This window comes from Phocoena phocoena, chromosome 9 (genome assembly GCF_963924675.1).
Source record: "Phocoena phocoena chromosome 9, mPhoPho1.1, whole genome shotgun sequence".
In the NCBI taxonomy this organism is placed as follows: Eukaryota; Metazoa; Chordata; class Mammalia; order Artiodactyla; family Phocoenidae; genus Phocoena; species Phocoena phocoena.
In genome coordinates, this window is record NC_089227.1 from 74,154,313 (window position 1) to 74,442,670 (window position 288,358).

At 39.6% G+C, this 288,358-nt stretch overlaps 1 protein-coding gene and 2 pseudogenes across 1 annotated transcript; 1 reads left to right on the top strand and 2 right to left on the bottom strand.

Moving 5' to 3' along the window:
* Window positions 1-1,833: 1,833 nt before the first annotated feature.
* CTTNBP2 (cortactin binding protein 2) lies at window positions 1,834-162,959 on the bottom strand. The gene is made up of 23 exons (XM_065884453.1): window positions 162,786-162,959; window positions 150,899-151,006; window positions 100,980-101,204; window positions 85,041-86,670; window positions 78,895-79,098; window positions 77,367-77,466; window positions 69,577-69,727; window positions 66,312-66,563; window positions 55,964-56,081; window positions 52,349-52,624; window positions 49,578-49,673; window positions 48,289-48,368; window positions 30,067-30,153; window positions 29,890-29,989; window positions 20,104-20,256; window positions 19,745-19,932; window positions 16,277-16,455; window positions 13,816-14,015; window positions 13,279-13,461; window positions 8,361-8,424; window positions 7,110-7,242; window positions 6,012-6,113; window positions 1,834-2,902 (listed from the first exon to the last, which is right to left on the bottom strand). The coding sequence occupies exons 1-23, from the start codon at window positions 162,864-162,866 to the stop codon at window positions 2,687-2,689; spliced, it is 4,926 nt and encodes a 1,641-aa protein (XP_065740525.1). The 5' UTR covers window positions 162,867-162,959; the 3' UTR covers window positions 1,834-2,686.
* Window positions 17,957-18,057, top strand: LOC136128683 (U6 spliceosomal RNA; annotated as a pseudogene).
* LOC136128492 (hypoxanthine-guanine phosphoribosyltransferase pseudogene) lies at window positions 31,626-33,286 on the bottom strand (annotated as a pseudogene).
* Window positions 162,960-288,358: the final 125,399 nt, after the last annotated feature.

A 288,358-nucleotide genomic window follows, 5' to 3' on the forward strand; every position in this document is an offset into this window, starting at 1 on the left:
TTTATTGCACAGAAAAAAATATTATGGAAATTCAGCCTTGTCTATCAAAATTGGCTTTTTTCATTATCAGATTTTGACACATCTACTAGTTTTTCTTTTACATAGGCAACTGCAAAATGTGTTACCTTGATGATGAGGTTCTCCTAAATAGACTTAACATAAAGGAAAATAAAATTTGCTAATGTTTTATATTAATTTCCAATTAGCTATTTCTATCTGTTAGGTGTTTCATACAACTGTAGTAAAATCTGATGCTCATAATACAGCTGTTAGTAGTTGCTTGTGAATTGATTACAACTTGAAAAGACGTTGGATTGCCACAGAGTTCTGGGACATAATTTATTACTTTTTATGTATGAGGGGAGTAACTAGGAACACTATATTACCTCATTTTAATGCTCATGGATAACTTGTAGGGTTGTCATGTCCCATTTAACTATTGTGAAACCTGGGTCAAACAGATCAGGTAACTTGTCTTAGGTCACACAGCTAGTAAATGTTAGTGCTTAATTCAGTCCCAAGGCTGTTTATCACCAAAGAACTTTTTAACCCCCAAAGCACCCCGACCCTCACCACTAGCTTCCATTATACCGTAGTGACTTTCAAAGACTTTTGGACATGACCCACGGAAAGAGTTATGCTTTACATCACAATCCAGTGCCTACATCCGTGTACCTACATAATAGAAACAAAATCTTCACAAATAGTTCATTTATTGACTGTGATACCATGATGTACTCTGACACTTTCTATTCTATCCTATTTTCAAAAAAATGGTAGTTGTGACCCACTAAATTGATAAAATGACCAATTACTAGGTCTCTATCTGTATTTTGAAAGCTCCTGATCTAAATGCCTTTAGACATCTTCCAGTCTACCATCGAATTATAAAAAGTATATGTGTTGAATTTTACTAATGAATCAAAACTGTATGGATCAGTTACTAGAGGTCATCTTAATAATATATTCCAAATTTTTTCTCTTCTCTGGTCCTTGAATACACTAATGAGATCCTTATCTTCAGAAAAGCTGCTAAGATAAAGCACAGTGCCTTATCACTAAAAAATCAAATACGACACAATCTAAGAAGGTGTATGTAAGCAGGAGGAAACACATTAGAGCCACCTCAATCTATGTATGTTGGTCTATGATATCAAGAGCATTGAGTTTTGTTCCCAAGATTAATGTCTTTTTGTGAAAACACTTGAGAGTATCAAATACCACCAGGGTACCAAGAATTTGAGTCCAGCTCAAAGGCGTTATTGTGTTCAAGCCCATTTCCTCCAGCCTCTCTCTCCTATCTACCCTCTGTCCCTTGCTCTAGTTTCATCTCCCTGTCCGTGAGGTCCATGCTGTACAACCAAGGATTGCAGAGATGAAGGCTGACAGGTACTGGAATTGATCTCTTCCCTGATCCTTCCTCTACTTCACCCCATGTGGCCTAATCTTCACTATACATTTTTAAAAGATACTTGCAAAGTGTAATATAGTTTCAATGCACATGTATATACTTTAATGTAAATAACCATTCTGGCCAAGAAAGGACTTTTAGTACTCTCAGACAAGCAAATGACTCTTGGTATATAATTATACTTTTTTTTTGTATGTATGAAAAAATTTTTTTCAATGAGCACCTAATTCCTAGAGCTCCACTGAAATGTTTGTTTAGTTTAAACCAACTAATACTTTCTAACAAGTGTGAGTCTTTCTCTGAATATCTACTGAAATACCAACATGGAGGACCAGTTTTACAAATGTCCTTAAATTGAACACAAATACCTTTTGCATGGATAAACTACTAAGAGCGATAGAAACTACAGCAAAATTATTTCACTAATTCAATATTTTATTTGGTGTCAAGGCATATTAAATTTTTGAGTTAAGTCATTTCATTAGTGAAACAAACCGTCTAGAAAATATTATCCATTGTGCCACTAGAATTGAAGAGGAGTTAAGTCTCATTTATTGAAGCATTTACTTTTTTATATCCACTTAGGTATAAAACTTTTGTTAAGAAAGATAACACTTTTTATTGCATTATATAATTTCATATTTTACAGGAGTCAATGCAAATTCATAAGCATAAATATACATGATGCAACCATTAAAAGATTTAAAACTGGAAACTAGAATTTTAACAGGCAAAATACTTAAAAATACTTAGTATGGCTTTTAAGAAAAGTAACTGTTGAGAAATGATTTGTTATTGCCCCATTCTAGTCATTTCTCATCAAGTGAACATAAAATTATGATCTCTTTAAAATGGTACCTGTTATCTAAGCCAATGTTGCATACATGTAGTATGCAATGATTCAGGCTTTCTTAAATATACATATGTACATATATATAGATATACAGTACACAGACAGTTGTTTTAATACCCCTGAACATCTTGAGTAAAACTATTATGACTTTTCTATTATAAAACTACTTGAAAAGTGGGTATAACTTCTTGGTATTGCAGTTCAATCCTACAGAACTGAAAAAAAAAAAAACCCTAAATGTTGATTATAAATACACTTTACAAAAAACTGAATAGTGGTCCTGCACTCATACTTTATATTGCAGTGAAAACATTTGATTCATTTAAAGGTATTTACATCTTGTTGTCCTTGGTGTCTGTGTGAAATATACAGAAGAATGAGAATATTGTAGGCAGGCCTATTTGTTAGGTTTTTCTACTTGTTCATTTTTGTGTAAGTTTCAAATCTTCTTTTGAATTGTTTATTTCTATTTGCCTTGTATTACTGCTGCTGCTGCTTCTTTTGGTGTTCTGGGAACACTGGGTGACTTTACTTCTAGGAACAGGAAGAAAAGATTTAACTCTTGAAACACCCAACTCAGTCTTTGATTTACTGTTGCTGCATTCGGTCGCTTGATGGCTGCTGAGAGGACTGACCTCCTGTAAGAAAGGCAAACAAAATAGCTTGTCAATTTGACATTGTTCCCAACTTCTGTGATCAGTCCTAACTTCCTCCTCTCCGTCCCTGAACACGCAGGTAGGAGTTTCTCTCTTAAGTTCTCATGAAAAAATGAACAAAAGACAATGGAGGGGAGAAGCTGAATGCTTAATGTCTTATAGACCCACTGGCTGATTTTCATTAGGTCCTTTGTGGTATCACAAAAGTGCTAGACGCAGGAGTCAGTGAATCGAGTGCCAGAATCTGGGGTCTCCTCACCAGCTGGAGCTGTATGAAGTCCTAGGCCTGAGGAAGTCAAACTGGACTACTCCAACCATCTTTAAGCAGTTCTACAATTCAACTCTTTCACCTTGAGCATGTCACTTAATTTTTCTGCCTTTAGATCTAATTGGACTATTACTCAACACATCTTTTGAATGTTTACAAGACAAACACTGTTCTAGGTGCTCAGCTTGCAGTAGAGAACGTAAAAGAGCACCATCCTTGCTCTGACGGAGCTTCTGCGGTAGCGACTTAAAGTTCCTGCGTAGCAATTCTCTATGACTAAGGAGCTCAAGATCTTCCATTCTTGGAAACTGCATGCTCTTGTTTTCCTAGTGTTTCAGAACTCTTCTGCACCTGGTCTAGGTCTCTCATTTTGCCCCCGAGGAACCAGAGTTGGATAGCGAGGAACCAGAGTTGGATAGGTGAGAGTGATGATGCTGGGATAAGACCTTTTACTCATGCTGTTTTCCCTGATCTTGAGTTCACTTGGATAGGCCTCACTTCATGTTTGCCAGGTGGCAGAACTGAGCTCAAGTGAGTATGGGCTATGACAGGTGAAGAGGAAAGGGTTCCATGGGAAGAAGGAAGGGTGAAGACGGGTATGTTGTTGAAATAGTAAATTACATGTAAAAGTAAGTTATGTGACGTTTAAGGACATATCTGGAAAGAAATGGGGTGGAAAATAAGGAGGATGAGAGATCAGAGGTATGTGTTGGAGAGTGGGTCTAAGCCCTGGCTGCACGTGAGAATCACCAAGGAGCTTTTAAAAACCCCAACGTCCAGGTTGTACCTTGGACCAATTACATCAGAACCTCTAGGGCATGTGGTCCAGGTACCGGGGATTGGAAAAAAAAAAATCCTCAAGTGGATTTCATTATGCCACCAGAATGAGAACTTCTGCTTTAGGGGGTTTAATTTGCATCTTAATGAGAAGAAAACATTTATTAGTATCTACTCTCCTGATGATTGATTTAAATCTGTATCTATGTAAATTGTTTAAGAAGGCTGGCTGACATGCTACCTGATTGATTAATAGGCCCCTCTCTGGCCGCATAGGAGAAAGTGATTTCAACTAACACAGACAGCTCTTACTTCTAAAGGGAATTACTTCCTGATAGAGACTGGGCATCGAACCAAGAAATGCTCGCTGAGTTTATCACAGTAGAAGAGGTATAAGCCTGTGAAGCTCTCAGGAGGCTGGCAAATGCCAAATGAGTATACTTCACCCTCTGCTGGCAGGTTCGGAGAAGAACATCTAGCCACGGGGAACAGTCCTCACGAGGCGTTCAGTGGGCAAAGCAATAGGGGGCAGCTGTCCTCCTAATACCCGCATCAAACCGCACATTTAAACAACTCTATGGTTCTTTCTGAAGAGCCCAGAAAGTATAAAATGATCCATTTTTTAAAAAGGTCCCTTTTAAAACAAAGCTTAGCCTCCCTTCAGTACTATTTTTCTGGACAGTACCTCATTGTAGCAACCCACTATGGTCCTGTGACAGAGAAAAAAAGAGGTACAAAACTGTCTTCATTATCCAACAGCTGCCACTCACTACCAGTCAACCTTTTTATATAGGAAAGTGACTGGGCCCTGCGGACAAAGAGTGGCTCATCGCACCCCTTCCCACTGGCTGCTGCGCAAGGAAGGAATCCTGAAGAGGGGTCCTGGAGGCCCAAGAAAGGTGTTCTGAACCCCAGCTCCTGAACAAATATTTTCCAGCCAGAATTCTCCGCAGGGACCCCAGGTCACCTCCTTACTCATCCTCCCTTACCTGCTCTCCAAACTATGCTTTTGCTGTGCTTCTAAACTGTTCCCAATTGGGGGAAAAAAGCAAATACTATACAGAGTAAGCCAGACAGGTCATGTTCTTCTTCACAGATAATCATGTTATGTATTTTTTATACAAGAACTCAGCCTTGTTAATATTCCCCGCAACACACACAGCTTCCGCGTAACTAATCAGGACTGAAACCTAACGAAGCCGTGAGAGAGCAGGGGCAGGGGAGCCCAGGGCTGTCTGGTGATCAAAGGAGGGTTAATAATGTAACAGTCTCACCACCCTGACTTTATAATTCTGCTTTCTGCACTCCCCCCCCCCCCACCCACAACAGGTTTGTGTCGGCTGCCATGCGAGGGGATGAGAACAGGATGTGAACCACAATCGACATGGCTTGGTGAGCTTACAAAATATGCATCCTCATAAAATCACTACCGGATAAGAAGTAGTTTTATTGTTTCTGTTCACCCAGGAGTACCATGCTGGGCTATCTCAACTCTTGGCATTTATTAACCGATCGTATAAGTTATTTCAAGAGGTTGAGGAACTCTATTGGAATCCTGGCTCTTCTATTTGACATTCTGATTTGTTTTTAAAGGAAAGTCTCTCACTGAAACATGCATGATATGGCAAGTTAAAGTAAACCAGAATGAGATTTTTTTTTGTGTGTAGATCTTTATCATCACTCAGCACTTTGCTAAAATTAACTCTAGTTTTCCAAAATAGTGCTCAAATGAAATTCAATATCCCATTTTAAAATACAGCAATAGAAGACAGAAATCTAGTTTCGGCATAAACAAATGGAAAAGACACCCAAAATTTTGGCATCAAATAGAAGGAAAAAGAATGCTTTTCTATGTGATTCTTTCAAGCTATTATCCAAACAATAATTTTTCTAACCTTGATTACCTTAGAGAACACTTTTGCCTTTATCCTATTTATTTCCCAACTATGGTTTAAAAGTAACTGTGATGCACATTGAAAGATTTGTGAAGTCAAATTCCACAACAGTCCTTCTTTGTCCCATTTTGGAGGGAAAGGGGACACTTACCTTTTGTGACACTGGCATTCTTGGATTATTAACAGTTGCTGAAAATGCAGGGTGGTTTCCTGAACGATCAAACCTCCCTAACTCATCCCCGGAATCAGCAATCTGGAAGATATACAGTTTATCAGGTCACTGTGGAAAACCCACAACAGAAGTGGGATCCTTCTCTTACTGTCAGAAGCTCTACAGAACAGACCTGCAAGTCCCATAATGTTCATATGAAGACCTGAAGTCTTCATGTGAAACGAACGGCAAATGCACGAGACATACCCTTTAAGGAAAAAGTCTTTTAAAGTCAGAAGAAGACAACCAGATGAGCCCTATTAAAAAAAAAAAAAATCACTTGGCACAAAATGAAAGGATATAAAATTTGCAAGATTTTCATTGTTACCTTATTTTTCCAGAGGTTATTTCGACGCATTTGCAGCAACATTAAATAAGCTAGTCAGTTCTACTTTGGCCAGAGATTATGACTGTCTAAATACAATAGGTGAGTCTTTGGGCGGAAGCTGCACAAGTTATAACTACCTCCTTATGGTCCCTTTCAAGTAAAAGGCATTTATCAAGGAAGTCTGGTCAAATTTGCTGCAGATGTCAGGTGCCAAAACAGGTTGAACTTGATGCTGTTAACACTTCGAGATTTTGGGTCACTGATTTCCGTATTCGGATCTCAAATTTCACAGCTTGAAGACTTTGACTAAACAAATTACACAGGCCATTTATTTTTTTTATTTGTAAGGAAAGTTGCCATTCTATCCAGAACACAAGGCTGCTGTAATGCTCTCTTACTGACTGGTGACTTATGGGCCAAAGTTAGGAATACGAAAAGGAAAAGGATGTATTGGTGTAATTTGTGGTAACGCAATTAACACTTCGGGTCTTTCAGAGAACGTGTGCTAAATAGAGCTCCCTTATTGTAGAAGGGGTATTTTGGAAGAAAGGGCTTTTCTAAGCAAGGTAAGGGATGTTCTGATTTAGAGCATTAACATGCTATTTGATAAGGAATTTCTGTCAGGGAGTGAGAGTTATGATGTGGCTCTAAGAAGTCTCTCGAATGCTGGGTGCAACCATTCAATGTCCTCCCCCAAGCGTCCTGCTTACCTTGCTTATATCAGATTCAGATTTGCTGGAGCACATGCTCTGAAGTTCCGTGACAAGGTCCGCTTCATCATCCGAACCCAGAGAGAGTCTTTGATCCAAATTCAACGCCAAAGACAGATCATTCTCTAGAGACCTAAAAAGTTTTTAACATCCTTTAAAGGCATCCATCAATGTCACGCAACAACCCACTCCCGCTGGACTCTGAAAACTCCCACTTAAAATTCTCAATAGGGTAAAATTTTACTACACAAAGAACTCTACTTTCACTTAAAACATTCCAGTCTTACTCTTCCCTCTGTCTCCAAAGATAAAGCTAAGACACTGTGTGCAGGGGGCAGTGTGATAATGGAGTAAATATGAATTTACCACATATTAGCAATATGACCACAGGTCAGGTTTTCTTTTTGTCCTCAACACCTCACTCAGTTCCTGGGTTCCCTTCTCTCTAACAAATTCCTTATACCTACAACACAGAGTTATTACAAATATTATATAGGCTGTTGAGTACAACAGCTCTAACAGTGGACCCGGCAGAAACAGCATGTGATGGAGATTCAATGACCCCCCTCACCCCCTTCTGTAATTCTGTGAACCAGGGCACAGGGCCCTAAATGCTACCTGACAAGTGATGGAGCACACAAATTACTGGGGTACACTGGGGACCTATTTACAAACTACCAAGCATTTTTATTCTATGATAAATAATTCCTTATTTCAGCTTGCTTACAAGTTTGGAGGTATAATCAACAATTCCCTAGGAGCAACATAAGAAAAAAAGTCATGCTAGGTTTCTGTAAATCTATCATTAAAAACAAACAAACACGGGGCTTCCCTGGTGGCACAGTGGTTGACAGTCCGCCTGCCGATGCAGGGGACACGGGTTCGTGCCCCGGTCCAGGAAGATCCCACATGCCGCGGAGCGGCTGGGCCCGTGAGCCATGGCCGCTGAGCCTGAGTGTCCGGAGCCTGTGCTCCGCAACGGGAGAGGCCACAACGGTGAGAGGCCCGCGGACCGCAAAAAAAAAAGTCATCTAAAAGTCTGTTTAAAAGTTCACAAATGCAGGATGTTACCATATCTTTGTCAAATGCTATCAAATTTGGTACAAAATGAAGCCAATGATATTTCTAACCTTTTAACAAACTAAAAGCAAAATAGGCTAAGAAACTTTTTTTTAAAGAAATTCATAGTTGCACAGACTAATCATGAGAATGTGTAGTTTGCTATGAGTTAAATCTACAAGGGAAACTTACTTTTGTTTTGACAGAGAAGCATTCCTGTTACAATTCAGCTGTAATATAGTCTTATTTTTGATACCTGTTTAAAGAAAAAAAATGTAATCACATTTCAACAGAATGTCCCTGTGCCTCTTGAACTCTGTATTTAAAAGAAACAGGCTATGGACTCTGCTGTATTTTCATATTGTTTTTGGATTAAATCCATCTCTTGAAGCCCTGTGGAAGGTCAGGGAATGACCAACAACCTCATGTATTGATATATTTATGACTAAAGACAGTACAACTCACACCACCTGAGGCTCAATTCAGGAACCCTCAACTCTGCTTTCATCAATGGACCCTATTCTAACCAGTCAAGCCCCCACATCCTTAGGCCTTTGTTCTCAAAGTACCTAAAAAGGGGTTAATAGGTGCCTTTTGATGATGGTAATTTCCCTTTCTCTCCCTTTGTTTGCCTTCCAATGTTACTGATGAGTTACTGACTATGTAGATCTGAAGCAGCTTTTGATGTCTGGGCCCTATGATATATTACAGTGTGGGTGGCCTTGGTGCGTAGAAATTTAACTTTTAATTGCTTTGCGTTTTACAGAAAACAAAATAGCAGTATACAAAAAGTCACAGCATTAAAACAAATACTGCATGTCACACCAATTTTCTTCAAACTGCATATTTCAACCCATTTAAAAAAACAAATAGGAAATATCAGATTGCACAGGTTGCAGTAAATATATAAATTTGTATCAGTTAGATACATGCAAATGCACAGGTTTGTGTGTACTGGTCAGGCTTTAAAATATATTTCTCACTATGGGTTATGGTCAAAAAAGTTTGAGAACCCACGCACATATGGACACCTTATCTTTGATAAAGGAGGCAGGAATGTACAGTGGAGAAAGGACAGCCTCTTCAATAAATGGTGCTGGGAAAACTGGACAGGTACATGTAAAAGTATGAGATTAGATCACTCCTTAACACCATACACAAAAATAAGCTCAAAATGGATTAAAGACCTAAATGTAAGGCCAGAAACTATCAAACTCTTAGAGGAAAACATAGGAAGAACACTATGACATAAATCACAGCAAGATCCTTTCTGATCCACCTCCTAGAGTAATGGAAATAAAAACAAAAATAAACAAATGGGACCTAATGAAACTTCAAAGCTTTTGCACAGCAAAGGAAACCATAATCAAGACCAAAAGACAACCCTCAGAATGGGAGAAAACATTTGCAAATGAAGCAACTGACAAAGGATTAATCTCCAAAATTTACAAGCAGCTCATGCAGCTCAATAACAAAAAAACAAACAACCCCATCCAAAAATGGGCAGAAGACCTAAATAGACATTTCTCCAAAGAAGATATACAGAATGCCAACAAACACATGAAAGAATGCTCAACGTCATTAATCATTAGAGAAATGCAAATCAAAACTACAATGAGATATCATCTCACACCAGTCAGAATGGCCATCATCAAAAAATCTGGAAACAATAAATGCTGGAGAGGGTGTGGAGAAAAGGGGACACTCTTGCACTGCTGGTGGGAATGTGAATTGGTTCAGCCACTATGGAGAACAGTATGGAGGTTCCTTAAAAAACTACAAATAGAATTACCATATGACCCAGCTACTACTACTATGATCCCACTACTGGGCATATACCCTGAGAAAACCAAAATTCAAAAAGAGTCATGTACCAAAATGTTCATTGCAGCTCTATTTACAATAGCCCGGAGATGGAAACAACCTAAGCGCCCATCATTGGATGAATGGATAAAGAAGATGTGGCACATATACACGATGGAATATTACTCAGCCTTAAAAAGAAATGAAATTGAGCTATTTGTAATGAGATGGATAGACCTAGAGTCTGTCATACAGAGTGAAGTCAGTCAGAAAGAAAAAGACAAATACCGTATGCTAACACATATATATGGAATTTAAGGGAAAAAAATGTCATGAAGAACCTAGGGGTAAGACAGGAATAAAGACGCAGACCTACTGGAGAACGGACTTGAGGATATGGGGAGGGGGAAGGGTGAGTTTTGACAGGGCGAGAGAGAGTCATGGACATATACACACTAACAAACGTAGTAAGGTAGATAGCTAGGGGGAAGCAGCCGCAAGGCACAGGGATATTAGCTCGGGGCTTTGGGACAGCCTGGAGGGGTGGGATGGGGAGAGTGGGAGGGAGGGAGACACAAGAGGGAAGAGATATGGGAACATATGTATATGTACAGCTGATTCACTTTGTTATAAAGCAGAAACTAACACACCATTGTAAAGCAATTATACCCCAATAAAGATGTTAAAAAAAAAAAAGTTTGAGAAACACTAAAACATTTTAGACTCAAAATGTCTTCCTATAATACACACTGTAATTTTATAAGTTCATTAACACAGTTGCTTCTGAGTTAATTCTAAAATTGTACGAATGGTGCTAGCACAGATTAATCTCTAAAGAATGATTTTGAAAAGTAAGTCGAATTTGATATATCCTGATTAAAAGCAGATCAAAAGCAGATCATCAAAGAATCTCTGTATATTTCCTCATCCATACTTTTGTCATTATTGTCAGAAAGCCATGACTAGTAGGTTTCCCCTAATTACCATGTAAGTGCACACAGCCTTGGGCCCTGCTCTCCAGAAGCCTGTGACCAACCCCTCAGCCTTGGTTTAGGTCAGGAAAGAAAAAGGCTGTGTCTTTATTAAATTTTATGAGTTTCCATAGTGGTCTGCATGGAATGCAAAAGGGTTCTATTTTTGGTTTGTTTTTTTCTTTTTTAAACCAATGATGTCAAAAAATCAAAAATCAACCCAAACGTGGTTGTAATAATTTTTTTTTTTTTTTTTTCCGTACGCGGGCCTCTCACTGTTGTGGCCTCTCCTGTCACGGAGCACAGGCTCCGGACGCACAGGCTCAGCGGCCGTGGTTCACGGGCCTAGCTGCTCTGTGGCATGTGGGGTCTTCCCGGACCGGGGCATGAACCCTTGTCCCCTGCATCAGCAGGCGGACTCTCAACCACGGCGCCACCAGGGAAGCCCTGTTGTAATAATTTTTATATCAAATGTAATTATTAGAAAAAGTTACTGTTATAAAAAAAATTAAAAACTAGAGGCATGTCCACCTTTGGTCCTTAACCAATCAGTGGTTCATGCACCTAAACACTGGCCAATGCGTTTTATAAATCTCTGCGTTGAAGTCAGTGTAAACTATGGTTGCACACAATTTTATTCATCGAAGTTTTCATGTTTCAAAGAATATTTGATATATCCAATAGCTGTACAACTAATAATTATTTTAAAAATATAAATGAATTTAAAATAATTTATAAGTCAGTTTTGCCTGATACAGTCTGCCAAGTTAGACTTATTTCCATAATATTGTTTTCAGTTCATATTCACTTTATGGATTTTGTTTGTCAACTCTAAAGTATTGATCTATATTGGCAATGCTTATTGTTCAGGAAAGCAGCTGGTCCTGAGCCCTAAAGGAATTCTAATGCACTTGGAAATGATACAGTGAAGAGAGCCTGCACGGGTGTCCTTCTTTGAGTGCCATGGATTATTATGAGTGGCACAGACTGAAGAAAACAGCATTGGACTCGCCAGGAAAGAAAACAGGGATTGCAGAACCCCCTGTTTGTAGAAGTGAATTGGAGCAGGTAACCAAGGGTTTCTGAGCCTCAGTTTTGCTCTCTGTAAATGGAGATGATAATCCTCATCGTAGAGCCCTTCTGGATACTCTCAAGGGATCAACAGGTAAAAGGTATAATCCTTGTTACAGAAAGTCATCTGAGGGAGACTCTTGGCTCTACTGGGGGGCTAGAGTCTCATGACTTTATTCCCTGAATCAAACACTCTAACTTTAGGAAGTAAGGGCAAGCCTTTGGGATCAGAATGTATCCCATTATAAATACATAAAACTTATCTTTACAATGAGAGTTTATATTGTTTTTCAGTGACTGTCCATTCAGTCATTTAAAAAAGTGCTCACAATTTATTTTCACATACTTGGGGTAATTACAGAACTCTGGCATGTACTGATACGGTTAAAACCGTATTCAATTTTTATTAAAAATCAATACAAGCTTCAATATAAAAATATAGTAATAAAAGCAACTTTTTCTGCTTTAAGAAAGATTTTAGGCATCGTATTCTTTTATTTAGTCAACCCCATTGCTGTCAACTTGCCATAAAATTACATAAAACAGAAAATTTTGGGGTGCAAGGGGCTCCTGAAGACCTCAATTACATGTAACAGAAATCCACAATGCATATGAGGTTGGAACATCTTTTCAAATATGATTGCCTTTAGGGAGGACATTTAAAATTTGTACAACTGATTATGCTATTATCAGAGCCAAAAGGAAGAGGTCTAATAATTTATTAGAATGTAAACTTTATGAAGGGGGGTATTTTTATCTCCTGTTTTCACTGCTCTATTTCCAGTGCTTAGAATAAAACTTGGTACACAGTACATCCCATGTATGAAATAAATGTGTAAAGCTGACTCACTTGTAAAGACCTTAAACTGGTATCAAATACGTCTATAATACATACTTCTAAAAATTTAAGGTTGGCTCAGGAATGCATGTTGGCATATTTCTTTCCTTTTATGTGTCAATTTGTATTACATAAATATAATTGTGTGCATCCCAGGAAAATCAAATTAATAAAAAGCAGATGACCGTTAACATGGTAAAGATTTAATTTCAGAATTCTAGTATGAAAGATTATTTTTTCAGGTAGGGGGCTCTCAAATATTTTTGGAGTTTAACTACCACGTGTTTTATTCCATGAAAATATGTATCTGAAATACTCAGAATTTTGCTTTGTTGAATGCAGAGTGATAAAAATAAAGCACGTTTGCATTCAGAAACCACCTCATGGATGCCCACATACGTGTGGGTGACATGCCTGCCCCCCTTACCTTCCTCACTCAGGTCCGGCTTGTTCCAGGTCGGTGAAGAGAACCGGCCAGACTTCTTGCGAGGACTGGTGCTCACCTTTCTCCAGGCACCACTCTCTTTCTTCTTGCTGCAACTGTTGTAACTTGAAACTATGGATAAAGGGAAACTTCCTCCTTTGAAATCAGCTGTATGCTGGTCTAGCTCTGAAATAGCATAAACCATGTTTTGTCAAAAGGACAGAAGCAATAATGCAGTTTCAGAGTCAAGTAAAATCCAACATTTCCAATACTTAAAGAAACAGCCTCTTCAAAATCACAGGCTTGTAATACCCAAGCAGGCGTTTTGTCAACCAGCAAACTTTACTTTGAAGTCTGGTATTTAAACATGAGCCAGTAATGAAAAAAGAGAGAGTTCTAAAGCTGTGTTGTGCAACATCCATTACATGGAGATAATTTCTCTCATTACAAAGAGAGAAAATAGAGCGCCCTAAAAACAAATTCAAGCAAGCATTACATAAGAGTGTGAATTTCCTCTCCTCCCAGCATGAACCCACATACCTGCTCTCTGGAGGGGACAGCCATGCAGAACAGCTTTATTAAGCAAGATGCTGAGAGCAGCTCTAACCACAGCCTGCTGTCCCTGGCTAGGGTTTTTAGTCATTTGCCCAAGGCTGGGTTGTCTTTTCACAGAGGCTCTTGACAATATTGCTTCTTGAACTCTGGGTGCAATGACAGCATTCCACAGCTTAGACATCCACCTTCCGAGAGAGGAGTGGGTTTCACAGTTAGGACCAAGCCTCTCAGGAATCACACACAACTCTACAGGGAACAGGTTGGAAGACTGTGAAACAAAACCTAAGTGTTTCTATGGACAGGCTACCTTTCCCAGGTCATTTTGGAATATGTGAAATTATCCAACACCAAAGTAGTTTGAATTTGCCTTAAAAACACAATGTATTTCAGATGAAACTGCTAACATGTCTCTCACCTTTTTCTTTATAAGATCCTGGAGAGCTGGAGTGTTGAGTAAATGAATGCACAAATAAAATCAAATATATGGAAAGGGAAAAAATACATGGAAAACCTTATAGACTAAAAAGTCTGGAAAAAGATTTCCTGAAAGTCTGTGTCTAAATAGCTTAAACTTACTTGCCATTTTCCTTAATAAGATGCATATATTGTATTTTAGTATTTCTGCAATTGGGATACATTTTATGATCCCTGGCAAATTAAATCTGCCTGCCCCAAGGCAGGGGCTCAGCGTCTACACAGTGGTGGGTTAGCCCTGTAGAGAGGGGATGGGATCAACCAGCTATGGCCTCAGGTGGACTCTTTGCATTAATAGCTGTAGCTGCTGCGGGACTTCAGCCCAAATGCTGAGCACTTAGTGCCAATCAAAATTCCTTCAAAAAAGATTACACTTTGTTGCAGCATTAAGAAACAGTTAATACAGTTAAAGGTTGTAGACAAAACTCCATCTCCCAGAATAGGAAAGTTTTCAAAGTTATTAGATACTGACGTAAGCCTTTCAAGACCCTTAAAACTATTTACTCAGTATCAAGCATCTATTGTCAGCTGCTTTGTTAATGTCTAGTGACACACAGTTCAGGAAAAAAAGTACTCCTAAAGGTGTTGAAGGGGTAAAGATGATATAAGCTTTGGCTAAAACAATATATAATTTTTTTAAAAAAGGCAGCTCCTTAATATGGCTGTTGGGAGTGAACTCTCCGTGGCATTTCTGTACCTCTTGTGTCAGCTGTTGCTCTGGATTATCTTTTCAAGGCTGTTTTAGTATCGTAAACCGACTTAGAAAAACAGAGACAGTGTCTCCTTCTGGAGCAGAGGGCAGATTTGTTTCCTGACGATAATGAAAGTTATATTTCCTTCCTGGGCAGATTTGCCAGCATCCCCGTTAGAAAACTGGGTGATTCCCAAGCTCACAGTTCCACAGCTTTGATGCAAAGCCAGCATCCACCTGGGCCACTATGCATCACCCCATAGGGCCTGAGGAGGTGGGGAAACCAATGCAAATACGAAGCCTAGGCTGTGGCTGAGCTCTGAGTGATGCAGTGCTGGGTCAGAAGCCACATCCTGAATGTGGCAGGCTAACCTGTCAGCTTGCAGATAAGGTAACAATCTCAGAGCCTCTAGCTCTTGACAATGACCATGCAGCAGACAGGAAAGGCCAAAACTGGTTCCTAAGAATCCTGAAGCTCTGGATGTTAAAAAAAAAAAAAAAAAAAAAAAAAAAAAGGCTTCAATTTACTCATGATATTGATAAAGAAAGGGGTAATTAAATGAATAAATGTATTTCTGCTTTTTAACAAGAAATTGCTGTGTACTTTTTAATATAGCACTTCTTGTGTTCCCTCAATTAGCTGTTATTAAACTGACAGTTTGTCTTACAATAGAGAAGACATATTATCTGCATACCCCGCTTTCCAAAACAGATTTCTGTCCAGGATGCCAGAAAGTACAGAATCAAATCTAACAGCGAATCACAGAACCCTTACTAAGTAAGCTGGATGGATGGTGACAAATTTTTTCTAATTTTCTGTTTCATTAACCTTACTGTATATATGTCTGTTTTCATAAGCTGTTCTAAAACACAGTAAGTACGTAAGTCTCATTAATAAAAGAGGAAGCTTTTCAATTCATCGACAGAATGTAAGTGGGTTTTTTAGGAGGTGGGGTAGGGGGATGGTTACAGGATACTTGACCTACTGTCTCATGTGGGCCTTCCCCAGGAGACACTGCCCAGCAAGTCGCACATGAGTCTGATGAAAGTTTTGTAAACAGAGGGAAATTGGGATCCATCTAGTCTTAGCAAAATAGTTTCCTTAGGAAGCACCCACCACACTAGTCATGGTCGTCCTCTGACAAGAGCACAGGGCAATGGCTTTCCATGTTCATGACAAGAGGTGGCCCAAGGTGGCCCCTTCAGCTTTCTCACCCCCAAACATTCCCAATCAGCCAGGGCTCTACTTTAAATAGGCAAAGAAGGATCAATGACACTTACTTCACTGTCGCTTGGGCATGCCCGGGGATTACAGGACAAGACAGGAAATACTTTGGCCCAAGAAGTGCTTCCGGTGTGCCCAAGCGGGCCAGGCACGAGTTGAGCTGGCGCCAGACAGCCAGGGCCCAGTCGACCGTCTTGCACACGGGGTCGCAGGGAGAGGGCACCTGACCCCTGAACTAGAGACAGGGAAGGGGGAAGACGGGGGGGGGGGGCTTGGTTTAGAACAGTTTGTTTCGAACACTCCAAAACTAAAAATATAAAAATTCAAACTGTAAAAACTGTAGCCAAATCTGATTTTACCTTCACTTGGGGTGGCTGGAAGAGGGCTAGGTAATAACACTCTATGACGTGTGTTAGCACGAGATACAGATCTGTAGCTTATTACATGCAATGAAAGGATTCAGACATGATAGTGCAGTAAGACACCTTGGATGAGGTGTCTTACTTGGATGAATTCTTAAACATCAATTCAGGAAGAAATCATTTTTCACATGTGTATAGAATTCCTCACAAGGTCTTGCAAATAGCAGGTGTTCAAAAAAGGATTCTGAATAAATGAAATTAAAATTACATTAAATATTTTAATATTTTGGGTAAGTTATAAGATGGCATACCTGGATCTGTGGCATGTTCACCTTGTATTACTTCTAATTTCCCTAGAAGGCTCAGCTAAAATGCTAACTTCATCAAAATGCTCTGACAGCATAAAGAAGTATGTTTTCAAATTTTAAAATGTGCAAATTTTAAGTAATACTGTATAACACACACAGTTGAATGGGAGAATTATATCTTATAGTTGAATAGTTGAATTATATCTTATAAAAGGTCCCTTTTTGGTAGTACAGAGGAGTCACAAAAGGACAAAGATTTATTTACTATGAGGAGGAATCTCTCAAATATTTAGAAGTCAGATACAGCAATTGACTCTGTATTTTATAAGAAAGCAGATTCACATAAATCTCTACTTTACCAAGGAATTATGATATTAAGACTGAGGATAATACATGAATGTTTTTATGTCCTACATGAAGGGATAGAATTTGGCCTAGAAAAAAATGAAAGAGTGGTTCAGTGATTCTAGCAGCTCCGTTAAAGTAACAGCACTGTGTTACATGAGGCTTTGGGATGTGTTATCGTAGTTTCCCTTTTCTTCAAAAGAGGAACAATCATATTTCTCCCACTTTCTCTGATCCTCTTCCAGCGAGAATGAGATCATGTGCTACAATTAACAGCTGAATATTAACTTCCTACTAAAGAAAGTATAACTATTTTTTATTAAATACTAGAAGCCTGGTATTGTCCAAAAAAGGTCTGCTTACTTATATCCCTGTAAGGAGCTGGAAAAAGAAATTTTGATCACGTGCCAGTGTGCTTCTAAGTGCCCCCAAATATTTGGTTCCATCCTGCAGTTACAAGATTTCTGGCGTTTTGCAGGAGTCATTCATTCCCATTGTACTCCTACTCTGGAATCCGTTTTATTAACCTACTTGAAGTGACTCCTGATAAATGAAAGGCATTACACCTCCCCTCCCCTTTCTATTCTTCACAGCACACCCCACTGGCCCATTCGCAAACAAAATGGAGGAAAGTGTAGAGCCTGAAGCTTGGAACTTTCCTTTCCAAATAAGTAAAATCAATCCTTTTCAAACTATGTTTACCAGAGAGCCAGAGGAGGGAAAAGAGGTATGCTTTACCAGGTAAGATGTACGTTTCAAGGAAAATTAGCATGGCCCCTGCACAAGAAAGACACGCAAATCCGTGAAGCGTTCCATGTTTTTCTCTTGGATAAACCAGGGATTTTGATGTGTCAGTGTAGGTTCCTCCTTGATAAGAAAAGGCACCGTTCTGGTGATAATGGAGGAGGCTATGAATGTGTGGGGAGCAAGAGGTAGATGGGAAATCTCTGTACGCTCTTTTCAATTTTATTGTAAACCTAACACTGCTCTAAAAATAATAAAGTCTTTAAGGAAAAAAACTGGTATCTTTTGCAATTATTTACGTGACTTTTTTGGCAATAAGATTTAAATATTAATAGTGATGAAGTTAATGGAAGTATCAATAATCTGAAAAGCTGTATACCTATGACTGTCTTTGCCTCCCCTTTCTTCCTACTGGTTGAGGTCATATAATAGATGTGCTTTGGTCAAAAGAATATATTTACGACCAGGCAACTGACTTTAGCAGAGCTTGGGACAGAGGACTTCTGATTCAATTAGGAATTTCAGATATTAACACAAATCACCACTAGCAGGCACTGTTCACTGAATTACCAAAGGCATTCCCATCCCACACTTCTCCCTCCACCCGCCTCCCATGGCCCCAACTCCACAAACGCATGTACGTTCACACACTCTAACATAACGGAGACTGAATTTTGTTCAGGAACTTGGTGGAGAGCTTTGGCCTTGGGAAGGTAGTTCTAGCCAAGGTCTCTGGTGGAGAGGTGTGCATGAAACCAGTCTGGTGAATGAAACCATTCAGGGGAAATCTTCTTTCTGGGAGTTTCAGAAAAAGATTCTTTCCCCCTGATAAGGAGGAGACAAAGGAAGCCGAAGTTCCCTCTCTGCACAGAATCCTGCTTCCTGCCTGTGAACAAGCTCGTGTGAGGGCGTGATGCCCAAAGTCCTGCAATCCTGAAGGGAGGTCAACAGACTCACCCAGACCTGGGACCTGACATCACAGAGGTGTGAATGGACATCATCAACACCTACTGCAAGGCATCTGGTTATGTAAGGGAAAAAAGCCTTCTGTGTGTGTGAAGCAGCTAGCAGTGGGGTGTTGTGTTACCTACAGCTTAAAATCCTGTGCTGATACAATGAAGATCCTGTCCTCCAAGTGTGGCCCAACTGTGCAGGATTAAATGATAAAATCTTGCTAAATCGAGCTCTTTTATTTCAAGTCCACCCAGACACTCAGCTACTGGCCCAATTTATGAATATTAATTAAATAGTGATATACTCGAGTTGGTCAGCACTGAATTAATTTTGTTATCTTGATAGAATACAGAATATTTTATTATTCTGAAAAATCACTAAAAGTGATTATTATTCTTGAAAATGTGTCAACAGATAGAGATTTCTAATTTTTTTCATGTGACGTTTTCATAGCGCACTGTAACAAATATTAAAACTAGCTTGAGTGATGGATAATGAAGGCTCCAAGGAAGCAGGAGCTTTTCCTTAAGAAGAGTGATTAATTTTCTCATCTTGTTTCCCACAGCGTTTAGAACTTGGAGAGACGCCTCGAGAATAGTTAATAAAAAAAATAAAACCTGTTTGCTTTTTAAAATACTTAATATAGTCCAGAAACTGCTATGGGTTTTACATGCATTATCCTATTTTAACCCTTGCATATCCCCAAATTTTACTTGCTGGAAGCCACACAGTAAGTGGTACAGCTCAAGCCTGGGTCACCTGACACTAAAGGCCCCTCTCCCAGCAATAGGCTGTGCCTGTGGTTTGTTACCTTATTCACGACTTTCCTCCTTAGGAACCTCTGCAGCAGCCCCTGCATGGGCTCGCCATCCCACCGCAGCTGTACCCAGCGGAAATGCTGCTGCACCAGCAAGTCGGAGCCCTGGAGACAGGCCTTGGCAATGGTTCCCAACAAAAAGCAGTTCTCATGAAAGTAATAACATTCGGACGTTCTGTTTCCTGAAACAAACCAAAAGCAACAGTCCAACCTCAGCAAGCCACAGTAGGGGACAAGTTCAAATACATGCAAGAAAGACGACCATGAAGCATAACATGTGCTCTGGGAAACAGAAAGATTAGAAGGATCTCAAAGCAGCCTGCTTCTCAGCATGGTCTCTCTACCATCTTTACCTTTTTGGAAAGTACAGGGGCTTTCAGTGCTGCGATTTTCCAGAGGTCCCAAAAAGTCCCCCAGTAACTCAGACAATGAAGATTTTTCCAAATTCTCTAAGATGATGATGATTTTCTTGTTAGCAGGAGATTGTTTCACTGGGATCAGACATGCTGTGGTCAAAAAGGAAATTCAGTGATTAAAGATTTTACAAAAACCTATAAAAACTGGCAAAGATTTAAGTGTTAGCAAAGACGTGACACAATGGGAATGCTCTGACATTGCTGGGAGAGTACAGGATTCTGGAAAACAGTTTGGCATTACTGAATACGGTTGAAGATACACAGACACAACGATCCAACATTAGTTCCACACCAGATTCCAAATGGAATCAACTCGAATCTCTACCAACAATAGACTAGATAGGAGTATATTCATACAACGGATATGAAAGTGAACAAATTACAGATACAGGCAACCGCATGAAGACCTGTCACAAACGATATATTAAGAAACAAATCACAAAAGGCTACACACAATATGATGCTATCATTTGAAGTTCAAACAGGGGCAACACTAACCTTATAATTTAGGGATTCATAGATAGTAAAACTATTTTGAAAAAGCAAAGAAATGATTACCACAGAAGACAGACTAGTGGTTACCTCCATGTGCCCCACCCCTTGTGAACAGGGGTGGGGCACATGGGCCCATTCTGGAAGCTGGGAATGTTCTATTTTGTGACCTGGTCAGTGGTTAAATGACAATTTTATTTTAAATTATTCATTGATCTGTAAAAATAGGCAGTATGTATTTTATAGATGGGTATTTCAGAATACAAAATGTTAAAATCCTTAAATGATCTTTAAATTACACATATGTAAAATATTCATAAAATTATGGAGACAGGACCTCAGAGACCAGCAGGTTCCTCCTTTCATTTTACAGATCTCAGAGAGGTTAAAGAGATTTGACTCAGGTTTCAGAAACAGTGGTAAGGAAGGACCGCGATCTTGGACTTGTGAGTCTTATTTTAGGGGTCCTCACACTAAAGACGGGGGGGCTGAACTGCATGTCAACCGAAAGTAAAAGACGGAAAGTAAATGGAAGATTGCTACTATATGTAGGAGACAAGTCAGTGGATAAAATGTAACTGAAACAGTGCCCTGGCAACTGGAAACAGTCCAATGTTGTTAATATTGTAGTTGAAATATATATATATACACATATGTATGTATTTATAAATAATACTTCCTATACACCAATGAGTAAAAAAATCACTTTTTAACATTTTAGAAGATTCTAAGATGCCCTAGTCTTAGGTAAGTTAACCTTGCAAAAAAGATTAAAATGCTTGAGAGTGATTTTGTCAAGTATTCCACTTTTCACAAACACTTATGAGAGTACATTATACTCCATTCCACCTCCTAGTTACTATAGACACAAATACATTTTCACTTTCAAAAGAAGTCCCTGTAAATGAATCTTCTGAAATTGAAATAGCTCTTCTGGATGCTATAAAGCTTTAAAAACTAGAAGACAGGAAACAGAGCCAGCCACCTCTCAACTGAGTTGTATTTGTTGGGGCTATTACACTAGTGTCTGGCGTGTGCTGCATCCCCTTCCACAGAGCTTTTTAGTAAAGAGTGCTACAGTTCTATGCTTCTCAGGTTCAAGTGTTATTTCAAAAATATGTTTTTTATGAAACATGATAAACCTATAGTTTTTTAAAACAACGATAAACTAACAAATCTTTTATACCCAGTGATTTAAAAAAACAAAACCAAGCCCAGCAACAACAAAACCAGACCAGGATGAATGGTCCATGTATCTGCTTTTCTGTAACTAACGACTGAAGGTCTCCAGTTTTGCCTTGATTTGTGTTAAGTGTATGGCTAGTTCTAGCTAGAATGTGTCTGCAGGAACATGTAATTGCATCTCAACAAATGTTTTCCAGTGCCCCACTATGGCATGCTGGAGGTGACTGATTCTAACTGGGGGGATGTGGCATTTTAAACTGGACCCGTTATGAGGAATGGCATCTTGACAGATCAGAAGAAGGCTTTCTAGGTTTAAGAAATGGCATAGGCAGAAGAATGGAGGCCAGGCAGAGCTCAGTCCTAGAAGGGACGAGGGCTTCAAACCAAGGTCAGAATAGTTGCAAGAGTAGCATGACAGACAGCTCAAAGCTGATACATGTGTCTAGTCAGGACAGGCTGGGAGCTTGGGTACAGAGTCACATCAGTGGAATGGAAGCCAGGAGCCCCATCTGTCGGCAGTAGGGCAGCAGGCTGTGTCCTCACTCTGGGCTACACATTACAGTCACCAGGGATCCAGCCCCAGAGGTTGTGATGTAGTTGGTCAGTGCTGGGCCTGGGGCATTGGCATTTTATGTGCGGTCAGGGTAATACTTGCTGATATGAAGTCTCAGAACCCAGCCACAAGTGAAAAGTGGAAGGCCCAGGATGTCATGTCAGAAGGGAGTAACTACCAGCTCTGGGGATCAGTGGAAGTCTTTAAAGAGGGGATAAACAGGATTTGACTCCTGCTTTGAGATCTCACTCTGGTGTGAAGAATTGATAGGAGAGCAAAGAAACAAGAAAACACATCTACAGGCTCTTACTGCTGAGGTGAGGACAAGAGGTAACAGGAGCCTCATCCAGGGCCAAGGCACAGAACAAAAGGATAGTCTGAGGTGGAGTGAGCAAAGCTCAGTGGTTGATGTCTTGAGAGAGGGGCAGAGAGGGAATAGCAGAGACAACTCAGAAGTTCCCACTGGAGAAGAGGCCATGCAGTGAATGGAGACAGAGAGCACATGAGCAGGAAAACACTTGAGGCAGGGGAGGTGGTGATGGGTTATGTTTCAGGCCTGAGTGATGAGTGAGGCATCGCTGTTGAGATGTCCAGCAGGGGCTGGGACAAAAGGATGGAGGCAGCAAGGGAGGATTCAGGCTGGAAATAAACGAGTTTATAGGATTGCAGGAGGTCTCTTGGAAAGACACAAACTCATTCTCCTGAGTCCACAAGCAAGGACTGTATTGTCAGTGACTTAATTAACCCCACATTTAATGCACAGCTTGTGCCCTAGACAAAAAGGGTGTGGGGTGCTGTTCATAACAGTTGGGTTGGGTTTCCACCTCATCTTTGTTCATCTTGGTCTCCTCTGAGGTACCAATCAAGGGTCAAACAGACTGGGTTTTTTGGTGAAAAGCTTTGTCTTCAACACTGCTGGCCTCATATGTTCAATTTTTTCAGTAACATCTGCTTCTCCATCGGACCACTTAAGTTCAACAACCTAAAGCAAGTTGGTCCAAATGTAAATTTCATTTTAGTTGTAAAATAGCATGTCTAGTTCAAGTTATTTAACATGGTTTCAATTCCAAAATATTAACCAACCATAGAAACAGAAACTCATTACACCTTTGGGTTTGAAGGATTATTCAGCCTCTGATCAGGGTTCATGGAGACATAAGATGGCCACTCACCCCATGTTATAGCCAGAGATTCCTTTCGGCCTATTGTTGGAAAGTCAGCCATTTGGATTCCCTTTGCCCCGTGCTAATTCAAAGCCCTATTTCTGAAACTAATCTACCCTTTTTTTCCCCTGCTTCCAACTTTATAGGTATGTCAGCTCTGCCCCTCTCCAGAGGTCAGTAATCTTAATCAGACACTCACTTGGCTAGTCTCAGGGCTACAGTCCAGTTTTTCATACCCTTGTATTATAAGTTCTGGATAGCTAGTTCTAGAGCAAGACTCATTGGCTTAAAAATAATTAACCTATCACATTTATAGTTAAATCCAAACTCCTTTATATCTAAGGTGACCCCAAGTCCATAATCTCCTCTTTGGAGATGGAAGCAGCCCATCTTTTACACTGTCCACTTAAAACAAGGCTTTGCAGGGATGATGCTCTGAGTCCAGATGAGAAGCAAGGGACGGACCTCCAAAGAGCCTCCGGTAACGCAGGGTCCAAGGAAGAAACTCATTTATGTAGACTTCAATTACATATTATTACAGTAATTCTATCTTTATTACTTCTGAAGTAGAAAGTTCTCTCAGGAATCCTAAGTATTATTTTAAAATACCAATCTAGTGTTTAATTTTTTTTTTTTTTTTTACTACCACTGTCACATGTAATTTTAAAATGTATCTGTCTTGCTAACCTAACTCAATACCTTATACTGAGGAGAAATAAGACCCAATTCGAATACACGTTCAGACCCTCCTTACCAAATAATGGAGCCATGTGATGTGATGGTCTCTCACAAAAGTCAATATGAGAAGGAAGATGTTATTTTTAAATAAACACAAAACACCCACTGCTTGCATAAGTGCTACACCATTATTTTTGAACTGATCTTCTGTTCTACATTCTTTTCTTCACTGGCACCATTTTAGTCTCCATATAAGTTTTAGATTCTTAAAGCTAATTATTTAAAAACAAATCTGCTACTCTTCCTTCTTGTATTTTTTCACTCATACATGTCTTTTATTCATTCTCTGTGTCTCTTTTCACTGGCTTTCTTCTACAGAGTCGTAGAGAGGAACATATAAGGTAATGTATGTGCTATGCCCATTGGAAGATGAAAGTTCAACGTTCTATCCTCTAGCTGAATGTAAGTAGTTTAAACTTTTTTTTTTTTAAGAAAATAAAGTTAGAAACCAGGAATAAGTTTAGAACACCTTATGAATCAGTATATTCCTCACTTGGTAGTCATATGATTTGATCAGTTTACTTTCTTCGTAAAAAAAAAAAAAAACGCAAGACAGTAGCTGATACATAATTTCTGTCCTCTAATTATTCTAAAAGCTTAAGTGGAACAGCCTAGAAGCTCCTTTTCTCTGATCCAGATCTCAGCCTTCTCTACATTCTGTCCTTTTCCATCACCCTTTGACCAAAGAAAATTCCCTGCTAGGGGCTTTCTGCACTACAAAAGAAGTGACACCACACCACCGGTCCTTCCCTCTGGCTCACTTGTGATTCCCTGGCACTGCTCAGAAGCTTCTGATGTCCCCATCTACTCAAAGTGTACGTTCTCCGTTCTCCATGATCTCTTCATTGGCCACCAGTCAGCAGCAGTGGGGCCTACTGCTATGAAAATGATGGTGACAGTGGATGGAGTTTTAGAAGATGAGGATGGACAGCAGCAAGGGGAAGATCCAAAGCCAGACGGTAATGCTCTTGACATAACATTCAGAGACCTTCAGCGTTTATTCTGGAGCCACTGGAGTATAACAGGAGGAAATTGTCATGAGCAGTTTTTTATTCTAGGGTGAGCCCTCTGGAAACCTGCAGAGGGCTTGTGGAAGGAGCGAAAGCAGAGGAAATAAGAAGCGTTAGTGATGAGGCCTCCATAGGCCCTTGAGCAAGAAATGATAGGTGGTAGGGGGACTAGAGAGCAGAGGGTGGAGATGAGATATAGGAAGCAGATTCAAAAGAACTCAGGACTGACCAGACGTGGGGAATAAGTCAAATGAGGGATCTATGATAAGCTCCACTTGCTAACTTGGATAACTGCACTCAAGACCTCAGCAGGTGAATCTTGTGTTTATACCTTACTTTTGTTATTAAAAAAAAAGAAAGAGGGATTTCATACATATAAATTACTAAGCCCAATACAGAATAAAAATCCTTTAATATTTCCTACATAAGAGAGTAGAGTGGAGATTTTTTGGCCTCAGTCTGTCATTTGAAAACTTCCTTTTTTCAAATCCAATTCACTCTATTTTTATGCCCTATCATCAACTACTGTCTCAACAACTACACTCTCTAATCTTACTTCTTTCTACCTCCACTGTTAGCAAGTTCTTCCACTTGCTGACAACTAAATATGATTAACATTCCCTTTTTCTTTATGCATGCTACTTCTTGTATCAGGTTCATGCACTCATTCAACAAGTAATTACTGGCCATCAGTGTACGAGGTGGAATGGAAGAATAAGCTACATTACTAGCCTTCAAGGAGCTCATAACGTGTGTGGACCAACACAAAAGCCCAAATAATACCCTCAGTGCCTTGAACTATAGTTAGGTGGGGCACAGAGGTAAACAAAGCCTACTGCAGTTCATCAGAGGTAGGTGGCATACCTGGAGGGCTCAGACAAGCCTTCACTTGGGGGTGTGCTCAGAGTATTTAAACAGGGGCTTCCATGTCTATTTTAACCAGGCCTGTACCACACAGTACTTTACATAGTACCTGCCATGCAGTAGTTATGGGTGTGTGTGTGGGGGGGGGCAGTTTGTATGCTTATTCTAGATGAAAGCTGCAGCATAAACAAAGACATGGACAGTGGGAAAGCAAAGGACATGTGAGGAAGAAATACTGTATTCTGCTGGAGCTTAGATACCTATTTTTAAAAAGGGTCAGATATTCCAAAGAAGATATACAAATGACCAATAGGTACAGGAAAACAGGTTCAACGTCACTAACGATCAGGGAAATGTAAATCAAAACCACAATGAAATATCACTTCATAACTGTTAGAATGGCTATCATCAATAAGAGTTAACAAACGTTAGTGGGGATGCGTAGAAAAGGGAACCCTTTCACATTGTTGGTGGGAATATAAATTGGTGCAGCCACTACGAAAAACAGTACGGAGGCGCCTCAAAAAAACAAAAAATAGAACTACCATATGATCCAGCAATCCCACTTCTGGGTATATATCTCAAGCAAATGAAATCAGGATCTTGAAGAGATTATCCACACACCTGTGTTCACTGCAACATAATTCACAAGAGCAAAATATGGAAACAATCTATCCATCAAGAGATGAATGGATAAAGAAAATGTAGCATACATATACAATGTAATGTCATTCAGCCATGAGAAAAAAGGAAATCCTGCCACTTGCAACAACATGGATGGACCTTGAGGGCATTATGTTAAGTGAGATAAGTCAGACAGAGAAGGACAAATACTGCATGATATCACTTGTACGTAGAATCTAAAAAGGCCAAACTGATGAAACAAGAGTAGAATGGTGGTTGTCAGGGGCTGGAGGGTGAGGGAAATGAGATGTCAGTCACAGGGTACAAACTTTCAGCTGTAAGTCGAATAAGTTTCAGGGGTTAATACTGTATCTGTTGTATACTTGAAAGTTGCTAAGAGTAAATATTAAATGTTCTCACTGTAAGAAAGGAATGGTAATTATGTGACGTGATGAAGATGTTAGCTAATGCTACAGTGGTAACCATTTTGCAATATAGAAGTGTATCAAATCAACGAACTGGGGCTTCCCTGGTGGTGCAGTGGTTGAGAGTCCGCCTGCCGATGCAGGGGACACGGGTTCGTGCCCCGGTCCAGGAAGATCCCACATACCGCGGAGCGGCCGGGCCCGTGAGCCATGGCCACTAAGCCTGCATGTCTGGAGCCTGTGCTCCGCAACGGGAGAGGCCACAACAGTGAGAGACCCGTGTACCACAAAAAAAAAAAAAAAAAAAAAAACCAACGAATTGTATACCTTGAACTTACTCTATGTTGTATCTCAATTATATCTCAAAAAATTAAATTAAAAAGGGTCCGATAAGCAAATTAAGTGGATCAGTGTCCTAGAATGGAAGACCCTGAATGGGACTGACGTAGTTCAGTGGGTGACTGGGGCATGTGGGAGTCAAGAATCACAGAGTGCTTTTAATCAGGTGTCTGGTGGTCCGTGAAGGTTGTTCAGGGAGCACAAGAGGTAGACGGAGCAGCCACTTACAGGAAAGTAGACAAAATATAGTAAAAGGAGGCATAAAGGCACACTGAGATCCATCTGGAAGGACATGACCATGGACTGGCTGTAGGACAGGAGTGAGGCGTCCATGACTCAGAGGACCTGGGGGTTCTAGATGGTCCTAACACGGCTTAAAAATTAAGACAGTTGAAAACATTGAAAGAAAAACCTCCCAAATTTTCACTTAAAAACCAGGATGTCCGGCTTCTTCCAAGTCACAAGACCTCACGTCACTGAGTCTACACTCAGCTGCTCGCAGCTGGGAGCTGCTGCCCTCGTGGCGATGGAGACAGGCTTCCCCTCCCCTCCAGCCCCAACCAGCCTGCTTCACCCCTTAACGTGGCTTTTTGGCACCTGTGGGCATTTAGGTTTTCGATTCTGCCAGGGGGACCTGAGTTCCAACTGTGGGGTGCCAAGAGACTCACCAAACTGAGAAATTAGGAAGAAGAGTTCTTTCTAAGAAGATGCTCCCCAAGGATTTAGAAATGCTGAGTTGGTCACCTTCGCATCCTTCTTGACCTAATTCACTGCTCTCATTTTTCTTTTTCTAGCTCTCTAAGTTTAGAGCAGCATTCAGTCTAATTGCTATCTACTCTGATAGGGTGAGAGCACAATATTTTAACTTCTTACTCTGAAATGAAGCAAGACTGAATGCTGAAAACCATAGGGGGCTTTTGTTATAAAACTAAGGGGAGAAAAAAAAATTTTCGCAGGTGAGTTTTTGAGGAGCAGCGGTGGGCGGTGATTCGGGTCCGGCTGAGAAGCCGGAATGCCTAGTTTGAGTCCTACTGTGCTGCGTCCTCACTGCAGGATCCACTGCGTCCTCACTGCAGCGTACTTAACCTCTTGTCTCAAGTGTTTATAAATCAGGGTGTTTACAGAGTCAAAGCTTAATAAACATTAGCTATTGTTAGTATCATCATCAGAGAAAACAGCTTTTCTCTGTAGCTTACTCTCACTAGTTTCTGGCCAAAGACTGGCCTGAGTACTAGAGCAACATTCAGATTCTGGTGGGATTTTCTTGTCCCCAAAATGCGCTTCTAGGCTTGTGGATTCCTCAGTTCCCCTCTAAACCTGCCTCTTAATTTTATTTCTTGACTTAGGAACTCCTGGTAATTTCCTTCTTCCTCAACCTGGTCACCAGCTGTCCCAGCCACAAGGTATCTCCCTTGATCACAGCTCCAAAGATAAGAATCACCACTCTCCCTAAAAAAGAGACCTGAATTCACATTTCAACTCACCCTTCACCCAGCTCACAGCTCCCTCCTTCACCCGCTCCCCAGGGTCCCTGTGGTTTTGAGCCTCTGGAGACCAGAGGTTGGTCCATTTCAGTTTTACTTCACTAGTCATGCTATATACTATGCAGAGTTACACTAACTCCACCTGTGCTGAAGCTTGGGGTGTTATGCTCTGGAGCCTAAGATAGAAAATTTTTGAAAACTTTTATTAATAAACATGTTTAATCATGGTTCTGCCACTATGTAGTTGTGGTAAGTTACTGAAACTCTCTATGCCTGTTTTCCTCACCTTTGAAATGGAGATAATACCAACTTGCATAGGGCTGTTGTGGAGATTAAATGAGTTAATTAACGCATGTCATGTGTTTAGCGAAGTGCCAGCAAATGGCATACTAAGAATGACGTGGAGAAAGAAGTGCACCCCAGGTGCAGCAATAAGGGTGCTTTCGTTGTAGAGAATTTATGAATAATAATAATATTTATTAAAAACCTATCTCCTTATTATCTCCTGCACTAATAACACAATGCTTAGTTCTGCTAAGGTGGACTTGCTCCCACCACCACCTCCCTTGGTATCCCCTAGTGCCAGTTATGTAGTATGCTCCCAACAGATAATTTATAAACAAAAGAAGAAAAATATAGGATGTGCAATAGATGCAATGGTATGTACATGAAAATAATTTTTTGCAAGTGCTCACCTGGGTTCCCAGTTTTCATCCCGCAGCTGCTCCATAATTGAAAAGTCAACTTAAATTGATCCCCAAGCAACAACATTTATTTCCGTATAACGGCTTATTTGAAGGGCATGCCTTTCGGTTATCACAATTCAGTTTGCTGAGATGGTCTTACCGCTACTGATGAACAGATCTACTAGCTGGTCCTTGGAGAAACCAGTATCCACTTCAGCTCTCACTATTTCACAGGGGAATCCTGCAGCCATTTGCCTGTGCTGTGATAAGAGAGTGATTAGTTCTATACGCTTTTGTGTTTTCAAAGAAAAGAAGAGGGTATGTGAGTGATCCATACCTTCATGCAGAGTGCAAGCTGATGGGCTATGTAGTCTTGCAAGCTTCCTTCTGGGCCGTGGAAAATGACATTATGATATTGCTCGACCTATGACCAAAACAAGAAGAAACCTTAGGTAAAAATGCTATGAAGAGAGAAAAGTGGTACACAAGTGTAGAATTTCCTTTCTGATTGTCACCAGCCTTTCAAAAGATTAAAAATATTATTTTAGGGCTTCCCTGGTGGCACAGTGGTTCAGAGTCTGCCTGCCAATGCAGGGCACATGGGTTCGTGCCCTGGTCCGGGAAGATCCCACATGCCGCGGAGCGGCTGGGCCCGTGAGCCATGGCTGCGGAGCCTGCGCGTCCGGAGCCTGTGCTCCACAACGGGAGAGGCCACAACAGTGAGAGGCCCGCGTACCGGGAAAAAAAAAAAAAAAATTATTTTAGGGGTTAGCTTCATTCATTGGGCATGTGAAGTCTTTCATTTTAATGTGAAACACTGATAAACATATTGTTTATATAGTATTTTACATTTTATATAGTACTTACATATTTATAGCAAGAGATGGCATTTTATTAAAGAGCATACTTCTTCTTCCTCCATTTTCTACACTGAGGTTCAGTATATTAGCTGGGAACACAATTCCTAGCATGTTTTTGTCCCTTGCAGATGTTCCATAATTTTTTTCTTTATTATCCCTTACAGATGCTCTTTAGTTTGAATTTTCCCAATGCATATTTTACTTTTCAGAGGTTAAAATAGCAATGAATGTTTTTCAGGAAATTTTGGAAAATACAAAGAAAAATAAAGAAGCAGAATAGAAATCACTGAAGCAACCACTGTAAATATTTTTATGTTTCCTTCCAGCTTTTTTCTCTGCATAGTTGATGCGCGTGTATTTGGTTTTTTTCTTTTTTTCTTTTAAAGAGACAACCTTTATTTTAAGGATTTTTACACTGAAGACTTCAAAAAGTGGCAGGTTTTTAGAACTTATTGACCTGTATTTAAAAGGAACTGTTGACAAAGATTCGCCAGAAATAACCTGAATAAGCGGGAAAATACAGTTAATACTACTGAAACCTACTAAAATAACTCCAGGACATATGGTTTATCCGACATAACAATACCTCTAAATGCTGTCACTGTTATGAAACTGACTGCTTCTTTTCTAAACACACAGTGGTATAATTAACAATATTCAATCACTTCTGTTCTTTCCTGAATATATAAAAATTAAAATAGCAATTAAAAAACTAATACATTCTTCTCTTTCAATGTTTCTTACAGATACAATTTCAATATTGTCATTCAATAGTGGTGTGGTTTAAGAGACTTTTCATTCACAAGTCAAACAACAATCCACCCAAAGGGAACTGATAGTCTATAGGCTCATAGTGCAAATAAAGAGTTCGGGAACGCAGCAACTGACCTTTCTAAAATACAAAACGGATGAAATTCTTAGAAGACACATGTCACAAGCTCTACTAAGCAGCTGGCCACAGAACTAGAACATCTGATAATTTTCCTGGTGATTCACTGGGACTCCAGATGTTTCCAAACTCAATTGAACTCTCATCTTAGGCTTGGTATTTTCCTTTTCCAGTTTCACTAATCACACAAACACGATTCAAATCCTTGAAGTAGTCATTATAGTCAAGGGCATATCCTACAACAAACCTGTCTGGAATTTCAAATCCAACAAAGTCTGGTCTACATGCAGCACTCTGAGGGGTCCTTTTAACAGGCAAGCTTGCAACCTTGAGCATCTGTGGATTATGCTGCTTGACCAAGGAAAGCAAGGTTTGCACTGTTCTGCCAGCGTCAATTATATCTTCAACAATCAAGACATTCTTTCCAGTTAAAGTTGAGAGATCATCTCCACCAATTACTTTTATGTCACCTGTTGACTGGTCATTACAGTAGCTCTTCAGTCTACTAAAATCTACAGTCATAGGTATAGATCTGTCACTATTTCTCTTCAGTGCTTTGATGTAATCCAGCAGGTCAGCAAAGAATTTGTAGCCCCCCTTGAGCACACAGAGGGCCACGATGTGATGGCCTCCCATCTCCTTCATCACATCTCGAGCCAGCCGTTCGGTCCTGTCCATAATTAGTCCATGAAGAATAAACACCTTTTCCAAATCCTCAGCAGAAACGATTAGGTATACAATATACATCTAGGTCATAACCTGGCTCATCATCATTAACTATGACGCTGGGGCTGCGGGAGCCAGCTGGTGCGCGGGCTGAGGGCAGTATGGGGAGAAGCCAGAGGGCCGAGCAGAAGGCGGGGCCGCGCAGGAAAGCAGAGTGCTCCGCCCGAGCGCTCTTCACCGCCGCCGCCGCCACCGCTCAAAGCGCAGGCGCCTGTATTTGGTTTTTAAGAAGGATACAGTGGTGTAATCTTCTTACAGCTATTGTATATCAGAGGATATCTTTGTGTTGACTTTTTGCATAAAAGACATCTTCGTGAGCATTCAATTCTGGAATTAACTATGTGATCCCATTCTTCAAAGCACTGAATTCCAGAAATCTAGGTAGAGAATGACTGATACTTTTACTTTGTAAAAATGAAAATCTCTTGCCTGGAAGCCTATAGGGTCTAAAAAAAATCTTTATCCTCATGTATAAGGATATCTCGCCTAAGAACATGTGAAGATGTAGTGGGTGCTGGGACAGAAAGCCATGACCTTTTATGTATGTCAAGGGCCGTGACGTTTGGAGTAAAATGTGGAGAAGAGGTCAGCCTCCCACATCCATGATCCCAGGGCTGAGTTCCCACTCCCAGCCCACGTGCTGGGGAGAAGCTTTCTTCTTGGAAAGGTCTTGCAGAAAAGCACCTGTGTAGGTGTAGCACCTACCTAACCAGTATGGTTGACGAAGCTCATATATGAGGATTGAGCCACCCATACTTAGAGAAGTGTTAGACACAACAGGGTCTGTTCTCTCTTTATAATTTGTAGTAGGACAATGTAAGAACATGTGTATCTTTGTGCTATTGTTGCTCTGCTGTGCTCTGATGAGTCTGTCCCTTTTACATAACAGGCGAAGGGCACATCCTTGAGGATAGCCAGAGTAGACTTCTACGAAGACAGTGACTATGCCCCTGGATCCTTACAGGAAAAGGCAGATTCTGAGATATGAAAGGAAGGCTTGAGGGAAAGCCTTGGAAGGAAGAGGGAACTCCTTCCTTACCTGGGGACTTTAAGACCTGAGCTTTGTCGTCCCAGGAGACCATGACATAAACTTAGAGGAACTCCTAGAAAGTGGAAGAAAACTAGTCTTGACCACTGGGTGTCTGAAAATGAGCTAAGGAGAGAAGTGATTCTTAAAGGGGTCCCTTGATGTTGCACTTGGGACTGGGTTTTAGGCTCTGAAAGACAATTTATCTGGTGGCCACCACTGATTTTCTCTGAGTTTAAATATTACTCCACCATTGCTAAGCCTTCCATAAAAAAGGGAAGAGCTGGATTCACACTGTGGGTAGGGCACCAACACGGAGAGTCGTGGCTGGAAGACACAGGACAGTGGCTGTAGCTGCCTGAGGAACATCAGGATCCTAAAGCCACAGGATGAACTCAGCAGTGGCTGGCCTGGGCTGTTTTCCGTGGTACTGAGAATCTGTGAGCCAAGCAACGGTAGAGATGCCGGCCAGGACCAAGACTGGGACAGGGCCTCTTAAAGAGACATGGGAGAGACAGTAACCTAAAAAGTTCAGTTGAGGTTCTGCTTCTTAGACAGTGAGGCCATAGAGCCATAAGACTTCAGGGGTAAGTTATTATTAAAGAAGAATTGTTAAAGAATAATATGTTCTCATTTGTACCTATGTGATGGGGAAGCTTGGGGATACACAGATTATACTTTTCATTAAAAAATGTTGCCCAGGGCTTCCCTGGTGGCGCAGTGGTTGAGAGTCTGCCTGCCGATGCAGGGGACACGGGTTCGTGCCCCGGTCCCGGAAAATCCCACATGCCGCGGAGCAGCTGGGCCCGTGCGCCATGGCCGCTGGGCCTGCGCGTCCGGAGCCTGTGCTCCGCAACGGGAGAGGCCACAACAGTGAGAGGCCTGCGTACCGCAAAAAAAAAAAAAAAAAAAAAAAAAAAAAGTTGCCCAGATTTATATAGTTACGGCCTCTTTCTCCCAATTTTAAATGCAATATGGTAAATCCTTTTGATATGCACAAACTTTTTTGGCTTGGGAAATTTTTCTTCCATTATGTTTTTGTTAATTTCTCCTCTTCTAGTTCTAATTCTAAGGAACACCTACAAGGCTTAAGTTCCCTTGCTGTTCTCTGTAAAGACACCTGTCCCCTTCTCTCTTCATTTCTCTCTCTCTGTCCTTCTCTTCTGCCTTCTGGGAGTGAACTCCTCACGTTAGTCTTTCATAGCCCTGAATGGAACATTCATTTACCATCTCACTTTTGCTCTCTGTGATCTCAAGGGCAATTTTAATGATGCCATTGCATTTTTAGTTGTTCTTATAGTTCCTTGCTTCATCCGTCTCCTTTCCAACTTTCTTCCTTTTAATCTTAGCCTGCACTCTATCATGGCTTTCTTGCCCTGCTTTCATAGTCTAACCCCTTGCATTCTCTAGAGAATGGACATAATTTTCCAAACTCCTCTGTTCTTTATTTTTAAGCTGTGTTCTTCTGAGTTTTCAGAAGGATAACTCTGTTCTCTTCTGCAGTATTCTTCCGTAGGTATAATGTTAACTTGCCATTGGTATTCATATACTGTGAAACCACAGGAAGAATTCTTCAGTGAAGCAGGATGTGTGGACCATCACTGATTTTACTCGCTGTCCACTGATTTTCCAGCTGAACTCCTGCCTTAGGTCACTGGACAAATGGCGGGCTGGTGTCTATAATTTCTAGTTAAACTCCAGCATCCAGCACTGGCTGCAGTGGACTGAACTTCTGCTGTCCACCTTGGCGGACAAATGCATGAGATGAACTGCAGTACAGGAAGCAGGATGCTCTTGTACCCGTCCCACCGAGAGTGCTGATATAATATACTTCCTGGATGCAGCAGTGTCTCACCAAAACCCGCCGACTTCCTGCTCAGGGATTTCTCGGATCCAAACTCTGAATGGCTGTGGAAGGACCTGTGCTGACAGGGGGTGGAGGATAATATCATGGTGTAGCAAAAAGCAGAGGCAGTAAAGGAAACATGCCCAATTTTCTAACTGCTGTAAATCTTGCTTTTTTGAATCATTAGTAAGATGGTAAGAGAAAGATAAAAGTGGTTTCCTAATAAATCTCAGGTAGGTCTCAAATAAAGTAAACCCAACACTCTCTTGCCCCTAAAGTTAGTGAAAACTTTTTCTAGATTCTTGACAAAGGAAGACCTCAGTTCTATTTTTCTCTGTTATTGTGAAGTTTTATCACTTTTAAAAAGTACTTTAGTGGGAAATTGTGTGTTAGGTACTTGCCAGGTGCAATTTTAAACCAGAAATCTTGAGCTCTCCAAATTAATCCCAAACTGCCATGACTTATAGTGTAGAAATTCTCTCACAAGGAATGGATTGTTTCACACCAGTGGAACAGGATACAGCTTTTCAAGATTTACTGAATATTCTAGCCCTGAGATTTTCAACTAGCACTGCTATTTAATCCTGTCTCACTTTTGAAAACACGAGTGTTCTTTATAGCCATCGTGTCAAATGCCTACATTTTCTTAAGATTGATTTTGAAATCATATAAACAGCAAGAGACCCAACTTCACAGATAAGCTGTCTTCAATTCCAACACCTCATTTTTCCTCAGATTGTTGGTTCTCAGGTACAGGAAACATTCCATTTAAAATTTCATTGAAAGGCCATCACTAGCAATAAGCATTTCTGTTCACACACTCTATTATCCTTTCTGGAATAAGGTAAAATATAAATAAATGAATTCAGTACGTAAATCAAGGTAAAAGACCTCCCGATCATTCAGACATTCTAATGCATGCATCCTATTAGTGGGTTTCTCCTCATTTCAGGCATTATCAATTTTTTGTTAATGGTATTTTGTTCTGCCTAATCAAATGATACAGTTGTGTTGGTTACCATTTAAGATCTGAACAAAAAATTAATTATGGAAGCCTCTTGCTCTACTGAGACGGGTGCAAACATGCAAAGCTATGCCAAGAAAACATATTTATCTGTTCTAGTGCTACCATATTTCTCCAAATAGCAAAATCTGAGGTATAATAAATACACATGCTCCATGCTTCCAGCAGAGGGCTCTAAAAATGGACAAGGTAGGTAGGTAGGTAGGTATTATAGATGGACAGACAGGAAGGCAGACAGATTTTTGGGGGGGAGGAGGAGGTAAATATTTGAATTCTGTTGAAAGGAGATCTATTTTTTTGAAAAACAAATTCAACTTCTAAAATGTGAATTGTAGTCACCAGAATTATCTTCTAAGTGCATGCTTACAGTGTGACATTTCTGCTCATTAAGAAACAGACACTGGGCTTTTTGATCGCAGTTGGTACCAATCCCTTTTATTCTTGTGTCTTCACAGCCTATTCAGGAAGCTCTTATCACATGTCAATTAGTGCTTTGTGAGGCAAATGACTTCTGGATTAAATGGAAACAATGACCTCCACAAAATCCCATCCATCCCTTTATTTTTTTCCCTCCACAGTGTTTTTCTGCAGAATGGAGTTTACCAGAGGAGCTATAGTCTCCACTAGGGTCAATGTAGCACCTGCAATGTGTTTTCAGACTTGTGGCATTATTTTAAAGCAATAAACTTCAACTTTCGTTTGGAGCGTCACTTGTCAGAGTCTGAGGAAGAGCTTCTACTACTCTGAGACGGTTTTAGGCCAAGTTGTGTTGAGATGCTGAACTTAAAAAAGAATGAAAAATAAAAGGTCATTACCAAGCTAATAAAATTGGAATGGTTATAAAATAAAAGGACATGCTTTATAGCTAAGATGTTCATTCCAACCTCTTCCGGAACTTAATTTTTAAAGAACTGATTTATATATGACTTTAGAGCCACATACAATACAGTTACTGTCAACTTATTCATGTAAAATCCCTCCAAACAATATTGGCACATCCAGCATCAGGGATACACAAAACCAGTCTTTCATGTTAGGGGTTTTAAGCATTTGCTGAGGTCCCTCTTTATAGAATAGGTGTAAGAGAATAATGGAATTCAAGAGAAATTATACTTCACACACAGAGGGACACCCATACTATATGCTTTTAAAAATTAGCTTAGTGAAACCATAAAAGCCAAGATCAGGGCTTCCCTGGTGGCGCAGTGGTTGGGAGTCCGCCTGCAGATGTATGGGACACGGGTTTGTGCCCCATTCCGGGAAGATCCCACATGCCGCAGAGCGGCTGGGCCCATGAGCCATGGCAACTGAGCCTGCGCATCCAGAACCTATGCTCCGCAACGGGAGAGGCCACAACAGTGAGAGGCCTGTGTACCGCAAAAAAAAAAAAAAAAAATAAAGCCAAGATCAGACTTGGTTACTAACTTCAAATAAAGATAGGCCCTCACTTATTAACACAGAAGTAGTAACTTGGGTGTCATAACTATTTAAAAAGTAAAACTAAAAGATATAATTCTTGGATATAATTTCCCCCTGGTCACCTCACCTCTGGCACTCATGAACTCTTGCTGCTCCAGACCTCCTCTGGGCTGACACTTGCCCTACTGGCCAGAATCTTCTTGCACTGTAGCCAGGGAAGCCAAGGATCCACTGGTGTTGGAATCACCTCTTCCTCATACCAGGGAACTGGCATCATTCTTCCACTACGACCTTACCCAGCATTGCCCCTCCATACTCTGAATAAGCTCAGGCTAAACTTGGTCATCTGCTAAAGGGGTTGATGAGCTTTTGTGGGCCGTCTTAGATATGTAACCATCATTTACAACATTACTTCTATGGGAACATAGCAAACTTATTTTGGGAATGTATGAAGACTAAGTAGAATCTCCTAGTGATAATTCTTGATAATGAGCATGGCACATACTTGAGTGGATAGCCAATTTAATTCTCAAGAATTGTGTCCATGGGGATTCTGTGCTGTACATTTAAAATTAGGGCTTGGGTTTCCCTGGTGGCGCAGTGGTTGAGAGCCAGCCTACCAATGCAGGGGACACGGGTTTGTGGTCCAGTCCTGGAAGATCCCACATGCCGTGAGTGGCTAGGCCCGTGAGCCATGGCCGCTAAGCCTGTGCGTTCGGAGCCTGTGCTCTGCAACGGGAGAGGCCACAACAGTGAGAGGCCCGCATACCACAAAAAAAAAAAAAAAAAAAAAATAGGGCTCAAGGGACCTTCCAGATGAAAGAGGAGTAAGATATGGAGATCACCTTCCTCCCCACAAATACATCAGAAATACATCTACACATAGAACAACTCCTACAGAACACCTACTGAATGCTGGCAGAAGACCTCAGACTTCCCAAAAGGCAAGAAACTGCCCACGTACCTGGCCATGTGGCTGACAGGGTCTTGGTGATCCAGATGGGTGTCAGGCCTGAGCCTCAGAGTTGGGAAAGCCAAGTTCAGGACATTGGTCAACCAGAGACCTCCCAGATACATGTAATATCAAACGGTGAAAGCTCTCCCAGAGATCTCCATCAAAACGCTAGGACCCAGCTCCACTGAACGACCAGCAACCTACAGTGCTGGACACCCTACGCCAAACAACTAGCAAGACAAGAACACAACCCCACACATTAGCAGAGAGGCTGCCTAAAAACATAATAAGGTCACAGACACCCCAAAACACACCACCAGACGCAGTTCTGCCCACCAGAAAGACAAGATCCAGCCTCATTCATCAGAACACAGGCACCAGTCCCCTCCACCAGGAAGCCTACACAACCCACTGAACCAACCTTAGCCACTGGGGGCAGACACCAAAAACAATGGGAACTACGAAGCTGCAGCCTGTGAAAAGGTGCCCCAAACACAGTAAGATAAGCAAAATCAGAAGACACAGAAATATGCAGCAGATGAAGGAGCAAGATAAAAACCCACCAGACCAAACAAATGAAGAGGAAATAGGCATTCTACCTGAAAAAGAATTCAGAGTAATGATAGTAAAGATGATAAAATAATCTTGGATATAGAATGCAGAAAATACAAGAAACATTTAACAAGGACCTAGAAGAACTAAAGAGCAAACAAACAATGATGAACAACACAATAAATGAAACTAAAAATTCTCTAGAAGAATTCAATAGCAGAATAACTGAGGAAGAAGAAAGGATAAGTGACCTGGAAGATAAAATAGTGGAAATAACTACTGCAGAGCAGAATAAAGAAAAAAGGAAAAGAATTGAGGACAGTCTCAGAGACCACTGGGACATTAAATGCACCAACATTCGAATTATAGAGGTCCCAGAAGAAGAAGAGAAAAAGAAAGGGACTGAGAAAATATTTGAAGAGATTATAGTTGAAAACTTCCCTAATATGGGAAAGGAAAGAGTCAATCAAGTCCAGGAAGCACAGAGAGTGACATACAGGATAAATCCAAGGAGAAATACACCAACACACATGTTAATCAAACTATCAAAAATTAAATACAAAGAAAAACTATTAAAAGCAGCAAGGGAGGGCTTCCCTGGTGGCGCAGTGGTTGAGAGTCCGCCTGCCGATGCAGGGGACACGGGTTCATGCCCCGGTCCGGGAAGATCCCACATGCCGCGGAGCGGCTGGGCCCGTGAGCCATGGCCACTGAGCCTGCGTGTCTGGAGTCTGTGCTCCACAATGGGAGATGCCACAACAGTGAGAGGCCCACGTACCGCTAAAAAAAAAGCAGCAAGGGAAAAGCAACAAATAACATACAAGGGAATCCCCATAAGCTTAACAGCAGATCTCTGCAAGCCACAAGGAAGGGGCAGGAAAGATTTAAAGTGATGAAAGGGAAAAACCTACAACCAAGATTACTCTACCCAGCAAGGATCTCATTCAGATTCGATGGAGAAATTAAAACTTTTAAAGACATCAAAAGCTAAGAGAATTCAGCACCACCAAACCAGCTTTACTACAAATGCTAAAGGAACTTCTTTAGGTGGGAAACACAAGAGAAGGAAAAGACCTACAGTAACAAACCCAAAACAATTTAAAAAATGGTAATAGGAACATATATATCGATCATTACATTAAATGTAAATGGATTAAATGCTCCAACCAAAAGACATACACTGGTTGAATGGATACAAAAACAAGACCTGTATATATGCTGTCTACAAGAGACCCACTTCAGACCTAGGGACACATACAGACTGAAAGTGAGGGGATAGAAAAAGATATTCCAGCAAATGGAAATCAGAAGAAACCTAGAGAAGCAATTCTCACATCAGACAAAATAGACTTTAACACAAAGACTATTACAAGAGACAAAGAAGGATACTACATAATGATCAAGGGATCAAACCAAGGAGAATATATAATATTGTAAATATTTACACACCCAACATAGGAGCACCTCAGTACATACAGCAAATGCTGACAGCCATAAAAGGGAGAAGTCGACAGTAACACAGTCATAGTAGGGCACTTTAACACCCCACTTTCACCAATGGACAGATCATCCAAGATGAAAATAAATAAGGAAACACAAGCTTTAAATGATACATTAAACAAGACGGATTTAATTGATATTTATAGGACATTCCATCCAAAAACAACAAAATACACTTTCCTCTCAAGTGCTCATGGAACACTGTCCAGGACAGATCATACCTTGGGTCACAAATAAAACCTCAGTAAATTCAAGAAACTGAAATGGTATCAAGTATCTTTTCTGACCACAACACTATGAGACTAGATATTAATTACAGGAAAAAATCTGTATTTTTTTACAGATTTGTTTGTTTACAAATACAAACACATGGAGACTAAACAATACACTACTGAATAACCAAGAGATCACTGAAGAAATCAGAGGAAATCAAAAAATACCTAGACACAACTGACAATGAAAACACGACGACCCAAAACCTACTGGATGAAGCAAAAGCAGTTCTAGGAGGGAAGTTTATAGCAATACAATCCTACCTTAAGAAACAAGAAACACCTCAAATAAACAATCTAAACTTACACCTAAAGCAATTAGAGAAAGAAGAACAAAAACACCCCAAAGTTAGCAGAAGGAAGGAAATCACCAAGATCAGATCAGAAATAAATGAAAAAGAAATGAAGGAAATGATAACACAGATCAATAAAACTAAAAGCAGGTTCTTTGAGAAGATAAACAACATTGATAAACCACTAGCCAGACTCATCAAGAAATAAATGCAGAAGACTCAAATCAACAGAATTAGAAATGAAAAAGGAGAAGTAACAACTGATACTGCAGAAATACAAAGAATCATGAGGGATTACTACAAGCAACTATATGCCAATAAAATGGACAACCTGGAAGAAATGGACAAATTCTTAGAAAAGCACAACCTCCTGAGACTGAACCAGGAAGAATGAGAAAACATGAAGAGACCAATCACAAGCACTGAAATTGAAACTGTGATAAAAAATCTTCCAACAAACAGAAGCCCAGGACCAGATGGCTTCACGGGCGAATTCTATCAAACATTTAGAGAAGAGCTAACACCTATCCTTCTCAAACTTGTCCAAAATACAGCAAAGGGAGGAATACTCCCAAACTCATTCTATGAGGCCATAATAATCCTGATACCAAAACCAGACAAAGATGCCACACAAAAAAGAAAACTACAGGCCAATATCACTAAAGGACACAGATGCAAAAATCCTCAACACAATACTAGCAAACAGAATCCAACATCACACCAAAGGATCATACACCATGATCAAGTGGGGTTTATCCCAGAGATGCAAGGATTCTCAATATATGCATATCAAACAATGTGATACACCATATTAACAAATTGAAGCAGAAAAATCATATGATCATCTCAATAGATGCAGAGAAAGCTTTTGACATAATTCAACACCCATTTATGATAAAAACCCTCCAGAAAGTAGGCACAGAGGGAACTTACCTCAACAAATAAAGGCCATATATGACAAACCCACAGCCAACATTGTTCTCAATGCTGAAAAACTGAAACCATTTCCTCTAAGATCAGGAAAAGGACGAGGCTGTCCACTCTCACCACTATTATTCAACATAGTTTTGGAAGTTTTAGCCACAGCAATCAGAGAAGAAAAAGAAATAACAGGAATCCAAATTGCAAAAGAAGACGTAAAACTGTCACTGTTTGCAGATGACATGACACTATATATAGAGAATCCTAAAGATGCCACCAGAAAACTACTAGAGCTAATCAATGAATTTGGTAAAATTGCAGGATACAAAATTAATGCACAGAAATCTCTTGCATTCCTACGCACTAGTGATGAAAAATCTGAAAGAGAAATTAAGAGAACACTCCCATTTACCACTGCAACAAAAAGAATAAAGTACCTAGGAATAAACCTACCTAGGGAGACAAAAGACCTGTATGCAGAAAACTATAGGACACTGATGAAAGAAATTAAAGATGATACAAAGAGATAGAGAGATATGGCATGTTCTTGGAATGGAAGAATCAACATTGTGAAACTGACTATACTACCCAAAGCAATCCACAGATTCAATGCAATCCCTATCAAACTACCAATGGCATTTTTCACAGAACTAGAACAAAAAATTTCACAATTTGTATGGAAACATAAAAGACCCCGAATTGCTAAAGCAACCTTGAGAAAGAAAAACGGAGCTGGAGGAATCAGGCTCCCAGACTTCAGACTATACTACAAAGCTACAGTAATCAAGACACTATGGTACTGGCACAAAAACAGAAACATAGATCAATGGAATAGAAGAGAAAGCCCAGAGGTCAACCCATGCACATATGGTCACCTTATCTTTGCTAAAGGCGGCAAGAATATACCATGGAGAACAACAGGCTTTTCAATAAGTGGTGCTGGGAAAACTGGACATCTACAAGTAAAAGAATGAAATTAGAACACTCCCTAACACCACACACAAAAATAAACTCAAAATGGAATAAAAACCTAAATGTAAGGCCAGAGACTATAAATCTCTTAGAGGAAAACATAGGCAGAACACTCTATGACATAAATCACAGGAAGATCCTTTTTGACCCACCTCCTAGAGAACTGGAAATAAAAACAAGAACAAACAAATGGGACCTAATGAAACTTAAAAGCTTTTGCACAGCAAAGAAAAACATAAACAAGACGAAAAGACAGCCCTCAGACTGGGAGAAAATATTTGCAAATGAAGCAACTGACAAAGGATTAATCTCCAAAAGTTACAAGCAGCTCATGCAGCTCAATATCAAAAAAGCAAACAACCCAATCCAAAAATGGGCAGAAGACCTAAACAGACATTTCTCCAAAGAAGATATACAGATTGTCAACAAACACATGAAACAATGTTCAACATCACTAATCATCAGCGAAATGCAAATCAAAGCTACAATGAGGTATCACCTCACACCAGTCAGAATGGCCATCATCACAAAATGTACAAACAATAAATGCTGGAGAGGGTGTGGAGAAAAAGGAACCCTCTTGCACTGTTGGTAGGAATGTGAATTGATATAGCCACTATGGAGAATAGCACGGAGGTTCCTTAAAAAATTAAAAATAGAACTACCACATGATCCAGCAATCCCACTACTGGGCATATACCCTGAGAAAACCATAATTCAAAAAGAGTCATGTACCACAATTTTCACTGCAGCTCTATTTACAATAGCCAGGACATGGAAGCAACCTAAATGTCCACTGAGATATGAAAAGATAAAGATGTGGCACATATATACAACGGAATATTACTCAGCCATAAAAAGAAACGAAATTGCATTATTTATAGTGAGATGGATGGACCTAGAGTCTGTCATACAGAATGAAGTAAAGCAGAAATTAACACACCATTGTAAAGCAATTATACTCCAACTAAGATGTTAAAAAAAAAAAACGAGGCTTCCCTGGTGGCGCAGTGGTTGGGAGTCCGCCTGCCGATGCGGGGGACGCAGGTTCTTGCCCTGGTCCGGGGGGATCTGGGCCTGCGCGTCAGGAGCCTGTGCTCCGCGGCTGTATGGGGGCGGGCCATGGTGGTGGGAGGCCCGCATACCGCAAAAAAAAAAAAAACGAAATGGAGTTATTTGTAGTGAGGTAGATGGACCTAGAGACTGTCATACAGAATGAAGTAAATCAGAAAGAGAAAAACAAATGCGATATGCTAACACATAGATATGGAATCTAAAAAAAAGAAAGAAAGAAATTGTTTCTGAAGAACTTAGGGGCAGGACAGGAATAAAGACACAGACATAAGAGTGGACTTGAGGACACGGGGAAGGGGAAGGGTTAGCTGGGACGAAGTGAGAGAGTGGCATGGACATATATACTCTACCAAATGTAAAAATAGATAGCTAGTGGGAAGCAGCCACATAGCACAGGGAGATGAGCTCGGTGCTCTGTGACAACCTAATGGGTGCGATAGGGAGGGTGAGAGGAAGATGCAAGAGGGACGAGATATGGGGATATATGTATAGCTGATTCAGTTTGTTATAATAAAGCAGAAAGTAACACACCATTGTAAAGCAAATATATTCCAATAAAGATGTAAAAAAAAAAAGAATAAAAAAAAATAGAGCTCAGATCAGGGTTATCTCATGTATTTTTCTAAATATAATAATTATTCACATTCATTGAATTATTAAATTACAGGGTTATTAATAAGCTAATAAAAGTTGCAAACTGGCTAAGAGAAAAGTTTGAGTTAATAAAAAGTTCAACTATTATAATGTTATTAGTGATTCAAACTCAATTAAGTTAAATGTCTCCTATTATCTCAAGGATGGAGACTTAAAATTCACTTGTATTATGTAATTATTCAATGAAAGTATTTAAAATTAACATCATTTAAACAAGACCAAAAAGCCTGATTTAAAGGTTTCACTGCGTTTGGTTTCTTGCATAAGGGCTTTAATACATGCATTTTGTTTAGCACATTTACACACCTAGTAAAAACTGCTTACTACAACTATGCCTTAACCAACAGGTTAATAACTAGCATAAACTCTGATAACACGCATGAGAACAGAAGACAGCCTAGGTTCAATTCCTTAGACTTTACTACTTTCTTGCTGAGGGCAAATTACTTTGAGTCTTGGTTTATTCACCTGTAAAATGGGAGTAACTGGTATAAGTAGCTACCTCATAGCATGTTTAAATGAGACAATCTATAAACTTAGAAGAGAGCTTGGCATATACAGGCATATCTCAGAGACACTGCAGGTCTGGTTCCAGACCACTGCAATAGAGTGAGTATCGCTATAAAGTGAGTCACATGACTATTCTGGTTTCCAGTGCATTTAAAGGTTATGTTTATGTTTATACTATACTGTAGTCTATTAAGTGTGCTATAGCATTGTTTAAAAAACAATGTACATACCTTAATTAAAAAATAGTTTATTGCTAAAAAATGCTAACCATCATCTGAGCCTTCAGTGAGTGGTAGTAGTAACATCAATGGTCACTGACCACAGATCGATGACAACAAATATAATAATAATGAAAACGTTTGAAATATTGGGAGAATTACCAAAATATGACACAGAGACACGAAGTGAGCAAATGCTGGTGGAAAAAATGGCACCAACAGATTTGCTCTACACAGAATTGCCAACAAACTTTCAATTTGTTAAAAAAATAAAAATGCAGTGCGTATGAAGTGTGATAAAGTGAGGTATGCCTGCAATAAATACTCAATAAAAGTCAGGTATTACTAGGTTTGCATATCTATCATACAGATTTTCAACAATTCAAAGACACATCAGTAGGACTATAGTTACTCTGGCACCGGGTGGATATGTCACTCTAGCTCAAGTCCTACCCAGTGGCTTCCTATCATAACTGGAATAAAATTCAAAGTTCCCACCTTGGTCCTGCATGATCTGGCTTCTGGTCACCTCTCAGACCTCATTGCCAGTCTAGACACTTTTGTACCAGCTGTTCCCTCTGCTTCAAACACCCTCCCCAAGGCTACAACCTTCACTTCATCTAGCTTTCTGTTTACGTATCATTATAGGAAGGTTTTTCCTAACAACTCCATTCAAAAGCTTTCTGCCATCCCTTCCATTAGCTCTTTACCTCCTTATCTGCTTTATTTCTCTTTATGCTTATAATTAGTACTGGGTATCACATTACAGATGTATTTATTCATTTGTTTTTTATCTGTCTCCCCCCACTAGAACGTAAGCTCCATGAGGTCAGGGAATGCATCTTATACATAGCTATATCCTCTAAGTTTCTAAAACACTGCTTGCATTTAGGAGGCTCTCCACAAACAGGTGTCAAACAACTGAATTAAATAACTAAACTGAATACAAAAATGTATCTCACGTGGTTGATCTCCATAAGGGGTTTATAATCTTGTATGGAAGAAGAAACAGTCACAAGGATTCTGTGTTATTATTGCCTGAATCACTTTAAAGTGATTGCTGATGAGTGACAAATTTTCATTATCTGCATCCAAGGGTTAATTGTTGGATTTAAAAAAGCCCTTTGTGTATGCTCATTAAATTGACAATAGAACTCACAGCTGAGTTAATTTAGCCTCTGGTTTGCTGGTCATCTGGAGCTAAACTGTTTTCTGCCTTACGAGGCACACACACACAAATGTACTTGGAAGGTGCCGTATATAGCGTGACTAGCAGACATTTCATTTGACAGACCTACTCAGTCAAGGCTAAGGTGCAGTTGTAATCAGCTGCATCACCTTTCTAGTCATTTTATCGTCTAGACAGGTAAGTGAAAAGCCCTGATTCCACCAGCTGATTCTACTGAAAGCCTAGGCTCACATTCCTGAAAACCAGTTGGTCACACAACTTCAACCTTCACTGAAGCAAAGGAATAAGACAGCTTCCTTCCCATTTCTATGTAACACTCAGGCTTACTGTGTTGCTTCAAGAAGAAGGAAGCAAATTGCAAAAGCAAAAGAAAGAGTGAATGTATCAGATTTAGAAGACACCATCTTTCCTAAACTGCAAAGCCTCTGAATGTTTACATGCTACTGTGGCTGCTTTTACAAAGGTCAGTCCCAATGGTGAGCCGCCTCCCGAGATGAACCGAATAATTTTGAAAACTTCTTTATATCAGGAACAAAGACATCAATTCACAGTTAATAGAAACAACGTTTGTAAAAGGTCAAACCCATTCATTTTTAAAAAAGCTTTCCAAATTAAGACAAAATGATTGTTTACTTAATGTTTTATACCTTCAATATTAGTTTTAGATGTGTCTCACACACAGAGACACACGTGTGTGTCAGGGACTTGCACAATCCTGGCTTTATCTCTCACTGGCTCTGTGGCCTTGAGCACGTTATCTTACCTCTCTGCTTCAAGTTCCTCGTCTATAAAATGGATGGTGTTTTCCACCTCACATTGCCTGCCATGTAATAAGTACTGGACAAATGCAAAGCATTGAATTTATCCATTTTGTATCTAGAATTTACTACTCTCTCCTGATAATCATATTCTCCTCCTTCCTTTTAATAACAGAACTACGTCTTTTAGCTTGGTGCATGGCGGCCCAGCAAGACCACACTCCCACTAGGCGTGGACAAGTGTCTAAATTCTGGTCAATGGGATGTGGGCAGTAAAGGTGTGTATGACTCCTCTGAAAGGAAGGAACTTGCCCTCCTGGCTCTCCTCCCTCAGGCTGGAACCTGAGAGCAGGAGTGGCGACTGTCTGACCAAAACCACACACATGACGCCCAGGGGTAGCAGCCCTGGAGAGGGAAGGTGCTAAGACCCGCAGGGCTCACCCTGAGCCTTCCTCCTCCCTGGGTCCTTCATCTGCTGGGACTTGCTGTGTTTGAGAAAAATAAACTTCTATACTGTTTATGCTATAATTGTTTCTGCTGAAGTGGCCAAATTAATACACTAATTAATGCTAGCATATTTACTCAATTTTAAATTATAAAAGTTCACAGCCAGGCATCTTGAAATCTATAGTCATTCTCTTCCATACTGATGATCAATTACTTGATGTCAAGTCCTTGTTAGGGGAAGACATCCTCCTTCTGCCCAAATTAAAACACTTGGCAGGTCACAGGTACTGTCTGGGTCCTGGCAACGGACACCTGGATGACTGTGACAGAAATCGAGAAGGAAGGTACCAGCAATTGTCCAGGGAGGGGGCTGTTCAGGAAAGTCATGAGGTCAGAGCACAGAGTGCGTGTCAGGGCTGGCAGTGTAAGACCCTACTTGGCAGGTCCACCTACCAGCCTGAGGTAGTTCTGTAGCATCTGCAGAGGGATCATAGAGGCATAGGTCACGCTACTGAGGCAGCCTTCCTGCGGCCCTGTGAGAAAGAAGCAAATGGAAGGAAAAATGGGCTCTTCTTGTGAACTGTATAAATGATCAAAACATAAAAGAGCCTATCATAAAAGATACAACATGTTTATTGACTTATGTAGGCAGAGCTGACATTTAGCCAAGAGGCACCAGTGTGCCTTTACCATCGTGAAAATACTGTAACACTTTGTATTGACTGACAGCCCCTGCCGCTGGCCTCCCAAGAGCTCCCCAGCTGCCCCTACCTTCCCCCGGGAACCCACCCATCTCCTGTCAATCACTACCAGGGCATTCAGATCCAGGCTCCAAAACTATAGCTTGTATTTGCTCTGATTGCTGGATTCAATATTTTACTGTTTATAAGCAAATGTCATCAGAGATAATCCCAATCCTCAGAAAGTTCTAGCCTTGCCAGCACTAATGTATGGGTGCATTCCCAAACTCTGTCCCCTGCCCCCGACCCCCTTCCGTGTTCAGCCACTCTCTCAATATGGTGTTTCAGCCTGAAGGAATTTTGTGGAATGGTCTCACACTTGTTTTAAACTTAAGTATCATTCAAGCAATAAAATAGAATTTTATTAGTTCAAACTGAATTTTGAAAAGCTCCATTCCCAAGTCTGGGAAATGCATGATGAAATCAGTAGCCTTTTAGAGTTAAGGGCTGAGAAATTGAGAATTTCTATACTATGTACTAGCTTTATGTACTCAGACGAGAAAATCAATCTCTCTGAGCCTCAATTTCCTTGTACATAAAATGAGGATAAACATAAATACGGACCTTAATTGGGCTGTTGTAAGGATTACATGAATTTATACTTGTATTGTGTTGTAAACAACAGAGCCTAGCACAGAGTAGATGCTCACTGAAATTAGCCTGTACCCTAATAATCACATGGATTTGACAGCAATAAAAGACACTGCTCTTAACATGGTATCTGTCACTCTCTTATAAGCACATCAGTTTGTTCCTAAAGAGAAATACAATCAGAATCTCAGCAATCAATGATCAGGACAGGCGTTACCACAGGTATCAGAAACATGGCTTTTGATTTTCCTCTTCTTAAACATTTCAAAAAACATCTAATTAATTAGTAGTGGGAGTCACACATGTGTGGCCTGAGGACACAGGACAAAACCATGCAGATTCAGAGCCTGTGCTGTGAAACACTCACGATGCAAAGTCTCCCAACATCACCTCAGTCTGGAATATCCTTACCTGACAAAAGCGCAGTGACCTGCTCTGCTTTATTCGTTCTCAGAAAGTCCCACGGGGACTGGGTGAAGCTCTGACCTGCTGACCACGGCACATTTCCTAGTGCAAAAAAGATAAAATGAAATATCAAGAGAAGCTTAAAAGTAATTCTTCTTATAAGAGTCAATGAACGATGTCCTGTGTGAGACCCCAAAGGACTCCAGAGCTTAGACTGTCAGAGACACAGACAGACTATGGAAAGGGTCACACAAAGGGTTAACTCCCTCATATAATTTTTGTGGATGGTCAAGAGGAGGCCTTCAAGCTACAGCCTTCTCCAAAGCTGTTCTTACAAGGGGTTGAAAGAAACCTGGTGAAAATACAACCAAACATGTCCAGGGTGGAGTTTTCAAGGACAAAGCAGATCATAACCTTTCATGGTTCTTCCAGTGCCTGTTTCACAAAGCCCGAGCACTTTGGATGAGATAACAGGTCCTTTATGATCTGGTCCTTGCCCCACTTTCCAACAAATTTTTGGATTCTAGTGAAAACAGTTAACATCAGGGGCTCAGAATAAAGCAAACCTTTTCACAGTCTGGGCCCCCTGCTCACTCTTGCTCAGAAAAGGGTCCCAGTTCGTAAGTGTCCACTCTGGGGAGGCATTAGTCCTCAGTACTTGTTTCCATCTCTTCCTTCCACAGATCAATTCTCAAATACCTCTTCTCAGCATACCTCCAACACACGTGCATACCCTACCTGTAACTCACTGCTTCTCTGTTGCCCTTGGTCCCTTTAATCCAGTTGAGGTTATCAATAAAGTTACTTATATACATACATAATAACAGTGGTGTGCAGGCATGCCTCCTTTTATTGTGCTTTGCTTTACTGCCCACTGCAGAGCTTGTGTTATTTACAAACTAAAAGCTCTTGACCCTGCATGGAACAAGTCTATCAGCGCCATTTTTCCAACAGCATTTTCTCACTTTGTGCCTGTGTAACATTTTTGGTAATTCTCACAATATTTCAAACGTTTTCGTTATTATTATATTTGTTATGGTGATCTGTGATCAGTGATCTCTGATGTTACTATTGCAAAAAGATTATGACTTGCCGAAGGTTCAGATGATAGTCAGCATTTTTTAGCAAAAAAAGTTTTTAAATTCAGGTATGTACATAGTTTTTTAGACAATGCTATTTTACACTTAATAGACTGCAATACATTATAAATAACGTTTATATGCACTGAGAAACCAATACATGTGACTCGCTTCACTGGGGTATTGTTTATTGCGGTGGTCTGGAACTGAACCCACAATATCCCTGAGGTATGCCTGTAACTACCAGTTATCAAGTGGCCACAGCCAGGTACTAAACGAAAGCCTTTACCCACAAAACTCAATGATTTTTAGATCTGAAATGCTTCTTGGGTGCCCCGCACCTCTGGGACAAGAATGAACACCAGAACGGTCAGGCCTTAGCACCCACTGCTCACAGAAGTACCTGGATCTGATGCTGGTGAATACCCATTTGCCTTCCCCAGTTTCCAGATCAGCTGGATGAGGGCTGAGGGTGGAGGGCCATTTCGTTCAAAACATAGCCGTGAGGACTTCGTTTATTTGACCCCTGGGCAAAACCACACCTTAAATAATACTGCATTTTCTGGGCAAATGTGTTCCTGAGAATCATTTATGACTTATTTTTTTAATGCACTTCTAAATTAATTATATAATAAAGATTTATTATAATCTTTATTAGATTATAATAAAATATAATCTAATAATTCTTCTGTAATAATTATTTTATGATTATAACAATGATCCATAAAACTAAGTTGTGAATAATTTGCTTTAAAAGCTATTGGTAATATATGTTTCGAAAGTGATTTAGCATATATGTGTGAACAAAATAAAATACTTTCTAATATAATACGCTGATACATTAATCGCACGGTGAAAATTGCCCTTCCCTCAACCTTGACTATTCTTTTGCAACCTGGTGCTATTGAAAATACACAGGCTTTCCTATCAGACAGGCTGGAATCTGAGTCCTGACTGTGTGACCTCAGGCAAGTTAACTTGTAACCAGTTATCTGTAAGTGAGCCTGCTCTAAGGACTCACTAAGGTCTGTATATAAATAAAGCTCCCAGCACAGTCCTGCCATCACAGGAGGTTCCCCATAGATGTCAGTTCTCTTAGTTCGACAGGAAAGAAACTAACCAGGGACAACTAACATTTACAGTACACTTACTATGTTTACCAGAAAGCAAATCTTATCTTTTGAAGTTCTTTGGAGTCCTATCAAACAGAAATGACCAGGTATCACCCTGACTCATCCCAAGCGGGAGCCCTGACTATCTTCATTAAAGTGCTTCTTCTAACTCTAGACTTTATTAGGACTCCCGTCCAAAGGTACGGTGTTCATACACTACTGCATCTCTGGCACAGCCCGAGTACAAACTTGGAGCTGTGTTCAGAGCTTGCGTATTAGCAAGCAGCTGCAATGTGGTTAGTTTCTTGCCTTTATCTAAATAGCAAGTGCAATCACAAAGCCTCATCAAGGGCTTTCATGTTCTTTACTCTCTGGATATTATTTGAGGCATAAAAGCATTTTTATACCAACAGGCAACATTATGTAATGGTTGCATTATGAATACTCAAGTTTTTCAGCGCCAGCAGCTGCCACAAGTGAGCTTTGAATGTATTTCATCAGTGAGCTGCGTTATCAGGTTAGGGAGCCCGTGAATGTAAATAAACCCAGAAATTTAACTTTCCCTTCATTGCTGGACTGCTGATACCTAACGTGATGGATCGCACGCTGCTTGCACCGAGGCCAATGCTAGAGTCAGTGGTGCTATTAAACGTCACGTCTTCCAGACTCCACCATCCATCAGAAGAGATTGCTTGGAAATGATTTGTCAGAGCTTGACTCACTGCTTTTGAAAAATCATCCCATGATGTCTGTTTGCGAATATTTAAAGCACATATTGTGTTTTCACATTCAAAACCGTCGGCACCGTAGTTGCCTGGTTGAATCTCACCCACTGAAATCCTTAAGGGTATTTTAAGAGCATCTGTTGGAAGAATGAAAGAATTAGGGGGAAAAAATCCTGACAGGATAAAAACCAGCAAAAATCTTACATGAAACAAACAGATATAAACATTTTAAAAACAAAGCAAAGGGCAGCTATCCTTTTTTAAATATCATCAATTGAATATTCGTCTACTGGAGTAAATTTTGGTCTCCCAATCTCTTCACAGTTTCTTTGGAACCATGTTGCTTGAACTGTTTATCTTTCCTTGTCTCTTTGGCCAGTTCTACTTCCTTGATTCTTTCCCTTCAGCAAGGTTCTCAAATTCTTTCAAAAAGCATCTGAGAAAACAAGAGCCCTCTCTTGACCTCTCTGTATCACCTTTTCTCCTCACTTTCATTGATAACATCATGAAGAAGGCAGGTTACAGCTGCGTAGGTCAGTGTGCTTAGGACAGTGGTTTCAGACTCATACAGACCTCGGGCTGGGCCTCAGGGTCAGCTTTCTACTTAGCCATGTGTACTTGGTAAATGGCCTTGATCTCTCTATGCCCCAATTTCTTCCATAAAATGGAAGGAACGTACAATTGAGATGCTATGAAGAATAAATGAACTCATGTTTGGAAGGGATTTAACATACTATTTGTTTAACACATTATCTGTTAACACACTATCTCACAAGAACGAGTAAGTACTTGATAACTGGTGAACAGTGCAGTAGAAGCTTTTAAAATGATCCTTCCAATCTCTCTGTGACACCAGCGGACTGGGGCCCCCTCCCAGGTGGATAGCTCCCCATGTACTTGTTTTCATGAACTGAATTATATGCTTACCAAGAACCACTTGTGTTTAATCCCAAATCTTCTATGTCTGTTGAACTCATTACTATAATTAGTAAATTAAATATTCCAGATACTGATGAAATGAGTTACTATTCCTATGAAAATGAGAACACTTTTGAGACTGAACAGGAGTTGCTATAAACAAGTTTTTAGTGAGATATGGATGAGACAACTACATAAAATTAGAAAAAATTTAATTATCTCTAGACAGATACTGCCTTTAGTTTGCTTCATAAATATGTTTACGTCCTCAAACAACAGAAACCACAGACAAAGCATTAAAGATGTGGTTTGTTCAAATAAAAATATGTGGCACTTCAATCAGCAGAACCATATCAATATAAAGAGCTTCACCTAAAAGCTGATGAAAGAACTACTTGGTGTGTTTTAAATTAAAATGAAATGTTTAAAAATATTTTTATGATCCTCTTCTTGAACTGACTTTTTTCCATTAACTGACCACCTACTAGATTTTATTTTTGGTCTTCATGTTACTTAGCAGCTTGTGACACAGCTAATCTCTCTGCTCTCTGATACACTCCTCCTGGATTTCCTCACACCTCATTGGTCACCCTCTAATGTTGTTCCTTTGCTGGTCCCTCCCCTTCTTCTAGATTTCTTAATGAGAGTCTTGCAAGGCTTGTTTCTCTTAGTTTTTCTATCTGTGTTCACTGCCTTCGAGACCTCATACAGTCCCATGACTTTAAGTACCACCTCTAGACTGCTGACTCTCAGATTTATAAATCCAGCTCATACTCACTCCAGAATTCTTGCTGACTTGACATCTCCTACATAGACGCCCTAACAGGCATCTCAAATTCATAACTCAGAACATAACTCCTAATCTTCGTTAGCAAAATCTGCTTCACCCACAGCCTTCCCCTAGACAGCTGATGGCAATGCCATCCTGCCAGTTGTTCAGACTGAAAACCTTGCAATTATCCATGAATCCCCTCTCTCGTACCTCACACCCAACCCATCAGAAAGTTCTGTTGGCTCATCTTTGGCTGTATCCGGAACCGAAACGTCCTCATTTACTACAATCCTGAACGGAGCTGTCATTACTGGCTCTCACCTGGAACACTACATTAATGGCCTAACATTAGGCCTGTGACTTCCTAGTTGTTTTTTTTTTTTGACAAAGCAGCCAGAGATACCATTAAAACGTACACCGTTCTTAATTAGGAACATTGCCAGGGTTGGCCTTTTACAATTAGTATGAGATCTCTTTGATTTTATCTTTTAATAGTTATTTAAAAAAACGTTTTATTGGCGTATAGTTGACTTACAATGTTGTGTTATTTAGAAGCTCACTTATGTTTACTAAGTTGATAAAAGCAAAATTTTAAATGAGATAGCTAAAATAAATAAAAGAAAATGATAGCTAACAAATGTCTTTTTTTTTTAAACAGGGTAGGGATACTTACAATGTTCCTGAATTTAAAAATGACAAAAATTCTTAAAAAAAAAAAATGTACACCAGGTCCCATCGCTCGTAAGCTCAAACACTGAAATGGTTACCTTAAGTCCCAACAATGGCCTACAAATTCCAGTTAGATCAGGCTCAATCCCCATCCCCTCCTGCAACTTCTCTGACCTGTTTTCCTACTTTTCTCCCCTCACTCGTGATAACAGTCACTCTGCCCTGCTTGCGGTTCCTCACACACAACAGATATGCTCCTACCTGTTAGGGCCTCCGCCCGCTTGATGCTCTGCCTGGAAAGTTCTTACCTGAGAGATCTACAGAGCTGCCCCTTCCTCGCCTCCAAGTGTTTGCTCAGATGTCTTATCAGTGAGGCTACCCTGTCTATCGTTTTAAAAACTGAAACCCACCCTCTCACTCCCCATCCCTCTTAGTCTTTTCCATAGCACGTATTACCATCTCACATACCATACGATGAATTACTGCTTATGTTTATTGTTCACTTTCTGACTCAATGTTAGAATGTAAGCTCAAATCCAACTACTGATACAGCTGGCTGCCTGATATAAGAGGTCACAATATTTCATCTGATCTAGCACTCCATATTCATAAACCCACAAGTGAACTTTTCATAAATGTTCAGAAGTATATACTCTTAAAGATAGAAGGGACCCAAAAGATCATCAATTATCTTCCTAGACAGGTAGGCAACCAGACATTGAGAGATAACTGACCTGCCTGCCTACATTCATATGATCAGCTAATATAGCACACTAGACGGCCATGATTTCTCATAGCTTCCTAGTCTCATGCCTAGAAAGACAATCTAAGTCAGAAGAAAAGAGCAATAATTATTTAAAAGCTGTCCAACGTCAGTCAAATACAAGGAAGACCTAGCATTATTTCAATAACAACTAATTCTGTAAAAAGCCATTCTATGTGGAAAAATATAATTACCTCATTTATAACCAATTAAGTGTTTTTGTAGCAGCTAGGGTTCAAAGAAGGTTAAGAAGAGAGTGAGAAAACTGTAGTTGCATTACTCTCTTTCCCACAGTCCCAGAGGCCCCAGCAGTGTGGATGCAGGATGAGCAATGCAGCTGCAAAGGGCACTCACTCAGATTCTCCAGCAGGTGCTTGCAGTCATCAGTGGCGACATCGTGTGCAGTCCGATTACACTTATCTCTTTTTTCTGGCTCCAGCCCTCCATGCCTACACAAGACTTGTAGGCAGTTCTGTAAAGACACGAACTCCATTACCTCACGTCCAAGTGAATAAACTCAAGCGAAAACTCCAAGGGAAAATTCAGTTGCCTGTAGCAAGCGTATCAGGAATTCTCAGCCAGAAAGCTTCTTTCTTTCCCAGCAACCCAAATACACAGATTAATCTAAACACTGTCTCCAAATGAAAAGCAAACAGTGCTTCATTTACATGTGATTCACAGGATCAAAACACTGCTCCACAGAACAGCCTCTTAGGTTTCAAGAGAAAAAAAAATTAGCTTACTAATCACTCAGTTTGCAGAGTGAAATTAAGGAGAAAAGACTTCAGCAGACAGTATCCTTTTACTGTAATTTGGAAATATAAAGCAAAAAGACTTCTGCTACAACCAGATGCACCTTGCTATCTTCTAGATCAGGCACTGCTTTCCTGGTCATGCAAGTGCTGGGCTCCAACTGTAACAAGTCTGTCCCAGAGTCCTTGTAAGCACATATATATTTGAGATCTTACACTGTCTTACTTTATTTATTTGAGAAATAGCTGTGAACACCACGTTGACTGAAGTCTTAGAAAAACATTCTCAATAGATATTGAAGTTAGGTGCCCTCTCTTTTTTAGTTTTTTCTTGTGTTGCTCCAGGAAATCTCCATTTAAAAAATATCACTAACCTACGAACTGAAAGGTCGTAGTTTTCCAAAAATTTTCAATTCAAAGTGGTAGACAATTTATATGCAAACATTTTCAAATAAGGAACTGCATGGCAGGATATTACATCAGGATATTTATCAAGGAACTCTGCTATTTCAGCTTCTACCACTTCATGATTTGTCTGTTGATTTCCCACCACAGTAAGCACAAAACTGAATAAACCAGAAACCATGAAAAGGAACTAACAACCAAAACAAGCACTGTCCTTCTCTTCGCTCCCCTACACACACACACACACACACACACACACACACACACACACACACACACACACACAGGCTCTGGACTGACTTCCACTTCTGACAACACAGTAAACTATGCAGTCTGAACAGCTTTCTCTAATTGTGCTGTAAAACTTTTTTTGTTTTGTAAAACATATGTCTTTCTTACTGACATATAATATCCATATAGAAAAGTACACAAGTAAGTGTGCAGCCTGAAGAATTATCACAAAGTGAACATACTTGTGTAAGGAGCACTCTGGAAGCCTCCTTAATGTTCCATTTCAATCACTAGCCCCTCCCCTTCTCCCCCCAAAGGTAGCTACTACTATGATTTCTAAGATCACAGATTGGCTTAGCCTATTTATGAATTTTATATAAATGGAACCATATTACAGATACACTTTTATATTTGGCTTCTTCTCATTCAACATAATGTCTGTAAAATTCATCCATGTGTTAGGAACAGTTATAATTCAATTCATTCTTTTTAAAAATTACTGGGTGGTATTCTATCATATGGATATACCACAATTTACTCATCTATTTTCTTGTTGGTGGACATTTGGGTTCTACTATAGACATTCTGGTACGTGTCCTTTGGCGGACACATGTACATATTTCTGTTGGGTAAATGTACAAACTTGGTCTTCTGGGTCATGGGGTATGCACATGTTCTGTATAAGTATAGACTGCAAAGAGCTTTCAAAAGTGGCTATACCAATTTCTGCTCCCACCAGGAGTATACTTGAGTTCCAGTTGCTTCATATTGGCCTCAAAATATATTTTAAATCATGAGTTCACAAGGAAATACAGGAAATCCCTAAGGGTCAGAAAGAAAAACAAAGAGTAAGCTGAGACCACCAGTTAAGTGAAATTTGAACAGGAAGCCAGTGCTGGTTTGAGGACAAAGCCAATATAGGGAATCTTTTTGGATGCTGGGGGGATGGGAAACTAGGCCTTCGTACCTGCACAATGGAGCCGCCGAGCCAGAGGACCTTTGAATCAAGAAAATCTGTCTTCTGCAAAGGGACTGACTTGGGCGTTGGTTTCTCACTGCTCAAGAAGGAGGGATCTTCTCTAACAATTGTAATCAAAGTCTAGCTTTCATTGGTCTGGGGTTCAGGTTTAAAATAATCACTAAGCCAAGAAATGAACTGAAAACTAAGTCAAATACATACATTTTTTGTCCAATTGTTATTACTAATTTGTACAAAATCAATAAATGTTTAAAATATTTAATAAAATTAACTCTAATGAAAGATTTAAGTAGAATGCAATCTGAGCGTTAAACTTTATGAATTCCCAGATGATAAGAGATAAAAATAATACATTTATTACACAAGTTAGTACTTGCAGCAAAAGCAGGTAAGAGCCAAAACAGACCGGGGGGTGGGGGAGGTCTAATAAGCCTGCCAATATAAATGGTTTTATCTACGAATTTCGGTAAATCATTTAACCTTTTCCTGCTCAGTTTCCATATCTGTGTCTCAAATATGTGTATTTCATAGGGCTGTTACATGACTTAAATGAAAAGATGGGTAAAAAGCTTTTTGGCACGTAAATTCTTGGCACGTAAGAATTCTTGGCACGTAAAACGTTCTCAATATTTATTAGCTGCTATTTTTGTTATAATCAACATAATCATCACCAGTTAGAACACAGCCCAAATATTCAGGTAAGTGGTGAGGAATTACAGCACATCAGCAAACGTCATAATTCTAGGTGATGGTACTTCAAATTACAAACAGAAATGATAAAAGATGCAACCAAAATCTGCAAGATTCTTTTAAGTCTGACCTATAAAGTGGGTTGTGTATAATTTTTATTACACTCAGGTAGGTCAGTAGGCAATAACATAAGCAGTAGCTTTCTCTATAAGGAAGCAAGAAATGTTGGAAAGATAGCAGGATAACGCGTATCCAAACAGGGTCACAGCTGTGAGTTCCACAGCACTATGCTGGGCTCCGTGGGGAACACAAAGAAGATGAAAACTTTACCCAACTGACACTGAACAGCAGCAGCTACAGGAACGACTGGAGCACATACTAAGCTCCAGGCACCGTTCCAACACAGCACAAGTATTTAGTGCTCACACATCCTCACAACTTTATGAAAGAGATACTAAGCACCTCTGTGCCAGGCGCTGTGTTAGAGCCCAGGGTTGTGACGACGAAGATGGGTAACAGTTTCTGCTTCTCCGGCAGAGACGCAAAGTATAGTCAAGAGCCACGGGGAAAATGTGCCCAGAAGAGGGGGCTATTGAAGTGAGGAGAAAGTTTTACTAAGGGGAAGAGGAGGAGGTGGGAAAGGCAGAGAAAAGAATCTAAGCTCTCTCCTTGAAGGTGGGCTTCGAGTGAAGAGAACACTTGCTGTGATGCTAGTTGCTTCTTCTGGAACTGGATTCTCAGGGGACCTAAACTGGGCAGGCTGTTCCAAGTGATGCAGAGCAAGAGGTCTAGATGAATGAGTCTAAATCAAAGTGCTGTTAACTATGATACAGATACATGTGCTAGAGCAGAGACTTTATTTTTTAATTTATTATTATTTTTGGTCACGCCGCACAGCTGAGGGATCTAAGTTCCCCGACCGGGGATCGAACCCGGGCCCTCAGCAGTGAAAGCGTGGAGCCCTAACCACTGGACCACCAGGGAATTCCCTAGAGCAGAGACTTCAGAAAGCGGTGGCTTAGGCTTCAACTTCTGCTTCCACTCACATCCCAATCACCAGAACTTAGGTAGGTGTCCATGGTCACCTGCTACGGAGGCTGGAGAATGTAGTCTTTATTTTGGGTGGTCAAGAGCCCAGCTGAACTCTGAGAGGTCCGTTATTGTAGAAGAGGGTAGAAAAGATGTTGAGGGACAATGAGCCACCTCTGCCAGGGGCCTTTAAGAGCTGAGAAGCAAGGTACCAGTGCCAGGGAGAATAAGCTGAAACCCCAAGTCCAAGGAGCTAGAGATAAGATCCTAGTCAGGACAGGGAGCTGAGGGTCTGACACTGGGCAAAGGAAGTGGGAGGGAAAGCAGTCTGCAAATGCACAGGTAGGGTCTGGCACACGTGCTGGGAACAACTTGGGGTGTGGGTGTGCTCACTGTTTTGCAGGGCAGGGGAGATGGAGGCTATCACAATGGGAAATAACAGTATGAGGAAGCAGGCGGACTTAGGGGTGAGATGAAGACAGCTAGCGTCAGCCGTGAAGGGCTGAGTGCTAGGGAGCCTGAATGTCTTTCTGGAGGCATGAGGATATGTTCGGGTAGGAAATGCCATGATCAGCTCAGTTCTGAAAACCAACTGGTACAATTGGAAGACATACAGAAAGGAGACCAGTTAAGACAGAACTCTCATAAAATAGCCCATTCACTCACTGATTCAACAAACATTTAGTACTTGTGGGCCAGAGACTGCTGAGCACAACATATACAACGATGAAAAGTGATTTTTTGGAGGAGATGGAAAGGGAGGGAGGCATACAAATAATCACAGTAAAGAACAAGCTCCCTAAGTGAAGCGTGAAGAGGTGCTCTGGGGACCAATGAACTCCTGGAAGCCAAGACTTAAGCTGAGATGTTTTCCAGGCAGGGAGGGATCAGGACAGAAGAGGCCATTTGAGGTAATGAGAAGAGCAGATGCAAAGGCAGGGAGAGAAGAGACAGCATGTCTACACAACAGCCAGCAGTGCAGGGTCAGAGCAGAGAGTGCATGAGGAAAGGAGACAAGTGTGCTTGCGGAGAGAGGCTGAGGCCAGATCTGGACGGGACTTGTCTGTCATGTAAAGATCTGGCACTTATCCTTGAAGCGACTGAAAGGTCACTTATCCTTGTAAAGACGAAAGGTAAATTACATGACCAACTTCCTGTTAGGAAGGCCCCTCTCAAGACACTGTAAAGGAGCTGGAGAGACTGGAGATGAAGAGATCACACCAGGGCCTACACAAGTCCAGACAGCCCATGATGAGGGCTCCCCAAGGGACATTTAAAAAAATAGCCTTCCCTTTGTTTACATGTTCATTTATAAGGGAATAAAATCTAGAGTTTTATCAATCATTTTAACTCATTATCTTAGAAAGATGGAGCAATAAACACAAATGTCAGGGGATGTTAGTGGATTGAGAGGAGGAACAAGAGATGCAGCCTAAACACGGGAGCCCAGGCATGCATCCTCATGGAGCTGTTTGGTGGAAGTAAACATGAATATGGTCATCAATAGGGTTACCATATAATTGGCTAAACTGGGACACTTTTAAGAGTAAAAAGGGGCACTGTTAATGGTTACATTGGGATGATGGGCATAAACAAGGACTGTACTGGGCCAACTGGGTTATCAAGGAGATGCCCTGTAAAACCGTGGGCGTCCTGGATAAGACCTTCCTGAATGGACTCAGGACATGGTTAGGTGGGCTAGAGAGAAGATTTTGGAATCTCTATAGATTATATTCTGGAGACCAAAAAGATCATTCAAGGGGGAAAGTAGAGAGCGAAAGGAGGAAAAGGGTCAAAACCAGACCCATGAAAGGTGTTAGTGGAAAACACCAGAAAGTGTATGTCTTGGGTGATGGGTGGAGCAAAACTCTGGTTGGCCAAGTTTATGTGAGAATCCTTTAGGATTCTGTGAGTCATTGCTGTTCAAATTAAGCAAGGATGCAATACTCTGCACTGAACACTCTGGAATGAGAGTTTTAAAAAATAGCCTTCCCTTTATCTACACACAGTCTGACCTTTTCGAAAATAATTTTATAAAAATTAAGGGGAAAAAATTATCATGCAGAATCAAAAGCACAGATTTCTATTTATCATCTAGTCCCAAAGACTTGGTCCAACATCACAGGTTATCCTGTCTTTGTCTTCTCCTAGCCAGGTACCCAACTCTGTGACAAGGAAGACATTTAGGGACTCCTATCATTTTTTTTCTCTTTGCAGCCATGACCTAGGGAGAGGAAATCTAAATCCTGGGGCTCCATGTGGGTCTCTGTGCTTAAGACACATACCACATTCAGACTTTCCAGTCAGGTGGATGCTGGAGGATGGGAGGGAATGCCTGACACTCGCCTGGCTAAGAGGTAAAAATGCATCCATCAGTCCACAGTTCCTACACACTGTGAGGATGGCGTAAAGATGGCAACAAGAAGGCTACTGCCTGACCAGAGGACTGTGGGACTGCCTAGAGATGACCTCTAGGATGGAGGAAATAAATGTCTGGAAGACAGGTAAAAAGCCAGGTGTGAGATCTGGGTTTGGGAAGAGTTACTGTAGAAGCCACAGTTAAAGTTGAAAGACTGGATAAACTCTTAAAAATAGGACTAGGCAGGGGCTTCCCTGGTGGCGCAGTGGTTGAGAGTCCGCCTGCCGATGCAGGGGACACGGGTTCGTGCCCCGGTCCGGGAGGATCCCACATGCCGCAGAGCGGCTGGGCCCGTGAGCCATGGCCGCTGAGCCTGCGCGTCCGGAGCCTGTGTTCTGCAACGGGAGAGGCCACAACAGTGAGAGGCCCGCGTACCACAAAAAAAAAAAAAAAAAAAAATAGGACTAGGCAGCTAGGAAGGAGCATGGGAGTTGCTGAGGGTTAAAAAACGAAAGAGAAAAACCAGAAAAACAAAGAGAAAGCCTGGTCATCAAATTCAGAAGGGAAGTGAGGAAGAAGCAGTGTTCTAGAAGCTGAGGAGGAGTCTGCATTAGAGTCAACATGTTAAACAACCCAGAAAGGCTGAGTAAGAGCATGAGTGACAGGAAGCCACTGGCTTGGGCAATACGTAAGCTAGAATTATCATCTACTCAAAACACATAATCCGCCAAATAAAGAATCTGTTTGAACGAGAGCTTCAACAACTAGCTGCTCAAATCCAGACACTCTCCCTAATCTATTTCTGCAGCAGGAACTTGACATGTCAGAGTTCTCATGACAGAACACAGAGTTTCACTAAGAAACTCTTCTATCCACTCACCGTAAGTGATGAAAACAAGTTTATCCTCAGTGATGAGTTCAACTTCGGAGCAGTCACAGACCAGCTTTAGAGAGAGCTACTCTTGTTACCAAACACTAAATGGTGATTTGCATAAATTGCTTAAACATTGGGAAAAAGACCAAGAACTAAGTGGAAAAAGGACTGATTTGGGAATCTGGTCTCCTATGAATTGACCTTGGGGAATCAGTTACACTATTTCCCAAAACTTAATTTTTTCATCTGCAAGGCAAGGCAGCTGGACTAGATGAGCTATGTGTCTTCAAGCTCTGAAATCCCACTTCGTTTTACATTGAAAAACACATGGAAACTGAAGTCATCTTCTTGGATAATAACGGCACTACTACCTTATGCGGATTGGACACATATATGCTATTGCAAAGAGAAAAAAAACATACACCTTTTAAGCTCTGCTTGTGGTCAGTGTAGAATCTCTTCACCCACACAATGATTAACTCAGAACTGTCATTTATTTTTTCAGAAAACTGGTCTTAGCAACTTAGTTGTGAATGGATTACCTCTATGGAGTCAGCCAGGATATAAACACTGTATTAGGCAAAGGATGAAAAATATTTTCCAATACCCATGACTGACTAGGAAGGCAGGCCGCACAAGTAATGAAACCAGGCATTCTGGGCTTCATTTCCAACTTCTATCTATTAATCCCTCCAGGGTTTAAATATCCTAACCATAAAATGAAGAGGTTAGCCTAGAAGATGATATATCTACTCCAGGGCAAAAAAAAAAAAATTTATTATTTTAATTTATTATTTTTCTTTGCAGTGTGTGGATGTTGTCAGTCACGTTCACTTTCTAAAATCTCTCTCTTCTTGTTCAAAATTTATCTTAAGCTTCTTAACATAAGAAGAGAATACAGAGAGAGTCATATTACATGTGAGAAAGAAATCCTATTTCCCTTTACTCAATGATGACAGAGCATCCACGCTGCCAGGGGCCTGGGAAGCCATGAAGACGCCATCCTCGGCTATAAAAACACCAGGACTTATGAGGAGTTCATAATGAAGGAGTTGAGTGGCAACACAAGCCCCCCACCCTGCAGGGTAACTCACCCTGGAGAGTGGGCTCCTCTCTCTGCCTAGCATCAGAGGGTCAGTGGCTGAACATTCTAGATCAGTGATGCTCAGGTATTGTTTTTTGTTTTGCCTTTTTTTTTCTTGCCTTCAGGTTGAGTGCGTGAACAACCTACCGCTGTCAGTAACCTCTTGCATTATCCTCAGATTTTCTTGAAGGGGGAAGTCAGTTGAGAACTACCCCTTCCATGTACCTTTCCTCCATCAAATGAGATTCACTGTCTTAGATTAACTATGCATTTTCAAATTTAAGCTTTCATATTTTCCATCTTTGTCTTCCAAGCACTTTTATGTCAAATGTCATTGCCTTCCATTCAAACCAATATATATATATATCAAGTTCACAGAATTTCTGTAGGTATTTTCTTTTAAGGATAAAATAGGAGTAAACTACTACTAGCAAGCAATACCTCCACGTTGAACTGAATCATGCCTTTTTCTCACTAAAAAAAAAACCCCGAAGTCCAAAATGAACAGCTTCTGCTCTAGATCATAACAACAGGAAGTTACCCAACCAAGAGCTCCAAATGCACATTTCTAGCTATTTCCAGATATCTCCATCTGGTTGAACATATCCCAGAATTAAATTCAGCATGCTTAAATCCACATTCTATCTTCTTTTTTTTTTTTTTTTTTTTAATTTTATTTATTTATTTATTTTTGGCTGTGTTGGGTCTTCGTTTCTGTGCGTGGGCTTTCTCTAGTTGCAGCGAGCGGGGGCCACTCTTCATCGCAGTGCGCGGACCTCTCACTGTCGCGGCCTCTCTTGTTGTGGAGCACAAGCTCCGGACACGCAGGCTCAGTAGTTGTGGCTCACGGGGCTAGTTGCTCCGCGGCATGTGGGATCTTCCCAGACCAGGGCTCGAACTCATGTCCCCCGCATTGGCAGGCAGATTCTCAACCACTGTGCCACCAGGGAAGCCCCACGTTCTATCTTGATCACAATGACGCCTCTTCTTTTCTCTTTCTGAGAATGGCACTATGATCCTTCTATTTAGCTCACTCATTGCCTGTATCTAATCTGTCTTCAATTCTTGGACATTTGTACTCTGTGATCTTAGTATTTCTACCACCCCCATCATCTTTCACCTAGTCTCTCCCCTGCCACCAATGTTTTCATAATCCCCAGTCTTCTAAATGTTATTGCTAAGTCAATCAATCTAAACTACAGAGCTGATTCTTTTGCTCCTTTGTACAAAACCTTTCAATGGTTTTACTCTGACTAGTAAATATAGCTCAGACTTCTTAATACATCACTGAAGGCCGGTGCCATACTGTGAAACTTCTCACTACTCTTCATTAGCTCAGTTGGAGCTGTTACCCACCTCCCTACTTCTGGTCTGTTCCTACTGCTCCCTCCATCTGAACTATTCTCCAGTGATGGGTGACAAATTTAACCCACACTGCAAGGCCAAAATCGTTTCCATCTCCTCCAGAATGAGCCGTTCCTGAGCCTAATATTCCACAACTCTGCTCTCTGAAATACGTGCACTCTCTCTTCCAAAAAGTAAAAATTTACATTTTTGTACTGTTCCAACCACGTGTCTATTACCCTTGTTTTAAATTTTTTGAACTTCTCTTATCCTACACTTGTCTTGTATCTTGCACCCTTGCCACTGAACTAGGAGTTAACTAATCGCATAAATGATTCCTGCAAATGTTGGCTTACACAATGCCTTGCACTCAGGAGCTTCCTGATAGATTTCCATTGTTAAAGCAATATTATTGCTCAAGTGATTTACATAGAAAAAGAAGCATGAATGGATGGCTTACTATTTCATGTTATTTCCTTAATAATCAGAACCTTTCTCTCTTCTAAGTGATGAGTGAAATCTAGAATGCCCTCTTATGTATCATAAGACAGCACAGGTAGGGCTAGTGAGGGAGTTCAGAGTACAGGACATGTGTACTTGAATCCTGGCCCTCCCTCTAACTCATGGCATGGTCTTGGTACGGAATCAAACAACCCTGTGGACTCTATCAATAGCCAACTTTTCCTCTAATTTGACATGAGACAAAATGTCTGGAATTACTCCCACATTTGTTAACAAACTCCAAACTGATTTTTGTGATTAAATCACATATACACTTGGCCGTAAATATCTGCTGGACAAAAAAATGTTGGTTTGTACTGGAAGCGGATCATCTCCTGCAATGGTACTGCTCAGTCCCCAATTATTCAGGTGAAACATACTCAGTCAATAGCAGACAACTTCGCCACTCATCAAATTACAACTGTGTAACGAGGCCAGCTGCTACCAGACACACCTTAAAACCTTTTGAAGCAGCAATATGGGCAGCAGTCCAGCCTTTGCTGTTGGCGTGGTTGATGAGGTCTGCAGGAACAACAGGCTTGGATGTGCCCTCACGACTCTCTTCTCCTCCGTCCAAGTCAAAGACGCCCGACTCGGGCTCCTCGTGCAACGAGTTTCCACGAGCTGGGGCCCTATGGTACATGAGAAGCTTGAGGCTGTCCACATTACCAGTGTCCACAGCTGCATGAACTGGTGTCCAGCCATCCTGAAAATAAAACGACCGGGGGAAAGGGTTGATTACAACATCAATGTTGAGAACTGTGTTATTTAAAGTTCACCTCTACATGTTCTTGGCCATGGACCACTGAGCTGGGAAAATCAGGCTTCCGATCCTGAATATCATAGATGAGCTAAGTTCTCAGACCATTGTCAATTAGCGTATTTTCCATTGCTATGACTCGTGTTTGCTATTTGGTAAGAATTTCCTCTTAACAGTTGACCATTTGGAGTGAACACGTACTGCTCAAGATGGTAACTAAGCATTATATATGGTAAAACAGAACCTCAATTTAATATTATGAGAGAGAATGAACTTTAGCATAAAGATTTTTTTAAATTTATATGCAAATATAAAGTTACCACTACTGTACTAAATGAATGCTGTTATAAGCCAGTTTTACTTACAGGGAAGAGTCCTAATTCTAGTTATCTTAAAATTTTATGCCACTGATTTCAGAAGGAAAGATTCTAGATAACAGGGAGAAGGCAGACATAAAGGAAAAACAAAGTCAAGTAACTTCATGAGATACCTATCAGCCTCTATGGAGCTCTCTGTGACTGCAGCTGGATATTGATAAATGCAAGCTTAGAAAATGCTCCAACTAAAACGCTTGGGCCCATTCTCTAGAACATATTATACTTTGAAGCCTCAACCGTCCACTTCGCTGGTTGCTAGAGCAGACTCACAACTCTTTCCTAGCACAGTGGTTCTCCAAGTGTGGTCCCCTGACCAGCAGCATAAGCACCACCTGTGAACTTGTTAGAAATGTAAATTGGTGAGCCTCATCCCAGACCTACTGAATCAGAAACCTCAAGGCTTGGGCCCCGCTATCCGTTTTAACAGCCCCCTGGGCAACTCTGCCGCACTGAAGTTTGACAAACACTATTCTAGGGGAAATCCTGATCCCCTCTGTAGTCTCTCATTTTTATATAAAGATAGGTCTGCCTTCTACTCAGGTATCCACCTTCATTAGATTTTTAAGACTTTCATAAAAGAACTGAGAATTATTTCGGTGATACGTATTTTGGCTTCATTTTATTTTCCCTTTGGCCTATTTTTTTCATTTGGTATTTCATACTGCTACACTAAATATTTTTTCAGTGAGTTACAGTACACTTTAAAAAAACTAACGGGGTAGAAGACAGGGAGAAGAACAAACAATAAATGGTAACCATCTACATTTAGACTGAGTCATCTGATCATTTGCTAAAGCTCTCAGTGAACGATGTGGCTTTTTCTCTGGTTCTGTACTTCGTATCAAGGGAATCGACTTGGCTAACAGCAGACCATGGCTGGGCAGTAGCTGGAATACCATAGAGTCCTCTGGTATACCCCAGGCAGATAAAGTGTTTCATGGCTTGTTCTTTGTTGGGCTGTAGATACCTTTACATGGGTATCAGCCTTAATTAGGCAACAGGGTGTAAGTGCTCCTGACCTTCCTTAATTTATATTACAAAGGCCATGCAGTTACTTCTGAAAAACTTAAAATCTTTCATTCTCCTTTGATTTCTTATTAAAAGTCAGGAGAAATAATTATTCCCTTAAGATCCTTTATCAATTATGCTATTTATCTTTGTACTTTGGAGCCTCTGTACTTCTAACAATTTCATTCAGCTTATCAACAACTAGCTTGAGAGCATGGATTTCTGTGTTCTCTAACTTATAGGATGTGACTTTTTATGTTGAACTACTTATTTTTCATTCAGATAATGATGTAAAATTCATTCCTTTTTCATATGTAAGGCAGAATTTTATAATGAATGTGTAATACCACAGATTTCTTAAATAAAATATATAAAAACACGAATCTGGACTATTTTCTCAGATTTTCAAAAAATAAATAGAAAGGAAATTAAAGAAAAAAAGCCCTTGCAATAGGACTCAATGGAAAATGTCTATACCCTGCTTATATCTCTGGTTATACCATTAATTGTTTGTTTTTTTCTGAGAAATTAAGAAAATCCAAAATCTAAGAGTGACCTTAAAGTAGGTAATGCACCTTTTTATCCTAGAAAATTTTAAGGGTGTTTCCTTTGAAATGGATGCACAATATAGTCAATTCTCTATTAACAGAAGAGATCCAAGGTTCAGATAACCTTTGGAGATTAAGATGTCTACACTTGTCTTTCATCAGGAATATCCTGGAGGGTGGTGATTATTACGCTTTTCACATTCTGGGAAGCTGCAAAAAAAAAAAAAAAAATTCCTGATCCTAGTGAAGAGTGGGCTCCGTTAAACCCACCAGTCCTTAGATGGGCCCCCACTGGAGAAATGCATGCCAGTGTACGAAGGCTGATTTCTTGGTCCTTAAATCTATCATGATAGTTGATGAAGACCAGTTTAGGAAGCTGAATTGATAAGTTTGTTTCAAATGCATTTCTGTGTGGCGGAGCCAGAAGTATTATCCAAGGACTCTTCTGTGGATCAGACTCCAAATTTCTTCAGTTTCTAAGTCCCTGACTTCACCTGTGCGCCCTGTACAGGAGGTACCATAACTGTGTGGGATGGAGTCAACAGCTACCTCAGCCTGTTAGGCTTCATAGTGGGTTTCCACACACAGTGCTTCAAGTTCTGACTCAAATCAGACAATGACCTTGAACTCTGTGAGGTGTTGCATAATCTTAGCAACAATAAACGTCAGTCCTGGGAAGAACAGTGAGCACAAATAACCTTCCTCTTAAGTACTGGCAATGGGCACTGTCTTGCCACAAACTCCCTCCTGTTTACACATACTACAAATGAGCACTACTGTGGATACTGACGACGACCTCGATGACAGGTGACCTTTGTCCATTGCTTACAATTCCCAGGCACTACACCAACTACCTTTAAAAAGAAAGGCTAATGAACAAGCTTCTAATAATCAGATGCTCAAACAAGACAATGTCCTCACCCAATATCCTCAAAGCAAAACAAAACAAAGCAACTGTATTTTGAGCTGTAGAGTTTGGAGACATATTGTAAATTATAGGACAAAACCCAACATACAGGTACTCACTCTGGTTTTTACGCTTCGGTCAGTTCCAGCTTCCAACAAGAGTTTAATACATTCTTTATTTCCATTTTTACAGGCCAGGTATAGAGGTGTCTGTCCTCCATCAGCAGCATGATTAATATTAGCATCATATGCAATTAATAATTCTACACACCTAAATGCAAGATTATGATTAATTATATACAAACTGGGTTTGATTTCTGAAGTACCACCTGACCAAGATATTAAATAGAGAAAATAATGCTAGAGCAATTCTGCATCTTTATTTACATGAATTATTAAACATATATATGTATCAACTATTCCTGGTCTTATTACACAGATACTGTTTTTAACAAGCCTAGAAGATGTATTTTAACTACTCCCATGAATATTTAAAATAGCAGCTTTGATCAAGTGTGAATACGTGGTTTATGACAGTTCTCTGCAACCAAACTGTAAAAGTAGTCCTTGGAAAATGTTTAACCGTGCTTGACATATATATTATTTGTGGTTCAAAATAGTTTGAACCTTGAAAAAAGTCAGGCTGCTGAGTCATTCTGAGATTTCCACTTGAGAAAATAATTAAAAATAGCACAGACAGCAGGGCACCATTTGCCTCCACTATAAAAGGCAGTACGGAGACAGAAAAGGGCCATCTTGGGGAGAAAAGACAGCAGAGGCTGTCCTGTCTCCTGAAGTGGGGCTAGTTTATGAGGAAAAAGACACAGCTAAGCAGAAACACATTGCCCTGAGAATCAAGAAGGAAAGCAATGAGGTAAATTCAAGACTTCACGGCACTTAGGAACTAACTTCAGTTTGCAAAATTAGATGAGAATAAACTTAAAGAAGAGTGATAAATCATCAAATTAAGAAGGAACTCACATCTTTGTTTCTTTGCTCAGATGCATGTTTTTTTCTTGGCTTCCCATGGCAACATTTGGTTTGTTTATGCATATTTTTTTTTGTTTATGCATATTTTTAAAGTAAGTTACACACTAATGTGTATCTAATATACATTTAAATTAATAAAGTCCCTGCATTTCACCAGGGTTCTCCTTTTTTGCAAAACCATCCATGCCTCTGTTCCCATGACTGTTATACTATCCAAGCAAGTGGCCCTACAGATTGCCTGCTGGCAGTAAAGGTAAAAGTGTAGCCCAGAAGAAGAATCTCTCTTGGAGGACTTAGGATACATGCAAAAAGTAGCAGCAAAATCAGTAGCTCTGATCCTCAACAATAAAATGAGGGTGATGAGACAAGTTAGACACACAGAAAAAAAAAAAATAGTGTACTTTATGGATGCATTTTGAATTTTTAAAAATTTACCTTTAGGACTAGTAACATTAGTGTAAAATGCAAAACCCGTACTTCAAGAATTCTGAGATTTGTTAAAGGAAACATTTCTATTGGGATGGTAAAATAAAAAAGTTGAACACAGCTTTCATTCTCCAGAGCCTGCCATTTCATCACAGGCAAATAAAGCAATTTAGCTATATTCTATTTTATTATTAAAATATTACTTGATTTTAGAAAGTTATATCTATAGTCAACTGACTTATTAAGCTACTGAAGAAATCACTGCTAAACTTACGTATATTTTACTTGATAGGCTCTTTTTGGTTTTGTGCTGTAATTTCTTTCAGTATGTAAGCTCTGCTTCAATTTTTTTTTAATGATAAAACAAAGTGAATAATTGGGATTTAATACTGAATAAACTGCCAGTAGGAAGCTATAAGACTATTACAATTAATATAATTCTATGTTTTACGTTTAATGCCATCGCACATAAAAAAGGTTTTTAGGTTGCGGTGGTGGAAAACAGTGAACAGCAAAGTGTTTAACAATCCGTTATATAACCACATACACAGTCGGCTGACCTTATCTGCAGGTTTCACATCTGCGGATTCAACCAACCCCAGATGGAAAATACTTAGAAAAAATCCTAGGAAGTTCCAAACAGCAAAACTTGAATTTACCACATGCTCACAGCTATTTACATAGCATTTACATTGTATTACGTATTATAAGTAACCTAAAGATGGTTTAAAGTATACGGGAGGACATGCGTGGGTTATATGCAAATACGGCACCATTTTATATAACGGACTTAGAGCATGCTCGATTTTGGTATCTGTAGGAGGTCCTGGAACCAATCCCCCATAGACAGGAGGGATGACTTTATGTTGATATGCTAAAAATAATCTTCTTCGGAAGCAAGTTCATTCACATGAGGTTTGGAAACAGGATATTCCTCTTCTTCATTTCCCTCATATACAAACATCTATTATTAAGAAAAGCAAATTTAGGAAACTTTCACAAGCCTCATCCACCAGAGGGCAGAGAGCAGAAGCAAGAAGAACTACATTCCTGCAGCCTGTGGAACAAAAACCACATTCACAGAAAGATAGACAAAATGAAAAGGCAGAGGGCTACGTACCAGATGAAGGAACAAGATAAAACACCAGAAAAACAACTAAATGAAGTGGAGATAGGCAACCATCCAGAAAAAGAATTCAGAATAATGATAGCAAAAATGATCTAGTACCTCGGGAAAAGAATAGAGGCAAAATCGAGAAGATGCAAGAAATGCTTAAAAAAGACCTAGAAGAATTAAAGAACAAACTAACAGAGATGAACGATACAATAACTGAAATGAAAACTACACTAGAAGGAATCAATAGTGGAATAACTTAGGCAGAAGAATGGATAAGTGACCTGGAAGACAGAATGGTGAAATTCACTGCTACGGAACAGAATAAAGAAAAAAGAATGAAAAGAAATGAAGACAGCCTAAGAGACCTCTGGGATAACATTAAACACACCAACATTTGCATTATAGGGGTCACAGAAGGAGAAGAGAGAGAGAAAGGACCAGAGAAAATATTTGACGAGGCTATAGTTGAAGACTTCCCTAACATGGGAAAGGAAATAGCCACCCAAGTCCAGAAAGCACAGAGTCCCAGGCAGGACAAACCCAAGGAGAAACACGCCAAGACACATAGTAATAAAATTAACAAAAATTAAAGACAAAGAAAAATTATTAAAAGCAACAAGGGAAAAAAGACAAATAACATACAAGGGAACTCCCACAAGGTTAACAGCTGATTTCTCAGCAGAAACTCTACAAGCCAGAAGGGAGTGGCATGATATATTTAAACTGATAAAAGGGAAGAAACTACAACCAAGATTACTCTACCTGGCAAGGATCTCATTCAGATTCAATGGAGAAATCAAAAGCTTTACAGGCAAGCAAAAGCTAAGAGAATTCAGCACCACCAACCAGCTCTACAACAAATGCTAAAGGAACTTCTCTAAGTGGGAAACACAAGAGAAGAAGAGGACCTACAAAAACAAACCCAGAACAATTAAAAAAATGGTCACAGGAACATACATATCGATAATTACCTGAAACATGAATGGATTAAATGCTCCAACCAAAAGACACAGGCTTGCTGAATGGATACAAAAACAAGACCCATATATATGCTGTCTACAAGAGATCCACTTCAGACCTAGGGACAGATACAGACTGAAAGTGAGGGGATGGAAAAAGATATTCCAGGCAAATGGAAATCAAAAGAAAGCTGGAGTAGCTATACTCATATCAAATAAAATAGACTATAAAATAAAGAATGTTACAAGAGACAAGGAAGGATACTACCTAATGATCAAGGGATCAATCCAAGAAGAAAATATAACAATTATAAATATATATGCACCCAACATAGCAGCACCTCAATACATAAGGCAACTGCTAAAAGCTATAAAAGAGGAAATCAACAGTAACACAATAATAGTGGGGGACTTTAACACCTCACTTACACCAATGGACAGATCATCCAAAATGAAAATAAATGAGGAAACAGAAGCTTTAAATGACACAATAGACCACATAGATTTAATTGATATTTATAGGACATTCCATCCAAAAACAGCAGATTACACTTTCTTCTTCAAGTGCGCACGGAACATTCTCCAGGATAGATCACATCCTAGGTCACAAAGCAAGCCTCAGTAAATTTAAGAACATTGAAATCATATCAAGCATCTTTTCTTACCACAACGCTATGAGATTAGAAATTAATTACAGGGAAAAAAACGTAAAAAACACAAACACATGGAGGCTAGCTACTAAATAAAAAAGAGATCACTGAAGAAATCAAAGAGGAAATCAGAAAATACCTAGAGACAAATGACAATGAAAACACGACGATTGAAAAACCCATGGATGCAGCAAAAGCAGTTCTAAGAGGGAAGTTTATAGCTATACAAGCCTACCTCAAGAAACAAGAAAAATCTCAAATAAACAATCTAACCTTACACCTGAAGGAACTAGAGAAAGAAGAACAAACAAAACCCACAGTTAGCAGAGGGAAAGAAATCATAAAGATCAGAGCAGAAATAAATGAAATAGAAACAAAGAAAACAATAGCAAAGATCAATAAAACTAAAAGCTGGTTCTTTGAGAAGATAAACAAAATTGATAAACCATTAGTCAGACTCATCAAGAAAAAGAGGAAGAGGACTCAAATCAATAAAATCAGAAATGAAAATGGAGAAGTTACAACAGACACTGCAGAAATATAAAGCATCCTAAGGGACTACTACAGGCAACTGTATGCCAATAAAATGGACAACCTGGAAAAATGGACAAATTCTTCGAAAGGTATAACCTTCCAAGACTGAACCAGGAAGAAATAGAAAATATGAACAGACAAATCACAATAATGAAATTGAAACTGTGATTAAAAATCTTCCAACAAACAAAAGTCCAGGACAAGATGGCTTCACAGGTGAATTCTATCAAACATTTAGAGAAGAGCTAACACCCATCCTTCTCAAACTCTTCCAAAAAATTGCAGAGGAAGGAACACTCCCAAACTCATTCTATGAGGCCACCATCACCCTGATACCAAAACCAGACAAAGATACTACAAAAAAAGAAAATTACAGACCAATATCACCGATGAATATAGATGCAAGAATCCTCAACAAAATACTAGAAAACAGAATCCAACAACACATTAATAGGATCACACACCATGATCAAGTGGGATTTATCCCAGGGATGCAAGGATTCTTCAATATATGCAAATCAAAGTGATACACCATATTAACAAACTGAAGAACAAAAATCACATGATCATCTCAATAGATGCAGAAAAAGCTTCTGACAAAATTCAACACCCATTTATGATAAAAACTCTCCAGAGGGGCTTCCCTGGTGGCGCAGTGGTTGGGGGTCTGCCTGCCAACACAGGGGACACAGGTTCGTGCCCTGGTCCACATGCCATGGAGTGGCTGGGCCCGTGAGCCGTGGATACTGAGCCTGCACGTCCGGGGCCTGTGCTCTGCAAGGGGAGAGCCCACAACAGTGAGAGGCCTGCATACTGCAAAAAAAAAAAAAAAAAAAACTCTCCAGAAAGTGGGCATAGAGGGAACCTACCTCAAGGTTCCAACCAGGTTGATTCTTTATAGGAACCAACATATAAAGGCCATATATGACAAACCCACAGCAAACATCATTCTCAATGGTGAAAAACTGAAACCATTTCCTCTAAGATCAGGAACAAGACAAGGCTGTCCACTCTCACTACCATTATTCAACATAGTTTTGGAAGTCCTAGTCACGGCAATCAGAGAAGAAAAGGAAATAAAAGGAATACAAATTGGAAAAGAAGAAGTAAAACTGTCACTGTTTGCAGATGACATGATACTATACATAGAGAATCCTAAAAATGCCACCAGAAAACTACTAGAGCTAATTAATGAATTTGGTAAAGTTGCAGGATACAAAATTAATGCACAGAAATCTCTTGCATTCGTATACACTAATGATGAAAAATCTGAAAGAGAAATTAAGGAAACACTCCCATTTACCACTGCAACAGAAAGAAAAAAATACCTAGGAATAAACCTACCTTGGGAGACAAAAGATCTGTATGCAGAAAATTATAAGACACTGATGAAACAAATTAAAGATGATACCAACAGATGGAGAGATATACCATGATCTTGGATTGAAAGAATCAATATTGTGAAAATGACTATACCACCCAAAGTAATCTACACATTCAATGCAATCCCTATCAAATTTCAATGGCATTTTTTACAGCACTAGAACAAATAATCTTAAAATCTGTATGGAGACACAAAAGACCCCGAATAGCCAAAGCAGTCTTGAGGGAAAAAAACAGAGTTAGAGGAATCAGACTCCCTGACTTCAGACTATACTACAAAGCTACAGTAATCAAGACAATATGGTACTGGCACAAAAACAGAAACACAGATCAATGGAACAAGACAGAAAGCCCAGAGATATACCCACACACCTATGGTCAACTAATCTATGACAAAGGAGGCCAAGACATACAATGGAGAAAAGACAGTCTCTTCAATAAGTGGTGCTGGGAAAACTGGATAGCTACATGTAAAAGAATGAAATTAGAACACTCCCTAACTCCATACACAAAAATAAACTCAAAATGGACTAGAGACCTAATTGTAAGATCGGACACTATAAAACTCTTAGAGGAAAACATAGGAAGAACACTCTTTGACATAAATCACAGCAAGGTCTTTTTTGATCCACCTCCTAGAGTAATGGAAATAAAAACAAAAATAAACAAATAGGACCTAATGAAACTTCAAAGCTTTTGCACAGCAAAGGAAACCATAAACAAGACAAAAAGACAACCCTCAGAATGGGAGAAAATAGTTGCAAACGAATCAACGGAGAAAGGATTAATCTCCAAAATATATAAACAGCTCATGCGGCTCAATATTAAAGAAAGAAACAACCCAATCCAAAAATGGGCAGAAGACGTAGATAGACATTTCTCCAAAGAAGACATACAGATGGTCAAGAAGCATATGGTAAGCTGCTCAACATCACTAATTATTAGAGAAATGCAAATCAAAATGACAATGAGGTATCACCTCACACCAGGTTAGAATGGGCATCATCATCTACAAAAAACAAATGCTGGAGAGGGAGTGGAGAAAACGGAACCCTCTTGCACTGTTGGTGGGAATGTAAATTGATATAGCCACTATGGAGAACAGTATGGAGGTTCTTTAAAAAACTAAAAATAGAATTACCATATGATTCAGCAATCCCACTACTGGGCATATACCCAGAGAAAACCATAATTCAAAAAGACACATGCACCCCAATGTTCATTGCAGCACTATTTACAATAACCAGGTCATGGAAGCAACCTAAATGCCCATCAACAGACAAATGGATAAAGAAGATGTGGTACATATCTACAATGGAATATTACTCAGCCATAAAAAGGAACAAAATTGAGTCATTTGTTGAGATGTGGATGCATCTAGAGACTGTCATACAGAGTGAAGTAATTCAGAAAGAGGAAAACAAATATCGTATATTAACGCAGGTATGTGGAACCTAGAAAAATGGTACAGATGAGCCGGATTGCAGGGCAGAAGTTGAGACACAGATGCAGAGAACAAACGTATGGACACCAAGTAAGGAAAGCAGTGGGGGGATGGGGGTGGCGGTGGGATGAATTAGGAGATTTGGATTGACATGTATACACTGATGTGTATAAAATTGATAACTAATAAGAACCTGCTGTATAAAAAACAAACAACAACAAAAAAAAAGAAGAGCAAATTTAGGATCCTACTTTGCATTTAAATTCTCAAATATGTTTAGTTGAATTTATTTGCCAATGGATCTTAAGCACTAGTTTACACATTCAGCCAGAACTAAAATATGTGTGCAAATTATAAAGAGGCTCTTTTCATAGGAAAAAAAAAAAAGAATTAAGAGCATCACTTACTTGAAATGTCCCTGAGCAGCTGCAGCACACAAGGGTGTGAAGCCATTTTTATCAGCAGCATTGACTTGGGCTTCTGCATTCAGCAGCAATCTCACACAGTCTATGGATTTTAATAGAAAGCCATTTTAATTCCCCACTTAGAGTCATGATGAACCAAATTCTGTACGAGCTGTAGACAAACACTAACCCCAAGGGACCTCTCTCATGCACAGCTCATCTGACAATTTTTTTCAGGGCCGCTGTGAGACTCCATAGACTATTATAAAGGAAAAGCGGCCCCTTTCCCCCAGGATTGTAATACCCCAGAGTCACCACCTAAGACATGATTTCTTTCTCTTTTTTTTGGCGGGACGGGGGGAGAGGAGCTGCTGATGAGTGAAAGGACTGTCATATGTCAGAAAATGTTTTATCAGATTTTCCCATAAGTCAATTCCCAAAAATAATATTACTGGATGGAGTACAAAATCCATTCACCAAATTGATATACCATTCTTTGTATTTAAATAGTTAAATTCTTACTTTATGATGTTTAATTTAATCTTTAAAATGCTTTCATGTTGTGGTCATCTTATACTTAACTCCCTGAATGAAGATCAAGGAGAACCCACACAAAGTCATCAGACTCAGGCAAAAATAGCACCTAGACCTCACATTCCACATGTTATTAACTAGACTGAATTTCTTTAGAGAAAATTCCCACAGTACTTTTGAAGAAGTACTCCAAAATACTTTTAAAAGCTATCATCTCGTAGTTCACTAGAATCTTGCATGTAGTCCACTCGAACAGAGAGAAGCTCTGAAAACTTCCAAGGAAGCCACATTATGTGAATTATCCAAGGATCACATGGCTTACATATGCAATGCTATTTGACTTTTTGCTTGCCATCGAATCATCTCTTTATCTGCACTACTGTATGTTTTAGTATATTTGACTCTAAGATTTGCTTTTCAAGGAACAAGATTAATTTCCCGACTTCATCGATATGTCGTTTGTAATTGTACAACCTCTCCGTTCTCTTAAAAAAATCCAAATAACTATGAATTGTTCCAACTACAGAACAATTTCAGACCCATGACCTTTCCTAACTACTCAAACTTTCCCTCACTGCAGCATGTGCTAAAGCCCTAAGGCTTTGCTTTCACAGACACCAGCTATTTCTAACAGACAAATTAGAGCTATTTTGTCCTGGCCAAAGTGATAACATATGGGGGGGCTTTATTTGAAAATGTGCTTTACAGTTACTAGACCCCAAATTTCTACAAACTGAATACATTTCATTGTGCGTAAAACAGAGATAACTTTCTGCTATCTGCAGTAAAAGTTTAGATTGTTACGGAACTGTCCAATTTGGATTTTTAAAATGCTTATAAAATCTTTAAATCATGTAAAAAAGTTATTTATTCTACCTGAAAGAGAAAATTTGAAACCTAAATTCACCTTTTGCTCATAACAGTGGTTACAGGTGCTTTTGATTCTGCATCCTTTTGCAAGAGGGTGATACAGTGAGGTAAGATGGCACCATCTTACCTGTATGTCCATTCTTAGCAGCAGAATACAAGGCAGAATGGCCATCTTCACAGGAGTAATTTATGTCCAGTCCTTCTTCATTAAGCAGCATTGATAATAAAGTGACATTTCCCTGGGCAGCAGCTTGCTGAAGAAGGGTGGGCCTGCCAGCCAGGGGGGCAGGACCACCACTCATTAGCAAAGGGGTTAGGGAGGGTGACCAGCCTGTGGGTTAAAGTGACCCTAGTTAGAGAGTAGGAGCAAGGTCAAGAGACAGATATTACCCACTCCTTTCTGAATTACACACACACACAGACACATGAACATGTACCCCTAGAGGATTACGTGGTTTCTAACATTATCAATCTGTTAATATTTACTTTAGCATAAATCTGCACTGTTATTTCAATCTTATATCTACTGCTAGTTAAATTAACATACATGGTGACAAATTACTTTTAGTCGTCAGTCTTGCACAGATAAGTGTTAAAGGGGTGATTGGTTTTAGGAAACTAAGAAAGCTGTCTCGATTTGAAAGTTCAAACTCCTCCTCAGGGTTTCAAAACAATTTGAATTTTAAAATTATGTACAGATTTCCTCAATTTTGGGTATCAACTGATAGATATCTTTAGGTATAAGATAGAGATAATTCTAAAAAATAGAAATTTTCCTTTTTCTACAATGTTTCCAAGGTACTTAATATAAATTTTACATAAACCACTGAGATGGACCAAATACTCTCAAGGAATCTATTTACATTCCTTGAATTCCCTTATTTGGGAAGAAAAATAATGGGCAGCCAACTTCTATTCAGTGTCAAGAGCTAATAGAAGCACAACATATATAGACTATACCAGAACAAATATTCAATACACAATTTTGAAGACTATGTCACCTGACCACCTTCACATTTTGTACCAAAAACTTTTCATCAGCCAACAAAACAGAACACTCTACCATATAGTTTTAACAAAAGTCGTTAAGAGTTATCATAGAGATTTCTCATCAGTATTTAGCAGCTTTAGAAGAGAATCTGTTAAGTGTGTGAAGTCGGTTGCATATAGCATGGAAAATTTTCTGAATTCTTCCTTGATCAAAAGGCTGTAAAAACAGTAAAGTAAAAATGTTTATTTAACATGATATATAGGTACTTAGTGTATTTTAGGCTTACATACAATTAACTTTCAAAATAAGTCATTTTTATTTCTTCCTTATGGAGCCCCAAAAACCTGAAAGTTGGTGTGTATATGGGGCATACGTGCACATATTCACTCCTGGGGTACGCTTTCTACCTCTGTCTGGTAACATTCTCTGTAGTAAGATACAACAGTGGAGCTTTCATATTCCCTGCACCTTGGTAACAGGATAATATTCTAAGTACATGGGTGTTATATTAATATGTAATAAACTCATAACTGAATCTTGAATTATTGGCCTTAAATTATTTCACTAAGTATTAAAAAAAGTACATATCAAAGTATTTCTCAGTACTTTAAAGATTCTTTGGGGAAAAAAAACAAAGCAGTTTCTACAAATGAAACTGCTTATTAAAAACTGGATATTATATCTTCAGAATCAATTATTTGGGTCTCTGAGTAATTCATTGCTTTTACCCTATTAGACTGCAATAACATAAAATTCATTGCTCACAAAATTAAATATTTATCTAAACTTTACAATATTTTCCCATTGATATTCATTAGCTCTTCTTACAAAAGTAAGATTTTTTACTTCATACTTACAAGAAGGCTCCTCTCTGATAACATTTTACCTTTTGTATTTTTTTAAAAACAAACAAAAAAACAAGCCCACAAAAATTAAATCAGTACTTATTAGAAATAAACAGAGAAATTATAAACACCAAGGTATGAAACCTTGACTGCAAAGCAAACACAAAAGCAATTCAAACACATTGGCACTGTGGTCCTCTGTGGAATAGGAGGGACTGTGGCTCATGCTCAGTCAGTCTATCTGTCTCTCTCCCTTTCCTCCCTCCCGACCTTGACCCCAGTCCCCTTTCTGTCTCTCCCTCTGTCTGTCTCTCTCAATCCCTCTACCTCACCCCAGGGGTCTCAGTTCTCGACACCCTTTTAAGAATATCAACTGGTATATATTAAATGGTTTCCTATTCTTTTGGGTTTTGTTTTTTCTTTTTTTAATACAATTCTAGACTTTGGGGGACAATTAAAATACAAATATATTTTAACATTTTTAATGGAAATATTCCATTATGGAGATAATTTCCTGGGAAACTCCATTTCTAATGTTAAGCTATCTTAAGACAAAATATTTTACTCAAAAATTTTCTCAATCTCTAGACCACTCAAGAGTCTTACAGTTCTGTTATACAAAACTCCAGAAGAATATATATCAATTTTATTTTCTTATTTTAAATACACTTAATAATCTTTTAAAAGTGAAAAATGCTTTATAAATACCAAGTATTCTTAAAGTTTAACTACATTTTTTTAAATCTCCACTATCACTTCAATTTTCTCCAGCACAGGCAAGCTTAAGTTATTATAATAAATCCTGCTATAAAGATGGGAAAAATAAAACTTCACCATGAGACTTTACTGTTCATTTGAAATTCCGGACAATGATAAAAGTGATAATATTTAGTTGACTGGTTAAGTAATGATAGAACAGACCTGCAGTCATACAGCTACTTTAATGATGTTAGAAAAAGGTCATTCAGCTTTGCAGTATCATGTGCAAACATTAGTAAAAGTGAGCATCTGGCAGAACGTGCAGTGATGAAGGGAACAGACAGAACATGCAATGGCAGAGGAGTGAAGAACAGCTTCTGGCATCAGCTTCAGAGTGTGGAGAAGGTTAATCTCATTCATAGCTCAGATCAATCTCGTTTTCTGACTTAGCCATTAAGCCAATTAAACATGGAGGATAATTTTTTAAATATATGTTTACCTAAGGAAAAAAATCTGAACCAAATTAAATAAAATGTATCAAATAATAATTTTTTTAAAAAAACAGAAACAACACTTGCAAGGGTATGGAAACTCAGTTGCCTGGGGTGATTTCTGGTTTAGGCTTCTGTTCACCTAACAATTAAAATGTGTTCATTTGACAAGGTCAGCAGCAGCAAGAAATTCTAATTTGTTTATAATTTTAAAGGTTATTTTAAAATTTAACATTTGGCTATAAAACTGCTAATCGAGTTAGAGTAATTTACAACACAATTCATTAAAGTGGTATCTTTCGTCATTGCAATTCTCCTCAGTGCTTTCATATAACCATAATTGTTTATCATACATATAAGCTGACACAGAAACAGATTTTTAGAGTTTGAAAGATCATAGGATCTAGATTTCCAAAGAGGGAGAGGTAGTGAGATGCTATTTGAAAAATTCAACAGGCAATTTTAATACATCTTTTTGGTTTGGAACTATTACTACTTTTTTGGTTCAGTGCTTTCATTTTTAGATGGAAAAACTAATAGCTCGGAGAGAATTTGCTCTTTAGGGTAATACATAGCAAGGAGCAGAAATGGACTAACGTTGTATTTTTATACTCAGTCCAGTGCTTTTTTCATCACCGACATTGGAAAACACATCAACCAGGTATTTGATAGACATGCTCTGTCCCCATGTCCTGCTCTTACCAATCACAATGACATTAGTGGCTATTTACAAGATGCATACCCTTCACTGAGCCTATGCTTTGGCGAGGCACATGCTGATCCAGGCACAGGTAGGTTAGGAAGGAGGATGGGGGGCGCTTCCTAGTTGCAGTGGGCACAGCAGCAAAAACAGGGGCATCTAAATGGAAAACAGGTGAAATCCTATATCTCATTTGGAAAGTTTAGGTTGACCTACATCCACGGTTGAGTTATACACCCCAACTATGTAACTGCAATAACATTTCTATCCCCCAATAGAATGGATGTTCAGTAAATTCTTGCTGATGACTAACAACTTCCACTGCCTCCATTTTCTCCTAATAGACTATATCTTATAATCAAACAACAAAAAAGCTTGTTACCGCACCAAATGCAATCCTGCAGTTCTAAGAATATTTTGGCCAAACTGCAAAATCAGAGAACAGAAAATGAGGAACCAGTTTCACGGATCTTCAGTGACTGTTATTTCTTTGGTTCCACTATTTATCCTCTTTTGTTCTCTAGACACAAGCAAAGGTGTTTCTTCAGAGGAGCTATGGTTCCTTTATCCAAAATCCCATTGTATCCTAGGCAGGGCATTTTAGTGAATAAATAATGGACTAGGAATTCTCTGACTTTAAAGGTTAACTTAAAATCCTGCTGTCAAAAGTTCTTCAGTCACGGATCCTGATTGTAAAGGTTTTCCATGGGAAACAAAGGGCATTTGGAGCTGAACTCTGGAACACAGTAATGACCAAGGCAACTACTGGCAAATCACTGGGGTATAAAGCAAAGATGGCTTTGTATTTTTTAAAAAACTGGCAAAATTCATATATCCCAGGAAGTGTTTTCTGTTTTATAGTCTATGCATTTATGTCAACAGCACTGCCATGTCCCCAAACATTTTTGGAACTTGTGTTTTGCAACTACCTTAAGTCCTTACAGCACATTCTCTGATGCTCCTGAATGGTAGCAAAAATTCCTCCTTTGAGGGTGGATTTAACTTGTGGGAAACAGCTAACATCATTTTAGGCCATTAGAAAGGCCATCCAGCTCAGTAATACCATTTTAGATTAAAAAAATATATGGAATGCTCAATGCCTGGAAAGACATCCCAAAGCAATACCAGAGTCAATTCTAAAGCAAATTTTCAAAATGCTTTAAGCAACAGTAAATTGAAGCAGTAATAGCACCTCTTTTTGTTCATCACTCATGCTGCTCTAAGCTCAATACCATGCTCTTTGTACGTTATGATATTAAATCCTCCTAACAGCCACCCTCCCCAATATGAGCAGCATAAGCTCCATGTTAAGGATGAGAAAAGTTGCTCAGTTCAAGAAAAATCCCCCAAAACATACAGTTGTAAATGGCAGAGCCTAGATTCCAAGGCAGATCTGACTGACATCAAAGTCCATGCTGTTTCCAATTCCCAATTTCGCCCCTTAAAATATGAATCTAGCCTCTCAAAGAGCTTGATTTCAAGGAGACAGCTTATAATTGGATAAATAAGTCCCGTTATAATGCTCTCATTACCTGATATTTAGCAAGTACAGTACTACCTGTTTTTCTTATTCCCATGCTTCTCCCTAAATTTTAAATATAACACAGCTCAGATCTTCCTTTAATTCTTAAAGTTCTCTCTCATTAGAACCAACAGTCTCTACTAACCACTAAGATCCTGGGGTAGAAGAGACCCTGCAAAGTTTCAACAGAACTATGACACCGTAACATTATTTTAGAGCCACATTTACTCAGTGAAAGATGAACGCCAATAAAAAGCAATGCTTCCTCTAGCACTATATAACGAAAGGGAAAAATCCAGTTCTTTATCGATTCTTTGTTCAAGAGTCCCAGATTCGGTGACTTCATAAACCACATCTGCAATGGAAACCTTCTCTAATATAGCCCACATGCTATGTTATCCATCTGTGCTCAAGTGTTAGGAGATGACAGCTCTAAATAACTTCTGAAATAAACTAAACTTAGAACAGAGATTTACAAATATACACACTATTTTTGAGGTTAAAAAAAATAAACACCAAACTGATATTAAAAACTTAGGATATACCAATTACAGAACACCTCTAATCAATTTGATAATCCAAGGTTGACTGTAGTGTCAATAACTACTTGAAAGCATTCTTTCAAATGTCATCTCAGAAGGGACAGAACTGACTGTCTGGCGATGGCTCACTAATACAGAAGTCTTCTGAGACAGATATTTAATAAGAAGGACAAGCCCTTCCTCCCATGGAAATGCTTCAGTCTCTCTAAATTAATGGTCTCCATGTGCTCCAAAACCACTACTTTCAGGTTATTTTTAAAAGAAGACAACACTTAGCATAACAAAACCACAATTCATTTAGCAAGATGAATCACCATACCCCGGAGCCTTTAAAGAAAAACACAAAAAAAGAGAGGAAAGAAATAGGAAAAAAAAAAAGTATCAAATTAAAAAAAACGTTTCAAGGCAATGTGAAGGAAACAAAGGCAAGTGAGAGGACAGGCCACATTCTTAAAGAAGGGTATAACATTCCAATCCCTTTACCTGATGCTGTTACCAGGAGGCTGTCTGAGGCACCTGCTCTACAGGATGAGGCACTAACAGGGTTTATGGAAGAGCGAAAGGCAATGGTGGTGGGAATGACAAGGGAACTTTCTGAACATGCAGGTTGGTTCAGTCCAGGGGTTTCAGCAGGCCAGGCACCCACCTGAGACGTGGCCAGGGCTGAAACGGCACAGCCTGCAGGTGCCACAGTTAAATCTATGGATGGTTTTGGTGGCAGCTGAGGGGAGGAAGACTTAAGGAGATTCTCCTCACTTATTACCCTGTTCCCTTGTGGCAAACTGGAAGGAGGCGAAGCCACAGTTTTGTTATCAACTTTGGCCCCTGCACTGGAGGCCCTGCCGCTATCCATGACAACCTTGAGCTGCGGGTGCGGTGGAGAAGGAGTGTGGGAGAGCCCTGGCTTTTTGGGAGGGATGGGAGGAGGGTTTCCTCTGTCAACTCGTGCGGCACCGGGAGTCTTTAAACTGGTCCGACCGACCGGGGGGTAGGTGCCAACGTCCCCCGTGGGGGGCACTCCAGGTCTCGGGGGCGCTCCCGCTGGAGGGCTCGTAAATCTTGACAGTGCTTGGGTCACAGTACTCCGAGCTAGCTGTTTGGCCACTAGGTTGTCACGACTTGTAGGAGATACATCTCTGGATGGAGGACTTTGGGTGGTGTTCCCGTTTTGGTCTGGGTCATTAGCATTGCCCTGAAATCGAAACCGAGCCGCTTGGATTCGCGGGTTCAGGCCTGGATGCAGAGGCGCGTTGGCACACGGTGAATGTAAACTGTGCGGAGGTGGGGCGGGCATGTGCCCTGCGGCTGGGGCGGCGGTGCTGGGAAGCGGGGATGTGCTACTGGTTAAATCTGGTGTTGAGCCGCTGCTCGGTCCATTTTCCTCAATTCTGTTTGCGTTTGGAGGTGGGACAGTGGGCAGAGAGGAACCAGTCAAGTCACCGTGGGAAGCCTGCCTGTCGATACCTGGCCTGACCAAGTCGGCACTGGCACACGCATTCCCCTTCGCACTGGAGGAAACTAGGGGGCTCCCCATGGCAGGCTTTACAGGCACCGTCAAAGGTGACTTCTTCACGGGGTCAGTGCTCTCTATCACTAAGTCTGTCTGGCATGCAACAGATCTTGTCATCAGTCCCTCTGTTCCCACAGATATAGAGACCAAACGTCTATCTTTTGTCTTCCGGGGGAGAGAGAGGCTGGGTTTGCTGTCGTTTCCCCTTTTCAGTTGCTCGATCATCTTCTTCATCTTGTCTATCTCCTCTTTGAGGTCAGTGGTGTGTGCTTCTTCTCGGTGCAGCTTGGCACGAAGCTGTTCCCGCTCTGTGTCAAACTCTGAGAGCTGTTTTTCCATCTGAGCTTCCATTTCTGTGCTTCTTCGTTTCTCAGCGGCGAGTTCCTCTTCTAACGCACTCGTCTTTTTCTTCTCCTCTTCCAGTTTGGCCATCACCTCTTCTAGCTTCTGGGCCTCCTCTAGGACTTTGCCTGAGAGCTGCTTGCACTCCTTGACCAGCATCAGGACCACGTGCTTGTTCTTGCCTCGCTCCTCCTCCAGGCGGGTGGCCAGCTTCTTGTGCTCTTGCTCAAGGGCTTGGAGCTGAAGCTTTTCCATCTCCAGCTGAAAGAAATGCACAGGACAGCCCTGATTAATAGGCAGAGGATTCTTTCAGCCAAAGAAGTGGAGAGATTTTTATTAATTTTGTAACAATTACATGGTTTGGGTTAAAGTGCCACATTTCTGAAATGTGTTGTGAGATGACAGATAATATTTTAGAGACTCATTAAAATAAGAAACTAGATGTAAACGGTTTTACAAAAAAACATCTAAATTACAGCAATAGAAAAAAAAATTTAATGTATTAAAGTTAACTGTAGAAAAGGAGAATAGTTACCTGATGCTTCAAAATCACAACACAGAGTTTAGCAAGGTCTGCTTTGTAAAAACAGAACTCTGTTAGGGAACTGATTTTTTTTTTTTAAGGTTTAATGCCTTAAAATTACTCATCTTTGAGGCACTGTTTAATAAAAAGTGCTGAAAACAGAGGACTTCAGTTAATTTCTAAACTCCTATACTTGCTAATCATATTACTTAGTTTTTTGTAAACTTCTTTGAGCTTATGATGGGTTGCTGTAAAAGTCATGTAAAATCATATATGAAAGTTCTTTGAACTAATATATACGAAATATCTTATTAGAAATACAATCAGTATCAGTGAACCCCAAGTCTGACCTCATCTCCTTCAATCCCACTTTGCCCACTTGGCTCCCATGACACTGGTCTCCCCGGTGTTTCTTGAACACCATCCTGCCTCAGCGCCTCTAATCCTGCTGCTCTCTCTGCCGAGAAATTCCACCACCACCCATCACAGAGGGCGCCTGCACTGAGGAGTCTGTGCACTGCACAAGGGTGACCGGCTGCAGGGGTGAGAGGGACCGAAATCCAGCTCTGCCTTCTCACCACGCGTCTGCCCAGGCCTGGGGTTGTATCTGTCTGGAAAGAAGGGTGCGTTTTCCTTTAGGAAAAAGGCTCTGTCTGCTCACTGAGCCACAGGTCCCTAGGATTTAGACTTTCCAAAGCAACATTTCCTTAACTGATCAACATAGAGGAGAAGCTTTTAAAAACTTTTAAACCTCCAGGTGGGGCTTTCTAATATACACAAAAACACCCAACGGCACAAAAGCCTGGCTCTTTTTCTTCCTTCAGGACTCTGCTCAACTGTCACCTTCACAGCGAGGCTGCCCTCACCATCCTGTGGAAGCCAACAGTCTTTCCCACCCTTGTACTTATCACTCTTTGGTTAGCACCTGCCTACCTCGACTACAACAGGACTCCACCAGGGCAGGGACTGTGTCTTCTTTGCTGCTGTGTCCCCAAGACCTAGAACAGTCTCTGGCACACAGTGGTGCTTAATAAACTACTGATTGAACGAATGAAATCAACACAGTTCACAAAGACATCAAACTTCCAAAGGCTGATGGACTTTTTGGATACGAAGGCCTTACAGATGCACTATTCTAACATGTTCGCCCAGGTTTCCCACTTCTCTCCAGGAAACATCTGCCATGAGGTGCCTGTGAGGGATACATCCCAAGCTGGGCTGTAGTCGTCAGGCCGGTCCACACGCCTTACCTTCTCAACTAGAGAAACTTTCCCTTAGTGGTCCATAAAGGGCCTTACAGTTTAAGGTTAAAGTAGATCTACCTGATGAAAGACATGGAAAGGACTCCCGTAACCCCCAGATGTTAAACACAAATATACTCTCAAGAGAGACAAGGATTATTCAAGCCAGTTCCAAGTCATCAGTGACAGAGGAAGGAAACGCTCGCATGTGATCTATCAGTTGAGAACGTGCTCCTGTTCCTCACCATGAAATTCTTGACCCCATTCCCCTCAGTCATGCACGAGACCAAAAGCAGAGAACGGCTCACTGCCCAACCAGCAGTCAGAGGTATTACTCATTTACTTGGGGATTCTTCCTGCTTTGAAGAAGTCGCCGAATAGCAATGCAATGGGTCCTATAAAGAGGTGATCAGGAATACAGATAATTCCCCAAGAATAATTAGAGACAACTATCCATACACATACACTCTACTCTACTATATGAAATTTGGGGGTGACTTCATAAGTAGATTACGTAAGATTTGGGAGACAATAGTGCTGTCCTATACTAGATGTATATGTATATTTTATTCATCTGGGTGTCTCACAGAAAATTGGACTTACTAATAGCTAAAGCACTTTTAACTCTTCTAAATGCATCAAGCAATAGGTTACTATGGAAGGCATACAGAAAATTAGAGCTATAAAGAAAATATTAAATATGCTTTGTATTACCCCCTCCCCTTCCAAATTCTTAGAGCAATGTAGGAAAAAGCACATATCAGGTCAATTTTCAGCTTATTTTTAAAATATGATTTTCCTAATTTATCTCTGAAGGTGGAAAAAAAGTTTTCTTGTAGAATTTAAGGGCTACCTGCACTTTCTGAAACAACTAACTAGAGGCCAAGTTGGTGATTTCCCTGATGTCATCCAGTTATTCCATGTCAGGATCCCAGCACTTATTCAGGTCTCCAACTGTCTCAAGTTTTTCCCACCACATCACACACGCTGCCCATAGAATTTCTATACTATGGGTCACCACACTTTATTTTTATTTTATTTTTTGCAGTACATGGCCCTCTCACTGTTGGGGCCTCTCCTGTTGCGGAGCACAGGCTCCGGACACGCAGGCTCAGCGGCCATGGCTCACGGGCCCAGCCGCTCTGTGGCATGTGGGATCTTCCCGGACCGGGGCACGAACCCGCGTCCCCTGCATCGGCAGGCGTCCTCTCAACCACTGCGCCACCAGGGAAGCCCCACACTTTACTTTTGAAATAACTTTCATCTTACATTTTAGAATCAAATTAAAGACTTCCAACAGGAGATCAACTCAACTAATCTCAGATATTTATACAGAAGACTATACTCCTATAAAAGCACCCATAATTCTTCTGCATCTTTGTCCTTCCATCATTCATGCCTTATAGATCTGGTCTCGGAGGAACATGAGTCTTTTTAATCTCACTACAGATAGCAAAGCACAGAGGAAACCACATAACCATGCACCTACAACACATGGTTCCAAACTCAATTGAGCTCTGAGCCCCAACCATCAATCACTGTACCTAACTCTGTTTAGCCTCCTCTACCATTTACTACGTCAGGGAATATTTAAACCTCTGCTACTCTCCCCAATACTTCACCCAATGACAACTCAAGAGACTCTCAGTCTACCTTAATAGACTCTTTTATCAAGAAAATTCAGACTAACTCACTCCCTCTACATCCTGTCTCGTCCCTTAAGCTTTTTTATAGCCACTCCAATCCATATGTCCTTCCCTTCACTCTAAGGGAGAGAGGTTTCCATCTGCTGAAGGTCAGACTTTCTTCAACAATTAACTTCATTACTCCCTGTCACCTCTGACTTGCTCCATCAGTGATCACACTGCTCTTTATAAATATTAAATGTCTTCCTCTCTATCAGCTCCTTCCAATCAGTATATAAACATATTCCCATGCTTAAAAACTAATTTTTATTTTTAAAAAAAGTCCTTGACTATTCTGGCCCAGAGACAAAGTTCTTGTCCTTGAAAGAGTAAGAACTATAGTACTAAGTTCTAATCCCAACTTCTTGGCCATGTCACCTTGATAAGTTTTCCCTCTAAAGATCAGTTCTGTTTGGTTCTCTTATCTGCACAACAGAGCAATGACAGTCATTACATTATAGGATTAAATGAGGCAAACACATGTCAAGTATCTACCATTGTGCCTGGCACTAAAAAATGTTAAGTTTTCATTTCACAACATAATAACTATTTGTGCTATTTTAAAATGTCAGTTTTACACAGTGTTTTTCCTCTGAAAACACATTTAACAGGCAAACAAAGATCTAGAGAGCTGACCATATCAAACATACAGATGATGTTTTTTATAAGGTTGATAGCAATTATAATATAACAATAAAAAGTACAACAGAGAAAGTTCCACTACCAGTCATGGTGAAACAACTTTTATTAGACTATCTTCTCCTGCAGGTAATAACGATAAACATTTGAAAACACATTAAGAAAATAACTATTTGAAGGCTCTGGAGAGCAATAAAAGTGATAAAAATAGGAGAGGAGTACACCCTCCCATTAGGAAGAAGTCAACAGCACTGGATGAGATTTCTCCTTGTAGAGCTTTTCAAGTGAGGGCCATTCCCTGTGCTGATAGCTCTGGCAGCAGGAGCTCAAGCACAAAGCACCCCTTACAGTGGCCTGAGGAGCCAGAGGATGAAAGCAACTGGAGCCACTGCAACTAACCTCACCAGCATCACTGGTTAACTCTTGAATTATACATTCATAGGAGAGATTCAATACTGAATGACAGAGGTGGCTGCTGAATGGAGAACTGAGCAAATACTTCAGCTATTGCCAACTGCAAAAAGCCAGAGTTCAGACTATGAATCTAACCAGGTTAACTACTTACTAGAAATACACTCTTCAGAAGATAACAGAATCCACAGTCTCTGTACCACATCATCCATAATGTCTAGTATGCAATAAAAAATTACTGGGCATGCAAAAAATGTATTTTAGGTGATCCACTGTCAAGAGAAATGTACTCAAACAGAAACTTATCTTAAGATGATCTATACTGGAATTCGCAAACAAGAATCTTAAAGCAGCCATTTTCTAAGAAAATATAGTTGCGGTGACTGAACAGGATAGGAGTCTTAGCATAGAAATGCAAACTAGAAACAAATGGAAAGTCTAGAACTGAAAAGCATAAAATCTAAAATGAAAAAAAAAAGTTGACTGAATGAGCTTAATAGAAGATTTGAGAGAGGAAAACTTAAAAAGGAAAGAAAAAACAATGAATTTGAAAATAGAGCAAAAGAAAGTATCCAATTTGAGGAACACAGAAAAGAAGGACTGAAAAAGTGAAGAGCACTTCAGTGACCTGTAGGACAATATAAAGTGGTCTAAATTCCACATAACTGGATTTCCAAAGGGTGAAGAAAGAGAGAATGGGGAAGAAAAATATATTAAAAGAAAAAAATGGCCCCCAAATTCACAAATTTGGTAGAAAACAAACTTACATATCCATGAAGCTCAGAAATCCCAAAACAGGATAAATATAAAGAAAACCATACCTAGGCACATCAGAGTAAAACTGATGAAAACAAAGATAAGAAATGGTATTGAAAGCAGCCAGAGAAAAAGACACATTACATACAGAGAAACTACAATATAAATGATGGCTGAATTATTATCTCCAAAATACAGGAAGCGAGAACTGACAGAAGGGAGAAAAACAAATCTATAACAATTTTCTCTCATCTAGATTAAAAAATCAGCAAGAATACAGTAGCTCCGAATAACACTATGAAAATCACCTGGCCTAACTGACACTATGGAACAGAACACCCTAGGACTACAGATGATGCAGTCTTTCCAGATGCCCTTGCTGAACTATTAAAAACCACCAAAAAATTACAAAAGACTAAAATGTTACAGAATATGTTCTCTGACCACAGCAGAATTAAATTATAAATAAATCACAATAAGATATTAATAATACCCCAAAATTCAAAAATAAAACATAGTTCTAAATAGTACAAAAGTTTAAGAAGAAATCACACAGGAAGTCAGAATATATTTTGGGCTGATTGAAAATAAAAAATATCAATATTTGTGGGATGCAGTAAAAGAGGAGTATTTAAAGGCCCAAAAGCAGAGGATACAGACAAACATATCTTTAACTGCTTACATCAGAAGAGTTTTCTCCCAAAGAAGACATACAGATGGCCAATAGGCACATGAAAAGGTGCTCATCACCACTAATTAGAGAAATGCAAATCAAAACTACAATCAGGTATCACCTCACACCAGTCAGAAAGGATATCATTAAAAAGTCTACAAATAATAAATGCTGAAGAGCGTGTGGAAAAAAGGGAACCCTCTTACACTGTTGGTGGGAATGTAAATTGGTGCAGCCACTATGGAGAACAGTATGGAGGTTCCTAAAAAAACTAAAAAGAGAGTTGCCATAGGACCCAGCAATCCCACTCCTGGGCATATACCCAGACAAAACTATATTTTGAAAAGATACATGCACCCCTATGTTCACAGCAGCACTATTTACAATAACCAAGACATGGAAGCAACCTAAATGTCCATCGACAGATGAATAGATAAAGAAGATATGGTGTGTGTGTGTGTGTGTGTGTGTGCGTGTGTGTGTATATATACACACATACATACACACAATGAAATATTACTCAGCCATTAAAAAGAATGAAATAATGCTACTTGCAACAACATGGATGGACCTAGAGATTATCATACTAAGTGAAGTAAGTCAGAAAGAGAAAGATAAATACCATATGATATCACTTATATGTGCAATCTAAAATATGACACAAATGAACCTGTCTACAAAACAATAACAGACTCACAGACATAGAAAACAGAGTTGTGTTTGCTGGGGGTGGGGAAGTGGGTGGGGGTGGAGGACTGGAGTTTGGAATTAGCAGATGCAAACTATTATACACAGGATGGATAAATAACAAGGTCCTACTGTATATCACAGGGAACTATATTCAATATCCTGTGATAAGCCATAATGGAAAAGAATATATAAATGTATAACTGAGTCACTTTGCTGTACAGAAGAAATTAAACACAACATTGTAAATCAACTATACTTCAATAAAATTATTTAAAAAACAAGAGTTGTCTCAAATCAATCATCTAAGTGTTACCTTAAGAAGCAAGGAAAAGTTAGGTGAATGAAAGACAAAGTAAAAGGAAAGAAATAAAGGTAAAAATCAATGGAATACAAAAGACAAATGATAGAGAAATTAACAAGGCCAAAAGTTGTTTTTCAAATAAAATATCATTAATATTGTTAAACATTTAAAGAACAGATTAAGAAATATAGAAAAACACAAATTACAAATAAAAGGAATAAAGGATGGGGTACCACTATGGAATGAATATTAAAAGGATAATAATGAAAACCTTGTGCCAATAAATTCAACAAATCAAATTCCTCCGAAACACACGACTTTCAGAATTGACATAAAATGGAATAAAAGATTGAAATAGCTTTATATCTTTATGAGAAACTGAATTCACAAATAAACATTTTCCCCTAAAGAAAACCTCTAACTCATATGGATTTACTAGTGACTTCTACCAAACGTTAAAGAAAGCCAGGGGCTTCCCTGGTGGCACAGTGGTTGAGAGTCCGCCTGCCGATGCAGGGGACACGGGTTCGTGCCCCGGTCCGGGAGGATCCCACATGCCGCGGAGCGGCTGGGCCCGTGAGCCATGGCCGCTGAGCCTGCGCGTCCAGAGCCTGTGCTCCGCAATGGGAGAGGCCACAACAGTGAGAGGCCCGCGTGCCGCAAAAAAAAAAAAAAAGAAAAAGAAAGCCAAACTCATACATGCCCTTTCAGAAAATAAAGAAGGAAATGCTTCCATTTTCCTTTATGAATCCAGGATTACTTTCATATCAAAACCAGTCAAGTATTATTTTAAAATTTACAGAAAAATTATCATTCATGAACACACATACAAAACTCCTTAGCAAAATACAGGCAAACTGAATCCAGCAATATTTAAAAAGAGTAATAAAAGGTGACCCACTGAAGTTCACCTCAGGAATCCAAGTTGGTTTAATATTTGAAAATCAATTAGTGTGATTCATCATACTAAAAGAATAAAGTGCAAAACCATGACTACAGCAATAGATAAAGATAAACCATTTTGCAAAATTCAAAACTCAATCATGATAAAAACCACTTAACAAAGAATAGAATGAAACTTTAATGAGATAAAGGGCATCCATAACAAAGTATAGCTAACATCATACTTAACCATGAAACAGATTGTTTTCCCCCTAAATAAAGGAAAAGCCTCTGAAGTCTGCTCTCACTATTTCTGTTCAACATTGTATTGGAGGTTCTAGTCAGCGCAATGATGGGGATAAAAAGGAAAAGAGAAAGGCAGGCAATTTGGAAAGGAAAAAGTAAAATGGGTTCTGTTCATAGGTAACATGCTTGTTTACCCACAAAATCATATAAAATATACAAAACAACTGCTAAAACTGATAAGCAAGATCACAGGATACAATGTCAACATACAAATAATCAATTGAATACCTGTATACTAACAACAAATGTTTGGCAAAAACTTAATTGTGTTTATAACAGCATCAAATATTTAGAAATAAACCCAACAAAAGACATTTAAGACTACTAAACTAAAAACAGTAAAACACTGCTAAAAGAAACCATGAAGACCTGAAAAAAATGAAGAAAAATACTATAATCATGGGTTGGAAGACTCAACTTTGTTAAAGATGCCAATTCTCAACATATTAAAGGGTCAATGAAACTTCAATCCCTGAAAGCTTTCAGAGAAACCAGCAAACTGATTTTAAATTTTTATGGAAAAGCAAACGACCTAAAACAGCCAAAACAATTTTTATAAAGAATAACAAAGTTGAAAGACCTGTGGTTTGTGCATTTAAGGCTTATTATTTAACTACAGTCATCATTTACCTGAAGATGTAGTATAGAGGTAAGACTAATCCATGATGAGAAAATCAGAAGAGTGTTCAGTGGCTGCCTAAAGTGGGGGAGGGATTTATGGAGAAGACACTCCAGGAAACTCTCTATGGTAATGTTAACATTTTCTATCTTGTAAGGGGTACAGCTTACACAAGTGTATGCATTTTTAAAACATCAATTTGTGTGCTTAAGATGTAAATTTCACTTTAATGTAAATATCTCTTTAAAAGCTATAACAATAGTAAATTCCAGGTTTGCATGTTTGCTTTTCATAGTGCTATGGATTAACAATTCTGAAACTACTCTCTGTGTGTTCTAGGCTGGAGTACATGAGTAATATATTGAAGTATAATGGGTTTCAGCTTTCTCACTGTTGGAGAAGTTAGTTTTAAATAGAGAAAGGACAAGAATGTACCCCCCCTATGGTTTTGGATTAGAATCAGAGGTGTCAATATAAGTATGAACTCATGGTTTCATACAGACAGAACTACAGATAAATAAAATATAGATTTGTGTGTATATAAAATATATGTATAAATATGATAATTATACATAATTTCCTAGCTTTAGTTTCATTTCTAAACACTATTTTCCATTAAAAAGGAATGGAAGTAACAGCTTCTGGGAGTAAGAGCTAATTGCAGGGGTTGGAAAAAGAAAAGTATACGATGAGCCTGCAAGAAAAAAATACCCTGCTGTAAGAAAATAAGGAAGTGCTCAAAGGATGATGGGAATATATCAAAAGGAGTAGCTTGAAAGGGCTCTCACTGGCCAAATCTGGGACAATTCTGAGCAGTGATCCACGGACCGTGGACCTGATGGGGAGGGGTAGGGACAGACACCCCCAACTAAACTGCACACTGAGGAGACTATAAAGGAACCACAGCTTCCTGTGCATAAAGACTACGAGTTCCAGCTGACTCTGCGCTTCCTGTGCATAAAGACTACGAGTTCCAGCTGACTCTGCGCTTCCTGTGTATAAAGACTACGAGTTCCAGCTGACTCTGCGCTTCCTGTGTATAAAGACTACGAGTTCCAGCTGACTCTGCGCTTCCTGTGTATAAAGACTACGAGTTCCAGCTGACTCTGCGCTACTATTGTCCAATTTATAACCACTTCCAAGTAATGGCTGAAGGGGAATTTTGCATGGAGCAGTATGACCAAAGCCTTTTGCAAAAAGCAGCGGTTTATGTGGAAGAGCTTAGAAGAACTAACACAACTTCACTGGTAGTGAAGAAGTGGGTGGTGGCTCCAAGAACAGCACGCAGACTGGGAGCTCTGAATGACGGGAGCACCAAACAACTTTTTCCAGAATGAAAGGAAAAGCTCTGTAGGTGGAACAGAGCAGCAATGTAAAGGCGATCAGTTCTAAATCAAAGTGAAAAAGAGAGAGGCAAGCAATTATGGTCATTTGTAAAATGAGAAAGCAGACTACATGTCTGTCACAACCACAAAATATTCTTATGACATTTTATTATATTCTTTATTACTCCCTCACGTCTTTTAACACTCACTGCACCCTTGTCCTCTTTTCCACACGGTCACCCTCACTGGCACCTGCCCAATCCTGGTAAACAAACACATAACGATGAAATATATTGAGATTTTCTTCTTTATAGGGGCTGGAGCTACCAGTCAGCAGTTGGGCTCTGTAGTTCTCATCTGCCCCTTCCTCTTTTTTTTTTTTTAACATATTTATTGGAGTATAATTGCTTTACAATAGTGTGTTAGTTTCTGCTGTATAACAGAGTGAGTCAGCTATACGTATACATATGTCCCCATATCCCCTCCCTCTTGCATCTCCCTCCCACCCTGCCTATCCCACCCCTCTAAAAAAATGGTTCTCATGAACCTAGGGGCAGGACAAGAATAAAGACGCAGACAGAGAATGGACTTGAGGACACGGGGAGGGGGAAGGGTAAGTTGGGATGAAGTGCCCCTTTCTCTTGATCTAGTTTCAAAAGAGAAAAGGGAAGACATGGATGAGGCAAGTTGTTCTCTCCTCTAAATCCCTGCTCAGAGCTGCAGACCTCAGTCTCCAGCTCCCCTTAATGCCCACTCTGCAGTGCTCCTGGGGAGTCCAAATGCATCTTGAAACGTAATAATGAGTTATACAAAAAAGACTCAGGGGCTTCCCTGGTGGCGCAGTGGTTGAGAGTCCGCCTGCCGATGCAGGAGACAAGGGTTCGTGCCCCGGTCCGGGAGGATCCCACATGCCGCAGAGCGGCTGGGCCCGTGAGCCATGGCTGCTGAGCCTGCGCGTCCGGAGCCTATGCTCTGCAACGGGAGAGGCCACAACAGTGAGAGACCCGCGACCGCAAAAAAAAAAAAAAAAAAAAAAAAGAGGAAGGAGCTAAAAACAATCATTCATGTACAAAGCGTCCTAAACATTCTTCCTAAGATTGTTATTTCAGCTGTTTCTCTACCATGTTATCCTTGAATGAAAATCATGAAAACAATTTAAAATTAAATTATATTTGGATGTTATAACCATTATATAATGAAGTAGAAAACAGTGAATACAAACGGCAAAACAAATTACAATTATTTATAATGGGAAGGAAAAGGCATATGAAATAAACAAAACGCATTATTTTGATTGCTCTTTTCTCGTCCATTTGTCATTTCTTTGGTCGTCTAGCACCTGAAACTCCTTCCTATGTCAGGAGAATTCTCCACCTCTCGTTCTCTCCTATAGTAGTTAAATACGGCCAATAGTTGCTTTCCCAGTCTTGTAGCCAAGGAGAGGGCATGGGGCCTAAGGTTGGCCAACCAAATGCACCTGCCCTTAGGCTTCAACTAGGAAATGAGTAATGCAAAGAAGCAGGGCCAGGGGGAGGCACCACTCAAGACCCAGAGCAGTGATGGCAGTGGTGCTGTCTGGCGTCAACAAACTTCAGTATCTAGCTCTCAGCAGAAGGATCAGCCACGGCAGACTAGATCTACGGTGAGCATTTGTCAGTGATGCTGGCTGGTACAAGCTTGTCCCCTAGTTCTCCCAGCCGTGCTCTACCATGCTGTAAGCGAACAAATGAATGCTGTTCCTCTTAACTCAAGAATACTGGGTTCACTTGCTCGCAACTACAAATTCTGCCTGACGCAGCTACCAGCATGCAACTGACCACATCATACCGAGCAGCCGCCTAGAAGGAGCTCTGTCTAATACACAGAACTACATTTAGTTTTTCCTCTGGTGAAAAAAACTGTCCCCTTCTGAATTTCCTAGTTGTTATTTTGGCTTCTTTCTTTTAAAGGCTCTGATCAAATTAAAAGATCTTTCCTATCTCAGGGCTAGAAATTATACTATGTATGAATAAAATGACGGAAAATAAATTAGAAAAGAAGCTGTATTAACAGATTGTGCATAAGATAAATAATAAAAACCCAAATAACAAGCACCCTAGGTTACTGGTTCTAAACGGGGGAGTATATTACCAGAGGCAAAGTTCCCCATGATGATTACTCATTAGCTTATTCAAAGCGGCTTGAGGCTTAGGCCATTTGCCAAATTGACTCTTGCCCAAATTTTCCTGGCACACACATTACCAAACAGTTAACCCTCCTATTAGTAGTCTCAGCAGGAACCAACGCATCAATGAGCACGAAGTCTCTTCTCCCGCCTTGAGAGGGCAACCAGAGCAGTGTTCAGGCCAAATGTCTTAGAATCACCACAGAGCTATGCCCAGTGTCAGATAATAAATACTTGATTGTAGATAATGGGAACTTTGCTTTCCCTGACTTTTGCTGTGACAGTGATTTAAAGACCTGGACTCATTTAAAATAATCGATTTTTGTGTCTTAATGCTTTTAGATTTCTAAAGCTCCAATTTACTCTACATGCAAGAGAACTGAAGATGTTTGGTTAATATATTTAATTTCAAGAGTAAAGGTGACAGGTAATTTTGTTGCTAAAATGACTTTGTTGTTACTGGCCTTATTAGCTGCTCTAATACTTTCTTTATAAATAAAGACTTGGGATAAGAGTACAAACTGTAACTCTTCTCACATGCTACAATCTACCGTAATAGAATATCCTTTAGGGACAAAGGGTAGCACTGCCTCTCAGACAGACCCTTCACTGAGACTGCACAGCCAGTGAATTTGGCCATAAAGGACCCCTGTATCTCCATTATAGGCAGGAGACAGATCACTGGCTCATTTCATACTAGTCTCTCAGGACCCCTAGGACAGAAACAATTTCCTTTCACTTCCAGCCAGGTTGGAAATGACCCAGTCATTCAGAAATAAACAGGATGTAAGCTGATTTTAAAAAAATCAACTAGATAATAAAATCTTTGATTCAACTCGAAATGAATTTCTTTTTTCTCTCTTATAAGAGGAATGATAGATACAATGCAAAACAAGTAAAATTCAGGAAAGCATGCATTTTATGTATTGAATGAAAACTACAATAAAAAATATTTTCTTGATTTTTGATAACACAGCATAAAACCAAGCAGATGTACTTTATCATGAAATAGCTCATTTGACACATTAAGAACATAATTGAAATGTGTCTCATCCAAGACATACAAATGAGTTTTAGTGACATCAGTGGAAACACACTGGCTCTTGCTTATGCGGTTTGTGGGGATTTTTGAAAAGCTCCAGAGACCTCAGTGGTTGTCTGCAGGGCTTTGTAGAGGGTGTGCAGAGTCCAGTGTAAAATTGTGTGATTCGGTCTCCCAGGCAGGGAAGGCCTTCTATTCTTTACTATTTTACCCAGTGCTTTAGTTTTCTACCCTGTGACATACTGAGCAAAAGGTTTGTTTTTATTCAACACCTATACCAGAATGCTGGCATATATACATTAATGCAAGGATACAATTACAGGGAGAAAACCTACACATTCAATGACAGTATCATAGACATTTATACAGTATAGTGCATTCAGGTGAACTGTTAACCAGGTGTTAAATGTGAGCTATAATAAGTTCTCTGAAAAGGACAAACAGAAGAAACATTTTAATTTATGCTTTAATAATGGTTGGAAGAACATGTTACTTTTAATTCTAGTAATTAGACATCATTACCTTCTCTGATTTCCTCACTCTCTTTTCTAATAAAGGGAATCAGTAGTCTCAGCGGCATATCAGAAGGACAAAATTTAAACTTCTATGTACTTATGGCTGATCGCAGTAAGCTTTTATCACTTAGGAATCTTTGAAGCATGTGTTCATGTGCAATAATATGTATGTGTGTGGTGTGGGAGGTGAGGAGGGGGGAGGAGGCTGGTTTAAATGAAACACATGTGAATAGGAGCCTGGAGGTCTGCAGCAGACACACCATCAGACCCCAGAGGTGAGTCTGAGATGAACCAGAACTTCAAGATGACATGTTGTGAGACTGCGTATACTATGCAAACTTTCATTCTATTCTCATATTATTTTCATTTTCAAAAAAAAATAATTTCTAGTTGCAAAGAAATACTGGAGACAAAAGTTGGATAAACTAAGTTGGGGATGCCACCATATGATCAGTCCTGGTTGCATTACTGGATCACTCATCTGACAGTTAAGCATGTCTTAGGGCACTAGGAAAGGGAAATCCATCCCCTCCAAAAAGAAAATCCATTATTTTAATGAAAGCATCACAGTAAATATTATGGGAAACATAATTTGTCATACTTCTTTTATGATTTAGTGTTATGTTTATTTTGAGTTACATTTGAGAAGGGCCACCAAAATTTGTCAGTAGTTTGAATTTCTAAGTCCCTATCCCAACTCTTCTTGAAAATATTTAAGAACAAAACAACAACCTCAGAGATGGTCTCTTCATTCTACACTGTGTTATGGGAAAAAGAATTGTTTGAAAGTCTCAATACCTTCTTTTGTCTGCTCTCTGCAGCAGCCAGTTGTGTGGACATCCTTTCTTGCATTTTTCTGCAGTGGGCCATGACTGCTTCGAGGATGGAGAGGGGGTTGGTACAAACTGGCTTCTTCTCTTTATCGCCAGCACCTGCTTCATAGTCTCTCTGCAGTGCCAGGAATGGGTCATTTAAATTAAATCTCCCATACCGTTCCTGGATAAATACCTCCTTCCTGCGAGCCTAGAACAAAATCAGAGGAATGTATTCAAGAAAGAAATGAAAATATACAGAAGGCTATTTATACGAAGGTTCTGTGATTACTGCTCCAAATGGTATTCACAACTGTCATGAGTAACAGCTTACATGTGATGTCAGGTGGTGAGTGAGAGGTAAGGGGACTGTGACCCCAAAGCCTGACCAGCTTGCCATGCCACTCAGTCTACTTTCAAATTTTCTTCCTTTGGAATATTGTCTTTTAAATTACAAAAGCTGCAAATACAGTTTTTCCCATGACGCCTACTCCTTCAAGGATCTGAATTTTAGGTACAGTCTGTTCTCATTTAGAGTAAAATAAAAAATATCAACAACAAACTAACTTTTAGCAAAAATTCAAAAACAAAATAATATGTTTATCGAACTTACATTACACATAATCCTTGTCACGTTAAATCACAAAATATAAATCTCCAAGTTTTATACAGAAAGAATCTTATAAATATTTGAAGAAGAAAATATTTCATGAATTTTTTATGTCAAAAATCACAATATTCACATTTTGTGAAGTGTAACCAACTACAATAAAAAACCTCCAGAAAATTAGGAAGATGTAAATGTCTTCTCATCATTGAAGGACATTAAAATATAGTTCACAGAGTCCCAGGAAAGAACATAGCCTCATTTTACTTTAAATGTCAGTCCATCAGCGTTGAAGTAAATTTCACATCCACTTGACACTAAATGCAATTTTCTATAATTAGCCTACAGTGAATGGCCTTTGCATAATATGGAAAATAGCAGTAGAAATGTATTGAAAACAAGCAACAGTTTCCTAACTCAGGTCATTTGGAATAGCTACCAGAAAAAATTATTCTATGTCACTGCCAGTGGAAAAACTAAATTACAATAAATCAAGCTTAACTGTCCAAAATGTTAAACATGCTTTCTGAAGAAATATTACATACATTTCCTTAATTTAAAGGCAACTGCGTTGACTAACTCAACTTTTCCATTTTAAGACCACTATCAGCAAGCCAAAAACTAGATAAACACAAGTGCAAAACTGGGAAAATCTAATGTTTCTTCTCCTATTACCAAATTAGATTAGGAAATACAATTTAAGAAAAGTCCAATTTCACCATAAATTTAAGCTAGCTTTCAGAGGATCATTTTACACTTAAAAGTCAAAGTGGTTTATGACATCAAAAAGTATTTCATATTTCTAGATTCTCCAAATTCAATTATGTAATCGATAAGCTGAATAAGTATCACTTCAGAGATGCAATTACAAAAGCAATTTCATTCTGTCCTTCACTTTTCTATTAATTTTTATTCAATGCAGTAGTTCATCCCCCACCTCTGGATGAAAACTTGGGATAGCCCCCATGGTTTTTCTAATTACTTTTATCTAATACAATTCCTATAGTCACTTTAAAATATAAAACTCTCAATTTGGTTATTAGAATATCCAACTTCAGTGGTATGATGGCTTCCCTTCCCCAACTAAGATCTGCACCACCTGGGAAGGAAGCATTTAAGAAAACCCCTCTTGGGCTTCCCTGGTGGCGCAGTGGTTGAGAGTCCGCCTGCCGGTGCAGGGGACACGGGTTCGTGCCCCAGTCCAGGAAGATCCCACATGCCGCAGAGCGGCTGGGCCCGTGAGCCATGGCCGCTGAGCCTGCGCGTCCGGAGCCTGTGCTCCGCAGCGGGAGAGGCCACAACCATGAGAGGCCCGCGTACCGCCAAAAAAAAAAAAAAAGAAAGAAAAGAAAACCTCTCTTTTATCCAATCTTCTCCCCCTCTTTCTTAGCTGTTTTAGTCCTCTCTGGGTTGGAAGGGACCAGAGGTAGAGGATGATGATGAAGATGGAGGTGAGAGAACAGGAGCATTCTACCTGACTGGTTCAGTCGAGAAACTAGCCTTACCAACTGGGTGTGGCAAATACTTAAAGCCTCCTCTTTTCCCATGAAGTGCTTGGTAGCCTGAGAAAGCCACACCCCCCTTCTCACTGCTGGGGACCCTTCATCTACAGTTTCCCCAATGTAACTCATAAATTTAGGACAGACTACATAACCTGCAGAGCCCAGTACAAAATGAAAACATGGGCTCTTTGCTAAAAGTTATTAAGAATTTCAAGATGGTAACAGCATACCCTTTAACCAAGTCTAGGGTCCTTCTAAGTGCATGGCCCTTTGTGACACAGCCTGCACACCCATGAAGCCAGCCTTGCATACATATCTTCTGTAGCATCTAGAATCCAGTTTTTTGTCAGCTGAGCTTCCATGTTCTCCAGACTTCTCTACTGAACTGGATCTTAGAGCAGGGTTTTTTGTTTTGTTTTTTTTTTTTGCGGTACGCGGGCCTCTCACTGCTGTGGCCTCTCCCGTTGGGGAGCACAGGCTCCGGACGCGCAGGCTCAGCGGCCATGGCTCACGGGCCCAGCCGCTCCGCGGCACGTGGGATCTTCCCGGATCGGGGCACGAACCTGTGTCCCCTGCATCGGCAGGCGGACTCTCAACCACTGCGCCACCAGGGAAGCCCTACTGAACTGGATCTGAATCAATCTCATTCCTACTCTTTGATGCCTATGGCCCAACCTAGTCTATGGGAAACACTCCTGAATCTTCATTTAGAGAAAATCTGGGAGTGCAAGATGACCACTGCAACCATCTTTTTGTCATTTCCACAGAATGCCTGCTGTTTTCAGCCCCACCTCCACTCAGAGCACTAAGACCTCATAAGGAGAAACCTAGTAAGTCATTAAATAGTCTGGCTGAAGCACTTTCCTCTTGAGGTGAAGGGAAAAGCAACTAAATGGGGGGATGCCCAGCATTCTCTCCAGAGAAATGCTCTTTCATAAAAACCTTTCTCTCTTTAATCTCCAAAAATTAGGTATTTTTATACCCTTAAAGTGGGTAAGGAATTTAAAAGTCAAAGCTGGATTTCAAACTGCCTTCTGAAAATTTTGCATCTTGGTCCTCATTTTAGTAACTAAACTAATATCACTATGGGTCCTCTGCTGAAACTTACATTTTAACAACCAGTTAAAATTACCTGATGTCTACTTACACATCCAACGTATTTTATGATGTACAATATCTGTAACACTAACTCAAGCCATTTCTTAACCACACACGTTATTCTTAAATCAGAGTGAACTTTTGATAAATGGGTTAAAATTAACTTTTATATAAGAGGTAAACATATATCATAGGCTATTTCCAGTTTAAACAGATTTTATGGTCTGAAAAATTTTTTTAATTATTTATTTTTGGCTGCATTGGGTCTTCATTGCTGCATGTGGGCTTTCTCTAATTGCGGAGAGTGGGGGTTACTCTTTGTTGTGGTGTGCAGGCTTCTCATTGCAGTGGCTTCTCTTGTTGCGGAGCATGGGATCTAGGTGTGTGGGCTCAGTAGTTGTGACACTTGTGCTCAGTAGTTGTGGCTCGCGGGCTGTAGAGCGCAGGCTCAGTAGTTGTGGCGCACGGGCTCGGCTGCTCTGCGGCATGTGGGATCCTCTCGGACCAGGGCTTGAACCCGTGTCCCCTGCATTGGCAGGCGGATTCTTAACCACTGTGCCACCAGGGAAGTCCCCTGAAAATTTTTAATATTTTTTCTTTTTACTACTGTGAAAGTTTTGAATGTATTTTTCATTGTATTTTGGCTTTATTTTAAAATTACTAGCTTTAACTGTGGCATTGTCAAGTGTGGGCAATCTTTTTTTCTGCTGAAAATGTTGTATAATTATATGTCTACAGGATCATAAACATAAAACTGCCAACTCATTTGCTTTGCCAATATAGACTGACGCTTAACCTTTATGACGAAGTTCAAGACACCTACATTAGCTTCTTTTAAGGGAAGAAGTAGGGCTAACAAGCTATGCAACTTTGTCCCCAGTATCTTTCATTTTCAAAATGAGATCAATGAAGCAGCCACATTTGTCTCTAGGACCCCTAGAGTATACACAACAAATATGATTTTATTTTTTTTTTAAGTTCCTAAAAGCCTGGAAACCTCAGGTAAAATGAATGTGAAAGATTTTACACATTCCATTAAACTGACCCCTGATCCCATGTTTATTGCTTTAAGACAGTGGTCCCCAACCTTTTTGGCACCAGGGTCTGGTTTTGTGGAAGGCAATTTTTCCACGGACTTGGGGGTGGCAGGGGAAATGGATGGTTCAGGCAGTAATGGGAGCAATGGGGAGTGGCAGATGAAGCTTCACTCGCTCACCCTCGCTCACCTCCTGCTGTGCAGCCTGGGGGGTTGGCGACCCCTGCTTTAAGAGATGCCAGGTAATAATTCTACTCTATAGCCATATAGGAATTTATTTATACATGTTACATATATTCAACATGCATTTTTTATATCCTTGTCTCAAAGTTAGAAGCAGGGGTTCTCAGTTTTCAACTATTAATGTTTATTTCTTATAACATTCTTGTAAGAAGTATACCTTTCTTAGCAGATCTTTCTTTGTAACAGCGTGCTTAATTTTGAATGTAGCACATTACTTTTAAAAAGGGCAGATCAACAATAGATACAAGTGTTAATATTGAAGGAGACTGTGTAATAAAAAAGGACTTCAAATGTGTATCATACTGCGCTTGAAGAGGCCGATCCTTAAAAAAAAGGAAGAGCTGAATCTGCAGATAGCTTCTTGGTTTATGCATCAGAATTACTTGAGAATGAAATGCATTTCAGGGTAATGAGTCATTTGAAGACACAGGCTAACTATAATTATGAAAACAGACTCAAATTCTTAAAACCGGCTACACTGATAAGTAAAAATATAATTTCATTAGAATGTGAAGCTTTATAGAATCTTGAAAAAAATCACAAGCAAGAAATAAAACCATGTCCATTACTAATGAAGGATTTGACCAATACAGAGTTCCTACTTTTGGCTTTCATTGTTTTGTAAGATCAACTGAAGTAGGTTGGACCTGACCAGTAATAATAAAAAGAAAAGTACTTTAGCTATTCAACTTTTTCTATAGCATGTAATCCTCTTAGGAAAAAAACCCTACAACTTGGATTGTAAGTCACAATTAAAACATATCACCGATTAATTTTAAAACATATTGACAAACTTGTAGCTAAAATTATTCTGTCTTATGAAAAGCTGGAATGATTTTGTAACATTAAAAAATATCAATACTTATAAAAGATAACTTTTACTGAGAGCATTTTTTTTTCTTTTTTTTGCGTTACGTGGGCCTCTCACTGTTGTTGCCTCTCCCGTTGCGGAGCACAGGCTCCAGACGTGCAGGCTCAGCAGCCATGGCTCACGGGCCCAGCCGCTCCGCGGCATGTGGGATCTTCCCGGACCGGGGCACGAACCCGTGTCCCCTGCATCGGCAGGCGGACTCTCAACCACTGCGCCACCGGGAAAGCCCGAGAGCCTATTTTTTATTGCTAGGTTTTCATACTCACTTTCTCCTAAAACTAAGTCCAGAAGATAGCCACTTTTTAAATTCACATTTTATAGACAAGCAGACTGAGGCTCAGAAAAGATTAACTTACTCTCCCAAGGTCATTTCAACAGGAGCTGGTATTCAACCTAGGCAGTCTTCCTCCAAAGCCTACTCACTGAAGTATTTTTTAATTATGACTAGAGTATTATGGAACACTAGAAAAGGCTTCAAAAATAAGTATTGTTTACAACACTATTCAAACCGATACAAAGAAATAAAGTTTGAAAGACAAAAATATGACAATATTCTAAGTAGTTAACAGCTTTCCATATGCTCTATACGTACTTTCATTGTTACTGACCATATACTAACATAATGTAATCAAACTTAATCGTTTTTCCCCCAAGATTCTTCAGAGATTTTATACAAGTGCAAATGACAGTTCAATAAGAAAAATGGTTTCTAAATATGCTCTTCCCCAAAAGCATACTATCAAAAAGCACTGACTACCTAAAAATTAAAAAACCAAACCCAAAACCCACTAGCGTTAATAGAGATCTAACTGCAAGAAGACTGCAGAGGAATTCTGTCCTCAGCTCCAGCCTACTCAACACACTGGCCACTGTCGTGGATGCCAATGATACAAAACTGCAAGGGAGGGATGGTCGAAATGATGAACCCAATCTGACAAGATGGACTTTCACAGGAATAAATATGAGTCAGTTCTTGAGTAGAAACACAGAGGCAAGTATGAAAATCACTTAGGGGCTGCAATCAATACTACATTCAAGGATTGAACCATGAAATGAACACTGTTCCTCCACCACACCTCAAATCAGGACTCCACATCAGGCTTCATTAATTAATAGAAAATAGCTGTCAGAACTAGACAATCCCTGGACTGCTGGGCTCACTTCTGGGTGAAATATTTAAAGAATGATCAACAGAAAAAGGACCTGAAAACAGAACTGAGTATAAAAAGAAAATAGGAATGCTTAAAAGACTTAGAGCAGCACGATAGTATTCTTTCAATATCTGAAGTCATTTCATGTTTAAAGAGGTATTTAACTATTTACCTGATTCCCAAGGAACAGAATTATCACCATTATAATAAGGAATGTTTAAGGGTCAAAGCTGTTCCAAAGATACAATAGGCTGCACTGGACTGGAGTGAAATCTGCCTCTGGCTGTGTTTCAAACATCGGCTGAAATGGTAGAAATGGGGAGCAGGGGTCTCAAAAATCAGGAAGGCTGTTGGCTTCTAAATCAAGAGAGATGGAAAATACATATTTTTCCAAGAAGCCAACACAAAAATTCATCTATCTAGTTCTAAATCTCTGTCTTAGTGGTAAGAAGTTCCAGTAGACCCAAAATGTTTTTGAAACTAAAATTAAGAGCTCTTCTAAGAAGTAAGGGGAAAAAATCCTACTTGCAAATAAATCTCACTCTAAGAGGGGTGAAATATTCTGGGAGTGGGTTTACATATACAACACACACGCGCGCGCGCACACACACACACACACACACACACACACACACACACACACACACACACAGTGGTTAAGTAGAGCCCAGAGGGTGGGAACAGCTATGTGAAAGTTACAGTCTTTTGGAGAAGGACAGCCACTGCCCTTCAATGATTACAAAGGCTTAGAAATTCACTAGCCAGGAACAAGATATAACTTCCTGGAATAAGAATAAAATGTCAAAAAGTCTAAATAGTTCAGCTGAGTGAACACATTTCAGACATTGCTTATATGTGGCAAGACATACACGGGACACAGAAATGAAGGCATGTCATGGCATCACGTGAGCTTTCCTGCAATGCAGGAGGAGTATGACAGAGAAGAGGCAAGTTTTCCCTGCTCTCTCCCCTCCCACTCTTATGCCCCAACCTTGCGGCCATAACATCCTACCTGCTCATGGACAAAATAATCTGGATGTGCAGAAACTGTCATGCTAGGAATACATTTACATAATGAATATCGTGACTCATATATCAAGACTGACTTAGATTTATCTGGTTCCTGAGGCTAAAATCTGGAAGTCATACTTCAATAAACCACCAATTTTCTCACAGAAATGTAGACCATTCTAACAGAATCTATGAAATGGCTTGATTCCACAGAAGCCAGAGCCAGAACTAATCTCCTAATCCTTTACCGTTGACCTTGCCTGCAATTTACCACCTTGCACACACCCATCAGTGCTCATCTCAGTGGCCCACGCTCATCTGTAAAAATAAGATTACCTTTATTGCCTAACTAGGTCAAGAATCGTACACAATGCCTCGCTGTTCTGCTCCCTTGCTCGGAGTAGACATTTATTAAACTATCAGCACACTTTACGCCGAATCCAGGACTGGCCTCCCAATTTGTCTTAATACATCTCTCCAGACAGTCACCACCCATCAGTCAGAACTGGAGCACAGATGAACGACCTGCCAACTCTGCCCTGGGCAGTTAATTGCTACAATTAGCTATATCTTTACCTCTACTAGACAGTTAAAACCATGCCTTTTATGTCTCTGTACTACCAGTACAATACACCACATGTACCAATTACTTATTTAAGGCTGATAGAAGTAATAGCTTCTATTACTGGGATTAGTCATTCTCAATGACCCTTGACTAGAAACAAACTTTTCATATCAAAAATCAATAATTTTAAATTTCATAAAAGAGGCACTATTACTCAACATTAATAAAAAACTAAATAAGTGTGTTTATCCACATCTATAAGCATATTTGAACTATTTTTTTATTTAAAACAATACACGTTTGCTGAACTTGGGAAAATATGATAAAAGGGAAAAAGAAAAAAAAATCCATGATTCAATCATCAGAAAGTAGTTACTATTAAGTTTGCCTGGTACTCTACAACTTATTTTTTCCAAGCACGTACTAAAAATAGCTATCAAGGACTTAAGGGAATATGTTTTAAGCAAACCTTCTCATTTAGTTTGCTAAACAGTTCCCACTTCAATGATCTATATCAATATTTTAATAGTATTCCATAAATGAACCCTTACACACTAAAAAAGCTCATTGTTTATCACTTATTTCGCTTTTAATTGTTCTAACATACCTGGAGGTAAACCTGTGGGAATATTTATAAAATTTACTGAGGTAGTATTACTGGGTTAAAAAATAAAAACATTTTGGTATGAAAGGGTTTTTCAGTATCCACAAATCAATCAGTGTGATACACCTCATTAACAGATTGAATAAAAACCATATGATCATCTCAATAGATGCAGAAAAAGCTTTTGACAAAATCCAACATCCATTTGCGATTAAAAAACAAAAAAACTCTCCAGAAAGTGGGCATTGAGGGAACATACCTCACCATAATGAAGACTTTTGAAATACATTACCAAATTCCTCGTCAGGTGTTCACCAATTTTATTCCCACCAGCAGTAGTATTTTTGCATCTATAGTTATGAGGGAGATTGGTCCATGTTTTTCTTCTGTATTTTTAAAATATCTTTGTCAGTTTGGAGATTAGGATACCACCAACCTCAAAAAATGAGTTGGGCCATGATGCCCCCTCCTGTATTTTCTGAAAAGTTTTGTGTATATTAGTATTATTTATTTTTTGAATGTTTGATAGGATTTACCAGTGAAACCATTTGGGTCTGAAGTTTTCTTTAGGGGAAGGTTTTTAATAATGAATTTTTAAAATAGATACAGAGCCATTTGGATTTTTTATTTCTTCTTGTATCAATTTTGTAAGTTGTATCTTTCAAGAAATGTGACCACTTCCCCTGGGGTGTTGGAGTTGTTCACAGTATTCACTTAATATCACTTTACTATCTGTAGGATCTATAGTGATAATCCTTTTTTTTCATTCCTAATATTGGTGATTTGTGTTCTTTTGTTCTTGCTCATTTTAGCCAGGAATATGTCAATTCTGTTGATCTTTTTCAATAGCCAGCTTTCGGCTTCATTAATTTTCTGTATTGTCTATTTTGTATTTTCTTAATTGCTGATCTTTAACAACAACAACAAAAATCTCCTTCTACTTAGTCTTCACTTTGTTCTCCTCCTTGTAGTTTCTTACTGTAGAATCTTAGGTCACTGATTTCTAGATCTTTCTTCTTTTTAATACAAGCATTTAAGTCTCTCAATTTCCCTCTCAACATTGTTTTAGCTGTATTTCAAATATTTTGATGTATTTTGCTGCCATTCAATTCATTTTCTAAATTTGTGATTCTGTCTTTGTCACACTGAAGTTTTTTTTTTCCAAAAAATTCCAGATATTTGGAATTTTCCCAAATAGCTTATTGTTACTGATTTCTCATTTAATTCTATTGAGGTCACTGAATGCAAATGTCAATTAATTAAAGTGGTTGATAGTGTTGTTCATATTATCTATGTTCTTTTTCCCTATCAACTACTAATTGTTCTATCAACTACTGAGAGATATTAAAATCTACTATGATTATGAAATTGCCTATTTCTCCCTTCATTCTATCAATTTTTGCTTCAGATATTTTGAGATCCGTTATTAGTTGCATATACATTTATAATATCTTTGTGAAGAAGTATCCTTTTATTATTATGAATTGCCTTACTTCTATAATACTGGGTCTTTTATATCTTTTATTCTGTTTCATTTATCTTCCTATCCATAATTCTCCAGTACGAATGTTTTCATTTGTATTATTAAATGCTATCCACCAAAAGGAGAAGCCTCCTTCACAATATCAGTTTCTAAGAATTTCTTTGCTATACTACCAGCTTATTCTTCTAGATGAAATTTAGGCTTACAACTTCTAAAAATTAAAGCAATGATACCTCTGATTGAAATTATGTATAAATTAAAAACACATTTGAGGAAAGAAAACTTTTTCATAAAATTAACTCTTGCCATTGGAAAATAATCTTTTATTAAAATTTGCTTTTATATATTATAGTTTTCTATTTTCAAATCAATTACCATAAATTTGAGAATAAAGGGATACTTTTTACAAATCTTTGTTAATATCCCCACTTCCCTAATTATCTCTGTACAGTACATACTTTGTCTTGACTAAAATTGCTGAAGCAGTAGCTCTCAATCCTAGCTGCTCATCAGAATCATCTATGTAACTCTTCAAACACAGCTCTGGCCCAACACAATCAGTAAGTCTATAAAGATTCTCGTAAGCACTTTGATGCCTCAGCCAAAGGTAAGAATAACCGATTTCCTGCTTCTCTGTACACTTTCCTACCATTATTTCCACACTTAATATCTTTATGCTTATTCCTAACTAGGTAAATCTTTAGTTCATTTACTTTTCAAGCAGCTTTCGGATGGGAATATTTTCTATCTTTGCTCATCTGAAGATGACTTCTATTTCCTTCTTACATTTACTTTGTCTGGGTAAAAACATTCTTAGGGGGTATCCTAAGACTCCTTCTGTATCCAACAGTGCACAGGAGCAAGTCCACGGCCACGTGGATTTTGTTCCCTTTCAGGTAAGCCTCCTGCTTTTCTGCCTGATTACATCAATTTTCTAACCTTAAAATTAATAAATAACATTTAAGATTATTCCTGGTGTTGGCTGGTATTTTCCTGGCATGTAGCTTTTTCATCTAAAGACTCTGCTACACCTTGGTTACAGCAACCATTTCACTCGTCTTAGTCTCTGAGGAGCACCAATTTTTCTCCCAGTGGATCTCCATTCTCTATGTTCTACACACATGTATCTTCATTTCTAATCTGTCACTTTAATCCCTTCCTCTGGGTTCTAGGAAATCTTAAATTTGTCATGGGTTCAATGTTTTTATAGTGCTGATTTTTTTCACCCTTGCTTCTAATAGATACTTTAATTCTCCTAGCGCATTCTGAAGTCTCGTAATGACCACATTAGGTAGGTACCGCTGTCCTCACATTACAGGTAAGAGCACTGCAGCACTGAGAGGGCAAGGGGCTTGTCCACAGTTGTGTGGCTACAAGGGGTGCAGCCAGGACTCACTCCAGCAATCTGCCTCCAAGATCCACGCCCCATTCTCTGCTTTCTTCCCCTCAGCTGTGCAGCCAGTCAGCTCTCCATCACAATCTGGCTCACCCACCATTCCGTCTCACTTCAGAGCCTATGTTTCCTTGAATTTTAAGACACAAAGCAGATGCTATCTAAAAATTACTTTCTAAAATTTACTCGTTTCTCATAATAATTTTTGTCAGATGTAGGTTGTTCCTTTGCATTTTAAGTGTTATCTTCCTTGTTCTATGCTGCAAAATCTTTCATAGGCCCTATGGGCTTCTCTCTTTCTTTTCTTTTTTTCTGTTTACTCCATCTTTGGGTCAGTAGGAGTCAACCCAGATCTGGTGTTTATCCATAAGCAGGTAAGGAAGAAGCTCCCTGAATACCCTGACTTTCCAGCCAGTTGCCATTCAAATGCTCCTCTAATATTGGGAGCAGTGAGCAGACTGGTGCAAATTTACATCGCAAGGCTGCTTTCAGCTGAGAGTGACAGGAAGTCAGAGCCACAGCCCCCATGAGAGATATGGGCTCCTGTTAGGTGCCCCCCAGCCTGTGTGTTAAGGACAAGAAGTCTCTTTGGCTGAACCTGTCCACTAGGCATGAGTACTTGTCTGTGGCATCCTCTGTCCTGACAGAATGTTAGGTAGTGGCCCCACTGCCCAGACAGCTCTCTGGTCCTTGCAGCAACCTTTCTTTCTGATGCTTCTCCTTCACAGTCATAGAGAGGGATTTCAAGTGACAACTCCCTACCTACCCCTTAGCCTGTCCTCGCCTCTCCAAATCCTAGGAGGTAGGAGTTGGCTGGCTCTTTGAATGTTACAGGTCCACCTCCTGAGACAGCATCACAGGGACCCAGGAAGTGAGTCGGTCGGTCCTCATTCATCCCTCTGTGTGGTCACACAAACATTCTACCTAGAAGATACTCCTTTATTTTTCAGGACACGGCAAGTACGACAATTGAGAGAGTGGGCTCCGAGATCAGACAGAAAGGATTTGAATAGTGACTCTGCCACTTCCAAGGTATGTACACTCGGGCTGGTTACTTTACTCCCCTGGGTCTTCTCCACTTATATGAAGTTAACAGAGTACTTAACCCAGAGAGCTGTCACTGTTGTTTTGAAGGATTAATGAAATAATGCACGTAAGGCACTTAGCTGGGTGCCTGGACAATAGTGCAAGGGTAATAAACAATAGCTACCATTTTACTAATGATGGCATTCTTTCTAGCTTGTGAGTTTTTGCTTATTTTTATATCCTTTAGCCTATCTCATCAGAGAAATGAGAAGTTGGGAGTCAGAGGCCAGTGCCAAAGTCACCATGTTATTTAGAGCTCCCAGGAGAAGTTTATCAAGCTTCTAGCATGCTGGGTGATTGTGTTCATGTGTGCATTCACACACTTAGAACTATCCTGCCTCTTCGGTTGCATCATACTCCTTAAGGGAAAAGCCCTGTGCTCCTAATGGTCCATTATTCTAGACACCCCTCAGTGTAGTGGAAGGTCAAGCACTGAGGGTGCGCTCATGAGATGCTACACGTGCAGTAAAGTAGAATCAACATGCCTGTGGATGGAAATGAACTCATCATCCGACACTTACAGAAACGCACATGAATATGACAGTCCAGGGATAGAGAAGATACAAAGTCCTTTGAGAGTTTTTTAAAGGATTACAAAGCAAAATACAAAGACCTAGAACAAAATACAATAGAATCCTATTTCAATACCACTCTTTGATACATGAAATCAGTTCTAACGTAAGTCCAATGATATGTTCTCAAACAGCACATTTACAGAAAGGAGATACCGTTGTGCCTTTAACTTTATAAGCTTTGCCTTATTAATGGATGTGCTTTTCAGCTCTCAGGGTAAATTGAGATGTCAACATGTAAATATTCTATCTGTAGCCTTAAAATAACAAATGTACACTAGCCACTCATTTGCTGAAGCTCTAAATCACACTGTTTTCTAAAACTTCTAGATGCTGAATAAATTGGTAGAATTTTTCCAACAAAATATATAACCATCAAAAAACCTATCAGGGCTTCCCTGGTGGCACAGTGGTTGAGAATCGCCTGCCAATGCAGGGGACGTGGGTTCAAGCCCTGGTCCGGGAGGATCCCACATGCCGCGGAGCAACTGGGCCCGTGCACCACAGCTGCTGAGCATTCTCAAGCCACAACTGCTGAGGCCCGCATGCCTGGAGCCCGTCCTCCGAGGCAGGAGAGGCCACCGCAGTGAGAGGCCTGCCCGCTGCAGCGAGGGGAGGCCCCCGCAACTAGAGAAAGCCCATGTGCAGCAACAAAGACACAGCGCGGCCAAAAATAAATAAAATAAATCAACCCCCCCCAAAAAATGAATAAAAGAAAAAATAAAAAAAAAAAAAACCTATCAAAGTTTGTTGCATTATAGTAAACTAGCGAAAGAGTAGCTTCTGGTAAACAGACTACTTAGAACATCCGTAAGAAAATATGCTTCTGATGCAAATCAAAACTACAGCAAGGTATCACCTTACAGAGGTCAGAATGGCCATCATCAAAAACTCTACAACAATAAATGCTGGAGAGGGTGTGGAGAAAAGGGAACCCTCCTACACTGTTGGTGGGAATGTAAACCAATACAGCCACTATGGAGAACAGTATGGAGGTTCCTTAAAAAACTAAAAATAGAGCTATCATATTATCCAGCAATCCCACTCCTGGACATATATCCGGAGAAAAGATACATATACCCTAATGTTCATTGCAGCACTATTTACAATAGCCAAGACATGGAAGCAACCTAAATGTCCATCAACAGAGGAATAGATAAAGAAGATGTGGCACATATGTACAATGGAATACTACTCAGCCATAAAAAAGAACGAAATAATGCCATTTGCAGCGACATGGATGGACCTAAAGATTGTCATAGTTAGTGAAATAAGTCAGACAGAGAAAGACAAATATCACATGATATCGCTTACATGTGGAATCTAAAATAATGGTACAAACGAACCTATTTACAAAACAGAAAGAGTCACAGATGTAGAAAACAAACTTATAGTTACCAAGGGTGAAGGGGAGGAGAGAGATAAACTGGGAGATTGGGATTGACATATACACGCTACTATACATAAAACAGATAACTAGTAAGAACCTAATGTATAGCACAGGGGACTCTACTCAGTACTCTGTAATGACCTATATGGGAACAGAATCTAAAAGAGTGGATATATGTATATGTATAAATGATTCACTTTCTGTACAGCACAAACTAACAACATTTTTATACTCCAATAAAAATTTTAAAAAAGAAGATATGCTTCTGATGATTAAAAAGAAAGTAAAATTTACTCAACCACTGATTTTAAAACAAGTGTTTGAAAAATAAGGCTTCTGTAGAGTGGTCTGATACTATCCAGGGAAGCAATTACCACTTCTGGGTACTGAATATTTGCGTACCAAGCACACTGGCAGGGATTTGGCAGGTACACTCTTCATGTTTGCTGGACCAAATTCCTGTTCTGAAAATTCTCAAACAGGTTTTCCTCCCGTTTGCATGTTATTCGCATTATCATAGCTACACAGAAGCATTTTCTGATTTGGCTTTAATCACCTAGAACTTTTGACTCATAACAAAAGAAAAAAAACCAGCATTAAACGCCTTGTCTAAGATGAACATACAAGTAGTTATCCAAACAAACAAACAAACAAACAAACAGAGAACCTCAAGAGAAAGCATGGTAGCTTCCTTGAAAGATTTCAATATTTGGGGAATAATGTAGTTCACCAATATGATGATTCCGGAAATGCCTACTTATCTGTGACTCAAGTGAAGAAATGTGGAAACAGGAGTGGGTGTGGGAACAGTGTTAACATAAGCATCCCCACGCGAAAAATTTAAAAAGTGAAAAACAAAAAAAGGCAGTGTTGTCTCCTGGGGACAATATAATAGATAATTTCTGTGGGCAGAGGCTGTGATCAAAAATTTAAAATACGGTCCCTCTTATAGCTGCAGGAAACATAAGCTGACTCAGTTAAAAATAAAATTCCCCAGGACAAAGAGAGAGGACGGTGGTGACGATTTGCTCTCGGTGCTGCACCCGCTCCCACCTCCCTACAGAACCAGCCCTGGTCATTGAGAGCAACTCACCAATCACAAGGCCTGCTGAGCATCTGGAAAACATAAACAGAAAGATCTCAACATTCTCACCGTCTACCAGCTGAAGATGACTCACTCCCTATCAACAACCATCAAGGGAAATGGAATGTCGACAGTTTGAAAGCAGTCTTTATTCAAACCCCGTCAGTAATTTGACCACCATTAAATGTTCCCCAGTCCCTAAAAGAATGTACCTCCTGTACTCCTCGCAGCAAACCAGAAAACCACCGCAGCTGCGAGAGAGAAAAGGATCACTCACTACACAGATCACTGGGCAGTCCCGGGAGAAAGCAGTCATTGGAGGGTAACTTCATCACATACCAGCAATAAAAGACGGTGTGTGTGCCCCCACAGATGGTGGCAGATGTGCAAACTTCAGGTCGGACACTACTCTCAAGTCAGAGTCAGGGACCTAGCAAGGAACAGGTGAGGGGGAAGAGCTGATCTTATCCCAGGGACCGGCAGATCTCAGCAGGACAAGTGTCATTTGCAGGAAGAGGGTAAGCATCCATTTCAGATCATGCAATTTTGTCTTCCTTCATTGCATGTGATACAAGAACAGCTGTGAAAATACTTTATACACGATTAACTGTGGTGCATAGGTTGTTTGGTGTTACTAATATAAAATCGAATAGGTCATTTAGCAGAGGTCTGTGTTGGTTTACATTGCTGAAAATGCCCAACTATTTATGTTTCTGCTAGACTTTTCTTTACATCCTTTATTCAATGAGAGTGCATCAGGCAACGTCTGTGCGCGGGACATTTCTCTCTAGCAATCAGCTGCCTTTGTCTTCTTTATTCTGCTTTGTGGGCAGGATGGGGAGGGGGTAGTGTATCTTAAATAGTCTGTAATAGAGAATGAATTATAGAATACTGTAAGCATGTGCTACACATTATGAAACAGTTAAAATGTGGCGTCTCCTCCAAAGGAGTTTAGGCCAAGATGAATGATAATCATTTCCAGAGTCTCCAACATGATTTATGACTGGCTATGGTCAATTTCTGAAAAGAGTAAACCTGAACTCGAGCTTTAAAGCCTATTCTTGTAAAAGTCTATTTTCTCTTCTCCAAGCTATGCCACCCACTTTCTCAGTGAAAGTGAGCACGGGTCTGAAAGCATCTGTGGGCTCAGACTAGATGACACCACCCTTCTGTGTAGGTGGCGCATGACAGCGCTCGCTGGAGTTTGCTGCAGGAAGGAGGTCAGGACCCTGCCATTCCCACCCCCTCTATCCTGGAGCAGCTACTGAAGGCATCTGTTTCTGTCCTTTAGTACCCTTAGTCTCCCATTAGTATTCCCGGAGAATATAAGAAGAGTAAAAATAACAAAGTTAGGATGGGACTAAGGTTGTCCCCCTCTGCCAAAAACATGTCAGTTCTTAAACTCTGGTCAGTTACACAGAATGTTGTTTAAGTAGAACTAAAGCCCGTGGTCACAGTCTCTCAACCAGAGTAGACAACACTATCATTCACACTAAAGACAGTCATTCTCATCTGATGATGAATACGAGATCAGATGATGCTATCAAAGTCCCAGAAGACACACATCCCTAGGAGCTATAGGACTAGGACTGGGCAGCCACACATGCTGGTTCAACCACTGTTGCAAGCGGCTGTCTCCCCATTTGGCTAGCCAGCAGGAAAGGATGTGGGTATACTTTAACTGCCTCCAGAGTAAATGCCCCAGATAGGAATCACATCCACAGCCCTGGTCACAGGTAGCCCTACCCTTGAACTGACTGACCTTACTGCGTACCAGAATTTATAAAAGAGGAGCTGTCAGAGTCCACCTGAGGCATCATGATGGCTGTCTGCGATGACGTGGTACAGCTGCGCATTTAAGAGATCCCTCTAGAACATCATGCTTGCCAGTGGACGGACAGACGGCTTTGCCTGTGTAGTCCCTTTTTAAATACTGGTACCAGGCACACGGACACTGGCAGCTGTGTTTGAGAAGTAAAGGATAACGTGCACTTGAGATCAAGCCTGGCATCCACAGAAACAACTCCTACTGCATTACATATAAATAACAGTATCAACAGAAAAGTCCACCAAAATGACCAAAAAATTAATTTATGCAAGGAAAAATCTTAATAGCCCATTTCCAAAATAGTTCGTTTTGAAGTTGATTTAGTACCATCTTAATTTTATTACTACTTCTCAGTGCTAAAATGACCCCAGCAGACAACAGATTTTTTTAAACACACACACAACACATACGGCGTGTACAAAAGGCAATCAAATTCTCTTTATGTCCAGGAGGATAATAATGGAATCAATGCACCTCTGTAGGTGATCTACGTTACAGTGCTTTTGCTACGATTCTATTGAGCCAAAGTCACGCTAGGAGGCCACGAGCAAGTGCTCGGTGGATATCTTCTAAGGTCAATCATCAGCACCATGACACATTAAGAATCTACCCTAGGATTAATGAACCTGTGTGCCCACGTCTGAGTGAAAGGACAGAGACACAGCAAAACACGCTATGCATCTGTTACTCCTATTCCTTTCTTCCTCTTCTTCAAGAGTCAAGAACCAGATTTGAAAATGAGAGTAAAGAATTCGAACTCGAAACATACAGCCACTGGGAGGAATGTTGTCCTCAGAGCTGATGCATTATTTGGAAGGAGAGGGAGAGGGGCCCAGGGAGGCGTTAGAGTCACTGAACTGCTGATGGTTTTCCAACAGTACCGGCTCATTCTTCCTTCATCACAAAGCCCCACAGGCAGCATCAGCACCGCTCGCTGGCTGGATGGCCTGGAGGCTGCCTGCTCCTCCCAGGAAATAAACACCTCTCAGTCTGAATGAATTGAAAAAGTAATCACTGTTTCTGTTTCGCAAGAAGATAACAGCAACTTGTGTTTGAACACTCTTTGGGATGAACAGCCTAGATTACCAAATAGTCAAAGAATCCTATTGGCTAGGAAAAGGCTAAAGATGTTTCCACATGTAAGCTTTCTTTTTTTTTTTTTTAAAGTAATGAACCTTAGGGTAAGGTAAGGAATAATTCTAACTGTGGATGAAATATGTACCAGTTAGGATACTTTCATTTTATCTTCCAACACTTAGAGAAAGAGAAAAGATAAAATGGTTTCTCTACGACTTTGGTGCCCCCTGTTCACTGAGAACTTTGCCTTTATCCAGGAGGCCCGGAGCTCACCGTTTCCTAATGTCCTTGGCTCCAGCAGCCTTCACCAGAACCCTCCCTCGACATCCTCACGCCCTTGGACTTCATCGTGACCACGCCGAGATCTCAGAGGCTTCCTTCTCGCTCAGCTCATCTCCCACTCCCCAACCACTTCTTCTGTCCTTGCAGTGTAGAGCTCACGTTTGTCCATATGCTTCTATTTTTTCAAGCCATTATTTCTCAGTACCATCAGCTTGGATCCACCTAGAGTCTGCCATCTGTGTCTCTCAGGAGACTGAGCTGTGCCGAAACACCCAACAACTTATTTTAAAGCCAATACACATTTGAAGTCTCAAAACTCACCTCGGCCCAAGGAGCCAAGGCTACTACAGGTTCAGTGAACGATACTGGCTCGGAGGAGGCCTATTCACCATGTGTCTCTGGTTCCACGATGACCATTGCAAACCTTCTCTGTGCTCCTAATCCATCCATATCCCCCTCATGGCACTCAAGCCTTGCTTTCCTCTTCATGCTGGTGATCATTTTTTCCCACAGCACTCTCAAAATTCTGTTCCCTCCTTTATGATCTTTTTCAAAGGAAACCATTTCTTTGGCCCTCTCTAAGGTTATGTATTCTATCTATGCCTTGCTTTCCCTCTCTAATTTCTTTTATCTCTAAGCTGCCACAAACAGTACTCTGTGATCAAAACTCCTTCTTACAGACCCTTAAATTCAACTGCCGCTAAATAACTTACCTTAGGTCTTTCCAGCCCAGAAAAATCAGCAGGTACCAAACTGAAGTCTTCATCTTCTCCACCGAACACCTCTCACCGAACACTCTCTCTGCCTTGGTTGTGGCATCACCACAGCTCGCCTGAAACCTGAGTGTCGGCAGTTGCCACTTTCACCACTCTCGTTCCCACAGCGTATCAGTCGAGACTTATCGTTGCCACATCCTAAAAACTGTTCACATTTATCACCTCCTCTCCATCCCAGCCACCACTGCCTTACTCTGCTTGTCGTCTTTCTCACTAACACTTGCAACAGTATCCTGCTTGGTTTCCGCATCTCCAGGCCTGATACCTCTCCAGTCAATCTTCCTCTTTGCTGACCAGAAGAATTACCCCAACATGCAGGTCGAAGGTATTACTGCATTGCTCAAAAGCTGTCAAGAGCTCTTCATTACATAACAATGAAGCACAAACCCTCATCAAGGTCTTCCATGAGCTGACCCCTTAGTGTCTCCCCTCTTGCGTTTTTTTTTCGTTTGTTTGTTTGTTTTTACATACTACCACCCACCCTCCTCCTCTTCATCTCCTAAGTTTTTTATTAACTATATTTTCTTTTTTCCGTATTCTTGCTGTTCTAGCATCTGAGGCTTCACTGAGGAGGGTAAGACTGTCCCTTTCAGGGCTAGCCAATTTGTAGAGACAGCAAATTACTCTTCTGCAAATGTGCTTTTCATATGCAAACCAACCAACCTGCAGCCCATGCCCCACCCCTCCCCTGCCTTTATCACCTCCTTTATCAAACTCTCCCCCACTAAACCCACTATCCCCTGTCCTAATCACTCCAGCCACAGGTATCAGCCAACCAGGGGCAGTTCCTACCTGCTGGAGCTTTTTGAAATTATTCAAACTAGTCACCTTACCCATTCCTTCTCACAGAAACCATAATAAAAGGCTTTCTGCCCATCCTTTCTCCTTGCTCCTTCTGCCTCCAGACCGACCCTGGTGATTCCCCATGTGGCCTTGTGTGGCAATGCCGTGCCTTCTATTTCTCAGGATCTGAGTATAAAAACTTCTTCCGTCATTGCCATGTCTGTGTCTTACCACATCTGATTAAAACAAATCCTGGGTACATTTTAAAACAAGTTTCCACTACAAAACTATTTACAGGCCTTTAATTCACCATGCTGTTTCATGCCACTGTATGTAGAGCTGGTAAGCTACACTTTCCCAATGAGACTGAGTTCTAGTTTGTCTTTCTCTGTAAAGCCTTTCCTGACCCTCCAATGCTGAGCCCCTTCTCTCTGTGCCACCACCATATTTTGTATATAGGTCCTGGCTGAACATTTGCTATTCCAACACAACATAGTTAATTGCTTGAAGGCCCTTCTCTCCTCCTAGGCTAGGCTGTAAACTACAAGATAGAGACTGGGCCCTACTCATGGTTATCATGAGTACTGAGCTTAGTACACAATAAACAATGAATTCTTTATGAATTAATTTAAAGGTACAACAATAGTGTTAGTATTGAGTAGTGCTAATGACTAGCTTTGCTACTTTGACATAAAGCTTTCCGATTAAGAATTTCCAGCTGGAAAAAAAAAAGCTAATCAGTAACAACCTTGCACACAACTTACTCTCAGCCATTTAAACTATTCAAAGAGGTAGAGAGCGAGAGAGGAAGGGAGGAAGGGAAATGACATCTTAATGGTGGCTCAATCGAATATATTGTCTTTAGAATGTATCTCGTACATATATTTGGCTAAGAGTATGTGATATAACTTAAGAATCCAAAATACAATACCTCAGAAGACAATCTGATTCTGAACTAACAGGAACTTAGGCTAATTTCCGTTTTATCTGCCTACCTAAGATTCTTATGATCCACTCCAGTTAGGAAAAGATATAAAGCTGATCTCTCTTTTCTTCCTCATGAGAAGCAATTTAAAATGTCAATGGTAAGTTGTAAGAATGCAAGGTAAGTACACAGTTTGAGGGAAAGAATACTTACTTATGTCAACTTAGTAAAGAAGTACTGTATAATATTAACATTTAAAATGAACAAGCATTACTTTCTAAAGTGCTGATAATAAATTTCTCCATCTTAACATTTGGAGAAAAATCATTTAGAGCATTCAAGTCTGTTGCTTTCAAGAAGTGATGAAATTTTTTTTTTTTTTTTTTTTTTTGCGTACGCGGGCCTCTCACTGTTGTGGCCTCTCCCGTTGCGGAGCACAGTCTCCGGACGTGCAGGCTCAGTGGCCATGGCTCACGGGCCCAGCCGCTCCGCAGTATGTGGGATCCTCCCGGACCAGGGCACGAACCTGTGTCCCCTGCATCAGCAGGTGGACTCTCAACCACTGTGCCACCAGGGAAGCCCCAAGAAGTGATGAGATTTTATAATTTGTTCTATTTTCTTTTCAACACAGGAATGTTAATTCTTTGGTCCACATGGAAGGTATTAGGTTGGGTTTACTTATCTTCTCAGAACCAAACAATTCTGGCCCTTTAAAAGCTACACAAGGGCTTCCCTGGTGGCGCAGTGGTTGAGAGTCCGCCTGCCGATGCAGGGGACACAGGTTCGTGCCCCGGTCCGGGAAGATCCCACGTGCCGCGGAGCGGCTGGGCCCGTGAGCCATGGCCGCTGAGCCTGCGCGTCCGGAGCCTGTGCTCCCCAACAGGAGAGGCCACAGCAGTGAGAGGCCCGCGTACCGCAAAAAAAAAAAAAAAAAAAAAAAAAAGCTACACAAGCAAAAGGTTCAGGTTTTACTTATTCAGAGGTGCCTCATGGGAATGCTTCAGAGTTACACAAGAGTGTTCCAGTTTTCCTCCTCTCTTCAGGTAATTGCCGGCATCAAAAGAAGGAAAAACAGCTTACGATGCTCACATCCTCAGGTGGAATTCTGAACCCAAGAGGGCCAGCTGCCATGGGTGGATGGATGCCCTAACCGTCCAGCCTCCCACAAGGGACAGCTGAAGGTGCATTTGAATGGTGCTTGTAGGAACCAACCTCCCTCTGGGCCCCAGAGACGCCATAGTGAGTTATCAGGGTGCCTCGTCCTCAAGAAAATGGGCACAGTAACTCACACGGCTCTCCTTGCTTAGAGCTAGAGGGTCTGGCCTGAGCATCTGGAAAGAGATTGAAGATTCTAGGGAGGCAAAGCCACATAATTCAGTCCAGGATGGAGGCTCTGGTCTCCAACTGCCTGGATTTGAATTTTGGCTCTAAAATTTCCTAGCTCTGTGACTTCTCCCAACTTGCTAACCACTCTAAGCCTCAGTTTCTCATGTGTTAAATGGAGATAATACCTAAGTCATAGGACTGTTGTAAGGTTTAAAGAGATAATATGTGGTGCATAGCATGTTGCCTGACACAAGGACAAGTGTGCAGTTCTGTCGCTCTTAGTAAAAGAGGATAATTTATATACCACTTATAAACTACCCAGGCTAAGTCAGAGGGATGGTCACAGGAGGCTTCATTACCAAGGTGATGCTTCTACTTCTTCCTGCTACTTCAGGTTTTAAACACAAGCCATGCTCTTGCATTAGCAAGCTAAAAACTGCTGACTTTTTTTTTTTTTGAAAAAGACTATTTTTTAGAGCAGTTTTAGACTCACAGCAAAATGGAGAGGAAGGTACAGAGATTTCCCATCTACCTTCTGCCCCCAACACTGGCACAGCTTCCCCCGTTAGCAACAAACCCCACCATAGTTGTGTATCTGGTACAACTAATAACCTTATATTGACACATCCTCACGGAAAGTACACAGTTTATCCAAGGGGTCACTCTGGGTCTTGCGCATTTTATGGGTTTCGACAAATGTACGGCATAAACCCAACATTACAGCATCACACAGAGTAGCCTGGCTGCCCTAAAATTCCCCTGTGCTGCTGCTGTTTGTCTCTCTCTCCTCAGCCCTGCCACAACCACTGATCTTTCGACCGCCTCTGTTTTGCCTTTTCCAGAATCTCGTGTAGTTGGAATCAGATTGGCTTCTTTCGCTTAGTAACCTGCACTTAAGGTTCCTCCACGTCTTTTTATGGCCTGACAGCTCATTTCTTTTCAGCACTGAATAATATTCCATAAATATCCCCCAGTTTATTTATCCATTCACCTATTGAAGGGCATCTTGGCTGCTGCCAAGTTTTCAAAATTATGAATAAAACTTCTGTAAACATCTGTGTGAACATAAGTTTTCCTTTGGGTAAATACCAAGGAGCACAATTCCTGGACTGTATGGTCCACGTATGTTTATTTTTGTAAGAAACCTCCACACTGGAGTACCAAAAGCGACTGCACCATTTTGTAGTCTTATTACCGGTAAATGAGAATTCCTATTGTTCCACATCCTCACCAGCATTTGGTAGCACCAGTGTTTGGATTTTGGCCATTCTAATAGGTGTGCAATGCTGCTAAATTTTTATCATTTCATGGGGTGTTTTCTCCCTTACGTTTCTCTTTGTATTAAAACTGAAGAGGGTGATCTTTAAGAATACAGCTGGGGGGCTTCCCTGGTGGCGCAGTGGTTGAGAGTCCGCCTGCCGATGCTGGGGACACGGGTTCGCGCCCCGGTCCGAGAAGATCCCACATGCCTTGGAGAGGCTAGGCCCGAGAACCACGGCCGCTGAGCCTACGCATCCAGAGCCTGTGCTCCGCAACGGGAGAGGCCACAACAGTAAGAGGCCCGCATACCGCAAAAAAAAAAAAAAAAAAGAATACAGCTGGGAAGGTTAATAAATGCAACTCTTGTAGCAGACACCCTAATCCTCCAATTCAACCAATGTCATAGTTTTCAGAGAAACCAGTGCGTCTTTGTCTGAGTAGAGTTAACCTGAAGAAATAAACCGTAGTTGAGAAATGGAGAGAGTGAGACTGCGTACTTCTTGGGAGTTATTTGGTTTCTCTCACTTGCAACCAAAAAAATTTCTCAATAACAGGGCACTGAACTCCACACTTTGGTAACACCCCCACTGCCACCACCAACAAAATGTTCTTTTTTAACATCTGCTAGCCTGACAAACTTTTCTCACCACGATGAATCCTCTCTGTCAGCATCTTTTCCAGATTCTTTCTGATTTCTACTTCTCTTGTCTTGGTATACCCTGGCTACCTTCTTTGCGCTTACACAATTCCTGTCAATGGCTCTAACCAGTCTCTCCCAGTTATAGAAATGCCAACTACCTGTATAAAAAGGATGGCCTAAAAGACCTAGAAAGGGACATCCACCTGAAGCTGTGGCCCACGGTGTCCCTCATCATCTGACGTCTGTCTGCCTTCCCAGCCTCACCTCTTACTGCCCTATCCCTCACACTAGCCCAGCTGAACCCAGCCAACCCACAGAGATCAAGACAAGAACCAATCAGTGTTTAAAATCACAAAATTTTGGCAAAGTTTGTGATGTGGCAAGAGATAACTGTAATATGGGTCTAAGGGACCCAGTCTCCTGAGGGGAGATACATGGACTCCACCTAGAGGTAAGCACCAGGTAACAAGATGCTTAGTTTAATGCTTTCTACAAACACTCAGCACTTTACTGCTTCCTACGAACCCTCTCGAGCATCAGAGTCCACCTTTGGTGTGAGCTACCACCATGGTGAAACGGACAAAAGCTAGACTCTGAGCCCAAAGATCAGAGATCTGCCACTAAGATCAGCAGACAGTCGACCCGCTGAGCTGCAGTTTCCCATCTAGTGTATGGGAATGTTATAAAGAATACATAGCACAAACCAGGAGCATGGTCTCTAATGCTAATATTATTAAAGCGCTTAATGTTGTATCTGACACCCTGTTTGGGGGTGCAACTTAGACTACAGGCAATTGTTCCCTTTAGACACTGTTCAATCATTACAAATGAACTCTGCATTAATCACAGGCCCAATCTTTGAAAACTCTCCTAGCTACTGAAAGGATTTATATATTCGAATTCAGACTTTTTTTTTAAACAAATGACCAGGTATTTAACAAGTGATCCAGCTTGGAAGATCTGATGCAGAGATTCTCCAGAATCTACTATTTCATTTATGAGGTTCAACTTTTACATACCACCTTTGATTCTGCTTTTACCAAAATGTTAATGAGAACAGTGGCATATAAAATATTGAAAGAAACTGCACTAGAATAAAGATTTCAGGACTTACTATAGTTTCTCTAGGCTTGTTTATATAAATCTTTTTAATAATAAGCATTTATGAAGCATCTGGGAACCACTGTACCATTTTATTATTTAGAATCTCTTCATTTTTTTAAAAGTGTTTTCCACATTCTTGTTATATAATGTATACGAATGTTCCAAATGGGAGTTTAAAAAAAAAAAAATCCTCCAAAATGCAATTTCCACAAGCTTATGGTCATTTCCCAGAGAAACATTAAAATTCATTTTCAGGCCTTTTCTAACCACCCTATCTAAAATAAGAACCTGCCTATTATTCTCAATACAAAATCTGGTCACAATTAGTAATTCTTCCCCACAGTTTGTTCCCCTCACCCCATCTCCCTGTCTGGCACATCATAAGGGCTATTAAAGAGTTTATATACGTAGCCTCATTAAATCCTGACAACCACATTAAGAGAGCTATTTTACACCCCATTTGTCAGAGTGGTAAACAGAGACTGAAGGTACGGGAATAAATTTCCTAAAGGCACCCAGCTAATAAAGGCAAAGTCTGCATTAATACCTCGCAACTGCCTTAATAATGCATCTTGTAGTTTAGTAAAATCCTCTAGTAACAGCTAAAGGTATCACAGTAAATGAAAAACTTCAACACACATAATATGACAAATCATTATATTCATGATGCTAGTAAATTACTCACTTTAATGGGATCCAAGCACTTTACTCCTGTTAATGTCTTCTTGTGAGCATGTCAGCGACATGGTTAATTTAATAAAAATGCTACTTCTATCTAAAAAGGAAGATCAAGCCTCTGACTTTAGGGGCCACGTGACAGATGGGCAGGAACCTAGAGCCTGGTCTTGGTTCTGTGCTCGGTACCGGTCGTGCTGAACCCTGCAGGACCCTGGTCACGGCCACACTTCCCTACACCTCGGCTTTATCACCTACTGCACTATTACCTCGGTGTTCCACAGAGTAACCCATCTTTACTTCTACAAAATTACCCTAAAATGGTTTTAAAAACAGGCTTTACCTATAAAATATTTTATAACCATTAATTACTATATAATAATAATAGTAAATTACCAAGTAATCAAATCCGATTAGTCTAAACTTCTAAAGTTATGACTCAAATTATTCTCCCAACTGAGTCATGCCTCCCAATTTATGTGGAGTATAAAAATTAATAAACACATATGTTTATACACATATGTATATACACAGACGAGTATATACACATACACACAAAAACACCTGTTCATACATTCCATAAATATTTAGGGCATATTTTAAAGGTTTTTGAAGACTGAAAAGTACAAAACCACAACTAAGCATCACAGCTTTATTGAATCTGTAGGCTTCTGAAACATTTCTAGTTCCAGAAATAGGCTAGAAGGGGAAAATCTTTTCTTTTGTGAAAAGTGGAACATTCAGCAAGACCCAACCCCTGTCAAAGACTCAAGGGGAGGGGATATTTTTGATTCCTGTCAGTAACCCAAGTGTCAAGTCGAGGTCAGGCACATCACAAGATCAAAAAAAAAAAAACACTTCCCCTGCCCTCTTCCCACCCCCACACACCCTCCCCACAGATGTAAACTATTATCACACAGGTGCATCATTTATAAGCACATGCCAGGGATCCTGTGCTGTCATCTTCTACAGTTATAGCTTCCTGAGGCTGCAAACAGTATGGCTCGCTCTCTTTGGAAAGGAGTCTGGGTTTCTCCTGCAGGCAATTATTTCTAGTATCATTGGACAAAGCTAAATTTTCCAGAAGGAAATTTCAGGTGTGACGGCAAACCCTAAGTAATCAAGAGAGACTGCTCAGCATGGGCTCCGCAGGAAGAATGGGTCTAGGGAGGACACAGCTGAACATGAACGAGCCCAAATTATCTGACCAGTGGTTTTATAAGGTCTTGATCTCAGGACTCCTGTATACTCTTAAAAATTAGTAAAGAACCAAAGAGCTTTTGTTTATTCAGGTCGTAGCTTTTGCTATTTACCTTACAAGAAATTAAGACACAAAATTAATGTCTATTCATTAATTTATTCTGAGATAATAATAAAGCCACTGAATGTCAACATAAACAAATTTTTATGGAAAAAAATCACTGTATTTTCCAAATCAAACAAAGAAAAATGGCATTGTTTTATATTTCTGCCAATTTCTTTACTGTCTGGCTTAATAGAAAATAGCCCGATTTTCGTATCTGCTTCTTCATTTGATCTGTTACAAAATCGTACGTCATAAAGCCTCTGGAAAACTCTTAATGTATACTCATGACAGGATGAGAGTGAAAAAAAAAAAAGAAAATGTCTCCTATTATTAAGAAAATTGTTGTTATCTCCTGAACTACTTAGAAGGGTCTTGCGGATTCTAGGGACACTAGACCACACCTTGAGAGCTGCTCGTTCAGACTCTACTACTCTGTCTTTATTTCCCTTTCATCCTCACCCTTTCACTAAGTCTTTGGAACATTTCAGACTTGTGCCAGCTTTGCTACAGAGAATGAAGAACCCTCTACAGACACTTGTGCCAGAAAATTAATGAAAGAACAGCAACTTCCAAACATCAAATGGCAATGTGGTGGTAGCCTCAGGAGCCTAAAATAGTCTGTCCCATACCTCTCCAAGGATAAATTAAGTCTCAAATACAAAAAGACAGACTTTCTGTGGAACCCCTTCTTTCCACCAGAAATGATGTGCTCAAGAACGCAAAAAATAAAAAAAAGTCTTGATGGGGGCTTCCCTGGCGGCACAGTGGTTGAGAATCTGCCTGCTAATGCAGGGGACACGGGTTTCAGCCCTGGTCTGGGAGGATCCCATATGCCACGGAGCAACTAAGCCCATGAGCCACAACTGCTGAGCCTGTGCGTCTAGAGCCTGTGCTCCGCAACAAGAGAGGCTGCGATAGTGAGAGGCCCACGCACCACGATGAAGAGTGGCCCCCACTTGCCACAACTAGAGAAAGCCCTCGCACAGAAATGAAGACCCAACACAGCAAAAATAAATAAATAAACTCCTACCCGCAACATCTAAAAAAAAAAAAAAAAGGCTTGATGAATACATGATTGTATGCCACATACAGACACTAAATGGTGTGGTCAGATAAAAGATCACTTTTTCCAGCATGATGGCTGAAAAACGATGGAGTACAAAAGAATAGAAAATCAAGGCATAAAAGAGAAAAAAACAGAACAGTAACAATTTAGAAGTAGCTGCCATTAGAATCAGAACAGCAAATGGTAGGAATGCTACATGCAGAGAATAAATAAAAGAACCAACAGCTCCCCTGGCTTGGTGAACAGGGGGAAAGGGACACCTGATCAGAGCACAATTTCTCAAGTGCTCTTGCAGGCTTCATGGTACCACACTAACCACTAATCCCTATATACCACAGAGTGAAGAGGGGGTGGGGAGAAGATACCATGAAATATAGGAAAGTAATCCATGTTCCCTAGAAATGCAGACTCAAGTAACACCCCAGAACAAAGCAATACATAAAAACTGTCCTCCCCAATGGCTCTATCATCTATGGAAAAAGAAAAGAGCAAAAAAATGTATAAACCTAGAATCAAAAAATGAGTATTTCTGTATGACATGAAAAAAGTAAAAACCGGATACGTCCATTTCTATACAATATTCATTAATCTAACCTCTGATATAAAAGTACGTTTATTTCACAGGGGAAATTTGGAGTCCATCTAAATCAATTCATTCAACAAATATTTATCGAGCCAGGCACCATAAAACAGTGAAACAAAACAAAATCCCTGCCCTCAAGGAGCTTGTGTTCTAGTGGGAAAATGAAAACAAACAAGTAAGTATGTTAAACATGTAAAAATATATAGCATCTCAAATGGTAATATGTGTAATGGACCTAAATAAAGGAAGAAAGGAGGAAGGGGACCACATGCGATGTGGACAGGGTGGCAATATAAACAGGTTGGATGACATTTCAGCAAAGACCTTCAAAGGCAAGGGAAAGAGGCCACAGGTCCATTCAGAAGAGCTTTCTAGGCAGAGCTGCAGAGGAGGAGGGAAAAGGGACTATGAGATTGGGGCGGGGGTCTGCGCATCACACAGTCCTGAGGGCACTGAAAGGTCTTGGCCTTTGACTCAGAGGGAAGGTAGCCACTAAACGGATGTGAGCTGAAGGATGACATGATCTGACTCCTGTTTTAATAGGAGCACTCTGGCTGGAAACTAATACAGAGAAGTGTCGGTGGAGATGGGAGAAACAGGTTGTACGTATAGTTAGAGCCAACAAGATTTACAAAGACTGGATACGGAAAGTGTGAAAGAAAAAGAGGAACCAAGTCTTACTCCAAAAGTTATTTTTTGGTTTGTTTTGATTTCTTTTTTTTGTTTCCTGGCAACTACAAAATGGGGTTGACTTTTGGAAGGGATAGTGCTAGGAAAAGCCTGATGAGAGTTAGGTCCAAGGGAGAGTGGAAGAAAAGTAATGGCATCAGCCGGTAGGCAACTATGTCAAGGAGTTTTGCTGTAACATGGCAAAAAGAAATAAAGCAACAGCGGGAGGCAGGGCCAATCTGAGGAAAGATTTGATGACACAGAAGGATGGGGATAACTGCTGAAGAGGTGTCCCAGAATATTTGAGAAGGCATGGAACTGGGTGCACATAGGCCAGCTGAGCCTGAGCCAGGAACATGGGTAATCTTTCCACAGTGAGAGAAGGAAAAATGAGTATGCGGGTACAGATGCCTGTGAGTTGGTTGATGTGATGGTGAAAGAGGATGAAAGTTCCTTCTGATTACTTCTATGCTCTCAGCGAAATTGAAAGCAGCTGAGAATGAAGCAAAGGGAGGAGGTGCTAAAGAAAGGTCTCAGAAGGAGAAGAAAGTGTAAAAGAATCTAGGGGAACAGGCGAGTAAAGCACTAAGAAATGTGCTATCACTGCCAACCAGAACCAAGGGCCAACGAGAGGCACATATGGTCATGAATTTAAAGCGAGTCCAGTCACCAAGGTGGGATGGTCCTTCTCCAGCCTCTACTACCCTATGGGTGTGAACATGAGGTAGGCAGAGAGTTGAACTTAGCAAGCATTGGGGTTTTTTTGCCAAGTGAATGGGGAAAACTGAGAGGAGGGAACTGGGGGGATCTGCAGAGGAGGAATTGTGGTGATACCTCACGTATTTCCGGCAACTGAGGTTTCATCAAATATACCGTGGTTAAAAATCGCAATGTTGATAAATATCTAGTGACATGTTCACAGTATACTGAGAAAACAAACAGGTTAAACAAATTATTATGTAGAGCATGATCCCATTTTGAGAGATATATACGATGTAGGCTCATTAATGCAGAGAAAAATGGTTACTTCTGAATGATAAAGTTTCCTTTCTTGGGCCTTTTAAAGGTATTCTGCAAAGAACATGCATTGCTTTAATAATTCGGAAAATATACATGCTACTTTAAACAGCATAACTTAAAATTCTTTGTAAATTACGTCATTTAAAAGTGCACCAGGGCTTCCTTGGTGGCGCAGTGGTTGAGAGTCCGCCTGCCGATGCAGAGGACACGGGTTAGTGCCCCAGTCCGGGAAGATCCCACATGCCACGGAGTGGCTAGGTCCGTGAGCCACGGCCGCTGAGTCTGCGTGTCCGCAACGGGAGAGGCCCGTGTACCACAAAAAAAAAAAAAAAAAAGTGCATCCAATTAAATTACAGGTTTTAGTTTATATGAATAGGGTCATCCTAAAATCATTAACAGGTGTTACCAAGACGTATTACGATGACAGATTTTTACAGGAAATGTATTTGATTGGACTACACATCTCCGTGGAAGCCTTTCCAAGCTAAAATGTTTCCAAAAGACACCCATCACGAAGGCTCTTGTTCAGCCAGTATGCATAAGATGGTGTAACGGATGTCATGTGTCCTCATTAGTTAGGCATTCTTTTTTTTTTTTTTTTTTTTTTTTCTGGTACGTGGGGCTGTCACTGTTGTGGCCTCTCCCGTTGCAGAGCACAGGCTCTGGACACGCAGGCTCAGCGGCCATGGCTCACAGGCCCAGCCGCTCCACGGCATGTGGCATCTTCCCGGACCAGGGCATGAACCCATGTCCCCTGCATCGGCAGGCGGACTCTCACTCACCACGCCACCAGGGAAGCCCAGTTAAGCATTCTTGATTCACTGGTGCCTGTGTAGTGTTATTAAACATTTTGAAAGTCATCCCTGCCCACCACTAAAAGAAAAACTGCAGATGAGAGAATACAGAGGAATAATTAGGTTTTACTTCTTCAAACCTATGAAATACAGTATAGTTTAAAAGGCTATAAATGATGAGCACTAGGAACACTAAAAATATTGAAAATGTTTGATAAAAATGGAGAATATAAAACGGTGTTGAATAACCTAGCTACAGCTATGTTATGGGGATAAGATTATGGATGAATTTTAAAGTCAGAATTTATCAAATGATATATGCTTCTATTAAGAAAAAGTAGTGTAACTTTCTAGTATATGAAGAATTAAAACTCACTTATTAGTGAGGAAAACTGTCATAGAGAAAGACTAATCCCATATGGGTCCTACAGATCATATACAAAACAAAACAAAAACTGTGACTTTAAAATATCATACAATGTTATCTATACAGTCAGGACAATGATTAATGAAGAGACATTTGAATAGCCTGTAAATTGTTACATTTTACAAAGCTGGTATAAACTTCCAATTCTAATAATTATTTTTACTAATAAAAACGTTTAAAAGCTGCTCCATTATTATTCCTATCGGGGAATCTTCACTCCTTTGTTAAAAATGTCAAGATTTAAAAGCTAGCTTCTTTGTCTCACTAAAAATACTCTCATTTTTCGTCAGGGTACAGTAGTTAGTTTAGTTCAGGTAAGGTAGCCTAACGTGCTAGGAAGCAAAAATGATAGTGAATATTTACCAACAGTTATACTTGGTTAGTTCAATTTGAAAACATACTATCCATCTGGAGACACAGCAGAGAGTAGCAACAAGGCCCTGTAAAAATCCATACACAATCCACTGGCAGGAAGAAAAGAAATGAGTAACGAAATTCTAGACTGCAGGGTTACCAAAGTGCTTGTAACATTTTAAACCATTTGAGGTGTGCCAGAAAAAATGTGGCACAAACTGGTCTTCAAAGCATGAAAAGTACAATAAAGGGAACTGGAAAGTCCAAAACCAAGCATGTGGAAAACTGATAAGCTTTCAAACTGATGAACTTCCAAACTGAAGTCAGTTGATTAGAGGAAATATTTAGCGAAATTATTACAGTGCTATAGTGTGGTACATCCAGGGCTTAATGTCAACTAACAGTAAACTACAAAGGACGTTCATAAATTCGTGACACAAAAATGTTTGTTACAGGCAGTAATCAGACATTCTTAGAAAATGTTATAAGCCATAATTATTTAACATCAATTCTCCTTTTCTTGTGGAAGCACCGATATAAACCGTTTTCACACTTTTTTGTCCCATGTTCAATTTTTTTTTTTTTTTTTGCGGTACGCGGGCCTCTCACTGTTGTGGCCTCTCCCGTTGCGGAGCACAGGCTCCGGACACGCAGGCTCAGCGGCCATGGCTCACGGGCCCAGCCGCTCCGCGGCATGTGAGATCTTCCCGGACCGGGGCACGAACCCGTGTCTTCTGCATCAGCAGGCGGACTCTCAACCACTGCGCCACCAGGGAAGCCCCTCAAATTTTTAGAGCTACTGCTTTGCCTAACCACATTTGAATATAAATGACTTGTTCAGTCTGAAAAACGTGTACATGAACTGATTAAACAAGGAACAGCAGCAAATGATATGAGATCACACTGGCAAATGGTTTGAAGGTGACACAGCCCATCTGCTTATTTAGAGTGTCTACTGACTGCCTCCTTCACAGCAAACCCCCGGGGAAGCTGTGCATTAACCCCCTGCTGCCCTGCCCCACTCCCACCACCCAACGCCCTTCACTTCCACCCTGGCTACCTCACCTAAGCATCCTGCCTGTCACTTACGTCTCTGGATGGTAGGCAAAAGCAGTCATTTACACCCAGCTATCACACTTTATGTGGACACCGTTGAAAACACCTCCCATCTGAAGAGGCACTACAGAAATTTTCGACCTCAGTAACCAAGAGTCTGCCTTCCCTGTGGAAGTAACTGCCATGGCAGTTTTCCTTATGAACAACACAAATCACATAACTTGCCCATTGCTGTTTTATTTTTCCCATCAGGAAGCACAGAACCCTGATTTCTGCTTCAACTCAGTGGCTCAGCTTCTGTTTTATGTACTGGGCCCCCAAGAAAGATTTCATTCGAGGAAAGGGTCTTATAACTACAAGGCTTGTGTGCCCCTGTTTTAACCCCTAATCTTGATTTTTACATACTTGTATTTTTCCATCTTGCTGTTTTTATTCTTGTAAGCTACATCACACCATCTGTGGAACAATCAGGGGTATAAGGAGTAAATAAAACAATCACATTGACCGTAGCAGAATACCCATTTTTTACACACAGTTCTTAGTGTCTTGATAATGTGTTTTACTTTAGTCCAACAATTCACAAAAGCTCCTTTAGCATGATTCCCACAGCTTCTTTGAGAACATGTCTGGGCTGAGCCACTTGATGGCGGCTTTTGGAGAAGCTGTCCTGAGACCAGCCATTGGCTGTCTTTTTCTCATCAAAATCTCTTTACAACTAGAATCAGCAGTAGCCACCAATTTGCTGGCCATTCTGCTTACTGGGCAGAAAGCCTTTCCAGCTTTCAGGGATTTTAATCAGCACCAGGGATTTAAGTGCACCCTGATTTTATGTTACATAAAACATACCTGCTTTACAGTGAGTGCCCACCCACCCCTTAGACCAGTGGTCCTAAAACTTGAGCACTAATCAATCACCTGAAGGGCTTGTGAGACCAGAGAATATACCTTGTTCCACCCCCAAAGTTTCTGAGTCAGTTGGTCTATAGTGCAGGGCTAAACACTTGCATCTTTTTAATATAAGCTTCAGGTGTACAGCATTATAATACAACATCATTCTACATTACACTGTGATCACCACCACAAATCCAGTTGTTACCCACCAACATATAGTTGAGCTCCTTCACCCATTTTGCCCACTCACCAATGCCCTTCCTCTTCCCCTCTGGTAACCACCAACCTGGTCTCTGTATCTACGAGGTTTTTCTTTTGTTTGCTCATTTGTTTTAGATTCCACATATGAGTGAAATCATTTGGTATTTGTCTTTCTCTGTCTGACTTTTTCAATTAACACAATAACTTTTCTAACAAGTTCCTAGGTGATGCAGATGCTGCTGGCCTGGAAACCACACTTTGAAAACCAATGCCTTGGGAGCTTCCCTGGTGGTGCAGCGGTTAAGAATCCACCTGCCAATGCAGGGGACATGGGTTCGAGCCCTGGTCTGGGAAGATCCCACATGCCGCGGAGCAACTAAGCCCGTGTGCCACAACTACTGAGCCTGTGCTCTAGACCCTGTGAGCCACTACTGAGCCCACGTGCCACAACTACTGAAGCCTGCGTGCCTAGAGCCCATGCTCCACAACAAGAGAAGCCACCGCACTGAGAAGCCCACACACCACAACAAAGAGTAGCCCCCGCTCGCCACAACTAGAGAAAGCCTGTGCGCAGCAACAAAGACCCAACGCAGCCAAAAATAAATAAATAAATGTATTTTTAAAAAAAGAAAACCAATGCCTCAGGGTCAGTCCATTTCCCTGCTTAAAAATCTTTAGGGACTCTGCCCTGTCTATCCTATTAGTCACACAGATGTTTCAGCTTGGCCTTCAAAACCTCCTTGACAAAGCCTGTCCCAGCTCCTACTACCTCAGTCCATAGCCTGTGCTCCAGGCCCCCTTACATCCTCACTCTGCCCAGAGCACACAAACATCCTGTGCTCATGCTGTCTTTCTGACTCATATCCACTTCTCATTGCTCTAGAAATTAATCATTCTTCAAAGGACTCCTGGAATGCCACCTCTTCCCAGAAGCCATCCATCTTCGTTAAAACTCTTTCAGGGCTTCCCTGGTGGCGCAGTGGTTGAGGGTCCGCCTACCGATGCAGGGGACACAGGTTCGTGCCCCGGTCCAGGAAGATCCCACATGCCGCGGAGTGGCTGGGCCCGTGAGCCATGGCTGCTGAGCCTGCGCGTCCGGAGCCTGTGCTCCGCAACGGAAGAGGCCACAACAGTGAGAGGCCTGCGTTCCGCAAAACAAAACAAAACAAAAAAAAACCTCTTTCATTTATGCTTTAGGCCAATATACAAGCCTGCCTTGCATTATAATTAGTAGCCATTGCACAACTCTCTTCCACTACATTACACAGGAGAGTGGTTAGGAAGATGCACTTAGAGTCAGAAAGGCCTGGGTCCAAGTTTTGGCTCCACTCATCAGCTGTGTGACACAGAACACATTTCTTAACCACGAGCCTTAAAGTGAGATAACAGTACATCTCCTTCAAGGGAGACAGCTGAGGATTAAATGAGATAATCTACATAAAGTCCTAAATAGTACTTCTGGCAGATAGGGCTCAGTAAGTATCACTTTTCTGGAGTTTTTGAAACATTATCCCCAAATTCTTTGACCCTCCTCCCAGGTGGTCAGGTCTATATCTCTTCCCCTTGAATCTGATTCCTGTGACTGCTCGACAGAATATAATGGAAAGTGACCTTGTGACCCAAACTTTAAGGCACTACAAGATTCTATTTCCTGTCCCCTAGGATGTTCACTGATTAATCCTAGCCACCTTGTGATGAGAAAGCCCAAGCAGCCCATGGAGAGGAACCCAAGCCCCCAGCACATAGTCTCCACTGATCTCCCAGCAGGCAGCGAGCACATGAGGGAGGCATCTTGAAGTAGATCCTCCAGCCACCCCCCTACCCTACTCCCATTGCCACGTGAGGTGCAGATGGTGAGCTGTCCCTAAAAAGCCCAGCCTCAACTGCAGACATGTGAGCAAAATCAATGATTGTTGTTCTTTAAAACCATTACATCTCCGGGTGGTTTGTAACACAGCAAGAGATGACAAAGCAGGAAAATGTTATTATCTTTGCATCCTTTCTCCTCTCCAGCAGACAGGATCATAGGTTAGGACCTTCTAGAGTGTTGATCACAAGATTCAGACACTTCTAGAGGGAAGATCCTCCCAAGGGATCTCTCTTTGTGAGGAAACACAGAACTCCCCGGGAAAATTCAATTTAACCTAAGAAAAACACGACCTTAGTCCTCATCTCCCCTAACCCCCACTAAAGTTGTGGCAGAACCCTAAGGAACTGAGGCTTCAATAAATATAAAGGGAGCTTTAAAAAAAAAAAAAAACCTCTATAAAGTCAGCGGTACAAGTAGCAGTACTGCTTTGTAATCTCAAGTAACCCAATGAATGCTATATAGGGGAGACTAACATCCACTTTGAAAAGCAAGAAATTCATGAAGCCACCACTTGCATCTAAGGAAAGCGCAGGAGACAGAGCATAGCAGCTGATGCACAAAGCGAAACAACTTCTCATGGGGAGTTGCACAAAATCTAGGGACACATAGTAGATAGGGACCAAACCAGAGAAACATGGTTATTTTCCTTTTATTTAATATATTACAGATGTTAATATTTTGCTAAGTTATTAGTATTCTTACTCTGACCCTATTTTTACATGATCTTCTATAACGGGTCTTAGAAAAATAACAGTTATGGTACATAATCAGTGCCTAGTACCTCTCCTTTGCTACACTTACCACAAACGGGACTTGTTAATCTCCTTTCCTAGACAATAAATTCCATGAGTACAGGAACTGGCTAGTTTACACTCTTTCCAGTGTCCAGCACAAGGCATGATAGAATACACTCAATAAATATTTGTTGGATGAATGTTGAAAGACTAGCACTAAAAAGGCTACTGGGAGAACTGGAGTTGATGCCTGAATTACTTAAGTACGATTCACATGGGGCATAAACACAATATCCTTATTAAAAAAAAAAAAAAAAGGTTTATACCCTGACACTGAAATTGCTTTAGAAATAACTGGTTGCCGTCACAAGTTAGAAAATAATGCTCTATTATGCTGGAAGAGTTCTTTTTATTCACAATCTCTTCTCCATCTATTCAAGTCCCTTTAATACTCAACAGCATTTCAGCTACATTTAGAGCCATAACCTAGAATTCAGAGTTTTACAGAACCCATACTTTAATAAATATCAATTTTAATTGCTTCCTCAGATAACTTCTCTCCCTTTTTCTGTCAATATACTTCCAAAAGTAGTTAACATAATGTCCCTTAGACACTGCATTTATCATATCCTTTCCTACCTCAGAGCCTACAGTTAATCTCAATAGGCAACTGTCTGACATTTAAACTTATTAAGAAGTTAATATATTAACAATTCCCGTTAAGGGTTTCTGACGTCCTTCCATTAATTGTCCGACCTACCATTCCTTCAAAACAAACTCCCATCGTATTACCATTCCCCAAACAGGCACAAAATGCATGGATCTAACCAAGCAGAGATGATGGAAGGTTTCTTCTGAACTCCACCAGTGAGGTCTCACTATTTTGTCAAGACACTACAGAAGGAAGCCCAATGCACTTTTCAGAATGTCCATGAAAGATTTACCCCCCAGGCACTTATGGAGAGAGACACATTAATAGAAAATCATTGTCAACTCTAATTTTTAGGGATTATTTAGAGGCTTATTTAAAATAATCTAAAACTATTAGATTCCGTTGATTTAGCCTTTGTGAAAGGAAATCTAAACTTTTTAACAAGGACAATGATACATCTGTATTTTAATATATTAGTTATTAAGAATATTACACTCTTCACTGGTAGTGAACCTATCAATACCTGGCTGCATAATCCATCCTCATGAATTCCCTGCAACTTCTATTAATTGGAAAAAAAAAAATCAAAGGATTATATAACTCAAGGAAATCAGTACAACAGCCTTTCATGGAAACCAAACTAAATTCCTATTTAAAGGCTCAGTTTACCTCCTGCCGTTTTTTTCAGATGCAAATGAAAAAAGAAAAACAAGTTGATCAAATAGAGAAAAAAATATCAAAAAATGAAATGTAACTACAAGAGACAGATTGAACAATGACTGAAATATGGGAAGATGATCAGGATAGAATTAGCAGTTCCTTAGCTACTGCATCCTTGTCTGTTTCAGAAATCTCCATTGCCTTAAATCTGGGTCATGCAGCATTCACACATGCTCCAGATGAGAATATCCTTATTACAGAACTTTTCTGTACTTGGTGTGATAATTAGTGAGAAGAAAACATTTCCAAAAAAATCAATGATGCTCTTCTATATTTTCATAATTACCATTCAATAAGATCTTAGAAGTCTTGCTGCATTTACTTCTGTTTATAATTCCCTGCAGTCAATTGGGAGGGAACAGCACTTGATTAAACAGAAGACTTTCCAACAACAATTTCTGTGTAGTTTCAATTTCTGTGCAGCTTTTGATATTTACAATTGACTACAGGTGTGTGGGAAATGTTCTGGGAATTCACAGCATTCAAAGTAAGATAAAGATTCCATGAATGACAACTTCCAGCTCTAGGAAAATGATTAGTGTCATTCATGTTTCCTTTGAAGCAGAGGCATGGTGAGAGCCAAGGTTAGGAGTCAGAGAGAAAATGGCTTATTGATTCTCAGAGGCTGTTTCTCTATTCCTAAAGTGGGCAACTGTAACTGATCAAGCGATTTCATACAGATGACAGGAGATAATGTATGTGAAGTGCCCAGCACATAATAAAAACTCAATAACGTTAAGTCCCATTCCAGCCCCACGTCCTGCTCCAAATTCTGCCTGCTGGAAACTGCAGCAAACCTCAGGATTCCTTGGAAGCATGAGTCAAATGGAATTGACCCTTTTCTTGATTTTGGTTTGCCTACTGCCTAGACCACAATCATGGGGTGAAGGAAGGAGGTTGTAGAAAAGAAATTGTTTTCGTTTGAAAGGATTTTTTTTGGTAATTTATTTTTATAGTGGAGTATATAGCTGATTTACAATGCTGTGTTTCTTTCTGGTGTACATCTCCTTGATTCACTTACAGAGAGAGACATCTATATATTCTTTTTCAGACTCTTACCAGTCTTATATTCTCTTCCGGTGATTACAGTGTGGTGAGCCGCGTTCTATGTGCTATACAATAGCTCCTTATCGATTACCTGTTTTCTCTATGGAAGGGTATGCCTGCTAATTTCCACCTCCTGGTCTATGCCTCACCCCCTCCCACCTTTCCCCTTTGGTAGCCACAAGTTTGTTTTCTAAATCTGTGATTCTGTTTCTGTTTTGTAAGTTAGTTCATTTGTATCGATTCCACCTATAAGTGATACCACATGATAGTTTGAAAGGATTGAACCACCTCCTTCCTCTTCACTTTTAGATGGCCAGGAACAAAGGTGGCTGTAAACAGAATGATTCATGCAAAGTTTAAAGCAATGCCACCGAAAATCAAAGATTTGACATAAAAAAGCGTATGCTGCCTAAGTAGGAAGATGTGGGAAACAGACTGACAAGCTGTAGGATAAGTATTTATAACGGTTCATAGGTCTGTTATCCCACCATTTCTATACACTTAAAACGTCACTTTTAAAAATAATTGACAGTACGCATTATCCTATTCCCAAAACACTTGAGAAATTTCCAAAATTGCTAAGCCCTCTTTTGGCGGGGGATTTTACTTTAGAACACGTTGTCTGGACAACACCTGACAAGTCATTTCTCTTCACTCAGGACCCATACAGCCACCACAGGAGGCCCCAGAAATGATGCTGACTCTACCTCTTTTCAGCCTGTGGTCTGATCGTTCAAAATATCCATCTGATTTCCTACCACTGCTTATTTTTCTGCCTGCCTTAGGGGCTGCAAGGATAAATTAGTAGCCTAGATTAGCGTTAGTTTCCATCTGGCCAATTCTGACTTGAGGAGTGAGAGTTCTACCCTAAGAAATAAGAAGCAATGCCCACTTTATTAGACAGGAAGCAGGTGACCAAGGTCTAGTCCTATAACTTTCAAAGTGTGAGGAGGAGAAAGTGCAGGGGAAAATATTTTCTACCAACACAGATTGAGATTCAAATGCAAATACTTTTTTCAAGCACCTATTATGTGCCAGGTCCTCTGCTAGGTGCTGTAGCATATGACCTTGTTTAATCCTTAGAATTCAGACAAACCTACGACTTGGCATGAAGGCCAGAGACATGTGCTACTAAAGCACCCACCCAACCCCATTTACCTAGGGATTTAAAGTCTTCCTTAAAGGCAGAAGAGCTGCAATGCCCAGACACCAGCACACAGATGGTCCTTTCCTTCTAACTTGGTGAGAATCAACCTATGCTGTGCATAAAAATCACTACTCAGGCCTGTATATACAAAACTATGTCTCATGTACTTTACTGGTAAGTTAAGAGCTTCCCAAGGGCTTACTATCTGCATTGTTTTAACCATTAAAACCTAATACCCATAGGAGATGCAACTCCACTTTAATACAGGTAAGGTGCCTAGTGCAGTGCCTGACACCAAGAGAAGACTCTGTCCACGGTCTGTTTTCCATGGAAGAATGTCATGAGAAGGGGTCGGGGCTGCTGCAGAGCTTGTCGGCTTTAGCATTTTATTTTTGTAAGGGGTAATTATGTGAGCATAAGCCCTGTAATGGTCCACTTAAAATAGGCCAACATAGATGTCCTGGAGCAGAACAAATTCCGACCGCGCTGAAATGTATTTTACATTCTTGCCAGGTCATCTTTAGCACTATGGGAAGCAATCTTCTGCTACTTTTCCCAACCCTCTGTGGAAAAGCTGAAAAGGCATTTGATTTTGTAACAGATAAGATTACTGTAAATTTCTAAAGACCTAAGTTATGAAAGAAGAGGTCTTTTAACCAAAATTTCATTTAATTTAAAAATCTAAGCTGAACTGAGGAGAACTGGATTGGGGGGAAAAAATACAACTGAAGAGAGAATTTTGCCTTTCAAAAAATTTCAAGTGGAGGAGTTACCTTATCCATCTTATCTTAGGTGCACAAGACCTTAACTAAAAACCATAATCAGCTCATCTTAAGCCTTTGAAGAAAAACACTGTTCATGGCTAAGTGACAAAAGTGATGAGTAAGCACATTTTCCATGCCCTCTTCAAGGGCAATATTTGGAAGCATCTGAGATATTCACATTTTTAAGACAACCACTGTGACCTTCTACCTCTTTACTATGGCTCTCCTACAAACTTTTGTCTGCCCAGCAGCTAGGGTGTTCTTTGTAATTTTTCCTTTGAAAGTGGTGATAAGCTAAAAATATTTACATTTAATAAATTAAACTTCTGATACAAAAAATAGAATACACTATAATTTTGCATTTTCTTAAAAGATGACTTTAACAGCACATCAAATCACTGGGATTCTCCAGCTTAAACACATCAACAGCTGACCACCTGAAGTAGGATGAAATCCAGCCTTTCCACAGCCTTCGCCCTCCAGCATGGTCTGGCCCCAGCCACCATCTGCATCTGATCTTGTGCCACTCTTGCTTGCTGTCTGGTTTCCTGAAGTTCCTATCAAGTATCAAGCTCCTTCCTCTCCAAGGGCTTTTGAATGTGCCACTCCCTTTGCCTGAACACCCTTCTTCCAACTGGGCTCAGGATATCCCTCCTTCAAGTCTCAGGGAGCGTCACTTCCACAGGGAAGTCTTTTCTGACCCAATATAAGCTACCCTGAATCTCGTTAACATTCTTTCCTTTTCTTTCATAATCATAATTTGTACTTAGATATTGTGTTTATTGGTTTAATGTCAATCTCTCCCACTAGACTCTAAGATCCATGAGAAAGAAAGCATACCCCTCGGTCACGACCCTCGAAGCCCAGGACATGTCTGCAGACAATAAACATCTGCTGAAGAAATGGATGCTGGATCCCCTCACCTTTCCCCACCCTGCCCAACTACATTTGAAATATGGGATATAGCCTTTCCTTTCTTATTTGTTCAACAACTACTTATATTTTGACTCAGAAGACTGAAAAGCAGAACCTGAAACCTCTTTTCTTCCCAAAGTAACCACAACCAAAGAGAAGGAGGGTAGAACTTCGGGTACTGCTTTAGACCCTTGTTTCTTCTTATAATCAAGATAGAATTAGTCATATATGTGGCAAAGGAAATTCCCACAAGAACCCATGACTTGTAGCTTAGCCACTGAGGGTTAAGATGAGATGGCTGAAATATTATCAGAATGCCTCAAAGGAACACCCTTTATTTTCAGATCACAGGGAACTAATTCTAAAGTAACGGTTAATTGAACTGACAGTCCCACAAATTATGATAATCTTCGAAGTGTACAAAAGTACATTCCTGGTTTCATACCATTTGTAACCGTGAACCTATCCTGCACCCAGTGTGGATCAAATGGTACATCACTGAGCTGGGAAACCTTCATCTTTAGTTTGTTCTCACAGATATCCTACTGATTTATTAATAATCAGGAAGAAAATGTTACTTGAGTGACGTCAGTTGCGTATTAAATGGTAGTGATAAACGCTTTGCTTTCATGGCATCATTACCTTTATTTTACCATATGATTTCATTTATATATTTTTTTTATTGAAGTGCCATTGCTGTACAATATTCTATAAGTACGATACAGTGATTCACAATCTTTAAAGGTTATACTCCATTTATAGTTATTACAAAATATTGACTATATCCCCTGTTGTGTTGTACAATATATCCTTGTAGCTTATTTTATACCTAATAGTTTGTACCTCTTCATCCCCTACCCCTAATATTAAAAAGAAAGCAGCCTGATATTCTTCTATTTTTTTCCTTCACTAATAGCAAATGTTCAACAGGGAAAATAAAGTCTCTCTGAAAAAATCAAAATTGATATTTCCTGTTTGCCCTACTAGACCAAATACAATGCTATTTAAAAATCATCAGCTATTGTATATTATGAAAAACTCATTCGCTTGCAGAAAAAACACAACGTCTGGTCAACTCTCTTCCTTTTTCTAGACGCAGAACAAAGGCATTATCTCAGCAGACGGGGAAGAAAACAATTTATGTTTCACGAATTCAGCTCTGCTCAGCAAATTCATTCGTTAATTAAAATAAACAGCACAAAAAAGGGTACGTTTTGGTCAGTCAATTGCCTGCAATCATAGGAGAATTTTGAAATACAAAAGGCTGCGTGTTTTACTTAGCTGAAACCAGAATGTTATTCTTTTATCATTATTTAGCAGACAAGTCATAGGAGGAAAACCCTCACAATACTCTGTAGTATACGTGCAGCTGCTTTCAAAATGAGTGGAAACATTATTCTATTTAATGCTTTCATTTTATTTAAAAAGACTGACTTTGTTCTATGTAAAGTTTCCAGCACTGAGCCATACAGCCATAAAGGTTTTTGAACTTTAAAAATAAAACATTTAAGGGCTTCCCTGGTGGCGCAGTGGTTGAGAGTCTGCCTGCCGATGCAGGGGACACGGGTTCGTGCCCCGGTCCGGGAAGATCCCACATGCCGCGGAGCGGCTGGGCCCGTGAGCCATGGCCGCTGAGCCTGCGCATCCGGAGCCTGTGCTCCGCAATGGGAGAGGCCACAACAGTGAGAGGCCTGCGTATCGCAAAAAAAATAAATAAATAAATAAAACATTTAAGTTCTGCCTAAGAAGCTATAATGCAATTTTAAATAGGTGGCGTGTTTTGAAAGAGTCATGAAATTTGTTAAAATGGCATTTTCAGATTAATTTTTAGCTTTGAGAAAAAATATTTCACAGGAAAATCACTGTACCATAAAATATATTTGAATCATTAAAGTTCTTATATTTATTTCAGCATATTAGTTTTGAAAGTGGCATTTCCTTAACCAGTATTACTTTACAGCAGTGTTTCCCAAATGGGGGTGATCTGGAGACCTTTTTGGCTGTCACAACTAGGGAGGTGCTGCTGGCATCTAGTGAGCACAGAGGCCAGGGAGGCTACAAAGCATCCTGCAGTGCAGAAGATAGCCCCCTCCCTGCAACAACAGCAGCAACAAACACCTGGCCCCAAGTGTCAATCGTGCTGAGGGCGGAAAAACCCTGCTTTAAAACAAAACCGTTAAAAAAAATTTTTTTAATTGAGTTAGTTTTGAACCCAATGGAAAAGTCAGGTTTTCAAAAAGGAAGATATTCTAGGCAAAATACATACTGAGTCACCGCCTGAGAAAGTATAACTTAGGCCCAAATGACACTACTCAGAACAATTAATTTTAAATATATAAAGTCAAGATACAAGAATTTTCTAAATGGGAACAATCTTGGCATTGTAATAAAGCTCCAGTGACATTCAGTTCAAACTTTCTGTGCCTGGTACAAAGTAGGCACTTAACAAATATTTACTGAGGGAAGGAGAAAGAAGGATCTTCTTGTGCCATATCCCAGGACACTGTATACGGTAACATTACACCAAGATAATGGGCTGTATTAGGTTGTTAGGGGTCCTCTAAGCTCCTCCCTTCCTCCACAGCACTAGCATGTAGCCAGCCAGCGGGTGACATTTCCCAGCTTCCTATGCAGCTAGGTGCGTCCACAAAAGGTTCTCACCAATGCACATGTGTGCGCTGCTTACAGGAAGTTGCTTCTCCTTCATTTCCACCCTTGCCCCCACCCTTCACCGTAGGTTGGGATGTGGAGGTGGCATTGACCAAGTTTCAACCGTACAGAGGACGCTAATTCCCTAAGGAGAGCAATAAGCCACCTGGGTAGCTGAAGACCACTTGGCACAGAGCTGCCCCTCCAGCAGAGATCAATCACCTCCAGAATGGTATGTGAGAAATGAACTACCTATATAATCTATTATACTTTGGGTCTCTTTGTTGCAGCTGCTTGCACAAGTCAATTCTAAAATCTGATATCCCCTATGATACAAGGGCTACAAACGCTGTCTATCTGAGGAAATGTTAAACTGGCTAACTTCTTAAAGTTTCAGTGTGAATAAGACTTGAAAATCTGGATTATACGGTCACTCTATAGTGACTACTGGTTAGGATGAAGAACTGCCATGTCTGTTAATAGTGTTAATTCTCATTTATCTAATCCAAATGGAAAAAGAAGGCAAATCTGGAGCTACCTGCCCAAGGAATTCATTGTTTCAATGATATAATATTTACATAAACTCATGCTAATGATAGCAGGCTAGACCCTGTAAAAATGGAGGCTAAAACAATTTTAACTCTTAAAATTTTATAATTACAGCATTTTCATCTTCCTGCCTTTGTCTCCCCTTTGAGTAAGATGCTGGTAAAAATACTAGTAGCAAGAGAGAAAAGGGAGTGAGGGCCAGAGGATTCCACAAACTAAACACTGAGCATTGAAATAATGATTTCTGGATTAAGTTGTATATTCATATCTTGAACATTCAATTAAGCTTGATTCAGAAGCCTCTGTGTCTATCTTGGTTTTCAGAAAATATAGCTGCTTCTTGTTGCACACATTCTTTATTAAACTCCAAAGTATTTTCTAGATTTTATTTGATATAGAATATATTCATTCAACAATTTATTCCTACTTTATGTGAATGAGAGGAAAATCACTGAGAAACAAAATATTTCTTATGCGATGAAATTAAAACATATTACATTTAAGCAGCTTTATACAATTCAGATTTTCCATTAATATTGCCCTTTTTAAAATATAATTTCCCCCCGATAAAAATTAATGTCTTAAATATTATATCTGCTATAAAGTCATAAACTTACTGAGAAATATTTTTACCTTAAACATCTGAAAACAGTAAAAGTACCAAAATATATATTCTAATTTCCTGACACCCTTCCCCCAAAATCATATTTATGGATTGTCCTGACAAGTCTACGGCCATTAATTCAATGATCTATGCAACTTTTCATGGTAACCTGACAATCAAGAGCATCAGGATAACATGATAAAAAAAGTAAAATAGCTTGGTCTGAAATATCTTTTTAAAGTTTCTAAAATTCTAAAGAATTTGAATGCCTCACAACAGAAATCATTTCTAAATTTTAATAAAATTCAGGGCACAAATTAGGCATCTTGTATCTCAAAAAAAAAATCACAATTTACATATTAAATTCAAAAATCTTTACTGAGAAAGTACTTTTGACTTTTTCTTGAAACAAAATGTATTTCTCCCAACTGAATACTGTTTACTAATTTAGATTTTGACTTTTAAGTTAGGAATAAGTTTATCTTATAATATGAAGTAAAAATAAAAGTTTCACATTCTCTCTCCTTCCCAATTTCTTTCTGGGGCACTAGCCAGTCACTAAATTATATTCTACTGTTAAAGGAAAAGGTAACTAAAGGACACATCTGGACCCAAGTAAATATTTCACTAGTTTCACCAGTTCCAACTAATGCCCCCAAGGGAATAGTCAATCAGTAAATCACCACAGTGAGTCTACCACAGCTGCGACAGGTATATGAAAATGACATTATTACCTACTCCTAAAAATGCAATGATCTAAACAAATCAATCACAATTCTCAATGTTAAAAAGGGACGAAAGGCTTTAAGAATCTCCAAACATGCCAAGTTCTGGCATGCCACATTTTCAACCTGAGAAGTCTCAATCTCTTTGGACTTCCTTATTGTTTGTTTGATTTCAATCTATAAATAAAAGAGACTGGTATCAGCCAGTGGTCCTCCACAGGGGCAGTACCCTAGATGTCTTGGAAATAAGCAAGAACAATTAGTTTTCACAGTGATTGGCACTTAGGGAGCAGGGCTAGGGGTCTGCTACACATTCAGGAACTGTCCCAAGTCCCCAGAATTTTCAAAGGTCCCTCTGCTCATTCCTTTCATTAGAACCTTCAGTATGACTATCTGAGCCTAAAGAGTAACTTCTTTCCACACATAAACAAGTTGTTTTAATTCAGTTTAAATGAACACTAAATTTTTCAACCATTCAACTGTCATGTAAATGTCTGCTTTTGTTGGGAACTTTACCAAGTGTCATTCACCATTTCAGAAAAATCATCTCACCAATAGTAAATCCGCTCCCTGTACCCAAGTCAATGACATGGCATGTGTGGATCAGGATTCTTTTGCAACGACTGCACTCATGTCAATGTTATGAGAATAGGTGGGAACAGCCATCTATTTTATCATGTCTTCCACTAGTCATGCCTGAGCAGTTATATGTTGAAACACCTAATATTTTATTATAAATCACTCTCCTGTTACTTTTTATCACAATTAGGGCAATGTATTGGTTATTATTAACATAGCCTACTTACATATGCAATTTTCCATACATTTCATTTCAGCATAGTAAAAGGGTAATACAAAGTATTTTATGAAAATGAAAAACTAGGTCTGATAGATATGCAAATCCTGAACTAGAATATCGCCTAAGGCTCCTTGCAGCTCCAACATGCTTTGATTCTATGAAAAACTTTCAGTTTGGCAAGCCCTGATCATTAGCAAGCCTTTACCTCTGCTCAAGTTTGAAAGTATCGCAATTAAGTAAAAATGAGAAATACATGTGGTTGCTAAGGTGCTACATAAAAACACAGACTCTGCTAAATGCTCCAACATTTGTGTGAGCAGAGGGAGATGCCACGGTGCTGATGCCTTTTACAGGCGAATAGAGAGGGACAGAGAAATACCTAAGGGAGAACTGAAGCCCTCACATCTCTTTGCTCCCAAGAAGCTACACTACTGGCCTCACAGGTGACTGCTGCCTTGTTCTCGCCTTGGGCTGAGGGTCACAGATCTGAGTGATGCACTGCCTTAGCCTGTCTCCCCCAAAGTTCATTCAAGAAAATATACACTGGCAAACAGTGCAAATGTCCCAAAAGTGAAACAGGAAGAATACCTCTCACTATCAAACTGTGCACAAGTCTACTTAGCAATTCTTATCCTTCAAAAATCAACACCCTCAATTCATCACTGGCATGGAGGTGGTATAATCACACTCCACTTTTTCTGAGCCATCATTCTCTGTCATCAGATTGAAGAATGATTATTATCCCCACTATACCAATTTCCAGGTTACGAAAATGTACTTAACTCATTATTTCAGGAACTGTTGCCCCTTGCCCCACTGGATTCTCAGCGCGTCCACCGTTATCTCTTTCCCCACCATATTAGCACCCGTAGGGGCAACCTTGTTTTTACTGATACATTCCACAGAGTTTCACTTGTTAAAATAAACTCCCGAAGACAAAGTTTGAGGAAATATTCCCTGGTGAAAAAAATAAATCCATACTTCCTGTGTAATAAATATATCCCTCTCGGTCAATTGACCAAGAGTCAGGAAACACCTGATTACATACAAAGTATTAAATATAAAAGAGGAAAATAAAACCTTAAGTTTGGCTCACATACCAAAACAAGCGCAATCTTGCGAGTGACCAGTTAAGCTTTCTTTTTTTTTTTTGCGGTACGCGGGCCTCTCACTGTTGTGGCCTCTCCCGTTGCGGAGCACAGGCTCCGGACGCGCAGGCTCAGCAGCCATGGCTCACGGGCCCAGCCGCTCCGCGGCATGTGGGATCTTCCCGGACCGGAGCACGAACCCGTGTCCCCTGCACTGGCGGGCGGACTCTCAACCACTGCGCCACCAGGGAAGCCCTAAGCTTTCTTGATGTAGAATTTTCTAACATAATTTTTAAGGAAACAAAACTTTACTGAGGTATTCTAATATACTGGAAGATAATTCTTTGCAAATTATGGAAAGTTAAAAATTACTGTAAGATCAGATGAAAAAAGTAATAAAACTATTCGAAGATACATTATGTACGTATAAACATTTAGTTTTTAACTCAAAAGTCTCTGAAAATAAGAAATCATAATTTATACATGAAGGAAAAAAACCTCTATTTTCAGCAATTTCTTTTATAAATGATTCTCTTAGTTTTTCCTCACTGGCCTCACATATGTTTAGGATACCAAGCTACCAATTTTTTGAGAACTTGTGTCTTTAACCAAATACATATGGGAAACATAAAAGGATTTCAGAAGCAATACAGCTTAATTCTCAAGTTCCTCAAATTAAACGGTTTAGAATCATTCCCCCTCCTTTCAATGACCATCTGACCTCAGTGTGTGTTTGGGCTTATCAAGGTTATGGGTTGGTATCTGGGGTAAGGGGCACATTTTAACCTGATGTAACATTTTAAATCTATATGACTCAAAAATTAAGAAGCAGCAGCTTTGCCACTGGCCATTTGAGAAAAGAAAATGATATAGAAATGGGACTCGGCCCTAGAAGGTTCTTACCCGCAGGGCCTCGATGACGAGGTCTCTGGCCTCCAGCTCCCCTTCCATCACGCTGAGGAGCATCCGAAGCTCTGATTTACTGAGGTTGTCCACATCGAAGTCTTTTTTCTGTAACACAAATTTTAAAACATGAAGAAACTTCCTAAAGGTGTGCAATGGACCATTTTTATCCCAGTGGCTCAGCAAACCCGAGGGGCCCCGTTTGGCAGCAATCCACGGTCTGACCTTCTAGGAGGAGAGGTAAGAACCACAGTGCCAATATCCCAAATCTCTCCACTAAGGAGATCTATTTTCCTAGCCTGCCTCCCCACCCAGCTGCAGGATCTCTTTAAATTATACCATGCAATACAAATTTAAAGTCCCTGGAGTTTGTATCAAAACAGGCCCAGTGTGTGTTGGGGAGAAGTTGCAAAGGTAGCAAAGAGAGCACGAACGTATTGCTCGAAGGGCCCCAACATAAAGGCTCCTGTGAGGTTATTATAAATTCCAAGACTTCCAATAATAACAGGTCATGTTTATAAAACACTGCAGCAGAGGCCACCAGCTAGCAGCCTACAGCCAAATCTGGCCCACAGATGTGTGTTACTTGGGCCACAAAGTGTTTTGTTTTATTCAGTCAGTGCTAAGAAAATCTAAAGATGTCACCCAAAGATCCAGATCGCTGGCTTCCCCTCAAAATTCAGATGACCGGGTAACCCCAGATTCACATTCCCACAGGGTAATAATCCGTAGAGCCAAGTAGCAGCTGCCCCTTTAGAAGAAGCATGCTCTGTGCTACCCGCAACCAAACACACACACGCACACGTAGTGTGCTTGTAAGAGGCCTGGCCTGCCACCCACATGCAGTCATCTGGGCCTGTGGTCAGGCAAGTCTGGTTCCCAACTCTCTTGTCTCCAACTCTGCCCTCTTTCCTCACAACAACTTTTACAAGCAGGTCTCCTGATAGCCATCTTATAGATGAAGCTGAGAGATGACGGGTTAGCGTGCTCACAGCCGGGCCTGGGTGAGTCCACAGCCCCAGCTTCCTCTACAGCACACAGCCCACTTCTCCCTTCCGTGGAGACTCATTTGACAAACCCAGTCACCATCAGAGGGAGGGGAGCACACGTTCATCCCCAAACGTCTCAGGACACCCGACCTCAGAAGCCAGTCTTCAGGACGTTTCCGAACATGCCTTCGCATCTGCCTAGCACCCAGTGGTTTCCAAAGAACTCTCAAAGAACCAAATCTAACCTATAAAATAGGTATCATCCCCTCTATTTTTCGGATGAGGAAACCCCAACTCAGGAGTCGGATAATGCACGCAGTTCACACAACCAGGAAATGGCAAAACTGCAACCAAGTACTGTGATTTGTCTCCACACTTTGTCAGCACAGTGCCAACATTCTAGAGATGAAAACAGTGCTGTTCTATCAATGATCCAATGAGAACTAGTTTAGCACCTATGTATCTGACACCGTACTATCATTGTGATGACACAGAAGTAAACATAGCAAAGCCCATAAGCGATTCCAGGGACTTCCAAACAGGTATGGCCAGAACTGGTCACTTCTCAGTTTCCAAAGAACCTTCTGGAAGAAGATGATGGTATAAAGGGGAAAGAGACCAGAGCTAGCTGGCTCTCTGAAGAAAGATTTTCAAAGGATCTTCCTCTTAAAACTGTTTCTTTTCGCACATACATTCAACAGAGCGGTTATTTGTAAAGGCAGGGGCTAAGGATGGAAAAAAAAGAAAAAAACCTATAGCAAGCCTACAGGATGGATAGTTCTGGGAGACCCTTGTTTGGAAGGTTAACTTATGGATGTTCTGTGAATAGTAAAGTCCGATATACTAGGGCTTAAATTCTGCTCCTATTCATACTTATTTCACGTAAGTCTTATAACCCAGTTCTTTTCAAATTCAGGCATAAGAATCACCTGGAGATTAACAATCTGTTAACACAGATTGCTGGGCTCCCTCCTTGAAGTTTGATTCTGAGGTAGGGCCGTGAATTTGCCTTTCTGTGTGCTCCCGCTGCTGTTGGTGGTTCTGGTCCAAAGACGATACTTGGAGAAGCATTCTGTAACTTATCTGAGTCTGTTTTCTCATCTACATAAAAGAAATCCCAACATCTATCCCACAAAGTTCCTGTGAGGATTAAACAAGAACTTATCAATGACATGCACGCCCATGTTCACAGCAGCACTATTCACAACAGCCAAGACATCGAAACAACCTAAATGTCCATCGACAGATGAATGGATAAAGATGTGGTACATATATACAATGGAATGCTACTCAGCCATAAAAAAGAATGAAATAATGCCATCTGCAGCAATATGGATGCAACTAGAGATCATCATACTAAGTGAAGTCAGAAAGAGGAAGACAATATGATATCACTTATACGTGGAATGTAAAATATGACACAAATGAACCTATCTACGAAACAGAAACAGACTCACGGACACAGAGAACACACTTGAGGTTGCCAAGCGCAAGGGGGTTGGGGTAGGGATGGAGTGGGATTTTGGGATTAGCAGATGTGAGCTATTATATATAGGATGAATAAACAACAAGGTCCTACTGTATATGTATAGCTCAGAGAACTATATTCAGTATCTTATGAAAAAACATAATGGAAAAGAATATAACAAAAGAATGTATATACATATATATGTATATATATGTATGTACGTACATATGTATGTATAACTGAATCACTTTGCTGTATAGCAGAAATTAACATAACACGGTAAATCAACTATACTTCGATTAAAAAAAAAGAACATGTCAATGAAGTACTAAATAAAGGCAGGTGACTGTTATTATTAAAGCTGAGAGCACCCAGATGTTTTATGTAGGGAGGAGGGCTATTGGCTATGAGCCTATTTCTTTGAAAATCTATCAGCCCAAGTCCAATAAACTCAGTTTATTGACTATGATGAAAGACTCTTTTATCCTGGTTTTTCCCCACTGAGATGGGAGAGTTAGATGCAATTCTATGTGCATTAGATGGTAACATTTTATTAATGCTACTGCTGGTGGTTCTAAAGATTTTAATTAATTGTACATTTTATTGTCCTTGTTTCCCTGAAGCTTTCCAAGCAAAGCACTCCATTTTAAAAACTAATAAATTATGGAAGACATTGCCAAGATTCTGATTCACATTAGAGTCAGGAGAGCTTGCCCTGGTTCCATCATCATCAACATCACAACATGTGACCGGCAACCAACACGTCTATTTTTTAATACATCACCGTCAATAAAAAGGAAAATTCATTAAAGAAACACTGTTACAAGGATTCTTGCTAAACCATAAATTATGTTACAGAGAATGTTAAAAAAATATGTCTCCCATCAAAATATATTAAGTGATGTATTATTTTAAACATTGAGTGCATCTGTCTGCCTGCTTCTCTCTCCCCTACGTCTCACCCCCACTTCCTCACTAAAGACACTTCTAATGCTGGCCTTCAATCATAAAAATAGTATAAGAATATTTTCAAAGGGTCATTCTCCAATACTTGATGTTTTCATTCCCTATTCCGGCAAAACTGGATAAAAGAAAGTACATGAATTATGTTACAGGTCTTAGGACTCTCAGTATTTTACAAATAAATTCAAAACATTTTGGTAGTTTTAGAAAAATAAAGAAGCTCAGAAGCAAAAATCCCATTAAAAAAACTATTATTGTTTCATATTAAGCATCATTTATCTGACCTGATGCACTTATAGTGCAAAAGTACTTAGATATAGAAAAAGCAATTATTCAAGTTTCTTGGTTTAAGAGCAAAATAATTATTCTAACTTGTATAATTTTTAAACCACTTCAAGGTAGAATTGACATAAAAATGCTGTACATTTTTAATGTATACAATTTGATGAGTTTGAAGATAAGTATATATACCCGGGAAAGCTTCACCACAATCTATGCCATAAACAAATCCATCACCTACAAAAGTTTCCTCTCATTTTTTTGTGATAAATCATGTAATATTTTAAAAGACTAACTTGATAACCGAATTTTCAAAAGAAGAGACAAGACCGGATAGATCTAAATGCCACGCTCACATAAAAAATTGGGATCTCCATAAAGGCACCTAAGCCAACATGACACCCATGCCTCCCCACCCCCAAAAAAGCCAAAGCAGACATATTCAGAGACTAAGCTTTATTACTACTGCAACAGCTTTTCCTAATTAACAGAGAAAAATCCAAATCTCATTTTTTAGTGATGGCAAGGCACTCAGAAAATAAAGGGAAAAAGAGAAACTGGTAGATTTCAGCTTCACAGGCCACTCCCCTGCCTGTCAATGTTTGATGTCTGCCAGGAAAAGTACTCTAGGAAAAGCACTTCTTAACACCTATTTTTAAAAATCTGGCACAGGCAGCTTAAACTAATCCAGAGTCTGGCCATCAGATAGAAAGACTTCTTTGGGGCATATACACATGAAAGAGGAGACACAACCTCAAACTCTTCCTGTTCAACACAGCAGTCTGCAACAGCTCTGAATTATGCGGAGCAGGTGTGGGGATGGCATTCTTCTGGATATTCTCCTATAGGCTCGGAGAGAGGGAGGGAAAGGGAGGAAGATGACAAAATAGAACCTGGCTGAACTGTCATCTTAAATTGCCAACTGAACATAGGCCAATACCAAGTTTCCTCCACTATCACTCTCCTCCCACTCTTCCTGAAAGAAACAAATCTAAAATACTTGGTTTATGTAGGGAATTCGACAGTCACAGCCAAAAAGCACCAGAAGACCCTTACCTGTATCCTTTAGGAATTAATGGGGTGAGCACGTTGATGGGTACCATAAAAGCCTTCAGGAGTTATTATGAGTCACAGTGGCAGAAGTGTCCCTCAGATCTTTGCCCAAACACATCAGCTATGGTGAAAATCTAGTGACCAGACACAAAGCCGAACATGTTCTCTGGCTTCTCTCACAGACACCCAGAGCATCTCCTCCAGTTTCAAATCTAGTGGGTTGTGCCTACATTTGATCAATGAATTTACAAGGGAGGGAGGAGGGGTACCTGAGAAAGCAGATGGACTGAAAGAACCTTATTTCATCTCTTTGGACCTCCGGTTTCTCAGTGGTAAGAAGAGAATGTTGTACTAAGTGATCTTTAAAGTCTCTTCCAGACACCAAATGTCCTGATTTCACATACCATCAGAGTAACTGGATTACTGGACTGACGAAATTTAGGTCATTCGTTGAAGCCTTTGAGAAATATTTGAAGAAAATTGATTTTGCCTCTTTACTCAGAAGTAACAGAAATGTATTTTCCTCCCAGTTTAATAGTGGGTACTAATAATAATGCATTTAGAACTTCCTGTGTAAGCAAGATTTATGCTTTGGGAATGAATAAAAAAGGCTGTAAGGAAGGGAAAAGCAATGAAACTCATCTTGAGACTAAGGAGAAAAAGCAAAATTTGAACACTATCATTAACGTGAAAAAATTAAAAAGAACCCTTACATTATTTTTAAAATGTGAATTTGGCCAGTTATAAGGATTTTCACGATGAAAAGTATGTGTTTCCATGGTCTCAAACTATTTCAAACTATTTCTGCAGTTATGTCTTGCTTTGAGATTATTCCTCCTGATTTCTCTCTACAGGGAGGTAAGAGTTTTCCTGCCCAGGGCTGCATACCTCTAATTTCGTTCTTCCTAATAATCCTCCTTTCTCCTCTAATTCATCTGAATCCCATTTTCTTCAGGACACAGCTCGAATCCCACTTCCTTATGTCTTTCCAGACACATAGATCTCTCGTTTTCTCAGTTGAATCTTACAGTCAGTTCTATTCATTGATTTACAATTAATCATGCCCTGCCTTGTGTATTTAAACTATATTAAACTTACTTATCCATATTTACTCTATTTTCTCACCTCTACTAGAAGTGTCAGGACAGCAAGAGTATTACATCTTTACATGATTTTACCTAACATATATGCCTCCCGCTTTTGGTGTGAAAATGCCTCTTTCACTCAGTATAACAACACAAACCATGTAAATGATGTGTAAATGGATATACTGGTCTTACTTAGATACAATGTTATGGCCCACTCTGGGGGCAACTAAGTAACCGATCAATCATTCTCATTCATTTTTCAAAAACCATTTACAGTAACCTAAAGTAGGGCAACTTGGCGTGTGCCTTTAAAGCCACATGCTGAGAACTTGGGATCAACTCTCCATGGCCATGCACCTCAAATCAACCATGCCACCCCCACCCGGGGTCTGTCATGCAAGACAAGCAACTCAGTGCATTAGAAGGAAGTAAAACCAACAAGTAAACAGACTGTCAGGAAGGAAACCTGGTAATAGATGTAATTAATTTCAAGTTCGAGAAAATGGGAATGAAAAGCACAAACGTGGCTCAGTTAGGGGCGGTAGCCTCTGGTAATTAAGTGCAGCTACCTCCCGTTTCCTCCTTTTAGATCTCCTCTCAGCCTCCATTTTTACTTTGGAGAAAAAAAGGACCACATCTCAGATAAAGCAAATGTCTATTTCCAGCGTGACTCAGTTTTTCAATGTTAACACCACCCCATGTGGGACATGGATCATTTTCACGTGTGAGCTGGCACCCAGATCCAGTAATTGTCCTTTAAGGAGCTTAGAATGCATTGAAGACTATCACTTCAATTATCTGCAGGTGGCAAAGGTCAGCACGCTGATTTTCAAGCGAAGAGCTGAGACATGAGCGACTAAATGATCTTCCTACATTTACAAGGCCCTTCTGTAGAAGAACTCAGGCCTTTGGCATTACCTTGTTGCCTTTTCAATGAAATATAAAAATGTCAAAACCAAATCATTTGCAAACAAGTGTCCATTCCACGTAACAATGTGGGCTCTACTGCACTTACTATAATAACATTTTAAATCCATGTTCAACCTATTTGGTTATTTACTAACAATTTATTCCAAGACAACAATTTTTTTCTCTTAAACCAGGATTTCTACATGGATGGCACCACACTGTGCACAGCATTAATAATATGATCTCATTATTTTGTGCAAGTTATTTTAAGAAATTAAAGTAAAAATTTTTAAATCCTCTGCTTTCAATGTCCTCATTATCATCATCTCTCTTGTAACTGTTCTCCATTTCTTTACCTAATCATCAAAGACGAGTTTCCTTTTCCCTGTTACATTAGTCCTGCAAAGGGGCTCCAACAGAGAAGAATACAATCAAGTGCATTCAAATAAAGCCTCCTTCTAAAGCAATAATCAGACGGTGCTTAGGTGGTAAAGTATGCAGGGGCAGAAGGGAGAGAAACTATCCATCCTTCCGGGGCACCTTCAAAGCTGAAATCTAGTCCCACGTTTCTAGACACATGCAGACTATTGCAAACCTCCTTCCTGCGCAATCTTTCCTTCTACTTCCTTTTCCTGTTTCCAAACTTCCCTGCATCTCCCTCTTGATCCCCTCTCAACCATCCCCTCCTCCACACCCCAGTGAGTGATTTGGCCTTGACTCTATTGTTAGAAGAATTCGGGATGGGAGGGGTGCAATTCCATCCCTCCACCTGCGCATGCCCAGCCTCAACCATTGTTTTGAAGAGGGAAAATTTAAAGGGAAAACTAACCATGTTGGAAATTAAGTTAAAATTTAAAAAAAAGAAAATCTGTTCAGTATCTGAAATATCATTGAGCAAAGCAGCTTAGAAGGGGACAATATAAAAATGAAAACCCAAAACCATAAGAATCAGGGTCATTGTGCTCAAACGAGAAGAGCCCTCTAACATCTATAATGTTAATTACTACAAACTTCAGGACAACAGTTTCATCACCATCTAGTAACACATGAAGTAAAATTTCTAGTTAGCCAATCAACATTAAGAATTATGACACAGCCTCTTGGTGAGTGTTCATTTTCTTCATTCAATAAATATTGGTGGAACATCTACAATGTGCCTGGAGCTGTGCTAAGAAACCTTAGCTTTTACAAATGAAACCCACACTGCTCTTCTTGAAAGATGAGGCTGCTCTCTCCCAGCCAGGGCCTTGCTGTGCATATGATCAACAGCAGATATTTGTAAATGGCTAAGTACTAAGTCTGTGAACCATTTTCTCACCTCATAAAGTTATGTGAAACACAGGAGGATAAAACCAACTGGCAGTCTAGCCTAGGCATGTATTCAATCATAGAGGAGGACAAATATTTTCTCTAAACAAAATTGCTCCTGTGGGAAATATAACAGTGACAGCAACAACGATAATAAAGTCCAAAAAACAGACGCAAACCTAAATATATAACCTATTTAAGAATAAACAAAGTAAGAAGCATCATGATAAACTGTTATATTCTGATCTTTGGGGAATATTTTTGTCTATTTCTTCAACCTTTAAGCAGTTTTTCTAAAGCACATACTTGAGACTGAAACTTCTATGCTCATCTTTGCCCTAGGCCCCCTCTCAAGGAACCCTAGAAACCCACCACACTTGTACACAGCTACCTGCAGTCTCTCCCTGCCCAAGTCCTCCATCCTTCTGTGGAATGTCTCCAGATCCTTCCACTAGGAATCCTGCCTGTGACTCTTCTTCTCCAGACTCCTAATGCAAATTTTTTGTGCCTCTCATGACACCATGGTCTTTGATTTGACTCCTTGGTGCATGTGAGGTTCTAGCACTGAAATGTTTTACTTTAGGACAGCAAAGATGTTACAATGTCTCCACTTCAGTATGTATTTGGTAATGTGTGTTAAATCTACAATATTTCTTACCTAAGTTATACTGTGAAACTTTCAATACTCTATAGCTGCCACATAACTAATTTTTTAAAGAAATTTTAGCAAAATTGGCTAAAAAGTTTCTTTTTATTGCATTTACGTTCAGTACTGTCACCTGGAAACACAATTTTCAAGGTGCCAGCTGCTAATTTGTTTAACATCACTATTGTGCATTTTTAACAAAATAGTTATCCAGGTTTTTTCTTGTCACTATCACCATGACAACAAAATTTATATCTACTTTTTGTATATTAGTTGCTCCAGAAAAGCCCAGAATGACAAGAATGTTGGTCTGCTTCCCAAACATAGTTCTAAAAAGATCTACATTTTCCTTTCACTCTTAAATTCTTTGGTGACAATAAAAAGCTGGAAGATTTCTGTTTTCCATAGTGCCTTATCCATTAGGACGTATTTTCAGAGTAGACATAGCAATATAGTCTAAGAGTCATCACATTTGGCTAAGGCGCTGAAAATAACCCAGGTCTCCGGCATGGTTCACAGCAAAGACTATTAATATGACCCTATTGAATAATGTAGCTGTTACCTTAGCCTTATACTTGGGATGCTTTCAGGATTTAAGCAGCTAAGAACAAGGACCACAAACTAAATTTAAAGCACTCCACTGAAAATCATATTAAGCTGAAAACTATAAATTAAACTTGTCTCTAAGCAACAATCTAAATAGTCAAAACTTAGTGAAAACATTCACTTTCGAAAATAGCCTACTGCTTTGGGTTTCCATTGACTCATTACTGCCAAATATACATATAAAATGCATAATAAGTAAACCAACTTGAAATGAAATAAAATTCAAAAAAGAATTACCCACTAAAAAATTAAGTCCTCGGCTGCTATAAACTCAAAATGCATCAACATGCCTTTAAATTTTAATCATTAGATAAGAGGCAGTTATAATGACAAATATTCTTCAACCTAACTTTTCTTTAATTTAAAAATCAGTCTAGGGGGCTTCCCTGGTGGCGCAGTGGTTGAGAGTCCGCCTGCCGATGCAGGGGACAAGGGTTCGTGCCCCGGTCCGGGAATATCCCACATACCGCGGAGCGGCTGGGCCTGTGAGCCATGGCCGCTGAGCCTGTGCGTCCGGAGCCTGTGCTCCGCAACGGGAGAGGCCACAACAGTTACAGGCCCGCGTACCGCAAAAAAAAAAAAAAAAAAAAAATCAGTCTATAGGTCAAGTAGCTGATATAGGCAGACCGTACTTTATTAAGTGAAAAGTTAAATGTTCAGTTTACTGCATAAGAAGCCATCATTAAAATTTCACTAAAGTACCAAACATTTTTTTAAATACTAGATTAAGAATTCTTATTGCATCTCCTCAGAACCCTATAGGATTTTATGGAAATAACAAAGGAGTTTCACTTTCACAGTTTTTTCATGGCTATTCAAATCAACCAGGGTGAAATGATCAAACTTCTACCTATAAGCTGTTAAAAATCAGGCTCCTGAAAATTTCAAACAGCAGAAAGGGAACACTGAACTTGTTAACAAAAAAATCTGCCTAGTGTCTAAGGCTCTGTTTATAATCTAACCAAATAAAACTATAGGTCAGCTACAGAGCATAACTCAGCTGTTTTTGTTTGATTTAATTGTCAGGTGATTAAAATACTGAGAGGGTAATAGAAAAACCCATTTTAAGTCAATTAAGCAAACAAATTCAACCTTCCTGGGAAACAAGAAACACACCCCTCTTTCTTTTTTCTCTCACTCCCCTCCCCTTACCATCTCTTGGGGATGAAGGTACCCAATCACTTCAACTTCTCGGAGAGGTTTGTTGTCTTAATAGCTACCTTCTTTTACTTCACGCAGGGGAACTGATTTCCTGCATCACAAGTAGGCAGATTTCATACGAAATCTTAAGATCACATTTTCTACGTAAAGAATGAAAAATCTATTTTCCTAAAAGTTTCAAATCAAAACTTGCCAGTTTCACAAGTGGAAATCAGCAGCCCTCCGCCTCCGTGTTTCCTTCTCTCCCTGTTTCTCTCTTTCCTTCCCAGGCTCAGCTCCTCTCATGCCCAAGTAGCTTTCCTCCACGTCTCTCCTCTACCTCTCCAGAAAGCCCTACCTCCAAATGCAAGGGGAGGAAGTTCAAGCAGCTCTGGCTATTCACACCTGGCCCTGCCCTCAGCTGCTCCTTCACCGAGTCTGGTCAGGCCATGAGTGGGAAAAACGGAGGGGCGTCCACGCTCAGCTCACCGCATCCTACCCGGAATCTCCTGGGGGAGCAGCAGAATCGCGCCTAGGGTGGGAGGCGCTCCCAGAGCTGCCTTTCTTTGCAGATTCTTGCAGCTCCTACCAAGCTGCTTCCCAAACCCCAAAAACATTTCCACGCAGGAAATGTGGGACCAGCCTTCCCCTAAGGTACGGGATGGAAACCAACCGATGAGCCTCTGTGCACGGGTAGATTCTGGGGGTTAAAGTAGGGACCAGCGATGGATGGAAGCTCATTTGGCTTCTAGACCCCAGAGAAGAAACACTGTGTTGATACCAGGTGTTGAACCTCCACCTCGCCCGGGCATAGTCTCGGGAAGAACGAGGACACCTCCCCCGCCCCAACCCCAATCCCCATCACCAAGTGATGGGGTAGCAGGCAGCTGGGACCCAAAGCGCCGGCGCTCAGCGGCAGCAGCGCCTACAGCTGGGCATGGGGCCTCTCCCAAGGGGTCTCAGGCACACGAATGAATACACACACACGCACACACACAATGGGCATCCCCACACCTGCTCGGCGCCAACCCGCCTCCCCCTCGCTGCTCTCCGGGTCCGCTGAGAGGTGCCAGGCATCTCCGAGACACGCGCCCACAGCCACGCGCGCAGAGAGGCCAACAATGGGAGGGTGTCCAGTTCGCTGGGAAACACACCCCAGCCCTCACCCCTGGCCAAACCCGACCGAAGCAGAGGGAGTGGGTACAGAGGCCACACGCAGGGAGCCCCGAGAACCGGGCGGACCGGGGCTGCTTCCCGCGAGGCTCGGAAAGGACAGGCGGTATCCCCAACCCAGGCGGCCGCCTCGCCCCGGCCTCGGGGGATGAGGCACCCCGAGGAGGGGGCACCCCGAGGACAGCGCACCCGGAAGAGCCCGGGCTGGCAGCGCCCCGGGGGCTCCCACCCCGGAACCCCGCGCCCACCCTGGGACCTCGGTTACCGCCGCCTCCGCCGGGGCCCTCGCCGCCTCCTCTGCGGCGCGGGAGAAGTCGGGCTCGCAGCTCGCGCCGTCCGTCGCCATCTTCCTGCTCTAGCGGATCCGAATGCGAGCTCGGAGCGGCAGCTCCGGGTTCAGCCCTCCCGGCGGCGGGCGGCGCTTAACCCGCGGCGGTCCGGGGACGCGGGCGCTCGCAGCCGGGCCGCCGCCGCCACTGCAGCGCTCCCTCCGCCCCCTCGCCGCCGCCCCCGCCGCCTTAACCCGCTGCGCGCCGGTGCGCCGCCCGCCGCCGCCTGGTCCCCGCCCGGGGCTGCCAGCCATCAGCCGGCTCCTTGAGGTGAGAGAACTGGGCACGTGCCCAGGCCGGGTTAAGGCCCGGAGCGCAGAGAGCAGAATCAAAGCTCCAGGGCGAGGCGAAGGAAAGAAGGCGCCCAAGAGCTGATTCGCCTGACACGTCCCCACCGAGCCGGCGGGGCAACGACGGACCGATTAAATGCCCGGCCTCCCTAATCCGAATTCTCTATTAGAGCCAGGAAAGTCCTTCACTTCAGCCCCCTCTCTAGCCCACCTCTAGAAAACACAGAAAGCACCCTTTGCTTTTTTCTTTAAAAAAGAAAAAGAAAAAAATTTTTTTTACATCCAATACTGCCGCCAGGGCGTTTTTACCCATTTGGTGTATATGCCTGCCTTTGTTTGATTCTCCTTCTCCCCAAACCATCAACTTCCAGATCAAAATGCGTGCTGCTACCCTTTATTACGTTACACCCGGCCCCTCAGCCCTACCTTTCTATACAATCTCTTTTCAAGAAAGGTGAAGCAAGGCACTTTTTTGTTCTTTACCGCAAAACTGATTTTCTGAAGGGCTAACCAAGAAGTGTTGTGTCACCGCTTGTGAAAGAAAGCTCTCTACTTTTAAGAGAATTTAAAAGAATCCCATGTGGTGGGGACACACACACCAAAAAACAAAAAGAAAACAAAAACTTGCCTAAAAATTGATTTTATGGGAATTATAGGTCTCAGAAGGTATCTCATGAGATGAGTGAGTTAGGCTCAAGCTCTTAATTTTCCCTTCCCACATCGGATTCAGTTCCTACCCTTTCCTGCCAATTCCTAGGATGTGAAAATCTATCACCTTATCAAGACCGTATGGTTACATGCCTTCCCAAATCACCAGATCCCAAAAATGTGTTGAAAGCACAAAATCAAATGGAGGCATTCAAGCTGTGTCTCAAAGAAGTAAAAGCAAACCATAACCAAATCCTGGACTTGAATTTCTGGAAGATGAATGTTTAGTCTGAGGGTTACAGATCAGAGTTCATTCTTTAAAATGGCAGACTCCTAATGAAAGGTTTCAGCACTTTTATTGCTTCACTTTCCAAATTGGATCTAAATATGACAGAAAACGGGGCAGAGAAAAATCTTTTCTGCAAAGGCCCTGCAAGGGCAGGGGGGTGGGGTGGGGGGGGTGGGGATCAATACATTGTAAAAAGTTCCCTTCCAGAAAAGGTCTACATCAAGAAAGAAGTTTCACCTGGAACCCTGGGGTTAAGGGTCAAAGGTTTAGAAATCACCTCCAGGGTATCGTATAACCAGAGGTGCTCATTATTTTTCTTTGACTTCACTCTGATAGCTACTCCCTCTCTTAGCCCTATGTTTTCCATCCCTGTTCATTGTAACACTTTCTTTTATGAAATATTCTCTCTGAAAGTGCTCAATATTAGAATAACTAGATTCCTTATAAGATGAAAGAAAAGCATTTGACAGTAAAACTTAGGTGCTGAACTGATAGTAAAAATGTTAAGTTGAAACCTAAAAGCATTCCTTGTTCTTTTCAAAATGCATTTTCACATCACAAGGTAATACATTTTCTTGATACTGAGTTGAATTACTACCCAAGAAATTAACCAGCCCACTTCTGGGGGGGAAAAATAAAGAATAAACTTCACTTGGGAGTTAAGAACTGGGAATATGACATGACTATTTCTGGGAAGCAAATCCCATTCATTTTATACATGCAGCTCAATTTTAAAAAATCGTCATTGGGATGAAATAGCTTCTATTAGTCTAAATAAAATTAAAGCAGAATCACATCACAAAGGAATCAATCCCTGAGTGATTTCTTCCCTCTCACCTTTTTTTTTTTTAATGAAAAACAGGTTAAAAAAAAAAAAAGGAAGAAATCACAGGACAGCACATTTTCTAACTGCCAAAATCTAGGACCTTGTTAGGAAAACAAACAGCATTTTGTCTCTACCTTAAAGCTGCCACTGCCCACTGCTGAGGGCTGAAGGAATATCCCACCCTACTGCACAGAAGTAGAACACGAGGAGTTAACTGCCTCACCAGCTGCCTGGCCCAGGCTGCTTCTCCACCTGGAGGACACTTGCTGGGTTGTTTTTTTTTTTTTTTTTACTCTGCTGAGAATTAGCCTCTGTTGAGATTGCAAATTAACTCTTTCTGAAAGACTTCCTTTGCACAAAGACAGGCTCTATTAGCATCAAACCAAAATAGATCTGAAAGGGTAGTGACTTGATGGCTCTAGAAATTAAATCTTTTGAAGCTTCATAGACAGCTAAAAAAAAAAAAAGACATCCCAGGGTAGAGTGAAAATTTCTGGAAGGTGGGGAAAAGAAGAGAGATGGAAGTATACACAGGAAGAAAAGAAACTAATATATATAACAAAATGAATCATGATCATTAATCAGTAAATTTCTTTCATCATTAAAATAGAAGGAGAGACGGCCTTCCCTGGTGATCCAGTGGTTAAGACTCGGCGCTTCCACTGTAGGGGGAATGGGTTCGATCCCTGGTCGGGGAACTAAGATCCCGCATGCTGCACGGTGTGGCCAAAAAAAAAGATGGAAGGAGAGATACTGAATATTTTACCAACAGAGAAAACTATTGGTTTCATTATTTTCTGAATCCTGGAAAAGAGGTATTTGTGCTGAGCCATAGCACACTCTTCAAGATTCTCTTTTAAGACCAATGAAATGGGTTTCTGCAGCTAGAAATGCAAACTTAGCTTGGGGAGCCAAGTGGCTTTCTGATTAAACCATGGCCTCAACCTCACTAGCCACATCCTCCAACCCGCTAAACCAAAAACCCAAAGAGTTATACACAATGATGCAATGGGACACTTCATCTTTTCACATGGAAGGAACTTACACATATCCTAAAACAGTTTCCCTGGTAGAATAAGAGAATTCTTTATTTCAGTCAATGACAACATTTATGTTAACTCCAAAGAGCAAACCATATGTTATCATGCCTAAGTATTGCCAAATGACAAAATTACTGAGTAGCAAATCATTTCTGACTCTATCCACAAGGCTATAGTTATACAATTTAAATATTCCAGACCATGCTTATCCCTGTCTACACCACAGTGACCAACCTGGGAAGCCCCAAATCTTGACATAAGGAACTCTAACAAAAGAGCACAGATGAGCTTTGAGTGCCCTGTATCTATCACATGTTTTTGAAACCAAGACATTGCCAGAAATGAGTTTTTATATGACCTAACTACATTCCCTCTTAGTCAACTTGTCATTATCTGCATGTGCTTAGGCTCTTTGTGGATTTCACCCAGTAAATTTAATCCTAATCTAGTTAGCCACTCTTGTCAACAGCCTATGGTTTTGGAAGGCCTCCTCCACCAACTGCAGTTGGCGTGTGCCAAGGGAATGCAAGCTGATTTTACCTAAACGAAAGCAAAACATAATTAGAAAATTAAATCAGCCAGGTAGAAGCAAGCCAAAGCTAAACATAAATATATTATTATAATCACTCCCAGCCCCTTTTACCACCACCGCTAGCTGGGAATTGCATTTGGTCATTCAATGCTAAAGGAATGTCCAAATATAAAATATTTTTGAAGAGTTAAAGGTTCAGTGACCAGTTTGGTCACTCTAAGAACAGAAACTAGGGCTAATACAGAACAATGAAGCAGTGTTGGTTCAGTTCTATTTAATGTTTTTAAAATCTTAAACCATTACTTGCTGATTGGACTCTTATCTGCAGAAGTCATTTACAAGAGTAAGTTTTACTGCAGAAGGATGTTTTAGTGCAAAACTATTACGGAAAAACAATTTTAACGAAGAAATCTAGCCCACTGCTGCCCCTCATCCACCTGAATTGGAAATGAATCTAAGTATTTCCGTTTATTCAGCCTCTTTAGCAACCCCACAAGCCTGCAGTATGTAGTTACCAGGCAACCACTAAAGCAGGGATGTTTATACCACTAGGCATTAATTATAGAGAGCTTTATTTTTCTTAGAAAGTTTAAAAGCTATATAAATAGTTGTGAGATCAGACCCTTTTCTCCTCTGATGAGGAGTGTAGAACTAACTATAAAATCAGAGCTGAGATTTTCTTTTCACTGTGGGCTATGTATTATTATTATTTTTTTATTATTATTTTTTTTTTGCGGTACTCGGGCCTGTAACTGTTGTGGCCTCTCCTATTGCGGAGCACAGGCTCCGGACGCGCAGGCTCAGCGGCCGTGGCTCACAGACCCAGCCGCTCCGCGGCATGTGGGATCTTCCCGGACTGGGGCACGAACCCATGTCCCCTGCATTGGCAGGCTATGTATTATTCAGTTCAAAGGGAAATGTAACATTTGAAGAATTGATAAGGAAACTAAAGATGATGACCTTAAATTTTGACACATATGTAGATAGCATTTATGATTGACTTAGTGATGATTTACTTGTGATACAAAATGCAAGAGAAAAGCCATAAATGAATAGCTTGCCAATGTAAAGTTATGAAATAAATGATACATCAACATTTCCCAGACAATTATAATCAGTAGCCATATACCAAGTTAATGGAGTTTCAAATACCTTTGGAATTTTTGAGACATAAATTCCACCTTATACTGTCTAAAATCTCACTTGATGACAACAGTTTCTTGGTCTACATTTTTTGATTGTTTCAAATCAGTTGGACTTATTTAAAATTGCCTGGAAATATGATGTCATTATTTGAAAAGACATACTCTAAATATATGTAGCAGATGTTATTCAATTAATTAACCAACAAATACAAAATAAAATTTAATTCATAACATGAATAAAACAATGTCATAGCTAGACTTGAAGGCTTAGTTACATTTATGATTCAAGAATTTAAAGAAAAAAAGCATTGGTGTTGCTATTTTCATCCTAGGGAAAGTGAAGTCACCTGTAGAATAATAAAGAGAAATACTTCTGAAAAACCAGCATTAAGGTTTAAGTAGTCTGGAATTTTATTCTGACAATTAAAGAAACGTTTAACCACTGAGGCAGTTTTATGTTAGCAATACAATATTTTTTTTCCTAATGGAAAACAGAAATAGCCATCTACTGGCCATTACTATCAGAGTCAACATCCCTTTATTACTACATCATCACTTAATTTTCATGAGTTATTACTTTGAGCATTAACATCTTCTTTGTTAAGAATCAGTTCAGTTGGGATGTATTTTACTACTACTTGTCTTCCCTTCAGTATCTGCTAAGGACCTCACATTGTCAGCTTTCAGCCTCCAACTGCTGACCATTGACTATCCAAAAGGCATGATGCTATCTGGGTCACAAGACACATTTGCTGGACATTTTCTGCTTTGATCAGCCCTCCACCCTCACCCAATGTGGCCATAGATACCCATTGGAATAGCGGTGGGGAACCCCGTTCCCAAAATTTAAAATATGAGTTGAACCGAATCTGCTCAAAACCCCTGGGCGTGAGCAGCAGGTAAAGGCACCCCATTTACAAATACCACACTGTATGGTTCTGTTTCCTCTACAGAATCATTTTTAGAGCCATAGAACCAAACAAAAACATAATCATAAATTCAAATGGGAGAGGTAAAGCAATAAAGCTTCTAAAAGGAAAATAGCTTCATAAACTGTAAATCGGAACTTAAGTCCTTACTTTCAATGCAATTAATTTATCAATTTTTTGCCTCTATGATTAGCGTTTTGTGTCCTGTTTATTAAATCTTTGCTCAGCTCCTTCCCCTCCCAGATGCTGTTTTCTGTTGGTTTCTTGAAGTCTCATCCTGCCCTGCTTAGAATTCAGCCTAAAATTTAAGAGGAAATTGTATACAGATTTTTTGGACTCTTTCTCTTAAGTTTCTTCCCCTCTGGGGCTTTGTTCTTCAAATCCCAGACACTTTGGCAATCCCCAAATAAAACTCATCTTTATTCCCCAACTGACCGCTACCCCATTCCTAGCCCTTCGCTCAAGAATCACTGTTCCTCAAGCCCTGCCTGCATTTACTACTTGCCAATGCCTTCTAACAGTTATTTCATATATGTTGTTTCACTTGTTTAACTTTCAGTAGGAGGGCTGGCCCAATACTAGGTACCCTGTCATAACTGGAACTGAAAACCACATGTGCTTACTTTTAGAGAGACTATTTATAATTAACAAAACTTTCTAATGTTCCCTTGCCTAACTGTTTTGATCCAAGACCGTATTATTTGTTTTCTCGTTCTAGGGATTGGGGTGAAACCCGGGTTACACTCTCCAGTTGCCACTGACAAACAGAATCCAGGTACTGATATCTGCTACCTCATCTATAGTCAAACATGAAAAACTATGTTGGCAATAAAGGATGACATTGCAGCAGTAGAACTAATATCACGATGTACAAACTATATTACCAGTCTTTAAAATGTAGCAATGTTCCTCTTATTTCTAGTGAGTAGCATGCCTATGTGGGTTTCAGCAAATAAGAGAAAAATTAGAGATTGAAAGGGAAGAGGAAGAATAGAGTGAGCGGTGGCCTTGGGTTTCCCTCAGCTAAGAGACTGATGCAAATCGGATATCTTTCAAAAAACAAAGGTATTTCAAATGTGAAGATTCCGGTACATTCTGGGAGCCTTCGGCAGATTTTCCAGACTTCAACATCAAATGAAGATTGGTGGTGGGTATGTAAGAACATTACTCCAAGTCTGCAATACCTAACACTGAGTCCAACGCATGATGAGCAGTCAGTCATATTTAATCAAATTAATTCAATGGAACCAATGGGTGGATAGATGGAAAGAAAGATGAATAAATGGATGAAGTAAATGTTACTTTCTTACTCTTTCACGTGATCGGTCCCTTTGGCACTGCAGTGAAACTTATTGATTCCTTCTCAGAAAAATTTTTTAATGCATAAAACAAAACATAGGCCAAAAAATAACAACAGCAACAAAATAGGATCATAAAGAAAACCAGTTATGTTCAAGTCCAGTGATTAAAAATTCTGTATCTACAAAACGAATTTGTAATGCAGAAATAGATGTGCTTTTTCTTCCATAGTAAATAAGATGATATAGTGGTAGGCCCATAATTAATGTAATTTTGAAGTTTCCATGAATGTAAATAATATTTTGAAAATCCTACAACAGTTTTATGTATTAAGATTTAAAATTATCTCTAATTTCTATTGTGACAAAGTCACAGGTACTGCCAGGCCTATTGTGGTCTTTTGCCTAAACTCATAATTGAAGTAAATACTGTCGGTGAGAGGTTGGTGAACATGAAAACACAATTTAAAAATTTTTATTTGTATGGACATCCTATGGAATTCTATCCACAAACACTATGGTTTAAGAAGCTCACTTTGTACCTATTAGGCATACTTCTTAAAATGAAATTTCTGCCCAGTAGGAGACATTTAATGAGACCTTCTGGGGGGAGGGGTGGGGAAGATTGAAATTTAGGTATGATAGGCCGAATAGGGTATTCTGAGAAGGAGAGAAGTTAAAGACTCCCAAATGCCCCCACCTCCCCGAAAACAAAACAAAACAACTTGGGTCACATACCCTAGAGTAGTAAAGTGCAGGGTTACATGATTAAGAAACTCTTTCTGTGACCTTGGGCAAGTGCTTCCCTCAGTTATCCATCAGTTAAGTGGCAGTCATAATGGATCTCACCTCTACAGGGTTGTTGAGAGGATTAAATCGATTAATTCTTTTAAAGTACTTAGAACAGTGTCTGGACCCCAGAAAACTCCTAGTAACATTACTATTTTCAAGTTCTGCATATACATATTACACAATGAATAGTCAGCCTAATATGCATGGAATTTCAGAAAGAAATAATTTATTGAATTTAATAAAATGATTCTGTAACTACACAATAGTCCTAACAAGGCTATTTGTATAATTTTTCAAATTTTAAACCAAGTATTCTAAGATTTTAGATTAAATAGTAAAAACTCTCCATTAAGTGCTTGCAAAAGTCATAATTAGAGAAATGTGGGATGGGTCCTATACGTCAGTTCTGGCCAAATTGATTATTGCTAGATTTAAAGCATGGACTCTTTTTTTTTTTCCTTTGGTCCTTGAATGTTGTTTTTTTTTAAAAAAACATCTTTATTGGAATATAATTGCTTTACATTGGTGTGTTAGTTTTTGCTTTATAACAAAGTGAATCAGCTATACATATACATATATCCCCATATCTCCTCCCTCTTAAAGCATGGACTCTTTTGTCCAATGAGGAAATGTTTTAATTAAATACTACATAATAATGGTTCAAAAATATCCCTAGGTTTCATGTAGAGCTGGGGTCAAAAACTCTGATCTAGTATAGGCCATTAGATCCAAACCAGCCTAACCCAATGAAATGGGTTAAATCCAGTAAGCAGACATGTTTTGTTTGACTCATACAATGTTCTCTTTTTTGAAAAAGGAATACATTGCCAATGTTTAAAAATTGGGGAACTTTATGTAAAAATTCAGTTTTCCAACCTCTCAAAGACTCAGAAGATCTGAAATCACTGGGCTCACACTGAGTACCTTTGAGCCTGACGAGTGTGCTCACCAGCTGTCTAGAATCTCCACCTACCCTGTTTTATTTTACTTTACTTCCTTTCTTCCTTGTCTTCGACAGAGTTTTAACTTCATGATCCTTAAGGCAAAACACTGTATTAGTTTGTGTGATCCCAATAAGATTTTATGCATTTTATTTATTTCAGTAAAAAAGGTGGTAGAGGAAACCTGGATTTAAAAACATTTCTAAGACCTGGTGATGTGAGTACCTTGCTATCCACCATCAAAAAGCATGCTAACAATTCATAAATCCTCTGAAAAAGGTCAATATAAGCATCTGTTATGGGCTGAATTATGTCCTCCTCAAAATTCATTTGTTGAAGTCCTAACCCCTAGTACCTTAGAATGTGGCTATATTTAGAAATAGTCTTTACAGAGGTAATGAAGGTAAAATGAAGTCAGTAGAGTGGGCCCTAACCTAATATGACTGGCATCCTTATAAAAAGAGATTAGGATACAGACACAGAGGGAAGAGTGAAGGGGATAAGAGACCTCCGAAGAAACCAGTCCATAAACCAAGGAGAGAGGCCATCTACAAACTAAGGGGAAAGGCTTCAGAAGAAACCAACCCTGCTGACACCTTGATCTTGGAATTCTGACCTCCAAAATTGTGAGAAAATAAATTTCTGTTTAAGCCACCTAGCCTGCGATCTTTTGTTATGGCGGCCTAAGCAAATTAATACAGCATCTGTTCTGAATGGACATCATTCTTCCCCTGGTCTCCCACAAGTGACTTTTATATCAACCAGCTCATCTCTAGGGTGAGCTCACATCTCTAGAGTAAGGAGATATGAACAGACTTGAGGCAGTGTGGGGTGCACCAGTGCTTCTCAGTTCAAGGGTTGCTTGTACCTGCAATCCTGAAGTTTGTCACAAGCAATTCGTCCCTAACAATAGGCACGGTACTAAAGTTTGCTTTTTTTCCTTCTTTCTTTTTTTTTTTTTTTGGTACTGAAAATGATATCAGATTCAAGGTCATTTCTGTATCATCTCATTCACTTTATTTTGAAGATGCTTTCATGAGCCTGGCTAGCCCACTCAGAACTGCACAAAGCTTATCACATGTCTTATTTATGCCTGCAGCACAGCCCACATGCAAACTTTTCCCATCAATGTGCCAGGACTCAGAACTGCCCACACCACACAACTAGGGGCTCCACTCATCAGGTGGTCTACGTAAATGGAAGCCCCATGCTCCACAGAAGCTGTGAACGCCGAATAAGATTTTAAAACACTGGCTGTAATTTAAAATTCGGGGGAGTTGTTTTTAGAAGAGCTGTTTGACCTGAAGCAGGTGACTAACCTTCAGTGAATCTCTTTTTGACGCTATACAAGGATGGGAATGAGCATTTCATCACTTCACAGGGTGGTTTTAAGGATTAGATGAGATTAACATGTACAAGTGCCTCAAATGCTGAAAAGAGGCACGCAAGGAGTATTACAACCTTGAGTTAGCTGCCAGCCCTCAGGTTCAAGGATTCTTTCAGCTGAACATCTGCAGCCTCATCATTAAGAAATACCACCAGGGGACTTCCCTGGTGGTCCAGTGGCTAAGACCCCACGCTCCCAATGCAGGGGGCCCGAGTTCGATCCCTGGTCAGGGAACTAGATCCCACACGCTGCCACTAAGAGTTCGCATGCCACAACTAAAGATCCCGCGTGCCGAAACAAAGACCTGGTGCAGCCAAATAAATAAATATTTTAAAAGACAAAAAAACATCACCAGCCCTTGGTTGGGTCAGATCATGGTGGAACTTCCATCCTATGTACGCTCATATTTCTGAGCTCTTCACTGAGGAAATGTCTCCAGGGTTAAAGCATGAAAGGAGTTTCTCTTTCCCTCATTACCACATTTTTTAATAAGTGAAATTTCTCCTGTCAGAACACATCAAGATACCATGGTGACAACTGCTATAGGAATGCTAGATTTAGAAAGAAATAAGATGATCTCAACTCTGTTACCTGCCACCTGTGTTCAACAGCCTAAACCAAATCCGTGCTGGCCAGATGACTGAAAGTGACCAGCTGCCCCAAATATTTTGACCATTCTCTCCTCTAGAACCTAGAACTCCCACTTCCTAAGGCCTTTCAAAGTTTGTGCATAGAATTAAGTCCCAGCCTTACCTGAGACACAGATAAACAGGGATAACATTAACAGAGTTTAAAAAAAATTTTTTTAATTTGTAATTATCCACTTGAATCTATCAATAGGTCAGAGGTCATTAAATCAAATGATTACAAGGGCCAGGGATGGAGGATATCTGAATAAGGATGGCCAGGTGTGTAACACAGGAGAGAATGATAGGGATTTGAACCAACAGGAACACAGAGGCTCTGTCCAACTATAACGGGGGGAAAATTCCTTGAATTCAGTCAAGAAACACAAACCTAGTGATGTCACAGCTTCTAATTTTTCAAGAGAAGGAAGAAATCAAGTGTTTATGTGAAATTTCCCAATTTTAAAAACATATCTGCAAGTCAGATCTGGCCAGGTTTGCCAGTGTTCTAATTGATGGGTGCCCTGAATCCAGGAATCATCTCCCCTTAGCCTAAAAATACAGAAAAATTGAAGCAAGGTAAATGGTAAAAATGTGCATTCCGCGTGTCCTCCCCAGGTATCCTCACCAAATAAGCCCCTTTTGGAGGCTAAACAGCTGCATACTTTAACCAGCAGACCAGGCGATGCATGTGGAGATCAGTCAGGGACCACCTTTTGGAGCACACTGCTGAAGACAGGAAGCTACTCGCAAGCTAACATCTATCTTTGTGTCCCCTGGGCCTAGCATGCTACCAAGCATGGGAAGTTTCAGGAGTGAATGAATTCTTCCACATCCTAGTGCTCACTGATAACACTCATAAGAATAGATTTTTACTAAAAGCTGTATTAACCAATTTCATCTAATTCTCTTCAAGTAGCTAGCAAGGCCCCCAAGATACAAGATACCAAATAAATTCAGGAAAACAAATTTGGATTGGGGCAGGAAAGAAGAGCAAGGAAAATTCTGGAACATGCAACATTTTCTGGGTTGGGCAGCTCTGGGTGAGTGGGCTTCAGTGTGTGTCCCCATAGCATCTAAAGGGCTCAGAGGCACTGAGAAATATTTAAAGGCATCAAAATAAACTTTACCACGATAGCAAAGTTTGACATGGTGGAAAATAATTAGGCCCAGAATCTGCTGTAGTTACCATTTAGCTTCATGTATTTGTCAAAATTATGGTGGTTAATAAAATACATCTATGAATCAAGGACAGATAGTAATAGAAATATGTCAATCAAAATACAACAAATACTGATATTATTTCAAACTCCAGATTTTCCTATGTTAATATCCCTTGAAATTCATTTGTATATTCCTCTAATTATCTTTAGAGTGAATCACAAATTTTCATTTATTAGAATTATCAATGCAGCAACATTTCCTGCTTCTCAGGAGAGGGGTGGTGAATTTTTAATCAATACTGATTTTGGAGCAACATTGTGAAGGATATTTAAAAGGCTTAGATTTTTCAAAATAAATTATTTTGAGGGCCAGCATAGTAAAAATGACTAGAAAAGTATGTAATAAACATAATATGTGGTTACATTCATCATTGTCTTACTAATTATAAAGATCCCTGTTCCCCATGTCCTTTTTTCTACAGAAAATGGAGGTTCCTTGCTCTCTCCTCTCATTGCTGGGACCCCTTGAAGCTTTCGCAGGCTGGGCCTTATCTCAACTCCAATAGCTCTGTCCTCTCTGTTACCACTTGGGATCTCTCCCATTTTGCCTTGTGACATTATTTGATTATTCTAATATAAGTGTTGGCAAACTTTTTGCCAAGCAGTAAATATTTTAGGCTTGTGGGCCATACACTGTGGCAACAATTCAACTCTGTCGTATGCAATGTGAGAGCAGCTATAGCCGTTGGGCCAGAGTTGTCCTGCAAGCTGTATTTTGCTTACCCCATTCTAATAGAAAATTATGTACTTTTTGTATTATTTACAATTTTACCTTGTCTCCCCAAATGGATCATAAGTTCCCTGCAGACAGGAAAGTCTATATCCTGTTTTGCAACACCTGTAGGACTTTGGCCAACAATGTTTGGATCATTATGTGGTCTTGATGAATGTTTGTTCGTTGACTGTTGGCTGTTTGATTTTGTGTGTTGGGGGAAGGGGAGTAGACTCAGAAAACGACAGAATCATTTAACGGAAGAGACCTTGGCTGTCATCCACCCACTCACTTTGTAGATGAAACCAAGGCCCGATGGGCTTGTGATTTTAGCCATACAAGAGGTTACAGGTTATGCTTCAAGCATATATGCAGTGTTAGTGATCACAACTTTATCAGCCTTCTTTTAACAGCCAAATGAAATAAAGTGAGCTCTCATCCCACACAACTCAAGTATGTCCTGTGCCCTCCTCCTTTACATTCCTAAGGATTTCCTAGAGGTATTTTCAGTCCCCTGTTATTCCCTTACCAACTGCTCTGAATTCTTACCTTTTGACCCTCTTGCCCTCAGATCTTCCAATCATGTCACGGTGTTCCTTTTTTCTGCACAGTGAAGTATCTACTCTGAGTTTTCCATCATAAAAAACCTCGTGTTTAAACCCAATGTGCCTTTTAATAAATGTAAAAACCCAATTCCCTGCTGATTCAGAGATGCATCCTCTCAACAGCTGAAAGTCACCAACATTTGCGTACTTCCAGCAGCCAGGAAGATGGTTAAATTTTAGTTTCAGGAGTTTAAAGCATAAAACCAATTGTTTTGCAAAGTATGAAATTGCATTGTTTGCTAAATAAGCCTTTTCTTACTACACACACTGCTCATAACTCCAGAGATTCTAATTCCCATCTCCAAACCCCAAAGTCCATGCCTCTCTGGTGAGAATTACTGTGCCTAAAGGAACTGAATATAGCTCCAACCCTGGCAGAAAACCCAGGGTAAATTTACAGAGTGAGAAGGCTCAGATTTGAGAGATCAGATTATGGTAACATTCTGCTACTTTTGGAATCATACACAAGGCAGGCAGCCAATTTTACATAGTTCATTAGAGGGAAGTAAAGCATCCTTAGCACCCTTACCGACAAAGATTTGATGCTTAAAGTGATCTCAGAGTATGTGCATAATCAAAGCCTTAAGATACCCAACAAATAGCAATAAGGGCTCTCATAACTGCACCACAGTACAGATCAGTGGAAACAATAATGGATTAATGGAACTGAGGGGTAAAACAAAACGATGGCCTAGAGCAAAGGGTATTCTCTTAACTATGCCTGGCTAAGAATGAGCATTAAATCCTTAAAAGGAAGGAACTGGATAAAATATCAATACCCCACATATAACATTTGTGGTTGTCAAGTATCATGACATCTGAATAGAATTTCTTCTTCTACAGTACAGGTTCCCTAGTAATTCTCAACTAATTCTTTTGATGACTCATTGAAGTATTATAACTTAGCTATCTAAACTGGGGACTAAAACCTGGTAATAACCTTTGACTTTTTACAGGGGTTACATTATGTCTCCACGCGCTGTTATATGTTATGTTGGATATTTAGCCTACATAAATTTCAAACCTCAACCAAATCACTATGAATTGGTTCTTGGATGGCCTTTTATACAATAGAATGTGGCAGAGGCACTGCTATGTGTTCTCTAAGTCCCATTTGATCATACAGGAAGATGGCTATCTCAGCCTGACAGGTAGTTCCATTGAGGCAGAGTGACTATTTCTGGTAACTTAGCCATAAACAGAATTGACATATATAACTTCCAAGCCAAAGTATAGAGAACAGCTGTGATCTCTTTTCTCTTACTCAGGGATTTAGAAGTCAACAGTTCCACCTGACATAGCTACAAGGTATGCTCTCAAATCACCACTTGGATGAGAGCTCCTGGGACTGAAAAAAATGCTCATTGTGTTACAACACTCAGGTGTGGGCAGGAATTTATTACCAGTTTCACCTAGCCTATCTTGACAAGTAAGGAAATTGAAAAAAAAAAAAAAAAAGGATATAATGAATTTTATATTTATGTTACTGGGAAATATAAATTACAACTACAGGTTAGAATTAGAAAACATTTTAAAAGAAATATAGTTTTGTGACATTCATAACATAGTTCATTATCCCTAGATAAATGAGGCAAATGACCTCTTAGATTGCATAAAATATTATACAAACAATAAATTTTGAGAAAATGAGATTGAATTTAATGGGTAAGATTTAAGTCCTTTGGATTTAAAAAGTTACCGATAAAATTAATTTTATTCATCAGTTAAGACCCTAAAAATTACAGAAAATACATAAAACCATTTACAGTGTAAGCAGTAAAACTGAGTTTCATATACATTTATATTATGTAAATTAGACTATATAGCCTCCATTTAATTTACTTCGTGGCCTTTCTCCACTTTAAAGAACACTAGTTTCCAATGTACTAGGTCAGGGGTCATCAAATTATGACTTGCAGCCTAAATCTAGCCTGCTGCCTCTTTTTACAAATAACCTTTCAGTGGAACACAGCCACAATCATTAATTTATGTACTGTCTATGGCTGCTTTTGCTCGTAGCAGCGAAAATGAGTAGTTGCAACGGAGACAGTACGGTCTGCAAAGCCTAAAATCTTTACTCTCTGGCCCTTTATAGAAAAAGTTTACTGAGCACTACACTAGGGAAAGGAAAACCATAGCAAAAATGCAAAAACATACACAAAAATTTTGTCCTTTGAATCCTAGTGGATTCTCCATGGCATTTTTAACTACATGCAATTTTCATCTCAACCCAGGCTTTAGAACCTATACCTCTGGTGGACTGAATGTTTGTGTTACCTTCAAATTCATATGTTGAAATTCTTATCCCAATATGATATTTGGAGGTGAGGCCTTTGGGAGGGGATTAAGTCATATGAGTGGAACCTCGTGAATGATATTAGTGCTCCTAAAATTGCAAGAAGAGGTTGGAGAGCTAGCTAACCCTCTGCCCTTTGAGAACATAGAGAGAAGACAGCCATCCATAAATCAGAAAGAGGGCACTCACCAAGAACCTGACCATGCTCACACCCTGATCCTGGTCCTTCAGAACTGTGAGAAATACATTTCTGTTCTTTATAAGTCACCAGTCTATGGTACTTCGTTATAGCAGCCTGAACTAAGACACATGCATAGGATGGGAAATCACAACACCTGGTCTGGTCATCTCAAATTCTGAATGAGAAGAGTAAAAAGTAGCCTAAATTTTACCATATATGAGGTTCATCTTCAATATATGGCTGTGTTGCTTTTAATTCTTCTTCCGAATTATCTTGCACATTCAGAGTAATCTGTTTATTGGTAAGATTTCCAATAAGTAGCTCTTGTATTTTCTCTCCCCTTTGATAATATTCAATGGCTTCCTAAAGCCCATGGTACCAAATAGACTCTTCTGCTCTGCATAATCTAACCAGCCCTTCCAAAACATTCTTATTTTCTATCACTCCATAAAGTTCTTGCTGTGTCATTTAGATATAAATTTTCACTTTTTTCTTCCTGCAGTTTTATTAATCAACTAATGTGTTTTTTAAAACAAAATTGAAAAAAATGGTTCTGAAGAACCTAGGGGCAGGACAGGAATAAAGACACAGATGTAGAGAATGGACTTGAGGACACGGAGAGTGGGAAGGGTAAGCTGGGACGACGTGAGAGAGTGGCATGGACATATATACACTACCAAATGTAAAATAGCTAGTAGGAAGCAGCCACATAGCACAGGGAGATCAGCTCAGTGCTTTGTGACCACCTAGAGGGGGGGGATAGGGAGGGTGCGAGGGAGACACAAGAGGGAGGGGATATGGGGATATATGTATACGTATAGCTGATTTACTTTGTTATACAGCAGAAGCTAACACAGCATTGTAAAGCAATTATACTCCAATAAAGACGTTTAAAAAAAAAAAAGAAGCACTCCTACAAGGGGCTTAGCACTGGTGCCAGAGGATGCTCCTTTGATCTCTAGACATATGACCACAAAAAAAAAAAAAACAACTGTGACATGAATTGACTTTACAATGATGAGACTGAGCCCTTAAATCAATAAAAGTGTGACTTTAAGGTTACATCTTAAATATATTGATACATTTAACATTGTTAATATGAGAAAGATACTAAGTTTAAAATGCAATGTATTTTTACATCATTAAAATTATTTTTTGACTATTTGGAGGCTGATTACTTTGCTTACTAAACTGTGAGCAGGAACTCTAATTCATGTATACTACATAGGAGGCCAGTTTACTGATACTTCCTACAAATGTGGATTAGACAGGAATTTAAGTGGGGGGTTGAGTTCTTAAGTAACTCAAGAGATTGGAACTTTTTAAAAAACTCTCTACTCAGCCCCCTAAGCAACTTTTAAAAAGCTCTACCCTGTTTTGTAGCACTTGATTCCTCAAAACGTAAATCTTGTCTTTTCTCCCCACTCTTGAGGGCTTTTTTTCCTTTCTGAACTAAATGTTTTTAGATTTGCTTTATCATGTGAAATATTTGTCTTTTCCTCACATCGGAATAATTCTTTCTCCAAACAAACTACCAGATAACCTGGAAACTGTTTTAATTTCCCAGGTAGAGATTTGAATGACTGCACAAAATTTATAATAATAATCTACGTGATTGCAGATGTATGAACACTTTTGAAAAAAGGTGAAATAGGAATTAAAGGAGGGAATTCATAACTGATTTAAATCTTAGTATTGGGTACCAATGTCATTTTAGAATAAGGTCCCCTTCAACACAAACATGCTCTTAAGAGGATACTGAGAATCTGAGGTAGGAGAAGCTGTAGGACCATAGGGTACAGATGATGTGATGTTAAAAGAAGTAGGTGGGCCATAGGAAGAGATTTGTGGATGTGGCTGACTCTTGGCTTCTCAGAGAGTAGGAGGATTTTGCATTGAGAAATAAACCATGCACCTTTTGAAGTTATGCCTCATCTATCACACGTCTTTATATACCGATTAACTGCCTCTCTCAGCAAGAAGGATGAGCCAGCTTGCTCTCTCTGCACAAAAGAAACCAGTTCTGCAGCTCATGAATTAACCCTTCTATTGCCAGGCAAACTATTTTTCAGGATAATGAAAACAAAGAAATAACATGTTTCAAGTGATAGGCTGGCAAAAACACATGGTGATTATCTTCTAGCTAAACTTAAGCTAAGTTTTATTATTACCTAATAAGATCTAAGATCATTACCTAATAACCTGGAGTGGCTGCTAAAACCTCAGAGGTGGCAAAGGATGTGAGAGTACACCAACTGGAACATTCCTCTACATGCAGTCAGCAGCAGTCGGAATCCATTTGAGACATGGAAGGAACCAAAATAGACATGGATTCACAGAAGACTATTGCATGCTTGATGTTTGGGAGAACTGAGTTGGCTAATTTCTCATGTAGGATTTTCTAGAGTAATGACTCTATAGTCTTAATGTGCCTACATATCACCTGGGGAGCTTATTAAACTACCTATGTTGATTCACTACATCTGGATGGGTCCTGAGAGGCTGCATTTCTAGCAATCACCCAGTCGGTGATTAACTCATCAATCTTAACCCATGCTCCAAAGTATGTAATCTTCATTCTCCTTAATCGTGTGGGGTCTCTGCATTTCTATAGGCTCTCCTGCTCTTAGCCCCAACCTTAGCTATACAAGATTAGTGGTGGCCTTCCCAGATGTGCTCTGTCGCTAAATGTAGGTAGGTAGCTGGTGGACTGCAGGTCCAATTGTATTATCTTCAAACAACAGAGCGATTGCTTTATTAAAACCTGATATAGATTCAAACATATCAAAGAGAACAAGTAGAGAGAGTGGGAGAAGGCTTCATAACAATAAAAAACTCACCTAAGCATATGAATTTTCTAACTTCTTTGGCATGTGTAGAACATATTTTAGGCAAACATGTAAGAATGGATTTGCATGTAAGAATATATTCATGGTGTTAAGCAAGTAACTTACCCAGTTCTGCCGCTTAGATTGCTGCCCAACCAGGAAGCAGTAATGATACCTTACTTTTGTATATTTAGTTACAGGGCATTGTCACATGCATTATCTCTTTAATCCTTAGAATAACCCTCTGGTATAGGTGTTATTATTTTACAGATGAAGAAACAGAAACTGGTAGGTTCTGTGCCTAATTTCCCAGCTGATAGATGGCAAACTTTGGACTTAATGCAATGGTTCTCAGCCTTGGTTGCATATTGAAATTACTGGAAGAGCTCAAACAATGATGATGCCTGGGTCTCACCCTCAGACATTCAGAGGTAACTGGTCTAGGGGGTAGCCTGGGCATACGGATTTTTTAAAGCTTCCTGTTGAGTCTAATGCAGGATTTCTCAACCTAAACACTATTGACATTTGAGGATTATTCTCTGGTGAGGAGGGCCATCCTATGCTTTGTAGGATGTTTAGCAGCATCCCTGGCCTCTACCCTCTAGATGTTAGTAGCACCTCTCCGGCTGTGACAACTAAATGTCTCCGGACATGGTCAAATATTCCCTGGGAGGTAGGATCTCCTGGGTGAGAAGCACTGCTTAATGTACAAAGTTGTGAATGGATTACTGATAAATAGCTACATTATCGGCAGCGACTGTCAATTTATATGTTAATTTATTAATTTAAATTAACTTTACTCACGTTCAGGGAGGTGGAACAATTCATCATATTTGCCTTTTCCCAAGTTCCTCAAAATTAGGAGCCAAACCTTACAAGTATTTTTAGAATACTATATTTATTTGATGATTATCTAATCTAAAAAGACAAAAGAAAGTTCTGTTTATCTGTAGTTTTTAATCCACTCAATTACATTTTCTTAGTGTTACTACAGGCTGGGCCAGTATTTCCCAATCTTGCCTGATGATAGGGATCACCTGGAATGCTTATTAGAACAACAGATTCCTAGGCCCTAACCCAGAACTACTCAAACAGAATTTCTAGGGAGAGGCTAGACAATCCAGATAATTTAACAAGTGCCCCCTTAAGCTAAGCCTTATCATCAGGGAACTTTGGGAAAAACTGGGTTAGGCATAGGGATAACAGAGAAACAAGACACAGCCCCTGCCCCCAAGGAGACATGTAAGCAAATAGTTATAATTCATGGTGGCAAGAACAAAATTATAAGTGTGTAGATGCCTGGAATGCAGTGTACAGGTGGGAGTAATGAATCTTTTTTTAGTAGGGGAGGCATTGCCCAGAGAAGGGCATATGTGACAGATGTTATCTGTCTTGGATAACCAGGAGTATAAGGTTTAAAAGTTCTTTCCAGGTAGAGAAAATCAACAGGAAAAAAATCCTCCTGGTTTCAGTTTCTAGCCTCCTGGTTAAAATCCTCCTGGTTTCAAGCTTATAGCCATGCACATAGTAGATGCTCAATAAATATCTATTCTTTGGTCAACCTTAAGTCCACAGCACAGCACCATAAAGCTCTCTTGCCAATGATTTCACACACTTAGTATTATCCCCAAATGAACATGAGAAAATTTTGCCTACGCTAGAGGTTTGCCAATAGATTAACATTTTGCACCTCATTTAAGCACCTCTCACTCAGATTCTTTTTCCTCAGAATTAACTTTCCTAACCTTGTCTGATAGGTGATTTAAAAAAAAAAAAAAGGTATTCCAAAGCTCTTCTTAGAAGCTGAATTACTATGGGATTACTGTGTGTGCATAAAAGATGCAACAAGCTTCTACAGAGAATTAATGGGAACATGAATAGCATTTCCAGGTTGTGCAAAAGACCTACCTTTAAATGATGATGACACTGGCACTGCAAACCAACCTGAAGATTTGGGGACATCTCCAAATGTTCCTTCTGCTCCTAAGGCTGCTTCCCAGGAAGACTGATAAGATGATGCTGGTTCTATAAGAAAGAGGCTGACTCAGATATAATCTCAGAATGGCTTTCTACAGCTATCCACTCACCATTTCCTTTAGCCTTCTTTCTTACTTTTTTTCCACAGGATATATCATTCCCTGACATTACATTATTTATGTTTGTTCTTTCTTTTTCCCCTACTGATTGTAAATTCCACCAGGTCAGAGACTTTGCCAGTCTTATTCACTGCAGCACTTAATAAGTATCCTTAATAAATATCCTTCATGCATAGTAGTCACTTATTAAACATCTGTTGAATAGTGAATAGGTTATGTATTCATCTAGAACCTTGGCTTTCTTCTTTGTACACTCAACATGCTTGTCATTAGTTGTCAACATCTAACTTCTTTCTGGGCTGTAATGTTTATTACAGCAGGGAGAGTGTCTATCTTTTCTAATTATCCCCTGGGACTAACATGTAGTAGATGCTTAATAACTATTGAATGAATAGATCACTGAATGAATAAGTGAATCAACATAGGAGGCTAGAACTACATGGCCTTAATCTCACGAGCTCTGTTTCTCCAGTAGTATGCTCACCATTAGCATAGACATTTGGATCAGTAAATTCCAGGACTGAACAGCCCCGATTATTAGAGCAGTCACCTCTTCCTGTGACAGTAGTTAAGACTAGAACAAAAGAAATGGCTAATGAGCAATAATCCTGCAACACTTCAGGTAACAGGAAAAAAGCCAAAGAAGAAAAATCCATGTATCAGTGACAGGGAACCTGTTTGAAATAGTATAGATCAAACAGAGGGCCTTGCAAGCCAAGAAAAGTGGGTGTCCAGTGAGGAGATAGCAGAGGTATGGGAGTCCAGTCTAACGGTTTAGAGTGAGCCCCCAAAGCCCAGTGGAAGCCATAGAGGAAGTCCTGTCACTCGAGTTCATGTTTACTATTCAGTAGTAAGCCTTCTACCATAGGAAGTCACTTCCAACCTGAAAAAGGATTCCACATGAAAAGAGGACTATCTGTTCATGTCACCTTCGAACTAAAACCTGCTTTACACTCAGTATACAACTGCATTCTAGAATTCTTGGCTCTCGAAAACAAAGCCCTGATTTTTTTTCAGAATAGTCATTGTTGATACCCTCAAATATGCCTTACGACATCCTTTTCCATTATGCCACACATGGAACGTGATAATTATTTGCATGGCATGGTTAAAGAGACAAGGCTGCTCCACCTGTCAACGCAAAGGTCCGGGACAGCAGTATGTTAGGCACACCTGGAACTCTTTTGCTAAGTAGCAATTAGGCTGAAGCTCACTGTTTAGAAGTTCTGTACTTGTGGATGTGTTATCAATTTCCAACGATCACGGAAGGATGACTTCATGCCAGGTTTTTTATTTATCCAAGAAATATTTTTTGAGCACCTACTGTGTGCCAGGCACTTTTCAAATCAAGGAACAAGACAGGGAATAAAACAAAGACCTCTCTCTCATTAAGGTCACATTCTAGTGAGACCAAAAACACAAATAAACCTACATCAGGTGCTGATCAAGTGCTATGAAAGTAAATCCAGCGGGTTAAGCAGAAGAGAAAGTGATGGTATGGATGCAGAGATGGGAGCAAGTTTATGTAATAGTGAGAGAATATCTATTAGTTTCCTATTGCTGCTGTAACAAGTTACCACAAACTCAATACTGTAAATAAATACAAATTTATTACCTTACAGTTCTGGAGGTGAAAAGTCTAAAATGGATTGGCAGGGCTGCATTCCTTCTAGATGCTCTGGGGGGAATCCATTTCCTTACCTTTTTCAGCTCCTAGAGGCTGCCTGCATTCCTCAGCTCACGGTCCATTCCTCCATACTGAAAGCCAGAGGTAGAACACCTTCAGATCTCCTCCCCTTCCTCCACTCACTGCTCCTTCTTATGAGGATCCCATGTTTCTATTGGGCCCACCCAGAGAGCCTTGGATAATTGTCTCATCTCAACAGCCTTAACTTAATCACAGATGCAGTCTATTTGGCCATGTAAGGTAACATATTCACATGTTCCAAGAATTAGGAAGTCAACCTCTTTGCATGGGGCGGGCGCGTTATTCTCCCTATGACTGTAGGATTCTCTGATAAGGTGGCATTTAAGCAACAACCCCCCAGAAAGGTGCAGGAGAGCCTTGTAGATATCAGGAAATGAGGGTTCCCGGCACTGGGAGCAGCAATGCAAAGGCCCTGTGGAGGGAGTGGATGCGGCCTGCTTCAGGACTGGGAAGGAGCAGAGAGAGAGAGGGGAATCACGGTAAGAGAAAAGGTCAGAGGGGTAGCAGCAGGCTGGGTGAGGTGTGGAGGGTCTGGTGGGCCATATCAGGACCACATGGATAACTTCCTTCAATCCTCACAACAACCAGATAAAGTAGCTGCTGTTATTTGTCTCATTTTTAAGTTTAAGAAATGAGGCTTAGTAAAGTACAAACAGCTCGAGGTTACACAGCTTCCAAGTGCTACAGCCAAGTTTTTATCCTGGACTATTTGATTCCAGAGTGTTCACACATGACCCCTCTATGAAGCTGTCTCACCACGTTCTGAAATTTAGAGGGCCAGCGTGGAAGGGGACCTGACCATCCTGGTTTATAGGAGAGAGAAGATCCACCAAAGGGAAGAAGATATCCACGTCCTTCTGAGTCACTACTTCAGCTGTGACTCAGAAGCCATACTGGCGGGGCGGAAAGCACAGGAGCAAGGCCCAAATAGCTCCTACCAATTCCTCGTGTGACAACAAAATTAAGATCTGTGGTTGCTAGTATGTAGCTAAAATTAAGGCAGGTAGCCTTTTTGTCCTTCAGGTTTACTATCTATAAAATGGTAATACAGAGTCACAAATGTATTTTGCTATTGAAGAATAAAAGAGAGATATTTGGACTGATAGGAATTTTCAAAACAGAAAAAATGGGACTTTGTGCTGTATTAACAAAAGATTATCTACAGCTTCTCTATAATAGTAAGTTCTTTTGGTGCACGTGTGCACATGTGTGCATGCACGCGGGCACCCCCCCCACAGGAGTGCATGCATAAATTTTCTGATATTTGATTGACAACTTTTGTTAGAAAGGCACTGATTACCAGAAGGGCTTTTATTTTGCATTGCATATATTAGTTCTCTTCCTGTAGCTCAGAGTTTTTGCCATACTCCCTGGTAAAAGACGAGGAGTCTTGGGATGATTTTGCAGGTTGTGTCCCTAAGGGGCTCCTGGGAAGGATAAAAGGTTTCTAGAGATTTCTTAGTCACAGCGAAGTCTTTTTATCCCCTTCTTCCCTGAGTCCTGTGACCAGTGAGTGCAGTGCATTTAGGGGAGAAAGTCAGAACCAGTGTGGTTGGCATTGTTGCTAGAACAGTACAGCCATGTGGACTATTAATAAAATTGTATGTTTATAGAAAATTGGGCAATTTAAAAGCAGAGCTATGTGTTGCTTTCCAAACACCTTCTTGGTTGTTTAGAATAGAATTGTTAAGTGTGTGAGCTGATTCTTTAGTTTCCAGCATTCACAGCTCCCACTCACGTCTTTGAAAATTCCTTTATGGCATCTACTCACGGTAGTCAAATTGCAAAAGTTAAACGATATACACTAAGAAAAAATGGGCCCCCTAGTGGCTGTTGGTGCTTTTGTCATCATGTCGGGAGTCAGGAATCCTGGAGGGACTCGCATTGTTCATGCAACCATGCAGAAACAATACACGGTACTCAGGGTTAGAAACCGTAAAGCATCCCCCTTAAAGTGATCCATATCACAGCTCCCTGCTCCACCCTGTGGTGCATCCCCCGCCGCCCCTATTGCTTTACACGTGTAGCTCTGTGGAGGAGGACCACATCACCGCATCGTGACGTCCTACGTCTCGCGGGTCTTTTACTCCTACCCCATCCTGCCCCCGGTGAGTGTTTTCCGAGCTGCAGAGCTGCCCACAAAGAACAACAGCCCTGAACAACCAGGACAAGTCCAAGGGAGGTCTGAGAAGTGTCCCATGGGGGAAATTTTGCCTCCAGCCTCCATTGTGAACTGGCTCAATGGAGCAGGAAAACACCACAATGAGGGAACCAGAGGAAAATGGCCTTTTGTGAAAGTGGAAAGATATCTAGGTGTAGACTTTCCAATTTAAAGGTATGCAACGATACGGTTATTAAAAGTTCAATACCTCAATGTTTAGACGTGGCCCATGTCCAAGCCTCATCTCGTTATCTGGCTTCAGCCTTCAGTGGAGCCAGCTCTGCTGGGAGGGAGGAGGGGCCGAGAATGAAATTGGGAAGCAAAAGATGTGTGCTTAGATTTTTCCACTTACTAATTCCATGAACTTGGGCAGCTTGCATGCCCTTCTGAATCTCGGTGTCCGCAGAAGGAAAATGGGCATAAAGGCAGAGGTCCCCAACCTTTTTGGCACCAGGGACCGGTTTCGTGGAAGACAATGTTTCCATGGGGGGTTCGGTGGCTGGTTCCGGCAGTAATGAGAGTGATGGGGAGCGGCAGATGAAGCTTGCTCACTGCTCACCTCCTGCTGTGTGGGCTGGCTCTTAACAGGCCTCGGACAGGTACCGGGTGTGCCGCCTGGGAAACCCCTGCTGTAAGGCACAAGTGAGGTCATTCATAGGGAATTACTTTGTAAGCCGTGAAATGCTACAAAAATGTAACCTGTCAATATTAATAATGGGAAAAAACAAAATCAGTGCATTGGCCTTACACTCCTCCAATTTATTTGTTCTGTTTAAGTGTAACCTCTTTGCAAAAGAGGTTTAGATATCTTGTCAATTATTGATGTCATTAGAAACCAACTTGTTCATATTATTTTTAACTGACTCGTAATAATGTAATAGTGCAGACTTGCATTATATACAATGGAAAAAAAAAAGTACTGACTTGAAATAGTTACAAGGTTTAAAAACTATGGGACTATTATGGACAGCTGACCAAGGAGGGGGGTTGGTTGAAGTTGAGCTGGTGTCTTCCTATCATAATCAGAGTTAGGCATTTCTGTCTGTAAAAGGTCTATTTTCCTCATATGCAAGCTAATTTCTCTTAGACTAAGACAACCATGTAATTTTTCCCTAGTCATTATTTAAATGTAGCACAAAATATGGTGCATGGCATGAGTAACACATTAATTCAAAATGTTTTATGCTGTGTAATGATACCTGCAGGTATGCATGCTACAAATTTACTTTCAGTATTTTTAGGTATTGCTGTTCTGTGAGCATGACTTCCTCTTGTCTTCATTTATTTGTTCTCTTATTCCCATTTTTTTTCCTGCTTGCTATTTTTCCCCTCTCTCCCTTTTTCTAATTCAGCTCTTCGTCTTTCCAAGACCAACAGAAACTTACAATTGGTCACATTCAATCAGATAAAGTGCTTTAGTCAGTGTACCAGCTCGAACTAATATACTTTGGATGGATCCTTTGCTTTTGAACCCTGATCTACAATAACGGAGCTTCTCTAATGTTAGACCTGGAATATACTGTTAGGCCACGTGCTGTAGAGGGAGGGATACATACATGTGTGTTTGGGAAAAGAGCAAACATCCACGTTAAGAAAAAATGAGGCAAATGCAGTTATCCATTCAACACACTCTGAGTTAAACAGGAAAGCCGTTGAACGTACTAGAAATACACACAGGTAATCTAGCAAACAAGACATGCTGACATTATGAATTGGTTGAGTGACCTCTGATGAGAATTAAAATGCTACACATAGCTCTAATTGAATATTTTTCATTTTGTCTTCTCAGTCAGATAAATCTGTGGAAAGACAGAAGCATATGTAACCTACATCTTTTCCCTTAATATTATTGTGACTTTCTGAGTTTTCTCATTAATTAGAGTGATTTTCTCCACATGCTCAAATTGTCAGGGTATGAATAAGAGAAAATGATTTAATGGTATGATTTATTGCAGCAGCACAGAACATTCAGAAGTAGATAGCAAAGACCTTTTATATTTTTCTTCTCTTTTCATGAGCAAGCTTTCAGAAAAATAGATGGACAATTCACATTCTAGGACTAGGAAACCTCAGTTGCCAATTTAGTGGCTTCTGCATTTCCAGCCCTGAAGTAATATATGCTATCTGCCCTCCAAAAACACAGTACTGGAGTATAAATTTGATTCTTATATTGCTTGGGACCCAGCTTTAATATCTAAGGATTTTTCATATTCTTGTCACAGGCGCTGTGCGCTTTTCTTCCCCTGTCTTTCAGCTCCAGCCTCCATCCTCTTCCTGATCTCTAGGAATCCTAGTTTTTTTTCCTCTCTCTATTGCCCCACTCTTCTTCTTCTAGCACCTACCAGAGCCCATTCAGTGCTGGTCACACTTGCCTCAGGAACTTAAAACTCCCCTGGGGAGGCCCTGGTCAGGGCTCTCTGTCCCGCCTCTGACCTATCAGCACCTCTGCTCCGGGAATGAGATCAGTGCTGAGCTTGTCAGAGCAGCAGCAGGAGCAGATCTGAGAAACTGGGTTCCCTGAGCATCTTTTCTCTTCGTTCTGAGCCTTACAGAGCTGCTCACTGAAGACCTTGCCTCCGGTGTTGACTGAGCATCCCCCCACACGCTGAACAACAGGCTTCATTAAAGGGCAACTCATTACTCAAAAGCAAGTTCTTCACGCATTGACAAGGTTATGATGGATCTTGTGTTACATAAAAAGTGTTTATGAGCTCCAGAAAGAACACATCTGCTTCCGTCTCAACTCGGAGAGACTCTACCACCATTCAGATGCTCCTTGCGTTTGGCAAACCAGCTCTCATTCTCATCACACAAAAATTGAAAGCCTACTTATATGAGGAAAAACTTCCAGTTAAAAGTGAGAATATATTCAGTATGATTATGTCAAGTGGAGTCATGAAATCATTTTTCCATGAAATTGTTCATTTTAAAATTGGACTTATCTGTTTCTTTAAAACATTAAATAAAATGTATACTTCTTGACCTAATAAACAGCTATTTACTTTTTCTAAGCTTTCCACCTCTCCCTCTTCATTGGCCTTTTCTCTCCCTTCCAAAACAGTCCTCTGCTCATTCTTTGTCTCCTTTGATCTTCTCTTTAGTCAAGCTTCTTGGTCCCCCCACTCCATCCTGCAACCACTCCCCACCTCCCACTTTCTGACTTACCTCCATTAAAACCTTTATCTGGAAAGTCAACAATGGTCTCTAAGATGCTCTCCTCTGGGTAATTTTCAATCTCCTTATTTATTTTTTTCCTGAAGCATTTCAGGGTTCCATTTTAGTTCCTCTTCTCTCCTTAGACTACATTTTCTTGTGTGTTTTCATTCATACCCACAACATCTGTATTAGGGTTCTCTAGAGAAAAAAACCAACAGGATATATACATATAGATAATATGAGGAGATTGTTTTTTTTTTTAATTTATTTACTTTTGGCTGCGTTGGGTCTTCGTTGTTGCACGCGGGCTTTCTCTAGTTGTGGTGAGCGGGGCTACTCTTCCTTGCGGTGCGTGGGCTTCTCATCGTGGTGGCTTCTCTTGTTGCAGAGCATGGGCTCTAGGTGTGTGGGCTTCAGTAGTTGTGGCACGTGGGCTCAGTAGTTGTGGCTCATGGGCTCTAGAGCGCAGGCTCGGTAGTTGTGGTGCACGGGCTTAGCTGTTCTGCGGCACGTGGGATCTTCCTGGGCCAGGGCTCAAACCCATGTCCCCTGCATTGGCAGGCGGATTCCTAACCACTGAGCCACCAGGGAAGCCCTTTGAGGAGATTTATTATAGGAATTGGCTCACATGGTTATGGAGACCAAGAAGTCCCATGATCTGCCATTTGCACGCTGGAGGGCAAGAAAGATGGTGTGTAATTCAGTCTGAGTCTGAAGACCCGAGAACCTGGTTGGTGGGGGGGTGGGGTGAGGGTCTGGCAATGATGTAAGTCCCGGTCTGAGTCCAAAAGCTCCCCATAACCAGGAGTGCCAGTGTTTAAGAGGAGGAGGCAACGGATGTCTCAGCTCAATCAGAGTGAGGGAATTCACTCTTCCTCTGCCTTTGTATTCTCTTCAGGCCCTTCATGATTGATTGATGCCCATTCATCTTGTTGAGAGTGATCTTCTTTCTTCTCAGACCTACTTTGCTCAGAGTACAGATTCAAATGCTAATCTGTTCCAGAGACGCCCTCACAGACACACCCAGAAATAATGTTTTACAGGCTAGGTGGGATCCCTTAGCACAGTTAAGTTGTCACAAAGTTAACGATTACATCAAATATCACCTAAATGTCTATGACTCCCATATTTATAGTTCTGCTCCATACCTCTTTTTTGAGTCCCCAAATTTCATTTCTATGTGCCTATCAGGCATCTCTGCTTAGAAATGCCATAGCGATGGGATCCCAAACAGAATCCATCATCTTCTACAGTGATCCTACACCTTACCCCCATGATGTCTCTCCTGAATGTATCCTACAAATGACACTTTCTTAACTTAGCTGCCCAAGCCATAGATCAGGGTATCAGCTCAGATCACTACTTCTCCTTTAAAGCTCATACCTTGTCAATCCCTATATTCTGTTGATCCTGCCTCCTAAATAATTCTCATTTTAGGTTCCCATCTCTATTACCATGGGCACCTGTACAGTTCATGACCTTGCCCATTTGTCATTATAGGTCACTTTCTGATTGCCCCACTTACAGCCTTACCTCACTATCCTTCACAAAAGCTGCCGAAGTGACATTTCTAGTGTGAAAATCGGATCCCTGCCTCTACAGCTGAAAATTCTTCTGTGGCTTCTGGTTGCGTTCAGATAAAATCTGGAGTTTTGCTTGACAAAGTCTTCCATGATTAGGACCCTGTCCAACCTCCACTCCTACCTGTCTCGCACCCTCAACCCCTCTCCTCTCTTAACACTTTACATTCTGGAAGTAAGGAGCCACTTTTAGTTTCCACTAACGCTTGAGGCATGCTGTCTCTCGCCTGGCATGCCCGGCACATTTGTCTGCCCATTTTTCAGGGCTCAGTCAGACACTGCCTTTATGCAAAGCTATCTTTTTTTCCCCTTGAAATAATATGTTTCCAACATACTTAGACCTTCTTTTATAACTGGAAGGATCCTTTCTGTCTGCCTCTGTCTCCCTATTAGATTGTAACCTTCCTGGAGGCAAGGTTATGTGTTTCCATCTACGTATTTGTACATACAAGTGTCTAACGCATAGTAGGAACCCAATAAATATTTGTTAAATCAATAACTGAATGAATAAATGAGTGAAGTTACAAAAACAGCCAAGGACTCTGAAGCTATGCGATGCCAAACTTTTCCCATTTCAACTTTTTATCTTGACTCTGGGCAGACACGTCATTAATTAAATTCTGGGTGCATGACAAGCCTTATAGAGCATGATTATATTTCTATCTAAGATGAAGATAAAAATATTTGCATGTAAATGAGACAATACCCAGCTTCAGTGAAGCACTCTCTCTCAATACTCCAAATAAACTCCATTACCTGTTGGGAAATAAATGAAAATGAAGCCACTGCAGTAATGGGTTTTTAGGCCAATTTTCCAAGCAAGAGCTCATTTCTTGCTGAAAGTAAATATGCTTCTCAAGCTTATGCAATCAGCTATTGCTTATGTGTACACATGCACTGAGGATGAATTCACATCTCGTTCAGGATCCATGAGGTTTGAAATGAGCCCTGAGAGTGAGCATGACATCTGTAGGTTTCACAAATTCTGTCTGTTCAAGTTAACAAGCAAACCCTTAAGTTTCTGAATAATGTGAGTTTTGAAGGCATCTCACATTTGAAGCATTTGCTCTTGTCTCTAAAGAGAGAACTATTTCTTAACTCTAGAAATTGGAGTGTAAGGCAAAATAGCAGAAAAACGTCCTCATTCTTTTGGTGGTTTTAATTCATTTTCTTTCCTTCTTCATTCATTCCCTTCTTTGTCTTTTCAGTTCCTTTCTTAAGTCACCAATGGCAGGGTATGCGAATTTACTATGTGCCAGCACTAGACAAGCACAGTCATTTTAATCCAATTTAATCCTCTTAACAGCCCAGTGAGATGGATACTACTATTATCATCTCCATGTAACAGAGGAGGAAACTGACATAGGCAGGGGAGTCACACAGCTCATAATTGGTAAGGCCAGGGCTTGAACCCAGGTGTGATTCCAAAACCTTGCTTATAACACTTTGTGGCCCACCTCATCCAAAGCATGGTTGAAATTTGTGAGATGGAGAATTATTCCATCTCCCTTTGAACCACCTCACACTCTGCTTAACAAGAATTGCACATATCCTATTATTGTTAGATGACCCTTTACACATACTTTATAAAGTAGGCAGGTTTATAGCTAGTGGTACTGATTCTGGTTTGTGAGATGTAAAAACTGGCTCAGAGTAGTTAAATGCTCCAAAGAAAATAAAGGGAATAAGGAGGGAACTTTTTAACTTCCTGATCATATTATTGAGAAATAGCAAAACAAAACCAAACTCAAGAAAATGGAGAAATTTCAGGTAAAGCAGCACTGGCAAACTGTTTTTTTAAAGGATAAGATGGTAAATATTTTGGATGTTGGCTTTGCAGTCTCTGTCCTATGTAACTGCTGTTATAATGTGAAAGCAGCCCTGGGCAAGATGTAAATGAATGGGTGTGACTGTGTTTTAATAAAACTTTATTTACAAAAGCAAGTGGTGGGCCAGAATTGGCCCATGGGCCATAGTTTGTTGACACCTGCTTTAAAGTACCCAGATATATTCCTTACATATGTTATCAACCCAGATATTTGGAAATGATGGAGACTGATAGCATTTTAGTCCTATCAAGATTATTTTTGTGCTACCTAGCTATAGCCCCGCTGTTTAACTGGATGTGATAAGAGTTCAAAAGGAGGTGATCTATTTAAACTTTAGAAGTGGCTGTCTGGCAGTTTGTGACATCAAACTGTGAAGGCTCAGAAAAGCTTTTGGCAGCTATGGAACTGTGTTCGTACAATTTGGAATTGCAATCTTAGCTGGGAGGATTGAGATCCAGACTCAAATATAGATAATGCAAAAAAGGTGCTATAAATCTTTGCATTGAAACCAACAAGCAAAGTTTCGCACAACAGTTTTATTGTCCAAACTGATAAATTGTGATTTTTTTTCCTCCAAAAACATTAGAAACAAGGAAAATCAGAGCCCTACACACAAATTTCAATTTCATGGCTCTTTATTAAGGTTCTGCTTTATTTTTAAAAATGGCAAGCCTGTTTTAAGGTAGTTGTTACTGCTGCTTTCAGATGGATATGGAATGGTAGAGAAATCTATGGACACAGAGTGTTTGAGTTGGTAGTTGCACTCTGCCACTTCCTAGCTGTGTGCACAGTTCTTAAACCTTTCTAAGCCTGCACATAAAGTACATACATAGCACAGGCCTGGCACTTGCTAACTACTCAAGAAATGTTTGCAAAAATGATGACGTGTCTCTTCTCCCTGATGTCTTCTGCCTCAAAGGTGTGGATCTCTGTTTTACTAGAAATAAAAAGGAAAACTGAATCTAGATGTTGAATTCTAATAACTGGCTCCAATACTGAGGTGAAAGGCTTGTGGCTATTCCAAATAATTGATCCCATAGTCTACAAATAGCTTCCTCATCTTTACAATCATTCATTACCAGTTAGTCTTTGTCCCCAAGTTTTCAGTGATATAAAAGAAAATGAAACTCTCTTCTTATGGCTTTTTGGTATCATTAAAAAATAATTTGTATGTAAACCTGTGGCACGCATCTAATACTGTCTTTAAAGGACACATGTTGACCTTTGGTGTATTTGTATTCGTGTGTGTGTGTGTGTGTGTGTGTCTGAGAGAGACAGAGAGAGAGAGAGAGAGAGAGAGAGACAGACAGAGAAAGAGGGAGAGGGCAATTGTGCTTCCTCTGGGTAATATATATAATGCAGAAGCAGGGATGGGGAGAATCGAGCTAAAATTTCCTCCTGTTTGCCCCCTTTACTGATATTTCAGGACAGGGAAATACCAATATATAGCACGAACCTGTGCACATCTTGTTTACTTTATCTCTGTCCTAGGACTGGAGGCAGAAGTTTCCAAACCCTTATATCCCAACTTTAGATTCCACAGGATTGAAGGAGAGATGAATAATGCACAAAAGACAAACACAACTATAAGGCAATTACAGGTCGAAAAAGAGCTGTCCTGAAACAGGGTGATGCGGTAGGGCGTATACCTGCCATTTTCTATTTGCCACCCCCATCCCACTCTGATCTCTGCCTTCCTCTTGCTGTCTACTTTCAGTTTGGGTTCAGTCAATGGGAGGCACCAGCAGAAGATGGGAGGGTGGGAGGAGAGAGCGGGAGTATTTTATTCCCCAGTCCTTCCTGCTTTGGCCCTGAGACTGTGGCAGGAGCCACATCCCTCTGTGACTGTAACTCCTGGCAGGCAGCCCCTCACCATGGCCCCCGTTCTCATGGGGCTCAGTTCAGGCAACACTTTTTCCTCCCCATTCTCCTCAGATGGGTGGGAAGGGCAGCTTTGGTTGCTTCGCTAAATCATATTTGTTCCTTTAATCTTGCTTGCATTTCTGTAAGGAGCCCTTTCCTTAAAGTCTCTTCATTTGAACTATTTGGAAGTAAATTCTGTTTTCTGTAACTGATATTTGGAATAATTTGAAGGAGGCCTAATATAAGCAAAATATTTGGAATTTTATTCCATAGCCCCACTTTCTAGATTATTTTGCTGTATTTGTCTCAAACCTTTCTCCCCATCAAGTCTACTGTCATTTTTATTTTAGAGACTAAATCATGTTCTAAAAAGCTAAAGTCTACACAGATCTGCCCTTAACAGAGAGCAATGAGGTCCCATTTCTACATCATCAAACAGTCTAAACAGTTTTTGTATAAATGAATTCTTATGTGAATAATGTTCTAAAAGTTAATTCTTCATACAATAATATCAGAAAGAGAAGCTGCAGTGAACAGAAACTTCATTTTTTCCAATGCAATCATTCTCATTGAGATGTGGGTCTCAGAATCTATGACTGTAAGACTTTCAATCTATGACATTGTAAATTTCTGTAGTAGTATACAGAGGGCTGGGGAGGAGGGAGGGAGAAGGAGAGAGAGAGAGGGAGGGACAGAGAGAGGCTTCTTTCCTCACTTTATAATTTGCAGAGGTCTTTTGTTCTCACTCTATGGCTAAAAAAATGGGCTCCTCTTTGAATTTTTGCTGACTGTGCTGATTTTGCAGTTTCCTGATTCAATCCACCCTTGGACCAAAAAGAAAAGCTAAAGGAGGGAGAAAAAGAATTTCAGAAACTCACTACTGCCATACTGGTCATTTTTCAAGTTCTGACTTCCCAATATTCCAACTACTATTTAATATTCTAAGTCCTAAGTAGTTTCTTTTTGTACATTTTTCAGTTTTTACATGTAATCAGTAGGAGACATAAGCTCAGTGTTCTTACTCCTACTGACTAGAACTGGAAGTTTGCCACATTCATTGATTTTTGAATGTTAAACTAACCTCATGTTCCTAGAATAAACAGCAGTTGGCCATTATATATTATCCTTGATATATATATATCAATATATAAAATATATATGTCATATTTATCTACCTATCTATACATACGTATTGCTAGACTTGATTCGCTAATCTTTTGCTAAGAATTTTTGCATTTATGTTCCTGTTTCCCTCCCAGCATTACTGCTTTCAATTCAGTTTTGTCCTCTTCAAAATTTTTCTTCGTGTGTCAGCTCAGAGATGCATTTAAAGGATGTTTCTTATTTATAGTTAATCAAAAATTTTAGTTATTTGAGTTGGGATGCCTGTGCAGGGTATCTATTCTGTCAAACTGCCAGAAATAGAGCTCGTGTTTTTTATTTCATGTTATACTGCTTCCTATTTTTATGTGTCGTCTGTTTATCGTGTCAAGTAGTAAAAGATCTCTAGAAGTTTTTTTATATAATAAAAATATTTCATATTTGTAAAACAACCTGCAGTTTACAAGTAACTTTCATATTCAACCCAATAACTTTATGAGGAATTCAGGGCAAAACTTATTGTCTCTATATTAGAAAGGAATAAATGGGCTCAGAGAAGTTGACCAAAGTAAGTATGAGGTAGAATTAAAATGATTATTCAATTCTCTTTCTTCTCTACCATATTGCATCCAGGAAGGCCAGAAAGAAATTGCATCCTATAGCAGAATCTGGGTAAATTAAGTTGAGGGGGCTGGACAATGGGGAACAATTGGAGTTTAATGACATTGATTTTACAGATCTTCATTGGCTTCTTGGTTCTATTGCTAATTCAACGTTCATTCAGTAAAGTGTCTTGGAGATGCTTGACCACAAAAGTATAGCCTTTTAATTTAGTCTGCTACCCTCAAAAAGAGGAGTTTATTGGTTTAGCAGTCTTGATAATTGTATTCAAGTCCTTAAGAAGTTGAGAAAAGTAGAATTAGATTTGCAGAGATTGCCTTTGATCCTGAAATACCAATCAGGGAAAGGCGCTGGCTTTATTTCAAGAGTAGGAAAGACATCTTTGTTGAAACTCAAGCTCCAAATATAATTTGGAAGTCTTTGGTCTAATAATTTTTCATAAGATGGATGTTTTCTTTTACTATCTCTGATGATAATTCTGTCCAAACAAAGTTTTAAAATTGAAACAATATGCATTTCTCTTTTTTAAAAAATTCAATATGATACCCAAGCAAAAGATACTGTTATTACACAAATAAAGGTTGATGTCTCCAATGATCCCTCATCAATTTAATGACAATATGATTTTCCTCACTGTATTCACCAACTATGTCATGATACCTTGAAGAGGCTAGTTTGAGACGGGCAGTGCAGCTCCTTTTGTTTTACTTAGTACTAACTTATCACGTGCTGTGACATATTGTAATGTAGATAGACAAATAGCATCATTAGGTTATACTCAAGTCATTAAAAAAAGGATGGTTGATTAAAATATTTATCTTCAATACTGATTACTTCTTTCATGGTTTTTAAGTCTAGTTTCTTGATGATGCCTAGCAATTTTTTTTTTTTACATCTTTATTGGAGTATAATTGCTTTACAATGGTGTGTTAGTTCCTGCTTTATATCAAAGTGAATCAGTTATACATATAAATATGTTCCCATATCTCTTCCCTCTTGCGTCTCCCTCCCTCTCACCCTCCCTATCCCACCCCTGTAGGTGGTCACAAAGCACCGAGCTGATCTCCCTGTGCTATGCGGCTGCTTCCCACTAGCTATCTATTTTACGTTTGGTAGTGTATATACGTCCATGCCACTCTCTCGCTTTGTCACAGCTTACCCTTATGCCTAGCAATTTTTATGTAGGTCTTGAGCCAAATGCTACTACTAAGCTTGGACTCTTGTAGCTTAGTGTCTAATACACAAATGCACTCCTCTACAATTATGAATAATTCTCCAAATTCCCTCTTCTAACTTATTGCAATGATTACACCTACAATTCCACATATATCCCAGTGGGACACAAGCCATACTTCTTCCCAGTTATTGCAGCCATCTCTGAGTCCATGATGTCCGTCTAATGTCCATTCTTCTCAATCAGGTCTTGATATGGCTCCTTGTAATCGTAATCCCTGCTACTATATTCCAAATGAGAAATTTAACCACCCCTAACACATCCAATATACAAATAGAAGAAATATTGCTTAAAAAAAGCTTCCATTTAAAAAAGATTATTGCATAGGAGCAGGGGGCAGGGAAGCAGCACACAACGACACTATCCTTGCCTTGCTGTATTAGAAAGCAGGTTACTTCTGTTGGGAGACTTTCCTTTATGGCAATGGATAATCTACCAGGTTAGTCAGTTTGGCTGGTCTGACTGCTATGTACCAGAGAGATTTGATTTGCTCAGTGTTCTATGTGGTTTTGGTTATCAGGGACGTTTGTGAGGATCTTTCTATTGGGAGATGTATTCAGTTAGGCTGTGATAGCATCAAAGAACTACAACTCACTTGTAAGGGAATCTAGGTGGGTACCTGATGAAGGGGAAAAATGATCTTGGGGACAGCTGGGTTATCTTTGCCACAGGGCTATACCTCCTCAGCCATGCATTTCCTGTTCATGGAGCATGAAGAATGGCCCCAGGCAGTGGGCAGTCGTAGATTCCTTGTTTTTGTGTTTTCTTTCTCTCTTGTTTGGGAATGGTGGTGGTGACAATAGAGCCTCCTTAAAACCCTAGGAGACTGCCTAGTAGGAACTCTGTTTGCTAGTACCTAAAGCCAGTAATCTTGCCAGTCAAAAAATAAATTAAAAAAAAAAAGATTAGCTTTTCTATTACTCTACAGACTTGAGGGTTTTCAAGATGTAGTATGAAGGTTCTGGGCTGGTATTAAAAACACATGTAAACTTAAAAAGAAATTTAAATACCTGGAGTGTCACATCCACTAGAAAAATTTTGCTGATCTGTGTACCACTCCTGAATGAGTATTACATCGACACCATCCTATTTGTATGCAAATTCATGTTTTTATCACCCTGGATGACAGTCAAGATATTTGAATCTGGATCCGCTCCCATTTCACAGCTTCACTCCTTGGTGACTCTTGAGCAGACACTGTCCATCCTTCGGGGCCTCATCTTAGTGCGTCTCACTTTGGTCTCTGTCTCTGTAGGGTGGGCTGCAGTGATGGGACAGGGCTACATGTCCTTCTGCCCCAGGTGCTCCCAATCTCCTTTGTAACCTGGGGACAGGGGAATTGCCTTAGTCAGGTAGCAGTGCTTGGTGGACATTGAGGAGATCTGACTTCATCATTCTGGCGACACACTGGCCGGCTTTCAGTGCTGTGGGGACCTTTGGAAGTCCAGAGCGTGCCCAGCGGCAGAATGGCCTCTTTCCGCAGCTGTGCCAGCTGCTACTCCTGCCCCACTTTCCGAAGGCTCTGCTTAGACCACGTTGTTTTTCCTCCTACAGCACCTTATTGAAGGTTGCAAGAAGTAGCCAGCCCTCCAAAATCTCAAATTTTTTTTCCCTGTAAAGCTGGAGCTCAGTGAGGATAGCACATCATCCAAATAACTTGTAACAATTAACTAACAGCTTTGCTACTGAGTTTCCTAACTCAGAACGGAGAAAACCTCCCTGCCCCCTCTGCACCTGAATGTAGCCAGTTCCACATTTTGGATCTATCCGCCTCACTGCCTGTGTTCCAGTTACTGATTTAAGCATCAATTAGGGCTCCATAGGTTGCCGATGGTACAAACCCTGCCCTAAGTAGCTAAACAAACCAAAAACACAGATTCACTAGAGAGCAGTTCTATTTCAATAGCAACATAATTTGAGGCTCCTATGTAATATAAAAATTTCTAGAAGCCACATTAAAAAAATAAGAAATAAATGAAATTAATTTAAAAATCTAATTTATTTAAACAAATATTCAATATATTATAATTTCACAAGTATTCATTATAAAAAATCATTACTGAGCTATTTTATAGTCTTTTTTACCCATGCCAAGTCTTCAAAATCCAGTGTTATTTTAGATACACAGAACAATTCAGTTTGGACTAACAACGTTTCCAGTGTTCAATAGCTGCATGTGGTCAGTGGCCACCAACAAGAGATAGCATAACACTGAAGCACATTAGGGTGGCTCTTTGAATCCAAGGAATTGCTGAAAACCATCTCTCCTTTGGTATGATGGCTTCATTGTTGTTTGCTTCTGATCTGGTTTCTCAGTGTGCCAGGGTACATGGCTATCAGCCTCTCTGGTTTCATGCACTCAAAACTTCATCATCGGAGAGGAGAGAACTCCTTTTCACTTCCCTACTACTATTCTCCTAACTACCCCAGCTGTAGGTCAAAAAAATCCTTGGAAAGAACTCTGACTGTGCCCATTTTCAGGACAATCAGGGGGCCCCTTGATGAGGTGAGGTAATGTGATTGGTCCAGCTTGGGATGGCAGTGGAGTACTGTGATTGACAGCTTCCAAGCAAACCTCATGACTAGAGCAGGGAAGGAAGAGCTGCTCTAAAGAAGAGGGGTTACTGTAACCAGAAGAAGAGGAAAAGAAGTGCTGGGAAGTCAAAAACAATAAATACATACTACCATACCTAAGGAAGAATAAAAATGGCTATTTATGCAAGTACTATGAGTCTTTTTCTTTTTAATTTCAAGCAACAGTTTTTTTTAAAAAATTTTATTTATTTATTTTATTTTTATTTTTGGCTGCGTCGGGTCTTAGTTGTGATGCGCAGGGTCTTTTTTGAGGCTTGCAGGCTGCTCTCTAGTTGTGGGGTGCAGGCTCCAGGGCATGTGGGCTCTGTAGTTGTGGCGCATGGGGTCCAGAGCACATGGGCTCTGTAGTTTGCGGCACACAGTCTTAGCTGCCCCGCAGCATGTGGGATCTTAGTTCCCCGACCAGGGATCAAACCTGCCTCCCCTACATTGGAAGGTGGATTCTTTACCACTGGACCACCAGGGAAGTCCCACTGTAAGTCTTTATTCTTGGATGAACTGAACACGAGTACAGATAGTAGTATGTGTGGTTGCTATGTAAAAATTCCGCAAACATGTTTGGGATGTCAGGAAAACGAAATTAATAGCTTCATTTAACAGCTAATTCCTCAATCAACCTATGATTCACTCTCCTTTTTGTTCCTTTGTTAAAAAATAATCAGGAAGTGAAATACATTGACTTGGTAGTTTAATATTAAATCATAAAATGTTGTGTCCCTAACTAGGAATGAATGTGTGGAATGTCTGAATCAAGAAACAAATTTGGGATCAACAACATCTTTTTTTTTTTTTTTTTGGAAAACAGTCCTGGTGATTGTTTTACAAAAAAAGAACAAGATGTCAGAAAACCATACAATTCTGATAAACAACAGATCCTACCAGTTCCAGAACCTTGCCAATTACTGTCATTTTGCAAAATCCTTCTTGGAAAAGATTGACTGATACATAGTGAAACCTTGGATCTCTTCACATCAAGACAGAACAGAAACTACTCTGGCTGCTATGGCAGTTAATCATTTTAAGGTTAAGGATGATCACTGTTTATCTTCATCCACGGGACCCATGAATAGCTTCCAACGGTATGACTGTGTGATGCTAATGTTCCTCGTAAATGTTCTGGCTAATGTAAAGGAGCCAGTTTTCCCCAGGATAAATGGTGTCCTAACACACTGTAGCTGAAGATGCTCCTATCCTTAGTTTAAATTGGTACTGACTGCAGAGAGTGTCTTGAGAATTGGTGGAGTTGAAAAAAAATCTTTTATATAATTTTTTCCCTTGAGTTCTTTCTGTCTCTTACATGCTTTATTGGGAAGTCAAAAGGAAATGTCTACCACGGTACTGTCAGCTCTCCGGCTCTCTGCATCCAAGGACGTGGCACCTGTCGATATGGAAGGCTGACTCTGCTGTATCATTTTATATAAGGGACTTGAGCATCTGTGTATTTTGGTACCTGAGGGGGGCCCGGAACCAATCCTCTCCCACCACTGAGACTGAGGAATGACTGTACCCTCTTCATCACTAGTTAAGCTGTTCTCTAAGCTAAGTGGGCAACAGCATCAGCTTGGTGCTGGTTAAAAAGGGGGCGGGGGAGGGATAAATTGGGAGATTGGGAATGACATATACAAACTACTATATATAAAATAGATAACTAATAAGGACCTACCGAATAGCACAGGAGCCTCTACTCAATATTCTATAATGACCTATATGGGAAAAGAATCTAAAAAATGAGTAGCTATATGTATCTGTATAACTGATTCACTTTGCTGTACACCTGAAACTAACACAACATTGTAAATCAACTACACTCTAATAAAAATTTTTAAAAAGTGTATCTCAGCTGGCCCCACTATTAGAGAACCTGAATATATCTGGGTAGGATTTAGGAATACGGATGTTTGATAAGCCCTGCAGGTGATTCTAATATAGATCACACTTTAAGAAAACCAACTTTAGCTCATAAGTTGTATCAATGTAATTCTCCATTCTGATCATGTATGGAGGAATTAAGTGAAATGATAATTCCCTTGATGTCAGGCTCTTTCTCAAAACTTCTTTAATCTGGGGGTTCCCAGGGAAGGAAGGCCCTGGAGGAGCTCTAGGTGTCTGTGAAAGTCCTGAGGTGGTACATAGCATGCTGTACATTTGTGCACTTTTCTGGAGCAATGCATTTGTAACTTTCACAAGATTCTCAAAATTCTCAAGCACAACATTAACAGCTCCCCACTGACCACTGAATTAAGTACAAAACCCCCAACCTGGCATTTAAGACATACAGAAAGCTATCCTAAATTCTCTTTCTAGTTTTTCTCCCACTCCTCTGCACATATTCTAACTAGTCAGAGACTACTGACTGTTCCCTGAATTTGTTCCTATTTCTGTACTGTCTTAGCCAGTTTGGGCTGCTATAGCAAAGACTGGTGGCTTACACAACAAACATTTATTTCTCACAGTTTTGAAGGTTGGGAAGTCCAAGACCAAGGGACAAGTAGAGCCAGCTGTCTGGTAAGATAACTTTCTGGTTTGCAGACAGTGGTCCTCTCATTGTAGTCTCACATGGTGGAGAGCAGAGAGGGAAATCTCCTGTCTCCTTCTCTTACAAGGGAAATAATCCCATTCATGAGGGTTCCACTCTCATGACCTAATTACCTTCCAAAGGCCCCTTCTTCAAATATCATCACATTGAAGAGTCGGCCTCAACATGTGAATTGGAGGCGGGGCAGGGACACAAACATTTACTCCATAGCATGTGCCTTCACCCATGCAGTTTCTTCCACCTTGGATTCCTCTTTTTGTTGAAATCCACAATCGTCCATTTTCTATTTTCAATTCCATCTCATCTACTTGACAGAGGCCCTCCCATTTGGGTATAATTGCTTCCTCTTCTAAGACCCCAAAGAATTTGGTTTGAATCTGTTTTGTATTAGAGTTACGTGCTTCCTATTTTATACTTCTAACTATAGAAGAATTGTTTCTTAATTATCCCTGTAACCACTCCTAGTTCCAGCCCTGCACTTAGCATATGTCTTCCACATAAGATACTAAATATTTATTAAGTTAAAACTAAACAAAGTAGTCACTTTGTTTAGTTTTGGATATTATATATTTATTTCAATAAGCAAATATTCAATAAGCAAATATATATTTATTTCAATAAGCAAAACACTTTTTCAACTCTTCTTTAGGAACTAAAGGCAGAACATGTAGTGGTTTGTTTGTTTTCTATATCTTCAGTGGTGGAAAATAATTGTTCTTTGAGAATGAATTGATATCAGAAAACAGATAAAAAATCAAGGAAAACCAAGTCAGTTGCAGCTGTAGATAAATATCAACGTGAGACTGATCTTCACATCGTTTCAAAATACTTGCTCTAAACATTTTAAAGCAGAGTTATATAAACCTATAGCACCAGAAGTCAAGGTTATTGAGGTATAATATACATACAGTAAAATATACCCTTTTTTAGGTGTACAGTTCAAGTTTTGAGAAACTTATACAGTTGTGTAACTACCACAGTAATCAAGATATTGATTACATCCATCACACTCAATAGTTCCCTGTGCCCCATTAGAGAATCCTCCATCTCCACTCCAAGTCCCTGACAACCACTGATCAGTTTCCTGGCATTATAGTTTTGCTAGCTTTCTCTAGGGTAAATTATAATGTCATATGAATGGAATTATACAGTTTGTCATGAGTGAGTCTGGATTCTTTTACTTAGCATAATGTTTTTGAGATCGAAGGTGACTTTTACAAAGAGGACATCACTCTTAAGTGCACATTCTGGCACATTACTGAAAAAGTCCATCAGGGAGCCCCATATACATTTCGTACTGCTTGGTGACTGTATTCATTTCCTAAGGCTGCTGTAGCAAATTACCACAGACTTGGAGGCTTAAGACAACAAAAATTTATTCTCTCACAGCTGTAGAATTCTAAATCAAAGCATCAGCAGGGCTGTGATCCCTCTAGAGGCTCTAGGGAAAATTCCATTTCTTGCCTTTTCATGGTTCTGGTGGCTATTAGCATTTCTGACCTTGTGACTGTATCACTCTGTCTCCATCTTCACATGCGCTACTCTTTTCTGTGTGTCTCTCCTATGTGTGCATTTTATAAGCATGCTTGTCAATGAATTTAGGATAATCCAGGATGATCTAATCTCGAAGTCCTTAATTTTATCTACATAGGCGCTTTTTCCAAATAAGGTCACACTCACAGGTTCCAGGTATTAGGATGTGAGCATATCTTTTGGTGGGCCACCATTCAATCCACTGCAGTCCACTCTCTGGCCCCCCCAAATTCACATCTGTCCTATGTGTGAAATATATTCACCCCATCCCAACAACCCCCAATATCTCAACCAATTACAGCATCAAGTCTAAGTTAAGATTTTCATCTAATTATCATCAGCTCATAAAGTTCCACATCTTATGATCTAAATCAACTCAATCAGGTATGGGTGGGACTCTGGATATTACTGATCCTGAGACAAAATGCCTCTCCATCTGTAGACCTAAGCTACTGGAACACAATTTATCTGCTTCCAAAAGACAGTGGTGGGATATGCATAGGATAGACAGTCACATTCCAAAAGGGAGAAAAGGAAAGGAATAAAAGAATAACGAGGGCTTCCCTGGTGGCTCAGTGGTTGAGAGTCCGCCTGCCAATGCAGGGGACATGGGTTCGTGCCCCGGTCCGGGAAGATCCCACATGCCACAGAGTGGCTGGGCCCGTGAGCCATGGCTGCTGGGCCTGTGCATCCGGAGCGACGGGAGAGGCCACAGCAGTGAGAGGCCCACGTACCGCAAAAAAAAAAAAAAAAAAAGAATAACGAGCCCAAACAAGTTCAAAATCCAGCAGAGCAAATTCCATTGAGTTTCTGTGGCTCAAGGCAGCTCTGGGCCCACTGTAGCTCTGTACACATCTGCCTACAGCTCTTGTCTTTGACTCTGAGCCCCTGGCCTCTGCCTTTGCCTCTGCACCCATGCTACTATCCTTGGAGTCACTTCTCCTTTTTCTTGATCGGTAGCACATGCTTGCACCTTAGTAGCTCTATCAGCTCATTTCCTAAGTGTGGAATTTTGGAAATCCAAGAGCCCACTTTTATCTTATCCTATCTCCATCACCTTCATTCCAAGCTGGCCATGCTTCTGCTTATACCATGGTTTTAAAACCTTGTGGGTTTCTGTAGATGTGATTAACACGTACAATCAGTTGACTTTAAATAAAGGAGGGTATCCTCCAAAATTAACATAGGCCTGATCCAATCAGTTGCCTTAGGAGCAGAATTGAAAGAAGAAGTAAAGCTGTCACTGTTTGCAGATGACATGATACTATACATAGAGAATCCTAAAGATGCTACCAGAAAACTACTAGAGCTAATCAATGAATTTGGTAAAGTAGCAGGATACAAAATTAATGCACAGAAATCTCTTGCATTCCTGTACACTAATGATGAAAAATCTGAAAGAGAAATTAAGAAAACACTCCCATTTACCATTGCAAAAACAGAATAAAAAACTTAGGAATAAACCTACCTGAGGAGACAAAAGACCTGTATGCAGAAAACTATAAGACACTGATGAAAGAAATTAAAGATGATACAAACAGATGGAGAGATATACCATAATCTTGGATTGGAAGAATCAACATTGTGAAAATAACTATACTATCCAAAACAATCTAAAGATTCAATGCAATCCTTATCAAACTACCAATGGCACTTTTCATAGAACTAGAACAAAAAATTTCACAATTTGTATGGAAACACAAAAGACCCCAAATAAGCCAAAGCAATCCTGAGAAAGAAAAATGGAACTGGAGGAATCAGGCTTCCTGACTTCAGACTATACTACAAAGCTACAGTATTCTAATCCATAGACCAATGGAACAGGATAGAAAGCCCAGAGATAAACTCAAGCACATATGGTCAACTTATTTTTGATAAAGGAGGCAAGAATATACAATGGCGAAAAGACAGCCTCTTCAATAAGTGCTGGGAAAATTGGACAGCTACATGTAAAAGAATGAAATTAGAACACTCCCTAACACCATACACAAAAATAAACTCAAAATGGATTAAAGACCTAAATGTAAGGCCAGACACTGTAAAACTCTTAGAGGAAAACATAGGCAGAACACTCTAAGACATAAATCACAGCAAGATCCTTTTGGACCCACCTCCTAGAGAAATGGAAATAAAAACAAAAATAAACAAATGGGACCAAAGGAAACCATAAACAAGACCAAAAGACAACACTCAGAATGGGAGAAAATATTTGCAAATGAAGCAACTTTGTCAGGATTAATCTCCAAAATTTACAAGCAGCTCATGCAGCTCAATAACAAAAAAACAAACAACCCAATCCAAAAATGGGCAGAAGACCTGAATAGACATTTCTCCAAAGAAGATATACAGAAAGCCAACAAACACATGAAAGAATGCTCAACATCACTAATCATTAGAGAAATGCAAATCACAACTACAATGAGGTATCACCTCACACCAGTCAGAATGGCCATCATCAAAAAATCTAGAAACAATAAATGCTGGAGAGGGTGTGGAGAAAAGGGTACCCTCTTGCACTGTTGGTGGGAATGTAAATTGATACAGCCACTATGGAGAACAGTATGGAGGTTCCTTAAGAAACATACAACCCAGCAATACCACTACTGGGCATATACCTTGAGAAAACCATAATTCAAAAAGAGTCATGTAGCACAATGTTCATTACAGCTCTATTTACAATAGCCAGGACATGGAAGCAACCTAAGTGTCCATCGACAGATGAATGGATAAAGAAGATGTGGCACATATACACAATGGAATATTACTCAGCCATAAAAAGAAACGAAATTGAGTTGTTTTTAGTGAGGGGATGGACCTAGAGTCTGTCATACAGAGTGAAGTAAGTCAGAAAGAGAAAAGCAAATACCGTATGCTAACACACATATATGGAATCTGAAAAAAAAAGGTTCTGAAGAACCTAGGGACAGGACAGGAATAAAGATGCAGACATAGAGAATGGACTTTAGGCTACAGGGAGGGGGAAGGGTAAGCTGGGACAAAGTGAGAGAGTGGCATGGACATATATACACTATCAAATGTAAAATAGATAGCTAGTGGGAAGCAGCCGCATAGCACAGGGAGATCAGCTCAGTGCTTTGTGACCACCTAGAGGGGTGGGGTAGGGAGGGTGGGAGGGAGACACAAGAGGGAGGAGATATGGGGATATATGTATGTGTATGGCTGATTCACTTTGTTATACAGAAGAAACTAACACACTATTGTAAAGCAATTATACTCCAATAAAGATGTTAAAAAAAAAAAAAAAGAGCAGAATTGAAGCTTCCTGAGGAAGAAGAAATCCTGCCTGTGAAAGCAGCATCAGCCCCTGCTTAAGAGTTTTCAGTCAGCACTTCTTAATAGCCTGCCTTACGGAGTTTGGTCTATGTTCCCTCCACACCATCATAGTAGCTGCCACCACTTGCTCTCTCTTTGAGGCTCTTCTATAACCCTCCACTTTCCTTTATGCCTCCCACCTAGTTTTAAGGGTTTTACTACAATTCAGAACAAAAAACAAACAGAGGATATCAAATGTAACCAACATAGAGATTTTACAAACATTTCAGAGGGTTGCAAAATCTTAACAGTCATGGTCCTTGACTTACAGTTCTTAGATCCTTCTGAAACAAGAAATAGGATTCTTCAGGGCTTTAATTTACTTGAAGAAGGGGTTCACTAAACACCGCTTTGATTAATCTTTTTTTCTCTAAAGACTTTCTTACTAATTCTAAGGTTGACCAGAGGTAGTGAATTCCTGGCCAGCCCCCTTCTATGCTGAGAGATGCCTGAGGACCTATTTCTCATGTCTTTAGCTGACAGGAAAAGTTATATGGATTTTAAATTATAGCCACCTTAATGTTGCTAACAAGTAACATTTTTTTCTAGTCTGATAGTATGAATATCTTAAAAAATATCAAGATTCAAAGCATGACTGTTTATAATACCCAAGCTCATCGTCATTGATTAGATTTCTGACGGTTCATTTATTTAGAATGACTGAAAGGAACTTTTCAAAATGAATGCTGTTGGTATCATGAATGCTAAGGCAGTAGGCTGATTAACATGACCTTAGATAGAATGGGCAAAATCTGCTTTATTTCCTCTTTCTATATCAAGAAAGATAATTTTATTGCAAAAAAATGGATACCAGGAAGACTTTGTTAAACAGAAATGCAGCAGTGTTCTACCTTTTGGTGACATCTTCACTACATGAGACGCAAAGATTTTTACAGATAAATTTAGTACCATAGTATTGCAGACAACAGGAATTAACATGTTCAGATTTTGCTTTTCCCCATTCAAGCTCAATAAGCAAGAGTGCATGATAAGCTGGTGAATCCTGAGATTTCATAATATAGACAAATTGCTTAAGTCATGCAAAGGTGAATATTTTTGATCCAACTTTTCTGTCTTAACTATGGAAATGAGCTACTGTGTCCATGATGATTTTCCAAGAGCCGATGGGTATCAGCTATGTGGTCACAGGCGTGGTGAACTGTGCTATGGAAGGAAAGGAGATACTGCATGATGGAAACAAAATGCCATTTTCTATTTTTAAGTCTCATGACTGCCCCTAAATCCCTTGCCTCATTTCCTTCTAACAGCTGTCTTTAAAATTGGAGACAATATGTGTCCAAGAGAAAATAAAGGCCAAGGCTTTCAAATGTTCCTCTGGGAATTGTATGCAACAGAGTTCCTTCATGCAGATCATTTATTCTTTAGTTTAAAAATCATATACAGTACAGCATTCAGGACCATGAAACTTGATATGTAACCAGATTTTGCTGCTATGATTTATGGTGATGATAATGATCAATATTTCTCAATTTTCAAAAAAGTCTGAGCAGAGGCTTACGCCTTAAGAATGTCTAATTTTTAAGGATGAGTCTCTGTGCACAGAGTTCTTTGTTATAGTAAAATAAAAATCAATGTATTTATTTATTCATCAGATATTTATCCCTTACTAGATTTCCGACTTTGGGTAAATCACGTAAATGCTCTGGGTCTCAGTTTTTTTCATTTTTAAAATGGAGATAATAATAAAATATGTAAGTTAAAGGATTATTTGGAATTAACTCACTTAGCCAAGTGCCTTGTTGGTACTTGGCTTGTTGGTACTTCTTGGAGCATTGTTCGTACTATTAAGTTGTGTCATTGTTATCACTGGGGTTGATAATATTATTATAGCTCCATGTCTCCTAGGCACAGGGCATGGAAGGAATAGATCAGCCATGGTCTCTTCTCTTGAGAAATTCCTTATCTAACGGGTGAAAAGCCAGATAAACATTTAATTGCACTTCATGGTTATACCTGCAGAAACCCGTGTTATACCTGCAGGCCCGTGTATAGAGTGTTATGGCAACCCAGAGGGGACAGTGTTAACATTTCCTGGGATTAGCAGGGAAAGCTTGGAGGGGGGTCAAGTTTTTAAGCTGAGCCTTGAAGGATGGGAGGGAATCTTATAAATCAGACCAGAAAGTGGAGGAAATTTTTGTAATCAAGTTAAAAACATCTGAGAGATATGAATGAAAATGGCTCAGATACAGAATAGCTGGTAGTTCAGGAAGGATGCAACACAGAGAACATGTGAGGGGTGGCTGGGAAATAAGATATTTTTAATTTATTAATTTCTTTATTGCCTATTTCTCCCACTAGAATTTACATTTCATCAGGGCAAGGACTTAGCCTGTTTTATTTTCTTCTGTATCTCCAGCAACTACCAAAGTACTAAAATGTGGGATAAATATATATTGGATAACAAACAAATTAATTACCTATGAATTACTTGATTTACTTGCCTCTAACATCCTTTTTATCCATTTCCTATACCTCTATGCCACTTTGTTAGTAACTTAGAAACTATACCTTTCCGTGTAGGTCTCATATCTCTCTTATAGATTAGAAGCTCTTTGTGAAACACAGGTAGTATTATGGCTGCTGGCACATCGTAGATATGCATAAATGTTTGCTGAATTTAAATACTGAAGTGTAAAATACTCCTATCAAATTATTTCCTGTTTCATTATAGGATATGTATATGAAAGATGCTGGAAATAGGGTAGAAAAAAAGATGCAGAAGGCCAGCTAGCCGTTCCTCACATCTGGAGGCTGTTTGTTCTTTCCTACTTTCAGAGAAATAAAAGCTGCAATGCACATGCAGGTGTTTACACCATGCATGGCCACAGGACAGCATACAGGTATCTTGAGGTAGTAGTTGCCAGGTACTGTGTCTCTGCCTACACAGAATGAGTAACTCAAACATAAAAACATTTCCAAGCAATTGTGATGGACCCAAATACATTTTGAATGTACAACCTTCCCAAAATTTCTGTGGGTAGATCTTTTGATATAAAGAAAACATGACCCTAGTGGGACCTGGTGGAGTGATTTAGGGGATCAAAACTAATGAATGCAGCAGATGGCCATCGACTCCTTTTACACAGAGCTCTCTCTGGAACTTTTCACACAATGTCCTGCCTTGTCCTCCCTTGAATTGTGACATGGTGGTTATAAAAATGTGTGATCTTTGCCCTCTAGGATTTACAGTCAGCAACAGAAGAGACCTTTAATAAGAAAATTACAGCATAAGGCAGAATGTGATGGATGAAGCAGTCAGCTCCAGTCATAATCAACCATGAGCCTAAACCCTAGCTGCTAAAATGCTCAACTGTTCTCATTCTCTCAATGGTTAGATCAGCTCCAGGAGGGCTAGGACCCTATCAACCCTATGCACTGTTGTATCCGAGTCCCCAGTCCAGTGCCTAGCACACAGTAGTTATTCAACACATATTTGTGGGATGAAGGGTTGGATCCTTCCCTACCTAGTGAAAGTTTTGTTGTCTTACTAACACATACTGACACTTCTTTGGCTCCTTATAAACATATTCTTTGTACAAAGGCTAGTTCAGTAAGTATTCATCAACCTCTTATAGCGTGTGTGTGTGTGTGTGTGTGTGTGTATGTGTGTTTGTGTGTGTGCGCGCGCGTATGCGTGTGTGTCCCCTCCAGAGGAGATGCATGACAGAGAGAGGGGTGTGGTAGAAAGAACACTAGATTTATAATCAGTTCAAGTCCCTTCTCCAGCGTTCCTAGATGGGTAACCTGGGTAAGTCTATTAACTCTGAGACCCACTTACAAAGTAGGAATACTTCCTCTCCTGCTATCCTCCCAAAACTGCTGGAAATGCAACTGTTTATAAACTATCAGATAATGTAACAAACGTAAATAATTGTTATTCCAAATCCAGAGTCAGGATGGGTGAAAAGTCCATGCTCCGGAGCTTTTTGGTGAGCCGTCTTGACCACTGAGTGTTCCACTGATCGATGAGAGCTACCAGAACGCTTATGAAGGAGAAGATTTGGAACCAAGATGGCTGAGTAGAAGGGCGTGCTCTCACTCCCTCTTGCGAGAACACCAGAATCACAACTAGCTGCTAGACAATCATTGACAGGAAGACACTGAAACTCACCAAAAAAGATACCCTACATCCAAAGACAAAGGAGAAGCCACAATGAGATGGTAGGAGGGGCGCAATCACAGTAAAATCAAATCCCATAACTGCTGGTGAGTGACTCACAGACTGGAGAACACTCATACCACAGAAGTCCACCCACCAGAGTGAAGGTTCTGAGCCCCACGTCAGGCTTCCCAACCTGGGGGTCCGGCAATGGGAGGAGGAATTACTAGAGAATCAGACTTGGAAGGCTACTGGGATTTGATTGCAGGACTTTGACAGGACTGGGGGAAACAGAGACTCCACTCCTGGAGGGCACACACAAAGTAGTGTGTGCAGCAGGACCCAGGGGAAGGAGCAGCGACCCCAGGGGACACTGAACCAGACCTACCTGCTAGTGTTGGAGGGTCTGCTGCAGAAGCAGGGGTGGCTCTGTTTCACCGCGGGGACAAGGACACTGGCAGTGGAAGTTCTGGGAAGTACTCCTTGCCGTGAGCCCACCCAGAGTCCGCCATTAGTCTCACAAAAGAGCCCAGGTAGGCGCCAGTGTTGGGCTGCCTCAGGCCAAACAACCAACAGGGAGGGAACCCAGCCCCACCCATCAGCAGTCAAGCACATTAAAGTTTTACTGAGCTCCGCCCACCTGAGCAACAGTCAGCTCCACCCACCACCAGGCTCTCCCATCAGGAAACTTGCATAATCCTCTTAGATTGCCTCATATAATCCTCTTAGATAGCCTCATCCACCAGAGGGCAGACAGCAGAAGCAAGAACTAAAATCCTGCAGCCTGTGGAACAAAAACCACATTCACAGAAAGATATACAAGATGAAAAGGCAGAGGGCTATGTACCAGATGAAGGAACAAGATAAAACCCCAGAAAAACAACTAAATGAAGTGGAGATAGGAAACCTTCCAGAAGAAGAATTCAGAATAATGATAGTGAAGATGATCCAGGACCTCAGAAAAACAATGGAGGCAAAGATGGAAAAGATGGAAGAAGTGTTTAACAAAGACCTAGAAGAATTAAAGAACAAACAAACAGAGATGAACGATACAATAACTGAAATGAAAACTACACTAGAAGGAATCAATAGCAGAATAACTGAGGCAGAAGAACGGATAAGTGACCTGCAAGACAGAATGGTGGAATTCACTGCTGTGGAACAGAATAAAGAAAAAAGAATGAAAAGAAATGAAGACAGCCTAAGAGACCTCTGGGACAATATTAAATGCAACAACATTCACTTTATAGAGGTCCCAGAAGAAAAAGAGAGAGAGAAAAGACCAGAGAAAATATTTGAAGAGAATATAGTCGAAAACTTCCCTAACATGGGAAAGGAAATAGCCACCCAAGTCCAAGAAGCGCAGCGAGTCCCATGCAGGATAAACCCAAGGAGAAACATGCCGAGACATATAGTAATAAAATTGGCAACAATCAAAGACAAAGAAACATTATTAAAAGCAGCAAGGGAGGGCTTCACAGGTGGCACAGTGGTTGAGAGTCCGCCTGCCAATGCAGGGGACATGGGTTTGTGCCCCAGTCCGGGAAGATCCCACATGCCGTGGAGCGGCTAGACCCGTGAGCCATGGCCCCTGAGCTTGCGCATCTGGAGGCTGTGCTCTGCAACCGGAGAGGCCACAACAGTGAGAGGCCCGTGTACCGCAAAAAAAAAAAAAAGAAAAAGCAGCAAGGGAAAAATGACAAATAATATTCAAGGGAACTCCCATAACATTAACAGCTGATTTCTCAGCAGAAACAGTACAAGCCAGAAGGGACTGGCATAATATACTTAAATTGATAAAAGGAAAGAAACTACAATCAAGATTATTCTACCAGGCAAGGATCTCATTCAGATTCCATGGAGAAATCAAAAGCTTTACAGACAAGCAAAATCTAAGAGAATTCAGCACCACCAAACCAGCTCTGCAACAAATGCTAAGGCAACTTCTCTAAGTGGGAAACACAAGAGAAGAAAAAGACCTACCAAAAAAATCCAAAACAATTAAGAAAATGGTAATAGGAACATACATATCGATAATTACCTTAAATGTGAATGGATTAAATGCTCCAACCAAAACAAACAGGCTCCCTGAATGGATACAAAAACAAGACCCATATATATATGCTGTCTACAAGAGACCCACTTCAGACCTAGGGACACATTCAGACTGAAAATGAGGGGATGGAAAAAGATATTCCATGCAAATGGAAATCAAAAGAAAGCTGTAGCAGCTATACTCATATCAGATAAAATAGACTTAAAATAAAGAATGTTGCAAGAGACAGGGAAGGACACTACCTAATGATCAAGGGATCAATCCAAGAAGAAGATAAAACAATTATAAATATATATGCACCCAACATAGGAGCACCTCAATACATAATGCAACTGCTAACAGCTATAAAAGAGGAAATCGACAGTAACACAATAATAGTGGGGGACTTCAACACCTCACTTACGCCAATGGACAGATAATCCAAAATGAAAATAAATACAGAAACAGAAGCTTTAAATGACACAATAGACCAGATAGATTTAATTGATATCTATAGGACATTCCATCCAAAAACAACAGATTACACTTTCTTCTCAAGTGCGCATGGAACGTTCCCCAGGATAGATCACATCTTGGGTCACAAATCAAGCCTCAGTAAATTTAAGAAAATTGAAATCATATCAAGCATCTTTTCTGACCACAACATTATGAGATTAGTGTTTAAATTAGATTAAACCAATTACAGGAAAAAAACCGTAAAAAACACAAACACTTGGAAGCTAAACAATACGTTACTAAATAACCAAGAGATCACTGAAGAAATCAAAGAGGAAACCAGAAAATACCTAGAGACAAATTACAATGAAAACACGATGATCCAAAACCTATGGGATGCAACAAAAGCAGTTCTAAGAGGGAAGTTTATAGCTATACAAGCCTACCTCAAGAAACAAGAAAAATCTCAAATAAACAATCTAACCTTACACCTGAAGGAACTAGAGAAAGAACAAACAAAACCCAAAGTTAGCAGAGGGAAAGAAATCATAAAGATCAGAGCAGAAATAAATGAAATAGAACCAAAGAAAACAATAGCAAAGATCAATAAAACTAAAAGCTGGTTCTTTGAGAAGATAAACAAAATTGATAAACCATTAGCCAGGCTCATCAGGAAAAAGAGGGAGAGGACTCAAATCATTAAATTAGAAATAAAAAAGGAGAAGTTATAACAGACACTGCAGAAATACAAAGCAGCCTAAGAGACTACTACAAGCAACTCTATGCCAATAAAATGGACAAGCTGGAAGAAATGGACAAATTCTTAGAAAGGTATAAACTTCCAAGACTGAACCTGGAAGAAACAGAAAATATGAACAGACCTATCACAAGAAATGAAATTGAAGCTGTGATTTAAAATCTTCCAACAAACAAAAGTCCAGGACAAGATGGCTTCACAGGTGAATTCTATCAAACATTTAGAGAAGAGCTAACACCCATCATTCTCAAACTCTTCCAAAAAATTGCAGAGGAAGGAACACTCCCAAACTCATTCTATGAGGCCACCATCACCCTGATACCAAAACCAGACAAAGCTACTACAAAATAAGAAAATTAGACACCAATATCACTGATGAATATAGATGCAAAAATCCTCAACAAAATACTAGCCAACAGAATCCAACAACACATTAAAAGGATCATACACCATGATCAAGCGGGATTTACCCCAGGGATGCAAGGATTCTTCAATATACGCAAATCAATCAATGTGATAAACCATATTAACAAACTGAAGAATAAAAATTATATTGTCATCTCCATAGATGCAGAAAAAGCTCTTGACAAAATTCAATACCCATTTATGATAAAAACTCTCTAGAAAGTGGGCACAGAGGGAACCTACCTCAACATAATAAAGGCCATATATGACAAACCCACAGCAAACATCATTCTCAATGGTGAAAAACTGAAAGCATTTCCTCTAAGATCAGGAACAAGACAAGGATGTCCACTCTTGCCACTATTATTCAACATAGTTTTGGAAGTCCTAGCCATGGCAATCAGAGAAGAAAAAGAAATAAAAGGAATACAAATTGGAAAAGAAGTAAAACTATCACTGTTTGCAGATGATATGATACTATACATAGAGAATCCTAAAACTGCCACCAGAAAACTACTAGAGCTAATCAATGAATTTGGTAAAGTTGCAGGATACAAAATTAATGCACAGAAATCTCTTGCATTCCTATAAACTAATGATGAAAAATCTGAAAGAGAAATTAAGGAAACACTCCCATTTACCATTGCAACAAAAAGAATAAAATACCTAGGAATAAACCTACCTAGGGAGAGAAAAGACTTGTATGTATGAAACTATAAGACACTGATGAAAGAAATTAAAGATGATACCAACAGATCAAGAGACATACCATGTTTTGGATTGGAAGAATCAATAGTGTGAAAATGTCTATACTACCCAAAGCAATCTATAGATTCAATGCAATCCCTATCAAATTACCAATGGCATTTTTTATGGAACCAGAACAAAAAAATCTTAAAATTTGTATGGAGACAAAAAAGACCCCGAATAGCCAAAGCAGGCTTGAGGGAAAAAACGGAGCTGGAGGAATCAGACTCCGTGAATTCAGACTACTATAAAGCTACAGTAATCAACACAATATGGTACTGGCACAAAAACAGAAACATAGATCAATGGAACAAGATAGAAAGCCCAGAAATAAACCCACACACCTTTGGTCAACTAATCTATAACAAAGGAGGCAAGGATATACAATGGAGAAAAGATAGCCTCTTCAATAAGTGGTGCTGGGAAAACTGGACAGCTACATGTAAAAGAATGAAATTAGAACACTCCCTAACACCATACACAAAAATAAACTCAAAATGGATTAGAGACCTAAATGTAAGACCAGACACTATAAAACTCTTAGAGGAAAACATAGGCAGAACACTCTTTGACATAAATCACAGCAAGGTCTTTTTTGATCCACCTCCTAGAGTAATGGAAATAAAAACAAAAATAAACAAATGGGACTTAATGAAACTTCAAAGCTTTTGCACAGCAAAGGAAACCATAAAGAAGACAAAAAGACAACCCTCAGAATGGGAGAAAATATTTTCAAACGAATCAATGGAGAAAGAATTAATCTCCAAAATATATAAACAGCTCATGCAGCTCAATATTAAAATAACAACAACAAAAAAAACCCAATCCATAAATGGGCAGAAGACCTAAACAAACATTTCTCTGAAGAAGACATACAGATGGCCAAGAAGCACATGAAAAGCTGCTCAACATCACTAATTATTAGAGAAATGCCAATCAAAACTACAATGAGGTATCACCTCACACCTGTCAGAATGGCCATCATCAGAAAATCTACAAACAACAAATGCTGGAGAGGGTGTGGAGAAAAGGGAACCCTCTTGCACTGCTGGTGGGAATGTAAATTGATACAGCCACTACAGAGAACATTATGGAGGTTCCTTAAAAAACTAAAAACAGAACTACCATATGATCCAGCAATCCCACTACTGGGCATATACTCAGAGAAAACCATAATTCAAAAAGACGCATGCACCCCAGTGTTCATTGCAGCACTATTTACAATAACCAGGCCATGGAAGCAACCTAATGCTCGTCGACAGACGAATGGATAAAGAAGATGCAGTACATATATACAATGGAATATTACTCAGTCATAAAAAGGAAAGAAATTGGGTCATTTGTTGAGACGTGGATGGATCTAGAGACTGTCATACGATGTGAAGTAAGTCAGAAAGAGAAAAACAAATATTGTATATTAACGCATATATGTGGAACCTAGAAAAATGGTACAGATCAACCTGTTTGCAGGGCAGAAATTGAGATACAGATGTAGAGAACAAACGTATGGACACCAAGCGGGGAAAGCGGCGGCGGGGGTGGGGGTGTAATGAACTGGGAGATTGGGATTGATGTGTATACACTGATGTGTATAACATGGATGACTAATAAGAACCTGCTGTATAAGAAAATTAATAAAATTAAATTTAAAAACATATATGACACAGACACTAAGTAAGCAAATGCTGTTGGAAAAATGGAGCCAATAGAGTAGCTCCATGCAGGGTTGCCACAAACCTTCAGTTTGTAAAAAAACAATGCAGTATCTGTGAAGTGCAATTAAGTGAAACAATAAAAAAAAAAAATTACTGCTGGCACAGTGTAAGGAAAAGTGTCTTCCTATGCCTTCACATTGGAAATGCAAATTAATACCTGAGGTTTAGAAAGTAATCTTGCCAAATATATTTTATTTAGAATACACATACTTTCAGATGCAGAAATCTCACCTCTGGGAATCTATCTCACAAAAATTAAATCATCGGTTTGTAAGGATGTCTGTTATAGTGTTATTTAGAACAACAAAAATTTGGAATAAAATAACCAGCCTCAGAGCTGCTGGTTGAAAAAGCTACAATAAATTCTCATTTTGGACTATGAGGTTTTCATTAAAAAGAATGAATTACAGCTTGATTCCCAAAATCTATTTTCAAATGAGAAAGACAAGATGTAAGCAAGTACATATAGTATAATCCCCCTTTATGATGCAAACAGTGAATTAGCTGGCTCTTTCTGCAGGTAGATACAGGAAAAGGTAGGAAAGGATACACACCCAAGTTGTTAATATTTGTTACCAAGAGTAATGCATGTGTGACAACAGTACAGGGGTGCGATGTAAAGGATTGTAAACATAGTGATGTTTGAAGAGTCACCAAATATTATTCGTTGTTATTTCAAAGAGAAAATAAAAGATTGATCCAGGGGTCCTGAAAACCTGCCAGTCACTATATATACTATTAATAATAAACTAAGATTCAATCTAAATATTAAGGGGAAAATATTCAAATTACAGTAATACAGAAGGGTACAAAATTAAATTAAAATGGAATAAAGAACTGTTTTAGATTTGTCTTCCAACCAGTGTCATCAGGAGTACATAAAAGAAGCAGCAAAATATTAATGTTAGTGGATTCAAAGAATAAATATGTATAATTGACAGTGGAATGGAAATAACATTAAATGAAGTAAAACACATAGCTCTCCTGTTGAGGAGTGTTTACTAAAGACTTTCTTCTTTGGGTTGCATGTAATAGATGAGGGGAATTAAGAGGCACAAACCTCCAGTTGTATAATAAATGTCATGAGGTTATGATATACAGCATAAGAAATATGGTCAATAATACTGCAATAAATTTGTATGGGGACAGATGGTTACTAGATTCGTTGTGGTGATCATTTCATGATGCATGCAAACATCAAGCCATTATGTAGTACACCTGAAACTAACACAATATTGTATGTCAACTGTACTTCATATAAACAAAAAATTAAAAACTAAAAATTTATTTATTTATTTATTTAAAAAAAGGATGCTTACGAAGGAAGATGCCCCTTGCAGCAGTTTCAGTTCCTATAGGAGGCAGATAACAGCCGCATGATGGGCATCCCGGCTTTGTACAAGAATGACATGTCACATATGCAGTATAAAGAATTCTCAGATGTGATTTATATTTTTATTTTAAAAATCTCTGATATTTCTTGCATATGTCGCTTAGCAAGAAGGCCTCAGAGACTGACTTTCAGCTCTTCTCTGCTGAGAAATGCTTGTAAATGTACACAGCTCTGAGATAAATACAGGCAATGCCAATCTATGTTACTGCCTTACATCCTGGCTGTGAGTGGTGTCGACAGCTTCACAAGGGGTATACATGTAGATGTGACAAGAAAACCAGAAGCAGACTCTTACATCAATCCATCCTTTGACTTAAAATTGAAATGCAACCCTCTGTCAGAGAGTTAGTAGTTAAGTGTTATCAATCACATATGTATACATGCATACACCTGCTCCTCTCCTGATGTGGGATGAATGTAGGGAAGGATATAAGATGCATTCAGTGCTGGAAAGGGAGGAAAGGTAAGTGGAGCAAGGGAGCCCCTGGGGGGGGAAAAGGGGCACAGAAAGACCATCCTGAGGGCATTAGGAGATAAAGTCTGTTAAAAGATGAAATTATGTTACAGGTTTTGATGTTTTGATCAAAATGAACTTATTTACAAAACAGAAACAGACTCATAGATTTCGAAAACAAACTCATGGTTACCAAAGGGGAAATGTGGTGGGGGAGGGATAAATTAGGAATTAACATACACACACTACTATATATAAAACAGATAACCAACAAGGACCTACTGTATAGCACAGGGAACTCTACTCGATATTCTGTAATAACTTATATGGGAAAAGATCTGAAAAAGATAGAATATATGTATATGTATAAGCGAATCACTTTGCTGTACACCTAAAACTAACAAACACAATATTGTAAATCAACCGTACTCTAATAAGATTTTTTAAAAAGATGAAATTATGTTAATTATTTATGCTGATTACATATATTAATTTATGATCAATTACAAATTTAATTTATACATTTTAGGGAAAACTTACATGTTCAAGACATCTTGTTCTATTTCTAAAACTAGAGGAGAAATTTAAGTGGTATCACACACTTGAAGAGCTAATTTCTTTCAACACAGTTTCTTGGTTGGTCAAAATTCCTTCCTATTCATGCAGCAAGGACTCCAGGTTTATTTCTTTATAAATTACTCTCCTATTTTTGTGAGGTGTACATTGTAGAAATAACAGTGGTTGCCTAGATGACCAAAACTTCAATGTTCTTCCAGGTACTTTTGGCAGAGTGTTCATGTTGGACCATATGGGTTTTGACCAGGCATCATGAGTACAGAAGAGAATTACATAATTCCCCCAGAATGTTTTCTTCTCATTAAGGAGGAGAAGCTCAGAACTACCTGAGTCTTAAGGATCTACCTTTTATTCAACATTCCTCTGGTGCTGCTCAAAAGATATTCAATTTTTGCCAAGTTGAGGTCTTGTGGGATTTACAAGGCTCTTTGGAGCTGTTTCAGGAATACACTATGAAAAGTATTTTATCCATCAGTTGACTGCATGAAAACAGAAAGTCGGAATTCTGAAAATTTAGCACTTTGGGGAATGGCAGAGTGCTAAAATGTCTTGGGGAGGTACATTTAGGATTATGACTGTGAAAATCAGGATACAATAGGAAATGTATCAGCTAGGGTTCTTAGGTGAAAACAATAGAACACTATCATACTCGTTTACACAGTAAAAGAACGTATTAAAGGATATTAGGCAGTTCCCAAACTCTCTAGGAGTTCAGAGAATGGGCCTGAGAAGCTATGGTGCCAAGAACAATACCCAAACCATAAACTGACGTTAATCCAGCAGAGACACTACTGCTATTGTTACTCAGCATAGATACACACCTTGCCTCACTGCTGGTTGGCACTTGATTCTAGAACTTTCATCACAGCTTCTCCGCAAGCCAGATGTCTCTGTGGTTATCCTTTCCAGACAATGAATTCCCTTTGGTACCTTGTTCCTCGTGTTGACTTCTTTCCATATAGAAATCTCATGTAATATATCTGTTTTATACTAGCTTCAAGAAAGACTAGGGGGACTTCCTTGGTAGTGCAGTGGTTAAGAATCCGCCTGCCAATGCAGGGGACATGGGGTCGAGCCCTGGTCCGGGAAGATCCCACATGCCGCGGAGCTATTAAGCCCGTGCGCCACACTACTGAGCCCATGTGCCACAACTACTGAAGCCCGTGCACCTAGAGCCCATGCTCTGCAACAAGAAAAGACACCACAATGAGAAGCCCATGCACCTCAATGAGGAGTAGTCCCTGCTCACTGCAACTAGAGAAAGCCTGCACGCAGTAAGACCCAATGCAGCCATAAATAAATAAATAAATAAAATAAAATAAATAAATAAATTGAAAGAAAGAAAGACAGACTAGGGAGATTGGTTCAAGATGACAGAGTAGGAGGACATGCTCTCACTCCCTCTTGCAAGAGCAACAGAATCACAACTAACTGCTGAATAATCATCGACAGGAAGACACTGGAATACACCAAAAAAGATATCTCACATCCAAAGACAAAGGAGAAACTGCAGTGAGACAGTAGGAGGGGCACAATCACAATAAAATCAAATCCCATAACCACTGGGTGGGTGACTCACAAACTGGAGAACAATTATACCACAGAAGTCCACTCACTGCAGTGAAGGTTCTGAGCCTCACATCAGGTTTTCCAACCTGGCAATGGGAGGGGGAATTCCCAGAGAATCAGACTTTGAAGGATAGTGGGATTTGACTGCAGGACTTCAACTGGATTGGGGGAAACAGAGACTTCACTCTTGGAGGGCATACACAAAGTACTGTGCACATCAGGACCCAGGGTGAAGGAGCAGTGACCCCATAGGAGACTGAACCAGACCTACCTGCTAGTGTTGGAGGGTCTCCTGCAGAGGTGGGGGTGTCTGTGGCTCACTGTGGGGACAAGGACACTGGCAGCAGAAGTTCTGGGAAGTACTCTTTGGCATGAGCCCTCCCGGAGTCTGCCATTAGCCCCACCAAAGAGCCTGAAACCTCCAGTGCTGGGTCACCTCAGGCCAAACAACCAACAGGGAGGGAACCCAGCCCCACCCATCAACAGATGGGATTAAAGTGGATTAAAGTTTTACTGAGCTTTGCCCACCAGAGCAACACCCAGCTCTACCCACCACCAGTCCCTCCATCAGGAAGCTTGCACAAGCCTTTTAAATAGCCTCATCCGTAAGAGGGCAGACAGCAGAAGCAAAAAGAACTGTAATACTGCAGCCTGTGGAATGAAAACCACATTCACAGAAAGATAGACAAAATGAAAAGGCAGAGGACTATGTATCAGATGAAGGAACAAGATAAAACCCCAGAAAAACAACTAAATGAAGTGGAGATAGGCAACCTTCTGGAAAAAGAATTCAGAATAATGATAGTGAAGAAGATTCAGGACTTCGTAAAAAGAATGGAGGTAAAGACTGAGAAGATGCAAGACACGTTTAACAAAGACCTAGAAGAATGAAACAACAAACACCTAGAAGAATTAAAGAACAAACAAACAGAGATGAACAATACAATAACTGAAATGAAAACTACACTAGAAGGAATCAATAGCAGAATAACTGAGGCAGAAAAATGGGTAAGTGACCTGGAAGGCAGAATGTTGGAATTCACTGCCGCAGAACAGAATAAAGGAAAAAGAAAGAAAAGAAATGAAGACAGCCTAAGAGACCTCTGGGATAACATTAAACACACCAACATTTGCATTATAGGGGTCACAGAAGGAGAAGAGAGAGAGAAAGGACCAGAGAAAATATTTGACGAGGCTATAGTTGAAGACTTCCCTAACATGGGAAAGGAAATAGCCACCCAAGTCCAGAAAGCACAGAGTCCCAGGCAGGACAAACCCAAGGAGAAACACGCCAAGACACATAGTAATAAAATTAACAAAAATTAAAGACAAAGAAAAATTATTAAAAGCAACAAGGGAAAAAAGACAAATAACATACAAGGGAACTCCCACAAGGTTAACAGCTGATTTCTCAGCAGAAACTCTACAAGCCAGAAGGGAGTGGCATGATATATTTAAACTGATAAAAGGGAAGAAACTACAACCAAGATTACTCTACCTGGCAAGGATCTCATTCAGATTTGATGGAGAAATCAAAAGCTTTACAGACAAGCAAAAGGTAAGAGAATTCAGCACCACCAAACCAGCTCTACAACAAATGCTAAAGCAACTTCTCTAAGTGGGAAAGACAAGAGAAGAAAAGGTCCTACAAAAACAAACCCAAAACAATTAAGAAAATGGTCATAGGAACATACATATCAATAATTACCTTAAATGTGAATGGATTCAATGCTCCAACCAAAAGAAACAGGCTGTCTGAGTGGATACAAAAACAAGACCCATATATTTGCTGTCTACAAGAGAACCAGTTCAGACCTAGGGACAGATACAGACTGAAAGTGAGGGGATGGAAAAAGATATTCCATGCACAGGGAAATCAAAAGAAAGCTGGAGTAGCAATACTCATATCAGATAAAATAGACGTTAAAATAAAAAATGTTACAAGAGACAAGGAAGGACACTACATAATGATCAAGGGATCAATCTAAGAGGGAGATATAACAATTATAAGTATATATGCACCCAACATAGGAGCACCTCAATACATAAGGCAAATACCAACAGCTATAAAAGAGGAAATCAACAGTAACACAATAATAGTAGGGGAATTTTTTAAAAATAAATTTATTGATTGATTTATTTATGGCTGTGTTGGGTCTTCATTGTTGTGTGTGGGCTTTCTCTACTTGTGGCGAGCAGGGGCTACTCTTCGTGGCAGTGCGCAGGCTTCTCATTGTTATGGCTTCTCTTGTGGCAGAGCATGGGCTCTAGGCACATGGGCTTCAGTAGTTGTGGCTCATGAGCTCTAGAGTGCAGGCTCAGCAGTTGTGCTGCACAGGCTTAGTAGCTCCGCAGCATGTGGGATCATACTGGGCCAGGGTTTGAAGCCACGTTCCCTGCATTGGCAGGTGGATTCTTAACCACTGCAGCACCAGGAAAGCCCAATAATAGTAGGGGACTTTAAGACCTCACTTACACCAATAGACAGATCATCCAGACAGAAAATTAATAAGGAAACATAAGTTTTAAATGAAAAAATAGACCAGATAGATTTAATTGATATTTATAGGACATTCCATCTGAAAACAGCAGATTACACTTTCTTCTCAAGTGCACACTGAACATTAACCAGGATAGATCACATCTTGGGTCACAAATCAAGCCTTGGTAAATTTAAGAAAATTGAAATCATATCAAGCATCTTTTCTGACCACGACGCTATGAGATTAGAAACAAATTACAGGGAAAAAAACGTAAAAAGCACAAACAGATGGAGGCTAAACAATATATTACTAATTAACCAAGAGATCACTGAAGAAAACAAAGAAGAAATCGCAAAATACCTAGAGACAAAGGACAATGAAAACACGACGATCGAAAACCAATGGGATGAAGCAAAAGCAGTTCTAATAAGGAAGTTTATAGCAATACAATCCTACCCCAAGAAAGAAGAAAACTCTCAAATAAACAATCTAACCTTGTACCTAAGGAAACTAGAGAAAGAAGAACAAACAAAACCCAAAGTTAGTAGAAGGAAAGAAATCTAAAGATCAGAGCAGAAATAAATGAAATAGAAACAAAGAAAACAATAGTAAAGATCAATAAAAGTAAAAGTTGGTTCTTTGAGAAGATAAACAAAATCGATATACCTTTAGACAGACTCATCAAGCAAAAGAGGGAGAGGACTCAAATCAATAAAATTAGAAATGAAAAAGGAGAAGTTACAACGGACACCGCAGAAGTACAAAACGTCATAAGAGACTACTACAAGCAACTCTATGCCAATAAAATGGGTAACCTCGAAGTAATGGACAAATTCTTAGAAAAGCACAACCTTCTGAGTCTGAACCAGGAAGAGACAGAAAATATGAACAGACCTATCACAAGAAATGAAATTGAAACTGGGATTAAAAATCTCCCAACAAACAAAGTCCAGGACAAGATGGCCTCACAGGCGAATTCTATGAAATATTTAGAGAAGAGGTAACACCTATCCTTCTCAAACTCTTCCAAAAAGTTGCCGAGGAAGAAACACTCCCAAACTCATTCTATGAGGCCATCATCACCCTGATACCAAAACCAGACAAAGATACTACAAAAAAAGAAAATTACAGACCAATATCACTGATGAATATAGATGCAAACATCCTCAACAAAACACTAGCAAACAGAATCCAACAATACATTAAAAGAATCATACACCATGATCAAGTGGGGTTTATCCCAGAGATGCAGGGATTCTTCATATACACAAATCAAGCAATGTGATACACCATATTAACAAATTGAAGGATAAAAAACATGCTCATCTCAATAGATGCAGAAAAAACTTCTGATAAAATTCAACACCAATTTATGATTAAACATTCTCCAGAAAGTGGGCATAGAGGGAACCTACCTCAACATAATAAAGGCCACATATGACAAACCCACAGCAAACATCATTCTCAATGGTGAAAAGCTGAAAGCCTTTACTCTAAGATCAGGAACAAGACAAGGATGTCCACTCTCACCACTATTATTGAACATAGATTTGGAAGTCCTAGCTATGGCAATCAGAGAAGGAAAAAAGAAATAAAAGGAATACAACCTGGAAAAGAAGAAGTAAAACAGTCACTGTTTGCAGATGACATTATACTATACATAGATAATCCTAAAGATGTCACCAATAAACTACTAGAGCTAATCAATGAATTTGGTAAAGTAGCAGGATACGAAATTAATGGACAGAAATCTCTTGCATTCCTATACACTAAAATGAAAAATCTGAAAGAAAAATTAAGGAAACACTCCCATTTACCATTGCAACAAAAAGAATAAAATACCTAGGAATAAACCTACTGAAGGAGACAAAAGACCTGTATGCAGAAAACTATAAGACACTGATGAAAGAAATCAAAGATGACACAAACAGATGAAGAGCATACCATGTTCTTGGATTGGAAGAACCAATATTGTGAAATTGACTATACTACCCAGAGCAATCTACAGATTCAATGCAATCCCTATCAAACTAGCAACAGCAATTTTTACAGAACTAGAACAAAAAGTCTTAAAATTTGTATGAAGCCACAAAAGACCCCGAATAGCCAAAGCAATCCAGAGAATGAAAAATGGAGCTGGAGGAATGAGACTCCCTGACTTCAGACTATACCACAAAGCTACAGTAATCAAGATAATGTGGTACTGGCACAAAAACAGAAATATAGATGAATGGAACCGGATAGAAAGCCCAGAAATAAACTCATGCACCTATGGACAACTAATCTATGACAAAGGAGGCAAGGATATACAATGGAGAAAAGACAGTCTCTTCAGTAAGTGGTGCTGGGAAAACTGGACAGTTACATGTAAAAGAATGAAATTAGAACACTCCTTAACACCATACACAAAAATAAACTCAAAATGGATTAAAGACCTAAATATAAGGCCAGACATGATAAAACTCTTAGAGGAAAACATAGGAAGAACACTCTTTGACATAAATCACAGCAAGATCATTTTTGACCCACCTCCTAGACAAATGGAAATAAAAACAAAAATAAACAAATGGGACCTAATGAAGCTTAAGAGCTTTTGCACAGCAAAGGAAACTATAAATAAGATGAAAAGACAACCCTGAGAACGGTAGAAAGTATTTGCAAATGAATCAATGGACAAAGGATTAATCTCCAAAATATATAAACAGCTCATGCAGCTCCACGTTAAAAAAAAAAAAAAAATCCAAAAATGGGCAGAAGACCTAAATAGACATTTCTTCAAAGAAGACATACAGATGGCCAAGAGGCACATGAAAAGCTGCTCAACATCACTAATTATTAGAGAAATGCAAATCAAAACTACAATGAGGTATCACCTCACACCTGTCAGAATGGCCATCATCAGAAAATCTACAAACAACAAATGCTGGAGAGGGTGTGGAGAAAAGGAAACCCTCTTGCATTGTTGGTGGGAATGTAAATTGATACAGCCACTATGGAGAACAGTATGGAGGTTTCTTAAAAAACTAAACATAGAACTACCATATGACCCAGCAATCCCACTACTGGGCATATACCTTGAGAAAACCACAATTCAAAAAGAGTCATACACCCCAATGTTCATTGCAGCACTATTCACAATAACCAGGTCATGGAAGCAACCCAAATGTCCATCGACAGACAAATGGATAAAGAAGATGTGGTACATATATACAGTGGTATATTACTCAGCCATAAAAAGGAATGAAATTGGGTAATTTGTAGAGATGTGGATGGACCTAGAGACTGTCATACAGAGTGAAGTCAGAAAGAGAAAAACAAATATCATATATTAACACATATATGTGGAACCTAGAAAAATGGTACAGATGAACCGCTTTCCAAGGCAGAAATAGAGACACAGATGTAGAGGACAAACGTATGGACACCAAGGCGGGAACGCAGGATGAGGGGTGGTGGTGGTGGTGGTGGGATGAATTGGGAGATTGGGATTGACATATATATACTAATATGTATAAAATAGATAACTAATAAGAACCTGCTTTATTAAAAAAAAATAAAATTCAAAAAAAAGGAAAGACAACTCACAGAATGGGAGAAAATATGTGCAAATCATATACATGATAAATCCAGAATATATAAAGAACACTTCTAACTCAATAACAAAAAAAAAACAATTAAAAAATGAGCAAACGACTTGAATAGACATTTCTCGAAGGCAGATATACAAAGGCCCAAAACACATGTAAAGATGTTCAGTATTATTAGTCATTAGAAAATGTAAATCAAAACCACAATATGACTTCACATCAGCTAGCATATTTTTATTTTATTTTTTTTTGCTGTACGTGGGCCTCTCACTGTTGTGGCCTCTCCCGTTGTGGAGCACAGGCTCCAGACGCACAGGCTCAGCGGCCATGGCTCACGGGCCCAGCCGCTCCACGGCATGTGGGATCCTCCCGGACCGGGGCACGAACCCGCGTCCCCTGCATCGGCAGGTGGACTCTCAACCACTGCACCAGCAGGGAAGCCCCAACTAGCATATTAATAGTAATAATAATAAACTGAAAATAACAAGTGTTGTTAAGGATGTGGAGAAATTTGAATGCTTAAACACTTGCTAGTGGGAATATAAAATGATGCAGCCACTGTGGAAAACAGTTTGGCTGTTCCTTAAAAAGTTAAACCCAGAACTACCACATGACCCAGAAATTCCACATCTACTTATATACCTAAAAGAATTGAAAATAGGTGTTCAAATAAAAACATGTACATAAATACATGCACAATACAAAAGAGCCAAAAGCTGGAAACAACCCAGATGTCCACCAACTGATGAATGGATAAACAAATTGCAGTCTGTCTGTACAATGAGATGTTATTTAGCCATAAAAAGGAATGAAGTAGTTATACAGGCTACAACATGGAGGAACCTTGGAAACATGATGCTAAGTGAAAGAAGCCAGTCTCAAAAGGCCATACTGCATGATTCCTTGTATATGAAAAACCCAGAAAAGGAAAACTCGTACACACAGGAAACAAACGATAATGGTTGCCAGGGGTGGAGAGAGAGAGTGAGGCGTGACTGCCTAACTGGGTACAGAGCTTCCTTTATGAAAGGAAGTGATGAAAATGTCTGGAACCACATGGAGTCAGTAGTTGCACAACATTTTGATGTACTAAATGCCACTGAATTGTACAGTTTAAAATAGTTAAAAGGGTGATTTTCATGTTATGTGAATTTTATCTCAATAGTAAAAAAGGAACTAAATATGCAAAAAAAAAAAAAAAAAGACTAGGAAAGAGTTTCTGACTTCTACCTTAGGGAAATGGGACACAATAAGGAAAATACTCAAATAATAGAAAGAAAATTTAAAAGATACGGGTTACATCCATGACAAAAGTTCATAACAAATAAAATGTTTTTACCTGCTCTTTCCCCTCAGCTAATGCAGGATTTCAGCCCCAGCAAAGACACTTTTAATATTTTGTGGGACTTCCAGATGAGTCTCATCCATGCTCATAAAAAAATCTAAACCATTAACAAATGGGGGTGAATCTGGACAAAATACCTCTCATTTCTGGTGCTATATTCTTTTAAAAGAGTGCCAACAGTCTTGATTACTCCCAAACATCTCATTTAATGTTTAGGAAAACATACTTTTCAGTTTTTAGTTGAAGCCAGGTGTGTGTCTTCATCACTGGCCTCAGATATGAATCCCATGGGCACTGGACCCCGTGCAAAATCTAAGTACTGTACAATCACTGCACTTATACTGGTACTGTCCCTCACCCCCTGTCACTGAATTTTACTGCTGGATAAATCTGTACTAACATGTTTTTTCAGCTTTAAATCTGAAACGTCTTAATTTCACTTCATTGTCTGAAAGAAATTTTCTAGGTATAGAACTCTAGATTGATAGCTTATTTCTTTCAGTAATTTAAAGATGTCACCCCATTTTCTTCTGGCTTGCAACGTTTCTGATGAGAAGTCTGCTGTCATTCTTACATTGCTCTTCTGTACATGCATCTTATTTTCTTTGGGAATCCTTAAGATTTTCTTTTATCACTAGTTTTTAGTAACTTGGATATGATATACTGTAATGTTATTTTATTTATATTTATCCTTTTTGGGGTTATGAGCTTCTTGCAAAAAATTAAGAGGAAATAACGACTTTTTTAGACATATAAAAGCTGGGAGAGTGTATTGCAAACTAGGCCTGCACTAAAGTGTATGACTGCAAATATTTAACAAGTAGCTTGCCAGGAAAACAAGATGTGCTGTGTTTTCTGATTTCCATGATGTAAATCATCCTACTATGGCCAATTTCAAGCTATCAACCAGTCATCTCTGGGAAGACATGCACATAATTGGCTCTTGTAAGCCTATGTGAGTCAGCTTCAGCACTCCATTGCCTATACTATAAGCAATATTACAGGAAGTCCTTCAGGTAGAAGAAAAATGATATCAGATGGAAGTCTGAATCTACGTAAGTGAATAAAAAGCACTAGAAGTATAAAATATATGGGTAAAAAGAAAATACTTTTTTCTAATTAAATATTTTGCTTTAAAAGATAACTGATACCTAAAGCAAAATAATAACAATGTCTACTGTAAGCCCTAGAATAACCACTAAAAAGCAATAACAACAATGATAACAAAGAGACACAGCTAATAAAATGAGTGGAGAAAAATAGAATTACACATAAATTACTTCACTAATCTCCTTGTTCCCCAAAAGAGGCAGGAATAGAGGAAAAAAGAAACAAAATAGGTAGCCCAAAATAGGTAGCCCAACCATATTGATTATTACATAAAATTTAAATAGTCTAATCATTCCAGTTACAAGGTAGAGGTTGTCAGATTGCATTTAAAAGAAGACCCAACTATATTGCTGTTTTTAAGAAACCCACTTTTACACAGGTAACCCTCTCATAATATGTCAAATGAGATACTTGTACAAATCCCACTGAGGGAAGCCATTGATGATTTGTGCATATACAACCTTAATGTTTGAAGAAACTTCGTATCTGTGGTTTCAAATGAACAGTTAGTCAGTTCATACCACCTATAAGGAGTTCAGCTAGGCCCTGAAATGAAGAGATACAAAGGACCATAGCACGTCATCTCTAAATTTCACAACAGATTGATCATATTCCAAGAAGAATGAAGGAAATGCATAGTGTTCCGAATTTGGAATCAGAACATGTGGGTAGGTACTCCCAGTTCTACATTTTATTAGCTTTGTGGTTTTTGATAAAGCATACCTCTCTGGGACTCAATTTCCTTTTATCTGAAACAGTGGGTTCTCTAGGGAGATGAGTAGTCATTTATCAGAATTTAAAAATATTTTTGAGAACACCACCCCACCCTCTCAGACTCTAATATACTCTCGGGCTGAGTTGAAAGATTCTACATAACCTGAGTATATACTTTGAAAAAGCTCCCCAGTGATAATCGGCCTCCCCAGCCCCAACTCTACATCCTGCCCACCAGCTGAAGACCACTGAACTAGATCGTTGCTATGGCCCGTTCCATCTGCGACATTTTATGATTTCCTATTCTACGCAGAGTTAATATTTGGGTGTTCTTCAGATTACCTCAAATCTGCAACCGCCTCTTCAGCCAGCACTGACAAATCCCTAGGGTTGGTTCCTTGGCAACTTGCCATTTCCTTTCAATTGATGGATTAGAAATGGAACTCTCTGTTGATTAACCTACAAATATTTCATTGCAGAGTGAATGCACAGATCCAATAAAGAATACACTGTAGATGGATATATTTAGTTGTCTATGCAATTCCGTTCATCACAGGAGAACTGCTTAGGGACTGTTCAATGCTGCCTTGGTCTAGGGTGGCTGGCATTGATCTGTTGAAAAATCAATGAAGTCTGACGCTTTGGAAAAGAGAGCACTAAATTAGTCCTACTGGTTCACAAAACTGGAAAGTAGGTCATTGCCCGACATTCCAGTAATTGCTGCTGGCTCTGCGCCAGGTTCAGTGGCAGATACTGAGGGGCAAGATAGCCACCCAGAGCCCTGAGGTCAGAGGGAATCAGGCCTTGTGATGCCTAGAGGGGCTAGCCAAAGCACAGTCTTCAAAAGGGAAAGGAAGATTGCCCTATTCAGCCTTCATTCAGGGCTACAGGAAATAATTGTCTGCCACAGCATACAGTTTGTTTTAGTTTTAATATGTCAGAGATGTTTCCTTTAATTATTTTCCCATTACTTTTTACTTTTTTAAAAAAGACTTTTACTTATCCCTCCCCTGAGAGTGCTTGAGGATTCTGTGTTATTTCATTTCTAACATGTTGCATTTCAAAAGACTTGGAGTATTAAATCTTGGCAGAAAAAGAGGGGCCTAATTAAGTAAGAGTAGGCCATGTTCTACTTTCCCATTCTTAGTCAGAACGAAGGTCTTTTTAATCGTAAGTCTTAAGTTAGGGGACTAAAACTTTTATTCTAATAATTATGAACATCACCCTCTCATACATAGGTCAAAAGAGAAACAAATCCCACTAAGGGAAGCCACCAATGATTTCAGAGGGAAGAAGATGGAAAGGAAAGTAGAATAGCAAGAGGTCATAAGCAGGAGTGATACCGCTCTGATGTTAGCTATCTTATGGCGTGTGGTGTGTTACTCTTACAGTCCTTGGTGGAGACCTAGACTACATAATTAACCAGGGCTAAACGCATTGAAATCAAGTAGGAGAAATCTTTTTCCTTTGACTTCACATCTTAGTTCCCCCTTTCATTGCCCTGACTCCCAATGTTATTCCTCCCATTCTTCTCTTCTTACCACAGATAAGGTGCCTTTCTGGCTCTCAGGTACCTATCAACAAGGCCATGACACAGCATAACCCCAGGAGGCCCCACTTAGAAGTTCAACTGGCAATGGTGCCTGGGGTTGGGCAATACCATGGCCCTATTGCTTTCACTGAAGGATCTAAAAGTGGTGGAGCATCAGGAAACCTGGCAGGGGACAAGAGAGACATTTGAACTGGTAGCGTCCTAGTGTTCTAGTATCACTGCGCGTGTAAGGGTTTGTGCACCATACAGCCCTGGCAATGAATCTCGAAGGATGGCATCACTGCTGCATCACTCAGCATATTTTCTAGAGAACATGAAGGGAAAGGACAAGAATGTACTACTAGAGAGCTTGTGACATCTAGAAAGTGCTTGACATGCGTTACAGGCATACCTCGCTTTATTGTGCTTTACTTTGTTGAGCTTCGCAGATATTGCGTTTCTTACAAATTGAAGGTTTGTGGCAATACTACATCAAGCAAGTCTATCGGTGCCATTTTTCCAACGGCATTTTCTCACCTCATGCCTTTGTATTGCATTTTGGTAATTCTTGCAATATTTCAAACTTCTAAAATCATCATTATATTTGTTTTGGTGATCTGTGATCAGTGACCTTCATTCTTACCAGTGCAATAAGATTATGACTTGCTGAAGGCTCAGATGATGGTTAGCATTTTTTAGCAATCGAGTATTTTTTAACTAAAGTATGTATACTGTTCTTTTAGACATAATACTATTGCACGTGCAATAGACTACAGTATAGTATAAAGGAAACTTTATATAAACTGTAAAACTAAAAAACGTGTGTGACTTGCTTTACTGTGGTGATCTGGAACCAGACTTGCAATATCTCCCAGGTATGCCTGCATATTCTTTCAGATTCTTGACATCATTATGGGGCTGGAAAAATCAGACATTATTGTGTCAACTATGTCAAATTGGAAACTAAATCTGAGAGACCTAGCTACATTCTTAATATTCACAAGTGAACACTTGAGCTTCACTAGAAGTCAAGTGTCCTGCACCTTAATCCATCTTGTTCTAAGCCTTTTTTTCCTGGTATTAACTCTATACATTCCTTTTACAGTAGAGAGTCCCATTTTGGAGTAGTTCACTAAGGGCTATGAAACAGAAGCCAAAACAAACATATACAACTTTTTGGTCTTTTAGCCCCAGCTCTCTAGAAAACAGAGCCTGAGGCAAACACTTAGATATTAATACTTTATTAGGGGTGTATCCTAGGAAGTAAAAGAAAGAAGGAAATGAGGCAGGGAAGGAAGAAAAGTTTAGTGCATGCTGTGATACACCATCAGATCTCACTTCAGGAATGATGGGATTATTCCCCCAGCTCCTGGAACTGGTGCTGGGGGACAATCCTTAGCTGTCAGGCCTCTTCAGGAGTTGCGTTGGCTGAAGAGAGATGCAGTATCCTCTTTCCAGAGCAGATCATAATCAATGCAGCAGCATCAAGGCCTGGCCCTCTTGCCTCAATTCGAGGCAACTTTGAAGGGCCATTTTAGTTCCCTGTTCCCTCATGGAGTCAAATGAGGTCTTCATAGTGGCTCATTACAGCCCAGCTTTCCCCTTGGCCCACCTGTTTCCATCCCTTCCCAAGATCACTTCCTAATAAACTTTCTGCATGTTTATCTCTGTCTTAGTCTACTTCCCAGGGAACCCATCTTACAAAAATACATGTTTACATTTTGTATTAGGGCTATGTTAACTCTCCTAATATAGTCCAAAGAGATCTGGATCATCTGAACATCCTGAAGAACACTATACTGGTTCATTATATTGAGGACATCATGCCAACCGGACCATAAGAATGAGAAGTGGTAAATATTTTGGATGCTTTTGTAAGACACACGTGCCCTAGCAGGTGGGAGATAAACCCTACAAGACTCAAGGATCTATCACATCGATGTCCTTTTGGGGGTCCAGTGACCTAAGACATCCCATCCAAATAAAGGAGAAATTATTGTCTTTCACCCCCTCCAAGAAAAGAATCACTGTGTCTGACAGACCTCCTCAGATTCTGAGGCAGCATATTGCACACCTGGGAATACTGCTCTGACTTGTATTCCAGGTGACATGAGAGGCTCTGAGAGGGGCCCAGAATAAGAAAGGGCTCTTCAGCTGGTACTGGCAAGTGGCCTTCTATTTTGGCCACACAAATTAATTAACCCTATGGTATTAAAGGCATCAACGGTGGGAAAGATGCCATAGGGAATCTATGGTAGGTCCCAATGGGAATGATAATGAAGACCCCTAAGGCCATGCCATGTGCAGAGAAGAATTATACACTTATCAAAAAAGAGTTTCTGTCATACTGCTAGGTAGAGATGGAATACCTGATCATGGGATGTTAAGTGACCAGAATTGCCATCATGTGCTGGGCTTGGTCAAACCTACTAAGCCATCATAAGGCAGAAGTGGTACATCCCAAGTTAAGCCCAAGCAACACCAGAGCATACGAGCAAGCCATGCAACAGGTGGCCCAGACCCCTCATATCATCCACCACTATTGCTCCAGGGCCTCTCCATGAATTCACTCGTATAGCTGCAGAGGGGACTCTCATGGCCAGGTGATGGAGGAAAGACCTCAGGCTTGGTTCATAGATGGAATGGCTTGGTATGTAAGTCAAAAGTGGATGGTGGCTGCTTTACAGCCTGACCTGAGTGTGGAGCACATGGTTAATCGACTTTATGAACAAAGAGAACTTGTGCAAGGTTATAATATATCCATACGCATGGGCAGTGGGAAATGTCTTGGCCAGCTGACAAGGGGTCCTGAAGGAGAAAGGTTGTAAAGAGACAAGGAGGCACGTGGTTGAGTATATGGGAGTGGGCACAATGTATGAAGATTTCCGTATCACGTGCAATATCCACTGGACAGCACCCATCACAGAAGAGGCACTAAACAACCATGTAGAGAAAACAATTCAGACAGTTGACATCAATCGCCTTCTGTCATTGGCCACGTAGTCCTGGCATAAGGAGCACATGAGTGGAGTAGCCCTGGGAGCAGGGCCCAACAATACGAGCCCGAAAGCAACTGCTTCCGCTTACCTCGACTGATCTAGTATTACCATTGCCAAATGTCCAACCTGCCATCAACAGAGACCAGCTCTATGTCCCTGACACAGCACCATCATTGAACAAGCTGGTTGTTGGCAAATTGACTACGTTAGTCTCCTTCAGTCTGGACGGTTCAGCAACTCATTCAACAGGAAGAGACACATATTCCTGGCATGGAATAGCTGCCCACAGGACCTACCCCAGGTCTCACAGAGTGGATTTGATCCACTAGCATGTAATCCCACACAGTACTGCATCAGACCAAGAAACCTACTTTATACCAAAAGAGGCACAAGAACGGGCACATGGCCATATCATGTACTTCAACACTCAGAAGCTGCTGGCTTGAGAGAGACTTGGATCGTCCTGACAAAGGCCCAGTGGAAGCACCAGCTCAGAAGTGATATCTTGCCACGATGTAAAACCTTCCTCCAGGATACAGCATGCACTCTAAATTAAGAAATGTTTATGATGTTGTGTCCCCGGTAGGTAGAATACATGGATCCAGGACCCAAGGAGTGGAAGCAGGAGTTGCCTGTCTACCATTCACTCCCAAGGACCCAGTGGAGGAATTTTGTATTTCCCATCCTCACAACTCTAAACTCTGTGTGTCTAGAGGTTTTAGTTCCAAAAAAGAAATATTTCCACCAGAGGATACACCAAGAGTCACACTGAACCCTAAGTGATGACTGCTGCCTGGGCACTTTGGAGTCACCATCCTGTGAGGATTATGAAACTGAGGTTGGGCTAATGCTACACAAGGAGGACAGGAAGAAATACGTTTGACTTCCAAGTGATCCACTTGAATGTCTCTTTGAGCAGTAACCAGAGTCTGCAAAACGCAAGGTGCTCAAGAAGCTCTGATGACTCAGGGTTAAGGGACTGAGCTATGCCGCTGAGTTAGCCACTGAGACCAGTAGAGGTGCTAGCGGAGGGTGAGAGGAACCTAGGGTGGACGATAGGGGAGGGAGATGATGAGTATAAGTTGAGGACCTGAGACCAGCTGCAGCAGTGGTGGCTACAGTTAACCCCATTAACCTTCCTTTTATAAGTTTCTCCTGGAAAAAGAGGTCCCCAGAGTCCTAAAGGAGCTGTTCCTAGTACTTACACAAATAATAGGATCTGAACAGTACAGGGTGCATTGAAATAGATGCCATGATGCATCCCGAGATCCTACTTCAGGAATGGTGGACTCATTCCCTTAGCTGCTGGGACTGCGCCCTCAACTGTCCACCTCTTCAGCACTTGCCTCTCTCAAGGTCACACTTTTCCCAGGACAGCCCACATCCAATGATTGCTTGATGTACGAGTAAAAGTGACCAGTCCCCTTGTACCAATCTGGGATAATTTTGGAGGGTCATCAAAGCTTCAAAACTATCTGTAGGTGTGGCTGATGTCTTCCTTGAGACTATATCACAACTCAATTTCTTTCTCTGCTCAAACTGCTTCTTCCTTCCCTTCTATAGACATTGATCACAAGAGTATTACCAAATGTAGATCACCAAACTTTGTCTTAGAATCTGCTTCTCAGGGAACCCAATCAGTGACAGAGAGCAAATACAAGGGTGTGCATTACCAAGGTGACCACATCAGTCCCCAAATATGTCTGGTTGCTCAGATTTCACAGGTCATCTCCAGAGAGACTGTATGAAGGGACTACCTCCCAAAACTGTCCATGGGGATAAGGTGAGGAAGACAGAGCACTTTATCTCCTGGCTCCATCCTCTCTCCTACTGGCCAAAGTCTGCCCCATTGGGCGACAACATCTCCGTACTTCTAAGTTGAGTCCCTCAGCCACTCCAGGTGACCACTGGGGGAGCCAGATCCTTCTCTTGTTCAGTCCAGCCCATGCTTAGGTATAGAGTTCTCCTTGTCAGTCAGGAGTTCACAGGGGGCTCCCAACTCTTTAGTGGTGGTAGCAACAGCAGCCAGAATTTCTGACCACAGGCATGCCGTGAGCCCTCAATAGTACTGCTCCAGTCAGAAGGGAGAGCAAGTGACTGAGTAGATAGGGCTGAAGAGAGGTGCAGTGGAACATAAACAATGATCAGTCCCATTGGTGGGGATGTATATACACATATATCTTTTTCTTTTTTCAGATGGACGTAGCTATATATTTATCTTATTATGAAGTATTTACTTCTCTTATCTGATTGTAGGGGAGGAAGGAAAAAGAGTGAGAGTGGCAAAAATAATAATAGTATATTAATAATAATAAATTGTGGGATCGCACAGTGCTCTACAGCTAACAAAAATGGAAAAAAATATGCTTTCATAAAGGAGAAACTGTGAGACATTTTCTTTCTAGTCACCCACAGCATTTCAACTTATTCTCCTTTAGCAAAGGGGAAAATTTGATGGCTGAGATACAGTGGATTCTGCTAGGCCAGAGGAAGGCTAGGAAGAAGCCTAGATATTGAAGGATATTGGAGGTGAAATCTAATCCAACCACCTCACTTTATAAATTAGGAAGCAGATCGAGAGAGGGAAAATGAGCTCTGTGTCAGCTTTTGATTTAGGAGGAAATGATTAACAAAGAAGTGACTGTATTCATGTTAAAATTAAGTGATGTCCTCATTAAAACTTTGTCTCTTAGGAAAGGAAAGGCTTGGGTGGAGACTTACCTTTACTGAATTCTTATTATGTTCTATGGATTTCACACTTATTATTTCCTCTAATTAACTGATTGATCTTCACAAAATCCTAGGAGGTACATATCATTACAACTATAATTAAGAAGTTTAGTAGCCTGGACAAGGCCAGGTTAATAATTAGTAGCTCCTGGAATCAAACCCTGATTTCTGACCCTAAATATCATGTTCGTACAACAGCATCACACTGACTCCAGAAGTGAAGCACTTAAAGATTACCCAAGCCAAGAAAAAGGAAATCATATTTTCCTGTTAATATGCTGTTTCCACTTCCTTTTCATTTTAAGTGAGCTAAAAACATCAAAGATGATAGAACAATGGCTTGCCCCAAGTTCATAAAAGCTTAACTTTCTGTTTGAATCAATAAAAAGTTGACATAAAAGGGAGCAGAAACATTCAGGAAAGACACATTTCCGAATGTCTTCACTGCCTGGGTCAGAGGCACCAAAGTCTTCCCACCCCAGGATCTCCTGGTGTAAAATGAGCGCATTTGGCTCCTGGGTATTCAAGGTTCCTTCCAGCTCTAAAACAAAACAAAACAAAACAGACAAACAAACAAAAACCCAACCACTACAGGCCTGAACAGTTCTTTTCTTTTTAATGCCAAGCTATAAAACTTCCAAAAACAGCAACACCAACGGGGAGGGCGCAGTCTCACTGAAATACTGACCCAGGGCAAACACAAGCAGTGTAGATGCTTCAGGAGATGGAAGCAGGTCACAGTGAGCATCCCGAGCTCCTTGCCTGATGTGGTTGAGATTAATTGGCTTATGCTGGCTAGTTGCACCGTCTATGGGGAGCCTGGATACTGTCATTGTAGCATAGTCATAATTCAGGTATTACTTGGAAAAAGAAGTGATCCCTTAGGCCCAACTATCTGATCACTCACAGGGAACACTTAATTTTTCTCCTAACTAAGGCATTGGATTTTTCCCTTTCCCCCTTTCCCTCCTCCCTTCCCCCCCCTCATGCTTGCTATATACCAGGCCCAGTGCTAAGGACTATACATATTTTATAACTTAATCCTCATAACAACCCTGAGAAAGGTATATTTGCTATCCTCATTTTATAGATGAACAAACCAATATGCAAAAAAGTTAAATAACTATCTTGGGTCACACAGTAAGTACATTTTGGGGCCAGGGATTGAACTCAAGCAGCCTGGCCCAGGAGTACATACCCATAGCCACAATGCTGTTCAGTTACCAGTTAAAGCCATAGACTGCACATGCTCCTTACTTCCTAGTCTTGGTTAACCGTGGGCTTATTTGTTTACAAAGATCACTAAAAATGATTGGCTCAACCCAAAGCACCTTAATCAGCTTTTCACTCATTTACAAGTCTGAAAGACATTTGCAGTGAAGTTGCTGGTTCCTAACAGCACTACTCTATTTGGAGTGCTGGGGGTTACTCTGTGTGCCTATTTTATTGACTCATTTATTCTTCATCTGCAGCTTCAAGCTCGTCTGCAGCCTTCCAACACTCCATGTTCCAGCCATACCTGAGGTCCTAGAGCACTTTACCGTGCTTCGCCTGTGCCCTTCCTACTGCCCTTCCTTCCCTTCCATACCTGAGGAATATATTTCATCCTTCTAGCCCTATCATTCTAGCCCTTAAGTAGGAACATTCTAGTAAGTTACCGATGTGTCCTTTGCCATCTTTAGATTGAACTGTCCCTGAAGGATATAACAATGTTTTATTCTTCTATGTGTCATTTCCTATAAGACTTAATACAATAAGACACTCATTTATCTTATAAATATTTTTACCAAGAAAAGCTGAAATGTGAGGAAAACCCTTTTAAGTGTATCTGGTATTTAAAACGTTCATAATTCTTCTTAGGGGAGAGTTGTCCTAGTCTGACAACTCTTAATCCTCTTACTTTTTCTCTAAGGCCTTCAACCAGCAAGGCAAGAAATACATACAAAGGTAATACAATAAACAATTTCATGATAAAAAGAAATTTATGTTATTGTGCATGGCCCAATGTGATTTGTCACAAAGTGTCTAGTACCTAATGGTCATTCCCCTCTGATAGTACAATGCCTATCTGGAAGAAATGTATGTACCCTGCTGTAAGAATTTTGGAATTTAAGGGTGCTCACAGTAAAAGATGGCTTAAGTTTATCTAGGATCTACAGGAAGGTCACAGAGAGACGACTCAAAACTTATCCCGTGAAAAGGATCCACTTGACCTCATGCTGTTCTTGAGAGCAAAGCTTGGCCAATGGGAGGTCCCTCCACTGCAGGTAGGACTGGATTGAGGCAGGTCTGGCCGGGTATTCGCACTGCCTTCTAAACCAGGAGTGGAGACCTGAGCATAATATGCTACAGCCGTGTCTGTCTGACACTTTGTTGTGCCCAGAGAAGTGATGAAGAGCCAGTGGAGTCTAGCTGGGACGGGATGTGCTCCTTGGTGTTCCTTCTCCTCAAGAGAGGAAAACCAACACGGGAAACAGGCTGAAGAGCACACATAAATAACGCCAACAACTGAATCTGTAGCCTAGTAAAAAAGGCAGATTGATATCAACATTTAATTTTGTTTTATTTGATTTATTACAAGCCAGTAAGAACTAACATGTGATTCATGGCTAAACAATAATAATAATAAAGTAGACAAAAAATACCATTATTAAACTATTGGTTGACTTTTAGACTTCCACTAAAGCCCATCCAGAATACATTGAGGACTTATTTTAGGATAAGAAGTGACTATTCTATGACAGGAGGTTCAAAGACCAATTTTTCTCAAACTGAAGAATGTGTAAACTCTACTCACTGCTCTGCTTCCCTGAAGGTAATACAAGTTCACAATTCTTTATCCACAATTTCGGAAATCAAAAGTTTTTCATATTGGTGGCAATATCTGATCTGAACTCTTTTGGGAGCAAAATCAGATCTGAATGGATACAAAGCTGTTTATAGTCTTAAATTATTCCACTCGGTGTGAATTATCTATATATTTCTTAGCAGAAATATGAATATGTTTAATTTGGGGGTGCCGCTCTAGATTTGGAAGAAGGTGTTGAAACTGAGTCTTCCTAAAACCAAGTTCCTCTGCCGAGTTTATGATTAACCTCTTTATCCAAAACTTCATTCCCTTTCTTGTTAGGTCCTTGTTCCCCTCAAGATTGAGGCGTATCAAAGGAAAGGGGGGATTGAAACTGAGCAGGGCCCTGTGGGGCCCTCCTGGGTATAAAAGCCCCTTCATCTCCCCCCATTTCTTGTTTGTAGAAAAAGACTTTAGTCTTTTAGGCCTTCCCTGAGTTCCAAATAGCAGACTCAAGCAATTACTAATATGGGAAGTGAGGGAAGACAAAGCAGTTAAGCAAGAAAAGTAATGTTAGTCTAAGCAACAGTTCAGCGATGAAGCAGAGTCCTAGTTCCTCCTCAAGGAATATATGTAACAATCTGATGCATATCTTTGAGTTGTTCTGCAGGAACTAAGACCCCCCATTCAGCTGGAGGATCCTGACCACATGCTGACCACAAGCACACAGACTCTAGACCGGGTGGAACCAGAAGGTTGATGGTTAAGATTACCAAAGCATCACTCTGTTACCTCAACACCAACCAATCAGAAGAAAGTCCATGAGCTGTAACACTCAAGGCAAATGTTGCCTTTAAAAACCTTCCCTTGAAAGCCATAGGGGCGTTTGGATATTTTGAGCATGAGTTGCCCTTTCTCCTTGCTTGATGCCCTGCAAATAAATGCTGTACTTTCCTTCACCACAACCTGGTGTCAGTAGGTTAGCTTTGCTGTATGGTGGGCAAGCAGACCCAAGTTTGGTAACAGTGTCTGCTATCTGCCCATTTTACCTAATATTGACAAAACTCCACATTTCAAAACACATCCAGTCCCAAGGGCTTCACGTATTATACAGTGGACTCATATATAGTTAACAGTCCCTCCCTGGATGCCAGTCTTTTTGTCATCCCACAGAAACCAAAATGCATTTTGAGTGGCATCCAACCATCAGCTTAATGATTTATCTTCTACTGTCTGCACATGAAAGAAAGTGTTACATTTCTTATTGGATTCCAAAATAGACTAGAGAGGTTATCATTGTGTTTTTTATTCACATTGATAAAGATTTTATTTTCCATTTTTCAATTACTAAAACCATCCTGGTTTATAAAAAAATTATCCTCTTTTATACCTGGGATGGTGTCCATTCTATCCAAAGAAGGTTAAAGAAGAGTCATGTTTATTTTGCTTTTTCACTCCAAGCATTGAATTCTAGGGATAGAGCACGTGGTATAAAAGTTAGGTTCTCAGGGATACACGGTTCGAAATTCTGGTCAGGCATATTCCCTTTGATAGATAACCAATACAAGACAAAGGCAGATAGTTTTTTTTTCCTAGAAGCTATACTAGGAATCACAGCTGTGTTTTTATTTTTTCCTTTCTTCTCCCTGATCAGTTAACTAGTCCAATGCTCTATACAAAGCAGGTAAGTTGTGAGATGTCAGTTATAAATCACAAGTTGGTTAAGTTGCTTTAAGTGGAAGTGAGGATGGGAGAGCAGGAAACTACTAGGAGCAAAGCAAGGTTAAAAGGAAAAGGTTAATAATACTTCCCTGACATGCAAACAAGTTCCAGAAAGGGTCAACTTCCCTTCTGTTAAGAGTAAAATGATGCAAGACAATTGCTCCCTCTCCTCAGTAATGCCCTGGGAATTTCCACTTAAACCTATGTTGATATATTTTTCCTCTTTCACAGAACAACTCCCCTCTCCCCAAGCCTGGCTTCTGCTTTCCTATATGGTTCAGCACCAGGTCCACATGTCCTCATATCCAGGAATCTCCCCAACCCTGTCCCATGTGGGCTATGCTGCCATAGCATTCTTTATGTACCTAGCAACACTGACCATAGATCATGGTAATAATTTACTGTGTAGAACTTTCATGCAGAATTATTTACTGTTTCCTATTTATGTAAACAAACGTTAAAACTAATTTTTGCATTTGGAAATGATTTTTAAAAATATGTTTTTATTTATTTATTTATGGCTGCATTGGGTCTTCATTGCTGCACACGGGCTTTCTCTAGTTGCGGTGAGCAGGGTCTACTCTTTGTTGCGGTGTGCAGGCTTCTCACTGTGGTGGCTTCTCTTGTTGCGGAGCACGGGCTCCAGGCACGCGGGCTTCAGTAGTTGTGGCACGCAGGCTCTAGAGCACATGCTCGGTAGTTTTGGTGCATGGGCTTAGTTGCTCCGCAGCACGTGGGATCTTCTCGGACCAGGGCTTGAACCCATGTCCCCTGCATTGGCAGGCGGATCCTTAACTACTGTTCCACAATGGAAGCCCTGGAAATGATTTTTAATAGCATTTTGGTGATTAATCCATATATATTCTGATTAAGTAATTTCTATTTAATGCTAGGAGACAGCTCATTTAATAAATATTGAAAACAACACCATCCTGTGCACTTGGAAAATCCAGAAGATAACTGAAATGATATATTTTCTGTGTGTACCTCAACTAATATCTTACTTTCCATAGATCAACTGTTTCTTTCACTTGGAAAGAGATTACTATTTTCTAAAGTAAAAAATAAAGGCATTTTTAGAAATCACTGTACAAAAAATTCTTCTTCAAATCAAGTATTCACAAATTACATGAGTGTAATGTGAGATACTCCCTTGTTTTGTAAAAAAGCCTAAAGTTAATAAGTATTTCTAGCCTCCTGCAAAACAAGACAAGGAATTCTAGCGTCCTACAAAACTACCTCCTCGCAACTGGCGTGAGGGTAAACTAGAATTGCAGTTAAGGCCCATTTTCATCCTTCATAAATTATTGTCAGTATATTTTTTCCCGGTTAATATTTATTTGAATTTACATCTTTAAATAATTTCTTTGTCCACTGTTGTTCTTTGCATTTTCTTTTTGAATTCATTTTGTTGTTGTTATTTTTGCTACTAATTCTTTCAGTGAGAGGTCTTAGTCTTTATGTGCCTGAAAATTTATTTATTTTGCACTTGGTCTTGAATAAGAATTAGTCTCCCTTAGCACCACTTTGAATATATTATTTCGTTATCTTTGGACATTTATTTATTTCTGCTGATAAGAAGCCTGTGTTCAATCTAGTGTCATTGCATTATAGGTAGTCTATAATTTCTCTCTAGTAGCTTTTCATATTTATATTTCACATTTTCATTTTATATTTACTTGATAGTTTGAAATTTCACCGTGATATGTCTAGTAGTGTATTTTTTTAAAAAATTATTTACCTTGTTCAACATTTGATAAGATTTCTTTCAATCTGAGGATTCATGCCTTTCCTCAATTCTTGAAAAAATTTCAGATATCATTTTTGCAGATTTCATTCCATTATCCTTTCTCTTGTATTCTTACCTGTATCTTGGAACTTCTCAATCTATCCTCCGTTTTCTTTAATGTCTCATATTTTCCATCTCCTTCTCTTCCTATGTTGTATTCTGAGTGATTCCTCTGTCCTATCTTTTAAGGTCTACTTTTATTTTCCTACGTCTTGTTTACTTTTTATTTTATCTAAGATCCTGTTTTACTTTCAGTAACCATTTTTTTCCATTTCTATTATTTATAGTTGGTCTTTTGCATATATTCATGCTCTTGTTTTATAACTTTGTATTCTTGTTTCCAGGATGCTACTCACTTCTATATTTCTCTGAGAAATTTGAACATACTTATTTTAAATGCAGAATGGTATCTTATATTTTATCATTTGTGAGTCCTTCCAGTGTATGAATCTTTTCACTATTTGAAATGGCAGGGATTTCCTTGTGTGCTTTATAATTTTCAACTGTGAGTTTATCTTCCAAGGGACCTAATTTTTATCAACACCTCTCCCTCTTCAGTGGTTTCATTGTTGCCGCATTCAGCTCTCTGGGTTGTTTGGCTCAATTAGGCTATTGGTTAGGGTGAGTTCTTAATCTTCTTGGTTGTTGTTGCCATTTTCGTTAAAATGACCTCATTGAAAACTTAATGATATCCTTGTTTCCTTTCCTCTCAAAATGCATATACAGGTATGCACATACAATTTTATTTATAACTTCAGGAAGTTTATAGGCTTCTCAAAGTCCAGTCATTCATCCTGTAGGGGTACTTAGGTTCCTAATTAAAAACTCTGGGTTAGAGGTTTGGAGGTTCTATTTCATGTGGGTAGAAAAATTCTATATGTTTCTCCCTCTTGCAGTATAGCACCAGTTATAATTACCTTGATAATTTTTGCTTGGGCCATAGATAAGTGATATAGCCATTCTTATGGTGTGTAGTGGTAGCTCACTGTAGTTTTAATTTGCATTTCCTAATGACTCATGAGGTTGAACATCTTTTCATGTGCTTATTTGCATTCTGTATGCTTTTTTCTTTTTTATTGTTTTGTTTTGTTTGCTGGTTTTCTTGTAAAGTATCTGCTCAAAACTTTTGCCCATTATTTAAAATTTGGGTTGTTTTCTTATTGTTGGGATTTTAGATTCTTTATACATTCTAGATGCTACTCCATTATCAACTATATGATTTGCAAATACTTTCTCCTAATCTATGGCTTATCTTTTCATTGTCTTCATAATGTCTTTCAAAGAGCAGAATTTAATATTTTTTGACAAATTCCAATTTTTTAATATATTCTTTTGTGGATTGCGTTTTTGGTGTTATATCTACAAGATCTTTGCCTAACCCATGTTCACGAAGATTTTCTCTTATGTTTCTTTAAAAAAGCTTGGTAATTTTAAACCTATGATTTAAGTTAGTTTTTAGATATGGTATAAGGCTAGTATGAATTTATAACTGTATTTTAAAAAATATTTTATTTCTCCTTTTTCTTTGGAATGGAGGGGCCTGGTTATGAGCTTGTTCACCCCAGCAGATTGACCTTTAATTGGTCCTACATTATATGGTGTTTTTATTCAATAGCTCATTTGCTTGACGTGCAAACTAATTATATGTAGGCTAATTGGCTAGTTTCCAATTAAGAGAAGGAAATGACTGTCCATGCATGAAGTACTGGTTAGTGTGGAACAGTTTATAAGTCATTCTTTCTGACTCTCAACAGAGTGCTTGATTCTCATAAACAACTGGATTGGGAAAGTTACTTGCATAATGAAATCAAACCCATACATTATCAAATGCATATTTGTAATTAAGTAGCATGTATCGATGGGGTCTAAATAAATCAGTGCAAAGGGGATCAGTGAATTGAAAATACACTGTCAACTCGTGAAAGTATCCCTTCAAAATATGGTATTTAGGAAAAATATTTAATGAATACACATGTTATTGATGGGAACTGATGGATTAAGCGTTTTCTAATATTGCTTTGAACTGTAATATATTTTCCCACCAAACTTCTAATATTGAAAAATGCAGAAACTCATTTACACTTTTCTTAAGAGAAAATAAAGAATAAGTCTCTCTGTGACCCACAGAAAGAAGCTTCTTTCATAACTAACAAATATTTTTAGAAGAGAAAGAAAAAAGAAAACAAAGGACTTCAGAATAAGGCAGTAACATCTGAAATACATATTCATGCCCAGTTTGAAAAATGTAGGTCATTTTTTGCCAATTTTGTATAAAAATTCCCAAAATCATAAAATATAAGTCATAAGGAAAAATGCATTTTCACCTCTCTGGAAAAACTACTGCTAACAATTTAAACTGTTGTTATAAAGTGTTTTTAACAAACATTTCTCTTAGGATGGGAACTATGTTTGATGGGGAAAGTACTTCAGGTAGAATGTAAGATCTTAACAGAATATTGATACTGATGAATATTTTTATTGTAAATCAAGTGCAAAAATGTACTTGTTACTTTGGAGAAAGAAGGGAGGTGAGAGAGAAGGAGAACAAAGAACAGCTAGATTGCAGACAACTGTTTATTCCATTTCAAGAACTTCACCCCTGAGCCCTAGTCTCCTCAAATCTTTAGCAAAATGCACACACAAATCACAAAATGTATGTTATCAGATATCTTGTGAAACTGGTAAAGCAGCCAGACCTTTGTCCTGGACTAATACAGCACAAAGACATATGCAGATGAGGGTCCTGAAGAAGTATGCACAGGAGCTAGAAGAAACCATGGGATTTCTCTCACAGGACTGTGGAATTGGGGTTTGGACCAAATTTAACCAGATCTCTCGGGGTTAGGGAACCCCCCAATGGGCATATCATCTGGATTACATATGGATTTTACTGGTATAAAAAAGAACAGGACAGACATATTTACTGATATAAAAACATATCCTCAAAATAGTATTAAATAGAAAAAGGCAGTTGTATATTCAGTATTCCATTTTTCCAAATGAGTCTACCTGAAGTTGAATTCCAGAGGGACAATTTATTATGCAAACCTGATCTAAATTAGGGATGAGTTTGGATACAAGAAGCAGGTCCTGGCAGTGGAGCCCACGTCAAAGAGAGCAGGAAAGGGTGAGGAACGTCAGAGTTGTGGAGGAGCGAGGCAGAACAGACCCTGCAAAGAGAAGTAAGAGCAGGGAAGGCTACATAACTTTCTGGGCCCAGTAAAAATGGAAATCTGGAACCTTCTGTTGAAAAATTATTGAGAATTTCAAGATGGCCTGTGCAGAATTTCAAGATGAAATTATGCACGGGGGCCTTCTAAATGCCGGGTCCTGTGAGGCTGCACAAATCACATGTCCATGAAGCTGGCCCTAACAGGACACAATCTACAATTCCTGTGCCTCATTATATGTTTTTCTCTTTTTCTGTTAATTGCCAACTTTTTTGGGAAAAATGTCTCTTTTCTTCCAAAAAAAATACACAGTGAGACAGTTAAGGTTTACTTGTCCCAGATCTCCTTTCTTACCATCTATCCTTGCCCAATTTCAGCCAGGCCGTGTGAAAGGCAGTTCCTGGGAATTTTATTCCTGGGAATCACCCTTAGCAAGTCTCTCACATTGACCAAAACCCGAACTCTCTCATACACTAGCTCAGATTACACCATTCACTTATCATTTCACATTTCCAATAAAACTATAATCCTACCTAACTGTCCTAGGAACAGTGTGGTAAAAAAAGAGAAAAATTCCTGGCACACCGTAGATTCTCATTACCTCTTCATGAATCAATAAATTAATAACAATTTCATTCTAGTCTCAATTCTGAATGTTCCTGGAGAGGTCATTCACCACTGAGAGACCTCAGCTTCTCTTCTGAAAAACAATAGGTTGAGATAATTATCAAGTCTAAAAATGTCTGTGTGGTTCAATGTGCAGAAAGATAACATTTAAAAAGAGAAAGAACTGAAAGGATAGCAAGGGCTTACTTCCAAAAGGTGTTTGCTCTGCTTTGGGAAAGCAACATACAAGATGTTCGAACAAGAAAAATTCCATAAACACAATTTCTTGATTTCCAACACAGAGTCAATTAATAAATGTATTTATAACTTCCACCTTAATACATTCACAACTGCATTATCTATTTTGTCTACATTTCAAATCTGCCACTATGCTATTTCCTATGCGGGAGATAATGACTATGGAGGTTAGGGTGTGACTTTACTTAGTTGTGAATCCAGACTATTAATTGATACGAATTGCAGTCAAGGTTTATAATTCTACGTCTCAGCCTTTGGGCAGACCAAAATTGGTTGTTCCCATAAGCCATATCTCAATGTGTACCTCCGAAGCATACAAACTGCTGTTATTTCCAAGAGAAAGAACAATGGAAGTAAGCAAACGACCAAGAAAGCAAATGGCATTGTAGGGGGTTCAGTATAAAGCTTAAACAAAAAGTTTCTCCTGAAATGAATCTTTATGTATCAACAGATAAGAATCAAGATGTTAATCACCATTATTCATATCAGCTGACCCACATTTTCTTGGAAATTTTAAAATTCATTTTTGGGCCAGACCTGAGGAGAGGAAATAGTGACCTCTTTATTTGCAGTTAAATATCTACTTTACCCACTCTTGCCTCAGAAGTGGAAATATAACTGACAAAAAATTTTCCCCAGTAAAGTCTCACACATTTAAAGTAGCCTAATACGTGGAGCGACTAAGCCCGCGTGCCACAACTACTGAAGCCCGCGCACCTAACGCCTGTGCTCTGCAACAAGAGAAGCCAACGCGATGAGAAGCCCATGCGCTGCAGCAACAAAGACCCAACACAGCCAAAAATATAAATAAATAAATAAAAATTAAAAAAAAATAATAAAGTAGCCTAATAGCAAACTTAGAATGCCAGTTTGTAGGCGAGCCAGATTAAATCTAATTAACAGACTTTTCCTATCGAATATAATAGCATTTTTGACCTTTTCTTATTCTGAATTATCAGTGAAATGGATGATTTGAAGAAGAGAATTTTTTCTGAGAAAATAAATTGTAGTGAAAAAAACATGAAAAATTCAGTTTATAAACCTGAAAAAAAAGTTTATATATTTCAGCCAGAAAGTAATAAATATGGAGCCAATTATGAGGTAGTAGACAGACAACTGCTTCTAAGTTTTAAAGATTTGAATTGTAGCTTTGTCACTTATTAGCTTTGAGGCTTTAGACAAGCTTTAAAACTACTCCAAGCCTTATTTTCCTCTCTATAGGTGTATAATAATCTGTAGCTTACCTAAGGGCTACACATCTTGTGAAATCCATACAGTGGAGCGGTGCCATGTTTGCGTTTATGTTATACAAATAATGTTCATTCTCTCATGAAATTGAAATACATAACTATGTGCCTCTTTTATGCAATTAATACTTTGAGAAATGAACTGTGTATACTATATTTTACTGTATAATCACACTATAGAAATTACCTTCATACATATATATACTTTTTTTTTTTTTTTTTATATATATACTTTTTAAATATACAAAACCATGCATGCCATTCTTTATGGGCTAAGATTTTCATGGGTAATTTTATCCATATGTGATTTTTACTTTATGAAATGACTTCAGGACATAATTCCCACATAAGATGTAACTCCACTGCATATGGAAGTGTTTTGCAAACCATAAAGACCATACACGTATAAGATGTTGTTAATATATTTTTCATTGAGAAGGACAAGCAAAATACAAAAAAAAAAAAAAAAAAAGGAAGAAAAACAAACAAAAACCTTACATAAAGATTATAAAGGCTTTCTCATATTATTTTTCTTAACTGCTTGGTTTTATATTTAGATTACATAATACTGCAGTTTGGAGTATCCTGTCTTTAATCCTCAAAAAATAGATTTGTGTTCAGTTAAATCTCTATGGACTTAAACAGTGGTTTATTTTTAACCAAATATTATGTATTTAATAGTTATGCAAGCTAGTTTTTAAATAATAAACCGAGTTTACATCCATTGAATAATCTTTTTCTTTCCACAATAGATGAATAACCTATTTGAGAATCTTCACAGTTGTTCCATGGTTGCTGGAATTTCACTGATAATTTTCAAAATAACTGGTTAGCCAACCAAAATTAATACATAAATATCTGTTCTATAAAAATATAAAGAGAACTTTAAGTTCTAATTTACCAAATGTTAGAGCTGCAGAAACTTTGAAGATGATTTCCATTCTTTCTTTTGAAGCAGAAATTGTAAAAGGTTAAGTGATTTGTGTAAAGTCAAGCCTGTGTCATGAAGAAAATGGAACTTGAGGCAGGAAAGTTGAAAGCCAGTTAAGAATAGGTCAGCAGAGCAAGGACAGCTGAAACACAGACAGCTCATGAACTCGAGCCTTGCCAAACTCCTCAGAAACGTCACAAACACCAGAGCTCTTTTAGTGACTGCTCCTGGAAGGACTCCAGAATAAATATATAAAGCCACGAAAGAGCATAGGAGGTTGTGAACTCTACACTTCGACATTTTCAACAGACTTTAGAAAAATAATGTGCACTGTATTAATAACCATCAAATTTTAATTGTATGCTAGCCAGCCATTCTCTTGGTTTTATTTCTACTTTTGGAGGACGGCATGATTTTCTTTGATTTTTAAATTTACCTTCCATTATGATCACACTTAACTCCCAAGTATTAAGGTACAGCCATTATCCTGAAGGGTCTCTGTGGCATTATGACCTACAGGAACATGTACAAATTTCAAGTGAGATAGTTCTGCGTGTGAATAGTGCGTCCAGCACTTACTAATCAGATACCCTGATTCAAGACACCCATTCTCGGGCCTCGATTTCCTCTCCTGTAAAATGAAGATGGTACTGCACAGTAGATGTAAGGATTAAATAAAGCATATAAAGTGCTTAGTATGAAGTAGGCACTCAATAAATAGTAACTCTTTAGCTTCAACACACCAAAAATTTCTCATTTTCTTCAAAGAGAAGAAATATCAACTTCAGAAAGAAGAGGAATGACTCTTCCATAGAAGAAAATCCTGTTCAAATAGTGATTGTTTTATTTCATGATTATCTCTGCCCTTCTGCCTTCTTTTTGGTAACACCTTTCGATCACATTGTATATTTTTTCTTTTTATTTCCAGCTTTATTGAGGTATGATTGGAAAATAAAAATTAAATATGGTTAGGTTGTACAATGTGCTCTATTTTAAGATGTACATGATGATTTAATATGCATATACATTGTAAAATGATTACCACAATCAAGTTAATGAACTCCTCTAGCACCTCACATAGCTACCGTTTAAAAAACTTTATTTTTGTTGTTGTTGTGAGAATACTTAAGATCTACTCTCAGCAAATTTCAACTCTAGAATATAGTATCATTAACTGTAGTCACCATGCTATACATCAGATCCTTAGAGCTTATTCACCTTATAAGTGAAAGTTTATACCCTTCGACCAACATCTATTTTCTCCACCCCAGGCCTTGGTAGCCACCATTCTACTCTCTAGTTCTATGAGTTCAGCTTTTTAATTTATTTATTTAGAGTAATTTTTAGTTTTTATTGGAGTAACATGGATATACAATGCTGCGTATGTTGCAGGTATACAGAATCATTTTCATTTATACATATATCTGCATGTTCGGCTTCTCTTCCCATATAGGCTGTTAGAGAGTGTTGATAGCCCTTCCTTGGTATACATAAATCCTAGTTGAATATCTGTTTTATATGAAATAGTTTTTATTTGTTAATCCCATCCTTCTAATTTATCCCTTATCCCCTTTTATCCACTTAGTAACCATATGTTTGCTTTTTAAGCCCCTGAATCTGTTTATGTTTTCTAAGTTATTCCAGTGGTGTGTATTTTTAGATTCAAACTCTAAGTGATATCATATATTATGTGTCTTTCTGATTCTGATTTACTTTACTTAGTATGATTATCTCCAGTTTTCTCTATGTTCCTGCAAATGGCATTATTTCATTCATTTACATGGCAGTGTCATATACCATTGTGTACATGTATCACATCTTTTTTATCTGTTCATCTTTCCATGGACATTATGTATATCTCCACAACTTGGGTACTGTAAATAGTGCTGCAGTGCATGCTTGGGTGCGTGTGTCATTATGAATTCCGCTATTCTCCACATATAGTCTTTAGGGGTAGCACTGCCAGATCACATGGTAGCTCTATTTTTACCTGCTAAACACACTTCCATAATGTTCTCTGTAACGGCTGTTACCATTACATCCCACCATCACCATTAAAAGGGTTTACTTTTCTCCATGCCCTCTACACTATTTTTTCATTGTTGATTTTTGATGATGGTTATTCACACCAGTGCCAGGTGATCCCTCGTTGTAGTTTTGATTTGCATGTCACTGCTAATTGCTATGTTGGAGCTCAGCTTTTTTAGATTCCACATATAAGTGAGATAATATCAATACAGTATTTGTCCTTTTGTGTCTGGCTTATTTCATCTAGCATGATACCCTCCATGTTCATCCATGTGGTCACAATGGCAGGATTTTCTTCTTTTGATGGCTAAATAATATTCCATTGTATACATATACCACATTTTCTTTACCCATTCATCTTTTGACACACTTAGGCTGTGTCCATGTCTTGGCTATTGTGAATAATGCTGCAATGAACACAGGAGTGCAGATAGCTCTTTGAGATAGTGATCTCATTTCCTTCAGATACATACCCAGAAGTGAAATTGCTGGATCAAATGATAGAACTATTTTTAATTTTTTGAGGTGAGGAGTCTCCAGACTGTTTTTCATAATTACTGTACCAATTTACATTCTCACCAACAGTGTACACATTTCTCCTTTTCTCCACACCACCACCAACATTTATGTCTTAGGATGATAGCTATCCTAACAGGTGTAAGGTGATATCTCACTGTGGTTTAGATTTACATTTCCCTGATGATTAGCAACATTGAGCACTTTTTCATCTATCTATTGGTCATTTGTATATCTTCTTTGGAAAGATGTCTATTCAGGTCCCTTTCCCAGTTTTAAATCAGGCTGTTTGTCTTTTTGCTATTGAGCTGTATGCGTTTCTTGTATATTTTAGATATTAACCCCTTATTAGATATACAGTATGTAGATGTTTTCTCCTATTTCATAGGTTGTCTTTTCATTTTGCTGATTGTTTCCTTTGCTGTACAGAAGCTTTTTAGCTTGTTGTAGTCCCACTTGTTTATTTTTGTTTCTGTTGCCTGTACTTTTGCATATCAAAAAAAAATCATAGCTAAGACAATCATTATCAAGGAGATTTTTCCTTATGTTTTCTTCTAGGAGTTTTATGGTTTCAGGTCCTACACTTAAGGTTTAAGCCATTTTGAGTTGACTTTTGTGTATGATGTAAGATAAGGGTTCAATTTCCTTCTTTTGCATGTGGATATACAGTTTTTCCAACACTGTTTATTGAAGAAACTATCTTTTCTCCATTGTGTACTCTTGGAGCTCTTGTCAAAGATTAGTTGACTACATATGCATTGGTTTATTTCTGGGCACACTGTATATTTTTTTCTATGAGAAAACTCTGTCTCTCAGTTTATTGACATTAGTGTTCAGTGAGGTCAAGAACAAGGTCCAAAGAAACCATGTTATTGTTATTCTGGAAAAATCATTGTACTGGTTTATTTCACTAACCACTTCTTCCTGTTAAAAAGAGTAAGACTTTTTAAAAGGGAAAAAAAATTGTAATCCCTAGATACTTGATATGCAGTCTGAGTCACCATCCTTTGGGGGTCTTCGTTTTATCAAGTCCTGTTCTCATTCAGAGGCTTAGTGGCTAAATAATCTTTGTTTTACCATCATTGTCATAATCTGACTTGGTCATCTAGTTTTCCAACACAACCCTAAGAAATGATAAATGCAGGTGGCCAGTAATATTAACCTTCTATGTTAATTCCCAAACAAGATCCAGTAGGGAGCAAGAAGTCATTAAAGCATCCAGGGCTATTAGGATAGCGACCCAAGCCAGTGTGCAAGAAGTGACACTTGTTTACTAGGACATGTCTAGGGGAGCTGAAGACTGACTTCACAAAATAAAGACCAGCCAAGAGGACAGAATGTTTTTGCTGCTTGGAAGAAATAGAGATAATCTGAAACTTGGTGTTGTCATACCAATTTATCTTAATTTCGGCATTACTCAATTTATCTGTATAAGAAGTAATGAGTTTTTCAGTAGTGATGGGAAATAAGCATGAGTCAGATGGAAACAACTTTCTTCAAAGGCCCCCCTGATCATACTAGCTGAAAATGAACTTTTTTCCTTTTCTTTCTCTCTTGTATTAGTTTTTCTCATACTTTCTTAAATAGGAGGGATTTGTGTTTATGTCTCATTCTCCCTACTGAGACATTGTTTTCTTTGAGAACAGGTGACTATGTCATGTGTATTTTTCTATCGCCCACACACCTAGCATAGTTTTTATATATAGTAGATAATAAAAAATATATGAAAGAAGTACATAAATGAATAAATGAAAGGTGTGGCTTGGGCCTATTCAAAAGAGTGAGCATGGGAAGAGAGAACCAAGAGAAAAAAAGCCCAGAATTGCCTAACTTGGCCCCAAAACATGGACTCATTACAAGCCTGCAAACCATTATTACTAGTTCAGTCTCAGTTCTCCACTTTTCCTGTCAAATATTTTATTTCTTTAACTTTGCCTTGTGTATACTTTTTTCACTCCTTTATCATCTTGACTTCTTGTTTTTGATCACATTATAAGTAAGCTCTTTAACATTTCAGTGAAATTGAGCGATTGTTACTTTCTTTAAATTAGATCATAAGTTTATTAGAGTCAGTGAGTTTTTTTTTTTTCTGAATTCCTTATAGACATCTGGCTCTCTGTCAACCCTCAGTCATCATTAACATTGACAATGCTAATTGCATTTCCTTGTGGAGTCCTGGTCGACTACACACGATACAATTAATGGAAAGCAAAATGAAAGCAAACTGTGGACAGGCTAATTCTTTTTCATAATGAGTATTATACATTGATAGAAGATTTTTGTTAATGAGGAGCTCAAATTACTTTATACATTTGATCTTCCCCTCCTCATAAGAAGCTGGTAAGGATTAGTTTCCCTATCTTTGGAGAATTTGAGGCTCAAGATTACACAGGGAAAGAGTTGGGACAGGGCCAACTTTGCAAACCCCTAAATTAATGTAATCCATCTCCCGAGTGATTTGCTTTCCTACAGAAACCTATTAAGTGCCTCTGGTATAAAGACAGACACTCATCAACCACATGACAACGTGATAACAAGCTTGCAGTGTAGTTATGGGAAAACAGAGGGAATAAACGAACCCACAGCTCTGGTCTCTGGCTGTAAGGTCGACTCATACACTCTTTAGAAAGACACAGAGGCTTCGTCTCATTTTCCCTTCCCCCTCATTTTGCCAGGATGGTACAGCTTACAAAGAAGACTGAAGGGGGTTTAACTGGCTTCAAGTGCCACTTAAGACTTATATTTGTCAGGTGCTACAAAGACCATTAACTCCTTTTTCATAATTTTCTGCTCAAAATTATAGAATACAGAGAATGATGTGTATTGTTAAGGGCATAACAGGGAATTAGGGAGATACTGTCATTTTAAAAATGGTGTTACATCTCTTTTGTTCTGGGGACAGTAATCTGAACAATGCCATGAGGGAGTTATAAACAAGATGAAAAATAACCCAACAATGGACTTTCAAAACAGAATGTTGTTTCCCATAAATACTCCAGAAGTATCTGAAACAGAATTATCTAAGTGGAGAAGAGCCTTCACAGTTTTCATTTGGTTGTTGGGTTTTAATTTTTTGTTTGTTTTAAAATCAAGACCCTTTTCAACAGAAATTGCAAACCACACTGTTTCTAGTTGAAGAAGAATGTCCGTTTTATCTGTTCTGTATTTGTATTTATAAAAATGATTGATTCTGCAAGAGGTGATCTAATAACTCTTGTTTTGCTAGGAAACAATTTAACCTTAAACCATGTTTATCTAGCCTCTCTCTGGACAGACAAGCTTCATTACCCTTCTCAGTCTTTGTGGACCCTATGAAGATCCTGGAAGACAATTTATAGTGCCCTAAAGCGACCACTACCAGATGAAAGAATTGTTTTTTGAATTTTATTTTATTTTTTGAAAGCTGACTACAGTGCGATCTCTACTGATTTCTGAAGTAGTATTACATTGGGCCATTTTCTCCTTAAGTCAATAAATGAAAAATGAAGTAACCCTCAACCAATTTTGTGTTCCTGTAATAACAGGATGTCTCTGTCTTCCCCTGGCATTGCAAAGGCAGTTTGCTAAGAAGGCTAGCTCCCCAGGTTCTGCTGTCAGAAGAAGAGGCTATACAAGCACAGAAACAAAGCTGTTCTGTCAGCCAAAATACCAGTTAAGCTGTGTTTGCTATGGCATAAATAAATGTTCCCTTCAGATCCAGTCAATGTGAGAAAAGCAAGGAGATTACAAAGGGTGGTTTTAATGTTAAGAAGACAGGAGGTTAGGAGGCATGATGAAAGTTTTAATTGTTTTACAGACATTTCCAGTAAACCACTCTAAACAGCTGGGTCTACATAATCACCAACAGGATGTTTCAGAGGATAGTATCTTAGACTTGGAATAAGAGAAGCAGGCTACATGGTTTTCCAAGAATGCATTTAGAGAAACTGCCAGAATAATACAGACTCTAGTGAAGCACGTAAGATTTCTTCCTTTTTTCCCAGTAGATACATTTATGCAAACAAGATACTATTCTGAAAATAAGCCATTTCTTTTTAAAATGGCATTTTGGCTAACAGAGCCATAAGTCTTCAATACAAAGGGTGACATAATCCTTCTATGACTCTAGAAGCAATACCTATAGAAGAAAACTCATAAATCCTGTAAGTTTTTAATCTTGCTCGAAAAACTATAGTTGTATTAATATACCACTGAATTAAGGGAGGCACTTCTTTTCTATCTCTTTGAATAATATAAATATTTTATGTAACAGCTCTATGGTTTGTCTTTTCTAGTACAGGGTTTTGATACTGACATGAAGGCCTCAGGTTCAGCCATCTTCTCCCTTTGGTCTACAAATTAAATTCATACATATGTACACAGTTATGCATCTATCTGCACATTATGTGTATTTATCATTTATGCACCTGTGTATGTGCTTATATCTCTGCTTATTTCACAAAGACTTTAGGTGCTAATGGCAAATACATGCAACAAATTAGCAAAGCAAAAATTAAGAAATAAGGCAATAAGACAGGGAAAATCTCAGTGATTGTAAGAAATGTAAATGGACTGGGGAAAGTGTTAGGGAGAATATATTGTGCCTAAGTAGGTTACAAATTTCCACTTAGTTGCTTATTACCAAGCCATGAACTTAACTCTGAGCTTTAGGAATGACAAAATAATAATGTAAACAGAGACAGTTAAATTGTTTTCATTATACCTGAAGGTCAAGAAAAAGGTACCAAAGGTCCTCAGGAAGATCACAGATTCTGCTCAATAATCAGCTCCTAAAGTATTCTATCCGGGGTCTTTGTGTTGGGGACACTGGTGGAAGATGTGGAAAACGTCCTCAGGACAAGCACAATAAGCCTTGCCTGGGAGTGTGCCCTAAGCCAACAGCATAATCTCTTATCTTAATTCAGGGAAAATAGTTATTGACATGTTTGTGGGAAGGGAAGGTAATATAGTCCACGCACATGGAGTTTTGATGCGTGGTTTGATCTCAGGTTAAAACATTGTGTCTGTAATATGGACTAAATGAACATAACTAGCAGATAATTCTAGTGTTGAAAGCAACCTGATAGAAAGTAACTGCCATGAACTAATACCAGTTACAGGAGCAAACCAGGCACTTCCTTTACATGCATTTCCCATTTATTTGTCCTAAGATTCTTTCAAATAATTACTATTTCTGCTTCTGTATTTTACAAACTGAGGACACAGAAGTTGAAGAGAATTTAATAGACCTACAGAAGGTGTGTTTGTGTGTGTGTGTGTGTGTGTGTGTGTGAAGTGTATATTTAAAATTGACAAAATTAAAAGTAAAAATAAAAAAAAAACGCCATCATACTGAAATATGTGAACACAGCTCTCTCAATAAGTGATAGATCAAATTGACATAAATCAGTACAAATAAGAAAAATTTGAATGGAACAACAAAATTGCTTGGCTTACTGTAGGATTTCTCAAACCTCCCTGATCAAACTTACTGAATGAGAATTTCCAGAAGAGAGACTCAGAAAGTTGTATTTTTAAAAAGAGACTCAGATGACTCTCATCATACAGGAAGTTTGGTAAACACTGATCTAATGAATACATAGAAAATCCTGAACCTAATTCTTTTCAAGTTACAAGGAAAATCTACCAAAATACAACAGTGCTTTGGCCATACAGGAAGTTGGAGTAATTTCCAAAGAATTGATTTCACATGAAATTCCACCTTTGACCACAATAAAACTGAAATGAAAAAAGAAAAATAAATTTCATGATCACATATATACATATAGAACAAAACAAAGATAATTTGGGAAATTAAAAAAATATTTTAATAGCTCATGTTTTAAAGAAAAAACCAATTAGAAATTAAAAGTTACTTAGAATTGCATAAAAAAGAAAATATTATAACTTGAAACTTTGGAAATGTCAGTGTGTGGTATGCAGTGGGAAATTTTTAGATTGAAATTTTTTATGAGAAAAGATTAATGAGATAGGCATGTATCTTAAAAAGCTGGTAAAGAATAAAAAAAGGGAGAAGACTCAAATCAAAAGAATTAGAAATGAAAAAGCAGAAGTAACAACTGACACGGCAGAAATACAAAAGATCATGAGAGATTAATACAAGCAACTCTATGCCAATAAAATGTACAACCTGGAAGAAATGGACAAATTGTTAGAAATGCACAACATGCCAAGATTGATAGAAAATATGAACGACCAATCACAAGCACTGAAATTGAAACTGTGATTAAAAATATTCCAACAGGGGCTTCCCTGGTGGCGCAGTGGTTGGGAGTCCGCCTGCCGATGCAGGGGACACGGGTTCGTATCCCGATCCGGGAAGATCCCACATGCCGCGGGGCGGCTGGGCCCGTGAGCCGTGGCCACTGAGCCTGCGCGTCCGGAGCCTGTGCTCCGCAGCGGGAGAGGCCACAACAGTGAGAGGCCCATATACCGCAAAAAAAAAAAAAAAAAAAAAAAAAAAAAAAAAAAAATATTCCAACAGGGCTTCCTTGGTGGCACAGTGGTTGAGAGTCCGCCTGCCGATGCAGGGGACACAGGTTTGTGCCCCGGTCTGGGAAGATCCCACATGGCACAGAGCGGCTGGGCCCGTGAGCCATGGCCAGAGCCTGTGCTCCACAACGGGAGAGGCCACAACAGTGAGAGGCCCGCGAACCGCAAAAAAAAAAAAAAAAAATCTTCCAACAGACAAAAGCCCAGGACCAGATGGCTTCACAGGCGAATTCTATCAAACATTTACAGAAGAGCTAACACCTATCCTTCTCAAACTCTTCCAAAATATAGCAGAGGGAAGAACACTCCCAAACTCATTCTATGAGGCCACCATCACCCTGATACCAAAACCTGACAAAGATGTCACAGAGAAAGAAAACTACAGGCCAATATCACTGATGAACATAGATGCAAAAATCCTCAACAAAATACTAGCAAACAGAATCCAACAGCACATTAAAAGGATCATACACCATGATCAAGTGGGGTTTATTCCAGGAATGCAAGGATTCTTCAATATATGCAAATCAATCAACGTGATACACCATATTAACAAATTGAAGGAGAAAAACCATATGATCATCTCAATAGATGCAGAGAAAGCTTTTGACAAAATCCAACACTGATTTATGATAAAAACCCTGCAGAAAGTAGGCATAGAGGGAACTTTCCTCAACATAATAAAGGCCATATAAGACAAACCCGCAGCCAACATCCTCAATGGTGAAAAACTGAAAGCATTTCCACTAAGATCAGGAACAAGACAAGGTTGCTCACTCTCACCACTCTTATTCAACATAGTTTTGGAAGTTTTAGCCACAGCAATCAGAGAAGAAAAGGAAATAAAAGGAATCCAAATCGGAAAAGAAGAAATAAAGCTGTCACTGTTGCCGATGACATGATACTATACATAGAGAATCCTAAAGATGCTACCAGAAAACTACTAGAGCTAATCAATGAATTTGGTAAAGTAGCAGGATACAAAATTAATGCACAGAATTCTCTGGCATTCCTATACACTAATGATGAAAAATCTGAAAGTGAAATAAAGAAAACACTCCCATTTACCACTGCAACAAAAAGAATAAAATACCTAGGAATAAGCCTACCTAGGGAGACCAAAGACCTGTATGCAGAAAATTATAAGACACTGATGATATAAATTAAAGATGATACAAATAGATGGAGAGGTATACCATGTTCTTGGATGGGAAGAATCAACATTGTGAAAAATGACTCTACTACCCAAAGCAATCTACAGATTCAATGCAATCCCTATCAAACTACCACTTGTATTTTTCACAGAACTAGAACAAAAAATTTCACAATTTGTATGGAAACACAAAAGACCCCGATTAGCCAAAGCAATCTTGAGAACGAAAACCGGAGGTGGAGGAATCAGGCTCCCTGACTTCAGACTATACTACAAAGCTACAGTAATCAAGACAGTATGGTACTGGCACAAAAACAGAAAGATAGATCAGTGGAACAGGATAGAAAGCCCAGAGATAAACCCACGCACCTATGGTCACCTTATCTTTGATAAAGGAGGCAGGAATGTACAGTGGAGAAAGGACAGCCTCTTCAATAAGTGGTGCTGGGAAAACTGGACAGGTACATGTAAAAGTAATGAGATTAGATCACTCCCTAACACCATACACAAAAATAAGCTCAATATGGGTTAAAGACCTAAATGTAAGGCGAGAAACTATCAAACTCTTAGAGGAAAACATAGGCAGAACACTCCATGACATAAATCACAGCAAGATCCTTTTTGACCCACCTCCTAGAGAAATGGAAATAAAAACAAAAATAAACAAATGGGACCTAATGAAACTTCAAAGCTTTTGCACAGCAATGGAAACCATAAACAAGACGAAAAGACAATCCTCAGAATGGGAAAAAATATTTGCAAATGAAGCAACTTTGTCAGGATTAATCTCCAAAATTTCCAAGCAGCTCATGCAGCTCAATAACAAAAAAACAAACAACCCAATCCAAAAATGGGCAGAAGACCTAAATAGACATTTCTCCAAAGAAGATATACAGACTGCCAACAAACACATGAAAGAATGCTCAACATCATTAATCATTAGAGAAATGCAAATCAAAATTACAATGAGATATCATCTCACACCAGTCAGAATGGCCATCATCAAAAAATCTAGAAACAATAAATGCTGGAGAGGGTGTGTAGAAAAGGGAACACTCTTGCACTGCTGGTGGGAATGTGAATTGGTACAGCCACTATGGAGAAGAGTATGAAGGTTCCTTAAAAAACTACAAATAGAACTACCATATGACCCAGCAATCCCACTACTGGGCATATACCCTGAGAAAACCATAATTCAAAAAGAGTCATGTACCAAAATGTTCATTGCAGCTCTATTTACAATAGCCCGGAGATGGAAACAACCTAAGCGCCCATCATCGGATGAATGGATAAAGAAGATGTGGCACATATACACGATGGAATATTACTCAGCCTTAAAAAGAAATGAAATTGAGCTATTTGTAATGAGATGGATAGACCTAGAGTCTGTCATACAGAGTGAAGTAAGTCAGAAAGAAAAAGACAAATACCGTATGCTAACACATATATATGGAATTTAAGGGGAAAAAAATGTCATGAAGAACCTAGGGGTAAGACAGGAATAAAGACGCAGACCTACTGGAGAACGGACTTGAGGATATGGGGAGGGGGAAGGGTGAGTTTTGACAAGGCGAGAGAGAGTCATGGACATATACACACTAACAAACGTAGTAAGGTAGATAGCTAGGGGGAAGCAGCCGCAAGGCACAGGGATATTAGCTCGGGGCTTTGTGACAGCCTGGAGGGGTGGGATGGGGAGAGTGGGAGGGAGGGAGACGCAAGAGGGAAGACATATGGGAACATATGTATATGTATAGCTGATTCACTTTGTTATAAAGCAGAAACTAACACACCATTGTAAAGCAATTATACCCCAATAAAGATGTTTAAAAAAAAAAAAAAAAGAGATTATGACAGAGGTGAAAAAAAAAAAAAAAGACACAGACCTACTAGAGAATGGACTTGAGGATATGGGGAGGGGGAAGGGTAAGCTGTGACAAAGCGAGAGAGTGGCATGGACATATATACACTACCAAATGTAAAATAGATAGCTAGTGAGAAGCAGCCACATAGCACAGGGAGATCGTCTCGGAGCTTTGTGACCACCTAGAGGGGTGGGATAGGGAGGGAGGGAGGGAGGGAGGGAGGGAGGGAGATGCAAGAGGGAAGAGATATGGGAACATGTGTATATGTATAACTGATTCACTTTGTTATAAAGCAGAAACTAACACACCACTGTAAAGCAATTATACTCCAATAAAGATGTAAAAAAAAAGAATAATAGAATAAATTCAAAGAAAGTAGAAGAAAAGAGTAAAAATAAAGTAATAATAATGAACTAGAAAAAGACATCAAAGCTAAAAATTGGTTTTTGAAGAGATCAAAAAAGTTGACAGCTCTCTGCACAGTCTCATCAAGAAAACAAGAGGTAAGGTTCAAAGAAACACTTTAAAGGATGAAAACTGCAGATACGGCAGAGATTTTTTTAAATGTTCTGATTCCCCAAATTTTGAAAACTCTGAAGAAATGGTCCTTTTCATAAAATAATACAATTTATCTAAATTGACTCAAGACAAAACAGAAATTGTGAGTACCTCTATAACTATTAAAACCATTAAATAACTAGTTAAAAAAATCTTCACAGAAGGAAGATGCTATGTACAGAGAGTTTTAGAGATAAATTCTAGCAATCATTTGAGGAAGAGCATTCTAATCCTGGCATAGAAAAAGAGACAACAGTCCACAACTCATCTTGTGAGGTTCAATAACTTTGAGGACCAAAGCAAATAGGATAAACTGTGAAAAGGCACTTAGGGACAGTCTTACTTATGAATATTAATCCACTGATTTTTTGAGTGACAAGTTATTTTTATAATTTTATTTTATTAGTGGTATAATTCTTTTACTAGTTTCATAATAGAATTCAAGATATTTTATCAACATTAATTAGTGCCTAAAAGCTTGGAAGTGTTATATCTTTCTGGTGAACTGAAAGTTTGATCATTATACAGTGAACTTCTCTCTCTCTAGTAATGCTTTTTGCCTTAACTTGTATTTGTGTAGTATAAATCAACGTCACCGGCTTTCATTTAATTAGCATTTTTCCGGTATATCTTTTTTTCATCCTTTCCAACTTGTCTGTGCCTTTATGTTTTAGGCATGGCTGTTATATACAGCTAGAGCTGGACTATTTTCTTTCTTTCTTTTTTTTTTTTTTTTTCCGGTACGCGGGCTTCTCACTGCCGGGGCCCCTCCCGTTGCGGAGCACAGGCTCCGGATGCACAGGCTCAGCGGCCATGGCTCACGGGCCCAGCCGCTCCGCGGCATGTGGGATCCTCCTGGACCGGGGCACGAACCCGTGTCCCCTGCATCGGCAGGCGGACTCTCAACCACTGCGCCACCAGGGAAGCCCTGGACTATTTTCTTAAATCCAGTTTGACAATTCATGTTTCTTTGCAACTTTCAATTATTTTTATTCTCCAAATTGAACAGAACTATTTTTGCTTTGTTCAATATTTGTTTAGATTTATTCTCATTTAAAGCATTTTCTTTATTAGTCCTTGCATCTGAGACCTTTTCTCTGGGAAAAGATTTTTATCTTTATAAAATCCATCCTTTAGATTTTTGCTTTACTGAGATTCTACTGGTATTAAACTCTCAGTTTTTGTTTTTCTAAAAATGTGTTTCTTTAACTCTAATTTTTGAGTGTTTGTTTTGAGTATACAGTTCTAAATTAAGAGTTATTTTCTCTCAGCAAATTAATCCCCTTGTCTTTTGCCTTCCACTTTTGCTATCGAGAAGGCAGGCCATTAGATTATTTCTTGCTTTTAGCTAGCATGTCTTTTCTCTCTGTTGGTAAGATCTTTTATTTTCTCTTTGGATTTCACTGTGATATGTTTTGAAATGGAATTTCTTTTTATTTGTCCTGTTTTGAATTCATTAGGTTTATACAATCTAAAGATAGATGTATTTTCAGTTCTGCAAAGTGCTCAATCATTATGTTTTAAAATATTTTCTCTTCCTCATTTTTTATTCTCTCCTATTAGAGCTCCAATAGGAGATATTTTAGGCAGTTATCTTCCATGTTTCCACTTCTCCTTCATAGTTTTTATCCCTCTCTCTCTCTCTGTGCTGCATTCTAGGAAAATTTTTAGGATCTATCATCTGGTTTGTAATTTTCCATTATAGCTAAGTCATATTTACTGTATCTGTCCATCATGTTTTACAATTTTGATGACTTTGTATTTCATTTTGAAAAGTTATATCTGATTTCTTCAAATGACTGGTTTTTTTTAAAAGAATAATCTCTTGCTTACAGTTTCAGTTCTCTGTTATGTCTTAAGCATATTAAATACACTTATTTTATGTGCTTTGTCCAATAATTTTAATATATGAAGTCTAAAAATGTTTAGTTCTGATGCTCATTTTTGCTAATTCTTAATCATGGCGCTATTATGTTTTAGAACTTTATTTTTTACTATGAGTTCTACTCATTGTAATTTTATACATGGGAATACTTTAAGGTCTGGATTGAGGAGGCATTCTTCTGGAAAGAATTCGCTTTGCTTCTACTAAGCATATGGAGGCATTGCAAACTCTGGTACACTTTGTTTTGTTCATGGTTTCCTTTGCTGTGCAAAAGCTTATAAGTTTGATTAGGTTCATTTGTTTATTTTTGCTTTTGTTTCTATTGCCTTGGGAGACTGCCAGGTACATTTTCTTAATGTCATCTAATGGGGGAGGGTCTTTCAATTCTGGACTTGATAAATATAAGAAGATTGGTTAAGAACTATAAAAATTTTTCTAAATGTTTACCGTAAATATAAACATATGTACAGACAACTGAAAAATATGCAGATAAAGCTAGAGAATAATCCCACGGTGCTATGGTATTGGTGAATTTTTACCAGGAGTGGCTGAAAAAGTCTTTAGTTGTAATGACAATTCCGTGGTGCCCACTGAGTTTTTCCCTTTTAACACTGCTGATCCACACTAGTGGATATTTTAGTTTCTGAGGACTTGCAGTCTTTATGTCAGTAATGGATCCAACTTTAGTCTCCGCTGACTATAAGCCAAAGTACTAGCTATTCTGTTGATTTTGTTACTTCATATATTGTGTATGTGCTGGAGGTGAACTAACTTGCAGCTGCCTCACACTCGTGAATCACTTTATTTTGAAAAACTGCCCATGTATTGTTATAACAAGAAGAAGTCTAATGGCTTCTTGAGTTTTGGTGGGAAAGAAACAAGACTACAATCTGATCCTGGGGCAATGTACTAAGGAGGATGTGGGTAAGTTTTGGGTTAAAAATTCAGGGCTTTTTTCTCTATGTATACCTTTTCTGTCTTAAAAATGAGATATCTGTATTAGTTAAGATATAGGTTTAGCTGCTATGATTGGAAGATGGCTAGGTGGTGCCAGCTAGAACTCAAGGTTCTATTAATAATGGAGAAGGGGAGAATGGATATTGGAAACAAAAACAGTGTCTGTGGAGGGTAGTGGCATGAATCGATGCTAGACAGGTAGGCAGTAGACAGACGATGAAGAATCTAAAGTTAAATATTTTTAGACTTTGTCTGATAGGTAAAAGGAAACCATAATGGTATTTAAGTAATGGAACAGAATATTCATATCATATTAAAATAATAAAGTACAACTACATTTCAGAGAAGCCAGAGTTAGGAGCAATACCAAAACCAACTTAAAATTGTCAGAATTATATTCAAGTTAAAATTTCCTACTCACATATTCAGTCGTTCTATGATGTATATATTATTTCTGCATCAAAATAGGCCTGTTTTTAATGTAAACATATTAATCACTAAAACTTGCAGTCTGGAAAATATATATCTTTAGAGCATTTAATGAGTGGGACAAAAAGGCCTTTGGTGACATACTGGCTTCCATTAACTGTCTGTTGATGTCCCTTAAAAAGGAATAACTGACATTTACCACAGAATGAGAGCTTAAATTAAATTTAATACTCATCTTTATTCTTAATATTCCCTTGGGTTATTTCTCAAACAATAAATCTAGTTAATTGGGTTGGTATGAGAAATTAGAAGTAACTTCATATGTTCATTCCTCTCTGTGAAATAGGCAAATTGTTATTCATTAGCTCTTCAATTCCCTAGAAGAAAATTTTGACCTAAGTACAAAGCGTTGTTATTGAAAACTTTGAACGAGAGTCAAAATTGTGGGTTTCTCCTAACAACAATTTTTGGCATTTTTACACAGGCTTTTACAAAAAGATTTTAAAGGACTTCACTGATGTTTTGACAAAGTGTCAATTCACTTATTTAATGACAAGGAAATTAAGATGTAGGATGGATATATATATAACATTCAACATGACTGAGTTAGCTATTTTCCTGTCTGCTTTGGTTTTGTTTTTAATAAATATTAGCCAATTAGTAACATAGCAGTCACTAGTTTTTGTCATCAATTAACTAAAATAATAAGATCAAATTACATTGCTTGATTTCCGTGAAGGCCAAACTGGCTGAGCACAATTCCATTGTCTGCTGGAAAGGAAATGATCATAAGATCATGTCCTATTTTAATAACTGGCACAACTTTGTGAAGAATTCATACCCAACCAATTTTATTTCTTGCTACAACTGAGTGATGAGCCATTGAGCCTGTAAATAATTTAATTCCATTCCTGTGACATTCAAATCAATCAGTTAGAAGACACACTAAAGCCAACTGTTTCTCAAACTGTGAGGCTGCAAGCACTCAGCATTCTTCTCTTATTTGACATCTGATTTCTTTTACACTAATTTCTTTCCACTCTATTTCCATGTTAGCACATTACTCTTTATGCTTTGTTTTTAGGCATCAAACTCTTGCCCTTTCCCAAATGGAATTTAGTTTTTGAAAGAAAAAAAAGCATAGTTTAGGTTGAGAACCTGAATATTACGAAATAAGGATACATTTCACTTGTTTACAAAATGAAAATCTAAACAGTTTGGTTTTTGTTGTTCAGTGACATGACGCATTGTACCGAGAATATTAGAAGAATCATTCCAGGACTGAAATATTTCTTAATATTGAATCAAAGTAGATGCAAAGCTAACTAAAGGGTTTAAACTGATGCCAATAAATTTCTTAAAAAGATTATGAGGGGAGGCTTTATGAGGATAAAATGATTTATTTTATTCCATGAAAGGAGGGTGAGTTTGGCCCACTATACATTCATGCATCTTATGCCAACTGTCTCTGCTATTTGACAATCCTTTCAGGCCTCTCTGAGAGACTGCCTGTGCTCTCTCACCAAAAGAGCTATTCTAGATCTTATCTGGTCTCAAAACTGAATCCCACCACCTCTCTAGGTCTTGACAGTTGGCATCTACTCTTGCTTTTCCGACCAAAGGAAAGCCTTCTACTCCTGCTTCTTCTGACTCTGTCTTCCCCTCTATGCTCATGAAGGTTCCTGTGATTCCAGCTCAGCCCTACCTGAGGCTCTGGAATAGATCCCAAATCAAGTCAGAGGCTGTAGCTCAAGCAACAGTGCACCAAGGTAAATGAATGTGCTGTTGATCCCACTCTGACTTTATGGCTAGTTTGACTAATTGAGCTTCTGCTTTGTCCTTTTGTTCATGGTGGACACTGTCTTACTCAGCAATCACTTCTCCTCCTTATTAGCCCTGATTATTAAAGCTCTGTCTAAACCACCATCCCATTGCTACAACCTTGTCTAGATGCCCCAATGCTGGCAAGTACATTGCCATGTGCACCTGCCCCCAGCCTCTCCACTAGTGTTCTCTATATACCTGAATTTCAATCTTCTCTCCCTTGCTACATCCCTTACAGTAGCCGTGTGCTGGACCGTCACCTTCTTTTTGTCACCGTCAGTTGGGTACCATGCTCTACTGTCCTGTATAGACTTCATCCTTCTCTGTGTACCTGGTTCTGACCCACAGCCCTGCCATCTCCTGATCATTATGTCCAATCTCCAATCTCTTGATGAGGCCAAGTCTCACCAAGGTGATGAGCTCTGTTCTGAAACGTTATCTGCTATAAGCTTATTCTTTTCCCTTTTCATCACTATCAGAAAAAAGAAAAAGTGCTTTCACATCCTTCCAAGGCCAACTCTTAGAATCCTTGAAACTTGTGTCTTTAATCCTCTCTGATACCACCTCTTTCAGCTTACCCAGGTTTTGATCTTTCCATTATTCACTCTCTCATTCTCTCTTTTTCTGTGGGATCTTTCAACTCTGCCTTCAAATATGCACCGGTTTCCCAAGCTAAAGGGAAAATAAAAACATCTCTTGATCCTGCTACTAGCATTGGACTACTGTTCTGTTTTCTCCTTCCTTACGTAAATACACTTTTAGAACAAATGGCCTCCAGTCTGTCGTCGTACTGTCTATTCCCTCCTTGAAATCTTAGACTGCGGCCTGCTCCTCTTCCCTACACACGCTGGTGAAGTGTTTGGTGTCCTGACCAATAAATTTGGTGCTAGACTACTATTTCTCATTACTCCTGATCTCTCTCTCTGCAATGTTAATCAGCACCATTTATTGAGTAGCTATCGTGCATTAAACAATGTCTTGGTTTAATGAACATTTGCAGAATATCTTTCCCCAATGATGTCAACTTTCATCATTTTAGGAATAAATGGATATTTTTTTATGTGGAATTCTTCATAAAAATGGTTCCAACAAGCGATTAAAACTTGGCTTTAGCTTCCGCTCTGTTCTTTCCCCTCCCCATTGTACGCTAGTCTGGACACTGGGAATCAATTCCTGTGGCACTTAGGGAGGATTTCCTGCTCAACACCGCATCCTCAGTTGGAAACGTGACTTTTTCTAATCATCTGTGCAGAGCGGTTAAAGGCACAATTATAAACCATAACATGATGTGAATAGACCTTTGTAGGCCCTAATTACAGAGGCCCCCTCTCTTACGTGAGGTCTCAAGTCTCACACATGATAGGTTTTCTTTTCTCCAGTGTAAAATGGAAATGTACTTAACCAGAAGGTTTTCTTTTGGGGACTTCGTGTTTTATTGATGTTTAATGAAAACAGCATAAAAAATCTTATCAACAAAGTCACACTTATATCAAATTGTTCACGTCTCCCCAGAGATTCATTTTCCCCTTGTTTTTGAAAGCCAGATGCATTGCCACCCCTCTCTTTGCACTCACACAAACTCAGAGAAATGAAACGTTCTAAACATTCTGTGTAGAAATGGCTAGAGGATGAAAGATCTACAGCTATACCTTCAACTGGAAGTAACTGCCTATACTCAAGCTAACACATGCTGAAGCTTCCTTTATGCAAAGAAGCATTGCTTTCAAGGTCACTGTGCTTTACTCATAAATGACTGCATTTCTGTTTCTTTATTTCCCTTTATGATTTTAAGGTGTGTCTCTGTGATGCCATATGAAAATAGGGGAAAAATAATAGTTGATGATTCTGTCTCTAATCCTCTGAGAAATAAGAAATGAAGTAAATAAACAAATTAGTCATAAATCAAGAGAGACTACACAAGAAACCAGTTCAAGACCTGTTTGTTCTCAGATCAATTTCCCACCATTTCCTGCTCAGCTCTGTGTCCCAGATATGGAAACACTAGCTAGGCTTCTGTGTCTGCTGATTTACAGATGGGTTAGGGCAATGAGAGAATCTGGCAGGAGGTTAGAGGGCAAGAGGAAGGAAGAAGCCAGAGCACTCCTCCACCCTCCCCACTCTGTTTTGAGTACAGGTTGGACAGATGCCACTTTGGTTTCACGGCCCCGGTTCCCACTGGACAGGCCCTCACAGTCCCAGGGTCCTCTGGATGGTGCCAGCCCTGGGCTCTGCTAACACTGTGACTTCCCTTTGTCCCTTCAGTCTAGTGGTGAGAGTTTCTTGCTGAGGTCATTAAGCCCTAGGTTGCCTCCCTGGTCCCTTTCAGTCTTATCCTCTGTGTAGCCAATTCCCTGTATTTAATTTCATCTGTTCTAAATATTCAAAGTGGTTTCTGTCTTCCTGGTTCAATCACAGCAGACATTCTGGACATTCAGAAAAACCCAAATAGTGCAATGATTTTCTTTTGTTTCTTCTAGATATATTACTTATGGCTAGAGAAAAAAAAATCTAAGAGTACCACTTAAAAAATATACTAACATCATTTGTTTGTTGAATCCCTTGAATTTGAAATTAAAATCACCTCAAAACAAGTTTCATTTTTCCACCTACGGTTTGATGTTTCTCATATAGCTCTCTCTCTCTTTCTCTCTCAACACTATGTCTGAAGCACTGAAATTTTATGCTAGCTTTTTTAATCCTCTTTAGGAGAAACAAAAATTGACATTGCATTTTCCCAATGTTTCAGCTTATTGTCATGCTTTTGTTCTCGGCCATTTCATCTCTGGCCTAAGCTTCCCTTTCTCATTTTGCTAATATATCCTCTTTCCAAGTCAGCATCAAAGAAAAACAGTGCTTTGGACTACATTAGGATTTGTTTAACCCATTCAAGCAGGTACATTTTTTTATTCAGTAAATGAACCATTGCTCTTAGGGGCTCAGCAATGTTTATTCGGTGCCCACGGTCTACAGCTCTGTAACACATATTATGGGAAGGCAAACAGGAAGGAGCACGTGAGCCCCTACCCAGTGGCTGGGGAGAGGAGGACCATTTGGCCTGCAAGGGACAAAGATACAGAAAGACACAAGTAATAGCTATTGAAGAAAACGCAGTCACCTAGAGGGATTCACAGTTACATACTGTGTGAGGGGCATCACATCCTGAGATGAGTATGTGAACAGACCAATATTACAACCAGGTGAGAATGGTTAAGAAACACTTCGTACAAAAAATGAGTTTTAAGCAGAACAAAGAGACCAAGCAGCTTTAGTGGGGAGGGAGGAGTAAAATGGCATTTTCAGTGGGGAAAAAGCATATATAGAGTCTTAAGTTACATGAAGTAAAGAGAAAATAGACTTCCAATGCGGGAGCAAAGAGAAGGGAATCAATTATGAAGCAGAGAGGGGAGACGGGGAGACACAGACACCGGGTGCAGAGTCAGAACAAAAGCAAAGAAGAGAGAAGAAGAGATTTGATTTCGGAGACAAAGAGGATTCTGAGGGTGAAGATAAATAACTTTCTTCTAGCCTTATCTCATTTGTGTCTTTAGACCACGAAACTGTAATGTGTTAGGGGCTTTGGGGAAATGTCCCTAATATTGGAGAATAGAATCAGACCTGTATATAGAAGTCTCTCAGCTGCTTGGAGGTTAAGTAATCTGTACAAGTGAAGTGGCCTCCAAAAAGGCTGAGAGCTGGGTCTCCAGATTTTAGACCGATGGCTTTTTTACCATGTCATTCTTTTTTACAAACCACTGCTTGGTGCTACTGGCAGACAGAATGCTGGACTGAGTCTATGACTGGTCTGATCCAAAATGGCATATTTTTTGGTTTATGTTTTTGTGACAAAGTCCTTCACTCCCCTTCCCTGCCCCAAGACCCTCTATGTTAACATGAGTCCACCTTCCACCCTAGTGACAGAAAGCTCTGTATATGACACAGATTTCATCATGATATACCCATGTTTAATATCCACTAATGTGGGACGTGGTGGGGCCACGTTAGTGGGAAGTGGTTAAGTGCGGTTCAGTGGTTAAGACTCCATGCTTCCACTGCAAGGGGCGTGGGTTCGATCCCTGGTCAGGGAACTAAGATCCCGCATGCTGTGTGGTGTGGCCAAAAAATAAAAATAAAATATAAAATAAAATTCACTAATGCTTCGCTACCTATAGGATAGGTCCATTCCATTCCCTCATATGGTATATGAGTAGGGTTGCCAGATTTAGCAAATAAAAACATGTACAGGACTCCCAATTAAATCTGAATTTTAAACAATGGACTTTTTAAAGATATAAGTATGTTCTGTCCAATATTTGGGACATACTTAAAAATTATTCATTGTTTCTCTAAAATTCAAGTTTTACTGGGTGTCCTGTATTTTATCTGTCAACCCTGCATATGGGGCCCAACCCCCATCTTTGTCTCTAGGCTCCCCTCGCACTATGGCCCCTGGTGCCCGACTCCCCAGCCATCTCCAGGACCCCCATGTTGTAACTGCTACCAGGGCTGCATTCACATTTCGCTCTCTGCCTGAACTAGAGTTTCTGTATTGAAACCCAGAGCTTGAGGACTGTGGAACTCCAGGTGGGGGAAATAGAATAAACTGTAACCTGCTACTGCTCCTGGAAGCCCTCACCCCATCCAGTGGGACAAAGTGTCCTGGGTGGAGGCTGCAGCTATGCCACTGGGGGCAGCAATGGATATCTCAAGCCTAGTGCTTCCGGTCTGAGGAGCCTCTGCCTGTTTCCAAATAACTAAGTTTTACTTTTGCTCCTAAAATAACCTCTTGTACAGCTTGATGAGTCTTGCCTTGACTCGGGGCTCCCTTGCAAAGCCTCGTTCTCCCTGAGGCTGCTGGTCCTCCTTTCCAGACTGGCCATCCCCACTGTGATCCCTGCCTGATTCATGGATCACCCACAGAAACTTCCAGCCACATGTTTACAGGCATCCAGCTCCTACCCACACCAGATAGAGCTCTCCAGCAAAGCTGCTTTCATAAACTATGCTTCAAATTATGTTCATGGTTTGCTAAACTGGTTTCCTTCACATCTTAATAGTGTCTGTGTTGTAACCTCAGGAAACCTGGCCCTTGGGTAAACTACTTTTGAACTAAGAATCTACCTATGGCATTGAAATTCTTTGACTCAGGCATGTAAACTCTAAACCAAGATGAAGTACATTTTCTATTATGTCATGGGGAATAAGAAAATGAATTTAATCGAGTTACTGTTTGTGACCCTGAACCTAAAATAATCCAATCTTCTGGGGAAGAGCTCCTTCTTCACATCAAAGGGAATGTTGCTCTACATTTTGAGATGACTTACAAAGGATGACGAGAGTGTGACTTTCTAGCAGGATGTCTCTGGATAAAATTTTTTACCAGTGTACCACTAGAAGTGTCAGAAATTGTTAAAAAAAAAAAAAAAATCTGCATCTGTGTTTAGGCCCGTCCTTTCTCAGGCAAGGAACCACAAAGACAGTCCTGTGATGATCCTTTTTTGAAATCTCCACAGAGAAAAACATTGTAAAACCCTTCTTTTGTGACTTTACAAAGCATTTCAACATCAGAATAATTATCAAGAGTCTGAGGAAGTTGTGTCTTAGCCCGGGTCAAGCTGTCCTCTCCTGAAGCAGAGGTACAGAGCAAAAAGGTGCAGCCACTGAGTGGAGCAAGTAGGCCAAGCTTGGGGGCGGAGGAAAGGCAGGGTACCGTAAGAGGAGGTGAATTAGCTCCAGCTATCTTTAGGTCCCAGGGTTGAATAACTTCGTAAAGAATTACTTGTGTTCTTTACAAGTACATCAGAGCTGGCGGGACAAAATATAGCTACTTATTCATTCACAACCTTGAATTTTAAACTTTTTTTGATTTATGAGTTCAGTAATAATAATAATATAGAACAAATACGTATAAGGACAGCCGCATCAGACTAATTGGCACTGATGTTATGTAAAACTCCTTTGAGAAATCTAGATTTGGTGTTAAAAGGGGAAAAGGAAAGTCTCATTTTTGAAAAAGGAGGGCAATGGACTCATGAAGATGCTCCTTTTGTCCCCTTTTAGCACTTTCACGCCTTGTTCTGTGCATGAAATAGCTGAGTAGATTTCCTGTGGTCTATCAAACTGCTTTCCACAACCTGCAAATTTTTGTTTTAACCTGCAAAACAAATTAAAGGATATTATTGGATTAAAAACAAGCAAACACTGTGCTCATTCTGTCAAAGAGCCGTGACGTGCCACACTCAGAAAGTAGGCTGCGCTCATTTTCACCGATTTATTTCAAAACTTCTCTCAGTCAAAGGGTCCTTGGAGGTTTAATAACTTTCTACTATAGACTGTAGCAGATATATTAGGTGGGATTGGTGAAATACAGCCATTACCATATAAATCCAATGCCTTATCAAGAATACATGTCAAAGTTGGTGACAGGACATAAAAAATCATCATTTAATAGCCTTACTTTCAGCAGCTTTTTCATTTGACATTGATGTGTTAGTGATTTAGTGCCATGACTATAAAATGTCAAGAGGTTTTACTGACATGAAGCAGATCGATTTATATTAGGAAACAGGAACAAGACTTAAACATCCCTTTTCTGACCTAAGATATTCTTTTCTAAGCAGCGGGGATTGAAGTAATATTTAATCAGCACCTCAATATTAACATTAGAATTTTTTTTTCTTAAAATACAGTCTAAAGTAAATAGCAATTGTGTCTAGGAGTCACGGCAGAAAATGAAAGCTACTGTAGCCATGCAGCAATAGTTTCTCATTCCATTAAGGTCAAGTAATATTTCTATCAATTATCATGTAAGGAGTCGATTGCTAAGTAAATCCTGAATCTTTTTAGAGGAAGAAATGGGAGAGAAATACCAGTTTGTTGAACTATATCAAATACAGTCATAATGAATCCATCCTGCCATGCTGATGGTTATTTCCAGGGAAACGAGGCTTGCAAAAATAGCTAATATTCTGTTTTGCTTAGGAAATCAAGTTTACATGTTTCCTTCAGCACAATTACTAAAACTGGCTATGAGAGTTATCACTGGGTTTAATATTGCTCCTAAGCAAGTGTGATAAGGTCTATGCTTATGAGGTATGCTCATAGTTTATGGGGAGCACATAGGCATCACAGAGCTCATGCTATCCAGGAAGATTTCCTGAGTTGTCTTGAAGGACAAATAGGAGTTAGTTGAAGAATGAAGGAAGGGTTGTCCAGGCAGAAGAAACAAAAGAGTAATAAGAAAATAATAGAGAAGCAAGTAAGAACCAGATTTTAGATGTCATTGACTGCCTGACGGAGATCTTTACCTGGAAGACAGTGAGGGTCTATAGAAGACCTTTGTTACCTTTACATGTGAGGCATCTGTTTTCCATGAAGGTAACTATACCCCTTCTTTTCTTGAAGAACAGTACTAGTTACTTACAGTATCTGAGCATTTAATTCTAGGCTAAGAACATACTGAAAAAGCTTGCTAATGGCATGTTCTAATAATATACAAATCAATTTTCCTTATTCACGATCCTAGCTAATTCATGGTTCTTATTTATTTATTGTGATATTTGCATATAGAGTATATACCAGGGAGTAGACTTGTGAAGAAATGAACAATCCAGAGTATCTGCTTTCAAAGAGTACATAGTCTAGTTGAAGATATGGAAAATAATGTCATTTAACAGTGGAAGAAATGCTATCATAGACACTATAAGATACTATAGAAAGACAAAGGAGCATCTAACTGGAAGGGGTATAAGAGGACAAGGGAAGGTAACTAGGAGAATCTGAGCCATGAACCCTGTCTAAAGGACAAATAAGAGTGATCATGGAAGATGGCAGGGGGCAAGATGGGGAGGTGGGGAGGAATCCCTTTCATGTCCTACTCCTTTTATGTTTAGGAAATAGCCAGTGTTTCAGTATGGCTGGAATATGGGGTTTGTGTGAGGATGTAGATAAAGCTATGTGACTATTGGAGTCATTTGTGGAGTTTTATTCCTTGTGGGTCAAGCAACTGAATAAAACAAACAGCTGAGATCACATTTAGGTCTTGACTCCAAATCTGAAAGGAATAGTTATCATACCAGTAGAGTAGAGAAGTGGAAAGCTCAAAAGGGGAAAAAAAAAAAGGGAGCATTCACAGCAGTAGAAAATTCTAGGTACTTCATTGCCAGCAAAGGGCAAGTAATTATTGAAAGTTTTCCTTTACCTACTGTCTGTATCAACAAAATGATCTGCTGTCTTAAAAACCCTGAACAGGCAAGTACTTAGATATTGAATAATTCATTTGACCCGTTTCACTTAGTATATTTATACATTGGTTTTGCCTGGATATGCAAAATGGAATATGGATGGGACCCATTCACACCATTGATTTGGGTGTGACTTTTTGGTTGGCAGGTTGAGTTCCCTTGTTTTTCTCCTTGTAAGTTCCTCATACTATTGACATCATTTCTATATTCTGAGGCTTCTCCAGTAAATCTAAGATGAGAAGTTCAGAATCCCACAAAATGAAAGGAAGTTTTTTAGGTAATAATACTTCCTTCAGAACTTGGCAGAAATCTTACTGGCGTTGAAGGTGAAGGTAGAAGAGGCACTCCATGGTGGATTTCAGAATTCAGAAATAGGAGAAAAGATTGAAAGTATTCCCAAGACCCTGTGTGGGAGATGAACTTCACTTTACACTCCATGCGAGGTATGACTTTCACTCATCCTTCCTTCTTGCATCCTTGGTTTGAAACACAAATATCATCTGATATCAAGATATGGAGATCTATAAAAGATTGTTTTAAACCCCATCTATTCCTAGAGATGTCCAAATTCTCCCCACAATTTATGTTCATCCCTGAGAACTCATATTTTTAAGGAATTGGCTGCCTCAGGCTCTTCTGTCTCCAGAAGGAACCCATACACATGAGTTCAACAGTCTCTACTAGAGCTTTAGGGTAGGGTAGGGGGTTAGGAATCACAGGAACAGTTCACACAGCACAAACAGCCTTCTGCCCTCATCTTGGCTGCAGTCTCTCTTTCCATTCTTCCCTTCTCTGGAACCACATAAAATTCTCCCTTTGTCTAATGCATGGCACTGTAGCATTGTTTTTGAAGAGCTCATTCTGTTCCCCAAGCATTTTCTACCAAATGCAGTGCTCTAAGAGTAATTTGATGATTATGTTTTTCACCTTACAATAGGAATTTTGTTCACCCTCAATGTAAGCATCTTTCCCATACTTGGAGTTTATTATTTCACATCTTTCTCTAATACCTCACTTTTTTCATACTTCCATTGAGAAAAACAGGAGCCCTCACAAGGAAGCTCCCTTATCTTCCCATGATCAGTTTAATAAACTTATCCGGGTTGGCACTGATCTTTGCCTCCCTTTTTTCCTATTATGATAAAAAGTTTCTCTGCTCACAAAAACTAAAAGTTCATCATGTTCTCTGAGTCCCTCTCCTTTGCTTTCTTAAACTTTTTTACTCTGGTATTCCTCTCTCCAGCATCACTAATTTCTCCTGGTTAACTGGATCTTCCCCATAAGTATATAAATTTTCTTGCATCTACCATCTGAAACAAAATTGTAAACTAACTTATTGTAAACTAACTTATGTTCCTCTCTAGCTGACAACCCAGATCTTTATTCTTTAGAGACAGAATTTTTATTTTATTTACTTATTTTTTTGCCGCACCACACAGCTTATAGGACCTTAGTTCCTTGACCAGGGATTGAACCCGGGCCCTCGGCAGTGAAAGCCTGGAGTCCTAACCACTGGACTACCAGGAAATTCCCCAAACAGAATTTTTTTAAAGGCCTGTTCATGCTGTTTCCATTTCCCCACCTTCAAGTAACTCTTCAACCCATTACAATTCTCCTTTTCCCTTCATTCTACCGCCGAAAAAATTTATCAAAAGCACCAGTGATCTCCATGTTGTAAAATCTAATGGGCACTTTTCTCTCCTCCTCTTCCTTGACTTCTTACCAGCAACTGACAAGCTCATCATGTCCTTATTTCTGGATACATGGCTTATCTTGGTTTCTGATTCCATGTTTGCCTGGTTTACCTCTTAGCCATCATGCTTCTCCTTTTCAGTCTCCTTGACTGACTCCTTTTCCTCTGTTCGCCCATTAATAAAATGGATCCCACAGGGTTTAGCCTCACCCCACCCCCCTTCTCTACTCTCTATCACCCAATCCCATGGCTATAACAACAGAAGACTCGCAAATTTTTTTTCCATTTTCAAACACCCCTCTCTGCTCCAGGCTCAGATAGAAGAATGCTTATTTAATAGTTCCAGCTGATTATCTCTCAGGAAACATATTTAATATGTTCAAAAGAGAAAATTTGGTTTTTTCCCTAAAATATATCCCATCCCCATACAAATAAATGGTATCACCATTTTCTCAGCTGCCAAAGCAAGAAATCTGTGAATCATTCTTATTTTATCTCTCATTCTCTACCTTCTGTCTCTTAGCAAATTCTGTTCATTCTATCCCTAACATAAATTATAATCTACCCATTCTCCATATCTACTGCCACCCTATCCAGGCCAGTATCACCTTGTCCCTGGTGGACTTTCATAAAGTCCTAATTAGTCTCTCTCCTTCCTCTCATCCCCCTTCAATCTATTTTCAGTAGCTAGAGTGATCTTTTAAATGCAAATCTGATTAGATAATAGCTTCGTATTCTTCCTAAAGGCTTGTTCTTGGCCTACAAGTCTCTACATTACTGCTTTACAACTACAACTTGACAACTCTACCATTCACTCAATATGATCCAACCCCATGCTAGCTCTTTCTTAATCCATTAAATGTACAAACTTTCTCCAGTCTTAGGGCCTTTGCACATGCTAGTTTTTCCACCTGAAATATTCATTCTATGGTTCACTGCATTTTTGTTTTCTTTTTCTTCAGGTCATCAGAATGGTCTTTCCTCATCATCTGAGGCTCCCATTCCCATTCTCTACCACTGCCTTCTCTGATTCCTCTATAACTTATGGTTGGTTTTCTCATTTGTTTGTCTTTCCCACAAGACTGTTGGTTTAGAGAGCCTTTAAATTTGGACGCTTGGGTCCCACTCAAGATATTTTGGTTTGTGTTGTTTGGGGTGAAGCCTGAGTATCAAGATTTTTAATTGCTCCTTGGGTGATTTTAATGGGCAGCCCAGCACTCTGCACGAGTGCTTCTCAAAGTGTGGTTCCCAATCAACAATATCAGCATCACTTGTGAATTTGTTAGACATGCAAATTCTCAGGCCCCACCATAGGCCTACTCAATTAGAATCTCTCCAAGTGATTCTGACGCAGGTTAAAGTTTAAGAACTGCTACCTAGAAGAAAGTCCATGAGGGTTAATCCTTGTATCCAGATACTGCATAGTGTCTAGTAGGCATAACAGATACTTGAATCAACAAATGACTAATCAGTAATAATCATAATCAATACATGAATAAATTAAATTAAATAATAAATTATATAATGTATGAATGGCTCTTATAGAATTAAATGCAGGTGATCTGATGCCAACATACTCTACTAAGACCTAAGGATAAATTTATTCTACTAGCCCTTGCTAAGAAAGTCTGTTATATCAGAGATAGAAGAGCAGCAAATAGTGTGATTTTCTGAACTGCTGCCCTAGCAATTTCCTTTCTCAGCCTCATTTATATTGCTCCGAACACTAAATCACTGGCTGTTTTGACAAGTGTGCTATTTTCACTTCTGTGACTTCCACCTCTAATTCAAAGGTGGTAAAGTGGAGAGGCTATTTATTAAATTTCATTGGTAACAGATTAGCACATACATTTGTTTTCCTTTAATTTACCAGTGAGTGGGTCACTAATGGCCTGCTCAATCCAGTTAGGGGATGCCTGCCTTTTCCTGGATGATGTTGCATGTATTGCAGGTGAACAGTCTCCTGTTAGAAGCCAAGGGCTGCTATTATCTGCACCTCCTCCCCAGCACCATCTGGAAACCTCACAACTTCTCAGAATGCAAGGTGCATCCTCTCCATTCTTAGACATTTTATCATGCTGAGAATGCCCAGGCACTGGCAGGATTGTTGTGACTGGCTTGCTAGAGAAAGAAGAAAAGATTATCTCCTCTAATTCCAATGTGAAGTTGATATATAAGCTAGAGAGAAACAGCGATATTAGTTCAAGCCGCTCAGAAGTGAATCATGCCTCCCCTTGGATAGGGTCTCTAACAAATAAGCCCAAAGCTGCTACTGGAGGTGGATGCTACCTTTGTAGCTCAGGCTTGTTTCTGGCATCATTCTCTATAATGCATCACTCTCCCAGGCCCCAGGGAGAAATGAGGCTACGGCTCTATATTGGCCTAAAGGGCTGTGCCTGCAATATCCTCTCCTGCCAGGTGTGCCCTGGAGAGCTTTCCTCCCAGCTCACAGGGGCCTAATTGGTGCACATCTCAATGGCTTTCCTGTAGGGGTGGCAGCAGCAGCTTTGAGGGGCAGTGCAAGGATTTGCTCAACAAAGATACCCTCCCTTCTCCCTCTTGGTCCTTGGTGGCTGAAATTCTCAGCCGTTGTCACTCTTTTAAAAGGCAGGAGTGCGGCACTGTTGAGGTAGATTTCTTACTGATCGTCTCTCTCTCTGCTTATTTAGTCTTCAACTTTCCAAGATTACTGAGGATTAGCTTAACTAGATAAATCATTGCAAAATTATTGAAGACCAAAAAAAAAAAAAAATTCCACACAGAAAATGAAACTGCAAATAAAATCATGGGCTCTGGGCTTCCCTGGTGGCTCAGTGGTTAAGAATCCACCTGCCAATGCAGGGGACATGGGTTTGATCTCTGGTCCAGGAAGATCCCACATGCCACGGAGCAACTAAGCCTGCGGGCCACAACCACTGAGCCCATGCACCACAACTACTGAAGTCCGCACGCCTAGAGCCTATGCTCTGCAAGAAGAGAAGCCACTGCAATGAGAAGCCCGCGCACAGCAATGAAGAGTAGCTCCCGTTCGCTGCAACTAGAGAAAACCCACGCGCAGTAATGAAGACCCACCACAGCCAAAAATAAATAAATAAAATAAATAAATTCAAAAAAAAAATCATGGGCTCTGCTCACCCCACTCCAGGAATGAGGGAAAGCAGATACCCTTATGCTGCATGACAGATGGAGTTTGTACATGCTCTGAAATGTACCGCGTGCTTTGGATGTGGTAAAAAGAGTGGGTAGCCAGCTGCTACGATGAGAATCCACTATGGAAACTGATCCTCCCACTAGAACCTTCTTGAAATGAGAAAGAAACATATTCCAGGATCATAGAATGCAGATTAAATGACTTATCTAGTTATTTTGATAGAATATATGGCATGATGAACATCCTGACCGCCCATAGTCAAATTATCTTTCCATCTGAGCTGACCTGGATGACTAAAACTTCCCGTTTCTTCACTCCTTTGTACCTAGAAAAGAAGGTTCCTATTATACATTGGGTTGGCCAAAAAGTTCGTTTGGGTTTTTCCATAAGATTTCCATATTTGGAGCAGAGGAAAGGAGGGGATAGTGGTAACATCGTAATCTACTCTCTGCCACTGGAGCCTTAGCTTAAAGCTGTTTATTACTTTAGGTCCCTTCAGCTGGACAGGCTCTGATGCAGAAGAATCAGGGTAGGTCTGAGAGGGCAAGCCCAGATAGCAGCGTGAAGATAATCGTGCCTGGTCTTGGGTGTGGTAGACTGTGGCAATGAAAGCCTGAGGTCCAGAAAGGGAATGAAAGTCACCATCTACTTCATAGTTTTTGTCCTGCAGTCAGAGTAAACTTTTCAAATTCGATTCCAATCATGCCATTCCTCCAATTACTTCAGTGGCTTCTCATTACATGAGGATGAAGACATGAAAGGTGACTCCTGCCCAAGTCTTAGGTTTTATTTCACAGCCCTGTTACATGCTCTTTTATACCATATATTTTATAAAGCCCATTACAATTTTATTTTGATAAATGATTGTGTAATTAGTTGTTTAACACCTATTTCCATTAGATTGCAAGCTCCATGATGGAAGAGATTTGAGCCATCTTACATCAATGCTTTATTTTCAGGATGTTCTACAGAGCCTTGCTCATAGTAAATGCTCAAAAGTTACTTGTTGAATAAAGGATGAAAGGATCAGTTTGGGTTGGAAAACATAGGGTGTCTATAGACAAAATGTAGAAAAGGGTAGAAACAAGGAGATAAACATTTCAAGCTAAAAACACTATACTTCTCTCCTGGGAAGGAAAAAAAGATGGGTACTTGTTAAAAGTCTGTTAAAAGTCTGATTGGGATAAATCTTTCCATTTTAGCTAAATTAAAATCTGATAACTTCTCTTTTCTAGTGTACAAACAGAAAATTTAGGTAGTGTAGCAGATAGTTACTTGCTATTTGGGATAAATGAAATGATAGCCAACTCTCACGCATCTATATATATTATCCTTGACAAATTTTGATCTTGGGCTAACTTATTTTCATGTGAAATAAAATGCAAGATGACGTTGAAGCTTGGACGTGGTTAGAGAACACAAACACAGTGAGAAAATTCCAGACTCAAATCTAGAATTATTTTTTGGCTGCTTTGGACTACCTACACTACTCTTTGATATATATAAGCATATTAGTATAGCTAATTGAGAGCCAGCTGTTTGATAGTATTATTAGCAATATTCCTTTTATTTAAACCACATTAGACCCAGCATATATATATATATATATATATATATATATATATATATATATCTCCCAAAGAAATGGATGCATATTTCAACAAAAGAGACTTGTATGAGAATATTCATGGCTGGCCCATTCACAACAACTCCAAACCGGAAACAACCCAAATCCTCATCAACAGGACAAGAGATGTAAGGTACATATTCATGTAACAGAACGTGACTCAGCATTTAAAAGGAATTACTGATATGAGCAATAACATGGCTGAATCTCATAGACATTATGTTGAACAAAATAATTCATATTCTATGGTTCCATTTAAGTGAAATTCAAGAAGAGGCAAAACTAATATATGATCCTTAGCTAGAAATCTGAACTGTGATTGTCTCAGGACAGGGATATGGATGGAGCAGTGATTGGAAAGGACCATGAGGCAACTTTTTGGGGTGCAGGAAGTGTCCTGTATCTTGATTTGGGTGATTTCAATCCAGGTACATAGATTTGTCAAAATGCATTGAACGAACACTTGAGATCAGCGCCTTTTACTACAGATAAATTATACCTCAATAAAGATGAAGGTCAAAAATGCAAACCAATAATCTGCATTCTCGAGAAAGTACTTTAAAGGCATAAGAAATAAAATGTACTTTGGTTCTTCCAATGTGTTTGACGTTAAAATTGGAAAAAAATAAAAATGACCACTGATATACATAATCAGTTATATATGAATTAACTGCCCCTAAATTATAACAAACCTGGTATGTGGTTAATCAACATGTCTACCTGTGAGTCCAATGGTGAAATCCAAAGCTCTATAGAAGCAGGGATTTTGTCATGTTTACATTTATGTCCTGAGCATCTAGCTCACTGCTTGAACTGACTCTTACCTTGAAGTATTTGAATAACTTTGAAGAAGCCTTAACTTCTTCAGGTCTCAGTTCCTTCATCAGTATAATGGAACTAATATCTGACTTCCCTAAGTGTGTACTACAAACAACATAATAGAACAAAAATACTTTTGAAGTAGTTAAAAGTCTAACTCAATCCAAATGAAAAGTCATTTTAATATTTTCAGCAGGCGGCTTTATGTTTCAGTTTTTCCTGTAAACTGACCTAGATAAGATAATGACTCCAGAACTCTGGCCCACAGAGACTTATGTAGTCAAGCTTTCAAGACTTAGTTCAAGGAGTAAATCACCTACAGAGACTTTCTAGCCTCCCCTGTCCCCACCACACCTTTTGGTGCCATAAAGGCAGGAATTGGTTTTATTAATCTTTTTATCTCCAGTGTCTAGAACAGTAGTCCTCTCAGGGTAGATGTTTAATATTCTTAAAATAAACAAATGGACCTCAATTTATTCAAATAGTCCAATAATAGAGTGATTTGATTTTCCAGGGAACATAGAATGTGTGCTGCGTATCTATATGTGTAAGTTTTATTTATAATCCCACATGGTGGAGAATATATCCTACATGGAGGAGAATATTCATCCTCATAGAGATTAAGTAGTTACTTGCTCCAAGTCGCTCAGCTAAAAGGAAGCTGATGTGGAATTCATTCCCCCATCTGTCTCCTCCCAATGGTCAGAAGCATCCCGTCATACTGCCATATTACTAAAGTTGCTTTTATAACATGCATTACATTTCAGATCTATCCTCAGTAAAGCCCAACTGATACAAAATAATCTTCCTAAAGAAGGAAAGAGTCTCCCTTTGATGAGTAAGTTTTCATTGCTGGCTAGAGTATCAGGATAGAAATGAAAAGATTTAGATTACAGGGTCAGGCAAGTCTCTTTGGAACTTTGTGACCTGGGGCAAATCATTGGAGCTCTCTGTGCCTTCATTTTCTTATCTTTAATTAAAGAGAATATGATCTACTCTGTTTTATCTCACAGGGTAGAGAGAATCATAAAACAATATGTGAAAGTGTTCTATGAAATATAAAGTGCCATAAAATGTTCAAGAAAACAGACATGTCAGGAATCACTGCACTGTGGGAGATTGGGTTGAAGTCAAACAGACAGTATTGAATTGCTTCTTTTGAATTTTTGAATCTACACGTGTATATTATACACATGTATTTACATATATGCTCTTTTATTATAAATCTTTCTAAAGTGAAGATAACTTTTGGGTAATTTATGGGGTCTTTTGAGTTGAGGATTTTTCTACTAGTTCCAACCAAGGAGACCCAATGAATTGGTTCACCAGCCTGAAATGAGAGGTCTTGTAACCATGTGGCCTACTCATTTAAGCAGATGGAATTAAACGTTCAGCGTTAATTAAAATCTTCAAAGGGTCTTCAAAGGGTAGCAGTAAATACTATGTATTTCCCTTATTTAAAATACTAGCAGATGAAGAGTTCTTTTTTTTTCTCCTTAATGAATATAGGAATCCCATCTGTTATCTTTATAAAAACGTACCGTGAAATGCAGAGAAAAAACAGAAATTAAAAGATTGTGTCCTTCTCTTTCTTTCACAGGAAGCCACTCTTTTTTGGAAACAGACAATGCTGTTTTGTCCCTGCCCGATCAAATCTCCCTTCAAAGCCATGGGAAACTATTGGTCAATTAGTGACCACGTGATTCCTAGCCGCCTCTATTTCAAAAACAGTGATAGATACTACAGATTATCTCACTCAACACCCAACCAACCCCTTACTAGTTAGTCTTCCTGTACCAGAGAGGCTGGAAAGTTTGGACCTATGTTTCAAAGGGAGGAGATGTTCAAAATAACAAGTCAAATATTTGACTGTGGTTAAAAATGTCTCTTCCAGTTTATAGTTCTTGGATTCTGTCAACATCTCTCTCACAACGCTTAACACTCAAATACCAAGAACTTGTTTATTTCTCTTACCCCCCCACCCCGCCGCCCTGCTGTCACTGTGATGACCCCACCCCTCCAATGTCATGTGTGTCATGGGTGTACTCTTTTTTATTGGTTACAAAGAAAGGTTTTGGGAGGGAAATGAAACCAGGAGGCCAAAAGTGAAATGGATCAGAAAAAAGAAGTGGATGATGAAAGGAGACTAATGAGCGCAGAAGGAAGAGTACTGAGTTGATTAAAGTAGGAGTTGGAAGTGAATAGATTACAAAGCTGGATTGAGCTCGGTTCCTAGAAAAGAAACTGTATCTAGAGACTTGAGGACATGAGGACCAGGTGAGCATCCAACCTGAGGTTCTGGAGAAGGACTGGGAAGACAGCTAAAGCCTGCCATCCAGGAGAATGTGCCGGCAGAAAGTCCGTTTTCCCCTCACCCTCAAGCTCAGAATGATTGCTCAAGGACAGAAAAGCACAATGGGCTAAAAATGATCACGCTTTCATCTAACAGTGCTGACCTGAACCTGTAACGTGCTGACCCGTTGGCAGTAGGATGCCTTGGAATTTCTCACCTGTACAAAAGTGGTTCCTTGCACTCTAAATAATTTGGCTGAGGGTGATGTTTCTGATGAGTCATTACAAAGGCAGGGTTCTGATGGGGCTTAGGGGGCAGCACTGTGTACCCAGGTCATCCGGTCACACAGATCAGGCAGTGAGAAGGTCAGCGACTAACAAAGGGAGCCGACTGTCCATCATCTGCTCTTCTTTACCTGATCACTTCTGCTGTCTCCAGCAACGGTCCCTTTGGTCCAGAGGTCCCCACGTTTCTGCCTGCTCAGCCTGGTGTTATTTAAGGTGAAAGGGACCTAGTTTCACCTCATGTTCCTAAGCTGTTGGTGTTTGCTGACTAATGTTTCGAGTTAGTGCAAGCGGCACCATTCTTCAGCTACGCTACTGATACAGTTCTACTCACTGAATCACAAATCAGCAGAACTGGGTCCCCAGCCCAGCTTGCCTTCACCAAAGCAGGTGATTAGCAGGAAACTGAAAAACACACACCCTGCTTTAAGTTTCTTCCTTTAGGCTGGCTTTGAGGCGTTCCCGCCCCCCCCCCCGCCCCCCACAGTTCCCTATCACGGCTCAAGCTGCCAAGGAAGTGACTG

Bases quoted from the DNA above. Each gene is read 5' to 3' on its own strand.
- CTTNBP2 (XM_065884453.1), bottom strand. From the start codon at position 162,866: ATGGCGACGGACGGCGCGAGCTGCGAGCCCGACTTCTCCCGCGCCGCA. The intron at 151,007-162,785 runs GTAACCGAGGTC...TTTGTGTTACAG, and splicing joins GGGCCCCGGCGGAGGCGGCG to AAAAAAGACTTCGATGTGGA. The intron at 52,625-55,963 runs GTGAGTGCCCTT...TTCTTCCAACAG, and splicing joins GCACCTGCTGGAGAATCTGA to ATGCTCTTAAAATACCCTTA.